General features: G+C 43.7%; 5 protein-coding genes, 1 long non-coding RNA gene and 1 pseudogene across 9 annotated transcripts; 4 read left to right on the forward strand and 3 right to left on the reverse strand.

Moving 5' to 3' along the window:
- Nucleotides 1-3,362: 3,362 nt before the first annotated feature.
- On the reverse strand, nucleotides 3,363-25,931 carry ATPSCKMT (ATP synthase c subunit lysine N-methyltransferase). The gene is made up of 5 exons (XM_045565976.1): nucleotides 25,897-25,931; nucleotides 17,779-18,068; nucleotides 14,185-14,322; nucleotides 13,099-13,149; nucleotides 3,363-6,319 (listed from the first exon to the last, which is right to left on the reverse strand). The coding sequence occupies exons 1-5, from the start codon at nucleotides 25,910-25,912 to the stop codon at nucleotides 6,149-6,151; spliced, it is 666 nt and encodes a 221-aa protein (XP_045421932.1). The 5' UTR covers nucleotides 25,913-25,931; the 3' UTR covers nucleotides 3,363-6,148.
- Nucleotides 25,932-26,185: 254 nt separating this feature from the next.
- On the forward strand, nucleotides 26,186-39,123 carry CCT5 (chaperonin containing TCP1 subunit 5). The gene is made up of 11 exons (XM_045565977.1): nucleotides 26,186-26,480; nucleotides 29,822-29,882; nucleotides 30,348-30,512; nucleotides 31,670-31,868; nucleotides 33,034-33,226; nucleotides 33,309-33,458; nucleotides 35,383-35,502; nucleotides 36,183-36,368; nucleotides 36,856-36,993; nucleotides 37,488-37,668; nucleotides 38,762-39,123. The coding sequence occupies exons 1-11, from the start codon at nucleotides 26,241-26,243 to the stop codon at nucleotides 38,887-38,889; spliced, it is 1,761 nt and encodes a 586-aa protein (XP_045421933.1). The 5' UTR covers nucleotides 26,186-26,240; the 3' UTR covers nucleotides 38,890-39,123.
- A 6,905-nt stretch (nucleotides 39,124-46,028) lies between these two features.
- CMBL (carboxymethylenebutenolidase homolog) lies at nucleotides 46,029-64,272 on the reverse strand. 3 transcript variants are annotated; one of them, XM_045565979.1, is made up of 6 exons: nucleotides 64,166-64,272; nucleotides 55,467-55,700; nucleotides 53,341-53,448; nucleotides 49,571-49,713; nucleotides 47,386-47,477; nucleotides 46,029-46,420 (listed from the first exon to the last, which is right to left on the reverse strand). In XM_045565979.1, exons 2-6 carry the CDS (start codon nucleotides 55,679-55,681, stop codon nucleotides 46,241-46,243), a joined length of 738 nt encoding a protein of 245 aa, XP_045421935.1. In that variant the 5' UTR covers nucleotides 55,682-55,700; nucleotides 64,166-64,272; the 3' UTR covers nucleotides 46,029-46,240. The 3 variants fall into 3 exon arrangements, with proteins under 3 accessions (XP_045421935.1, XP_045421936.1, XP_045421934.1); XM_045565980.1 differs by lacking the exon at nucleotides 64,166-64,272 and adding an exon at nucleotides 64,047-64,118; XM_045565978.1 differs by lacking the exon at nucleotides 64,166-64,272 and adding an exon at nucleotides 57,601-57,740.
- A 250-nt stretch (nucleotides 64,273-64,522) lies between these two features.
- Nucleotides 64,523-95,537, reverse strand: LOC123648381. 2 transcript variants are annotated; one of them, XR_006738597.1, is made up of 4 exons: nucleotides 94,330-95,537; nucleotides 92,250-92,353; nucleotides 89,301-89,472; nucleotides 64,523-64,551 (listed from the first exon to the last, which is right to left on the reverse strand). It is a non-coding gene; the product is annotated as an uncharacterized LOC123648381 (long non-coding RNA). The 2 variants fall into 2 exon arrangements; XR_006738596.1 differs by lacking the exon at nucleotides 64,523-64,551 and adding an exon at nucleotides 66,649-66,962.
- Nucleotides 95,538-95,591: 54 nt separating this feature from the next.
- On the forward strand, nucleotides 95,592-170,898 carry MARCHF6 (membrane associated ring-CH-type finger 6). The gene is made up of 26 exons (XM_045566320.1): nucleotides 95,592-95,903; nucleotides 111,818-111,914; nucleotides 112,823-112,896; nucleotides 115,343-115,486; nucleotides 120,500-120,572; nucleotides 123,202-123,370; nucleotides 124,893-125,082; nucleotides 126,888-126,949; nucleotides 127,543-127,575; nucleotides 130,139-130,190; nucleotides 133,720-133,778; nucleotides 135,056-135,136; nucleotides 135,374-135,442; nucleotides 135,523-135,597; nucleotides 136,501-136,635; nucleotides 139,729-139,848; nucleotides 140,619-140,719; nucleotides 144,061-144,198; nucleotides 145,583-145,787; nucleotides 147,962-148,031; nucleotides 151,013-151,194; nucleotides 153,274-153,408; nucleotides 158,197-158,286; nucleotides 161,314-161,446; nucleotides 164,172-164,307; nucleotides 167,173-170,898. Exons 1-26 carry the CDS (start codon nucleotides 95,885-95,887, stop codon nucleotides 167,261-167,263), a joined length of 2,733 nt encoding a protein of 910 aa, XP_045422276.1. The 5' UTR covers nucleotides 95,592-95,884; the 3' UTR covers nucleotides 167,264-170,898.
- On the forward strand, nucleotides 136,642-138,900 carry LOC123648485 (annotated as a pseudogene).
- A 7,957-nt stretch (nucleotides 170,899-178,855) lies between the features above and the next one.
- On the forward strand, nucleotides 178,856-196,434 carry ROPN1L (rhophilin associated tail protein 1 like). Its single transcript, XM_045566036.1, has 6 exons — nucleotides 178,856-178,959; nucleotides 179,076-179,249; nucleotides 183,183-183,306; nucleotides 184,600-184,761; nucleotides 193,675-193,850; nucleotides 196,257-196,434. Exons 2-6 carry the CDS (start codon nucleotides 179,119-179,121, stop codon nucleotides 196,318-196,320), a joined length of 657 nt encoding a protein of 218 aa, XP_045421992.1. The 5' UTR covers nucleotides 178,856-178,959; nucleotides 179,076-179,118; the 3' UTR covers nucleotides 196,321-196,434.
- The last annotated feature ends 65,242 nt before the right edge of the window (nucleotides 196,435-261,676 follow it).

Raw genomic sequence — 261,676 nt, forward strand, 5'->3', positions numbered from 1 at the left:
ATAAGTAAAGTCTTCTGTTTGAGCACAGCAACTTTATTGTGTTATTTAGGTGCAGATACCCTTGCATTCACATAAATATACGTTTTTCCATTTAAATATATGGCATGCACTATCTTTGGGGACAATAAGTTCCTTGTGTTTAATACCTGCTGTGACAAGTGGTATTCCATTCATCGTAAAATTACCTATTTCATAAATGGAGTTCTTCAAGGAACATGATGTAACCTAATCAGATAAGGAGACAGGCTGGGGCGCTCAAGGGTTCGGCGACAGCTCTGCTAGCTCTGCTCCTGCTGGACTCAGGTGCCAGGGCCCTGGGCGGGCTCACCCCTCAGGACAGTGGGCTCCCCGAGCTCAGAGCGGAGCCCGTTACCCTCTTGTCTCTCTCATGGCCGTCGCAGTTCCTCTGGCCTCAACCTCGTGACCTTAACTTCTACTTCTGTGTCCCCAATTCTCCACGTGTACTCTGAGTAGCTCCTCTCATCTCTTTCTGCCAGTCACCTCACTGGCCAGCCTGCTTTTGGCTCAGAGCCCAACCCTGGTCCCATCAGCTGGGCAAGCATTGCGGTGGGGGGACTTTTGGTCCTCATAAGGACTAGGTCACGGGGGGGGGGGGGGCGGGGGGGGCCACGAGGGCGCAGCATCACCTCAAAGAGGATGAGGCACCACCACCAGCGACATATTCCTACCAGGGGCTTCAAGAACAGCCCCCTGGTTCAAATCCGTGCTGGGTAAGCACAACTGTCAGCACCAGCCAAACCCTCTGGGATTTTACAGACGCCGACGTCCTCCTCCGAGCATTCACACCTCACAGCTGGAGTTCTGACACAGCTTATCTTCATTCCTCACCTTCTCCAATATTTTGACTATGTTGTTTTGCAAAACCAGAGGGAAAAACTGCCATAGCCTCCTGTTTGGGGGGATGAGAGTTGTGTGAAACACCTTTACTGCCAACGGCTGTCTCAACGCTTCACAGACCCACGGAAAGGATTCAGGCTAAGACTGGGAAACTCATCATGGTGTTGGGTCATCTTAGGACTCCCTGCCTGCTCGCGGCTGGTCCCTTCTACAACACTCCCACCCAGTGGCCGTCCAGGCCCTGATCTGGCATCTTCTGGGTAAAGAACTCTGCCCAAAGGCAACGCATTCTAACTTTAAATGACTTTATTAAGACTGTGCTTCACACTGAACTTAAACTTCATGTTCCTTTTGCATCCACAAAATGACCTTAGTTTGCTCCCCAAAGCCAATCGGAACAGGCCTAATTGCAAGGAAGCAACTGAGCACAACAGAGTGCTGGTGCTCCCTCGACAGGCAAGTGGGCAAGTGAACTCCCCTCAGAATAAAATTTTTTAAAAAAACTTAAGATAGGAGCACCTCCCTGAGGATGAGAAGGGTGTACAGGACACGAAACCCTGGACACAGAGTAATGTCCATTCCCGTCCTTTCTTCTTCTGCATGCAAATCCCGCAAATATTTGAAAATACCTGTTGTGCTGCCTCTAAACCCAGAGTAAACATTCCCAACCCCCTTGGTTGTGCTCTTAGGATACACTTTCAAGGCACTTTCTTCCCATCTAGAATTCACTTCCGTTTATCAATGTGGCTTCCTCTAGTCCTTTTTCTATTTCTAGTTTTTTTTTTATCGTCCATTCAAAATCACTGTTTGGGGACAGACCGTGCCAAAGGCACCGTCCATGTGAGCCAGGAAGGGGAGGTGCCGAGGAGACCCCTCCCAGGGAGAACCCCCCCATAGAAGGACGGTGCCCACTGCACCCCAACGGCCATGCAGAGGGAGCCCAGCAAACTTCTGGAGCCTGTTCAGCCAACCAGCCCCGACAATCACACTAGGGGGTGGCTGGCCCCCCTTCGCAGCTGGCCCACCAGAGCATCCTCTGGGAGCATGGCTGCCTCCACGCCTGTCCTCATGAGGGCTAAGGAGACGCTGGCTGGAGCCGGCAGACTAGGCGGTGCTGGGGCTCTGGGCTAAGGGTGGCTCTGCACAGCTACCAGCTCCTATGCTTGGCAACCAGCCCTGCCTGCCAAGAAGGCATCTGAGGGTGTTTTCTTCCCTTGGCTTCCCTAGTTCCTTTCTAATCCTGAGAACTAGTCTCTTTCCCTATAAAACTCCCTGTGGTGTAGGGATACGGCTGAGGCTATGCTGTGACGCGCCCTTGCGCATGTCCCCAAGAGCACAATGCCCCCTAGGGTGACTCGGGTCCCTCAGGGGCCATTTAATCCCCTGGGAAGGCCAGCCCAACTTCTCAGCCCTCGAGTCCCCCAAACACTACTCCTGGCAGCTACTCTGTGAGTAGGGCTCTCTGCCTGGGAACTCTCCACCCCTTACACGCTCCAGATGCACCTTCCAGCCTTGCTAGAAAGTGCCTCCGCCTCTAGTCCTTGCCAGAAGGGACAGTGGCCCCATGGTGCCTGCCACTCCACACTGTGGCCAAACAACACAACACCCATGTAAAAGCAGCTTAAAACAAATGGGTTTATCACTTCACTTCATAAAACGTCAAGAAGTAGGAGGCTCGCGGTTGGTTCAGCAGCTCAGCAGCATCCCCAGGACCTGGGTCATTCCATCTGTGTGCTCTGCCAGCCTCAGCATCTTGGCTTCCATCTTCATTTTTCCCCTCGTGGTCACAGAGTGGCTGCTAAGCTCCGGGCATTACCGCCTAACATTGCATGTCCAAAGACAGGAAGGATACTCACTCCTCACGTAGCTCCTTCTATTGGCAACAAAAACCTTTCCCAAAGCTCCCAGCAGACATGTCCTCAAATCTCATTGGCAGGAACAGGGTCACATGTCCACCAACCACCCTGGCACCCACAGCAAAGGGGAATGGAACCAGACAATTGGCAGGGCCCCTGTGATGAACACACTGATCCCGACACCTGAAAAACTAGGGGATCTGTTAGCAAGACAGAGCAGAGAATGGCTCCGGGGTAGGAGGCAAGCAGTGTCTGCACACTTCCTTCCTGGCCCACTGGTGCCCCTGCTCCAGGACAGGCTCTGCACACCTCCTTCCCGACCTGCTAGCTTCTCTGCTTTGGGACAAGAAGCCCGGGTCAGAGGCCGGCAGGCTTTGCTGCCCTGCCCAGCTGGGTGAGGAATGCTCCACTGTGGCCCAGACGACTTCAGGTGTCTCAATAAAGGCTGGTCACACTATGGCACACGGGGCCACAAAGGCGACCAGACACACCACACAACCAGTGGGTATACTTCTTGTGTGTCTGTTTGCTGAAACTTAAGTAGACTCCTGTAGTTGGCTCTGCAATGACAAAGAGGTCTTTCTTGGAATGTGCTCACCCAGGGATAAGCTCAGAAATATGTATAATAGCACATGCTTAGAAGACTGCTGGACTTTAGAGCATTTATTTCTTCATCGTCAGGGCTTCCACACCTTTGGCCATCAGGGAAAGTACTTTGGCAGAGGGATGGCACCCAGCTGCAGGGCTTAAATGTCAAGAATTGTGCATTTCTTCTCTTCTGTGTGGCTATCGCTTGTCATAGTGTACACTGTTTCCCAGCCATGGCCTCTGGAAGAGTCTCTTCTGAAATCTTTTAAACTTGGTTTCACGTACACTTGCTGGAGCTAAGTATTTGCGGGAGTGTGAACACCAGAAGCAACTGAGGGTCTGACAGGGCCACCTGGGCAAGATGGGGTTGTGTTCCTGGGACCCTGCGTTTGGAAGAAGCATTCAGAGGCAGCTTGCTCAAGCCACTGGCCTGACTGTTGATAGAAACCCCCATTTCTACTCACCCCGGGTCCTGTTAGGCTGTATCACTCTAAGCTATCTTTCTATAGTTCTTTTTAATTTTAAATTTTATTAAGTTAGCACTGGCCCCTGATTTCAATCTGCACAGACATTTATAAATCTTCTGTTTGACAGCTAACAATAATAGCTCTCATTCCCAGACTTGTGTCACGTGCAAATTTGATCAATGTCCTTAACCTAATAACTGATAAAAATTCACATGAGCCAGAGAGGCCACAATAACTTCTATAGGAAAATCCTTAATGTACAGTTTAATTAACAAGCCACAATTTTAAAAAGCAATTAAAGATCTTGCAGATTCAATGAATCACAACACTTCTATGAAACGGTCCACCTTACTCTGAGGTTGCAGGACCAAGCATCACTGAATTCTTGAGAAACTAAAGGAGATACTCCAAAAATGGTAAGTTACTAATAACTCTGCACATAGCTTGATGCCTCTACAAATCCACCAGGAACACATCTAGAAAGTTGCTGAATCCCTCCAAAGTTCCACAAAACCCTCCCCTACCACCACTTCTGCATGGCAAGCACCTCCCTCAGGTCGCTCACCAAGTGTGCCCAGACAGGTCACAGGCAGAACTGGCTACAGTGGAAGGTGACAGTGAGAAGCACACACCAAGAACTGCCCTCCCACCAAAACTACACACCACGGGAGAGAACTCGTGCTTCATAAGGAGATCAGGGGCTGGTGGGACAGAAACATGGCAGCCACCAAAGCCTACAGATGTCTGCAACATCCCACTCCTGCTCCCAAACACACACAGCTGCCCTCTGTGCCATCACGCTGTCCATTTCTCTCAGAGAACGTCACACACACTAAGACTGGCTGACTTGTTTGTCTCCCTCTTCCAGAATATGAGTTCCAGGAGGCCAGGGGCCTTGCAAGTCTGTGCACCGTGGAATCACACAGCAGATACTCAAGACATGTTTGCTGAATGAATGAATGAACATGTCCCCAGATGTTCTCATTTAAATGAAAATTATCAAATTGATTGTATTTTTATAAGTTTAAAGATGTGACCACCTTACTTTATTAACTCCCCATTGAGAGAGTTGGGTATTGAGGTTACAGGTGTGTGACTGGGAGTTCCATTTCTCTCCGTGATAAGCAGGGATTATTCAAGCCGCCATTCAATATTCTTTTTTCAGATCTATGAAACATGTCTTCTCACATTCAAAGGCTTTTCTTCATTTGTTGTTTATTTAAATCAGTCCAGTCTCTTCTCATAAACGAGAAATATTAAATAAATGGCTGCTCTCATAAAAATAGTGACTAGCAGAAATAATCTGCAACTTCCATGAATAATCTCTTCCTTAGTGCCTGAGATAACAAGTACCATTTGCAGACCAAAGACCACGTGCCATGGGTTTAACAACCTGGTCTCCAGTCCCCTGCTCAGTTATCACTACCACAACAGCAGGGGTACTCAGGAGGCCCAGGCTCACAGACGGTAAGTCACAGGTCCACGGCTTCCTGCTGATGACAAACAGGGACTGGAACCCAGGTGAGCCTACGCCAAAGCTCACGATCACTTATTTTGCTATTAATCATTACCAACTCCTCCACTATTATGTATCGTCTCTGAATATCATATTTCATTAAATCTAAGATGCCATCAATTGTAGTTGATACACACCTACATGATGTACAACACTGCCAATTAAAGCTATCGAACACCTTCCACTGGAAGATACGTCACAATTTCAGAAAATGTTAAAATGTATATACATGTATACACACACATTTACACACATGTATACACATGTATATACATACATCTTAGATTCAATAAAATACAGTAATCTAGCCTTGGAACAAATTATTCCTAACAGATGTTATAAAATATAAATGCCTCTCTGAATCCTTCAAAAAATTAATTTTGCCATGAAGTACAAAAAAGAAAGAGAGAAAACTTACATATGAATAAAGCTATAGGAAACGGCAAGCATTTGTTAATATGAATACATTACTCTCTTTAAAAATCACTCCTCCTCATCTGTGGCATTAAACCATACTGTTTATAATGTGAAGAGCTATAGACATCTTTCCTATCCATGAACGTGACCATCATGCCTTCATATTTTCATGCAACCAAATGCATGAAAAGGCAGTGAGCATGATTTTTGGAATAAACCATTAAAAGTGAATTTTAAATCTATCTGTTTTTCTTAACTTGTTTGTTTTCTCCTAAAGTTAAGGGAAGTAACAGTAATTTCTCATTCTATACCAAAGAAAAATATGCTCTGTTGCTAGAGACACAGCTGCTGTGAGTCTCCACAAAACCAAAGAAGATCCCAGTGTTTCAGAAAAGCACCCCTGGTAAAGTTTACATTTGAATGACCAACTGGAAGTGTGTTGATGTTCAGGGCCTCTTTGCACCTCCTCTAAAAGTCCTCGCATCATATGCCCACACAGTGTCTATTCCCTCCCCAGTGACGTGGTCTGGCGTCCAGTGCGGGAAAGGGAACCGGCAAGCAATGACTCGCGCATCATTCTCAAGTTCAAGTTCAAGTTTCTTCTGCAACTGCAGCATCTGCGGGGAATAACAGCCATTATTTCAGTGAGCAGTGATTCAAAGGAAATGATTCTAAAAAGTCCTTCTGTGCTTAAGAGTCCCTGAAAATATCAGCATAAAAATTACTACTTGTTAAAAAGATCACTTCGGGGCACAAATACATTATCAAACAAGCCATTCAAATGCAGAAGACACATTAACCACAGTGATAAGAACATCTTCCAGTATCAATTATCAAATGTGCCATTTTTAGCAGATGTGCATCATAGATTTTCAGTTTTCTGACTAAAATCATGATGTGGCAGTCATTAAAATAAGAAACAGCTTTAAATTATTTACCTACTGAAACATTTCAATATACCCAGTCTCATATATTTCAGACATATTTTTCCACATCTTTCACATCCCTGAAATCAGATACATCATACAATTGACATTGTCTTAGAATTATAATTGGCAATATTTTTTTCTTTCTTAATGGCAATGGTGAATCTTAAAATCAACATCATCTAGAGTCAATGAAATATGGTATTATTAGGCCACGAAAAAATATACACATTCTATCAACTTGAAATACAATGAAATATTTCATAATTTTTTAAAAAATGTATCCATAATGTACTGATAATGAACCTGTTTTTATTTTTGTAGAGATGGGGGTCTCGCTATACTGCCCAGGCTGGTCTTGAACTCCTGGCCTCAAGCAATCCTCCTGCCTTGGCCACCCAAAGTGCTGGGATTACAGATGTGAGCCACCATGCCCAGCCCCTGATAATGAATTTCTTGATAGTCAACCTAATTTATATCACTTCTGTATTAATATCATTTTATTAGCAATCTACCAATAAAGAGTTTTTATTGTTTGCTAAAAGTATTGACATTTTAATTACATCAACAAATTAATACCTGCTTAAAAATTTATCTGCAGGTCCTAAAATTATTTACCACCTTCACATCCTAAAAATATTTTTTTCCACTTTCTTCTTTTAACTTGTTATTTTGAGGTAATTTCAAACTTACAGAAAAGTTACAAGAATAGAACAATGAACCCCTGTATGCCTACACAGGGTTTACCAATTTTTGTCATTTTGTCACATTTGCTCGCTTCCTTTCTCTAGGAACATTTTTTCTGATCCATTTGAGGAGAGGTTGCACACAATATGCTCCTTCACCTCTTAATACTTCAGTGTGTTTTTTCTAAGAAAAAAAAACACTCTTTAACATGATCCCAGCACATATATCATATTCAGAAAATGTAACATTGTATTCCAATAATAAAACTCTAACTTTGTCATTGTCCCAATAATGTCCTGTATCACATTTTCCCAGTGCAGGATCCAGTCCAGGATCACTTTTACATTTAGCTGTAACATCTCTTTGTTCTCCTTTGATCCAGAACAGTTCCTCAATCTGCCTTTGTCTTTTGTGACAATAACACTCTTCGGTATCGGACCAAGTGGCCCTCAGCTTGGCTGCTCTGACGTTCTTTCTCACTGGTTCAGCGTGTGTCTTTGGCAACAGCCCGTCTGCAAGGCTGTGAATTTACCAGGCTCCACAGAGGCCCAGGAGGTCCTTTTGCTTTTGATGGTGACATTGACTACTCAGCAAAGGTGGAATCTGGTAGCTCCACAGTGTAGTTACTAGTTCTCCTTTTATAATCAGTAGTCTGGTAGCCCTTGTTGATGATTCTGGCCACAGTCAATTTTTCCTATAATGGTTGCCAAGTGGCAATTTGCTAATCCTGTCATTTCTTCTGGATGTAAGGTTGGCATTCCACCGTAAGGACAAGCTTTCCCTTCTCTCTCCCTCTCTCCCTCTATCTACCTACCTATCACTAAGTATGAACACGTAGATTCTTATTTCATTCAATGGTTTATAATCTATTACTGTTGTCATCTATTCTAATGCTCAAATTGTCCTAATTTGGCCACCAGAAGCCTCTTGCAGCTGGCTTTTCTGTCCTTTAGACACACTCCCATCAAACATTTGAGCACTTCCTTACATTCTGGCGGCACAAAACGTTCCAGGCTTTTGTATCTTCCCTTCCCCAGCCCTGGATCAGCCATTTTTCAAAGATTCCGGGTTCTGCTTACTGAGAAATGATATTTAGAAACCAATATCTAAGCAAAAACTACTCCCTTTAAAAGTAACCAATTAAAGCAAGATGAACAAATCAATAGTGCTTCTGTGAAGGTTTTCTTCCTGACCTCTATCTTATAAAAGTGCTTAGAAAAACTCAACACGACCTGTGGCTAGAGTGAGCCAAAATTCTAATTCTTCATTAGAATCAATACCAAGATAACAAAGATAAATTTCATTAAGGATGGAAGATTTCTATTCTTTTAACAGCCAGTAAAAGATTTAAAAAAAACAAAAGTTTTGTTCCTTGAGGGAAAAATTAAATAAGCAAAGAAAGAGACAATATGCATTTTCCAAAATATCAGAGATTTCTTATGGTAATTTTGTTCATAAAAAGGATAATTGTAAACTTATTCATATCACTATTACTCTTTTCTCTTTTACAGTTTCTTTTATTTCCAAATGATTGTCATATGCTAAGTCAAGATAAACCTAGAAATGAAAGGAGCTATTTCAATCATAAGAAATTAACTGACTAAATTACACATAAATATGCAACAAATCTGGTCCTTGATATCACACACAAAGAGAAGCAGTGATATGTCCTGTCTGTCTAATGGAATTCAAAATTATTCGTACAATTATAGGCTTAAAAGTAACACGAACTCACCATATTCTAATTATATCTTCAAAACTTTAAATGTAAGTAGAAACCAGCTCAAAGGTGGAGGAGGACTCAGCTGTGCCCGCAGCAGCCCCACCCCACAAGACCCCCCTGAACACTTGCTTCACTTGGCTATCTGGGTGACTCACCCCCAGCACTCCCCCCTCCCAGGCTCCTCTCTGTGTCCTTCCTGGTTGCCCCTCATTTCCCAGATCCCAAATGTCAGAGTCCAGGGCCCAGGCCTTGGACGGCTCCAACCCTGTGCTCCCCATAGGGGATTATAGCCACCTGTGGGCAGATGCCTAACAAACCCACATCTCCAGTCACCCCCTTCTCCTCCCAACCCCCAGACTCCTCCTTTGCCATGATCACCGCTTGACATGTCCATGCACACCCAAAGCCCCCGTGCCCACGCTGAACTTCCCCACCGGGCTCTGCCTGCACCCTTCCCAGCGCAGTTCACAGCAATGCCAAACTTCAGGAGCTTGGGCCAAACACCCTGAGGTCTCCCATGATCCCTCTTTGTCTCTGTTCCCCACGCTGGATCTGCCCATGGATCCTGTTCATTCTGTCTCCACAATGCATCCAGAATTTGACCTTTCTCACCAGCCACTGCATAGCCGGGACACCTGCAAGAGCTCACAGCCCGTCTCCCAGCTTCGGCCCACGTTTGCCTTCAGTCTAGTCTTCACGAGGCAGCCTGTGCTCCTTCTCAACCCCAGCGGGTCCCCGCAGTCCTCTCTGCTCACCCCAGGCTCCCGCCCATCCAAGGGCCAGCGTCCTTCCCGCCCCAGCCCTATATCTCCTCTGACCTCCCCTCACTCACACCACACCCCTGCCTGCTGCTCTCATCCCAGCAAGCACACCTTCCCTCGCCCCCAAACATCACCTGTGCAGGGATACTGTCCCTAACCTGTCACTCCCTTGCTTCCGTTGCTCCATAGCCCCTCCCCTCTGTTGGACACTATATTGTCTACAGGTGTCTCATGTAACATCTGCTCTCCCCACCAGCATGTGAGCACCTCCGGGGACGGGGGAAATAATCTGTTTTATTCACTAAAGTATTCCAAGTGCTTAGAGCAGGGCCTGGCCATAGTGACCAGGCTTAATGAATGAAGGAAGGAAGGAAGGATAAATGATTCGGTCATGAATCATTTTTCTTTATCAGACCGTAAGGATGATATTTTCATTCTTCAATTAGTAACAGAATTCGAAAGTAAAATTAGTCATTCTTTGAAGTTATGAAAGTTAATAGCCTTCTCACACATGGGCACAAAGAGATGTAAGAGTCACAGGAAATCAAGAAGTGGGGAGGGGTAAAAATCCAGCCGTCAGGTACAATGAACACTACGCGGGCAGTGGGCACACAAAAAGCCCCGACTTAAGCATCATACAAGGTATCCATGTAACAAAAACATTTGTACCCCTGTAATACTTTGAAATTATTAAAAAAAAGTTAATAGCCTTTTAGGAAAAGTGTAAGTAATGGGTAAGTTTGTACCACACGCATTCATTCAACAACCGTTTACTGGGTGGTCACTCTGTGCCAGTGTCACCCTGCTGGAGGTCTTGCAGAGAAGAAGACAGGCCTGGTCCCCAACCTTGCGCTTACCATGCAGTGTGCGTGGCCACCAGACAAGAAATGTACAGAAGCTTATCTAAGGAAGGGCAAAGTGTGCTACAGGAGTGAAAAATAGGGGACAGTGGCGCTTGCCCCCTTGGGCCATCAAGGACAGCTCTGCGGAGGAAAAGACTGCTGAGGTCAGGAGGTGTCCACTCACTAGGCCCAGAGTGGGAGGACCAAAGTCAGGGGGCAGGACACGGCCCCAGGCTCTGGGAAGAGAAGCCCAGCAAATTCCAGGGGCTGAGAGGACAGAGGGCTGGCACAGAGAGCTGGGAGGTGTGGCCCAGGTGAGGCTGGAGGTGAGTGGGGACCACTCCACGCCAGCCTCGAGGCCACACTGAGGGATTGGGCCTTATCCTTTTAAGTGGCAACAAGTCATATAAGGGTAAACAAGGACACAATTGATCTGTCCTACATTTTGAAAAGATGCTCTTGGTGTATAAGCTGGTGTTAAATGTGGATCTTTACAATCCCAGTGCTGGATTTGCCAGATCCAAATGGGATTCTTCAACCTTTTACATTAGATGTGTGCTTGTGTTGAACTGCTAGGACACCGCTGATTTTGAGCTGCAACTGCACAGAGCTATTAGGGATAATCTGTCTGGTATTAGAAGCAGGGGTGAGGATTTACAACCCCAGGGACTGCTACCTCTAAACTCCTCCAGCGTTCCTCCTGGCTCTCTAAGTATCTACCTGTGCAGCAGCTGCCACGGGAAACGTTTCATGGCACGCTAGCTTTGTCGAGCCACCTAGCCACGAATGGCATAGTCATTGGTACAGCACCCTCTCCCTCTCCCTCACTGCCTCCACTTAGGCAAAGCTTGATGAGGTTGAAAGTGGGGGCCCTCCACACATGAAATTCAGCCTCCCAGACCATCTGGCCCTCTGCACCCCTGATCGATCCGCCAGTGTGGAAAACTGCAAGCTGGCTGAATCTCCGTAACACCGGGAATGTGGAAGCTTCGTGCACTTCAGCTGCTCCCCTTCTTCCTTGGGAATGGTGATATGCTACCAGTCCCTTACTGAAGATTTCTCTGTGTACTGAAGAATGGGCAATAATTGCAAAAGCATTCATCAAAATAATAAGACTCTATTTCCCCCGAGCGAATAGCTCCAAAAACTGACTCTGCTTCAAATGTGACAAGAAGCAGCAGGACTCCACGTCGTGTGGCGATGACGACTACCAAAGGCCACTGCTGCCCCCTGCTGGGACCAGGCAGCCATGGTCTCATGATCCACGGCTCACTTCCTCATCCTGCCTCTCCAGACAGCATGGAATTCCCAGTAAACACTAACTTCCTAATTTTATAAAGTATGGATTCAAATTAAAGTTACGTGTCTCTAAAAAGCTAACTTCCATTTTAGGAGGAAAGCTCAAACATCATAATAAGTAGTAAATTACCACCAAAATTCCACATCAATTCTGTGATCCCAAGTGGGTTTTTCTTTGATGACCAAGGGCTGTGCCCTTCTACCTCACCTCACTTCTCCAACAAAAGTGTAGACACCCGAGTGTGGTTTTAATTTTAGGTCTAATGAGAATTACAAACACATAGAATACTGTTACTTTCAAGAATATTTAACAGCAGTGTTTCTAAATTGTCTTTAAAAGTTAAAGAATATGACATTACACTGAAGGCTTTAACAGTTTCTCAAGCATTGAAACATCTTATATAAAAATTAAGGTATAAATAAGAAAACAAAAAAGTAAACTTGCTTTCTTTAAATTAAAAACTGTATCAGTTATAAAGTGGCATTTCAGCCAACATCCAATTCTGCCAAGATTATTATGGTTACAATTATAGACTCTGAAAAGTGAAAAGGGATCTCTTTCCATGGTCTGTAAACCAGTAATTACAGTAAAGCGTCCCACCATGACCATCTTTCCACAGGCTAAAGAGGACTATTTTCAGCACAATGCTGGGGTATTTTCAACTTTGAAAGTACGTAATCAAAGTTCAGTACTCTGTTCCTTGGAAAATCAGTAAACTGAGGTAAATTGAAACTCATCAATGCTCATTCACCCTGAAAATTATCTTCCTGCAAGATTGGAGGAAGGATCGATTCCAAGGGAACATCCCATTAACCTTCCCAAGCGATTTCAGCTGGAGGCGAGTGAGCGGCCCTAAAACTGCAAACTGCATTCGACACTGGGACCTCATAAAGCAGCTTCCAAACTGGAATTTTTAAGGCTTAGGTAGATCATTGGGAATTTTATCTGAAGCCAAAGTTTAAAAACATGGCTGAATCTTTTATGATTAAACTTTTAAGGCTCTGCAATATTTTATTGAACCAATGAACTAAAACCTGGTGCTCCCTAAAATCTCTGGGAGGCCATCGCTTTGCACACGGGTAAGGGGTGAACGTTGGAGCTGGAAAGGTTTTGATGCCACCTGACCCCAAACAGAGAACAGGAAAGTGCGTACTCACCATCTGGGGCACACCAAAAATAACGACGTTCGAGTACTGCGAAAAAGTAACCTAAATGAGATGAGGAGACAATCGGTAGATTAATCATAAAAAGCCATACATGAAACTTAACTTGTTTCATAGAAATGTCAGCCATTTTCCAGTTTGCCAATTGGTGGGTTTGGCAAAGCCAAGTGTCAGAAAGGCCAGTGATGCCTCGGTGACCAACTGGGGCTCGAGCCGGCAGCACCCGGCCCACGAGTTCCCACTCCGCTCCACTCTATACCAAACCAGCTTCACACGAACTCAGGGGACTTCGGAGCCAGCTGTTTTCTTATGTTGAACCATCCTTAAAATTCTAGTCCCCTCCTCTTCTCTAAAATACTGTGTAAGAACGCAATAAAATGGGCTTTAGTTGAAAAACTGGGGGAAAAGTGCTTCGCCAGTCAAAATTCTTATTGCCCAATAAAAGTCTTATTTACTCTATAGAGAGCATTTATGTATATATGGTATGAAAAACAATGCAAGCAAAACGCAAATGAATTTTTAAGCAACTGATGACAACATTACAATGGAAAATTCTTATTTAAGAAAAAGCATTTTATGGGTCATTCCTAAAGCAAAATTACAGGGCATTTTTTAGAGTACAAATAACTTTGGAAGTATCTCGTGCTTTATGAGGACAAGAAATAGCACAACATGAATGGTGGATTCTTTTCTCTATCACCCACCTCTGTGTCTCTAAATACACAAACACCCACACACACAGAAACATAGAAATGTCTAATGTCTATCAAGAATAATTTATAAGATTTCCAAACGAGATGGAAAATCTCATTATTTTGTAATAAAGAGAAATGAGTACACTTTAATACAGGAAATAAAGTCTCAGAATCCACATGATCTATAATATAGAAAACCTTAAGCTTCTAAAGTAGTCTATCTGTAAAATCTATCCATTTAAAATGTGTACACGTTTCATTATGCCAAAATATTCACTTGAATTTTAATTATTTTTCAATACATTTTTCAGTTTTCAGTCATACTAATTATGAACAATAACATTTTTCACTGGATTTCTCTAACACCATTCTTTGCTCTACGTACCTTCCACAAATCCGAAATATAAAACTTGGCAGAGCCATGCACACCTTCTCGCCAAGCACGGTATCTGGAGTACCAAACTAGCCATGGATTTAATTCATAACCAACAGCTGTGAATCCTTCCTTTGCAGCTGCTATTACCTACGGGGAGAGGCCAGGATTTATTCAAAATAAGAAAAAAATCAACTTACATGGTCAAATGATATGAATACTTCCTATTAATAGTTTATAATCCTAAAACATGCAATCAAAAAGTACCTCCTTGGAAGTTGACAACGACCAATTGGGAGCAATCACTGAAGCTGATCCTCTTACAACTACATAAGAAGTTGCTGAAGAACTCAACACTGATCATTCTACAGTTGTTTGGCATTTGAAGCAAATTGGAAAGGTGAAAAAGCTCGATAAGTGGGTGCCTCATGAGCTGACCAAAAATCAATTTACATAGAAAAAACTCTTCTTGATATGGCCTACGCAAAGAATTTATGACTAAGACACCAAAAGCAAATACAGCAACAACAAGAATAAATAAATGGGACTTAATTAAATTAAAAAGCCTCTGCACAGCAAAGGAAATAATCAACAGAATAAATAATCTAAAAAATGGGAGAAAATATTTGCAAACTATGCATCTGATAAAGGGCTAATATTCAGAATCTACAAAGAACTCAAACAAATTTGGCAAGAAAAAAAATCCCATTAAAAAGTGGGCAAAAGACATGAATAGAAGTTTTTCAAAAGAAGATAGACAAATGGCCAAAAAAACATGAAAAAATCCTCAACATCACTAGTTATCAGGAAAATGCAAATTAAAACCACAATGAGATACCCTTACTCCTGTCAGAATGGTCATTATTAAAAAGTCAAAAAACTATACATGCTGGTGTGGACAGAGAGAAAGGAATGCTTACACACTGTTCGTGGGACTGAAAATTAGTACAACCTCTATGGAAAACAGTACGGAAATTCCTCAAAGAAACAAATGTGGATGTACCATTCGACCCAGTAATCCCACCACTGGGTATCTACCCAAAGGAAAAGAAGTCATTTTATCAAAAGATACTTACACTTGAATGTTTATGACAGCACAATTCACAATTACAAAGATATGGAACCAACCTAAGTGCACATCAACTCATGAGTAGAGTAAGAAGATGTGGTATATGTATACCATGAGTACTACTTAGCCATAAAAGGGAATGAAATAATGTCTTTGCAGCAACTCGGATGGAACTGGAGACCATTATCCTAAGCGAAGTATCTGAGCAATGGAAAAACAAATACCACATGTACTGTCGAGTGACTGGGAGATACACAATGGGCCTACATAGGCACAAAGAGATGGTAAGGTCATTGGAAATCAAAAAGGAAGGAGAGTGGGAGGGGGTGAAGGTAAAAACTTACCTATCAGGTACAATGAGAGGTGATGGGCACACTAAAAGCTCTGACTTAAGTGTTATACGAGTAGACATGTAACAGAAACATTTGTTGATATTTTGAAATAAGAAAAAAAAATTTTTTTTAATGTATCTCTAAAGTTACCTAGCTTTGTGGATAAGGTAATGGCCAAGCCATTTAAACTCAGTTTTCTTGTTTTTTGTTAAAGATTTCACCCTGAGTATCACAAAGATTTCACCCTAAGTATCAGAATAGATGTTTAGGTTTGCTTTTGACAACTCCATAGTTAATTCTGGATTAGGCAACCCTGGGTGGGTCTAACAAAAAATTGCTAAAAATCTGCTGCATCTCTCACTCCGTGGGCTAGCACAGCAGCAGGTGAAATGAATATGCCTAGAAGAATGGTTTTGTGGACAACTATATACAATAAAATATATGCAATAAAAGTAATCTGTCAATGAAAATCTGCAATTATTTACATATTTCCTTAATGTTTCAACAGTCAAAACTGAAAACAGGCAAAAATAAAATAGAATGCATCAGAATAAAGTTAACTGTGGAATCCCACCAGCCTCCATACGGTGGGAGGGATGGTGGGGCTGTCCCAGGGTCTCTCTAGCAGTCTCTCTTGCCCCCTTCTTCAAAGGAGCATCCCTTGACAGAGCTGTCCCACCTAAGGTAATCTCTCAAGTTACTAGAGTACCTCAAGGAAACCATTCTCATGGAAACCACAGAGATACCATTAAAATATGTAAAGTATCAAATGTGGATTTTAAAATTTCCTCCTTATTAACACATACGTCTTCCAATTTCCTAAAATCAAACAGTAGTGGTTGCCAGAGGCAGGGGGGGTGGAGGGGAATGGGAGGTCTTGTTTAACGGGTACAGAGCTTCAGTTTTGCTGGGTGAGAAGAGCTGTGGAGATGAGGTGGTGATGGTGGCACAACGTGAACGCACTCAGTGCCATTGCACTGCACGCCTAAAAGTGGTTAAGATGGTAAACATCATGGTATGAGTATTTTAACACAATTTTTAAAGCAAAAAAAAAAGTTTAAATAAAAAAATCTGATTTACTTTTTAATCTCTTCCTGCTCATTCCAGTTCAGAATCACAAAATCACAGGCTGTGTGTGGGAAGGGGCTGGTGGAAGGTGCTGAGGCCCCGCTGGTCTCCACACTAAACGCTTCCAAAACACCAGCCTTTCCTACCACTGTGCTCACTTTTCAGCTCATTGTCAGGGTGAGGCTAAGAATGGCGCCACCCTGCCCTCGGAGGAACGTGCTCTGAGACACCCACTCGCCAGTCAGTGGCCTTGTGTCTTTATTTATAGGTTCCCGGTTGGGGTCAAAGGGAGATGAAGTAGCTGAAAGTCTGCTCTTCAGCTTAGTGGGGGTTACTCACTGGCTCTTCCTTATTTCAACTCTGTATTACCCCACAGGAATTATTACTTATACACTTACAGACAAATGTAGACACAAACATCTATGATGCAAAAACATAAAATAGTGAAACTCCATTATTTAACATGCTTTTTCTCATTATGCTACCTCTGTCAGCACAAGTATTTTAACAGACAATTTGTTTTTAAGTTTTTTGTTATTATTAATATTTTTTTTTTTAAAGGCAGGGTCTCCCTCTGTCACCTAGGCTAGAGTGCAGTGGTGTGATCATAGTTCAATACAACCTCAAATTCCTGGGCTCAAGTGATCCTCCTGCCTCAGCCTCCCAAATACCTAGGACTAAAGGCACACGCCACAGGCCTGGCCAAATTTTATTTTTTGTAGAGGCAGGGTCTTGCTGTGTGGCCCAGGCTGATCTCAAACTCCTAGCCTCAAGCAATACTCCCACCTCACCCTCCCAAAGTGCTGGGATTACAGGTGTGAGCCATCACACCCAGCCAGGTACTAATATTATTCCCTTCCTGCCAAAGAGACAATTTGATAATTACTAAGTAATGGTTCTTTTTTATCAGGCATGTCTACAAGGTACTTTCTCCTTAAAAAAAAAAATTAAATTTAAGAAAAATGAATTGCAACACATACCTACAGCTTAATCATTTATCCAAAGAAACACAAAATGAAATGACCACTTTTTCAAACTGTCAGATTTAGCAAAGCTTTGCATACTCCGTAAGAAATATAAAGCAGAAATTTTTAACAATGCTGGCTCCAAACCTTAAAATGTTTTAGCAAAACTCACAATACGTCCATCGCCGCTGCCAATGTCTACCAGGGATCCTCTTCTACATCGCAACATCTTCACGACATTCTCAATCTGCTTTGTAGTTGCAGGTACAAAAGGCAAACAAACTTTTCGGAGGGCTGGTGTTACAAACGGCGTAGCTACTGCATACACAGCCACCAGAGTCCCACCAACAATCCCAGTAACTAAGAATCCCCAGTTGCTTTTCTTCAAACTGTTGGCTTCAAAACCTGTGGGTAAAACATGCCTTGGCTGACTTTCCTCTGTAAGCATTTCTAGGGGTGAACCTAGAGTGAGAACAAGCAGAAGATACAGAGGTAGCACCAAATCTGAAATCCAAGATAGTATTTTTTTTTCTATAATTCTTATAGACAAATAAAATCATGCTTTTTAAAGAGAGACAATTTAGCTGAATATACTCTAAATGACAAGTATCAGATCCCATGATGAGTTCTAAATTCCATTAACAAAATTACAGTGTCTTGGGGAAAATTATTCCATACTATTAGAACACTGAAATCTTTTCTTTCCAACATACTGATTTTGTGTCTAGGAGTCATCCTTAGAAAACAATGCTTTCAAACTTATCTGGTAATGTAGTAATTCAATATCCATTAGTACAGGTTTAAACCATGAACTCCTCATTTTTATGTTCTGAACAAAGCCTCACAAACAAATAAGCATAAAAATATGTAATTATTTCCCTATTTCAAATAGGATAAAAGGATTCCACATCAAAATTGGTCTGGCATCTGTAATCCCATTGCACAAGTACAATTTTAAAGTAATAGAGGCAATGAAAATCAGGTTTTGCCAAACATCTTAAACAAGTGTGATAATAAAGAGATTTTTAAAGCAGATCTAAAAAAAAACAAAAAATAATCGTTTCAATATTATCAGTAGTACAGAATAAAGTGAAGAGACTCCAATCACTGATTACAGAGAAATGAATGGTACCTTAAATATCTTCCTCTTGAGCTTTATTCTTTAAAACATTTTTGAGTTTCTGAAATTGATTTGAAATTGATTTTGCAATTGATTAACAAGCACACAACAGAAGGTAAGAGCAGGATCCCTCCAGAGCTGGGACAGATTAGGATCCCAGCTCTGCCACTTTAACTGTGTGACCCAGAATCCCTCCTCCTTGCTCACCCTCGGTTTCCTCATCTATAAAGTGGGGCTCACGGGGCTGTTGTGAAGCTGAAACGAGGGATGCAGGTAAAGCACATAGCACAGGGTGGCACAGAGTTAAAGTTTTCCTGTAACTGCTGTACACAATTTCCACAAACTTAGTGGCTTAAAACAAAACATCTATTATCATAGGGTTCTAGAGGTCAGTCTGGAATGGGCTGGAGGGCTGCGGTCCTTCTGGAAGCTAGAGGGCAGGATTGGTGTCCCTGTCTCTTCCAGCTTCCTTGGTTCTTGACCACACATCTCCCAACCTCTGCTCTGGCAGGACATTGCCTCACCTCACACTCCTGCCTCCTTCTTTCTTTACAGGGACCCTCATGATGACATTGGGCCCACCTAGATAATCCAAAATAATCCCCCATCTCAAGACCCTTAACCACATCTGCACTGGTTACAGGGATCCGAGTGTGGACATCTTCGAGAGGGGCCATTGTTCTGCCTGCCACCCCCGTGAACACCAGAGGCTGGCACACAGCGGTGGGTCACACCCCAGGGCAGCTGGCCAGCCACCAGCATGCTCCTCTCAGCATGGCTTTGTTCTTGATTCCCGAGGCCCCTTTAAATGCATTTTAAAACTGGTTTCACAGTGGAAAACCAACTCGAGGGGAAAAAGTCTGCTACCGGTGCTAGCGATAAAGGTAAAATAAAATTAGAAAGGTGATAGTATTTGATGGAAACCAAAAGCCTTAAATAATTTCAGTTATAATTTTGGCACTGTACAGACGAACTTATCTTGGACATATTGCAGGTTCAGCTCCAGACCACTGCAATAAAGTGAATATCACAATAAAGCAAGTCAAAGACATTTTTTGGTTTCCCAGTGCATATAAACATTGTGTTGACACTATACTTTGGTCTATTAAGTATGCAATAGCATTGCCTATAAAGCAATGTATATGCCTAAATTTAAAAATACCTTATTGCTAAAAAGTGCTAACAATCGTATGAGCCTTCAGTGAGTCCTAATCTTTTCACGGTTGCAGGGTCTTGCCTCAATGCTGATGGCTGCAGGACAATCAGGGTGGTGGCTACTGAAGGTTGGGATGACTGTGGCAATTTCTTAAAATAAGACGATGAAGTTTTCTGCATCGATTGACTCTTCTTTTCATGAAAGATTTCTCTGTAGTATGCAGTCCTGCTTCACAGCATTTTACCCACAGTAGAACTTCTTTCAAAACTGGAATCGATCCTCTCCACCCCTGTCATTGCTTCATCAACTAAGTTCATGTAATAGTCCAAATCTTTTGTTGTCATTCCGACAATGTTCACAGCATCTTCACCGGGAATAGATCTCAAGAAACCACTTTATTTGCTCATCCACAAGAAGCAACTCCTCACCCACTCAAGTTTTATCATGAGATTGTAGCATTTCAGTCACATCTTCAGTTGCCACTTCTAATTCTCTTGCTATTTCCACCATATCCGCAGTGACTTCCTCTGAAGTCTTAAGTCCCTCAAAGCCATCCATCAACTTCTTCCAAACTCCTCTTAATGTTGATATTTTGACCTCCGCCCACGAATCACAAGTGTTCTTAATGGCATCTAGAATAGTGAATCCTTTCCAGAAGGTTTTCAATTTACTTTGCCCAGATCCATCAGAGGAATCACTATCTATGGCAGCTATAGCCTTATGAAATGTATGTCTTAAAGAATAAGATTTGAAAGTTGAAATCACTCCTTTGTCATAGGCTGCAGAGTGAATGTTATGTTAGCAGTCATGAAAATAGCAATGATCTCCTTGTACATCTATCAGAGCTCTTGGGTGACTATGTGCATTACCTCTGAGCAGCAATATTTTGAAAGAAATCTTTTTTTCTGAGTAGTAGGTCCCAACAGTGGGCTTAAACTATTCAGTAAACCATGCTATAAACAGATGTGCTCTCATCCAGGCTTTGTTGTCCCATTTATAGAGGACAGGCAGAGTAGATTCAGCATAATTCTTAAGGGCCCAAGGATTTTCAGGATGGTAAGTGAGCATTACCTTCAACTTAAAGACATCAGCTGCATCAGTCCCTAACAACAAACTAAGAAGCCAGACATTGACTTCTCCTCTCTAGCTATCAAAGTCCTAAACGGCATCTTCTTCCAATAGAAGGCCATTTCATCTACACTGAAGATCTGCTGTTTAGTATAGCCACCTTCATCAATGATCTTAGCTGGATCTTCTGGATGACTTGCTGCAGCTTCTCCATCAGCACTTGCACTTCACCTTGCATTTTTAAGTTAGAGAGATGGCATCTTTCTTTCCTTAAACCTCATGAACCAACCTCTGCTAGCTTCCAACTTTCCTTCTGCAGCTTCTTCACTTCTCTCAGACTACATAGAATTGAATGAAGAGTGTTAGGGCATCACTCTGGATTAGGCTTTGGCTTAACGGCATGTTGTGAGGGGTCTGATATTATATCCAGACCACTAAAACTTTCTCCACAGGCTGTTTTGCTTTCTTATCATTCACATGTTCACTGGAGTAGCACTTTTAATTTCCTTCAAGAACTTTTCTTATGCATTCACACCTTGGCTAACTGGTGTAAGCTTTCAGCCTATCTCAGCTTTTGACATGCCTTCCTCACAAAGCTTAATCATTTCCAGCTTTTTTTTTTTTTTTTTTTGAGACAGAGTCTCACTTTCTTGCCCGGGCTAGAGTGAGTGCCGTGGCATCAGCCTAGCTCACAGCAACCTCAGACTCCTGGGCTTAAGCGATCCTACTGCCTCAGCCTCCCGAGTAGCTGGGACTACAGGCATGAGCCACCATGCCCGGCTAATTTTTTTTTTTTTTGTATATATATTTTTAGTTGGCCAGATAATTTCTTTCTATTTTTAGTAGAGACGGGGTCTCACTCTTGCTCAGGCTGGTCTCGAACTCCTGACCTCGAGCGATCCACCCGCCTCGGCCTCCCAGAGCTAGGATTACAGGCGTGAGCCACCGCGCCCGGCCTTTTCCAGCTTTTGATTTAAAGTGAGAGGTGTGTGATTCTTTCACTTGAACACTTCAAGGCCCCTGTAGGGTTATTAATTGGCCTAGTTTCAGTATTGTTGTGTCTCAGGGAATAGGGAGGCCCAAGGAGAGGGAGAGGAAGAGGGGAAGAACTGTTCAGGCGAGCAGTCCGAACACATGCAAAGTTTGTCAAGTTCATCACCCAAATGGGCACGGTTTGTGGTGCCCCAAAACAATGCCAATAGTAACATCAAAGATCATTTAATCACCATAACAGATATAATAATAATGAAAAAGTTTAAGATATTGCAAGAATTACCAAAATGTCACACAGAGACACAAAGTGAGCACACGCTGTTGGAAAAATGATGCTGACAGAAAACGCACTATCTGTGAAGTGCAATAAAACAAGGTACGCCTGTATATGCAATAGTAGCAGGCTGGCATCTGTTTATTTAAGAAAAGTCAAGGCACATTTGTCATGTCTTACATGAAATTATCCTGTGGGCATTCCAATTGTACAGCACAGTGTTTAAGAGGATTTGAGTCACACAGTTCTGCAGTCTCAGAACTTAACCAGTTGTTTAAAATGAAGTAAGTTGCTATTAAGGCATGGTTTTCTCACCAGTAAGATTTAGAAATAATTATGGTGGTTTTTTTTTTTTTTTTTTTACCACAACGCAAAACTTTTAAAAAAAAATGTAGCAATAATACTATCCTCATAGGGTTATTAGAACAGTTAAATAACATGTAAACTTATCTATGCAAGTTCACAGAAAAAAATAAAGCATACAAAGCACTTAGCACAGACCTAAGAGACTAAGTTATAACTGTTCATTGCTATCATTATTCTCAATACCATCATTCTAGGGGAAGGGCTCAATTTTTTTTTTTTTTTTTTTTTTGAGACAGAGTCTCACTTTGTTGCCCGGGCTAGAGTGAGTGCCGTGGCATCAGCCTAGCTCACAGCAACCTCAAACTCCTGGGCTTAAGCGATCCTACTGCCTCAGCCTCCCGAGTAGCTGGGACTACAGGCATGAGCCACCATGCCCGGCTAATTTTTTTGTATATATATTTTTAGTTGGCCAGATAATTTCTTTCTATTTTTAGTAGAGACGGGGTCTCACTCTTGCTCAGGCTGGTCTCGAACTCCTGACCTCGAGCGATCCACCCGCCTCGGCCTCCCAGAGCTAGGATTACAGGCGTGAGCCACCGCGCCCGGCCCGAAAGGGCTCAATTTTTAACAGCTCTACAGAGATATAATTCATATGCACATAAATTGCCCATTTGACATGTACAATTCAATGGGTTTTGTTATGTTCACAGATTCCCCTCAAGAGGAAAACCCTTATCCTTCAGCTATCATCCCCCCAGCCACCCTCCATCCCTCAACCACTAATCTACTTTTTGTCTCTACAGAGCCTCCTCTTCTGGACTTACAGCAGTGAAATCATATACTACGCGGTATTCTGTGACTGACTTCATTCACTTAGCACAGTGTCTTTAAGATTCATCCATGCTGTACCTAGTATCAGTACTTTAATCCTTTTCGTGGCTGAATAATATTTCATTGCATGGATGTACCACATTTTGTTACCCATTTGTTCCCTGGGTTTATTAAATAAACATGAGTCAGATGATCCAAATTCTATTTCACCAGTGTAGACATGTACCCTTCAATTCGACCCCCAAGCCTGTGTGGTGGGGTCCAGCTGAGGCAGACACAGGTCAGGTTGTGAGAAACTCTATAACATGAACAAAACCCTGTGGGAATAAGGGGGAGGTTGAGGGATGATTGATCCCAATGATGGGACTGATAAGGTACTGGCAGAGAGTCAGAATTTGATTTGGGGTCAAAAGAAGCAATCCTTGGAATGGAAGCATGGAAGGTGGGGAAAGCCTTTTTTGAGTGAGGAGTAAGAAAGAAACAGAAAGGCAGGTCTCAGAATACCAGGCTCAGTGTGCATTTTATTCTACATGTACTGCAATATTTGTATTTTTAAGGAAGCAACACCAGCAGCGTTCTGTCTCACTTTTATGCCTGCAAGTCTTTCAACTTCACAAATATTTGTATTGGGAAAACAAGATCCATGCCCATTGCCTGAGCTTTGGAAGAAGTTTATTATGCAAATCCAATATATGACTACATTGTTAGCTCTGCCCCCCAAGAAAGTATCCATTTTTATCAGTGAAAAACAGTCCCTGAACATTCAAAACTAAAATCAAGACTATTTCTACCAAACTTTGTAATGGAACATGTTTAGAGTCATTAGACTATTTATTACAAATGCATGGCAAGAGATTTCTGTCAGGTGTGCTCTTTGGGACAACCAGCTGTTCTACTAAATAAGAGCTTCCTTCGGTGGCCACTGGCCATTTTCATTGAGCACTTAGTAGTCCACCCGTAAAAGTAAAGGACAGGGTGTGGTCAACTTCTATTCTGTCTCCAGATTGTACCTGGTTATTAACTTCTAATAATGGGTTAAAAACCTCAACAATTTTCAGTGATATATTTGGATCAGCTGGAGCTAGAGACAGTGCCTAAGATGTACAAAAAAGTACACAGGTTTCTTATCCAAGTTCAAGCCAAAGAACAAAGGTCAGGATGAATAATCCTCTGGAATTGTGACCAGCCACGTGTTTAGAGTGGGATTTATATCTAAATGTCACAATATTTAAAAGCTGTTCATTATACACTTGCATATGCATACTAGTTTAATAATTGCAACATATATGTTATATCCCTTAACATATATTCTTTTGTCCCGTAAGAAGCCTTTCTTGTGCTAGTCTAATGTCATTTGTGTCCTTTTGATATATATTTACTATTGATATTAGGAAAAATACCCCCCATCCCAGAGCTTTGACAAGAAATAAACTACACAGAGAATGCCACTGGACATCTTCTATTTTTCACAATTTAATGAGCCAAATGGATTGCAGAATTCATTATCTTGAACAAGGAAACAATCAGCAAAGCTTAAGTGAAATGAGATCTTATTCTAAAACTTTCTATGTCCCTGGAGTCCCTCGAAGCCTAGAGAGTAAGTGGGCCAAACATTAGGAGAGGTTACTTGATCACCAACCATCAAATGACAAAGTCAGTTTTTGACTCTGAAGTGGGGGTTAAATGCTATAACGCATGCATGCATTTCAACATTTATTTAGTACCTAATAAAGGCTGGGAATAACACAACTGGGTAAGTCCCTGTTCTATGGCAGAAGCGGTGAAGGGAGTCTAGAAATCCACAACTAACACTAAGCCTATAAAATATTAATTTGTGATCTCTGAAGAAAGAACAGCATAAAGAATTAGAAGACAGGATATTCTCTAGTTATAGTTGCCAAGAAAGAGCTTTCTGAGGCAGCAAAACAGAAAGAGTGGGGCTCACAGCACTAAGCTGTGCAACTTCATCTCTTACTAACTCTCGTAACTCTTGTACAACCATGGGCAACTTACTGGATCATTTGAGCAAAATGTGGATTTATTTAACAAACTCTTAAACACAGCTTGCTAAGGGCCAGGCACTGTTCTCCCTGAATCCTCATGACACCGCTGTAAGGCAGATAGTACCGTTACTACAAACATTTTTGCAGACAAGGAAACACCAAGGTACAAAGACACCTAGTAAAAGTAGCAGAACTGCGATTCCAACCAAGCAGCGTGACCCCAGTATCCTTATCCCTTAAGACCGCGCTAAAGACTGAGTCCTTTGCCCGAAAGCGCTCAGAACAGCGCCCGGCAGCCGGCAAACGCGTCCGGAGTCCGCGAGCCGATGAAGCGGCACCGCAGGGCGGAGGCAGCGGCGGCCCGGCCACTCCGCACCCACCGCCAGGCCGCGAGCCCGAGGGGCCGCCAGCCGGGGCTCCCCCTCGCGCCCGCACCCGACACGGGCTCCCCAGTGGCGACCTCGGCTCGCCGCGAGCCCCACGTCACGCCCACGGCCTTCCCCAGGCCCGAAACAGCCCGCCATGCCGCCCGGCCTCACCTTCTACTCCCTCCATCGCGAGATTTCCAGCTTTTTTTTTTTTTTTTTTTTTTTAAAACTCCCTCCCCGCCCCTCTTTAAAGGAAGTGGATTCTACCATCTTCTCGGAGCCGGGGGTGGGACGAAGGGAGAAAATAAGTGAATGAGTTCCTCGTTAGGACCCGCTATTCAGAAACCCTCAATTGTAAAGTTTTAAGAAATGACTAAACTCAATCTGCTCTTGACTTGTGTGTTCTAAAATTTCTCGTCATTGTTTTCAAACTCCTCCCCCAGCTTCTTGAATGGTAGAAGTTTCCAAAGGCCGCTGATTCCAGAAGGTACTGTCTGGCGTGAAATTAGTCTCAGATGAAACATAGGTCGCGCGTCGCGTGTACTGCGCATGCGCGAGATGTTGACCCCTCCCACGAGAGGAAGGTGAGTCCTCGGTTCCGGAGTGGTCTCCGCCGGTTGCGGGGAAGTAACTCCTGCTGCTGCTGCGCGATGGCGTCCGTGGGGACTCTGGCCTTCGATGAATATGGGCGCCCTTTCCTCATCATCAAGGATCAGGACCGCAAGTCTCGTCTTATGGGACTTGAAGCCCTCAAGGTAACGGGACCGAGACACACTCGCGGTGGGATGAGGAAAAGCGGCGGAGTCAGTGACTCTGCGCCTGCGCGAGCTCCGCAGCAATTCTGCCATGTGCTCCCGGGAAAGGTGGAGAATCTCCTCCTCCGAGGGAGCCCCTCTGGTCCCCCGTCGCGCACCCGGCTCCTTGAGCTCGGGAGAGGCTGGCGTGCAGGCCTTTGTCCGAACGCGGGGTCGGGTGGGCCGCAGGCGCCGTTCGGAGTTGGGTGGGGCAGCCTCGGGTCGGCCCGCCCGGCGGTTCCAGCCCGGCAGTCGCACCGTAGCCTGGCGGGTTTTCACCCGAAGGTACAGGGGAGGTGCTCGGGGCCACCTGCGGGGTTAACTTCTTGACTCTCAGTGGGTGTACGCGCAACAGCCTTTTCATTTTCTTTATCACTCGTAAAGGTTGGTCATTTGCAAAAGCATTTCATTTTTGAGTGGCTGTCCCTGGATGCGGTGTTGTAAGAATGAACACATACCCTTAAAGAAGGAAAAAACAGTCGTCGGAGTGGGAAATGGACGCACATAGCCGCAATACTAGGCGGTGTATGGTCAGAATAACCAGTTACAGAAAGGGATGCTACTAAAAGGGAAGGGCGTCCCGCGCACATTTGCTAGAGGATGGCATTTGATCAGGTTGGGGTGAGAGTTTGAATGAGGGAGAGGAAGCAGTGAGGGTAAATACTTGGGCAGGAAACGCCGGGCACGTTGTAGCGTGGAAGAGCGATCCGGTATTAACGAAGCACCGTATGCTTGAAGTGAGACTACTCCCCCTAGGTGGGAGCTCTTGAGTGCCACGCCTGGGAATCAAGACGTTATGTCGTGGCGAGGGGAGCCATTAAGAGAGTTTGGCGCGGAATTTTAAGTAGAGCTACACCCTAGGAGGCCCCGTTTGAGGTGGACTAAGGGGAATAAGGAAAACCGAAGGGGTCAGAGAAACCAGTGCAGGGGTCGGGTAAGAACGGAAGGGGTGTTGACAGGAAATGCAGAGGAAGGGACGCTTTGAGCGGGCCTGTAGGGTTTGTTTTAAAGTGAATCCATAGAGTTTGCATGTATAGACATGCCACCAGATCTGAGGTAACCCTGTTCACTTAGTGTTTTGGGGTCTTACTTATACAAACTTAGAAATAATACAGTTCTTTCACAGACTTCCTTAGGACAAGTTGTAACTTGTGTACAACCTCTGAACCCCGTTTCCCAGTGGAAGTGATAGACCCCTGTCAAGTTGGGGATTGGCAGGTACTAAATGGAGGAACTTAGGAGTGGCCACACAGTGCTTAATCTATGGTGGGTACTCAGTATTTGTTTCCTTTGTAGGAAAAAAGGTTCAAGCTACTTGTATCGCATACTCAACTCTAATTTTCACTTCATGGGGCTTGCAGGGAAGGTAACATCCAGTACACACACCAAATACAACAATGTAATTAAAGCTGCAGATTATTTTGCATCAGCCATTTTCTTCTGCCTATTGCCTGTAACCCTCACTCTTGAGATAGGTATTATTTTACAGAATTGGACACTTGGGCCCAGAGCATTTGAGAAATTGCCTGAGGTCACACAGTTGCTAAAGAGCAGGGTGAGGATTCAAGCCCGCCTCTGTCTGAGTCTAAGCCAATGCTCTATAGCAACATTCTCAGCCTTGGCACTACTGACATTTGGGGCCAGATCATTGTGGGGACCTGTCCTGTTTAGGATGTTTAGCGGCATCCTTGGCCTCTACCCACTACATGCCAGTAGCACCACTCTTCTCAGTTGTGGCAACCAAGTATGTCACCAGACATTGTCAGGTGTCTCCTGGGGAACAAAATTGTCCCAGTTAAGAACCACTTTCCTATGATTATTATCTTTTAAAAATTGCGTTATACAGGCCGAGCAAGGTGGCTCACGCCTATAATCCTTGCACTTTGGGAGGTCAAGACAGGAAGATCACTTGAGGCCAGGAGTTCGAGACCAGCCTTGGCTACATAGTGAGACCCTGTCTCTACAAACAGGTTTTTGTTTTTTTTTTTTTTTTAATGCCGGCAGCACTTGGCTTAGGAGGGAGTTGTATTCTAAAAGTATTTAACCCAAAACTAAACAGGCTTAAGTTCACAGGCTAGCCAACAAAATTCTGTTTAGTCCATAATATAACTGAACCATGGTGCCTTGATGTTTAGACTTTTCTGTCTGGAGATATGTAGAACCGGAAGGAGAAGGAAGAAAGCTTTCTTCCACTTTCCTGAGCAGCATTGCAAATTATATTTTGGCATCTCTCCTATTTGCCAGACTTGCTACCTCCTTTCCTTTCTGCTGCTAGTAGCTAGATGTGGTAGGAAAAAATACCAGGTAACTTATTCATTCTAATATCTCTGATAGCTACTTATCTTCCTTTAGGGGCCAGTTGCTCAGTTTGATCTGTAGATACAATTATTGGGGTTTCAGGTGAGCAGAGGAAGCTTTTTAGGGCAAGAGAACAAACAGGTTAAAACAGAGCAGTCCACCTGGTTATGTGCTTGCACAGAATCACTACTACTAAATTCTTAGCTACTTTTCAGAACTTTCCTCCTTTCAAAAATGATCTTTTGTAAAAACTTTTGACAGGCAAGGGTGATTCTTCCGTGTATGGCAAGAGTATATTTCTGCACCGTAGTGTGACAGTTGAACGTCTTATGTGTTTACTGTGGGACCTTTCACATGATGTTAATACGGTCCCCATATCTGTGGAAGCAGAGCCCGCAGGTATAGAGGGCTGAATGCAAGAGACTTGAGCATCTGCAGATTTTGGTAACCTCAGGGGTTCCTGGAACCAATTGCCCATGGATACCCAGGGAGAACTATTGCAAAGTGGTTTTGCAAGGCCTGTCAGGTCAAAGTCAGACTGTCCATGTTTTCAGCTGTGAAATGGACTGGTAAAAGAACCTGCCTCATTGACGTGTTGACGGCTAAATGAGATAACACAAATCATTTGGTTCTGTTTCTTTCATATAAGAATGGCCTGTTAAAGCTAGTAGCTGTAAATGTTGTCATACTGGTGGGAAGGGAGTGGAGGGGATGGGTAAATTCAAACCTAATGGGTGCAGTGCGCGCTGTCTGGGGGATTGGCATGCTTTTAGCTTCAACTCTAGCAATGCAAAGGCAATTTATGTGACCAAAGCATTTGTACCCCCATAATATTCTGAAATTTAAAAAAAAATTTATCAGACTTAGATTATACTTGTCTATTGCCTCGTAAATGTAGAAGTTTCTAGAGAATAGAAACTAAGTCATAAGTGAATTTTCGTAATCATTATATACTATCGAAATTGTATGTATAACTGAATATTTGCTTTTTCTGTTTCATTTAGTCTCATATAATGGCAGCAAAGGCTGTAGCAAATACAATGAGAACATCCCTTGGACCAAATGGTAAGAGTCCAACATTCTGTATTTTTTTAACAAGTTTTAAAACATAAAATAGTCAGTATAACCTCTCTGTAGGAAGGTAGAGAATGGTAGGGGCTGCATCCTAATACCCTAACACACGAAGAATTTTTTGGTAGTTTTCAAACTTGTTAAACATGGTTATAATCATAATAATGTGTATAATTTTAGATCAGACCTTTTTGTCCACATAACATCATTTCATTAGCATTTTTCAAATCATAGCTATCATCTTTTGAGTGATGCTTCATAAATTTCTTTCTGCCATTTATATTAGCCAATTTAAAAATGTCTTCATGCAGACATCCTTTTCTGTGTTGAATTATTTATTTATAATTAATTGCATAGATTTAAGTACTAGGTGAAAAGATCTAACCTTTTTTATAGTTCTTAGTATTGGTTGCCAATTTTTGTTGCTCAAAAGCTTTCTGAACTCTGTTGTCTTTTTAGGACTTGATAAGATGATGGTGGACAAGGATGGTGATGTGACTGTAACTAACGATGGTGCCACCATTTTAAGCATGATGGATGTCGATCATCAGATTGCCAAGCTGATGGTTGAACTGTCCAAATCACAGGATGATGAAATTGGAGATGGAACCACAGGAGTGGTTGGTAAGAAAAGGCAAAATATCCTGTCTCATTTAAGAAGTGTTATTTAAAATCACAGGGCTAACATGCCTGCAAGAATGTTGACTCTGGGTCAGCATGAAAAGCAGAACAAATCAGAGTTGAAGAACATGCTACAAGACAGGTGGCCCAGACTTTTCAAAACTGACAGTGTCATAAAAGAACAGAAAAGGTACTGGGGATAATTAGGCAATGAGAAGTGACAACTAGCAGTAATGTGTAATAATTACTTGTATGCTGGCTTGGTTTTGTGTGGTTTTTAAACTATAAAGGATGTTTGGGACAAGTGGAAGGATTTGATTATGTATTACATAATGGTATTGTATCAACGTTGAGTTTCCTGAGTATGATAATGGCATTGCAGATATGGGAGAGAATGCCCTTGTTCTCAGCCATATGCTATATGTAGATATTTGAGAGTGACAGGTTATGATTTCTACAAATCTCAAATAGTTGAACAGAGGAGTGTGCATGTGTAGAGAAAGCATGGCAAAATGTTGATAAGTAAACTGGTGTTCATTTTACTATTGTACTTTTTTCCTGAAGGTTTGAAATGTTTAAGATTAAAAGGTGGCGAAGACTGGAGAGATAAAAAAAAAAAATCCTTAGGGTTACCTTCTCTGCATATGAATTTCAATTCTTTTATTCAACAAATATTTTTTGGATACTGTTGTGTACCAAGCACTGTTCTTGGTGTGCTTGGAGAGCCACAGATTTAAAACAAAACTCATCTTTGTGGTGATAAAATGGGGGGAAGGGAAGATGGGTGAGGGTACATAATAAAACAGATTTTGAAATGATCTTTATCACGAAGATGAATTTCACTCAGTAGAAGTCCCTGGACCAGGAAAACAATCGTTTTTTTTCCACTTACAAAAATGTTTTTTTACATATATTTTTAGCTACATTCTTCACATCACTGAGGGTTGAATGTTCATCTATAAAGGGAGATCTGTTAGACCTCTGCTAAAATGAAAACAAGAGGCTCCATCTTAAAAATAGATGGCCTCCATTTCTAAGATTACTTCTAGCTTAATTCTGGAGCCTTCTTATTTCCAGAGTAGCATCTAATTTGTATTGATTATACTGAAAGTAAAGTTTTGACATTTTCCTAAACTGATTCTCTGCTGGCTTGTTTGCAGTCCTGGCTGGTGCCTTGTTAGAAGAAGCCGAGCAGTTGCTAGACCGAGGCATTCACCCAATCAGAATAGCCGACGGCTATGAGCAGGCTGCCCGCATTGCTATTGAGCACCTGGACAAGATCAGCGATAGTGTCCTGGTTGACATAAAGGACACTGAACCCCTGATTCAGACTGCAAAAACCACGCTGGGCTCCAAAGTGTACGTTTTGGTAGAAGTTGCAATTAAGTGTTTGTAGATGAGACACAGTTTGTTTGCCTATTCCTAAAGGCAACACAGTGACCACTGCTGGTTTCACACTGATCTGATGAGTTTCTGTTATTTGGGTTTTGCTTTGTTTTTAATGTAGACACACGCATCTTATGTTTTAGTTTGGAGCTGAATTTACAAGTTCAGGTATTGAATGCCCTTGACAATATTTGTAAGATATATAATTATATTAATTTAGCAGGATCAGCTGGGTTAAAAATCAACTAGAGACTGAGCATGGTAGCTCACACCTATAATCCTAGCACTCTGGGAAGCCTGAGGCGGGTGGATTGTTCAACGTCAGGAGTTCGAGACCAGCCTGAGCAAGAGCGAGACCCCGTCTCTACTAAAAATAGAAAGAAATTACCTGGCCAACTAAAATATATATAGAAAAAATTAGCCGGACATGGTGACGCATGCCTGTAGTCCCAGCTACTCGGGAGGCTGAGGCAGTAGGATCGCTTAACCCCGGGAGTTTGAGGTTGCTGTGAGCTAGGCTGATGCCACGGCACTCGCTCTAGCCTGGGCAACAAAGCGAGACTCTGTCTCAAAAAAAATAAATAAATACATAAATTTATTGAGAAGTCTGTTCAAATGTTTCAAAGCTTCCCCAGAAAGTAACATCCCGCATCTGTAACAGATGTTGGGGTGCAAATTCTTGCAAAGGTAGCATGCCCTGTCCAGTCCTTTCACTTCCCATTAAATGCTGGACTCATTAAGATAAAGTCTACTTTTCCTGGGTGATTATCTCTCTCATTTTATTCTGAACTTGTAAAATAGTAATAGTATTCTTAAAAAGTAATGCAAGCTTAAAAAAAAATCTTCGTTCTTGCTATACTGCAGTGTTTGTTAATATCCATTCATGATGGAAGAAAATAGTAAATTTCAGTTAGCGTTCGTGAAAATAAAGATACAATTTTTCCCTATCTAGGTTTATGATCTTCTTTAGGGTCCATTGTTCTCAGGTTAAGGATCCCTGCTCTAAACTATTGAAAGATGGTGATGGCATTTCTTTCTAAAAGACTCTGAACATTTTATAATACATCTCACGTGATCTGCTTTGGTTGCAGTAATTGTGAAATGAATGTGAAAATTTGTTTTGGGGTGTTTTCACCAGGGTCAACAGCTGTCACCGACAAATGGCCGAGATTGCTGTGAATGCTGTCCTCACTGTAGCGGACATGAAGCGGAGAGATGTAGACTTTGAGCTCATCAAAGTAGAAGGCAAAGTGGGCGGAAGGCTGGAGGACACGAAACTTATTAAGGGTGTGATTGTGGATAAGGATTTCAGTCACCCACAGATGCCAAAAGTAAGCTCTTGCCTTTCACAGCTTCACACTGTTTTTTATCTCTCAGTTCCACCAATTAAAATGTCTTTGTTTTTCCACATAGAAAGTGGAAGATGCTAAGATTGCAATTCTCACGTGTCCGTTTGAACCACCTAAACCAAAAACGAAGCATAAGCTGGATGTGACCTCTGTAGAAGATTATAAAGCCCTTCAGAAATATGAAAAGGAGAAGTTTGAAGAGATGATTCAACAAGTAGGTCTTACCATAGCCCTTAGTGAAATTTAAATTTCTGCAGCATGCAGTTATTTAGGTGTAGGTAATAAATATGTGTGACTATATTATAATCTTGATACTTTATGTGGCTACACATAACGCATTAGCAGTATAGTCCTTTAGTTTTAAATTATAAAAGGAATAAACATACACAGAAAAAAATCAAATGGCACAAAAATGATCTCTGAATATAACTTTTAGACAAAAGAGTTATTCAGTAACTGGAATTACTCACAGCAATCCCAGTTCTTCACTCAAATAAGTCAAGAGTATGATCCTATAAATACCTTAATATAAGTGTGCGTGCTCTCTGATGTAGCAATTCCTCTTTTGGGACCCTGTCCTTGGAAGTTTAAAGCGCCAGTACTCAAGCTTCCGTAAACATGGATATTGCTTAGAGCATTATTTATTTTAGCAGACAAACTAGAAGCTATTTTAATGTCTGGTCTGTTCTTAGGAAAGTCATTGAATTGATTTCTTCATGAGACATACCTTTATGCCTACCACATACCAGGTCCTAGCTGTACAGCAGTGAACAAAGCCAAACTTTTGCCCTTGTGGCACAGAATAAGGGAGAGGTGGGCAAGGCTCTGTCATGGACACTGGTCAGAGAAGGCCTCTGTACAGAAGAGAGCTGTGTTGAGTGAGAGGGCAGCATCTCTGGGTGAGGAGCATTCCAGGCTGAGGAGAGATGGGGTAGCCCCTGAGGCAGGAACATGGTTGGTTTATGCAAGAAGCAGCCAGCCTGAGGGGTTGGGGTGTGCTGGCAGGAGTTTGTAAATAGAAGCTCTTGTCCGGGATGTTGGCCCAGCATCATGGGCATGCTGGCTGAGGTGCACTAGAGAAAAAAATGTAAACTGAGAGCCACGAGTGTTGGATGGGTCACGTTTGGTCATGTGCCGGTTGCCAAGAATGAAACAGGAATAGTGATGGGACTAGGTGCTGAAATTTTAAAGAATGGGAGCAAGGGACCGAGAAAGGAACATTGTGGGCGACTGTGAGGAGCAGGAAGGACCCTTCTCTTGTGAGCACGAGAGAGGAAGAATAGCCACCATTTGAGGAGAAATGCGTGGGCAGGTTGGTTGTCGGGACAGCCAGAATTTGTTCACAGTAAGAATGTGATGGAAACATTGCATGAAGAGTCTGCTGTTAGTGGACTGCTCCAGAGGGTCAGGGGAGGAAGGGAGTACGGCCAAGTAGTGGTGCATGATCTGGGAGGCCTGGCTGGAGACAGGAAAACAGGAGTTGGGGGTGTGATGCAGCCGTCCCAGGTGGTTCATTGCGGGGGAGGGGAGCAGTGATCAGCTCTGATCACTACCTTCTGATTGGGAAATGTGAGCCATTTATTTGCAAGTGGGAATGGGGGGGTGCTTCTTACTAGAAGCAAGATTGCCTCTGTGGGCCCCTATAGAGTGTGTCTGTTGATCCACTGAGGATTGTCCACTCAAGTGAGACAAGCAAGTTGCAGAGAAATGTGTCATAATACTCTGTTTTTGTTTAAAACACACAGATGAAACCACGTCATCAGTATTTGTGACAGGGCAGAGCTTTTAGCCTTTTCATCGTGCTGGGGTGGGGAGAAGAGGGTATTAGCTTTGTTGACACATCCATTTGTTTTGCTTCACTGTATGTAAGAGCAGGATTCGGCGTCAATTACTGGTTGTGGTTTTTAGAATATAGTTTAAGAAGTGAGTTGATCCCCATTGATGGATGTTTCGTTATTTAGAATTTGGAACTGACGGAAAAGTAGGCAGTTGAATTTTTCCTTCCCTTTTTTGTGCTTTTTTGATTTCAGTGTACCCACCTTACGCACCCAACTGTGCATCTCCCCTTTTTTCAAATGTTATCACAAAGAGTAAATACCTACTTTGTATTAACATGATTGTGGCATTTCTTTTCCCAGATCAAAGAAACTGGTGCTAACCTAGCAATTTGTCAGTGGGGCTTTGATGATGAGGCGAATCATTTACTTCTTCAGAATAACTTGCCTGCAGTTCGTTGGGTAGGAGGACCTGAAATCGAGGTAGGAAGCTCCGTGTGAAGAGACTTTTCTGGATGTAGGGGTTGAGCTTACAGTGCATGTAAGGGGTGCTTTGATAGCACTTGCCTTAAATAACCATGTTCCCAGGCTCCATTAGATTAGAGGAGGATGAGCTGGGAAAGAAGAAAGCGCTGGAATCTGTTTTTTATTATTATTATTTGAATAACAGTACCATGTATTTCTAGTGTTTCCTGGCATTTTGAAATGCTTTCCATATGTCATGGCTCTTGCCCTGCCCTGTTACTGACTTTCTGAGGCAGGAAGACCTGGTCTCATTCCCTCCTGTGTGAGCCAGATACTAACAGTGGTCCCAGGTGTACACTGTCTCATTGGTCCTCACTGCAGCCCAGGATGGGGAATGTGCACGCCAGGTTCCCAGAGAGAGGGGGGGCTGTACAGAGGGGAGACAAGGTCGTGAGATTACAGGATGGGTGCAAGGTGGTAGAGCCAGGCAGCCCAAAGCCAGACCAAGGTGCCTCGCTCTTCAGAACCTTGTTTTTTAACAAGGCTATTTGGGTTGAACTGGAAAAGTTTGGCCAGAGGGGACAGCAATTCTAGTGAACAGGGTAGTCCTAGATCAAATTGAGCTCGTGTGGTCCAATTTTGAAAGTTAACTGTTCACCAATACTGTCTTTGTCCTTCCCCCTTAATACCCCAATTAGCTGATTGCCATCGCGACAGGAGGGCGGATTGTGCCCCGATTCTCAGAGCTCACAGCTGAGAAGCTGGGCTTTGCCGGCCTTGTAAAGGAAATCTCATTTGGGACAACTAAAGACAAAATGCTGGTCATCGAGCAGTGTAAGAACTCCAGAGCTGTAACCATTTTCATTAGAGGAGGAAATAAGATGGTGAGAATTTAGTCATTGGTCTTACATTTTTTCTGATTTGGTACATAGTGTGGCATCAAAGAAACAATGTGTTATGGTATAAGTTACGATCACTGAACAACATTTTTAATTGTCATTTTCACGAGGCACATTTCTGCTATCCGTTAGGCAGAAACAGGGAGCCCAGATAAATAACCATTGACAGTCTCTCTGTTGAGAATGAATTTTTAGCACATCGTGAATAAATGCAAATCATTGTGGGGGTTTTGTGAGTGTTTTACTCCTTTGCTTGATCATGTGTCCTAGAATGAGTCATGGTGGCTGCCTCTGTTGAGTTTTGTTAACTACATTGTAGGGAGGAAAGGTGTTTAAAGAGGTAAATCATCTGATGATGAAGACTAAATGTATGGCACAGCCTCTCCACTTGTTTTTAAAGAGTTGCCAGGTATTTGGCTCTAAAGTGAATAGATCTTGGTCACGTTAATTTAGGCAAAACTGTTTTCCCTAGATCATTGAGGAAGCAAAACGGTCCCTTCATGATGCTCTGTGTGTCATCCGGAACCTCATCCGTGATAATCGTGTGGTGTATGGAGGAGGGGCTGCTGAAATATCTTGTGCTCTGGCGGTTAGCCGAGAGGCAGATAAGGTAAACACGTGCAAAGATGAGTAAAGGACGGGGACGGCTCTGGTGTGTGGAGGGGATGTGAGGCTGCGCAACAGCAGGGACGGGGGTGCTGGCCTCACAGTGAACAAAGCATTGTGAGCTGAGGGTACATCCTTTTATTCAAATTCAGTTTACCATAAACTAGCATTCCTCAGCTGTTCTCAGCTAGTCCATCCTTGAACTAATAGTAAATCTCTAGTCTTTTAATACTATCTGAAATTCAAATTAATTTTATAACTTAAAAATAAAGCAGGGAGGGCTACTTTGTTGTGAGACATTTCTCACACGTCTACCCTCTATGTCCTTATCCTGTAGTAACATTTTCATGTTCTGATAGATTAAAAATAATCAAGACAGCTTATTTAAAACTCTTTATGCGTTAGCTTTTCAAAGTATGGAATGGAGTCATGTTTCCAAGTTGCTACTGGAGGTTTTGTTCTGCCAAGTGCATTTACCACACCCCTGTGCCCTTCCAGTGCCCAACCTTGGAGCAGTACGCCATGAGGGCATTTGCCGACGCACTGGAGGTCATCCCCATGGCCCTTTCTGAAAACAGTGGCATGAACCCTATCCAGACTATGACCGAAGTTCGAGCGAGACAAGTGAAAGAGATGAACCCTGCTCTTGGAATTGACTGTTTGCACAAGGGTACAAATGGTGAGGAGCTGTCATGATCTTTGTGTGGGGCTATGTTTTGTGTTTAAATTGAATAATTATGTATTACTATATAGTATATACTATGAAACTATCTTTTCTTAAATACACTTTACATATGCAAGTCCTGAATTTTAGAATGTTTGATTTGATTACCTTAGGAGTTGGTTAGATAGCTAGTCCTGGCAACACAAAATTCATTTTAATTATAGTAAACTACAATAAGGTATTATTAACCAAAGATGGCTTTTTTTTTTTTTTAACCTTAATAAATCCTTCATTGGAACCAAAGATGTCTCAAGTTTTAATCTCTGGTTTTAGAAAATAATTCCCATTTTTTGTGCAAGTGTCAAAGTGGACAATATCATATAAAACAGCTCTGAAATGGACTTTTAGTTTACAGCTTACTATGTGGTTATATCCTGCAGATTGTGGAGTATTTTATAAATGATATACTGTAACTTCTATAGCCCCTTCTGTAGTTCAGCTGCTGAAAAGGTAGGATAGCTTTAGCTCATTGAAACAGTGGACCCAGGGATTTCTGCACTAATTGAACCATGTCTGGAGTTCTGTAATCAGTCCACAGAATCTGATGGCTTGTTTTTACTTAAGAAAGATACAGGTATATTCTGCTTTTCATACTCATATCCCAAGGTTTTAATAAAAGCAACTCTTTGTCAGACAGATACGTAATGTTTTTAATTTGAATGCCTGGTTGTGCTAAAATTTAGCATTTTCTAGGTCTGTCTTGGAAATATTTTACATTTCAAGTACAGATTTTACTTATTTCAGATTTACTAAGTTAGGGTGTGGATACTTTGTGGGAAGGGATGTCATGAAAAAGTTTCACCTTTCAGCCTCCCCGTCCCCCCAACAGCCTCTGTTAACTGGGTTCAAATTTCAGAATGTCGTTAGAAGTAATGAAATTATGTTCATCTGGAAACGAAATATAACTGAGATTAGTGTCCTCCTGCTTGGTCTCCAACAGTTTGTATTTCTTAAGTTTTACTGTGATTCCATAAAGCAGGACATCAGAACTAGTTATTGATATTAAATATGCTCTTTTAGGATAATTGATTTTTTTTGTATTTTACAGATATGAAGCAACAACATGTAATAGAAACCTTGATTGGCAAAAAGCAACAGATATCTCTTGCAACACAAATGGTTAGGATGATTTTGAAGATTGATGACATTCGTAAGCCTGGAGAATCCGAAGAATAAAGAGAAAATTCAGAATAACATGTAGTAAGATCCACTACTGCGATTAAATAAATGAGTGTCTCGTGATGCATCTACAGTGATTTATTACTACATCCTTTTTCAGACGCTGTAGATGTTATAATAGAAGCAGCTGTTTGGTAACCATAGTTTCACTTGTTCAAAGCCGTGTAAATGTGGGGGTACTATCTCACATGCTTTTGTATTCATTATATTAAAGGAATCTCTTTAAACAACCTTCATCATCTTTTCAAGTTTCAGAAACATTTATTGTAATGTTAAATGCTGCCTTAACTGAAAGTGTTTGAGTAGATCTTTTTCAAAATAAGCTGTAGGAATTATTAACAGCTTAAACATTAAGGTGTTTTAAGTGCTATTGCTAGGCTACTCCAGCATAACCTATGATGTCGTAGTACTAGTGAGACTGGTGTTGAGAGTTTAGTCTTGGCATAGTCCCCATTTCTTTACTCTGGTCCTCCCCCCCAAAACATAAGTCACCTTGTGTGCAGAACCAAGCAGCACTGCAGCAGCCTTTCAACCAGACTCTTAGCTTGAGGGGTCCATGGTTATATCAGAAGAGCCACTAAACTAAACCAAGCCTCCCCACTTCCAAAAATGGACCTCACAGACAGTCCTGGTGTTTTCTGTGGTTGTGAGAAACTGGTCAATGAATGGGAGAACTTAAGAGATGTTTCACAAACTTTTGATTTTAATTCATTAAAATACTTATTCCTGATAATGAGTTACCTTTTTTTAATCTTCAAGTTCCAAATCACTCAAGTTTTATATCACTTGTGGCTCCATCTCCTTCCCCGTGTGTAGCAAAAGCAGCTTAAGGCACTTGTCCCCAAAGCTAGATTCTAAGACCGAACATTGTACTGTTGGTTCCAATTCCTACACTAGCTGGATTTGTTTGAGGTTTGTTAAATGTCCTGTCTTTAATTCACGTCATCCCTGGTATTTGTGATGGATTGGTTGCAGGACCTCCCACAGATGCCAGAAACACCAGTGTTGAGTGTGTATAATCTATGCACATCCTCCTGTATACTTTAAGTCATCTCTAGGTTACTTAGAATATCTAATACATTGTAAGTGCTGTGTAAATAGTTGTCATACTAATATTGTTTAGGGAATAATGACAAGGGTAAAAGCCTACATGGTCAGTACAGACACAATTTTTCTTTCCCAAATACCTTGAGTCCGAGGGTGGTTGGTTGTACAGATATGGAGGGCCGACTGCACAAGCTAATGCAGAAGTGCTGGTGCCTCTGGAAGGGCTGAGAGGCTAGTGTGTGCTACGTGTTACTGAGTTTCTTGAATCCTTTCTCAATTGGTGGAGCAGCACCACTAAAGGGCTGCAGGTTTGGGATCAGGGAAGGTGGGGTGTGGTAGTAATTGAACAATAAATCAATAATTGGTCAGCATGGAGAAGTGCTTCTCCAGCCTAGGTGCTGCTTGCAGGCAGCCTTGAGGATGGGGGTCACCTAATGCACCAGAAAAACAGACCAAAAACGGCTTCTGCATGTTGAAATTTGAAAAAGTTGGGAGAACACCACAAGCCACAATGGTAGTAATGACACAAACGCTCCTATCAGTTCTCAATGTTTTAGAGACGTTAAAACTGATTTTCAAAGCGTGCTCCACAGATTCTCTGGGGTCCTGAACCTTTGCAAGGGGCGAATGAGGTCAAAAGTATTTTCCTAAACTAAAAGGTTATCCGCCTTTTTTACTGTGTTGACATTTGCATTGATGCTGCAAAAAATGGCCAGTAAAACTGCGTCTTAGCACGAGTCAGAGAAGTGGCACCAAATACTAGTAGTCATTCTCTGCCATTACGTTAAAAAAGAAAAAATTCATTTTCACCTACAGGTGCCTTTAGTGAGGTAATGCATGTAGGTAAGTGTAGCAAGCACGATCTCCAGCTGCACGAGCTGGACTAGCCCTGCGTCATGGAGCCCCATTTTACATTAAAGACTGGTTAACTGGTTACTCGGATGTGTGACAAGATAGGGCATTTTCACAAAAAGGAATAAAATGAGCTTGTCACTTTCAATGAAACAACTGACAGTATTCTATTTTTGTCAATGTAGTTTTAGTATTTAAGCTAAAATTAGAATTTTTGAACACTGGTATCCACCATCATGAGCTCAACATCGTCTCAAGATTTTCGATGAGATAGGTGGTGAATTAAAGGATCAATTTTTGACGTTGCACAAAATGTGTCAACATTTGGAAGGTCTCCATAAACCAGTATTTTCAAAATGTCAATGTAGGATGTTACAATATCATGCATAAGTACAAGATCTTTTCAAAGTGCAAGATGGACCGATGTAACAGAGTAAAGTTTACTCAAACTACCCCTTGAGTTTTGGTGAAATATTGAAGATGAATATCCATTTTTATGAAAGGCAATTGCAGTACATTTCCCTTTTCCAGCCACGTGCATCTGTGTGTGGCCAGATTTTCTTCATATTCTTCTAAAACACCACATTGTAACAAATTAAATACAGAAGCAGCTATGAAAATCTAAAAATCTTCTGTTAAATCACACATTAAGGAGATTTGTAATGTCATTCTCATGCTTTTTTGTTTTGGAAAACACATTTTCCATAAAAATGTTAACAGTGCATTCATTATTATGTGTAAGTAAATGATTTTTAAATTTCTTAGTTTTAATTTCTAATAAATGTTAATGAATATAACCCACATGAACAAAAGCTCCTGAGGCTCCTCAATAGTTTTTACGATTATAAAGAAATTCTGAAACCAGAACATTTGAACTCTGTATTAACACATCAACCACTGTATTTATTAATAATATATTTAATCCTCATAATAATCCTAGATGTCAAATCCAAGGGACACTGCATAATTTGAATGTACCATTCACTTCTTGAAATAAACTTCTTAACATTATGTAGTAAATATTTTCAATACAGGCAGCTGAAAATCTGCACTTAGCAAAATGTCTTTTTAGTTTCCTTTTGTTTTTGAGACAGGATCTTGCTCTGTTACCCAGGCTAGCGTGCAGTGGCGTCGTCATAGCTCACAGCAGCCTCAAGCTCCTGGGCTCAAGCAATCCTCCTGCCTCGGCCTCCCACAGGCCCACGCCACCACGCCTGCCTAATTTTTCTATTTTTTGTACAGATGGGGTGTCGCTCTCGCCCAGGCTGGTCTTGAACTCCTGACCTCAAGCAATCCTCCCACCTTGGCCTCCCAAAGTGCCGGGATTATAGGCGTGAGCAACCACGCCCTGCCCTGCCAAGATGTCTTATTCATCAGATGATCTTGACTCCTACCTCAGAGATGCCTGAAGCAGCAGTGTGATCTTCCCACTTCCACGCTCCCACTCACAGACTTGTCAGCTCATCCGTGCTTAGGACCTGTGGTAGGCAGAATCCTAAAGCTGTCCCCGCAAAAGTCTAGACACTGAAGGGACTTTGCAGATGTCATCAAGGGTACCAATCAGCTGGCAAAATAGGGCGGTTATCCAGGTGGGCCAGTGTAGTCACAGAAAGAGGTGAGAGGGCTTCCGCCGAAGAGGACTCGAGCGAGGGCAGCCGGAGAAAGATCCTACACCCCACTGCCGGCTCTAATATTAACAACCCGGGCTCCACACGCGGGGGCCAAGGAGAGGCTCCGGGACCTAAGGCTGCCGCTAGCTCACCGCCAGAGAGGAAACAGGAGCCTGGGCACTACAAATGCAAGAAACTGAATTCTGCCAAAGACTCAAATGCTCTTGAAAGTGGCTTTTTCCCAGAGCCTCCCCGTAGCAGCCCAGCCGGCCCACCCTGGATCTTGGTCTCGCGAGACCCAGAGAGGGGCAGAGCGACCAGCCGAGCCAACCTGGCGTCCAGTCTGCAGAACTGTGAGATGATAAATCTGTGTGGTTTAAGTTTCCGAGTTTGTGAAAATTTGTCACAGTAGCAGTTGGAAACTCTTACACTTGTATTTGCCGGGGGATACAGTGTCGGGAGGATCCTCCTCCTGACCAAGACAATGTCTCCCCAAAGTCCCTTAGATCCAACTTCCTCATTTGTGCATCTGAGACAGGCTTCAGTGCTCCTCTTCCTGGGCTCATAGTAAGATTGCACTTTCCGGGTTCCTTGTGGTTGGGTGGGAGGGCCCTGTGACTTGTGTGGGGTCTCAGAAAGCGGTACCCCAAAATGAAGACCTCAGAAGCAGCTCGCTCCGCCCTTCTGCCCTCCTGTCTCTGCCCCTCATTCTCCCCCAAGGCTACCCATGGAAACTAGAATCCTGCTTCTCCAAGGCAGCTCAGAGAACCCCTTTTCCCCAAAGCCAGCCATAAAAGCTAAAAATATTACTTTAGCTTTCCCCCCTCCTTTCTGTGTAAAAACTACCCATAAAGAAATTATCTGACCTACCTTACTTGATTACAGAGAGGGCCCTGCCCACACCCAGAAGGAAAGATGCTGCACAGAGAGGCCGAGAAGAATCTGGACAGGCCTGGCTGGTCCCCCGCTCAGTCTGTTAGTGTTAGATCAGACCCGTTTTGTCCAGTCCTATTTCTACATGGCTGTCCATACCTCACTGAACCTAAGCACAAAAATGGACAATTCCCCCGGTATGTGTGGGTCTTCATTCTGAAGGCTCCTGTGTCACTGTGAGTAAATAAATATGTATGCCTTTTCCCCTACTAATCTGCCTCGTGTCAGTGATGTTCAGAGGGCGATGGGGAATTTGCCCCTCGTCCCTGCACTAGCCGGGCCAGTGAGCTGTGAGAAGCGTCCCTTCCGGTGGGGCCCTGCCTTGGCCGGTAAACGCTCTGACCTGCAAGGGGCTACGGAAGGACACACACCTGGTCTAGGCTTGAGGCATGTGCCAAGTAAAGAAAGCCTCTGGGCTGTACTGAGAAAGACCAACCGCAGGGCAGTCACAGGGGACGAACGGGATCAAAGGACAGGCGACAGGATGAGAATCTCGACTAGGTGTAGACTGGCACGGGTGGCCAGTGGCTTCTGGGAGCTTGCGATGTGGTCGGTGCTCCTGGAGAGCTCCAGTCCTAATTTAATTTTAATTCATTTAAATTTAAAAATAAAGCAGTGTAACATAATTTTCCTACAAAACCAGCAAGAAAAATGTGATGAAAACTGGCACACGTAGAGCTGCTCTACAGCATGTGCCGGACCCTGGACTGCGATGCTGTCAGCACGGAGCTGCCTCCAGCCAGTGGAGGTAAACTGTAAAGGAAATGACTTTGGGTACTAAACCCAATTACTGGAAAACTTTTAATATGTTTGGAACAATATGGGTATGTGAGTCTACTTTTTTTCAACTATAAATTTTATAACATCTAAAGAAAAATCAAGTACTTCTGATGAAAATTTAGCATCTGGGCCAGGAATGTGGCTCAAATCTGTAATCCTAGCAGTCCAGTCTGGGAGGATCGCTTGAGCCCAGGAGTTTGAGACCAGCCTGAGCAAGAGGAGACCCCATCTCTACTAAAAACAGAAAAATTAGCCGGGCATGGTGGCACATGCTTATAGTCCCAGCTACTGGGGAGGCTGAGGCAGGAGGACTTTGAGGTTGCAGCAAGCTAGGCTGATGCCACTGCACTCTAGCCTGGGCAACAGAGTGAGACTCTGTCTCAAAAAATAAAAAAAATTTAGCATCTGAATTGAGATGTGCTGGAGCATAAAACTAAAAACACATACACACCAGATTTCAAAGACATAGGACAAAAAAGAATGCAAAATATCTCGCTCATAATTTGTTCTATTGCTTACATTCTGAAATAGCATTTGTGATAAACTGGGCTAAATAAAGTATGTTATTATCAGAATCAGGGCTTAGTTACCCTCGACTCAGTTTCCATTTCTCTGCCTCTTCCCAGTTCTCAAGGTGGTCAGTCCAGACATCTGCTCATACACGGCCTCCTGGTGACCACCTCTCCCACCTCCCCGTGGGACAGCCAGAGACAACCTCGCTGACCCCCACACCCCGCACAGAATGCTGATATTTGCCACAGTGACCCCTCAGTCACAGCGTGACCCCACGGCGCTGGTGCCTGCTTGCTCTGAGCCCACCAACTAGGAACTCCCCGCGGGAAACCTGCTTGCCCTGGACCCCAGTCAAGTGTTCCACCCACAGGTCTCTCTCTCTCCTGCTCCCCACCGGCGGGCTGAGCGCTTGCGTCCCAAATGGCTCCCCGTTTCCCGCTGCCCTGCGAGCTGTGCCACCCTCTTCTCTCCGGACCTGTAACAAACCGCCTCTGGCTTTTCCTGTGTTTACTGAGTTCCCTCCTCCGTGTCACACGGGACCAGCACACCCAAACCTAACTGTGCCCCGGTCAGGGCGCTCCCAGAGCTACCTTGGTGGGAACAAACAGGCCAGCGAGAGCCACAAGGGTTCCGGCAGGGTGAACGAGCTTCTCATGAGAGGACACCTGGTCACAGCTGGACACAGTTATGAGGCCATCGCCAGGACGAAGCAGTAGCCTGTGAAAGGCACACTGTCCACATCCACGACCAACCAGCCTGGAGCCCGGTCAGGCAGGGCTGGGGTTTACGGCCACTCCTCGCAGAGACCTCAGGACCAAATTAGAAAAATAAATACGTCAAGTCACTTACCCAAAGTCACACACACGCACCTAGCAGGTGCAGGCCCAGAGGTGCTGACTGACTGCGCCCTGCACCACCCCCTGCTGAACACGTCAGGGACTTCTGATGCAGCCCTAGTCCCTGAGGCCCGAAAACGCCAGTGTTCGGGAAACCCTGCCCAGGGGACAACAGCGGATGTTCACTCTAACCCATTGTTTTCTATTATCTTAAAAAAAGAAAAAAAAGAGCTACAGACTCAAAAATTCAAAATATTAGGTTATTAGCTTGATATAATTAGGTCAATGGATCCCTAGTTTAATCTCAGTACTTCTCATATTGCAATATATAAATGTCACAAATGCAGCTCTCTTCAGACAGAGACAAATGTCTAGTTAAGTTGAGCAGTTAGTAAACTTCAATTTATAGCTTGTGTGCTTCACGGCTTTGCAGCATTTTAAAGGATGTGTTCAATTAAAGACCAGAAAGGCCACACTTGAGCTGTCAGCTGGTCCTTGAATAGCCCTAGATTTTTATTAATAATTAGGGTGTTACTCTTTCATTCAAATTCTCCAACTACAGACCTCATTTTTAAATTTTTATTTGAGGTACATGTTAAAAATTCAACTATTTCATACATTGACATTTCCTACTGAATTTGTGATTCAGATGAAATAATGAATTTCAGGATTTCTACATTTATTTTATATAAAGTGAAAATTAAATCAAATGATCTAAGTATTTCAAGGCAGGTTTTTGGATGAAGGCTATTTTAGGAAAGTTTGCACTTGTTACTACTAAATGTACTTGCTCAGCCACTCGAGTAAATTCCTTCTCGCCTCGTCAATGTAGGGCTTGTCTGCAGGTGAACAGTCTTCTCTCTTCCGATGCACGAAGCCATGAGTTTGCCCAGAAAATGTTTTAATTTGATATGCAACTTTGCAGTGTTCCTTCAACTTCTGGGTCAGCAAAGAGACCTGGTATGCAAATGATTTCATGAGGACATAAGATTTCAACCCTTTAGTAATATTTTCCATTTTCCAAATCTTCAGTGAGTGTTGAGAACAGAGATTGAACATCAACACCTTAAATCAGAAACAAGTTCCATGGCTACATTGAATTCTTTCCTTCTAATTTTGTAACTAACACAGTTCTTACCTCTGGCAAAGGAGAGATTTCAGAACAATATAAAAATGAGACAACAGCAATTATTTGAAATCATTTGTATGAATCTATTAGTTACTAATAACAGTAATTTCTAAATGGCCACTTTTGAACCACATTTTTCTTCTGCTTTTTCCTAATCAATTTACTGGTTTAACAAATCCATGTCTTTAAGGTCACAGACCTTATGACAACTTTCACATTGTTGGGGGCGGGGGGGGGGGGGGGGGGAGGGGACGGAACTGTTTCTACTCCAGGTAACCAGGCCACACCAAAACACTTCCTTCAGATGTGACACTAAATAATTGTGTTTTTGGGGGGGGGGTCACAATTCCACCCTAAGTGGAATTATATAAGTGAAATTTAATAAAACACATCTTTACTTATTTTTTTTTAAGTCTTGCTCTGTCGCCCAGGCTGGAATGCAATGGTATCATCATAGCTCGCTGCAGCCTCTTACTCCTGGGTTCAAGTGATCCTCCTATCTCAGCCTCCCAAGAAGCTCCCACGCAGCCAATTTTTTCTTATTTTTTATAGAGATGGGGTCTCACTATGTGGCCCAGGCTGGTCTTGAACTCCTGGCCTCAAGTGATCCTCCTGCCTTGGCCTCCCAAAGTGCTGGAGGCCTGAGCTTCCCCTCTGCTCAGCCAAAACCCATCATTAAAATGTTAATGATGGAAAACAAATGGCAACTTTAGGACTTCCTCCCCTACCCCACTTCCCCTGAAATGTCAAATCGTGCTATTAAATACATAAATGAGAAAAAATGCCAACTTACTTGCTCAAGTGGAATCACAACATCATTTTCAGCAAAAATGAACAGTGTGGGGTTCTTTAAACTGTAAATGTCTTCAGAATCCTTGACGATGCCTGAGAATTGAGTACAGGGGCATGAGAGTATGATTTCCACGCTCCCACCTCGGCAAGCTATGTGCATATGGTCTCATTTATCCCAGTAAAATATGCGTTTTGGGGGCTTCCTTTTCTTTTCTAGCAATTCCACAGACGTGGCCTGACCTTATTAGTCAGATTCTCCTACTGTCTACCTTATTCCGTAGGTATCGGGCCATTAAATAATGGAATTAGACCTTGTAGGCTTTGTAGTGTGTACCTGTCAAATTGTCGTTCTAGAAGTTTCTCACATCTACACTAGCCCCATAGGTTCTGGCTTAAGTGCACTGAGTGGTTTCATTTGTAAGAGCAGCAGTCATTTGAACAAGTATTTATGCTCAGACAAGACCACAGGTGTGAAAGTGTGAAACCGCCTGGTCCTAGCAGGTCATTCTATAAAAATCAGTTTTCATCCTTCATCTCAGAATTTGAGATTAATTCTGAAATTAAAAGCATGCTCTGCCGGACCCAGATTGTCTGAAAACAACCTGTGGGTGTGCCCACTTCTATGGGAAAATAAGTAGAAGTTTTGCAGTAAGTTATATTTTAAGATAAGACCAGGTAGAAAAAAAATAACATTATGTTTTTCCACTTCCTGCCGGCAGCACAGAAAAATTAAGTACCAGAAAGAGCCTTCTCTCACCTGTAACTCCTCTTTAGGAGGGAGAGCACCACAGAAAAGATGGCCACGTCCCCTACCCCCTCAGGCAAAGGCACATCATGTGGCTGGACCTCCGGTTTGATGTCCCCTGGGTCCGAGTCCTGCCATGCGCGGCGGTTCGCGTACTGCACGACAACGGCCAGGAGGTGGCGCCAGTGAGGCGTCCATGCCTGCGCCCCTTCTGCCTATTCGCACAAAGGCACTGACTGTTCGGCTCAAACAGCCGGGCCCATTGTTCCCCAGGCAACGGGGCACTTACTGCACTTATTAACATGTTCTTTTCATGTTCAGCATTTAGGGTCTGAATGCTTCTATATCATAACTGGGCACTTACTGAGTTTACGTTCTTTTGTGTAAATCAACATTTAAAGGGTTTTTTAAAAATGCTAAAAGTAGATGAAAATACCCCAGTGAGGAGCCGTTAGGCCAAATAAAAATCATTACGATATACTACAGACGGTCCCCGACTTCCGATGGTTTGACTTACAATTTTTTGACTTTATGATGGTGCAAAAGCAACATGCATTCAGTAGAAACCGTATTTCAAGTACCCATACAACCATTCTGTTTTTCACTTTCAGCACAGTATTCAATAAATTACCTAAGATTTTCAACACTTCATTATAAAATAGGTTTTGTGTTAGATGGTTTCGCCCAACTGTAGGCTGATGTCAGTGTTCTGAGCACGTCTAGGTAGGCTGCACTAAACTATGATGTTCGGTCGGCTAGGCGTATTTGATGCATTTTCAACTTACAGTGGGTTTACTGGGACACAATCCCATCATAAGTCAAGGAGCATCCGTATTATAAAAGGTGGCCAAATTTCCTTGTGTGTCTTTTTTGTTTTTTACATTGTTTTGGTCTGAATGCTTCTGTATCATAAACTTAGTATGTGATTTCTATATACAGATATAACGTTCTTATTTCATTTCTGATAGCTTTGGTTTGCTTTGGCTACAATGTGTAAGTTGCTATTTACATTTTAAAGTGGGTTTTCCTTTTCTTTTTGTCTTTAGTGTGTGCATGTGTGTTTGTGTACAGGTAAGAGCAATTCGTATCTCAGAAAAATATTTTCACAGATGTTGCTCAAAAAACTATCATGTGATATTAATCATCATCACAGAAAATGTTATCTCCTTCATCCTAGGTGAAGAAATGGAGAGCTCAGGTTAGGTGACTTTCCCAAAGTCACACTGTTGGGACCCAGGCCTCCTCCCTCCCCGTGACATCCTCTGGTTAACTACACTGCAAATTTCCACCTCTATTTTCAGATTCTTAAATCCAATCTTCCAAAGATGGGCCATGTCTGCACTATCAGGCTTTGTGTGGCACTGGGTCAAAGAAGCTTGTGGTTACTATCACTCAACCATTCCTCCTTTTCATTGTGTAAAAATGCACAAGGCAGATATACCGTAGACGGAGACCCCTGCCCTGAACTCCGGGTATTTCATCATCAAGTGGTGGACGGCAATTCCACCCCAGCAGAATCCCACGACGCCAATTTTCTGGGCATGACACTCTTGTTTCAGGTACCTCAAGACAGCATCGACCTCTCTAGAACAGAAAGAAAAGGCATTCAAGAATCAAGGGTTATTTTGTGAACCCCTCAAAGGGCTGTGCTGATAACAGGGCTGTATCAGCAACTGTTATTTGAAGTTGTCAAAGGTTCTTATTTTCAGAGCTCCACCCTCACTATCTCCTGCCCAAGCATGCATCATCCCAGCCAAACCCAGCCCTCCTCCAACTGCCGAACAGCTGCAGGCACGTGGTGCTCTTTCCAAAACACAGATCTGACCAGCTCTCTTCAGGACAAAAGCCAAAGTCCACCGCATGGCTCATAAGACTTCAGTCCAAGATCTGGTCCCTGCCACATGCCCTAGACGCCTCTCTCCCCTCAGGCAGGCACGAGCCATACTATGGGCAGTACCCCAAATACTCTCTGCCCGCACACATTCATTCTCTCCCTGAAACTCCCAACACTGCATTGCTCGCCTCCTCCTGCCTCAAAGAGCGAAGCAAAATTTGGAAAGCCACCAGGACTATTTAAGCCACGACAGCACCAAGCAGCAAGAACAGTAGCCCTCTGGCAAATGGGTCGCCTGCAAACTGATTGCTTGGAACTCAGAACACATTTTCAACTAGAAAGAGTGTACCAAAGTGGAGGTAGGGTGCAAGGCCAGCCCAGAAAGTTCTATTTAATCTGGTAGGGAAGAAATGCTGTACATTTGCAATTAAAAAATGTAAGTACAATGCAATTCTATAAGCACCTACTTTTTCTTTAATCATAACATATATTTGAACACATTTAAACATATGTGTCATACCACTCTGTATGCAAGTGGTTATTTTCACAATGTTCTCTTGCAGTATTTAAGTAATCCCACAAAATAAAGTGTAGCAAGTAATAGTTTTTTGTCCTTTTTGGTTTCAGATTTTTTCTTGAATGCTTTGATCTTAGGAATAACTGCCTTAATTGGAAAGGACAAGAAGGAAGAAGGCACTTCTGTAAAAATTTTTTTAACTGACTCAAGTGAACTGTGTTGCTTTGTTGCTCCCAGTCTGTTCCCTGCTTTTCTGGGAACACCAGGATTCAGCTTCAGAGGAACAATCTCTCCCCATGCTCAGGCCACATACTTAGGTGGCTCTGCCCTCAGTTCCAGGAGTAAAGTACATGGCTCAGGCCTGGACAATCAAAGCTTAGCAATCTCCTGTACACAATGATTAGTTCAAGGATGGACTTTTGACCCAATCATAAACAAGGGGACAAAATGAGATTGCTGAGTTGCTGGGAGAGAGACCAACAGAAGGCTGGAGCTGCTGTAGCCATTTTGTCACCCAGAGGCAAGAGCTGCCTGAGAATGGAATTGTCATACAGGAAATGGAGCTGAGAGATGCTGGGAGGACGACTCCTGGGGATACCTTTTAAGCTACGGACCAAACCCTGCTTGAAGCCGAAAACTACCTCTTTTCAGTTCTATAAACCAATACAAATCCCTTGACCCCTTAAGTAGTAAACATTCAAGATGGGTTTTCTATCCTTGCAAAGAGAAGATGCCTGACTGGATATGATACCAGGACTTGTGTCTACTTTCAAAGTTACTGTTTCCACTTTATGCCTCCCTTTAATTTAAGAAGTGTGGCTTCCCTTTCCCCTGTGGAAGAGGCTCATGGGTGCTCTAACGCCTGCCTGCACCAGTCACAAATGCAAGGCAGCCCCACATGTCATTTTCTTGGAAAACAGCAAAATATCCTAACCATTCTCCCTGCTCCCCATGCCACCCCCACCGGCAAAGCTGAATTTTGTATTCTTAGTGCCACAGTCTTTCTGGTCCTCTTGTGCTTCCTCTTCTAATGTACTCTTAACGTTTTGCTTTGGTTTTCCTGGGATGGCAGGTTGGGCCCCTGGGAAGCCAGCTTGGATTTGGACAACAGCATGCAGGAGGCTTACTGAGGGTGCTCCTGTGTTCCACCCTGGGGGAGAGGTAAGGGAGGGCACAGGCCTGGCAGAGACGTGGGGCTGTGCTGTGCTGGGGGAGCTGGCATGGCCCTTGAGGTCCCCTCATTTAGGGGTGAGGGAGCTGGGCCTGCACACCCCTACAGTGCCCATTCACTGGGGCAGACTTAGACAAGGTGGCCGAGATCCTGAAGAGCTGGAGGCTTTCTGCAGGCAGCTCTCCCAGCAGGAGAAACAGGTCCTTCCTGCCCGAACACAGATCGGGGGGGCCCTCGCAGCCCCACCACGTTTGGTCTCATCTGCTCTAGGATCCCGGCTTCACCAGGTGGAGTCGACGCTACAGCACCTAGCCCGGGTCTGCTACTTGCAGGACCCTGAGGTTACTGCTTTCTAATAGTCACAGTCCCGGTACTCAGCCAGGCTGGAAGCTCCAAGGGCAGGCTGCAGCATCTCCCCACGGTCCGACAAGACCCCACAGAGACCCTAGGGAGACCCAGGCCTGTGCAGGCCCCTGGCTTGAGCCACAAAGCACTGCGATTCTGCATCAGCCCCTAGAAAGGGGGCGGCCAAGACAGGGGAGACTCTGCCCCCCGTGAGTGGGGAGGCAAGGAGGAGCTGAGGACACCGGAGGCCCCTGCAGAGCTGACACGGGCTGTGGGCAGAGGGCTGGAGGCCAGCAGCCCCAGAGTCAGCTCCGGAGAGCTGGGAAGTTCAGGACACTCTGGTGGTAGAAGAAGGGGCAGAGGGCTCCAGGGACCGAGTGGCCACAGGTGGGTGGCCACATTATTAGCAGTCACCCTGGCCTGGGCTTGGGGGCAGCTCATCAAACAGAAGGCTGATGGTGATCAATCTTGGGGCTCACATGTTCGGTGGGTGGAGAGTCAGGTGATGGAGAGGAGAGGACTCGGGGAGAAATGGCCACTTGAGTCAGCGGCTAGTGTTGGGGGAACCCTTCTCCCCCTGGGCTCAGGCTTTCTTGTGCTGGAGGAGCTTGTCCTTAGAGAACATTCCTGGCCTCTTTCTCCCTCTGTCTTTAGACCTCCAGACAGAAGGAAGGAGAGCTGACTGGCTGACAGCTCTGGTCCTTCTAGACTGGACAGAGCAAACGCAGGCAAAGGCTGCAGCCTGGGGGTTCCTCCCCGTCTTCCTATTACCCCCTGGACCCACCAAGAGCAATCCTGGTCAGTGGGTCTGCTCTGAAGACCCAAAGTCCCCCTCAGGGGGATGGACTGGGATCGGATCTAGGCTGGGCGTGGGGGGGGTGGGCCTTTGGGTCTCAGATCTAAAACCATGGTTTCCCACCAGCTCAGCAGTACTGAGGCTGGCATTGGATCTAGCTGCTTTTCTCTGCCCTTCTCAACTGGTTCTGCAGCCAGGAGTGGGGGAAAGAGCTGCTGGTCCTGTGGACCCAAAGTCCCTCAGTCGGGGTAATCAGTCCGGCCCATGACCTCCACGAGGTTCCCCTGCACACCAGTGGCCCCAAGAGTGTCTCAGAGAGGGACACAGGTGAGCTTGCTGGGGCAGCAGGAGTGCTTGTTGGCTCCCCATCTTCAGCTCAGAACTGTGCTACATGAGAACATTTTTCCTTTACGTTCAGGAAGGACTCTCGGCTGCAGCCATGCGATGTCCTATCTGGAGGTGTGGATGGGGGTGTCTGAGCGGCGAAGCCAACCCAGCTCTCTCTGGGCCACACCACACACACACAGCCATGTCCGCTGATAACTTACTTATCGATCTTCTGGGCATTCTTCGTTTTTAACCACTCGGAAAAGTTGGACCGGTCAGCAGAGGGGTCCCACGGCTCCTCCCCTACAAAGAAGTCTGGAACGATGGTTCTATAAAATATTGACATTAATCAATCTTAGTTTCAGAACTGCTTGGACTTGTTTATTTGCTTACATTTATTGAGAAACTTGCTGAGTTAGTGAATCTAGCTCAAAGGAAAAGCAGTGGGTGCACAGGCCAACTTTGATTGCAGCAAAGAGGCCACCTGGCACCAGGCCACTGTGGATGTCACAACCGCAGTGCATGGCCTCTGGCGGGGCTCATAACCCAGCCTGGGAAACAGCCAGGCTGTCGGCGGGACACATTCCCACTGGATAATGCTGGCACAAGCCGAGGGGGCACCTGGGCACGTGGGCTGGGGCGGGTGGCTGCAAAACCGCCTGCTGCCCTGAAGGAGCTGCCCCACTCGGCCGGCCTTGGAGCTCCCTGGCCTTTCACACGAGCCCCAGGCTGAAGGACACACCTGGTGAGCGTGTCCAGTCACTATGACCAAGCAATTTTCACCAGCATCCACCCAAGATGCCAGCAGGACACAACTTCCCGTCCAAAGGGTATGGTCTAAAGCAGGTTCTAAAAGAGGCTGCAGAGAGAACACAAGCCTTGCCCGAGTCCATGTCGTTGTCCCTCACAAGTCAACCCAGGGGGACGGAGCCAACATCACCCCGGCCAGAGGCCTGTTTCCTAAAATAAAGAGTTGCCGCCTGGCTGGAGGAACACACCTCCTCCCGCAGGGGTACACAGAACACTGACACTAGCTCAGAAACTCCAAGTTTGAGGCTCAGTACCACTCTACACTGCGTGTGACCTTAACAAGTCATTTAACCACTTTATCCTCGTGTCCTTGATCTGACAAATAGCACCCTGCGCCCCCCAACCTCAGGGGACGATCCTGCCGGCAGAGCCAGCTGTGTAAGTGTGAAAGTGCTTTGTAAGTCACAGGTGTCTACTCCACTGTTACGCTGTGACTGCAGCTAAAGAACCCACCATAAAACATCAGAAACCAAAATCCCATCAACCTGCTGCTTGTGCCTGGGTGATCTGGGCAGTTGAGAACCTGTCTTTATGGTTTCCCGCTGTGCAAAAGGGGCGCAGCAGCGCCTCCTCCCTCAGGGAAGGGGTAAGGGCAGCCCCTGAGCACAGGGCCTGGCTGAGCCAGAAGGCAGTCGGGGTGGGCTGTGTCCTAATTACGGGGCTTGCCCCTGGGAGGCTCGGCCGCCTCATCCTCAAGAGGGAACCCGGGACGTGAAAAAGGGAAATGGCAAGTGAGATGTTTTCACTCAGCACGGTCTGCATCAGGCTGCGGTGGGTGTGAATTCTCCAAACCAGTTTCTCTTCCTAGAAAAACAAGGTAGGTGCACCCTCAGGTTGCCATCTTCTCTTTTTGAGAGAACAACGGAAATTGGGGTAGTGCACGGGCTCCAGCCTGCAGGGTTTACCCTCTCTGAGGCTGGGGAGGAAGGAGTGGTTCCTGCTCTCCTCTGGGCTTTCCTGAAGCCTTTGCCAGCACCAGCAAATGACAAGCAAACAGGTGGCAGCCCTCACCAACGGTGGCCATGGCCACCTGGATGGACAAGAAGTAAACTCTGGGAGACAAGCAAGGTCTCACTGTATGATTTCCGGACCCCTGTCTAATTCAGACCGGGCTGTGGGGGGACATGTTTGGACCAGGAAGAGCCGGGGACGCCCTGCCGTCCATGTAGCCCTGTGAAATCGGACACGAGGCTGAGATGCTTCAGGGGCCAAGTAACGGGCCCGCTGCAGAGCTGGCAAGGTCTGCCACAGTGTCAGTGCCAGCGCCTGGCCAGGGCCACACACAGGGAGAGAACTACCAGTGTCCAACAAGCCTACAGGGCCAGCCACTCCCAGGAGCACACAAAGCCCAGGGACTGGGTTAGGAGCAGTTGGCTTCCGCCAAGTGGGTGCTTAATTTCATACATTTCCCGTTTACCTTCACCATAGTGAGATAAGGAAGTAGATGATGTAAATTAGAATACTGTATAGTCAGGGAACAAAATAAACCACAGAAATTTACATGAATGTAAACAAAGGAACAGATTTGTATACGTACATGTATCCATTTCCTGCGATCATGTCAGCCATATACCTGGTATTGGGCAACTGCCAGCCGAATATATCCTGAATGACAATCACAGCTTTTCCTGCAGCAACAGGCGACTTGGTGACATAAGCCTTGATGTGCTCGACTTGAACTTCACACCCCATCCCTCCATATTCTAGTCTATGGCCGATGTCGCACGGACAGGGGTAAGCTTCGTTAGCCATTGGAGATGTTTAAGTCAGGCTATGAAGAGAGAAACATGCATTACATTCTGAATGGTAAAAATCTAAAGACTTTAAATAGTAAGTAAACTAAAATCAAGATTACAGAAAAAACTGTAGCACTGTCGGAGGCCGAGACAGGAAGATCACTTGAGGCCAGGAGTTTGAGACCAGCCTGGGCAACACAGTGAGACCCCATCTCCACAAAAAAATAGCCATGGTGATACATGCCTGTAGTCTCAGCTACTTGGGAAGCTGGGGTGGGAGGACTGCTTAAGCCCAGGAGTTCAATGCTGCAGTGAGCTATGAATGCACCACTGCACTCTAGCCTGGGCAACAGAGCAAGATTATGTCTCTACCAAAAAAAAATTACAGAAAAAAATTAATTTTAACTGTATCTATGATATTTATTATGTAAGCAATCAAAGGTAACTTTTGGTTCTGGCAATACCACAGATTAAGGCTGGAAACACTATAAATGACAGATTGAATGAAACCAACAAAGAAAAATAAAAACGGAGGAGCTCATAGGAAAAAGGGGACTCCCCAGGAGCCGGGATTGCAGAGGAAACGGAAAGCCAGAGAGAGGAAGACACAGGAGATGCCGGAGGCATCGGATGAAGTTGGGAGACAGGGCTGGACTCAGGAACACCCCTTAACAACCGAGTGCTTAGGATTTTGTATCCAATGAGGCCCTGGGACCACATGAGATGGGAATTTGTAACTGAGACCCACCCTGCAATGTTGAGCCCTCAAAGGTTCACGTCTGGGGGAAGGGGAAGCCAAAATAAAACAAGAAAAGCTCTATCGACCAGGATTAGGAATACAGCAAAGCTCATCTCATTCTAAATTCCGAGTGGAAGGGAAAAAAGAAACCAATCCCCAACCCTACACAATCCTTGGCTGAGAAGTCAATATAGCTGACCCTCGGTCAGCAAAGCCCTGGAACACCTGGCAGAGGCAAATGCAGATCCACTTTATAGCAAGACTTCCGCAGTGCAGGCCAAAAATTACTACCCCATCAAGAAGGAGCTCACTATAAAAAACTACACACAAGGAAGTGATTCAGGCCGGGCACAGTGGCTCATGCCTATAACCCTAACACTCCGGGAGGCCAAGGTGGGTGGATTGTTTGAGCTCAGGAGTTCAAGACCAGCCTGCGCAAGAGCAAGACCCCATCTCTACTAAAAATAGAAAGAAATTATATGGACAACTAAAAATACACATAGAAAAAATTAGCCGGCCATGGTGGTGCACGCCTGTAGTCCCAGCTACTCGGGAGGCTGAGGCAGGAGGATCGCTTGAGCCAGGAGTTTGAGGTTGCTGTGAGCTAGGCTGAAGCCATGGCACTCTAGCCCGGGCAACAGTGTTGAGTTGTCTGTCTCAACAACAACAACAAAAAAAGGAAGTGATTCAAATAAACAGGAATCAGCAGATACAACCACCAGAGGAAATTTATGAAGAGAATGGGGTTTGAAATGAGAGGAGACATAAAAAGCTTGATGAGTCAAAATAGAAAGCAGGAAAGAAAAAGAAAACTAAAAAAACCTGTTAACTACAAGGCATGAAATAATGTGGCTGAAATAAATTTATTTATTTATTTATTAGTATTTCTTTTAAGTCTACTCAAGTGCAGTCGTTAGGGAAAAAAGAGTTGAACAAGGAGGACTTCAATCTGTAACTGACTGTGATCAGTTGAAATAACCTTCGTACCAGCTTAAGTTTAAATAAATGTAAACAGATTAAATTCACTAGTTGAGACAGATTCTCAAATTAGATTTTTAAAAAATTAAGCTTCCATCAGAAAGGCGGAACAGGAACACTGAACTCAACGACACAGGTAGATTAGAGAACCGTTCAGGCTGCTGTAATGAAATAGCATAAACTGGGTAGCCCATAAACAACAGAAATGTATTTCTCACGGTTCTAGAGGCTGGAAAATCCAAATTCAAGGCACTGGTGATTCAGGATCGGGGGCCCCACTTTCTGGTTCTTGGATGGCACCTTCTCCCTGGATCCTCACAGGACAGAAGGGACCTGCCAGCTCTCTGGAGTCCCTTTCATAAGGGCACTATTTCCAAACACAAGGACTCTGCCCTCAGGACCTAATCACCTTCCAAAGGTCCTATTTCCTAATGCCATCACCCTGAGGGTTAGGATTTCAACATACGAATTCTGGGGAGACACAAACATTCAGACCATAGCAAATCCTACAAAGAGACAATGATGAGATGAAAATAAACAATAGAGAAAATCCAAAAAGATTAACATCTGATCCCTTGGAGAGTCTCCAGCAAAACTAACCAAATAAAAATGAAAGAATGCTAAACACACGCAACAACAAAACAATATCTGGATTGAAAAGGGGACATAATTAAAGATTTTCTCTTTAAAAACTGTAGAAATTAGTTCAAACAACTTTATGCTTATAAATTTGAAGACCCAACAAAACTGACAACTTGGTGGAACAGAAAAGAGAGGGTATGTTTTCCAATTATGTTATGTGCCTAAATTTAAAAACCAATGTAAAAGAAAAAAAGGTGGTGAGATGACTCTAGGTTAAAAGAAACTAAAGAGAAATAAACCCAACTGCATCATGTGAACCCTAACTAGATCCTAGTTCAAAATCAGGAACAGCCATAGGAGACATTTGAGAGACCGCTGAGGGATGAAACATGAATGAAAGCTGACACTGTGCATTATTAATAATTTTATAAGGTACGATAATAGTGGTTACGTGGGAGAACGTTCCTAATTTTATTATAGAAGATGTGTGCTCAAGTGCTGGGGGATGACGTGTCATAACATCTGTGATCTACCCCCAAATGTTTCATAAAATACATATACACACAACACACACATATTAATAGATACATAAAGCAATATGGCAAATAGCCAACAATTATTGACTCCAGATGATCAGCATATAAGTGTTTGCTACACTATTCTTTCCATTTCTCCATATTTGAAAATTTTTCGTGGTAGAAAGTTGGGGTGGGGAGACCTGACCAGAAATATTCACTAATCAGAGAAAAAAAAATCAGGAGTAAATGTCAACTTGAAGCAAATAAAATCTGGCTATGTCATGGATACAAAAACTAAACAAGGACAAGATGAGAATGAAAAACTGAATGATTTCCTTACTTATAAATTTAGATACAAAAATCATAAGTGAAATATTAGCACACTAAATCTACAATATATTTTTAAATGTATATATCATGACCATATCAGGAATGCCAGGATGGTCTGCCATTAGACATTCTATGATGTAATCCATGATATTGACAAATTAAAGAAGTGAATCCATGTCATCATCACAATAGATACAGAAAAAAGCATTTTGATAAAATTCAACAGCTATTATGGGTTGAAAGTGACAATGATGCAACACAGCTGCCCAGGTGAGAAAACAAACCATGGTGGATCCCACTGAACCACACGCAAGTGAGCACATCAGACCGTTAGAAATCTAAGCTGGAAAAGCAAAACTAAGCTGTTAGAGGAAAATATGGGAGAACATGTTTTTTCCTGTACTTTGGAATAAGGCAGAATTTCTTAAATTAGACCCAAAAAGCATACACCATAAAGAAAAGGATTAACAAATCCCATTTCATTGTAACCAATTATAAAAACAAAAAAAGCAAGACAACTGCAGCAAATTGAATACTGAGTGGATATTTTTGATGATATTGAGAATTGTTAATTTTGGCAGGGGAAGATAATGGCATTGCAGTTGCTTTTTTTTAAACAGTCCTTGTCTTTTTATAGATTCATCACGATGTATGCACAGATGAAATGATCAGAGGTCTGGGATTCACTGCAGAATAGCCCAGTGTGGGATAGGGATGGAGATGTCCATGTGGTCACAGCACAGGAGTAAGTTCAGGAGCATCCTTTGCACTCATCTCTCTACTTGTGTTTATGCTTGGTATTTGCCACAACAGAAGGCTTTCAAAATTTCATTAATAAGATAACTAAAATAGTAAGATTAATAAGATAATAATTAAGATTAATAATAAAGTAGAAGGCTTCACAAATTGAGAAAACAAGCTAGACTAGGAGAAGATATTATTTTAGAAACAGAGGACTTAATATCTAGATAAAATATATGAAGAATTCTTTTAAATCACCAAGGAAAAGACAATGAAATAGGAAAAAGCTCCAAAGATATGAATGAGCAATTTAAAAAAGAGTACACTGAATGGCCCATAAACATATGAAAAGATATGCAACCTCACTGTATTTAAAGAAATTATACTAACAACAACAATGAAATACCATTCTACATCTTGCAGATCGGCAAAAAGTTTGTTAATACCCAGATGGGGTGCACTGGTAGGGAAATGAGAGAGTGTAAATTGACACAAACCCTGGAAAGCAGACTGGCAAGGTCTGGAAAATGGGAAGACACTCTGCAACCCAGAAATCTCACCACTAGATGTTTCTCTAGAGAAATTTGCACACACACACGCAGGCACACGCCATGAACATGGAATGATGTTCTTGGTATTACTAATGTGACAGCAACAATTGGAAGCAATCTAGTTGACCACTAACAAGAGAATGGAATAAACTGTGATTTATTCATTGCTGTGGGTTGAACTGGGTTCCCGAAAAGACTTGTTCAAGTAGATATCCCCGTCTCTGTGAACGTGACCTTGATAGGAAGTAAGGTCCTTGCGGATGTAATGAAGTTAGGATGATGTCATGCTGGATTAGGGTGGGCCTTAAATGCAATGACTGGTATCCTTGTAAGGAGATAATTTGGACACAAGGACAGACACACAGAAGATGAGGCCATGTGCAGAGGGAGGGAGAGACTGGAGTGATGCTTCTACAAGCCGGGGAGTGCCGAGGATTGCTAGGGCCACCAGAAGCCGGAAGAGGCAAGGAAGGATTCTCTGCAGCTTTCAGAAAGAGCAAGGCCCTGCTGACTCTTTGATTTTGGACTCCTGGCCTCCAGAACTATGAGACAATTCTATTGTTTCAAGCCACCCAGTTGGTGGCAATTTGTGACAGCAGCTGTAGGACACGGATCCATGCATCAAAAGAATATTACATGGCAGTTCAATGAACAAACTGAATCTATATTTATCAACATGATAAAGCTCAAAAACATAATGCTATGTAAAAAGACAACTGCTATTTTGATGCTAAATAAGTAACAACTAAAAATAATATATATTTTAATAATAAATACACTGTAGTCAAAGTATCATGTACGAGAATGAAACACATCACCATTAGGACAGCAGTTACTGGAAGGGAGATGGGGAGGGATGGAGAATTGCTGGCTTTAATTGTATTTGTTACAATTTTATTTCCTTAAAAAGTTTTGATCTGAAGTACATGGGACAAAATGGTATTTATCTTTTAAATCTGAGCGATGGGAAAATAGCTGGCTGTTACATTATTTCCCGCACTTCACTGAATATTCTTAGTGTTTCATAATTAGAAATCAAGTAATTTGATTTTAAGGAGAAAGGGATTAACAACTAGTTCTCCAATCAAGGACAAAAGACACTAGTTTTCTTGGTTTTGCTTTCATAAGCTACATTATAGAACTGTTATTTGTCACAGACAATAATTCAGCATTAATCGCAGTAAATGGTGTGCCCTGTAGCACTGTTTGTTGAGAACCAATTCCTTGGACCGATTTCTTACCTGGGCTGTCATATGAGGACCCAGGGACAACAGAAAAGCCTGGCCATTCCAAGGCATCCTCCAGTCTGAATTTTTTTTACTTTATCTTCACTTGATATCCACTTTCCAGAAGGAATGTTTACAGTCAGCAGAGCAGCTCCTCTGGACTGATCTCAAAGGGTTATTCTCCAGTGGGAGAGGCCTGGGTGTGGCGGCCGCACCCGGGTTCCAAGATCACGTGGGCAGGGCAGGCAGGTTGCTACCCTTGACCCTCAATTGCCTGTACTGTAAGCACATTCTCCATATATACCTTCTAGGATTTTTGCTTTTTTCTCCCCAAAATAACACATTTATTAAAAGATAATTTTCAGAAGAAAGTAAAACCATGACTCTTAAACAAATATAAAAACAAACACATGTTAAGGATTTTATTTTACTCCGATGATGGAAGCGAGGCAGATGTTCTCACTGGCTTGAAGGAGAAGTCAGAAAAGCACAAATTTACATGCTGTGAAGAAATGCTGAGATGAATTGCAAATGGAGACAAAACATTCTTTCCACAGTAGGGGAAGCAGTTGATTAATTCTCTAGAGAGAAAAGACAGAATTTACAGATATCAGATCTATCATTTACCCATGACTTACAAAGACTTGCAAAATGGCTCAAATACAACAAACAGGGCCAGAATCAGTCCAGAGGGTGTGCTACAGACACCGATCTTTTCCACTGAAGCACAAAACCTCTCCTACACGGGAGGGATCCTTCACTGTGAGGAAGAAGGCTTCAGCTTCCTCCTGCATGGGGCAGGACTGTGTGTCTGGCATACATGGTGGGGTCCTCATGACATGTGTGTCAAAAAAGGCTTTTCTTGCCAGTGCAGTAGCTTACTCCTGAAATCTCAGTACTTTGGGAGGCCAAGGTGAAAGGATGGCTTGAGGCCAGTTTGAGACCAGCCTGGGCAACATAGCAAGACCCTGTCTCTACAAAAAAATTTAAAAACTAGCTGGGCACAGTGGCATGCACCTGTGTCCCAGCTGCTCGGAAGGCTGAGGCAGGAGGATTCCATAAGCCTAGGAGTTGGAGGTTGCAGTGAGCTATGCTCCTGCCATTACGCTCTAGCCCAGGCGACCTTGTCTCCAAAAAAGAGATCAGGTCTGTGGTTTCCACTGGTGAAGCCTCTGGAAGTCAGGGTGCTCTTCGTGGCTCCAGCAATAGCCAACACATGCCTCTGCAGAGGACACCCTGGTGGCCATATTTGACAATGCCCACACTAGCTAGCAAAACAAATACACAATTCCCTCATAAAAATTCATGCAAGGTAGTGCCTATGTGTCACCACCAGGCCCTCTCCAGCCCTGCCTCCCATAGGACAGTCCCTCTGCAAAATTACAAGTCACAACCTGTGGGGATCACTGTTAAGCATGTGCTCTGCAAATTCCAAGCGTGTGCCCCTCTCCCAGGCACACCTTCCTGAGGCATTCCTTTACTGCGTACAAATGTGCACATCTTGACTTCTTTTTTGAACCAGCTATAACATCTGTCTCTCTCTTTAATAAATAAAATCTTTACCATGTGTTCATTTTTATATCTGTATGAAAGTCATGATTATTCCTTTTGCTGAAAATTATCTTTTAACAGTGTCATCGAACAACATTCCCTTTTTCCCACTGGAAGTCAGAAATGGATGGTAAAGGATGGTGCAAATGTGGTTTTCCTGCTTTCATACCCCAAGGATTTAAGTAACTCAGAAGTCAGACTTCCCAACACAACAGTTCTCCAACAGAAACAAAGAAAACAGATCTTGGTGAGCAGAAAAGACTGCTGCAGATGCGACTGTAGCAAGCAAAGAAGTCAAGGAATAAATTGCCATAAGCTTTAAAAAGTTAGAAATAGAAATCAAGTGTACGAACCAGAGGCTCAGGGTTAAAGGCATCACTCCATGACAGCATGGGGGGTGGTGTCTAACGGGGAAGGGCTGGAGTTTTTATTCCTTTCCTGGTTAAACACTGTAGGAACCTGCATGACAGCTGATTTTCAAACTTGGAGTAGGAAAGACAGGGCCAATATTCATCCTCAGATGATTCTACGCAGGTCAACTCCTCCAAATATTTATTCTTCAGCAGTCAAGCTTGTATTTTCCACAGAGTATACAGTTGAGATAGCATGAATTAGGAAGCTACCTATGATGAGCACACGCTGGCCTCCTTGCACTCACCCCAGGCCTGGCCAGGCTTCCCCAGATACCAGCAGCGCTCATTTCTGAACACCTTATTTTAAATGGGCTTTGAAAACAACAGGTGGCATCTTCCATCAGCAAGTGGACATAAATCTCAGGCCCAGTGTTGGCCGGGCCTGCCACCCGCATTGCTGTGGTGTGTAAACAGTACAGTCCTTCTTGGCAACACCCACCCAGCATGTAGGTCCGAAGTCCAGCTCTTGGACCCAGCCCCTCCCCTGTTTATAGCCACCCTAAGGAACTGCTGCCAAACGTGCATACCAATTTCCGTGCAAATGTGCTCAGTTTTTTCATTGTTTTATATTAGTTAAAGACTATCCCATCAGAATGTCTAACTGCAGGAGAATAGTTACAAACATTATTTAGCGGCCTGGAGGAAAGGCTCCCTACACTGTGTTGAGAGGCAAAAAAGAATGCAGGTCTGTATGGCGCGGGATTGCAGCTGTTTTTAAAATGTACACGGCTAATCACCTACAGGAATATTACCTCGGTGCAAGGAGCGGCGTCTTGCACGCGTGCGATCGTGGGGGCTGCTCTTCCGCAAGAACAAGGTATTACTTCCACGAAGGTCAGCTTTTGGAAACAGACTTTGGGGAGTTACTTACCTGTGCACGCGGCGAATCCCTCCTCTGCCACAGGCCGGGGCGCTGGCTCGCCGGGGCCGCGCACGCACCTTGTCCCGCGGCCGCAGAACCGCCCGGAGCGCGCGGGGCGGGCGGGGAGCGGGAGGGCGGCGCCTCCCGCGGACGGGAAGTGGACGCGGGGACCGAGGGCGCCGGGATCCTGGCGGGGCCGGCGGCTCGAGCCCGGAAAGCTGGAGCCCGGAGGGAGGCGTGGGGAGGAGAGGGCTGCGGGGCGTTGGGGAAGGGGAGGCCGAGGGGGGAGGGGGGAGGGGGGAGGGAGGGGGATGGGGGAGGGGGAGGCAGTCAGGAGGCCCAAGAGCCTGCAGGGAGAGGGAGGTAAGCGAGGCGCAGGGGGAGTATCTGGAGGCCTGGGGAAGGAAGACAGCCAGCCTGTGACGTTTATACTCCTGTCTGGTTCCTGAGACCTGTAACTCCTCTGTTGTAAATCAAAATTAATCTACTTTCAAAAAGAAATTCTTACACGTGTGAAAGAAAAATATTCAGGACCCTCTAAATTTATCATGCCAAGGAAGTTAAGCCCTGGAGACTGGAGTCACGTAGCATGTTTGCAGTTCTGTTTCTTATTAACAGATTATAGATTAGCTCTCTTCCTTGGCGTTCTGTAAGTGACTGGGAGACACCAGTGACCAGATTGTCCCCTCCTGCGATCACTGATCTTTGTTGTGAATTGACTCCTGTATTGTCCTGTACCTAACTCAGACCCGCTGGCACCCAAGACTGATGACTGTTACATCTTCAGTGTAAAATGTTACATATACCTCTCTTGAAAGAAAAAGAAGGAAAAAGACCACCTCAACTAATCAGATCATTGTAGCTATGGATCAAGCCTTACCTACATAGAAGGATGTTGAAATTCTGTTAAGCCTCCCTACACTTTGTCTACGTACACGATCCCAAACTTCTGCCCTTTGGAATACTGACTTCCATTCTTTGGAATCTATGCTTCCCAGGAGGCTTATACTCAAACTTTGGGCTTGAATAAACTCCCTTTAAACTAGATTCTGACTTTTGATTATTTTAGGTTGACATACATTTCATACATGCCCCACTCCCCCGTATTTTGGTCATCTGACCAAGGTTATGATAACAACTTCAATTGGCTGCAGAAGCACATCCCTCATAAGGGACCCAAAGTGGAAATACACAAGAAAAGGGAATTCTAGGAAATACAGCTCAGCCTAGCCAAGTGGGCACATTACCAAGCCATCACACCATGGTAGACTCACTTCTTGTCCTTCCCACTGCAAAGATGTTGTGGACTGAATGTTGGTACCCCCCCAAAATTTATAAATTGAAATCCTAACCCCCAATGTGATGGTATTAGGAGGTGGGACCGTTGGGACCCAGGTGCTTGGGTCATGAAGGTGGAGGTCATGGATGGGATTAGTGCCCTTGTAGGAAGAGATATGTTGCTTCCTCATCTGTAAACCAGGAAGGGGGACACTCACCAAGAACCCAATCCTCCTGGCACCCTGATCTCAGACTCCCAGCCTCTAGAACTATAAGAAATAAATGTTTATTGTTTAAGTCACTTGGTCTATGGTGTTTTTGTCATAGCAGCCGAAACTGAGCAAGACAGTATCATCCTGCTAGAGATATACTAATTTTCTTTTTTTTTTTTTTTTTTTTTTTTTTTTTTTGAGACAGAGTCTCACTCTGTTGCCCGGGCTAGAGTGAGTGCCGTGGCATCAGCCTGGCTCACAGCAACCTCAGACTCCTGGGCTTAAGCGATCCTACTGCCTCAGCCTCCCGAGTAGCTGGGACTACAGGCATGAGCCACCATGCCCGGCTAATTTTTTGTATATATATTTTTAGTTGGCCAGATAATTTCTTTCTATCTTTAGTAGAGACGGGGTCTCACTCTTGCTCAGGCTGGCCTCGAACTCCTGACCTTGAGCAATCCACCCGCCTCGGCCTCCCAGAGCTAGGATTACAGGCGTGAGCCACCGCGCCCGGCCTATATACTAATTTTCTTTCAAACAGGACCTGTCACATCACAGTCTGAAACATCTACAGTTGACTATTTTACTGGCTTGGGATTGCTCCAAAATAATGGGTGTTTTGCTAGCATCTGAATAATTAAAGGAAGTCACCAAAGTGTTATTACCCAGAAGAAATTGAAGACCTGCCCTAAACAAAAATTCTTGTTTCCATCCTAAAAGGCACAAACTGCTTGCAACACTCAAAATGGCAGCTTTTCAGCTTCACCAATTTTAGCTCCAAACTCCACTGGAAAATTCATCACACAAGTAAATATTTAACCTAGGCTCTTTAAAAAAGTTAAAGTTTCATTCTTATAGAAACTCTCAGCAGAAGTGAGCATTAAGATTTCATGGAGTTCCCTATAAATTAAAGACCTATGACTCAGCAGTCGCTGCTGGCTACCCCTCCAAAGTTGTTTTTATTTCTCATTATGAAATAAGGATCTAAATTCCAAGAACAGAATGAGTCCAAGCTGAATTAACAAACGGGGCAAGGGCAAAGGTAAACAAAACTGCTGACTCTGCTCAAACTCCCATGATGAACACTGACTTTGAAGCCAAGGTCAGAAAAAGTACTCTGTGGAACTGCACCTCATGAAACTTGGAACAAAATCAGAAAAAGTGCTCGTATGTTTCAGGACATCTCAAAATAATACCTGAGAGAGAACATATTCCACTTCATCTGTTACCGTTTATGGGCCGGTGCTGCTGACTCAGCCTGACCCGTGGTGCAGCTGCAGGGAAAGCGAGGAATCTCCAGCATGGGGCAGGCGTTGCTGGCAAAGACAGGTCAGAGGAGAGAAGAAAGTGGGCTGATTTCTAGAAGGTTCTTGAGCCAGTAGGCCATCTTGTCACCCCAGATAGTAAGCCTAAATTTGCTTTTTTTTTTAAACTTTGTATTATGAAATTTAACAATATATAGACTAATAAAAAGAATACAATAAACTCCCCTATAACCCAGATCTAGATATAATTGTTAATATTTTGCTATACATGCTCCATCAATTTTTTTTGCAAAGTATGGAAATTACAGACAACATGACATTTCACCCCTAAATAATTTTGTGGTACTCAGCCTCCAAGATGACTCATAATGTTTCCTGCCTCTGGGAATTCATACTCCTATGTCGTCTCCCACAGTGTGCCACAGTGGGTCTGTAGGACCATCAGAATACAGAATAGTGATGGTACATCTCTTCCAACATTAGGTTATAAAAGACACCATGACGTGTGTCTCTCTCTCTCTCTCTCTCTCTCTCTGTGTGTGTGTGTGTGTGTGTGTGTGTGTGTGTGTGTGTGTGTGTGTGACTGGTTTCTCAGATCACATGCAGTGGGGGAAGTCAGCTGCCACATCTTGACTAGCCCCATGGAGAGGCCTGTGTAGCAAGGATCATGTGCCTGGGCCATCCTGGACACAAACCCTCTAGCCCCTGTCAAGTGTCATATGCCTGCAACCCAGCCAGCATGTTGATGGTAACCTCCTGAGAGACCCTGAGCCAGACCCACCCAGCTAGGGCACCTCCAGATTCCCGACTCTCATGAACTATGCATTGTTTTAAGCCACTAAGATCTGGGCTAAATTGTTACACAGCAATTGATAGTTCATACAGATGTTGATACCTGGAAGTGGGGTGCAGCTGTGACAAAAACTTCACGTGTGAGAGTGGTTTTGGAACTGGGCTGTGGGCTTTGTCCAGAGTGTTAGTGAAAGCCTTCAATTATCTGAAGAAGCTGTTAATAAAAGACTCAAGTCTTTAAAGCTTGTAGGTGAATGCTTACAGTCAGGTAGATGCTATCAGAAACTGGGAGCAGGGGATCTTTATACAGTGGCACTGCTGTTGCCTGTAATTACGTGCACAGAAGCCATGAACTAGGTGGTCTAGTCAAAGAGATTTTGAATCAGAATATTGACAGTGCTGCCTAGTTGCTTCTAGTAAGATGCTAGAGGACAGAGATCAATGAAAAGAAAGAGCTTTAAACAAAAATGAACTGGGACTGGATGATTTTGAAAATGTCCTGCCTTCCCAGGTGGCCAATTATGCCACAATTAAGAAATGGTGGTGGGGCGTGGTAGCAACCTTTATTCCTAGCTACTTGAGAGGGAGGGGAGCTGAGCTGGGAGGATCACTTGAGCCCAGGAGTTTGAGGTTTCAGTGAGCTATGATCGGGCCACTGCACTGCAGCCTGGGCAATAGAGTGAGACCGTGCATCTATAGAAAAAGAAAGGAAGGAAGAGAGGGAGGAAGGGAGGGAGGAAGAGAGAGAGAGAGAGAAAGGAAAAGAAAGAAAGAGAGAGAGAAAAAGAGAGAAAGAAAGAAAGGGAGAAAAGGAAGGAACAAAGGAAGGAAGGAAGGAAGGAAGGAAGGAAAGAAAGGGAAAGAAATGGTTTCCAAGAAAAGATCAAATCCAGGGTCCTGCCAGAATAGTTGTGGTCCAGAGATGAATCCTGGGGTATTACTGTAAAATCATCTTAAGATTTCAGAGAGATGTGAGGTGGCACCTCAGAGTACTGTTCAGTCAGACAGAGGCCCTGTATATAGATTAAAGGTGTGCCTCACAGACGCTCTCAATCAAAGGTTAGTGCAGACAGGAAGCTTACAGGCACTGTCCCTCAGCCGTCTGCAGAAGCTAAAAGTAGGGAAGGCCTCATCTCAAAGAGATTTGTGGATATTGCATTTGTCTAATGAAGTAGGCTCCAATAAAACTCACAGAAAATCCATAAAGTTTTTAAGATAATTATTTATACGGTAACATCACCAGCTTGGACTGAAAGGGACAGAGACAGTATAACACAAAAAGCAAATGTTAGACCCTCAAAACTCTACTGGCAGGACACAGGCTGAGGATATTGTAGAGCTGCAAACACGTGATACCTTTCCCCCCTCCCTTGTGGAACAGGAGTGTCTAGAGTGGTTATTCCGTGTCTGTTCAGTGGGGGAGGGTGCGGCAGGGGTGCACAGAACTGTGCTGGAGGCTGCGTTTACAGAAATATAGTCACACCTGGACCTGATTTAGATTATGACACCGGACGGTGAACAGATGCTATACTAGGATGAGACACTGGGGACTTTGGAAGGCGTTGACTATATTTAGCATGTGGGAAGGAATTTTGGGGGCCAGAAGGTGGGCTGTGGTCGTCTGGTAGTTGGCCCAGGTTGATTGCCGGGTAGTCACACCCTTGAGTTTTGTCCCCACCCCTCCCACCCCCAAGCCTCTTGGCACCACAGTTGGTCTGTGAGACCAACAGCATGTGGCAGCAATAACTGTGCTATGGTTTGAATGTTTGTCCCCTCCAAAACTCATGTTGAAATTTAATGCCCAACGTGGTGGTACCAAGAGTGGGACCTTTAAGAGGTGATTGGATCTTGAGAGTTCTGCCCTCATGGGTGGACGGATCCATTCACGGATTGCTGGACTACTGGATTAATGGGTTTTCATGGGAGGAGAACTAGTGGCTACATAGGAAGAGGAAGAGAGACCTGAGCTAGCATGCTCAGCCACCTCACCATGTGATGTCTGTCCTCTGCCACCTCCGGACTTGGTGAAGAGTCCTCATCAGATGGGGCCCATCCTCCTTGGACTTCTCAGCCTCCATAACTGTATGAAATAAATTCTTTTTCTTTGTAAATTACCCAGTTTCAGCTATTCTGTTATTATATAAGCAACAGAAAAGGAACTAAGACACAACAGTATGCCATGTCCGGCATTAACTTATTTTTGTAAGTGTGGCTTTCATCTTCGCATCTTTCTCTCCCTCTCTCACTCTCTCTGTCAGATCACTTCCTCTGGGAGAAGCCAGCAGCCCTGTGAAGAGGCCACGTGGTAAAGAACCAAGGCTTCTTTCCAACAGCCCCATGGCTGGGCCATCTTGGACATAGATCCTCTAGCCCCGGTGAAGTTTCAGATGACTGCAGCTCTGGCTAGCATCTTGTTGGTAACTTCCCAAGAAACCCTGAGCCAGATCCACCTGGTTAAGCCAATCCCAGATTTCTGACCCCCAGAAACTATATGAAATACTAAATGATCCTGTTTCAAGTCACTAAGCATAGTGACCGTGTGTTTCTGATGCTTTGACAGCTGGGGCCTTGCTGACTCTGGAGAGTGTGCCTCTGCCAGGGGTGGCCAGTTTGTACTAAAGATAGTGCAGGCCTTTCACATGCAAACCAGCCAATCCAGAGTCAAGCCCCAACCACCTCCTTTGTGCCACCTCTCACATTCTGGGCCGCTGTCCACCTGCACTCTCACCCCAGCGCCAGGTGCCAGACAACTACAGACAGCCCTCCAGCCCCAGAGCACACTGAAATGATTCAAACTAGCCAATCCTCAGCCTGCTTACCCTGCCTCACCTGTTCCTTCCCCTGGAAACCACAAAAAGGCTCTTGCCCACTTCCACCGCCCCCCACCCCTGGTGCATCCTCGAGAAGCCACTTGTGGTGTGGTGTGCCCCTTCTCCTTGGGATCTGTGAGTGTTAACAAACTACCTTTTCAATGGCAGTCACCTCCTGATCTGTTGGCCTTCCCATATCTAAATATAATAAAGCCGACATTTAAAACACTATGATTTGCGGGTAATTTGTTATACACTAAACTAATACACTTAAACATACACACGACTCTTTCATCATACCAAATGTCATCATCACTCCTAACAAAGTTAGCAATTATTCCTTAATATCATGGAATACCTAGGTCATCATATAAATGTCCTCCATGTCCCTAACAATGAACAATGTCTTCCCCATTGCTTTGCTGGAAAACAGGATCTAAATAAGGTCTAGATCTTGCATTTGATGTTATATACTTCAAGTCTCTTTTCAAAGTAGAATTTCAAAAAGGCAAAACATGAGTATCCTACAAAGTAAGTAGGTATCAAATATTTCATTACCTCATTAATGAGCAACACGATGGTTAAGCTGGTTAAAAGAAACTTTGAGAGACTGAGTACATATACGCACTAGAAAATTGCTGTTAAATTTTAAAAATCTGTGTAACAATCTCTAAGGCAATAAACTGTATGTAACCTGAAATCACGGCCATCGCTCTCTACCAGGCAAAATTCATACCCATTGCTGTCAGATAAGAATGGTTTGCACCACTCTCAGTTTTGGCCATCTGCCCTCAAAAATTTGTAAAATATCAAAATTCATCTTAAGTAGTTTGAAATTAAGTTGTATACTGTGGTAATGTTGGACAGTGCCCCAGCATGATATCAAAAGATTAGGACATCAAGTCATCCCTTCTCTATTTCCAAGTCTTTTTAAAATTCTTCCTTAACACTAAAAAATCTAAAACATTAAAAAACTCTAAAGTAGTCTCCCCGCTGCGTTGTTATGTTATAGAATGTCCCACATTCTGGGTTTATCTGCTTGCTTACCCCAATGGACTTCAATTAAATGGGATTTTTAAATCAATATCTAGTTGCTAAAAATAATATATGTCATTAAATGGATGAAATATTTTGTGTAAGATTTATCAATCATTATCAAATGTTGATGTTAATTTATTCATTTTAATCATTTGCCTCAAATTATAATACTTAAGATTCCCTTTGAGTTCTGAAATTAGGGGACAGGAGGTTGGTTTTGAAGGAGTAATCCTGAGTCTTTACCAGACTGTGACTCTCAAACACAACTCTCCCTCCTTTTCTTCCCAGAGTCCTCAGGTGTCAGACAGACAGGCTTTGTGGAGGTTTTCTTTTAAATGCTGGCCTGAGGGTCAGACAGGACTTTCCTTCCCCACCTTCAAACTTCACTCCTCCTCCTCAGAATTTTACTAAAGATTCTGGAGCTCTGCTCTTTGTAAAATACATTGACTTTTCTCCTTGACATTCATTTCTCTCTCTCTCTCTCTTTTTTTTTTTTCCTTTTTTTGAGACAGGGTCTCAATCTGTTGCCTAGGCTAGAATGCAATGGTGTCATCATAGCTCACTGTAGCCTCAAACTTCTGAGCTCAAGCGATCCTCCTGCCCCAGCCTGCAGGGTAGCTGGGACTACAGGCATGCACCACCAGGCCCACCTAATATTTTGTTTTTCTTTCTTTCTTTCTCTTTCTCTCTCTCTTTTTTTTTTTTTTTTTTTGTGGAGATTGGGTCTCACTATGTTGCTCAGGCTGGTCTCAACTCCTGGCCTCAAGCCAGCCTCCTGCCTCGGCCTCCCAAAGTGCTAGGATTACAGGTGTGAGCCACCTTGCCCAGCGACATTCATTTCTGATTTGTTCTGCTCCTCCTTAAATGTCTTCAATGTCTTCAAGGTGGCTTCTTTGCCTGGTTTAGCAGAGGGAGCCCCACAGGTAGTGCGGGGTATTTCTTCTTGTGTCTCCTTCAGGAAGAGAGTTTCTTGAAGCTAATGTGGCTTGACCCACTTGTCAGAAATATTAGATAAAAGAAGAGCATTAACTTAAAAGAAGAAGTTCTCACTCTCTTTATGGGCTAACCAAAAATAACAACCTAATTCCTTGGCCTTGAATTTGAGAACTGCACCCCAAATTTGACCCCAAAATATCCTAATATATTTATCTACTTCTATTTTTAAAATTTTGAAAGTATGAAAAAGTCAAAAATTAGTACAGTGACTGTGTACTCTCCCCTAGACTTTAGAAGTATTTGTATTTTGCTTCATTTGCTTTATCTCTCTTTTTTCTGACCTGTTTGAAAATAAGTTCCAGACATCCTGACATTGTACTCTTCCTCTGCCTCCTCTGAGAATAAAACCTTCTTCAACATCACCACAAGGCCACTGTCACACCTATAAAAATTATCAATAATTCTCTAATGTCATCTAATATATATTTCATATTCAGATTTCCCCAATCATCCCCAAAATGACTTTTATGGCTTTTTTTATAAAATCCAGGATCCAAACAGGATTCACACATTGCTTTTTTTTTTTTTATCTCTGTAGTCTTTTTTAACCTAAAATAACACCAGTGGTGATTTTAAATATGTCCACAAATGCTGTGATTGTCCCCCATTTAAAAGATGGAACTTCCCCTTGAGTGTGGTCTGTACTTAGTGTCTCTCTTCTAATAAGTAGAACGTGGCAAAAGTGAAAGCTTGTGCCTTCTGTGACTAGACCCTAAAAAGCATGTGGCTTTCTCCTTGCTTTCTCTTGGGCCACCTTCATATTGTTTATTGTTATTTTTAAGTTGTGGAGTAATTTGTTATTCAGCAATATATAACTGATACAGTGTCTATTTAACTTATTCCTCTACGGTATTTTCTGTGAACTATTAATAGAAGTTAAGTTTAGAGGCTTGATGAATTTCAGGTTAAACATTTTTGTGCAGTTTTTATAGGCTGAAGAACACCATGTCATAGTATGTGATAGGAGGCACATAATGTTAGATGTTCTACTATGAGTGGTGTTAAATTTGATCACTTGGTTCCATTACTGAAAGTCTGATACAACATGATAGAGTAGAGGATTGTTCAAAAACCCTCTCCCGCTCACCTGATTCCCATAAGAGGAGTACTTTTCCCACTCCACTGACACTGGGCTCAGCCACGTGACTGACTTGCTTTGGCCAACAGGATGTCAGTGCACGTGATGCAGGTAGAGGCTTAAAGCACTCAGTGTTTGGGCCTGCCTTCATTCGCTTCTGCAATGACCACAGAAGAGCTTCTCCCTGACCGCTGCCCTCCCCAAACCTACGCCCAGCCAGATACCTTCATCCCCTGAAGCAGGACCGTCCCACCAAGGCCAGTCTAGATCAGCTGGCCTGTAGATCCGTGATATTAAATAATTGTTGATTTCCAGCAATTCATTTTGGGTTTTTTTTTTTGGGGGGGGAGGGGGCACTAGCTAACTGATACACAACACAGGCAAACAGACCACTGCTTCCTTTTCTAAATTGTAAAAGGGGGTAGAAATTGTGTCTACTGCGTACAGGCTGTTTTGAAAATTAAATGACATGATTAACAGAATAAATTATATGTAAAGTGCTTAGAACAATGCCTGGTACTGGGCAAACATTCAATAAATAAATAAATAACTGGCATTATTATCATGTTTGTGAACTTAGTATTCCTACATGGTCTCATTAAATTGCAAGCTCGTTGTGCAAAGAGCTCAGTCTTGCTGAGTTGTCTACAAGGGCAGGATTTGACATTCTCTGCAGCAAGGTAGCTGAGTTCAAAGAAATGGATGCTAGACCCCATGCTTGTTTACACAGCAGCCTTGGTGGGCTAACTAGAACGATAGTCCCCTTATTCATCAATTCATTTCACTCTGTACACAACAAGATGACAAAGGGCAGCAATGTGGAGGGAGATCTTATCTCTGCTCTAAATGACAGCTTTCTGAAAATTTGATGGGCAGTGTGATGGGTAATTTTATGCATCGACTTGTCTAGGCTATGGTGCCCGGTAGTTTGGTCAAACACTAGCTGAGATGTTGCTGTGAAGATATTTTGCAGATATGATCACAATTTAAATCAGGTGATTTTAAATAAAGGAGATTACCCTTGGTAATGTAGATGGGCCTCATCTAATCAGTTGAAGGCCTTAAGAGCAAACCTGAGGTTCCCTAGAGAATTAAGGAATTCTGCCTTAAAACTATAACATGGAAATCCTGCCTCAGTTTTCAGTCTGCCAGCCTGCCCTACAGAGGTTGGCCTTGCCAGGTTCCACAATTGCATGAGCCAGTTCCTTAAAATAAATCTCTATATGTCTGTCTGTATTAGTCTGCTAGGGCTGCCATAACAAAGTACCACTACTGTGGTGGCTTAAACAACAGAAATTTATTTTCTCACAGTTCTGGAGGCAAGAAGTCCAAGGTCAGGGTGCTGGCAAGGTTGGTATCTGCTGAGGCCTCTCTCCCTAGCTTTTAGCTAGCTGCCTTCTTGCTGTGTCCATCTATGGCCTTTCTTCTGTGCACCCACAGAGAGAGAGAGATCTCTAGAGCCTCCTCCTCTCATAAGGACAGCAGTCCTACGGGATTAGGGCCCCATCCCTCCAACCTCATTTAACATTCATTACCTCCCGAAGGGCTCTGTCTCCAAATACAGTAGCATTGGGGGTTAGGGCTTCAACATATGAATTTTGGGGTGGACACAATTCAGTGCAGAACTATCTGTCTGTCAATCTATTAATATCTATCTATCCCATTTTTCCATTTTTCTGGAAAGCCTCTCAGTGATACAGACAGAATGGAATTTGAAACTTCAACATACACAGTCATTCAGCTGACCCCAATGCTGAGCTTTACAGTCTATCACTAACCTATAGATTGCTTACTGCAATTGGTCACACCACGATTCTATTATTTTTCAATTTTTTTCTTTTCTTTTCTCTCTTTCTTTCTTTCTTTCTTTTTTTTTTTTTGAGACAGAATCTCACTCTGTTTGCCCAGACTAGAGTGCTGTGGCATCAGCCTAGCTCATAGCAACCTCAAACTCCTGGGCTCAAGTGATCCTCCTGCCACAACCTCCCGAGTACCTGGGACTACAGGCATGCGCCACCACATCCGGCTAATTTTTTCTATTTTTAGTTGTCTGGCTAATTTCTTTCTATTTTTAGTAGAGATGGGGGTCTCACTCTTGCTGAGGCTACACTCAAACTCCAGATCTCAAGCAATCCTACCGCCTGGGCCTCCCAGAGTGCTAGGATTACAGGCCTGAGCCACCATTTCCAGCCAAGATTTTTTAAAATAAAAGTGACAATGCAAAGGAAATGCATATTCAACACCTCCCCCAAAACTGCTAGAGTAAACCCTTGAAAAAAAAGCTAAGTATCATAAACTATGGTTTAATATTGTTGTTGACAAAGTAGCTTTGAAATAAACAGCATTACAGTTTTATGAATTAAAATAAAGAGATGTTTATAGCAGCTCTGTTCATAATCTGTCTAACCTGGAAGCAAGGCAAGTGTCTCAGTGAGTGAAGGGATAAACAAACTATGGTATGTCCATGTAATGGAATACGACTCAGATGCAAAAAGGAACAAATTATTCAACATCCTAACACATGAATGAAAGAAGTCAGTCTCAGAAGGTTACCTCCTACCTGATCCCATTTGTATGGCACTCTGAAAGGTAAAGCTGTAGGAAGGGGAACAGACCTGAGGGTTTTAAGTCCGGGGGGCCGGGGAAGGGCTTCATAACAAAGGGGCACACGAGGGAGTTTTCTGGGGGGATGGAATTGTTCTGTGTCCTGATTGTGGTGGTGGATACACGTCTATACATATGTTAAAACTTACAGAACTGCACACCAAAATCAAAAGTCAATCTTATAGTATGTAAATTAAAATAATGTGAAATATATTATAAAGAGACAAATATCATAAGGTATAGACAGTAATTCCTTGACTCACTTTTTTTCTCTAGGTTAATTTGCTGCCCCAAATTCTGGCAAACAGAGGAATAAATTCTGTCACCAAATTCTTTAATTTCAAGAGAAATCCATGAAAGGAGTATTGTCCAATCATGTGGTTTCTTTTCCACTAAAACAGCGAGGAAGTTCTTCCTGAAATCTTCACTTGGACAGATAAGTTTTAATTTAAATTTTTGCAAGAAAGTTCACGATGTCAGAGTGAGACCACAAAGGATAGGGAAACCATATCCTTTTGGAAACAGCAAACGTTTGCTAGCACAGAGAGAACTGCAATGAACAAAGTGTCCCCATCAAAAGAGACCAAAAGGGGAGAGCACAGTTTTGCTAATGCAAAAGGCAGGGAAGCACAAAAGAGGCCAGATTGAAACTCCTCCGAGTTGGAAGCAAGCAAAGCACTGGTGAGGGCAGAATGAGAAGCAGTGGCCAAAACCCTTTTCAATCTCTTTCCCTTTCCTCCCTGACGAGCTTTTAGTCTCAATGGTAAAACTTCTCACGTGTTTGAAGTGGGTGAACATTATTAGATTTTGGCATTCAAATCTAAATTCATAGGCTACCCTGAAAAACTTTGCTTTCTTATTTCAAAGGTGAAGAGTCTACCCTATCACTCTGGAAAGTTGGGAAATGTCCCATCTCTTTTAAGAGAGGAGGTCTATTTTTATAGAAAAAGGACTCCATTCATCACTGTTTAGGATGCTATTTGTATTTTTTCTTTTCTTACCTATTTGCTGCAGAACAAACATCCCTAAAACTTAGTGGCTTAAAACGACAATGTATTGTTTCTCATGGTTCTGCTGGTTTCTCCTGGGCTCACTGAGGCTGGAGGGTCTAGCTGGCCCCGTGCACATGTCTGGGGCCTTGGTATGGCTGTCAGGGAGCTTCTCTCACCAGGTGTACCCTAGGTGTTCTGAGAGATTGAAAATGGAATTTACAATTCTTCTTTAGATCTGTTTCCAGAGGTTATACAACAGCACTTCTGCTGCATTTTATGGGTTAAAGCAAGTCATGAGACCAGCCCAGAGTCAAGGGGTAGAAAAATAGGTCCCACCTCTTCATTTAGGGAGAAGCAGCAAAGTCACACTGCAAAGGAGTGAGGACACAGGGACACTATCCATTGGGGGCCATGACTGTAGCAATCTAACACATATTGTTAATGATGTTTAAAGGGGACATAAACATTGATTAAATTAGCTCTTGGCTCTGAACTTGTAAACTGGATGAAATTAGGCCAAAGATATATTTTGGGTTAGAAGCTCACATTCAGGCCAGTTTTAATATAGTTAATTCTTATTTTAAAACTATCAGAAATCACTTATAGATGAGTAAGAGAAATCTGACCCACTGGTTTTAAAGGAGGATTTTAACCATCAACTAAGAAAAATAACACAGAATCCATTTAGCTATTTTAAAATGCATTACTATTCTCTACCTGTAGGTCAACTCTCTTTGGTTTCCTGATGTCTAAACATTTCACAACATTGTAAGATTATGAAAGCATCCAACTCCCAAGAGGATATGGGCAAATTTGAACATAAATGTGAACTAGGGCTAGAGCATGGTTAGGTTTCTGGGGCAGAAGACACAGAGAAAGACCAGGATAATCTTCGCATACGCAACTGAGGCTTGGCCCCCTGTCACCACAGGTTGCCAAACCTGTCATACTCTGGCAATAAGGAGCAATGCTTGGATGGGGAGCAGTGTCACACTGACATCTGACCAGTTCTGCAGACTTGGCGAATTCCAAGAAATCCTTAGTGAGGAAGTGCCATGCAGAAATATCAAGGTCAGGAGACTGTCGACACACCTGCCCCAATTATTCATCCTTGCCAAATTCTACATGCTCTTTCCCACTTCAGATTCTTTTTACTAGCCTTTCTCCCTGACCATGAACTTGATATCTAGGGACACGTAGGTGAGTAATGAAGCTTAGGGGCATAAGCAGGGGATTGAGTTCAGCATCCTGAGAATACTCCCTGACTTGCCACTCTTCAGCTCCAGACCAGATTTTTTTCAGCCTCTGTCCATCCTTCAGGAATGTTTTCCCTCGGACCCCTTCAGTCAGGGCCCCTTTCTGTACACCCCAGCCTGTGCTTGAGCTCAGGGCCTTGATGCAGGAGAAGGCATGATGCCCCCCTGGGAATGGGTCCTTCAGGAACTCCGGGGCTGCTAGAGAGCTCTGGGTACTTCCAGAGGAAGAGGGAAATAGGGAGAGGAAACCTAAAAACAGAGAAATGAGGAAAGGAGAAAGAAAAAGGACAGCTTCCGGAGACAAAGGTTTCCTTTTCCACGCTTCTGCTAACACTGAGGTGGGCTTTAAATTGCCATTGAGAGGAGTCCGGAGAGGTTTGCAAATGTGTTGCTAGGGGTGTGTGTGCCACAGAAAACACCCTCCTGGGCAGCTGCTACAGGATGGGTGCCCCTGTCAGGACAGAGAGCAAAGGCTTTGTCCCAAAGCAAAAGAACTTGCAAGCCTCTCAACAAGTTCTGAGTTTTCTTCTGGACCTAACTTCTTGGAACTCAATTGGGTGAAACAATCATGCTGCTGAAGGATTTAGGGGCTGTATATGCCCTGGGCGCTGTAAATATCAAAGACAATGCTATTTTTTCTCCCTGGAAAAAAACAACTGAAACCTTTATGAATCAGCGTGGCTCTCCCTGCTCCCTCACTACCTCCACCTTCTATGTAGCCCTGTGGACATTCTGATCTGTGTCCTCCCTCTTTCTCACCCTCCCTCCCAGGCCTGCTCCTAGCTCTTCCTGGTCTGTCTGTCCCCATGGCAGCCTTCCCCCAGACCCATCTTCAGTCCTCCTTCCCTCTCCACCTCCAAAGCCATGGCTCCAGAACATGAGCGGACCATCCTGCCCAACCTCAAGTCCTCAAATGGCACCCACGGCCCATAGGTTCAAATTCAAACTCCCTAGCATGGTGTTGAAGTTGTGCCTTGGTTTACCCTCCCAGGCTTTTCTCCTCTGACTTCCCTCCTCCTTCTCTAACCACTGCCAAATATATCAAGCACTCCCACATGGCTGGGCTTTAACCCAAGCTGTTCTCTCCTCCCAGAAGGCTCTTATCCAACTTGCTGCCAAAACACAAAGTCTCCTGGAGGTGGACACAAATATTATTTCAGCTGTAAAGCTCCTCTCCAGGGCCTCCCCAGAGCCCCCAGACCAACCAGCCTCTGCTGGATGTTCCTGTGGGTTTCTGCACTCTCTGTGTTAAGACATCTGTAATGGGTTAGAGCTGGGAGTTGGAATGTCTGCCTCCCCACTGAGAGGAGGAGGTTCTCAGTGGACAGAGCTCTCCCTGAGCTCTCTCTTGTTCGTTTCAATATAGTGAGCAGGTCTCTGTATAGAGGATTCTCTGTAAACACCTGAGAGCTCATTTATCTAGTGCCATTGCAGATCTATGCAATTGCTTTTTGAACTGGCCCCACCTCCCTCTTCCCAAAATATATAAAATTGGATCTTTGACAGTTCCTCAAAATATTAGACTTAGAGCTACCATACATGGCCCAGTATCACTCGGAGGTATGTAGCCAAAAGTACTGAAAACATATGTCCACACAAAAATCTATATACAAATGCTCATAGCAGCATTATTCATAACAGCCTAAAAGTAGAAGCAATCCAATTGTCCATCAACTGATGAAGGGATAAATAAAATGTGGTATGTCCACACAATGGAATATTATTTGGCAATAAAAAGAAATGAAGTACTGATTCATGCTACAACACGGTTGGAAGTTGAAAGCAGTGAGCTAAGTGAAAGGTACCAGTTACAAAAAATCACATATCATATAATTTCATTTATATGAAATGTCCAGAAACAGTCAAATTTATAGAGAAAGAAAACAGATTAGTGGTTGCAGGGGCTGGGGAACAGAGGAGGATTGAGGAGTGACTGTTAATGGGTACGGCTTTCTTTTTACAGAGAGAAAAAGGTTCTGAACTGGATTGTGGTCATGGTGGCAAAACCGTGTGACTATACTAAATCACTGAGTCAACCTTCAGATGAATGGTATGGCATGTGAGCTATATATAACCAGGCCTTTGAGGCTGTGGGACAGTTCTCAGCCTTAGGGAGTTGTATATCATTTTTGTTCTAAGCACAAGAAAAGCGCCTTGAAACAGCTCCTGGGAGTCCCCCCTGGGGGTCCTCCGGGCAGAAGCTGGGAAGGCTGAGCGGCTGGGGGTCCTGCACCCTTTGCAGCCCCGCAGGGGCTGCAGTCCTAGAAAAGGCTGACATTCCCAAGTTCTTGGCGCCAGGGCACTCAACTGCCCTGGGGGACCCTGAAACCAATCGTCCGGACCCCAAGCCGGGCCAGGGTTTTCCGGAGGGCACGGATGGCGGCCCTACCCGCTTGGCCGTCTGCACCGGCATCTGGATTTTGCCCCTCAGAGGTGGCTGTTGACCTCTGGCTGGGGTGGGGGAGAAGAAGCGATGGTACAGGCGCCTCCCGGGGACAAGAGGGGCTGCGTCCTGGGTGGGCGCTATGCTCCCCAAGGGCTACCAGAGATAGGGGGTGGGGAGAGCTGGGAGGGAAACAGGGTGCAGAAATTTGGGGCACCGAGTCAGCGGAAAGTATCCCGACTGCCCCAGACTGAGATTGGCTCAGAATGAAAGTGACAGCAGGGGGGAGGGTTGGAAGGTTCGGGAAATAACAATGTTTGTACTAGGGAGGAAAGGAAACAGGAGTGTCAGCAGCAGGGGTTCGGGAACGCGGGAGAGCTGGAAGAAGGCGAGGTGGCACGCCGGGAGCGCGGGCCCAGACGGGCGGTGGCCGCGGCGTGGACAGCGGTTCACAGGACGCGCGGAGATGGGGGCCACCGCACCGCGTGCTCGCAATTCATCTACTCGAATGGAAACCGCGTCCCAAGCTCCCCGCCGTGTCCTGGTTTTTCTTCTAAAATGCACGCCAGCTGGAGGACTCGCAGAGCCAGGGAGAGGAGCACGCCGCACCGGGGAGCCTCGCCTCGGGGCTGGCTTGGCTTCCAGCCGCTGGGCTGCTCGGGAGCTGGTGGACGCCAGCAAGGGTGTGCCCTCGTCCTGGGCCGTCTTTCTTACGACTCTTGTTTTGTTTGTTTTGTTTTTGTATTCCCCAAATAATTTGTTATTTATTTAAAAATACATAAACTACATAGCGATAGGCAGAATGATGGTCCTCCAAAGATGTCCACTTTTTAATTTCCAGATTCTGCAAATATGTTACCAAAAAAAATGTGGACGTTGCAGATAGGATTAAGGATTTTTAGATTGGGGATGACCGTAGATTGCCTGAGTGGAACAATGTGCAGGAATCACAGAGCAGGCGGGAGGGGGGCAACGGGGAGACAGAGGAGGTCGCAGCGACGTGTTAGCTTTGCGGGTGGAGGAAGGGGAGCCAGTCAGGGAGTGCGGGCAGCTTCCAGGGGGCAGAGAGGGCAAGGAGACAGATCCTCCCGCGAGCCCTGTAAACACCTTGGTCTTAGCCCAGTGAAGCCCATTTCAGCCCCGTGAAGCCCATTTCAGACTTCTGACTTCCAGAACTGTAGGAGAATAATTTGTGTTGTTTTTAGACACTAAATCTGTGGTAATTTATAGCAGCAATAGGAAACAAATAGATAAACACGTGTCTTAAAAAATAAAGAAAATAAATCACTTGTAAAACAGCTCCCAGAATGAACTCATGGTTTTTAATACATATAATTTAGCAGTTTGATTAGCAGAACTGACGTGTGACGCATTCGTAAAGGGCAAAATGCTACATAGCTAAGGCTGGTGTGTTCCTACAGAGATACCCCAGTGATCCCACTGGCTAAGGTGGCCTCAAAGCTCAGCTGGGTTTCCAAATACCATTGTCGGCCGAAAGGAATCAGGGCTCTGTGGAGACACAGCAAATTCCAAGGTTAATGTAGGAAAGGAACACAATGAGCCCAGAACATATGATTCTGGCAGACAGTGAGGAAGTGCTCAAGGAGTGATAGGAACTTGTCAAAAGGACAAAAGAAAGGAAGCGTAAAGGGGCTCTCTCATTGGCCAAATCTGGGATCATCTGAGTAACAATAATGATAGTATTGAATTATAACCCTTCTTACTTTATTATAATCAGTCTAAAGTGAGACTCGAGGAGTACACACTGATACAATTATAGAAATGAAAAAATAAATAAATGGGGAGAAGGGAAAGCTCTTCCTTATGGTAAAATAACATCTAAAAAATGTAGAAGCAATACCGGGGTGAGAAAATACCAGTGGAATTCGTATAGTAATAATTGTGTCGGGGAGAATAGTCAACAAATGCTAAATGGTGAAGAAGGTTTGAGAAACAGGATTTGTATAGGGTCTCAAACTATCTCCCAACAGGGGGATACTTAACTAAGTAGGAAGGAGAAAATAGTAACTTTATAGTGGAGAAACCTGACAAACCTTAACCAAGCAAGCCAAGTCAACATCACCAGTAACTAGACAAATAGACATGTGCCTCCAGTATGCTACACCAGAAGGGCACAATAGTCCTGTCTGTGCTGCTCTTGCCAAAAGGCACAACCTGAATTCAATTGTGGGGAAATATCAAACAAATCAAATTGACGGATGTCTTACAAAATAATTGGCCTATACCCTACAGAAATGTCAGTGTCATGAACGACAAAGAAAGGCTAAGGACCTGATCCTTATTAAAGGAGACTAAAGAGGCTTGACAACCAAATGCAGTATGAATTCTGGATAGTGGACCTCAGAAAAATGGGGTTTTTCTTTCATTATCAAGTATATTAGTCATACTATGACATAGATGAACCTTGAGGACATTATGCAAAGTGAAATGATCTAGTCACAAAAGGACAAATATTGTGTGATTTCATTTATATGAGGTATCAAGAATAGTCAAATTCACAGAGACAAAGTAGAATGGTGGTTACTGGAAGCTGGGAGGAGGGGAAATGGGAAATTAGTGTTTGATGTGTCCAGAGTTTCAGTTTGGGATGACAAGGAAGTGCTAGAGATGGACAGTTCTGATGGTTGCAGAGCACTGTGAATGTAATTAATGGCATAAATTGTGCATTTAATAATTGTTAAAATGGTACATCTTATGTTACATTTTACTACAATAAAAATATTTTTTAAAACATTACAACTTTCAAATACATCAACATTAATAGATGACAAAAGTTGTTTAAGGTTTGTAGATTATATAATAATGGTGTGTCAAAGTTAATTTCCTCATTTTGGTAAATGTACTGTGGTTATGTAAGAAAATGTTTGTGTGTGTATATGTGTGTGTTTAAGAAACATACATTGAAGTATTTAAGGGTAACAAGCTATCATGTCTACAATCTATTCCTAAATGGTTTAGAAAAATTAATACATACAAGTTATATATGTATGGATAGAGGTAAAGAGTGATGAAGAAGCAAATGTGGCAAAATATTAACATTTGGGGAATGTGTGTGAAATGTTCATGGAAATTTTTATAATACTATTGTTGTGACATTACTATAAGCCTAAAATTATTTCAAAATAAACAGTTTAAAAAATATGAAGAGGGTCAACTAACTGAAATGGGACACTCTCTGGAAGAAATATAGGTCTCATGCCTTAGGGTCAAGATGCAGTGAGCTGTCCTGGCAGCCAGGCCTCTGGGATGTCCTAAGGCAGAAGGGATAGGAACAAGGGATGCAGGGTTCCCAGCCTCACTGGTGGACCAAAAAGAGGTTGGGAGCTGTTAGAAAGGAATGTAGAGATGGGCCAGATCCTAGGACACAAGGTCAGCTTGAGTTTGCATCCATCCAAGGAGTTCCAATGGGAAAGGTGAGGCAGAGAAGCCAGGAGGCTGATGAAGGTCTGTTCTGGAGCTGGGGGCATTGGAATGGTGCTCAAAAGCACCCCCTTCTCCCCCTACCACACACACAACATAGGAGAATCTCACCGACTTAGTGATGAGCAAAGTAAATTATGTCCACACTATATGTGTCTATTCATGTAAAGCTCAAACACAGGCAGAACAAATGAATGGTGACAAAAGTCGTACCCATGTCCATGGGGAGTGGGAACTTGGTGGGCTTCTCTATCTTAATCTGGGTGTTGTTTTCAATTTATTAAAATGCGCACTTACATTTTGTGCACTTTTCCCTGTATGTGTTAATCCTCCATTTAAAAAGGTTTACCCCCACCCCCACCTTGGCATACAGCACTGAGATTGCATCCATCAATAGAGATTTGATGCACCTTATTTGTTATTTTGTTGCTAAGCAACACAGTCTAAGCTGCACAACCAAGTGACGCCAACCATTAGCAGCGGACGTGAGGGATGTGCTAAATCAAGGACCCAAGAGTGATGGCTCGTGTACAACTCCCACTCCCAGCTCCCCTTTTGCTCTCAGAGGTGGGGTATGGGGGGTGGGGGGCCTCGGGCAACACAGAACAAGCAGAAGGCCTGGCCCCTCCTGCCGTGGGTGCCAGCTGCTGTGAGCCACTCGCCCCGCCTGCCTGCCTAGTGCATCCATTGCCATGGCAACCACTTCCCCAGTACTGGGGCTAAAATGAGGCTCTGTGGGTGTCTTGGCAGTGATTGGAGGTCTCCCCTGCTGTGGAATGGAGTGGCCTGATGAGGAGAATGATGAGTCACTGCAGGAAAAGGCTGATGCTTGCGGGACAGGTACAGATCCGAGGCTGGTGGACAGGTCTCAGAGTGCGGTGAAGGTTGTCTAAAGGCAGGGGCATCAACAGAAAGACGTAAGGACTAGTAAAAGCTAAAACCAAGTGGGAATAAAGACCACCCAGATGAGAACAAACAAAGGCTATTCAGAGCTTGCTGTGCAAAAGGAGTTGGCCACCCGCCCCTTGTGTTTGGCACAGACTCAAAGGCAGGCAGAGGAGCTGGGAAAGCTTCATAGTGGAAAAATGAAAGGTTCCTGGTGTGCCCTCATTGGAAACAGTTGGTCTGGGGACACTGCAAGTGGCTAACTAGAAGCAGGGTAGCCCATGTGACTGGGGGCCTATTTGGCTTTCTCTGGCTAGTCCTAACTTGGAAGCAGCAGCAAAGTAGCTAGGAAGCTGGTAGTTATTAAGTACTGGCCACTTTGGGCAGATTGCTGCAGAGGTTGTGGTTTGGCTTCCTGGACTGGTTGTAGCAGAGTGTGGGTCCGAGTTCTATTGTTGTATATGGTCTAGCTGTTGTCTGTTTGTATATTCACTCTCTTAGTGAATACTCAGAAGTTGGACTGGTCAAGAAAGAGGTCTCTACAATTTTATTAATCAGGAAGTGGGGCACTCTGCTGTATAAGGACACAGTTTTGAGGGCTACCCCAGGAGGAGTGGGACATGGAGCTTCTGAATAACTGGTTAAAATTTAAATGAAAAATCCTGTTATGATCACAGTCAATCTCTGTTGGTGCAAGTGTGAACTAAAGTGTCAGAAGCCTGGACTTAAGGTGGGGCGAAGAGTGGCAAGTAGGTTGAGGGACCAGGGGTAGAAACTCAGCACCGTGGGCACCAGGGGAGCAGACATTTGCCCTCCCCAGGGAAGGGAAGGACGGGCCAGTGGGGAGACTGGCCGCTCCCCCTAGAACTGTGTTTGAGTGAGAGAGGAGCAGTTCTCCAGAAGAAAGGTGGATATTATCATCAGTAGAAGTGACAGGGAGGACTTCACAGACAAAAATAACATGCATGCGTATTCCTACATAGTTCTTTTTTTTCAGACAAGGTCTCACTCTATTGCCTCAGTGGAGTGCAGTGACATCATCATAATTCACTGCAGCCTCAAACTCCTGGGCTCAATGATCCTCCTGCCTCAGCCTCCCAAGTAGCTGGAGCTAAAGGCATGCCCCACCACGCCCAGCAAATTTTTTAAATTTTTTGTGGAGATGGGGTCTCACTATGTTGCTCAGGCTGGTCTTAAACTCCTGGCCTCTCCTGGCCTCAAGTGATCAGCCTCAGCCTCCCAAAGTGCTGAGAATACAGGCTTAAGCCACTATGCCCAGCCTCATATGTAATTCTTAATGCAGCTATAACTTATCTTGAGGACAGGGATCAGGTCTTAGACCTGCCTAACTTGCTTATTTGGGGGCCTAACATAACATATGACACAGAATAAGCACTCAAAAGGTGTTTGATAATCATTGTCTGCCATAACAGAATATTGTAGACTGGGTGGCCTAAACCTCATAGGGACACTAATCCCATCATGGGGACCCCACTCTCATGAAGTCATCTAAATACAATTGCCTCCCAAAGGCCCCATCTACAAATGCCACCATATTAGGGAGTAGGATTTTAACATGTGAATTTTGGGGGAAGGAGAACACATTCAGTCCATAGCAATAATACAGACATGCAAGAAGATAGCAAGAGAAATTCAACTTCAGAGCTCAATGATTTCCACAAACAAAGGAGATATGCCAGGTAATCCTTTGTACTCCGGATGTCTAAGATAAAAACTTTCAGGAAGAGTTTCACTTTGGAGCAAATATACAATTTCAGGTTAGAGGCTAAAATAGCAGATGAAAATGTATAGTCTCTCCTCAGTCTCCATGGGGGATTGGTTTTAGCACCTCAAAAATAGCAAAATCCATGGATGCTCAAGTCCCTTATATTAAATGGTGTACTATTTACATATAACCTGTGCACATCCTTTCATATACTTTAAATCATCTCTAGATTACTTAGAACACCTAATACAATGTGAATGCTATGTAAATAGTCATTATACTGTATTATTTGGGGAATAATGACAAGAAAAAAGTCTATGCATGTTTAGTACAGACACAACCATCCTTTCTCTTTTAATATTTTTAATCTGTGGTTGGTTAAATCCATGGATGCGGAACCCACGAATACAGAGGGCTGACTGTATATATAAAGAGATTCATCAGTTAGAAAGGTATACTCATCTGTGGCCTAGGAAGCTGATCCTAAGAACTGTCGTAGCCTTGTGTGGCGCAGGAGATTGAAACCCTAGGCTCAGCTACAGCCGTTGGAGTGACCAAGTCAACACCAAAGTCTATCGGTGATGAATAAAGCATCTGCAAGCAGGAATATTTTCTAACCTGCTGTATTTGTTTCCTGTGGCTGCTGTAACAAATTACTGCAAACTGTGAAGCTTAAAACAACAGAAGTTTGTTCTCTCACAGTTCTGGAGTTGAGAAGTCTGAAAACAAGGTGTTGGCAGGGCCACGTTTCCTTCAGAGGCTCTGAGGACGATCCATTCCTTGGCTCTCTCAGCTTTTGGCAGTGCTGGCATTCCTTGGCCTCTGGCTGCATCGCTCCAATCTCTGCTCTGTCCTCCCACTGCCTTGTCCTCCTCTGTGTGTCTCAAATCTCCCTCTGCCTCATTCTTAGAAGGACACTTGTCATTTCCTTTATGATCCACCTGGATAACCCAGATAATCTCCTCATCTCAAGATCATTAATTTAATTACACCTTCAAAGAACTTTTTCCAAATAAGGTAATATTCACAGATTGTGGGGGATTAGAAGATGGATATATCTTTTTTGGGGGGGGCACCATTTAGCCCATTACACCTACCTCCCAAGGCAACAACATTGAGCCAGTTTCAGTTTACTCCCGAAAATGCATGTTGACTGTCACAGAGCTCCCACGATGTCCTGGAGCTAAGCCCATGGACTCACATGAGGCAGCCCAGCATCCACCCTCAGAGGTGGGATTTATCACCACCCTGAGGTGATCTGACTTAGCCTGGGAAACATAGCGTAGCTTCAGGTGATTCCTGGGTTAAAGGAACCTCTCAATGTGGACGTGGTCAAGCTGTAGATAAAATGATTATATCTCCCCAAATTCATATGTTAAATGCCTACCCCCTCCAAGGTATTAGGAGGTAAGACCTTTGGGAGGTGAATAGGTCATTAGGGTAGAGTGGGATTAGTGGCCTTATAAAAGAAGCCTGAGGGAGACCCCTCACCCTTCCTGCCATGTGAGGTTATCGTGACAAGCCACCATCTATGAACCAGGAAGAAGGCCCTCACCAGACAATGAATATGCTGGCACCTTGAGTTTGAACTTCCTGGCCTCCAGAACTTTAAGAAATACATTTCTGTTGTTTATAAGTAACCCAATTTATTGTATTTTGTTATAGCAGCCAGAACAGACTAAGACAGTTCATTTTGATGCCTTTCTACTCTCAGGGGTGGATCTCCTCACTCATTTATCCCTGGGGTCTGTGGAGCTTGCTCGGTTCAGCATTTCGCAGAGTGCCTGCTAGGACACTCCGGCTATGTGAGAGGACCTCCTAGGAAAGGTTCCCTGGTCAAGGACATGTGGACCACACTGGTGACCATATTTCCCTCTCGAAGGTCCTCAACACATTTTAATAGGTTAAACTCACCCAGAAACCCTATAGTAAAGAAGTCCAGTATTTCCCAACTTGCCTACAACCCTTTATAGCTAGTAAAACACACTCTGCTTAGGAAGGGAAATCTATTGAAAAGGACATGTATGGGCATGTGTTTGCTGTGTGCTTCCTCTAGGTTGGCAGAACTGGAGAATGTCAGATTGTGCCTGATCTCTGGCCCTATTTGCAATTCCAGGGCTGGTGCCAACTGCTGGCTCTAATAGGCCCTGTCCCTGCTAGGCACCTGCTAACGTGCTGACGTTTGCTTCCTCCCAGGATTCAATCATGCTTGTGCAGGATTTATTGATCTTGCTTGACACTGCGACAGACAGCACAGAACCCTCAGCTGCGTGGAGCCCCCTGCAGCCCTCCCCACACCCTGTCCTCTCACAGTAGTCGGGGAACCTGCCTTGCTTGTGGGTGAGCTTTTGTGTGCACAGGCACTAAATAAAGCTGCATCTCCTTTACCTGGCTTTGTTGAGCAGTGAAGTAAAAAGCATGGCAGCTGGATCTGAATTTATGTGTGGCTCAAAGAAGAGGTTCCAGGCTTCTCTTTTCCCCTCTTTAGTCTTTTCGAAGGAACTTCAAGGTCCAGTATGTCACATGGACAGACACTCAGGGTGCTATCATTCAGGAAGACCTGTAGGAGTCAACCATACTTAGTCTTCTTTATTTTTACAAGAATGAGGAGATTGAAAAAAACAGAAAATTAGATTTTATCTCACTGGAAAAATTATGGGAGAATTTTGTGGTAAATCTCAGGAGGTTCTGTAAAATAAGTGTATCTTTATGAATATCAACAAGAATGTTCTTAATGATAACATGCAATTTCAAATTTAAGAATAATTTTAAAATTTTGCTGTTCCACTTAATGAAAAAGATATGAGTGAAAGAATATGAGGACTGTGCCTTCAATGTATTACTCCATAGATTATTTGATAAATGGTGAGACTTGATGGTCATTACCTTAACCAAATGATTAAACTCAGAATGCTAATTGTGGTAAAACCTGACTTTCTGGCCTCCTGATGTACTCTAATGTGAAAAACACATCATCATCTATCAGATATTTTTGGTAAAACATGCTTAAGTTGAATCAAATCAAGCCTCTAGGCCTAACTTCTAGTTTACAGGAAATACAGGGACTAAAGGAACAAGTTAAACGACACCAAAAGGAATCAATCAGACAAATTTAGAATGAGGGACAATTCCATAAAACAACTGCATGGTCTTCCAAAAGGCACTGCCATCAGAAAATGAAAGGCATAGGGAGCACTCTAGACTAAGGGGACCATGAGGTCAAACCAGTGGCAATGCATAAAACTAGATCAGACCCTTGTTAAACAAACAAACAAACAAATTATAAAGGACATTCTTGGGACAATTAGAGAAACTTTAGATTCTATATATTATTATGGAATGGTGATGGTTTTATTTCCAAATGATACAGAAAATAAATAAAAGTATAGTTAAAATAAATATGGCTAAATATTAACAATTGTTGAATCTAGGTTGAGGGCATAGGTATTCATTGCATTATTCCTTTAACTTTTCAAAATGCTTATAACAAAAGTTTGGAGAAAAAAAGAACTATGTTCTTGAAGTCCTTCATCTCAGCAACATCTTGGGTTAAATTATAAGTAATTTTTATGTGAATATTGTATCTGAATATGTCAAGAATAAGAAACACATGGTACTCTATTTTGATTATTTGATTTGACTCAATGTATATCATTGTTGAGCATAGCTACATGAAGTACTGAAATTAAATTCATTACAACTAAGAAATCCAGATATTAAAGTATAGGCACCTTAACCTTAATGTATGGTTGTTACTGGATTAATTTTTCAGCCATCATATGAATTTGTTTCTTCCTAAGAAAGGCATTCATATACATGTTGTTATTTCAGGACCATAAAGTATCACCGGAAAATCATGCATTATTCATCTAGCCAATATTTACTGACATCCCACTTCAAGTTAAGTCCTGTTTTGGCCTTGGTAAAACATCAGTAAATGAAATGAGGCCTCCAACACTGAGGAGCCACAGGCCACAGATTCTCACATGCTTAAGGACAGGTGTGCACTCATCAATGGAGAAGTGCAGAGTTCTCCAAAGATTTCGCTTGTGTGCACCCTAAAATGTCATGCACACCCTCATTTGTTGACAAATAAAATTTTTCACTTTATGTTTAAATGGTGGTAAAAGATGTAATTCCAGTATAAAAATTAATATTTTAAAATAGTTTCATCATTGTTTTAAAAAAAGTTATAGTAAGTACAGTAATCTATTTGGTAACTTCTGTACTTGAGGTTTTTGGATGGTTTCTGCTATCTGTTGTCTGTTAGTTCTTGCTCATGGTGTCTAGTGCTACATATATGTGCATGCACATACACATATATATTAAAAAAAAAAACCATATGGTTATTAAGTATGAAATGTCCGATTTCCTTAAGTACTAAGTTTGACAGTTGATATCTCTGACATTTCACTTTGACACTTCTTGTTTTATGTTTAGTGGGAAGATACATCCTCAGTCTTTCAAATGCACATTTTGGCTTGTGATTATCTTTTAAATTTTTTTGTAGAGCAATTTTTGTGAAATCATGGATAAGTCAAAAATTCGTGTTATTTTCGAATATGAGTTCTGTTGTGGAACCAATGCAGCGCAGACAGCTCAATTTATCAATGAAGTGTTTGGGAAGGATGTGGCTAATGCACAGTATGTTGATGGTTTGAGAAGTTCTGTTCTGGTGATTTTAATCTTGAAAATGAGTGACGTGGGCAACCTGGGATCAAGGTGGATAATGATGGGCTGAATCTGTAGCAGGCGCGAATCCTACTCAACCAATGGGTGAATTAGCAGCAAGGTTTGACATTACTATTCCAACAATATTGGACCATTTGAAATAACTTGGCAAAGTAAAGAAGCTGGATAGATGGGCTCCTCATGAATTAAATAAGCATCAGCAGAGAAACTGTCTGGAAGCTTGCCTTTCTTTGCTGTCACAACATAAAGGTGAACCATTTCTACACTGTATTGTTACATGTGATGAAAAATGGATTCTTTTTGACAACCACAAGCATTCAGCACAATGGTTGGATAAAGATGAAGTGCTGAAACACCATCCAAAACCGAACATTCATCAAAAAAACCTAATGGTGTCTGTTTGGATGTGTGTCCGTGTGTGTGTGTGTGTGTGTGTGTGTGTGTATAAAATACAGACATGCACACACATCCATATACAACTATTTCTATAGCTGTCTGTTTACATTTTTAAACGTGAACTCATAATGATATCTACATTTCCAATCCAATACCTAAAGGTTCTTTCTAGATTTCCCCCTTTCCATGTTTGCATTTTCTTCAGCAATGAGAAATATGGTCATCAATATTCTCAATATATTTACTTACTTGCTCAATGTAATCAATTGTCCAACCATACCAGTCTTCTCTCTGCCACCTGCACACCCCTCCTTTCAGCCCCCATGTTTTTGCCTCATCACTGTTGGGTCTCACTGTAGGAAGGTAAGAGAAACAAAAAAGAAAGACGGAAAGGAAGGGAAGATGGGAAGGGAAGAGAAAATAGAAACAGAAGGGACAATGGGAAGAGTTTAATATGAAGATAATGCCATGAATTGCCTTCAGTTATCTGTTCGTGTCAATAATGTTAAGCTTATGGTAAAGTACTTTACCTAATTGCCATATCTGTTTCTTCAGCAGCAATTCTATGCAATTCTTGTAAAGTCATGGGTTTCAATGTAAACTCTTGCTCCAAGTAAAAATGTTGAGTTTTATGGCAGTGTTAGGCAGCTAGGTGGTATGGCAAACTAGTAAGGTTTATAATTTGGAGTCAGACAGACCTGTGCCTAATTCTGCTTCCTCTTCTGCTATGTGTATGGCTGACGGCTAATTACTTATCGGCTGTGTGTCTGACTGCTGAACTGTAAAATATGTATAATCTTTACTTCACAGGATTGCTATTGATACTCATTGGACATATAAGGGAGTTTGGTTATTATTATTAGTTTGTTATTATTATACTTAGTGCTCAAAAAATTACAGTGTCCTCCTACATTTCTCCTCTTATTCATTTTATTGCTCTATGGAAACCCAGCATTACTATAGTAGCCTCACAGTACAGTAAACACATACACACACACAAACAAATGAGGCAGGAATCATGTGTATACTGTGCCTTGAATAAACTGTATTTTTTGATTGGAATAACATTTTTTTCAGATGAAAATTCTATGCCAATTCTAACATTGGTTTTCTTGGATAAAAGTGTGGCAAATGAAACTATTTCCATATAACATTAGTGTCCTCATTTGAAAACAATGAGACTTCTAATTCTATGGAACTGTATTTGGTCCTCCCTCTTCTTGTGGGAAATGTTCTTTCCCCACTTCAACAAGGTAGTGTCCACTGTTCTCATCCAGCAGCGCCCACGTTCTTACATGAACATATTACAAGAACAGTTACAAGAACATGATAATTTCCATGTTCTTACAGATCCTGGATCTTCATCACCATCATTTGGTTCAGGGATGGGCAACCAGCTGGACCAATTAACTCTCCTTTCCTGGGAATTTTTAACTTGGGACCAGAGATCATCATCCTTAGCCTTTTCTCACAGTTAGGCTGAAGATGTGACACTGAGAGCTATTGGTGGCCTGTTTCCAGCCACGTGGAGGAAGTTGGTCCAACAGCATGAAGCCAATGTGCAGAGAGAAGCAGAGCTGAGGCATGGGTAGAGAGAAGGACTCAGGTCCTAGCAGTTCCTGAGACCCAGCAGACCCCTTCCCTTCTTGCAATATGTTCATATCAACAGTACATGTCTCCTGTTAGCCTAGCAGTTTAGCTGAGTTCCTGTCAATGGCAACCAAGAGGTCTGACTTACATATTCAAAGAGCTGTTGTGAGGACCAGTGCCTGACACATAATAGGGAATCAACAAATGTTGGTTTATCACTTTTATATTCAACACCCAAAATCTGAATGAAAAAAGGCTGGGGCAACTCCAGAAGAGTATTACCACATAGAAGGGAGAATTGGTTAAAAGGTTAACTTTCCTTTGAGCATCACAAGGGAAGACAACTAAAGACAAAAGGAGGGAGCCCTGCTCAGTGAGGTGGTTCATGCCAGTAATCCCAGCACATTGGGAGGCAGAGGCAAGAGGATCACTTGAGGCCAGGAGTTTGCGACCAGCCTGGGCAACACAGTGAGACACCATCTCTACCAAAAATATAAAAGTTAGCCAGGTGTGGTGGTGCACTCTGGAGTCCCAGCTACTCAGGAGGCTGAGGCAGGAGGAACCACCAGGAGTTTGAGGTTGCAGTGAGTTATGACACCACTGCATTCCAGCCTGGGCAACAGAGTGACACCCTGCCTCAAAAAGGAAGGAAAAAAAAAAAAGGAGAGAGCCACCCCCACTACTCGCACACACATTCCTCTAATCTTAACGTGACCCTGCTGCCAGGAGGTTCACATACCTGCTCTTAAGTACTTCCAGTCCTTCCTGCAGCAAATCTCAGTCTTTCAGAATCCTTCTGAATGGTCCTGACCTGTGCCACTAGTCTCAGCCTGACTGAGAAGCGCTCGGTAACAGGACTTACAGAGTGTGAGCTCTTGTTGGGCTTGAGCCGGAGAGGTGCGGGGTTGGCAAAGAGCTGCCCTCAAATTTAGTTTCTTGGGAGGTAATACAAACATATTTAAGGAATGGCTGTCTGTTCAAGGGCAGACCTTGAAATGAGTAGGTCTCCATTATTGTGCAAAGGCTATTCTCTGTCTGAAGGATTCCATTTCCTTATTTTTACTGCAAGCCTTATTCTGATGAGGCTTGGGGGAAGGGTCTTTCCAATTCCTCCACTTAGACTGGAGAGGTTGCTACTAGCATTCTTACATCTATCTTTGCTAAATCATCTGCGTATCGTTCAAAGATTTTTTTGAGGTTGCAAAGACTTTTTTCCTAATCAGACAATACTAATGTGATGGCCCTTTTAATATGTATTCTCTAAATATTAGTATCTCTTCATTCAGGGAAAAAGCCAAAGATTACAGGGAGGAAGGATGGCGTAATGACGGCAGAACTCAGCCTTTCATCATTCTTCCATGGGCATTTGAGTTCTGCCCAAGCAAGCGTCCCTGACTCAGTGCGCAAAGCCCTGCCCGGCATCTGCACCAATTTCCCTTAGAGACAGATTATGTTTCCACCTTCAGGTAGTCCTTCCAACCAAATGCAGAAGTATTCCTGGGAGGAATTTTGGTAAAGTCAGTGTTTTGTCTTTTTCGTTTCACTTATCTTTTAGTACTTCTTCAAAACGTGCAGAACCATCCTGGTGCTGAACAAAAGTGCTTAACCCCGGGCTCACTCTGGACATGAGGCAGCAGAATCTCGGGGCGGGGGCGGGGGGCTCAAGCTTGCATTTTTACAAGAGCCTCCAGTCACTGCTAAGTACCCCAAGGATGGGGGGGCCTTTGCCTCGCTCGTGGCCTGGGCCGCCGCCAGGCTGCGGCCTCTGCACCGGGCGCGCGCCCATGTTCTCTTCCCGCAGCTCTGCGCCTTCTTTCTCCCTCCAGATGCTGCCATCAAAGCTCGGCTACTGCTTAGGCTTCAGCCCCGTTCTCCCGCGCAGCCTTCGCGCCTCGCCCTACGTGGCCCTTCACACGCCGGCTAGCGCCCCTCCCGGGCCAGTCCTCCCTGCCCCCGCCGCCGAACGAGGGTGCGCGCCACCGGAAGTGACGCCACCTGTCGTTGGAGCGCTCCCGCCCCTTCCGCCTCGGCGCCCCGCCCAGGCCTCGCCCCTCCGCGCTCCCTGCCCGTCCCCCTCCGCTATCGCTCGCTTTCTGTCAGCCTGTCTCCCTCTCCCTCTCCCCTTCTCTCCTTTCTCACGCTTCCTCTCTCGCACCTGAGCACACGCACCTGCCCGGGCCCGGCTCCCTCTCCCTTCTTCCCTCCTCCCCCTCCCTTGTCCCCGCCCGGCCGGAAGGCTCGGGCCCCGGCCGCGGGAGCCTCGTGGCTGCGTCACCGCCGCCCCCCCAGACAAGATGGACACCGCCGAGGAAGGTAAGTCGGCTGCGCGGCGGCGCCCGCGCCCTCGCACTGGCGCCCGGGTTCGGGCCCCGAGCCGCGCGGGTGGGCGGCGCTCGAGGCGAGCTGGGGGGATCGCGGCGGGGCGGGAGGCCAGGCCGTTTGCCCGCGTGCTGGTGCGAGGGGCGGCTGAGCCCCTCGGCGCGGCGCAGAAGGTGACCCCCCGCGCGTCCCCGCCGTTTCCCGCCCGCGTCGGCAAGGGGGGCGGGGACCCCGCCCCGGCCGCGCCGCTGCCCGGAACCGGGTGGCTTCCCCCGCCGCCGCCGTCGCGCCTTTCCCCGCAGGAGGGGCCGCTGTCGTTGCTGCTTGAAGTACGGGGGCGTTTTCCACACCCTTCCCCCACTCGATTTTGCCTTTCTTTATGTCCTTTTGCCCATTGCTATGCAGGCCCTAGCCCCTCGCCACAAAACTTCTTTGTTGACTTTGAAACTTCGCGAAAAATACCCCGACAGGTGACGGCCCACTGAAGTGAACTGACCCCTATTTAAAAACCTTGCCCTCTGCTTGCCTACCCCTAAAGAATTTGTTTACTAAACGGGGAAGAGGAAGGCCTAAAGACATTAATCGGAGGAGGGAGGCTCTTTTGTTTTGATGGGGTTTATTTTGTTTTTCATTCTTTACGCCCATAAGCCGGGTTTTGTTTGTTTTCCGAGTGCGTGTGTTTTGGATATGGTTATTTGGAACAAATTGATCCTTCTGAATACACAGGATATAAACAGCCAAAAAAAAGTACACTTTATGAGTATTGAAGTGCATTCCCCCCCATGAAGGTAGTAGGTTATTTTTAAGCAGTTTGTTTTTAGAGTCTAAAATAATTAGTGAATTTATAGAGGAAATTACTAAATTATTCTGCTTGATGTTCTGGTTATCAGTGCAAATGCTTTTATACTTTAGGTATATTTATGTGGGGATAAGTGTCTTTCAACCTTATGGATTACGTTTTTGGCGATTTTAAATGAAAATATCGAATACTGTCGTGTAGTGCAATAATGAGTGATAAAAAGTTTAGTATTATCTGTGTAATGAGTTGATAAAACTGGAATTATTTTTTAAAGAACTCTTTCTTTAATAAAAAATCTTAACTATAGTGACATGTGGCACTTGACAGTTTACAAAAGCATAGTCATGTACATTCCTGTTTGATCTTCATAACAGCCCTGTGGATTAGATAGGTATTATCTTTCATAGGTGTGGAAATTTAGGTTTAGTTATTTTTATTTATTTATTTACTTTTGAGACAAGTTCTCGCTCTGTCGCCCTGGCTACAGTGCAGTGTCGTCATAATAGCGCACTGCAACCTCAAACTCCTGGGCTCAAGCAATCCTCCTGCCTCAGCCTCCCAAGTAGCTGGGATTACAGGTGTGTGTCACCAAGTCCAGCTAATTTTTCTGTTTTTTTTTGAGAGATGGGGTCTCGCTCTTGCTCAGGCTGGTTTTGAACTCCTGGCCTCAAGCAGTCGTCTGGCCTCAGACTCCCAAAGTGCTGGGATGATAGATGTGAACCCTCCTCCCCCAGCCCTTAGTTAATAGCTTGTCCAAGGTTCACACAGGTAGTAGGAGACAGATTTAAACCTAAGTATTCTGACTGCGCATAGTCTCTCTTTTATTATATCACACTTGAGTTTATTAGATACACTGGGTGAAGCTAATTGTCACTGGAAACTCTTTTGGAAAAACTAGTAAAGTGAAACTGCTGAAGGTTAGGAATTACATTCTTTTTGACAGGTGGTCCTTGTAAATTTCCACCTACATAGGATTTAAATTTTAATGAGTATATCTAGTACGGCATGTATTTGTATATTTATCACTTGATATGTACTGGCATATTACTTAAAATTCCCATTCTTTTAGCCAGGGCACCTTAGTACTTGCATATGTTTATGGAACCACAACCGTCATTGGTAATTCAGGAATTGCAGAATCTCAGCATGTATACGGGACTGTGGAAGGAATATTTTCAGTGTACTTTCGGTGCTTAAATATATTTTTTCCGTTGTAAATTTATAATCAGGATAAGATATAAATGATATTTATTTATTGACTTGAACATTGTTCCCTATTAAAATAATATATACTGAGGACTCATGTGTACTTCACTAAACACTTTATATACATCCCGTTTAATTTTCTCAATATTTTTAGCTAGGTAATTATCCCCATTTTACAGATGTGGAAACTGAAGGTTAGTGTGATTAAGTAACTTGTCCAAGGTCACACAGGTGGCAAATGGCAGAGGCAAGGTTTAAACTTATGTTTGTCAGACTCTATACTTACATTAGGTGGTTTTAAGTATATACCAAGCGTCCAATGTTGAAATAATTTATTTTTGTCATTCCTCATAGAATGAATCATTTATATTACTTAACAGAAACTTTGTTTTGCATTTGTTTTATGAAACTGTCATGAAATGAAAGTGAATTTTGCAAAATTCCAATTTGGAAGACTTCTGAAATTTTCAGAATTTAAATTTAACTTGAAATAACACTTGAAGGAAAAGGGAGGGTAACAGAAGATTAAAAATGCTAAAGTGAAGATGTCAAAAAGCTTGTAAACAACTGTTCTATTGATTAAATCAGTTATAGATTATTTTGTAAATTTAAAAAATGCAATTTAAGTTTTTATCAGAGTACAAAAAACAATTTTTTGTGGAAGATCTGGAAAATATGTCTGAACACAAAGAAAATTAAATTTTAAAAAATCTTTTTATCACCCACTGTTGAAAATACTGATAACATTGTGGTTTACCTTTCTGTTTTTTAGAAAAAATATTTTAATATTCTGAGCAAAGAGATTGTTACTAAAATACAGACCATGCAAATAGAATGTAACTCTTCCCTCCTTTTAAAAAATAACATGTTGCTTTCATCTAGTGATACCGTATATAATGGTCAGAATGTTTTATATTTGTAGGAAACAATACTGAATTCTGTGATTTTTTTTTTCCCTTTCATAAGAAATGTTTGCTAGATTTTACAGATCTCTGAAGAGTTTAGTGTGTTAAATTGTATTTTTGTAAAATCAATAGGTTTATAATCCATTCTCATAATGCAAGGGATGGGTAAACTCTTCTTACTGTTTTTATGTAATTTGTATGAGTGCAGGTGTGTTATGTAAACTGCTGTCATCAAATCTTTAAACTTCAGAGCAGGAGGAGACCTTAGATGTGCAGCCTCCCCATTTTTATGGACTAGTATTCTGATCCTGTAAAGCACTGAGATTTCTCAGTTTGAGAAAAAATCTGTCATTTGCTCAAGGATAAACATGTTTTTAAAGGAAAAGCACTGCAATATTGGAATAGGCATTACAAACAAGTATTGATGTGTGAAACTCTCATGTTATTGGCTGGGCGTGGTGGCGCACACCTGTAATCCTAGCACTCTGGGAGGCCGAGGTGGGAGGATCGCTCGAGCTCAGGAGTTCGAGACTACCCTTAGCAAGAGCAAGACCCCATCTCTATTAAAAAAATAGAAAGAAATTATCTGGAAAGCTAAATATATATATTTTTTTATATAATTTAGAAATATATATATTTTTATATAATTTTAAAAAATTAGCCATGCATGGTGGCACATGCCTGTAGTCCCAGCTACTCAGGAGGCTAAGGCAGAAGGATTGCTTAAGCCCAGGAGTTTGAGCTTGCTGTGAGCTAGGCTGACGCCATGCACTCTAGCCCGGGCAACAGAGCTAGACTCTGTCTCAAAAAAAAAAAAAAAAAAGATATTACTAAACATTTTGCCATAGTAGAATGCTCACATTTAAGCTCAATCATATATAAATATATAAAGCTGATTTTTTTTTCACTTTGGTAAATTACCATTTACATTAGCAAACATAATGCAAAATCTTACCAGTAATTTTTTTATGGGATACCAAGGCAATTGTTATGCTTTAGGGAACATATTCATTTGAAAGGTATGAAGCTGAAGTGTATTGCAGTTGATCATGTTCTAAATCCACTATGGGAAAAACTTGAGGGAACTTAATTTTGGAAGAAGTGAGTTAAAAGGATGAGAAGTTGGCAGCATCAACATCTAGTTATCCTCTTTCTAGAACTATATGGTCTTTCATCTCTGTTTCTATATATATCTGCTTCATTCTTCTTACCACAGATAAATGTTCTTTGCTTTGGCATGCTTGTGACCAAGGAAATGTGCATTTATTTTACAAATGTTTATTGAGCACGTATTAAGAGCCAGGCACTATTTTATGTAATTAGGCTAGGCAGGGAACAAAATAAAGTCCCTTCTTTCATAGAGCTTATGTTCTAATTGTTAGCTTGATAGGGAAGGAAGAGAAAACAAAAAAAAATGTAATAAATTATATGGCATAACTAGATGTTTATAAATGCTGTAGAGAACAGTAAATTGGGAGGGAATAAGAAGTGCCAGGACATGAGGGCAAGGCTTGCAGTTTTAAATATAGCAGTGAAAGTAAAGTGCTGAGGAGCAAAGGAGGAGGAGGAGTTAGCCATGCAAATGCTCAGTGGGCAGAGCATTCTAGGCAGAGGGAATATAGCCTATGTGAAGTTTCTGAGATAGGAGCGTACCTAGAGTATTCAAGATATAACCGGGAGAGCAGCGTAGCTGCAGTGGGTAAATGAGTTGGGGGAAGAGTAAGTATAATATGAGGTCACAGATATCATGGGGCCAGTGGGGCATGAGCATTTAGGACTTTCATTGACTTTTACTTTATTGAGATAGGGAGCTATGGGAGGGTTTTGAGCAGAGGTGAGACATAAATTGTCTCTTCACTCTTTACTGAATATACTGTTGGCCCTCTGTCTCGGTGGGTTCTGTGTCCTTGGATTCATCCAACCTTGGATTGAAAATACTCAGGGAAGAAAAAAAAGAATGGTTGTGTCTATATTGAACATGTATAGACTTTTCTCATCATTCTGTAAACAATATAGTATAACAATTATTTACATAGCATTTACATTGTATTAAGTATTATAAGTAGTCTAGTTATGCTTCAAAGTATAATTGACCCTTGAGCAACATGGATTTGAACTGCGTAGGTCCAATTATGCATGGATTTTTTTTCAATATGTGCATTGGAAAATTTTTTGGAGATTTGCAATTTGAAAAAACTTGTAGGTGACCCCTGCCTAGAACTATAAAAAAAAAGTTAAGAAAAAGGTATGCCATGGATGCATAACATTAATGTAGATGCTAGTTTATTTTGTCATTTGCTACCATAATATATACAAAACTATCCTAAAAAGTTAAAATTTATTAAAACTCACAGACACAGAGACCATACATGACACCGAACATAAAGATGCAGTGTTAAATTTTAACTGTATAACAATTAACTGTAATGTGTACTGTACTACTGTAATAATTTTGTAGCCACGTCCTGTTGCTATTGTGGTGAGCTAAAGTGTTTTGAGTGTCCCCTTAAAATATGTTGTGGTACTAATCATCTCTATGTGAGCAGTTCATCTCACCAGTAAATTATGTATTGCAGTAAAAGGTGATCTCTTGGGGTTCTTGTGTATTTTTCATCATGTTTAGTGCAATACCATAAACCTTGAATAACAACATGGGACCCATATGAAGTGCCCCTAGTGATGCTGGAAGTGCTCCCAAGAAACAGAAAAGTCATGACATTACAAGAAAAAGTTGAATTACTTGATATGTGTCATAGATTGAGGTTTGCAGCTTTGGTTGCCCACCATTTCAGACAGTTCATCTTTTAAACAGACATAAACTTATGGTATCAATAAACACAGTACAGTACTGATTTTCTTAATAACATTTTCTTTAGCTTTATTGTAAGAACACAGTATATAGTACATATGACACACAAAATGTGTGTCAATTGACTGTTTTTGTTATTGGTAGGGTCAATATTAGGCTATTAGTATAATAGTTTTGGGGAGTCCAAAGTTATATGTGAATTTTCAATTGTGTGAAGGGTTGGTGTCCCTAAACCTCGAGTTGTTCAAGGGTCACCTGTATACAGGAGGATGTGCATAGGTTATATGCAAATACTGTGTCATTTTATATAAGAGACTTAAGCAAGTGTAGATTTTGGTATCTGCAGGGGTCCTGAAATCAGATACTAAGGGATGACTCTTCTTGCCTGATTGACCCTTAAACCTAAATTTCTGGGAGCTAATCTAATTGGCTCATCTTGAGTCAAGTGCCTGCCCTTGAACAGGTAGCTGGATAGTGGTGGAAAAAGGTAGTGTAAGAAAAAACTCACGAGTGGCTGTGTCTATTCTTGAGCTGGGCAAACATTCCAAAAGATACCTGCTACATTGTTGAACTAGAATACTTAGGTTGAAATGCTGTAAATGATTAATGCTGGGCTATCCTCTTCCAGATACCTACTTCCTATTTCTTCCAGACCAGAAGTATTTTAGTGGGTTTTACTTCTCTCCTGTAAGGACACAAATATCACTATTTTTAGTGTAATACAGGCAGAATGGAAAGAGTTCTTAAAAAGGGAACAGGAAGTAAGACCCCAAGGAAAGCTGCTTAATTGAGACTATATTTTAGAATGCTATTGCAGGAGGGTAGGTAAGATATTATAGGAGTTTAAATTAAGGCAGTGGGAATGGAAAGAATGGGAAAGAAGAAACAGACCAAGGTATGAGGAAAATTAATAGACCATAGTAATTGATGAGGTGATTAAGAGAGGAAGGGTTAAAAGTGATTGATTTTTAAAGAGCTTTTCATCAGCCAGGAATGGGAAGAGATAAGTCCAGTTTTAGATGTTGTTGTAGTTTGCAAGGGCTACCATAACAAAAAGTATCACAGGCTGAGTGCTTAAACAACAGAAATTCATTTTCTTGCAGTTCTGGAGGCTAGAAGTCTGAGACCAAGGTGTTGACAGGGTTGGTTTCTTCTGAGGCCTCTCTCCTTGGCATTGTATGTGGTTGTCTTCTCCGTGTGTCTTCACGTGGTCTCTCTGTGTCTATGTCCTAATCATTATCTTCTTTTAAGGACATCAGTCATATTGAAGTAGGGCCTGCTCTCAGGACCCCACTTTAATTTAATCACCTCTTTAAGGACCCTCTCTACGAATATATTCTGAGGTACTGGAGGTTAGAGCTTCAACATATGAATTTTGGGGTAAGTGGGGGACACACAATTCAACCCATAATAGAAACAGTGAGTTCTTGAAGGCTTGGAAGACACTGAAGCATTCCCTGTACACTTATTCTTATAACTTAACTTCATTTTATTAATAATATCCTTTTTATTTTTTTGTCTTTTTTCTTCCCTACTCCCACCTTATGGTGTATTCCTTAAAGATGGAATCAGGTTAATAAAATAGAATTTACACACAGTAGAATTTACCTTTCTTAGCATGCCATTCTAACACTTTGAGGTAGAAGGTTTGGAGAGTCCGTGGCATTTTTGCTTTCTTCTCGATTTACCAAACATTGAATATGTACCTACCATGTACCTAGGACCTATGCCAACAATGTTTCTTGTATAAATTTCATTTCCCTATTAAGACATTGCAAAGTGCCTAGAGACACTTCTATTGAACGGAACAGTCTCAAGACCATTGATATACAGAGCAATGGTTCTCAGTTTGGTCTCAGAGCCCTTTTACACTCTTAAAATTGAGGACCTTAAGGATTTTTGTTTACAAATATAACTTTATGATAAATAAGTATATTTCTCAAGACAAAAATCTGTAGTGAGAAGAGTAGCATTGTTTTAAATTTTTGCATCTCTCTCTTATGTCTAGATTATAAGAAGACAGTTGGATTCTCATCTCTGCCTTTGCAATTACTCTGTTACCATATGTTTTGGTTAAGGTACATGAAAATTTGGCTTCACACAGATATATGATTTGAAAGATGAGTCTTATTTTCAGATAATTTTGTATGTTCTTCTTTGATATTATGCCAAAACTTAACAAGTGGTAGGTTCTTAATCAATGTTGTATGTGAAAACATGTCAATTAACTTTTAAAAATTAAATCAACTGTTTAAATACATTGGTTTGATAGTATGAGATAAGAGAGTTCAGAAATAGACCCACACATATGTGGACAGTTGGTTTTTGACAAAAGTGCAAAAGCAATTCCATGGAGAAAATGCAGTTTTTCAATAAATGATGTTAAAATAATTGAATATACATAGGCAAAAAAAAATGAACTTTGAGCTATAACCTGTGCTATGTACTAAAAACAACTCAAAGAGATGTTAGCTCTAACTGAAAAACCTAAAACTATGAATCTTCTGGAAGAAAATATAGGAGAAATTCTTTGTGATCTTGGCTTAAGCAAAGATTTCTTTCGTATGGCACCAAAAGCACTATATGTACAGGAAGAAGTTGATAAATTGGATGACATCAAGATGATGAACTTCTTTTAAAATTTGAAAGACACAGTTAAGAGAATGAAAACAGACCACAGAAAATTTTTGTAAAAACATTTCTAGTAAAGGACTTAGAGTACATAGAAAACTCCCAAAACTTAATAAGAAAGCAAATAACCCAGTTTAAAAAATGACCCAAAGATTTGGTTAGACACTTAACCAAAGAATATATGCACATGGCTATTAAGCACATGAAAAGATACTGAGCATCATTAATCATTAGGTAAATGCAAGTCAAAATCATAATGAGATGCCACCTCACACCCACTGGAATGCCTATAATGACAAGGGACAGATAATAAGTGTTGGTTAGTATTGTGGAGAAATTGGAAACTTCAATTGTTGCTGATTGGGAATGTAAAATGGTACGACTGATTTTGGTAGCTAAAAATTAAATTGAGTAACCATATGACCCAGCATTTCCATCTCTAGTTATATACTCAAGAGAATTCAAAATACATGCATTCACACCAAAAACTGTATGTGAGTGTTCATAGCAGCATTATTCATACTGGCCAAACAGTAGAAACAACCCAATGTCTATCAACTGATGAATGGATAAATGTGGTCTATCCATAAAATGGAATATTATTCAACAATACAAAGGAATGAAGTACTGATACATGTTACATATTGGATGAACCTCATAAACATTAGGATAAGTGAAAGAAGCCAGTCATGAAAGATCACATTTTTTTTAATATGGTCCAATTTGTATGAAATGTCCAGAATAGGCAAATCTATAGAGGGAGAAAGTAGACTAGTGGTTGCCTGGGGCTGAGGAGAGCAGATGGAATGAAGAGTGAATGCCAGTAGTTACGAGATTTCTTTTTGGGATGATGGTGTTCTCAAAGTAGATTATGGTGATGGTTGTGCAACTCTGTAAATACACTCAAAACCATTGACTTGTACACTTAAGTTGGCGAACTTTATGATATACAAATTATGTCTGCATAAAGCTTTAAAAGTTAAAACTACAATGAGATATCACTACATACTTATTGAAGTAGCTAAAACAATAATATAAAAACTGACTATACCAAGTATTGGTGAGGATGTGGAGCAACTGGAATTTTCATATACTGCTGGTGGAATGCAAAGTGGTATAGCACTTTTTTGCAGGAGCAAGAAACAACCCTCCAGGGTGCAGGTGAGCCAAGGTTGATGGGTGGGCATGCAGAGGAAGTTGGGATATCATTGTGTATACCTGTGCAAAGCCTGGAGTGTGCCGGGTCCTCATCGGTAGGGCTGTGGGAAGAAGGAAGGTGGTCATTAAAACAAACCTACTGACTGCAGGAGTAAGAATGCCCCCTTCCTCTTGCCTCTAGGATGTCCCTCCAGCTCCCTCTACTGACAAAGTTTAAGTGCCAAAAAAAAAAAATGGAGCTGAGAGGAGACACATTGATAACTGGCTCACTTTTGCTGAAACTATTTGAATTGTTGCCTATGCTGCTGAAGCTGGAAGTTGCCCACTGCTGCTGGCAGAATCACCACCATGATGGTAGTTCTGTAACTGCTGCAGGAGTCCCCAGTACCTACAGTTAGCTGCCACGGCTGGTTTTTAGAGCCAGAAGTAGAAAATGGTTTTGCCCTTTCCTCTCCTTCTGATCTCACAGAAGTGCTTTTCATTGACAGAATCTAACTCAGCAAGGAGGCCAGAAAATGCAGTGTTCAGGCTTCCAGGACCAGCAGTACAGGTGAACTGTTAATTTAGTAATGATAGTAACCTGGAGAGATAAGAATATAAATACAGTCATATAGCATGTAGCCTTTGAGTCTGGCTTCTTTTAACTTATTATAACGAGTTTGAGATTTATCCATATTATTGCATGTATTAGTAGTTAATTTCTTTTTATTGCTTAGTATTCTGTTGTAGGGATGTACCATAGTTTGTCTGTCTGTACCCAGTTGTGGAATTCTTTCATTGGTTGTTTTCAGTTTTGGGGCATTATGAATGAAACCATTATACATATTCACACAGGTTTTTGTGTGATTGTAAGTTTTAATTTTACTGGGTTGAATACCTATGAGTAGGATTGCTGGGTTGTATGGTAAAAGTACTTTTTTTTCCTTTTTGCCATTTTCATAGGTGTGTAGTGGTATCTTACTATGATTTTTTTAAAAAAGTTATTGTGGTAAAGTGTACATAACAAAATTTGCTATTTTAGCTATTTTTAATTATGTAACTTAGCATTAAGTACACATTGTTGTACATTCATCACCATTTTATTGTGATTTTAATTTGCATTTCCTGAATGACTGCAACATTTGTTTTATTTGTATTCTTTGGTGGAGTATGTGTTCAGATCTTTTCCCTTTTTTTTTTTTTTTTTTTTGTTTGTTTAACATTGTTAAGACCCAAATTAGTAAGCTGGACAAGGAACTTGAACAGATAAAGAAATAGAACTTGGTAAAATGTGTAGAAATATTCAGCTTGGGTAGTCATAAAACTACTTTTTAATTAACTGCCATACTACTTAGTTCTTTTTTATCCTTTATAGTTCATTAATATAATGTGTTTTACTAGAGGGAGCATTCTACTGTACAAGTGGGAGAATACAATAAAGTTGGAGGAACAAATAGTAAAGGTAACTAGAATATTGGCATTATTAAAAAATAAAACATCAATATAACTTGATCATATGATGAAGGTAGTTGGGGAGGAAGTATGATAAGGTCAAATGGAGTACTGTTTTACAACTGGGAGTTAAGTTTTTAGTCCACATCTCCTCACTTGCTTGATAATTTACCTGAGTCTCAGTAACTGCAATGGAATCAGGTTTTGGATGTGACAATTCAGTAATATCTCAGATCGCTCACATACTGTTTTCTATTGAGTTCTATGTTGCCTTGGATGTGTTACCTTACCCTACCCCTTTCAACCCCCGTTTCCCAAACTATGAGTATTAGGATCAATGAAATAATGCATTCAGAGTGCTTAAAACTGTCTAAAGATACTAGGCACTAAATAAAGGGTAGTTTTTACTGTCAATCAAAATTTTTGTGTTTTTTTTGATACTGTTTGAGGGAATGTCTGTAGTCTTTTTAAATGCCTTCATTAAAAGTCCTAAGTACATTATACCAAATAGGAATTAAAAGACATGAAAGATCAAATGCTAGTTAATTAAGATTAATTTTGAGACTAAGAAAACATCAATTTGGATTTATTTTGAGGAGCTAGGACAAAATTAATTTTCCTTTACTTTATCTTCCTTTTTCTCCTAAGACCCAATGGTGGGGGGGCAGACACTACAATAACTTAAAGATTTTTATTCTTTTATCACGTCTATGTAAGGTTGTTAATGAAAATAATGCTTTATTAAATAAATGATCATTTTAATAGTTTATAAAACATATTTTGACTTAAAAGCCTATAGCAATAGAGAATGCATATTAACCCATTTATTAGAATTATTTGTATTTCATTATACAGTTGGCTAAATGTGAAAATAGATAAAAAGGAAGATTTTTAAGAGTTATTAATTACTGCTTGGGAATAGTGGTATGTTAGAATTGCCTTTAGGATGTTTTTTCCCACTAGAGACATGGTCTGCCATTGTTTTCATAGAATCAAGACTATTTAAAGTAACAAATGGATTAATGCACTTGTTCTTCTTCTTGAAGAACTCCTTGAAGAACAATTTTGGAAATATTTATTTATTTCACTTAAAAATGTTAACACACTCATTGTGTGTTATTATAAACACTATTTTTTTCATGAAAATAACTATATTCCAAACCCCCAAATTTGGTGAGAAAAGTGGATATATTTTATATTTGCAAATCTTTTTAATGTTTGGTTTAATGGGAAGCAGTTGGATTTTTTTCCATCTGTGCCTGCATTCATTCTTTTGTCTCATATAATCTCCAGAGAACACCACTGTAAAGTGGCAAGACAATGAGAGTAAAAAAGAAAATCTTAATGTTACTATGAAAATGGTTTTGAACTTACAATCTCTGAGTGAGCAACTCTGAACCCCAGGGATCCCAGTTCTCTACTCTAGGCCAAGAAGAGCCCCAGGGCTTGATTTTAGAGTTGTGTTTGCTTAGTATTGTGTTTGTTGGTTTTGTCATTCAGAAGGGTGGAGATCTTCTGAAAAATCAGTGTCCAGGTTAATGCATGTGTGTCTCCATCTCTAAGTGGAGAGATCTGGTATCTCTGCCTCCATATCCCCTCTCCCCGAGTTCTGTCACTTGCCTGCTGGCCAACTCCTTGGATCCTTGGAGTGAGTGAGCATTGCCTCTTATGGGAGAGTGCTCCCTGGAGTTTGCTGCTGCTTTTGCTCTCGTCTGCAGCTTTCTCAGGCCACACGGCGCTTGGTCTCCTGGGGGGCATACGTGGGGGAGGTCTGCATCGTGGTGTAAGCCCACCAAACTACCAGCCAGCTATATCCACATGGATATCGCTCCTCCTATTGTCCTTGCATCTCACAGGCAGCGGTGTGCCAGTAAGGGCTATTCTTGCCCTACCTCAGTCCATATTCAGTGGCCAACCAGTCACCTTGTTCCTGGAGGGCGATGTGGCAACTCTCGTTCATGTGAGTGTGGCTATGTGCCTGCTGTCCCCATCTGCATGGTGTCCCTTTGCCAGGCTGTAGCTGCTATGTTCTACTTCCTATTTCTGCAGTGGAGGGCAGGCTGGGGAGATTGGACCCTGTGTCTGCCCGTCTGCACTCATACCCATCCTGCCTGGTAGACCGCATAGTAGTACTTGTTGTCTCAAAAGTTAATCCACGGGCATCTAAGTACTCTACAGTGATGTTGTGAATGGCTTTGGATGTGCATTAAGCTACCTGGGTAACTGGTGACTCTAGAGCTAATACGTGCCCACAGCGGCCAGTGGTCTTGGTGATTCTAGGTAACCTAGAGCAATTGCACGGCCCTATGGCACTTTTAGATGGCAGTTGCAGTGCCTACCTTGGTGACCACGGTGACTGGGAATCCAGGTGTTGAGGAATCTCGGTTCCGTTCAGTTCTGCAGAGAGATCCTTATGGAGTAATACCCCATCCAAGGAAGGCAGCAGGTGTGCAAATTACCCACTGCGAAACTGAAACCGGGAGGGCAATGATGATAAAAAAACAGAACTCTTTTAAGGCCTTGTAATTGGAATGAGTGTACTTTAAATCCTTTTAAGGAAGATGTATTTCAGGGCAAGTCTGGTGTTGGCAGCCATGATGATCCCAGTTTCAATGCCGTGTATTGAATTTGGTGCAAATATTAATAAAATGTTTGTACTTGGATCTTAGGCTCTACTCAAGGTCCACCCTGAGGAAGTTTCCACTCCTTGCCTCTGGGCACCTTATGAGCTTTTAGCTGTTTCTCTGGGGTGGAAGCACACCCTGGGAGAAAATTACAATGTTCATTGTGCTGGCTACCTGGATACCGCTGGTTGGAATCATGGAACGGGAGGTTGGTTCTATTTTGTTTATGTGGGAACTTTGAGGAGGCTGATTAAGCAGGACAATAGGGGTGTCAATATTGTGTAGCTAGAGGTCAAATCTTGGGCCAGCTTAAGACAGACCAGAGTGAAAGCTTTTGCCAAGGATGTTTTCATTAATTAAAGATGAAGGTGAAAGTGGGAGGTTTAAAGAGGTGAAGGTCCTGTGTAATTCTGACCGTAAACGGTGATGATGCTGATCCACTGGCAGATTCTGGGAAACTAAAGTCCTTTGGATGGTGGTAGGGGAAGATCTGGTTCCAAAGCTGAAATTGAAAGGCACCTGCAGTGGAATCTGCGCTTCATTTGACTCAATATGGGCTACCTCCCCTGGCTCCATTGTGGACAGGATTGATTGATCATTGATCGTTCTTCCATGGGTGGGGGTGCTATTTGACTTTTCTATGTTGATGGAGAGATTTGCCTAGTTAATTGATAACCAGGGAGACTACCATGCTAACCAGTCCAGTAGGCGTCACTGAGTGCTTGGTATCCTTTAGTTTAGACAAGTGGCATTGAGCCACCAGAGATTGAGCAGCCAGCCAGTTAGGCAGTCAGATCCCTTGATTCCATTAGTGATGGGGGTCAGGATTGCAGTTATTTCCCATTAATGAGGAATTCCCTGTAAGAGAGCAGGTCAAAAGCCTGCATTAAGTCCCTGTCCCTTGTGCACACTGCCCATTTCCCCCACCCCCCTTGGCCACTTGGGATTGGCAATTGACCCTAATGAGTAGCAGAGAAGACCACCTAAATAAAAGTTGCAAGAAGCTTTAAGGAGCCAGGGAGTGAGAGTGCAAAGGGTCAGTTGCCAGTGTGAAGCATCATTAGGGGTTCCTTGGGATCCTCTGTGGTGCTGCATCACAGGCCACTGCGGGCCACTCCAGGCAGGAAGGCAGATGTGGCCCTAGCACTGCTTGGTGCTGGCCGCGAGGGACAGGCTGCAATCCTCTGGCGGCGAACCCTTCAGCCCTTCTGCTTAACGCAGCCTCTGGCTCACCTCTCTGTGGTCTGGCGCCTTCGTGGCTTTTGGGTGTCCTCTCTTTCCGAATTCTGAGCGCGAGTGAGTGCGTGCGCACACGTATGCGCATGCGCACAGCTCTGGCTTTCTAGCTCTAGCTCTTTCGTGGGGACGTGATGCGAAAGGACTGTTTATTGTGCCTGTCTGCTACCGTTACAACGTTAACTTCTCTAACGTGTTTTTGTGGGGTTTAAACTATTAGGACTTTTAACTGTTAACCTGTTAGGGCTGGAGTTTAAAACTGTTGGGACACTGGCGGGGCGTGGTGGCTTGCGCCTGTAATCCCAGCGCTCTGGGACGCCGAGGCAGGAGGATTGCTTGAACCTGGAGTTTGGTGCTGCGGAGTGCTGTGATAGGGCCCGCCGCGCGCCGCCTGGGCGACTGAGTGGGACCTGTACTAAAACACACACAGGCACGCACACGATGGTGACCTGGTTTTGCATATTTCTGTGTTAAGTATTTGTTAGTTATAGGAGAGTGCAGTTTTAAATAAAACCAACTCTTACTGGTATTTTCAACTAGGATTTATTTACAGAGCTCTCGTTCAAAGGAACGACTTATGTTTTGATACATTATTTAGGATTTTATTTATTTATTTTATATTTTATTTTTTTTAAAGACAGGATCTCACTCTGTAGCCCAGGCTAGAGTACACTGCTGTCATCATAGCTCACTGCAACCTCAAACTCCTGAGCTCAGGAGATCCTCCTGCCTCATGTTCCCAAGTAGCTGGGACTACAAGTGCATGCTACCACGCTGGGCTAATTTTTAAAAAAATAGAGACGGGGATCTCCTTAATTTGTTCAGGCTGATCTTGAACTCTTGGCCTCGAGCGATCCTCCTGCCTCGCCTCCCAAAGTGCTAGAGGTTATAGACTTGAGCCACCGTGTGTGGTCTATTTAAGAAAGTTTTTAGTTTCGGATAATGTATTTGAATATCATCTTAATCACAATTTTCAGTTTTCTGAGCTATTGATTAATGTTTTGCCAAGTGATAGATTCTTGCTTTACATGCAATATTTTAGTTTTTGGTTGTCTGTTGTCATAAAAGTTATAACCAAGGGAAATTCAATTTTTATTTTTCATTAACAGACATATGTAGAGTGTGTCGATCGGAAGGAACACCTGAGAAACCTCTTTATCATCCTTGTGTATGTACTGGCAGTATTAAGTTTATACATCAAGAATGGTAAGTCATACTTGTATTTTTTAAATTATTATGAATACATAATAGTTGTGTATCTTTAGGGTACATGTGATGTTTTGATACAGGCATACAACATGAAGTCATACTTTTAGAAAATTGTTTTAAGTCTGAGCTTCAGTTTTGTCAGTAAGAGGGATCATTTCAATGAATTTTATCTATAATTAGTTATTTTTAAAACTTTTATTGTAAAAATCCAGACATTTGGAAAATAATTTTTCCATAATTCTTAATACCATGCCTATTACTTTGATACACTGTCTTCCAGGTGCATGTGAATACCCTTTTGTTTATTTCTGCCGTGGAGAGCTTATTTTGTCCATTGGAAGTGTTATGGTTTTCTAGTTTTTCTTGGCATAATTATGGCTTACGTTTATGAAGTGCTTTGTGCCAAGAACTTTTCTCACTGCTTTACACATCTTAACTCATTTAATCCTTACAAGAAAACTATGAAGTGGAATATTATTATGCAGATGAGGAAACTGAAGCATAGAAACGTTAAATAACTTGTCCTAGGCCACACAGCTAATGGCCACACAGTTAATGGCAGAACCAGGATTCAGACCTAGCTATCAGGCATCATTATTATCAGACCAGTATTGGAACTGATGTTAATGCTTGGAAATTCTTTCATATTCATTTAGCTTTGAGGAGATTACAATTTAGATTAATTGAACCTTTTTAATAGTAGGAGTACATATTGTTTTTATCTTTAGCTGTTGTAGTTCTGTACTTAGAAATCAGTTATAAAAAGTTAGGAATATTCTAAATTTGAAATTGCAAAAGCTCTGTGATACGTAAAGTTCTAATAAAAGCAGAACATTAGTTTTCAATGAAACCTTAATATTTCTTTGTTGTTAACACTATACTTATCAATGTATTTGTAATTACAGCTTAGTTCAGTGGCTGAAACACAGTCGAAAAGAATACTGTGAATTATGCAAGCACAGATTTGCTTTCACACCAAGTAAGTTCTTTAGAAGTTTTCACTGCGTTTTCTTGGTTATTACTGTCAGCATTAAGGTGTTTAAGCAGTTTTAAAGCCCCTATTTTTAACTTGTCTTCAATAGTAATAGGAAGTATTGCTCTTCTGTTTAGGAAAATATTTTTAAAACTGCATACCATTTTTTAACACACACATACACGTGTGTGTCTGAGATTTAATTTGTAGGATGTTTCTGTTTTTACTTTTAATTGCAGACAAGTTCAAACATATGCAAAGGTATAATGGGTCCACATGTATCCATCACTTAATTTCAACTCAGGGCCTGTCTTATTTTACCTATGCTCTCATTCTCCAACTCTCCATCCTTTTTACTATAGAACAGTCCCATCATTTATAATTTATTTGTACATATTTCATTATGTATCTCTAAAAAGCAAGGATTCTCTTTTAAAAACATAAATATAGTACCATTATTCACCTAGAAAAATGAAGAGTGATGTTGTGATTTCATCAAATATCCAATAATATTCAAATTTGGACTATCTTTTGAGTTAGAATTGTATAGGTTAGAATAATAATAATAAAGATAAAGTTTTGGCCGGGCGCAGTGGCTCACGCCTGTAATCCTAGCCCTCTGGGAGGCCGTGACAGGTGGATCGCTCGAGGTCGAGGTCGGGAGTTCGAGACCACCTGAGCGAGACCCTGTCTCTACTAAAAATAGAAATAAATTATCTGGACAACTAAAAATATATATATAGAAAAAATTAGCCGGGCATGGTGGCGCATGCCTGTAGTCCCAGCTACTTGGGAGGCTGAGGCAAGTAGGATCACTTCAGCCCAGGAGTTTGAGGTTGCTGTGAGCTAGGCTGACGCCACGGCACTCACTCTAGCCCGGGCAACAAAGCGAGACTCTGTCTTAAAAAAAAAAAAAAAAAGATAAAGTTTTAAGTATTTTTTTTCCATGAGACTATTAAGCCCAATATTTCTTAAGCTTCTAGTAAATATTTTGCAGGTCTTGAAAATTTTAATTAAAATTCCCGTGCTTATTGATTAATATTCAGTATCATTCATCTTAAATAGAGGACTATATTGGTAAATTTTTAAAAATTTGAAGCATAATTTTTCTTCTGGGATCTCATTACATTGCCTTCCTCCCACAAAGGTTTTTTTGTATTTTAGTTCTTTTTTAAAAGCACCTTGAGCTGCTCAGTGTAAATGCTGTAAATGAGTGTTAGTTTCACTTTGTTTTTATTTGATGAATATAAATGATTAAAGTTATTACATTTTCACTTTTGGAGCATTCATCACCATCAAAAAATGTTAATTCTGTTGTTCTGTGGTCTTTAATTTCTGTAGCACAGAAAAGCTCTACAGCTGGTTAAGACTAAGGCTAAATAGTTTGAATGTCTTCATGAAGTGCAGTTGATAGAAAATACTCATGTGGGCTTTTACTTTGAGGCCAATAAGAACTTGTTTTGTATATTTTAGTTTTCATTTGACATGTGTTTCCTTCATCTTTCTCAAAAACTCTTTATTACTGGTTTAATGACTTGCTCTCATATACTTAATATCCTTTGAAGTCAGTGATCTGTGGGTGGGTTGTAAAAGTTGCCATTTGTTAATTGTTTATTGTTTATAGGTGTGAACAGTTTATGATAGTGTTCTTGCAAATTTTAGATCATTTTAGATCATAGTTTTAAAACCTTATATATCATAATTCCTTGTTTAGGCTTCACTGGAGAAAGAGTTGTTCTTCCTATATGTCCTTTCTGAGTTACTTATGGTGGAGCTTTTTAATAAGCATTAGTTTTTACTGGAACCATCTTAGAAGGGAATCTTTCTAAAATTTGGTAGAACCTTTCTTTTTCTGAGTGTGTTGAACCAACCACATTTTGCAGAGCAGTGGGAAGATCTGAATTAATCATTTGAAATTTTAAATATTATACTAAAATTTGGAAGGTGGCTGACAAATGTCATTGGGTTGTTTGCTCCCACGTGAAATGGCTCTGCTGCAGATTATTTGTGCTGTTTGAGTGCTGTGTCTAATGCTTATATTTGGGGGGAGTTCTTTTTTGATGACATGCCATCTGCTCCATCTTTTGCTCCTGTTTGCTTTATCTGATCTTTTATAATAAATTTGAGAAACCAGATAATTATACTGTTTGAATGCTAAAATATGTGTAAATGAATGTGGTATGAAGTTCGTGGCTGAGTGAAGGATGTGAAATAATCTTTTTTCCTGCTCAGAGTCCTTTTTTGGGATTAATTGTCACATTTCACATTTGATTTGCCTCATAAATGATTTCTTGGGTAAATGTAATATTGTACTACTTGATTCATTGTTTTTATAGGAAAAAAATTAAGCATAATTCAAATATTAAAAGTTTAATTCATGCCTATTTTATATTTAGGAGTTAAGCTATTTTTAAATCTTCATGAAATTATATGTACTTTTTTCCTCTTATAGTATATTCTCCAGATATGCCTTCACGGCTTCCAATTCAAGACATATTTGCTGGACTGGTTACAAGTATTGGTACTGCAATAAGATATTGGTTTCATTATACACTTGTGGCCTTCGCATGGTTGGGAGTTGTTCCTCTTACAGCATGTAAGTATTCATGCTTCTGGTTGTAGTTAAACATTGTGTAACTATTTAATATTATAAAGTAATATTGCATCATATTATTGTTTGAATGATGTTTATTTTATATTGTAATATCATAGATTAGGAAAACCTCATTTAGAAAACATTTGTCTGAACCAAGAATGAGTTTTTTAATAGGTCAGTTTTTTTAATGAATATGGGAAAGGAAAACAGTGTAACAGAGGCTAATAATGAAAGTTCATGAAAGAATTAAAAAAGCAAAATCAAATCATAATTAGAAGAAACTCAGATTTTATTCTTTCAAGTATACTAGAGCTTTCAAAGACTGTTTAAGATATGGATCCTTTTGGGATTCCTCCTCCCTCCTTTAACACTCACATATCTAATGGTCCTGAATAATTGGAAGGCTCATCTTTCAGATACAGGAGGCTCTCTGGGAGATTGGTATACTAACCAACCCTCTTAGGTGATCCCTTTTGGGTTCTTTGTTCTTAAAGACAAGGAGAGAAGCAGATAGTATATGAATGGCAGAGTATGTAGATATGATTCCTCAGAGTTAAACAAGATTTTTGAATTAGTATAATTAATATCCTCATGTCTCCTTAAAATAAGATAAAATAAGCTTGATCACCTGTGGAAATGAGAATCTTGGGAGATACACCAAATAGCAGAATATAGGTACTATTGAAGAGTGAATTAGTGAGCTAGGAGGTTAAGCCAAGGAGTTCTAGCATGTAACTCAGAGGGACAAGTCATTGCACATATGAGAAAAAAATATTGTGAGATGGAGGCTAGGTCCAGTTGTTTCAGTCTGTCTAATAAGTAGTTCCACAAGGTAAAAGAGAAAATGGAAATGAGGAAATGATTGACCTCTTTTAGATTGAAAGAGAAAGCTGACTGTGATAAAGGAAAAAGAATCATGAACTAGACACATTGTCAAGTTTTCCTGATCTGGGTAGAATGGTGATGGTTATAGAGGTATAGAGATGGTATGCTTCGAGATTATCCTTCAAAGTAAAGAAAATCAGACTGGCATCAGACTTAAAATTAGCAACATTGAATGCTAGAAGACAGTGGAAATTTGACGTGGTTTTGAGCCTAAAATTCTCTTCCTGCAAATTCTTCTCAGATGGAAGAACAATATGTAGATGGTTCAATAGCTGTAAGGGGTTGGAAAGTTTACCACCTTAAACTTCTTATGAAAAAGTTGTTTGAGAATATACTTCACTAAATGAGCAAGGAATCAGAGAGAGAAAGATATGAGAATCAAAGATAAGAAACAAGTGCTTCTTTTTTTTTTTAAGGCAGAGTTTTACCCTGTTGCCCTGGCTAGAGTGCAGTGGTGTTATCCTAACTCACTGCAACCTCAATCTCCTGGGCTCAAGTGATCCTCCTGCCTCAGCCTCCTGAGTAACTGGGACTATAGGCATGCACCACCACGCCTGGCTAAGTTTTCTATTTTTTGTAGAGATGGGGGTTTCACTCTTGCATAGGCTGGTCTAGAACTCCTGACCTCAAGCAATCTGCCCACCTTTGCCTCCCAGAGTGCCAGGATTACAGGCATGAGCCACTGCAACAGTCAACAAATGCTTTTGTAGCTAAGTCTCAGTTATTGTTAATTCTATAGTAATTAGTAGTTCTTAATAGCCTGGAACTAAAATTCCACATGATCTTAAAATGGGAGAAATTATGAGGGAAGGATAGAAATGAAAGCTTTTTGTTTGTCTTATTTGTGGGGAGATTATAAGTTCTAGATATAGACAGAAAAATAGAGAGTAGCTATGCATTAAAAATGTAGGGGTAGCCAGAGTTGAGAACTAGACCCACACCTGCATTGTTACCCGATTAACAACAAAGGTGCCACCACAGTTCAGTGGGGGAAAGATGGTCTTTTCAGTAAATGGTATAGCATCAACTGAATGGCCATATGGAAAAAAATGAACAATCATTACTTCAACCTGACACAAAAATTAATTTGAAACGAATTAAAAGCCTGAATGCAAAAGTTAAAACAAAAAGAAACTTCTAAAAACAAATATAGGAGGATAATATAAGAAAATATTGATGAATTGGATTTAATTAAAATTAAGAACTTCTGTTCATCCTCAGACACTTTTAAGAATGACAGGCAACCCACAGAGTGAGAGAAGATAATTTGCAATACACAGATCCAACAAAGGACTTGTATCTAGAGTATATAAATCAGTGAGAAAAAAGCAAGACAACCCAATAGGAAAGTGGGCAAAAGATCTGAACAGGTGTTTCTGGAAAGAAGATACCTAAATATAGTAGGCCCTCCCATATCTAGAGGTTATGCAGTGCTGACTGCAGAACTCGAGCACCCATAGATTTTGGTATCTGAGAGTGATTCTGCAACCAATTCCCTGCAGATACCAAGGGATGACTATAGCCAATAAACACGTGAAAAAACGCTCAGCATTATTACTCATCAGGGAAATGCACAAGAAAAATGGTTAAAATTAAAAAGACAGTGCCAAATGTTGCTTAGGATGTAGAGTATCTGGAACATGCATACATTGAGGGAGGGTACTGTGTATGTTATGATCACTTTGGAAAACTAGCGGTATCTACTAATGCTAAATACTACAAATAGCTTATGATCTAGCACTTTCATTCCTGGGAATTTAGCTTACAGGAATGAGGGCTTTCTGTCTACTAAAGGACATGCTTAAAAGAATGATCACAATAGCTTTAGTAGTTAAAAAGGAGAACCAGTCAAATGTCTCTTAATGGTAGAATGGATACATTGTGGTTTATTCATACAGTGGAATACTACATAGCAGTGAAAAAAAGAGCTGACTCTTGTGACATGGAGTAACATGGATAAATTTTGCTTCTTTGAGAAAAAGAAGCCAGACGCAAAAGAGTATGGATTGTATGATTGCACATATGTGAAATTTAAAAACAGGTCAAATGCTTTTATAATGGTAGAGATCAGAATAGTGATTACTTTTTGCAGAGGCTATTGACTGGGAAGGGGCTCGAGGGGAAGCATTGAACATCTTCATCTGGGTGGTAGTTACCTGGACATAAACATAAGAAGAATTTACCCAGCTGTACACTTAAGATTTATATAAAATGCACCTCAATAAAAATGTAACAAAACTTGGCTGGGCACAGTGGCTCATGCCTGTAATCTCAGAACTTTTGGGGGCTGAGGCAAGAGAATCACCTGAGGCCAAAAGTTTGAGACCAGCCTGGGCAACATAGAGACCCCATTTCTACAAAAAATAAGAAAAATTAGCCGGTCATAGTGGTGTGTGTCTGTAGTTCCAGCTACTCAACATGCACTTGGGAGACTGAGTGGGAAGATGACTTGAGCCTTGGAGTTTGGAGCTGCACTGAGCTATGATCATGCCACTGCACTACAGCCTGGACAACACAGTGAGATCCTATCTCTTTAAAAAAAAAATGTAACAAAACTTAAGGGTAACTGTTAGAAGAATAGAAATAAGATGATCAGTTTTCATCCTAGGGAGTGGGAGAAAGAAACAGCAAATAAAATTTGGAAAGTTCAACCAAAGGCAGGAAAGAAAGGAAGGAAAGGCAGAGGGCTGGGAGAAAAAGAATAAAAGATGAAAGTAAATACATCTGTAATTATAAGGGTTTAGATTTCTCTACTACAAGTTAGAGCCTCACAGTTTGTGTACACATAAAACTGTTCAACTAAAAGAGATAAATACAGAGCAGCACAAGTTAATCCTAAATAGATAGAAAAATAATTTTGTTAGCAAATGCCAACAAAAAGCAGAAACAATAGTCAAAATGGAAAGCATTATATAGGACAAAGTGTTATATTTCATATTAATAAAAGTCATAGTTCACTGACAAAACAAAATTAAAGAATGTTTATACATCAGAAAACAGAGCTTTCAACTATATGTAAAGCATTCACAGTCATAGTGGAAGACTAACATGCCTCTGTGAAATCAGGAGATCAAATAGTCAAAAATAAATAAGGACTTAGAGAATTTAAGTAACACAATTAGCTTGATTTCTGTTCCAATTTGTTTATATATAATATATATGCACACAAACATAGTTTAAATTACATCACACAACACATATTCTGTAACTTTTATGTTTAACTTAGCAGTGTACCTTGGCTGCCTTTCTATGTAATTGCATGTTCTGCCACCTTATTATTTTAATGGATGCAAAGCACTCTATGATAAGGAGGCCTAATGTTTATGAACCTATTTACCTATCTACAGACATTTGGTTTGTTGTCAGTTTTACTTTGTTACATGCATTCTTTGAGTATTTTATACACATAAGTAGTAATTTCTATTACAGAAAATCTTTTTCTACCTTTCTGTTTTTTACCACGTGTAGAGACAGGGGTCTCACTATTTTGCCCAGGCTGGTCTCATACTCCTAGCTTCAACGATCTTCCTGCCTTCGTCTTCCAAAGTGCTGGGATTACAGGCATGAGGCAGCACTCCTGACCTACCTTTTCATTTTGACTTGGCTTTTGAAAATAGCCATTGAAGTCACTGAAAATTTCTAATACAAGGCTTCAGGGAATGCTTAAACTAATACACAACTACTGGTTTGAAAGGAAATCTCTGCTTTTTACTCTTGTGCCCCATTTTAAAATCTGTGGCCTGTTACCTCAGTCCGTCTAGAATTCTGCCTTTCTAACTAAAAACCATTCTGCCTTTTCTGACTAAGAGGATAAGGGGGTGGCAGTGCATTCACCCATACTTCATCTTTTTCCTCAGTGGCCAGAATTTAGGGATAAGATATTCTAAGAATTTAGAATAAGATATTCTGATTCGAGGATATGAATCTATGCTTTTTAAAAATTGATTGTCAGGTAGCCATTGGTGGCATTGTAGCACATACTATCCTAAAAAAAAGATGTCTGCCTCCAGAGCTGAAACTGTGTTTCCACAAGCAGAGTTAATGAATTCTGGACTTCTAAATTAAAAAAAAAATTCTCCATATTATAATTTTGGAGATTTTTACTTTAGATTTTCTGTTTTTCAATAGGCCGCATCTACAAGTGCTTGTTTACTGGCTCCGTGAGCTCACTACTGACACTGCCGCTAGACATGCTGTCCACGTGAGTATTGAACCTGTGTGACAGTGAAGATTGCACAAAGTAGATAATGCTTGGTTTTTTTCTTCATATTTTTGTTATAATTCAAAAAATTTTTTTCTATTCTAAGGATAATAATTTATGTCTGTTATCCTATTTATAGCTATAGTAGAAGTAACTGATAAATGTAAGTGACATTTCTTTTACAATGTACCTGTTTTGAAGGATGGTTTTGTAATGGTGGGATGACATGTTAAATGGGCTACTGTGCAACTTGAGACATATACTACTGTATTGTGTTCATATGTTGAGAGTTCATTTAAATGTATTTTTAACACATACAGTTGAACTGAAATTTATTTTGTAAATGTTTCTCGTGGCTATTAGAATATAGCTGTTAAAAGCTTGCTTACTGTAGTTGTTTTACTATATCTTAATTTAATATTATGTCATGTGGCTTGCCTTTTCTCTCTGACCTGATTGGTTTGTGGGCCACCTGAATTGCCTTCATTAAGACTATTTATTGACACCAGAGAAACACGGGAGGCCCAGTGGGAATAGTGAAAAGAGATTGTACACATGGCTTGGTTTTGTAATCAATGCTGCCTTTTACAATTCTAAAAATTGAGTCAGTTTTTCTGAAAGCAGTTATAACTCAACTACTTTTTTTCTGAATAATGTTTTATATTTGCTATAGAATACTTTTTTGGGGGGTAATTTTACTTTAAGTTTCCTTAATGTCTTAGCAGTTGCTAAGTTCTATAGCTTAGTAATTGGGATCATATCTAGGTATACCATATCAATTATCTATGGGTGTAAAACAGAATGTCCCAAAACTTAGTGGCGTAAAACAACATTTAATTTGCTTTTAATTCTGGGGGTCAGAAATTTTGGCTGGGCTTAGCCGAGCCGTTCATCTGTTAGGTTTGCGTAGGACACTAAGATGTTTTACTGGAACTTAATGGTCTAAGATGGTTTTAGCTGAGGTGTCCGGTTTCTCCTCCACATGGCCTGTCATCTTTCAGAAGACTACTGAGGGCTTCTTTACTTGGTGCCGTCAGGGCAGCATTCCAAAAGGGCAAGAGTGGAAGCTTGAATGTTCTCTTTTGGGCTCTGGAGCTTGGGCAACATCACCTCCAGTCTAGACAGTTAACAAAACCTGATAAGACTGAAGGTTTGGGGAAAAGAACTCTAGAGTTTGTCTTCAAAAAAAAAGAAGAAGAAGAAGAAGATAGAGTCTTGGTCTGTTGCGCCAGGTAGAATGCAGTGGCATCATTATAGCTCACTGCAACCTCCAACTCCTGGGCTCAAGTGATCCTCCTGCCTCAGCCTCCTGAGTAGCTGAGACTACAGGCATGCGCCACGATGCCCAGCTAATTTCTCTATTTTTCAGTGGAGACGGGGTCTCGCTCTTGGCTGAGGCTGGTCTCAAACTCCTGAGCTCAAGCAACCATCCTGCTTCAGCCTCCCAAAGTGTTAGGATTACAGGCATGAGCCACCGTGCCAGGCTGAGTTTGTCATCATTTAAAATCTGCAATGAGCAGTTATTCTTATTGCTGATGGCAAGGAAGGAGTAGAGAGGGGAATTTTAGTCTCAGCTCATCAAAATGTAATGGTCTGGAGGGTTCCTTAGTAAGGGGGTACTTAGAATTCCCCTTTTGATTTAGGATATATTTCATACAATAATATCTTCTTACAGGCCATACCAGTTTGCAGTTTGGAGCTACTAGGCTGAGATCTACCAAATTAACCCTTCCTCAGGTTTTTCATGGAAGAAGAAAGTCATTCCATTAAAATAATGGATTTTCTAAAGGCTACCAAGATAACTGAGTTATCCTTGAATTATTCTGAAATCATAGACATGGACTAGGGAAGGATAAGCCTCTTTAGAAAGGAAAAGGACTAGGGGGTCTTCACTATTATAACATTCCATGTATTTTCTTGTGTGATTACTAAAGGAACTATACCTGGCCTCTGTGGATTTGTTGAGAAACTAATATATTTTTGGCATATTTGCAGTTAGCATCAAAATTTGATTTGTTTTGTAAGTGAAAAATTTCTGTGAAATGTATTATAAACTTCCTTGTCTTAGACATGGCACACTGAGTATCTCTCAGCCTTCATTTCTTTGTGTTGTCATTAGGACCATCTGGAGGAGCTTCTCTGCTTTTCTGATTTGATGATTATGTTAATTTGTGTGGGCTCAGGTATCAGCTAAGCAAGTTTTTAAACTTGTCTGCAAAATAAGGATAAAGAAATTTTTAGTAAGGTCTGGACAGAGTTGTTTACCTTTAGTAAATTACATAAACTTATTGCTTTTCCTTTGTCAAGCATTTGGCTGCTTTTGTCTTTTTTTTTGCTAGCTCATTTCTCTATGTTAATAGGTTTGATGTTGTTTTATGCCCAGTATAATATAAACATGTACATAATACAAATGCATAAATTCATATATTGGTGAGCTTGTAAGATAGAATTTTGCCATCATTATAGATAATTCTTTTGGAGAAACTGAGTTTTACCCCCAAAATTATGATTTACCTTACCGAGGTTGTTTTTTCCTGAGGTTTTAATGTGAAAGGAAATGTTCTTACCTTTGATTTCCTAATTTTAAGTGTTCTTTGGAATAATTATATGTATTTTTTTTTTTAAATAGGGAAAATTTGTTGGCGGATTGTTTGCAGGGTTGTTTCGTGGTGACATGCACACTGTGTGCATTCATCAGCCTGGTGTGGTTGCGAGAGCAGATAGTCCATGGGGGAGCACCAATTTGGTTGGAGCATGCTGCTCCACCCTTCAATGCTGCTGGTCACCACCAAAATGAGGTAATTCATCACCTTCACAATTGATTTTACTTGGGTAGTACATGAAAATTATTGTTTCCCTCTAAGATTCAAACCTTTGATTCCTATGTCCTCTTAAATATTCTTTTGCTATTACAAAGTAGAACAGTGGAAAGGTTTGGGTGAATATTAACAGAGATGTAAAAAATCAAAAGAATGCTATTGTGAATTTGTGTCTTAATTTTTTAGCTAGATTGGGAGCCGTATTAGGGCATATGCTAAAATGCTCTTTCATTCTCTTTGCCTGGGTTAACTGCTTAACTGGGGCCTGGAAGTTAAGATATGAAATTCCTGGATATGTTTCTGATATGCTGTATAAACTATTAAGGAGGCTACCCCACCTCTTTGTTTATCAGTTTCTTCATATGTAAAATGCCTTGCCTTTCTTGCCAAGTAGGAGCATTACCAAAAGTAGAAACATTGGAGCTCTGTTGATAACAATCTTGTGCAGTTTTATTTTTTCTTTATGAGTGATGACATGCTTAGATGCAGGGGCAGTGTAAGCAAGGGCATCTAAGATGCAAGAGGTATTAAGAAGAGGAGGGTATGATAAGTAATTTTTAGTATCGTACTGAGAAATTATGGGGCTGAAATTGTCACAGATTAGCTACTTGTATATGAAAACAGTTTATACTTTATAAAATTTTATTATGAAAAAATGGCCTATAAAATAGTTAAAATGATTAACAACTTAATTTTTCTTTTTAGGACCTTCTGCTTTTGTCAGTGTGTAGATGAATTTAAGCAAATTTTGCCATTTCTTTTTCTCTGCAGAGTGCAGCTTCTTTGAAAAGCATACGTAGACCATGGACTATAAAAATTGACATTGTTTTTATCTAGTATTAATGCTTTTATCATTGTACCTCATATTCTGAAGCATTTAATGCAGCTCTTCTCCTCATTAACTCCATTGGGAATCAAGTGTTTTAACTTAGCTATTAACAATTAACTACAACTGTGTCTTTGCATTTGGTAGGTAGCAGAACTTAGGAAGAGCCAGAGGAGGATGCATTTGGCAACTGATCAAGTCCATATGCACAGTCTTATCTACTGAGCAGAAATTAAAAAGTTCCTCAAGTGTTTAGCTGATGCAGAGAATTAAGTTATAATTATGTATGTATATAAATTTAAAAAGAATATATATTTTTATCCCCGAGGCAGTCAATAAGGATAAGAAATATCTTGTAAAAAAGGATTACAGAATGATGTATTCAAGATAGCCAGATTTCTAATTTTCACCTTCTATAGTGTTTTGTGAAATGTTAATCACTAAATTATACTGAATATTCACTGTGAAGTGAGTTTATGCTCTTATATACTATGTTGATCAGAAATCAGATACATTTAGAAGAGATGTCTTTGAAAGGTATGTGTATATGGTTTTTAAAAAATTTTTAGTGGGATTCTTGTTTGCTAGGTTTTTTTTTTAGCAGGGAGAATGCGACTTTGAAATAGGATAAAACAGACAAGTTACCTAAATTTCTGGGCTCTTCTGTCATTTTAGGCTCCAGCAGGAGGAAATGGTGCAGAAAATGTTGCTGCCGATCAGCCTGCTAACCCACCAGCTGAGAATGCAGTGGTAGGGGAAAACCCCGATGCGCAGGATGATCAGGCAGAAGAGGAGGAGGAGGACAATGAGGAGGAAGATGATGCTGGCGTGGAAGATGCCGCAGACGCTAATAACGGGGCCCAGGGTATGGCTGCTTGTGTGTCCTAACTCTTTCTTTAGGACTATGACTCTGTTCTCGACTTGCGTTGGCGAAAAAGATTGGAGTTCTCAAATTTTAATGTTTTGAAGTTCTATTTCTAACCTCTTTTTACTTTATTTTGGCAAACTGGCATTTATGGATATACATATGCATAAATACGTTTTTTTCCATAAAGCAGGATACATTTTGTGTTTTAAAACCCTCCTTTACATGGGACATTTTTAATAGGATGGATAGGAAGAAAATTTTTTTTCATGTTGGAAATAGAACCTACCTTTTTTAAAAAAGGAATTTGGTACATATTTGTCTTACTCGTTTGCTTCTCTCATTCCATTTCCATTAAGTTGCTACAACTTTTAAAATAAAAAATTCTTAAAGTATGCACAGCAGACCAGGAACACCTAAAGAAACCAATTTCTCATTTTCTAGCAGTGTAAACTCCAGAATGTAAAATAAGAGTCAAGACTGATCTGCCAGTCGCCTGTTAGTCACTTACTGTCTCTCATTATTTCTTCCCACCACAGAGTTTTTGTTTCAAGCACTGCACTGTTTCTGGGTCCACTTGAGATGGCTGATACTTGAGTATCTTCTTATGCTAGGCACACTGCTATACACTGGGCATATATTACATAGTTGTGAACAAAACACCAGGTCCCTGCATTCAAGGAGTTTCTGGTCTAGTGAAGAAATAGGAAATACATAATTGTGATAAGTGTTGTGCAGGTTGCTTTGAAGATGGGGAGAGGCCTGTTTTATATAAGATTTCCCCAGGTAGTACAGAGTAAGTGATATTTGAGCTGAGACCTGAAGGATGAGAAGTGACTTGTGTAGTGAGAGTAAGTGACCTTTGCAGGGAGAGGTCAGAGGCTCCGAGAGTGTAGCCTGCTGCTACCCTAGTGCTTGCTGTTATTTCTCTCTCTTGATCTAATGCAGCAATTCCTAACAGGTCTTCCTCCTGTTCTTGCCCAGCATAGTATTTGTTACTGTCTGGTCTCTATTTTATTTATTTGTTTGTTTGTTTGAGAAAGGGTCTTGCTCTGTCACCCAGGCTGGAGTGCAGTGGCACAATCATAGCTTACTGCAGCCTTAAATTCTTGGGCTCAGGTGATCTTCCTGCTTTGGCCTCCCGAGTAGCTAGGGCTATAAGTGTGTGCCACCATGCCCAGCTAATTTTTTTAATTTTATTTTTTGTAGAGAGAGGTCTTGCTTTGTTCCCCAGGCTGGTCTTGAACTGCTGGCCTCAAGTGATCCTGCTGCCTCTGCCTCCCAAAGTGTTGGAATTACAGGCATGAGCCACAGCGCCCAGTCCCTATTCTTTTGCCTTTAAATCTTTCAGTGGTTTTTCCATTATACTGAAGAATAAAATAAGAGCCAAACTCCACATTCCTCTTGTATGATCTGATCCCTTTCTGCCTTTCCTTAATTGTCATTCAGAAAGTTCTACTCCGCTGGCTTGCTTACTTTTCTTAAATCTGCCAGATTCATTCCTAACTCAGAACTACTGAATTCCTCTCTTTCATATAACCCTGTTTTATTTCCTTTTTAGTACTTATCTCCATCTAGGATCATCTTATTCTATATTTAGGTGATCTAGGATCATCTATATTTATTTATATGTATGTTATGTAGTCTTATTCATTGTTTAACAAGTAAATACTCAGTATGGAAAAATTTTAAATGTGGTTTAGCTTCTCAACAACAGCTTACTAAGTACTAAGTTAAAAGAGTGTATTTTATTATTTTTAGTTCAAGTACCATCAGTAATCTTTAAACTGCAATTATATTTCCAGATGACATGAACTGGAATGCTTTAGAATGGGACCGAGCTGCAGAAGAGCTTACATGGGAAAGAGTAAGTAAAACATTTTTCTATCAGGCATCCTGGTGTTTTAATCCTAAAATGTATTTTAAAGTTGGGCATATTTAGATGTATGAACTAAATTTGTAGTTACATTTGATGAAAACAGTTATCAGAATTTTAATTTCTCGAGAAAATGAAGTGATATGCTGTTTGTGGTGAAAATTTTATGACACTGATGGCTGTTTTTTTATCTTCTGGCCTTTTGATATGAACCTTACTCCATTTAAGGAATGTTTCACCTGAAATTGTGGACTTCTGAATAATGAAGGAACAATTTAAATTTAAGTAGTATTTTCATGCTTCAGTTGACAAAATAATACAGTTCTGTCATGAAATCTTGACTGCCTCTATATCTTATACAAGAATTAAACCCAAGATGGAATTTCTTTAGACTGTATAATCATGACTTAGAATAAAAGGAGACAAAATATTCTCATAAACAGTAAATTTTTTACTCTGAAAATGATAGGTAGTATTGGAAAGTAGTGGGTGAAGACTGTTTAAAGATGTTGAAAGGAAAATTAGAATAGAAAATCCTGTTGCATCCTGGATTAATGCACATTATTATTACTTGTTTATTTTAGATGCTAGGACTTGATGGATCACTGGTTTTTCTGGTAAGTAAAACTAATTCTTTTTAATAACAGAATTGTGGGTTAGTTATTTATCTTAGTAACTTAGTAACTTCAGATTTACAGCATGTGCTGTGTTTTTATACTAAAGGTCAAAATGCCCATTGGCTTTTGATTACTTCATATGTTGAAGAAAGTATATTTTGTTTATTGAAAATATTGGAAAACCATAAAGGAAATACTATTTTGAATTATCATAAAATATTTGATTTTTAGAAAAGAAAATGAAATCCAAAGTTAATGGTAGTTAAAAAGAACTTGCGTCTTTTAAAATTCCATCTTGCAGTGTTTAATGCCTGTACCAGGGAAAGCAAAGCAGTTTTGCATATTTTCACAGTGATAGCCCCAGGCTGATCTTAGGCTTCTGCTGTTCACACAGCACCACTCATCTCTACCTAGGCACTCTGCCTTATTAGTAAAGATTACAACTCTAAAGTGAGGAGCAGTTCTTTAAAGGAGAAACGATGTTTTTAGGTCCTGTACTATAAAATCATGTGCCATTTGGGAATTTTAAATAGGTGAGGGTATCAAGTTGACTTTGGCTACAGGTAGCAGAACCTCTGCTGATTGAAACAATAACATAACAGTAAGTCCCAAGGAAGAATGGGTTCAAGGAGTGCTTCATCCAAAGGCCCAACAATGTCGTCAAAGACCCAAATAATTTCTGTCTCCTTTGCGTAGTCAGTGTTGACCTTTTCCTCAGCTGGCTCTAGATGGGAGCTAGAAGAGGGTGTTGAAGTTAGCAGTGTGTAGATTTTAAGAAACATAGCTGGTGTAATTCCACCATTTAGTGGAAATATATTAATGAGCTTTTAAGTTTGATCACAGTCAGTGAAGAAAGGCATTTTTGTCCCTTCATCGAGTCCTCATGAAAGAATGACAGAGGTTATTGAGGCAGTGGTGTAGACTCAAACCAATTTGAATTGTTGGAAAAACCGTTTGCAGGAAGACTTCATTACTTCAGTGAAAGATATTTAATGTGTATTTCGTGCCAGCTATTGTGATAGTTACTGGGAGATTCAGTAATGAATGAAATAGGGTCCCTATTCTCAAAGATACTTTATATAAGAGTTTAGTAGAGGCCAGATGCAGTGGCTCATGCCTGTAATCCTAGCACTCTGGGAGGCCAAGGCGGGTGGATTGCTCAAGGTCAGGAGTTCGAGACCAGCCTGAGCAAGAGCGAGACCCTGTCTCTACTAAAAAAAAAAAAAAAAAAAAACAAAGAAATTATCTGGCCTACTAAAATATATATGTAGAAAAAAATTAGCCGGGCATGGTGGCGCATGTCTGTAGTCCCAGCTACTTGGGAGGCTGAGGCAGAAGGATTGCTTAAGCCCAGGAGTTTGAGGTTGCTGTGAGGTAGGCTGAGGCCACAGCACTCACTCTAGCCCGGGTAACAGAGCGAGACTCTGTCTCAAAAAAGAAAAAAAGAGTTTAGTAGAGATAAATGAACATGTAAACAAGGAACTTTAGAGGTAAGTGTTAGAGATTTGATGACCAAAAGTATATATAGGACATAAGAAGGGCATAGAAGAAGGCTTGGTCAGGTCTTTCTTAGCAGAGGGTGGGAGTATTTCAGCAGGAAATTTTTAGAGAAGATAACTTAGAGGTAGAGGCATAAAAGATGTTGGGGATAGGGAGAGTTTTTGGAGCCCTGAAGGCAGAGAAGCAGAAAAAATTGAGCCAGTAGGGTGAGTGGGACTGTGGCAGTCATTTCTTTTAGACAAACTAGTCACCCTTCTTGCCAATTCGATTTGTGTAAGATAAGGGGACCTGACCAGAGAAATCCTTCTAAAAAGATCCTCGGAAGGATCATTTAACTTGATGGTTGGGGAAGGTGGCAGGTCCAGATGAGTGGGCTTGAAAAGTCTGCTGAGTGTCACCATGGCGCATGGCTCAAGTGTCTCTGACATGGCTAGAGGAATAGATGGATAGCCGTTATCTTCAAGGTGACTATAGAACTGTGGGAGTGGATAAGATGGCCAGGTGCGACAGGAACAAAGAAAGCCAGGGCACCATTGGGAGAGGAGGGACTAGAGGAGATCAAGCTAGAGTTTTCCAAAGGGGAGGCAGCCAAGCAGTAGTGACCGTGCAGAAGTCATGAAAGCAGAATGGATATTGAAAGACAAGCACAGTGTAGTCTCTATTTAGTATGTTGTTTATAATTAATGTGGCTTTCAATTTTTTCCATCTGGAATTTTTCAGTATCATGTGATTTTAATGAAATCTGGTAGTCATTTATGAAAATCTATGTAGTTTGTGGTAGATTATGAATTTCTAAAAAGGAAATGCTTATAAATTTATTTGATTGTTTTTTCCTACATGTAATTTTATGAACTTTGAGTTTTAGTAGGCTTAGTTTTATGAGCTATCTAATGAAAAATGAAAGTTGCATATAAATTCTGGATTGACATCTCAAAATTGTAGAGAGAAAATTTCAGTCTTAGCTCTTTTCAGTATTTAGCTATGGCTAAATAAGTGAGGTAGTTCAATTAAACATTTGTCAAATATTAATTGAATATGCTTTATTAATGCTTTTTTCCTTTAGGAGCATGTCTTCTGGGTGGTGTCTTTAAATACACTGTTCATTCTTATTTTTGGTAAGTTGTGTTTGTGCCTTTATTTTTTATAGTATTATGGTTGAAGTTTTCTAGGAGCCTTGTTACAGGTTTTTTTGTTTTGTTTTAGTATAGGAGTATTAAGGAATATATGAAAATAGTTGTTGGTAGGAATCCTATATAGGAAGACCCCAGACATACAGATAATCTCCTGAACAACCCTGACTGCAATTACTTACCTGTTTCTGCTTCTTTTGGGCATTTCCATCTCTTTTTGTAAAATGTGGTTTTAGACTAACTTGAGAATATACAGTATCCCACCTCCACAATTAATTTTGTGCTGATTATCTGTGTGCTCTTCCCTATGGTAGATCTTGTTTTCTGTGGTCAAATTCCTGACCGTGACCTTCCAGAGACCCTGGCTTGTGACCAGAGATGGATGTAGGCTTGTATGGAGATAGTAAATCTTCCCCAAGTGTGAACTCCCCTTAGAACCAGATTCCAGCACATGCAAAATTACTTCCAAACACTTTTCCAAGTGCAGCTCTGAGAATTCTCTGACATTACTCCATAGTCCCTCCCACTGGAAGTAATTAGGGAATGGAAGGCATGGTTTGTGGAGACGGGTTGACAGAGGTTTTTGTGCTATAGGGTAAAGATAAGGGAAACTAATGAAGTAAACCAAGGCCTTAGAATTCCATTCCTGCCTTTCTCAGGGGAGAGGAGGTGGAGTCTAACAGAATAGGGTTATTGTTAGGTGTGCTATGTTTTGTGTCTCAGAGACCTCAGGCAACATATAACATATCTCTGTATAGAGGTGATCTTTGAGAAATTCCTTCTTTAGTGCCTGTGAGTTACACTCAGCTCTGCTGAAGAGAAGGGGTAAAGATTTCTCAAGGCTTCTTCCACCAAACTCCAAGTTATTTGCTCTCTGTTAGGACTACAGAAAGTAGTTGTCCTTAACAGGGAACCATATGGTCAGATAGGCTTGGGATATTTGGATTGAGGATGAGACAAAAAAAGTGATTTCTGTATATTATCTATAAAAGAACAAAAGAAATTTACACGAAACACAAGAAAATTACATGTATCTTGTTGCAACAGAATATTTTGAAAAACTTACATTGATTCTTAATTTTTAGTAGATACTTAGGATGTTGCAGATTTAATAGAAAGCTCATTCTTTGTTTCCCTTTGCATGTGGGAGTGTCTATATTATTCTGCATTTATTTTTCATTATGTAAAGTAATTCATATGGAGACTGTGAAACTATTTTTATCTTGACCAAGTTTTTTTTGAGAGAAAAAATTATCTATAGAATTTACTCTTGCAGAAAAGCTTAATGCTAAATTAATCTTTGGAGAAACAGGTTACCTTTAAATCATGAATTATACAAATAACTTTCATTTATAGAAACCAAATCTTATCTAAGTAAATTTATTTCTAATCCAACCTCCTAGGCTTGTACTATGAAAAAAACTTTATCTTAATTAATTTATGCACATTATATAGTTAGGATCTTTTGAAATGAAACAAGTTCTCTTCCTTTAGGAATATACTTTTTCTTTTAGTCATTGGGATTAAGCACACTCATGTCTCTTTTGTGCATGCATTGCTCTACTGGTAGTTTGTTACAGCATTTTTTGGCTCTTTTGGTCATGTACTTTGCAGAAATGTAGCCTTACAAAGCTCCAGTCTCCCAGTAGAAGGGAATGATCCTGAGAAACTGATCTTAATTTCAGGATGCCTTTCTAGTAGTTGCTGTGTAATGTGATGGAAATTAATTGTTGCAACTGGTGTTTAAGGATAATAATTACATTTGTAAATAGAGTTAAAACTTGAAAATTTTGCCCTCTCCCAGGGGCCTAAGTTGAGTCATCCTCAGAAGGGGGTATGAGAACAAAATAGGCAAAATTCTACATGAAGTATTTTCTTACCCCTTTAAATTTCTTGTTCTTTATGATACACATAATGTTAGTTAGTAAAAGAATATATGTATATGGTTTATGAATAAATTTAAATATTTTGAGAATACATGTTCAAAAAAATTTCTACCTGTGGAGTAGTCAGAAAAGTTTAGAGGCCATATCCATAATAGGTTCACTCTAACTTTTGTCTTAATGATGGAGTTACCCCTTTCCCTACCTAATAATCTATGCGATTTAATAATTTCTGCCATAAAGAAAAGATAATTAAATTGTATTACTAAGAATAAAGTAAAATTTGGCCAGAAAAATTTGAGCAAAAGAGACTACAAAAATTCTTACTATGCAAATTTGAAAGATATTTTCTTAATTATAATATCATTATTGTACCTTATAAAATTATCAGAATTTCTTTAATATTTCCTAATAATCCATCATATTTAAAATTCCTAGGCTGCCCTCTTAGATGCCATTTTGCATATGAATCGTTTGATTGAATATCCAGAAAAGGTCCACATATTACTTTTAGTTGTTAATCTTAAGTTTTTTTTAAATCTAGAATACTCTTTTCTTTTCCCCCAACCCCCACCCTGTATTGCCATCGATTGTTGTCAAGATGAGATTAACTGTTCTTGATAGTGTGTCATGTTCTACATCTGTCCGACTGCTTTTTTGAACGTCCTCTGCTTTCATCCTTTGTCTCCCGTGTTTCCTGTAAACTGGAAGTCCGATCTAAGGGCCTGATTACATTCAGCTTCAATGTTTGGGACAGATTCTTCACTGGTCACTTTGCCTCTTGATACGACATACGAGGAGGTATATGATGTTGGATTATCCAGTTTTATCAGTGGATTCAGTTGATAAACTGAGCCTCTATCATAGATTTCATTTTTCACTTTACCATCAGAAAGTAATCTAGGGGGCTATGATATTTTTAGTGCTGTGGAAATACACAGTGTCCCATCAACCTTCCATCCAGTGATTTTATTAGCCCTTGATGATCCTTGCCTGAATCATTTATTTTATTAGGTATGGCAAAATGATAATTTTTAAATTGTCTTTTTTACAGTTATTAGCTGGCTTTTCTGTAAAGAGGAAGAAGAAATGCTTATCAGCTAGGACTATTCAGTTAACCTGAACTTGTTTGCCCAGGTGACACAGGACAGATGCTTAATTTTTTCCTTTTAATTATCAGTTTTCAGTGTAAGGAGTTGGTGCATTAACTTCTTCCATTGATATGCTACTTTGAAAACATGAAAGTGTTTTCTGTGATGTTTTTTTCTTTTTGTAGTTATTATTGTAGGCTTTCCCTTCTTTGAGCATTTTAAGCTAATGGGTTTGTATGTGTTCAGTGTTTTTCCATTGGTTTTGATCATTATTATTTTTGATGCTCATATCATCGTCTCTTTGGCCTGTGACACTCTCTTCACAATGGTTTCTGTGTCCGTTTGACATGGTCCTATTAGACCTTGATAACTTTGCTGTTCTCTGGTTATAGAGAATGCCCCAGGTGGCATATTTTTGGCCCAGTTTTGGAGTCTTACCATTTCTCCCAGAATTCCTGGTTCCTTTTAGCAGGGGATTGTACTAGGAGAGTTCATTGTATTGATATTGAAGTTTTCATTGAGTTTTTTCCCCCCTTTTAGCATTTTGCCCATACCACATTGGTCATTTCTCCCTTGTTGGTTTGGGATTTGAAGAACACGTGAGTATAATACTTTTACAAACTTAATTTTGTTAATTACCCCCAAATTTGATATTTGCTGAGTAAGTAATAATGTTGTAAAGAGTTACTTCATTTCTCAGTCTGCCTTATTCAAAGGAATAGCTAGCCAACACTGTCATCTCATTCTTTTAAAAATAACAATGGCTCAAAAGATAGTGGTCATGGTGCTGGCTAATGAAGATGTGATCTGAAATCCCATGATGCACTGTCTGCACTTTCTGTTAGGTGGGCCCAAGGCCTACTGCAGGAAAGGTTCCCAAAGGCTGATTTTCCACCTGCTGCTCTATGAACTTGTGCGTCCCCTTCTCTCTCCTTCCCCAGGTGTCCCATAGTAAATTTAGAAAAGTAACAATTTAACAATCAATTTTTAAAAAAGGAATAGACTATCTTGGAATGATGAGCTGTAGTGTTTTCTAAATAATTTGCTTGTAATTATTTGCAGGTAATTCCTGTTATGTTTTGACATTTTATGGTTGTTTTCCAGAGGTAGATAAATTTTTAGATGGATGACTGCTTCTCTCTTGGAGCCCTGAAAGGATTTAGTCTTTTAAGGAAGAGCTGGCTAAGTGGGATCTTCTGTTCACTTTGTGTATAGGAGTCCTGAGAGATCACATTCTGAAATGTTCTGATATTTAATACGTTTCTCTGATTCTCAATAGTTGAAGGCAAGAACTTGAAAGGTTCAGATAAATGTTTTGATAAATTTTGACTTTCCAAACTAATTGCCTCTTGTTTTCTGAAACTCAGTAACCAAATAATGCAGATGGGCAGTATTTGTTACTATCCACACTCTTACAGTCTGTAAGTTGAGAAGGGAACAGATTGGAGAGCAAGGGAAACTTAAATAGTTAAAATTCTACTGTTAGGAAAGGAGGTGGCTAGGATGTTACCCAGCAGGTGGGCGACTTGAGCATATGCAGCCGCTCTAGCAAATCTGCTTTAGAGTGAGACTGGAGGGCAGGCCATTGTATTGCAGTCTTCTTATTTTTGTAAAATTTAATTCACTTTACTGCTCTTTTCTCTTTTCTGTGGAAAATGTTATTTTTAAATTTTTCATTTTTTAGTAATATATAGCAGCCAATGGGAGAGTCTGGTTTTCAGAGAAGTCATCCAGAGGGGATTTTACAGTTATTTTCTAGTTATAAATTGTCTAGATAGTTCACTTTTAGTTATTTGGATTGTTTAATACATTGGGAAAACTGGGATGTAGGCCATGTGGTAAAATTAAATTTTATTTTATTTTTTCTTATTTACAGGTCCAAGCATCTCATTTTGAAGGCCTAATCACAACCATAGTTGGGTATATACTTTTAGCAATAACACTGATAATTTGTCATGTATCCTTTAATGAACCAACTTGAGTATTCAGTAATATACATACTGAAGATTTGTTCTCATTAATGGCGAAACTTTTCTCTCTCCTTGTCATCTTAGTAAAAGTTGTAGGTATTTGTAGTCAGAGTGAGTGTGGACAAAATGTCAAGTAAAGTGTTCTGTCTGTCAAAAAATATTAAGTAGTTACCTGTTTAATTGTACCTTTAAATGATCAGTTTTTCCTTGACTAGATGCTGTAGGGTTTGGCAACTCTTGTTAAATTTCATAGGTCTCGTCGCTTACTGGGAGTCTGCTATATTGTTGTTAAGGTAATTCCTGTTACAAGTTAAAACTGGAGATGATTTCTGCTACATTTGAATTATATTGATAACCTTTATTTTCACTTAAGGTTTCTTTGTTAGTGGTGGTAGAAATTGGAGTATTCCCTCTCATTTGTGGCTGGTGGCTGGATATCTGTTCCCTGGTAAGTTGAGTTTTCATTATCATACAATCTCATAATTTCAAAGCTTCACAAGAAGTTTTTAGGTTGAATTCCTTTTAAAGGAAAGTAAATATTTGATAATTTGCATATTGTTTCTGAAAATGTATCACTGTAAGAATCTTAATGTTGTTAATTTTTTCTTGAATGCCTGATTTTTTTGAGGCTTTGTGCAAATTTTTGACATTAGGATATTTTGACCAGAAATTTTCTAATATCCAGTGGAGAACTTCATTACTCATTTTGTTCTAAATTTTACGATAATGCCAAGACATTTTATGTGTACACACACACACACACACACACACACACACATACACACGCACGCGCGCGCGCACACACAGGCACACACATATAAGGAATAATTTGATAATGAGACTATCTTTGAAATAATAAATTCAGTCGTAACAATTTGTTTTAAGAAAGATGCTCAGCCTCGATTATAATCTTTAATGGCTATTAGTGATAATGAGTTTTGATTTTTCAAAAATATTTTATATGTAGAAAAGCTGCCTTTGGTTCTGAGATAGCATTTACCCCCATACCCTAATAGTAAAACTCTTTAAGAGTGCAGACCTGTAACCAAGAACAGAAGTTCTTACATTAATAAAAAATGGTTCTTTCACAGAATTAGTGTTAGTAAAGCTCTTATTCACCAATTGGTTTATGATTTATATTTGAAAATTTAAAAATGTTACATGCCTCTTTGAAGTAGTATCCAATATTTTATATAGTCCTGTGACATCATGAAATGGCATTAAGAGAACTGCAGTCCTAGAATATCATACCTTACGTGCAAGTAATTTATTTTTTTCCTAGAAGATGGAAATGTTAATTTGGCAAATGTAGGTGGTACAGATCTCTCTTACCTGTTCTCTTTTGGCTTAGGAAATGTTTGATGCTACTCTGAAAGATCGAGAACTGAGCTTTCAGTCGGCTCCAGGTACTACCATGTTTCTGCATTGGCTAGTGGGAATGGTGTATGTCTTCTACTTTGCTTCCTTCATCCTGTTACTGAGAGAGGTAAGCATACCCTACAGCTACTTGACAACTGAATTCCAGAGGGAACTGAGGGAAATGCTAATATTGTACATTTATGAAAAGGACTTTTGCTTTCACTATCAGTCATGCCTCAGTATGATGATTTCCTAAACCATATTCTCTACTGTTTTATTTTAAGAGGGAATAACTGGTAGGGGACTTTGGTTTGATTGCTTTAAACTGTTTTCAGTTGTTTTTCTCAAAAATTAACAAGTTTTAATATTTCTATCTGTAATCAGTTATGAGTTTGAAAGATGATTAAACTGAGGGAAAAAATTAAATAAGAGCACTTGTTTTACCTGGTGTCTATTATAGCCATCCTCTAATACAAACTCTTGAAATTTTGTGAGATGTGAGCCTATCTCAGACTTTATTCAAGGAAATGTAATGTTGGAAATATCCAAAGGATATGGTTTTGCAGGATTGAACACGTAAAATGGTTTTGAAGCAGGTACCTTAAGTGTAGAATTATAGTGAGGATCTTTTATGATTCCAGATCACTTGCCAGATGGGTGCCTTTACTACTCCTGTTTTTGGAATCGGGTTCTGATTTTAAAATGGTGAAAGCAGATTAGTATTTGATTAGTATACGTCTTAGCTCAGTCACTCCCTAAGTATTACTGAATGCTCACTATGTGCCAGACACTATGCTGTATATTTGGTGGTAGTGGTGAGAAGCAAAGACATGGTTCCTGTTCTCAGTTTTATAGCCTGGGAGTGAATACAGCCGTTAAACAAATCAGCTTACCGCACTGGGACTGATGATGGAGATACGCAGGGCAGGGAGGAGCAGGCTGACAGTTTCATCTGGAACGGAACACAGAAGCACAAAGGCAGAATGCCATTCAGTGTCCTTTGCTCTTTGAAAGATTTGAGGAGGAGGAGAGGGATGGTCAGGGGCCAGAGCATTCTCCTGAATCATACAGTGTAAGTGAGTAAATTCTGTTTGCGGATAAAGCTTGGTTACAGAGTGGAGAGAGTGAGGAGGCTGCGTCTGGCTCCCGTTCTCACAGATACTGTAGTACATTGAGCTCTGTAGAGACAGCACTGGGACAAGTGAGAGCCCGACGGGCACTGGGTGACTCCGTGCCTCTCTGAGAAATAACTAAACATGGGCAAAGGAGATCAAAATGTCATCATATGCATTCTTTGTGCAAACTTGTCGGAAGGAGCACAAGAAGCAGCACCCAGATGCTTTGGTCAACTTCTCAGAGTTTTTTGAGAAGGGCTTAGAGAGGTGGAAGACCATGCCTGCTAAAGAGAAAGGAAAGTTTGAAGATATGGCAAAGGCAGACAAGGCCCGTTGTGAAAGAGAAATGAAAACCTGTATCCCTCCTAAAGGGGAAACAAAAAAGTTCAAGGATCATAAAGCACCCAAGAGGCGTCCTGTAGCCTTTTTCTTGTTCTGTTCTGAGTGATATGGAGAACATCCTAAAATCAGAGAACATCCCAGCCCATCCATTGGTGATGTTGCAAAGAAACTGGGAGAGGTGGAATAATACTGCTGCAGATGACAAGCAGCCTTATGAAAAGAAGCCTGCAGGGCTGAAGGAAAAATATGAAAAGGATATGGCTGCATACTGAGCTAAAGGAAAGCCTGATGCAGCAAAAAAGGGAGTTGGCAAGGCTGAAAAAAGCAAGAAAAAGAAGGAAGAGGAGGAAGATGAAGAGGGAGGAGGAAGATGAAGAGGGAGGAGGAAGATGAAGATGAAGAAGATGAAGATGATGATGAATAAGTTGGTTCTAGCAGTTTTTTTTTCTTGTCTAAAGCATTTAACTTCCCCTGTACACAAAACTCCTTTTAAAGAAAAAAAATTGAAATGTAAGTCTGTGTAAGATTTGTTTGTAAACTGTACAGTGTTTTTTTTTTTGTATAGTTAACACACTACTGAATGTGTCTTTAAAATTGAAATATAAGTCTGTGTAAGATTTGTTTGTAAACTGTACAGTGTTTTTTTTGTTTGTTTGTTTAGTTAACACACTACTGAATGTGTCTTTAGCTAGCCCTGTCCTGGTGGTATTTTCAGTAGCCACTAACCTTGCCTGGTACAGTATGGGGGTTGTAAATTGGCATGGAAATTTAAAGCAGGTTCTTTTTGGTGCACAATAAAAATCAGTTATATATGGGGATGGTAGTTTTTTCATCTTCAGTTGTCTCTGATGCAGCTTATGTGAAATAACTGTTCTGTTAACTGAATACCATCTGTAATTGCAAAAAAAATGTTGCAGCTGTTTTGTTGACATTCTGAATGCTTCTAAGTAAATACAATTTTTTTATTAAAAAAAATAAAGCTTACGTTCTTTCTTTGAAACAAATGATTGAGACTAAAGCTAGTAATGTGTTTTTAGAAGTTGTAATTATATGTGAACTTGAAATTACATTGTTTAATGATAAATGTTTTATAATGAATTTTTCATTCTATCAATGTGGTTTTTTGTTAATACAGAATCCTGGTATTTGGGAGTTAAAACCTTGGAGATTATATATTGTAACCCTCTCATTTGAAAGATAGAGAAATCTTTGGGAAGATTAGATGCTTTGCTGAGACTAATTCAATGAGTTTGGACCACACAGGATTAGTATCCAGACTCCACCATTACTCCATCACCTACAGCCTCTTGGATGATGATCTTCATTCAGAGGGGGAAACATAGATAGTTTTCTTAAATTCATAAAAACACCTCTGGGAAGTGTAAGACTGAAGTCAGATCTTCAATTAAGGACGTTTATACATTGCAGCATAATCTTTTCACCAGATGATAAACATAGTAACAGTTGTATTTATTTAGTTTTTCATCTCAGAGATCTAGATTTATTGACAAATTGGACTCAATGAATGTTTTTTCCAGTGAATGATTAAAAGCATCAAAGCGTTCAGTGAATGGTCACAAGACATCAAACATAGGGTAGTTTCATACAAATTAAGGTTTAGGAACTTCTTTTCTCAGGAAAACCATATGAATTTTAGATGGTCAGAATAATTTTAGGTACTTATTTTTCTGTTAATGTTTTAGCCCATATACAGAACCTGGAGACATTTTTGAATATTTATAGTATTTAAAATATATTTGCAGGTACTTCGACCTGGTGTCTTATGGTTTCTGAGGAATTTGAATGATCCAGATTTTAATCCAGTTCAGGAAATGATCCACTTGCCCATTTATAGGCATCTCCGAAGATTTATTTTGTCAGTGGTAAGCAGATCCTTTCATTGTTTTTTGAGTAAAGTGTGTTACCCTTTAGTTTTGTTTCATCAGGAAGGCTGCTAGAGTATATTGAATTACTTACACTTATCTAAGCCTGTGGAACTCAGTTTTCAAGTAGCTATTTTATTGGTAACTTTGTTAAAATAAATAAGTGATGGTTAATAAAGATGCCTTCTAGTTCTCTAGTAGTATAATTGATTGCCAAATTATGGTCCTCTAAATTACATTTAATTTGCATTTAACCAATGGAGTCTTATTGCTGCCTTCTAAATTAAATTCTTAACAGAAGCATCCCAAAGTTTCTTCCCCACCTGGGAGAAGAAATTACCTAGTTAAAATCTAAGTTTTTCTAAAATAAAATTTTAAGAGCAAATTATGCCCTTTGGAAACTTGATAGCGCCATTAACATGGGTCATGTCTTAGATAGTTATAGGTGATTCATTAAGTTGCAGGTATTTTTGCTCCTTCATTGTAAGTTTTTATCTCCCTCCTTACATACCATGTAGTGATTATCCTTTGTCGCTCCTGTTTTAGCCTTTGTGTCCTAGATGGCAGATCTTTACATTGAGAGGAGCAGCCATCTCAGAAATCCATTTTTATACAAAGTGACCCAAGAATAGTGTGTAGAGTGGAACACCTGGGCTCTGGGTGGATACAGGCCTGGGCTGCATATTGGCTGAGTGTGTTTAGATGTCCACCTGTCTTGCATGGGAGTGATTGACTCTTACAGTGGTGTCACGCACTGTTTCTTACTGCAGATTGTCTTTGGCTCCATTGTCCTCCTGATGCTTTGGCTTCCTATACGTATAATTAAAAGTCTGCTGCCTCATTTTCTTCCATACAATGTCATGCTCTACAGGTAAGTTTTAAAAACCCAGAATAGCTTTACTAATTTATTCTGTTAGGGATTTAATATTCAGATTACATTAAACATTTGAAACATTCATTTCTTATGGGTATTATTGGAAATATCTGGCAGTTAAATTTTGCCATATTGTAGACCATATAAACATTAGTTTAGTAGTTACATTTTCCAATGGAAGACATTTATTTTTCTGCAAATATAATATGCATTTGTTGAGCATTGAAATGTTTTGCCATACCTAATGTGAGTGTATTAGTAACATCATCTTTATTTTGAAAAACACATTATGAGGAATGAAGCCAAAGTTACACGTTTAATTATGAATTTAAAACAGGATGCAAGGCTTGTAGATGGAAAATTTTTTTGCTTTAAAAACTTAAGTCACCAAAAAAACCTAACCTCTACCACTCATCCTGTATTCCCTTTCTTAGGGATTTGCATTATTCCCAGTCATTATTGCAATTGCAGGCAAATTGGATTTCTTTTTCAAATTTACTTGGTCTTTAAGTCTTGTCAATTCTGATTCCTTAAAATCTCTTATTAATCCAACTTTTTATTTGCCACTTACCTTAGTTTAGGCCTTCCTCTTGCTCTCTGCTTATAATCCCTCAATATCTCTGCCTCTAGATTTTCTGAAAATTTGTTTTACCCCTTGGTTTAAAAGTTGTTAGCAGTTCCTCCATAATCTACATAACAATATCCAGGTCATTTAAAATGACATACAGGATTGGCACAGTCTTACTTTGCCTTTCCAACATCTTGTCCCAGCATTGTCTGACTTGAATTCTTCTCTCCAGCCGTGCTGTAGTGCCTGTAGTGCCGTAGTGCCTGTAGTGCCGTTGAGTCTCCCCAGAATCGTCTCAGCTGTTCTTTGTCTTTCCCTGTTTACAGTGGCCTCCTCCATATTTGACTGGGAAGCTTTTGATATTCTTTCCCAAAATTCAGATTAAGATTTTATTTTCCCTAACTAGAGTAAATCATCATTCCATCCTTTAGAATTGTCTCCATTTTTGTAATATTTACCTCTTTTTATAGCACCTGTTACATTATTTTATAAATATTTGTTTTATCAAACATGGCAGAAATCATATCTCTTTTGGATCCTCATCCTTTGCACAGGAATAGGATTGTTCAAAAACAAAAGATATAATTATTGTTGCACACAAAGTAAATTTGTATTTCATTAAATTAGAATTGGCCAGTAGATATATGCTGATTCCTTAAAGTGGTGGAAAAGATGCTAGTAAATAATTTAAGGCCAGGCGAGGTGGCTCACGCCTGTAATCCTAGCGCTCTGGGAGGCCGAGGTGGGTGAATCGTTTGAGCTCAGGAGTTCAAGACCAGCCTGAGCAAGAGCGAGACCCCGTCTCTACTAAAAATAGAAAGAAATTATATGGGCAACTAAAAATATATATAGAAAAAATTAGCCGGGCATGGTGGTACACGCCTGTAATCCCAGCTACTCGGGAGGCTGAGGCAAGAGGATTGCTTGAGCCCAGGAGTTTGAGGTTGCTGTGAGCTAGGCTGATGCCACGACACTCTAGCCTGGGCAACAGAGTAAGACTCTGTCTCAAATAATAATAATAATATTAATAATAATTTAAAATGTAGCATCAACTTACAGCTCTTTAAATTGTTACTCTTTTGTAATAAAACTTTATTTTTCTACACTTAGGATTTTTGTAGATTTGGAGGATGGTTTTCTAAATTTGACCTTTAGAGCATATGTAATATGTATTTGGGTACAATCATAATGAGAACCCAGCATACACAGGTCTAGCTTAGTATGTTGTTGAGAAAAATCAATTATGGTAGTCATTTACACCTAGAGGTTTAGCAAAGTTTGTGTGCTATATATTAGTTTATTCTTCTACTCAAGAACATTGAGAGCCCATTATATGCCAGGTATTTTTCTGTGCACTGGGGACATAACAGTAAACAAAACAGAATGAAGAAAAAGTCTCTGCTCTGGTGGATCTAACATTTTAGTAGGGGAGATAGACATTAAAATAGGTAAAATATATAATATGTCAAATGCTCATGAGAGCTATGGGGAAAAAAATAAAGTAGAGAAAGGAGATAAAGAGAGTGGTCAGGATGGGGTTGCAATTTAGGAAGAGTGACTGGTAAAGACCTGAGAGGGTGACCGTTGAGGAAAGCCTTGAAAGTGGTGATGAGGGGTGAGCCATGTGGATCCTGTTGCAGAAGGCAGGTGCAGCAGCACCCAGATCTGTTTGAGGAGCAGCAGAGAGGCCAGTTTGGCTGCAGTAGAAGGGGGAAGGAAAAGTTGTTGATCCTGAAGGCATAGAGGTCATGGAAAGCCTCTTAGCCTAATAGGCTGTTGTAAGCCTTTTGGCTTTTACTTAGCTGAGTTGGGGAGCTCTTAGGAAAGCTTTGAGCAAAGGAGTGATCTAACTTAGGTTTGAAGAGGATCATTCTGGCTGCTATGCTGAGAAGAAACTGGGTCGGAGTCACCAGGTCAGGAAATGCAGTGATCCATTGGCCAGCTAGGAGGACGATGCAGTGATCCTGGTGAGAGGTGAGGGTGGCCAGTGGAGGCTGTAGAAATGGTTAGGGTTTAGAATATTGTTAAGATACAGTTAAAAGAATTCTGTAGCTGTTTGGATGTGAGGTATAAAGAAAGGAGTCAGGGATCAAAGTTTCTGTCTTGAGCACTTGAAAGAGTGGAGTTGCCATTTACGGAGTTGGGGATGATTGTGGGAGGAGCAGGATTAAAAGGGAAGATTGGGAATTTAATATTGAGCATGGTCAATTTAAGATGTCTAGGACATGTGGATGTGAAATGTTGATTTGGTACTTTGAATACACAAGTTAGGAGTTAGGGAGGATGCCTGAGTAGGAGATAGAAATGTATAGAAATGTGATATTAAAAGTCACGTGAGGGTCACATTCACCCAGAGAGTGAGTGTAGATGAGAGAAGAGAAGACAGTGCCTGGGGCCCTTCGGTATACCCAGGTTGGGGGGCAAAGGAAATAATGAGTCTTGGAAGCTCTTCAGGGAGAAATTGTTTTGAAGAGGAAGGAGTGACCAGTTGTGTAACATGCTACTAATATAGCAGATGAGGTGAAAATCAAGACCTGACTGTCAATTTAACAAAATGAAGGTCATTGGTGACACTTACCAGAAACAATTTTGGTGGAGTTTGTGAGGAAATCCTCACTGAGTCCTAGAGAGCATGGGAGGAGCAGTAATAAGGGCAGTGAGTTTATTCGGTTCTTTAAGGAGTTTTGTTGTAATCTATTAAATATTTAATATAGTTTTAATGGAAAATAGAACTGACATTATAAATCTTTGCTTTTTGTAATTGTCTTAGTGATGCCCCAGTGAGCGAACTGTCCCTCGAGCTTCTTCTGCTTCAGGTTGTCTTGCCAGCATTGCTTGAGCAGGGACACACGAGGCAGTGGCTGAAGGGGCTGGTGCGAGCGTGGACTGTGACCGCTGGGTACTTACTGTGAGTATGGGCATGCCTGTCATTTGTGTCCATTGACTAACCTTTCTAGAAAAAAATATGTCCTGGCCAGGCGCGGCGGCTCACGCCTGTAATCCTAGCACTCTGGGAGGCCGAGGTGGGCGGATCGCTCGAGGTCAGGAGTTCGAGACCAGCCTGAGCAAGAGCGAGACCCTGTCTCTACTAAAAATAGAAAGAAATTATCTGGCCAACTAAAAGTATATATAGAAAAAATTAGCCGGGCATGGTGGCGCGTGCCTGTAGTCCCAGCTACTTGGGAGGCTATGAGGCAGAAGGATTGCTTAAGCCCAGGAGTTTGAGGTTGCTGTGAGCTAGGCTGACACCACGGCACTCACTCTAGCCCAGGCAACAGAGCGAGACTCTGTCTCAAAAAAAAAAAAAAAGTATGTCCCATGCCCATTCAAGAGAAATTAGTTTTAATAAGAGACAATATCTGCAGGTGTGTATAATACTTATTTCTGAAATTAAAAAAAATTTTCGTATTCATCCTTTTATAGAGAATGTATGCATGTTTTTGCCCTTTTATAAGTTTGTTGCTGGTCCAGTTTTTTTCATATTATGTGTAACACAGTTAGTAAAAATATTTTAATGCAGCAAAAGGAAACCCAACTTACTTTATTTAGAACTCAGAACCTGGTAAATAAATGAGTTCTTCTCAGATTTGGTTTCTCAATCATTTAGTCAACATGTTGTAGTTTTTTTTTAAGCTTTATATACATATTTAAAAGTTGAATATTTGGAATTAAAAAGGTTTTCAGAAAACATTTGGCATCCTGTAGCTATCTTAACATGAAATACAGGTTTGGTTATGTTTGGTTGTACATCTGTCGTTCTCTAACTGCTCAGTCCCCCAATCTCATTTTTGCCTTAACTGATGTATAGCTTGAAGGTTTTAGTTGAGCTATATGTCACAATAGACATAGTAGTCATCTGTACAGAAGAAAAGAAGTTTGGGTTTTTTTCCACCCTTAATATCCTTACAATCTGGTGCACTATAAGTATGTACTTACATCTTGTACTTCTAACTACTTACAGGTACACTTGTAACTATTTTGTGCATTGTATGTATTTTTTTCAGTTACTGATTTCTTCTCACATACTGGCTGAAGAAAACATAAAGTAGATTGAATTTGTGGGGTATTCTGTAAGTTCCTTAACATTAAATTTAGAGGAGTTTAGGTAAACCAGGCACCAACATTTAGACCACTTGGTAATAATACTGTGTACGGATTCTACATGTATGTTTTCTACCTTTGTAGAAAATATTAAGAAAATAAGTCTCATGTCTGCTGTTTTGTTTGCTTATTTTTTTGCTGTTTTATTCTGACCGGAAGTGAAATGTTTCACTTACGTAATTTTTGCACAGGGATCTTCATTCCTATTTATTGGGAGATCAGGAAGAAAATGAGAATAGTGCAAATCAACAAGTCAACAATAACCAGCATGCTCGAAATAACAACGCTATTCCTGTGGTGGGGGAAGGCCTGCACGCAGCTCACCAAGCCATACTCCAGCAGGGGGGGCCTGTTGGCTTTCAGCCTTATCGCCGGCCTTTAAATTTTCCGCTCAGGGTAGGTACTATAAAGACTCAATCAGAAATAGAGTCGTTTTCAAATTTCTATTGAGGATTGGTACTGTTAGTGTGGTACCACGCAGTCCTCTGTGTAGGTATGCCTTACACATTCCTGACAAGAACCCATGTTTTATTACCTTCATTATGTAACATAATATATATAAATGACCAGGTAAGTTTATCAAATTTTAGAAATGGGTCATAGAGTTGGGATTCCATGGGCTCTTGCTCTCTGTTTAAGAGGAAAAAAGACCCTAAAATAAATAAACTAACATTATTTATATTATTTCAGTTATGTGTCAGGAACCATAGGAATGGGTATTTCGATATTTTTCTTCCACTTACTCTCCACTAAAATACTGCAAAGTATGGGTGGTAATTTCGTGTTTATAGCTGATGAAACTGAAAGCCAGGTTGATTAAGAAAGCGCCTATTCCATGGTCTTTAAACTAGTAAATGATTAGTCTGTGATTCAAAATTTTGTCAGAAATGTAAGCTGATGGCTACTATATGATTACAATGAAGTCATCATTCATTTATATTCAGTCTGATATATTTTAAATGCCCTCTAATAATGATATGGGCTTGTGAATCAGATCATTTTGAAATTTGGGCAGGTTATTTAACATCTCAGCTTCAGTTTCTTTTTTGGTAAAAATAGTTATCATAATACCTTTGTGTATTATTTGTGGATCAAATGGGTTTAATCATTCAGTCATGCAGCAATATTTTTGGTGCCTGTGAGGGTATAGAGAGCATATGAACAGTCTTTGCCCTGGAAGAGCTTGTCTACTTAAAAGATGAGAAAACAAACTGTGGCAGATTTGGGTTCTCATGGTGGGTATTTACGAAGGGTGCTGTGACTGCCTCAATCAGGGGCCACAGAATCTTAGTGTGGGCCCAAAGGAGTCTCTATGGAGGAGGTTGTACCTGAACTGTTTTAGAAGTTGAGAGGCCAGTCAGAGAAAACAAAAAAAAAGGAAAGCGGGAAGGGCATTCCAGGCATATGTCAGGACACGGGGACATTAGACATGGTAGGCTTGGAACTACAGATAATCAAATATATTTATATGTGCTAGGGAGAAGGGGAGGGGTGAGAGGAGCAGTGGGAGATGAGGCTTTTGGCTGGGCAGGAACCAGACAGACAGTGGAGAGTCTTGAACATCTCTGCACTAGTCAGCATTCGCTGAATTGTTCTTCTGCTTCTTTGTCCCCTTGAGGGACAAATCTCTGTTCCTGATGCAGAGGCTTATGCTGGAGGACTTTGCTGCATAACCCTGAGGGAAAACAGCAAGGTCATTTTTTCCCTTATCTCTTAATCTTGAAAGCAGACCTCATAGTCAGTTCCCTTTTTCTTTTTCCCTGGTCTTTACTGAGCCCTCTGAGCAAAAGGTATTTTCTGGCCAGACCACAGACAGAATCAGTAAGGGTTTCCTTAGGCAGTTAAAGCTGACTAAGTCTATTGAGTTTTGTCGTCTCTCCTTCTCAGGCTTCCCACCAGAGCTCTGTGCCGTGATCTTGTGGAGATGTATCTAGATAACAGGTAGAAGGCAAGCTATAGGTGCTGCCTTCCTCCCCAGGGAAATTGTTTCCCTCCTCTCTGTGTGGTGTCTTTTTATCTGTACTTCTCAATACAGGAGCACTAGCTTATGTGGCTATTTACATTTCAATTTAATTAAAATTAAATAAAATTAAAAATTCCATTACTCATTCTCACTGACCACATGTCAAATGCTCAGTAGCCACACGGAGCTAGTGGCTACTGTATTGGACAGTGTGGATCTAGACATTTCTGTCATCACAGGACATTCTAATTGGATAACACTATTTGATTAAAAGGTGAATATTTTTAATTTGTAATGTTTTGTTTTAATTAATAATAAGGGAATATTTAAGCTGAATATGTTTTATTTTAATGCTCTCTGATTAAAAACATTTGTTACTTGTGGATGTATCTGATTATGTGAGAACGGACATTTATTTTCCTTTTGGTCTAAATTATAGGTAACTTTACCAAAAATAAAAATTTCCTTTTTATGTGAAATCAAAGAAAGCCTGGAAATAAAAATACAGACAATTTATTTTTGATGGGAGAATTGTGTTTTGGAGGTTTATCATAAAATATATTGAGCATATGTGAACCATTCATGTATTGTTTGTTTTGCCTTGCAGATATTTCTGTTGATTGTCTTCATGTGTATAACATTACTGATTGCCAGCCTCATCTGCCTTACTTTACCAGGTATGAGCTTGTCCTAGCTTTCAGCTGATAGCATCTTTAAGATTCTTTTTTTTTAAAGTTACATCTTGCTGAGATGTGATTTTTTTTTTCATCAGATATAAACTTGAAATAGTTTTCCTCTCATGTTTAATTGAATATGGGATATTGACCAATTTAGGACTCTTCATCTTACTGGATTAATTTATATTGGAGCACAGGAGGACAAAGTCAAGATATAATTTATGATTTGATTTTGGAAAATGTACTTACAGTCATTCATTTTTCATGGATATTGTCTTATTACAATACTCATTTTCAAAAAATCATCTGTATGATTTAAGTCATTTCTTCAAGCGAGTCTTTTGATGTTAATTATGTTTGTTCTCACTATGTAATTATCTTTCCAATCCATTGCATATTGTTGCTAGAGAACATTATGAAGCCAGACTGTTTCCCTTTATTGTTTGGTATTCACAAATACTAATCTTCCATGGCATTGAGTTTCTACTGAAGTATGGCAACTTCAACTAAATGTTTCTTCATCTAACAAGTAAGATGCTGTGGATGAATATAGTTGTATATAGTAGCTTGTCATCTTCTCCAGAGGGCAGGGATAAATGGGGGTAGAGTCCAAAGCCAGTGACAAAGTGGCAAAACCAGCTTGTTTCTCCCCTGCCTTGCCTTTATTGTTGATGTCCAGCTTGAAAATTCTAGATGATATTAATATGTGTCAATCATTTATAAGTCAAATTTTTATTGAGGGCTAAAGCTGGGAAAGAGCAACTAGAAAAATTAATTTCAATTGTTATTTCTAAAAAAGAGAGAACATTTTCTAACTTGTAGGAATTGTGGTTTTACCTTAAACTGGTAAAAATAAGGATTATTTTTTTCCTGCATAATGATTTTTGACCTTTAGAACTTTGCTCTTAAGTTAACTACTGTTTAAATCACAGTTGTTAAAATGACAGTCTGATTAACCATTTTAATGCAATACAGTAAACATTGCTGAGAACACTTAGTTTTTGAACTTAGGATAGTTTTATAGTTGTGGTTTTTATGTTCGATTTTCATGTTTTATCAGAAATATTTAACAAAACAAAAAACTTAGTGTTTTTCTGTTTGTTTTTTTAAGAGACAGAGTCTGTCTTTGTCACCCAGGCTGGAGTACAGTGGTGCAGTCATAGCTCACTGCAGCCTCAGGTGCATCCTCCCAACTCAGCCTTCCAAGTCGCTAGAACTACTGGTGCGTGTCACCGTGCCCAGATAATTTTTTATTTTTTATTTTTGTAGGGGGAGGGTTTCATTATGTTGCCCACGCTGGTCTTGAATTCCTGGGCTCAAACAATCCTCCTGCCTAGGCCTCTCAAAGTGCTGGGATGACAAGTGTGAGTTGCCACGCCTGCCTAGGAAACATAGTTTGAGTGCTTGAATGTGGCAAAAGAGTAATTTAGTTCCACTAAACATTGTTAAATAAATATTTTCCTTGATCCAGTTCTACCATCTAGTGGAAAGAATGCAGTTATTTTTAATTATAGGATGTTGAGACTTATACTATACATTTGGGGTCATGAGGATGCTATTTCTTCCCCATAGGGTACTCTCTGGAACTACAGTTTAACTGATGTTGAGTTACTACGAACTAAAAACTAACCCTGTCTTCTGAAAAACACTTTTTTGACTAGAAGTAGGTCAAGTGTGGAATAGAAAGTGTCCATTAAATTTAAAACAAATGAGAAATCCCCCAAACCAAAAAACATAAACCCTAGAGTAGAAATATGTTTAGAACACTAGACATTTCTACAGAAGTTTAAGTTCTGATTTTGATATCTTCAAGGATGCACATGTTTATTTCATGTAATATATTTATGTATTTGTCTTTTTTTTAAAAGAGTTATTTTTACACCCAAGCTATTTTGTGATTCTGCAGGAAGTCCGTGGTTATCAGCATATGCCTTGTAAGACTTGACTGTTGAGCTGCTTTAGTTTGATTTGGAAGTAGTATAGTTTAGTGGTCAAGAGCATGAGCTTTGTCAGGTAGACATGCATTCAAACTCAACTCCACCTGGTATGACTTTGATTGGGCAGAGTTCTTTTGCTGACCCTTAATTCATAATCTTTTAAAATGGAGGTCATATCTATGTTGAAGAGGCAGGGTTGTTGGAAGGATAAATGAGATAACATGTAAAAATGATCAATATAGCCACTAGTTCTTTTTAGGTGTTCAAAAATAACACTATATTAAGAAGGCAGTTCATAGGGGGAAAATGCACTAGAAAATTGGGTCTTGCTGTTCTTTCTAGCCTTACTGAGAAGTAATCATGTAAAGAATGTTACTAAATTATATAAATGATCTTTCTTGCTGGAGAGATTATTGTAAGTACACTGTAGAATTTATTTCTAACAACTTTTTTTGTGAGGCATTGCCTTAGCTCTCAAATCAATTTATTACATTCCAGTATATTTATATGGTCTCAATTTTTGTCTAAGAAAATTATTATGGCATTCTTTGATGATTGTGCTTTAAAACATTATTGTACCCCACTCCTTCAGTTTTCTGTCTTGCCGAATGAGCCAGGTGGAAGAAAATTACTCTACATTATTTGTAATGTTCACAGCACAGCACAAATACTAGAAAAGAAATTCTCCCCTTTTGTCCTCTTATGTGCATAATGAATTCATTTGGTGATGAAAACAACGAAAACAAAAACGTCCTCAAAAGTTTTTTCAGATGGAAAGAACAAGTAATTGGCAAGGTAAATCAGAGTGCATATCCCAGGAGAGTTCATCCCCATTCATTGACTGCTGTGTTTTCGTTGTGTCTTAATCAAATAATTGTGCACTATTTAGGGTCTGTGGTTTTTGTCTTTTGTATTTGATGAAGACATTAATATATAAAAATGTGTTATCTTTCTCCTAATGTGAAAATACTAATAGAAGAGTATCAAGATCACCATTCTCTTTACCTAGCCACATGTCTCATTTATCAGCCTTTCTATTTTCAGTATTTGCTGGCCGTTGGTTAATGTCATTTTGGACGGGGACTGCCAAAATCCATGAGCTCTACACAGCTGCTTGTGGTCTCTATGTTTGTTGGCTGTCCATAAGAGCCGTGACAGTGCTGGTGGCATGGATGCCCCAGGGACGCAGAGTGATCTTCCAGAAAGTTAAAGAGTGGTCCCTCATGGTAGGTTTCTGTAATAAAAGATGTAACTTATCTGTTAGGAGTAGTGAATATTTTTCCAGTCATTTTTGAAAATCTTTTTTATTCACTTGTATCTGTTTCCTCATTTTGTTGATAGTATCAAGAGAGGTTTTTTTGTTTGTTTTGTTTTAAGGAATATTCCTTTAAGAGATAGTAGCTTTCTGGTTTATTCTGAGATCCACAATCCTACATTCAGATGTATTTGAGAGTTGAAAAACATGCTGCTAAGTGATCCAGTAAGGCCCTTGAATAAGTAAGTAATTAAAAATTAGAAAAACTTATTTTTGGAGATCGATTGCATTTTTAAGGAGTGAGCTGTTCTGTAGAATTTAAGATCAAATTTGTTTAAGTAGAATTTTCCTTCATAGATATTTTTTCTAAAATTTGATTTTTTTGATCTATTTGAATATGTAAAATCTTGACTTCAGGATGTCCAGTCAGTGTTTTTGGGATAATATTATAAATGGGATTTCTTTATAGTCTTGCTAATTCAAGAATGTTTTGACTAATATGAAAGTGTAATAAGTAATGGAAGTTACTTCTCTCAATAAAGAACTTGGCTACCACAAATGTAGGATTAAAAAAACCCCCCACTAAGATGATTATCCAAGTGTGGTGATTTATATATGTATAAATGTTGTCTACGACTGGTAAATATGTTTAGGCCACTGTATATGCCTTTTCATTTGTGTGATTAACTCTAGTTTTGTATCTGAATTTATATTTTGATTTCACTAGAAGTTTAATATCCATTTATCTGTCAGTGTTGAAGAAAAACCTAAAATCTATTTTTATAGTCAGAGATTATATATTATGAGTGGAAGGGTTTAATTGCTATTTAATCCATAAGATAATGAAACACTTAACTATATTTAAAATATGGAAACCAGCTAATGCAGGTTTTCATTTCATATTTTTTGATATCATCACAAATTGTTGTGCAAGTAAGCAAGTACTGTGTCTTCTATACACACCATATTTAGTCTCTTGTTGAAACAGGTGTACTCACTAAAGCTACCTGAAGAAAAAGAGAGGTCTTCAGAATCCAAGGCCACTTTAAAGACTGATTTCTTTGTCAGGATTTTGTAATTACTCTTTGGTATTATTTCTTTTTCTCTTTGTGTCAGCTTTATTCTCATTTTGCCATTTAGTCCAAATTCTAGAGCTATAATTTCTAATACTCTAGCCATGTGGCTAAATGGCTACCATATTGGACAAATGGATATAGGGCATTTTTATCATCATAGTAAGTTCTGTTGGATCACCCTGTTCTAGAGGGAGGCCAGTTTGATCAGCTTTATTAACTAATTAGAATTGTGCACAGCCCTTCTCCTATACCAATCCATCTCATGGATCACAGATCAGCCTATGAAGTAGGCCACTGTTGGATCAGGGACCTTGGCCAATCAGTGGCTTTTCTTGGACAAACAAAAGCCTAGTCCTGAGAATGAGATTGTGAGAAAAACAGCATGGCCACCTAGTTAATATATATAGTAAAATGAATTTTCTGTAATTTTCCCTTTTGTACTAGCAGTACATAGTAATGTCAGGGTTTTATTAATGTATGAACCCTTACGGTTACATATTCAAGAAATCTTATTTAAACATATAACATAAAGTGTGAGTTGTCTAAGGTAATGTAGTTGGCCCTCCATATCCACGGGTCAAAAATTCAGGGGGGAAAAAAACAATAAAAAATAACAATATAGGCATAAAAAACGAAACCAAACCAATACAGTGTAGCAACTATTTGCCTAGCATTTACATTGTATTAGGTATTATAAGTAATCTATAGATTTAAAGTATACAGGAGGATGTGTGTAGGTTATATGCAAACACTACACCATTTTGTATAAGAGACTTGGGCACTTGCAGATTTTGGTATCCATGGGGGTCCTAGAACCTAGTCCCCTGCAGATACCAAGGGCTGACTGTATAGTATAAGTGGTTCTGTTAAGCATCAAGTCAGAGAAGAAAAATAAACCTCACAATGGAATAAAGAACTTTGGCTTAAAGTCAGAAAGATTCTCTTTAATGACATGGTCCCTTGTTTCCTAATAGATAATGAAGACTTTGATAGTTGCAGTGCTGCTGGCTGGAGTAGTTCCTCTCCTCCTGGGGCTCCTGTTTGAGCTGGTTATTGTTGCTCCCCTGAGGGTTCCCTTGGACCAGACACCTCTTTTTTATCCATGGCAGGTAAATACATGTCTTTTCTCATGATATTTCATTAAGGATTTGGGATCAGAAAATAATCCTTACTTATTTTAAGTGATTTTAAGCCATTGGTTTAGAAAAACTCCTTAATTTTTTTTTCCTATTCTAGGGACCCTTGTAAAATGGTTTAATGCCCTTTAATCTGTTCCTTCCAACATATGCTCCTTTTAACTCTTTTAAAAGAGCTTACTTTACAGGTTAAAATATCACCGCCTATCATTTAGGCTTCTCTAATGTTTAAAGATACATACTAATATGTGTTGATTTTTTTTTTTTTTTTTTTTTTTTTTTTTTACCTTTGAGGTAGAGTGAAGTATCTTTCTCCTTTTTTTTTGACTTTAAGACTCTAATGCTTTTAAATAATTACAGCATGTTTTCCCACAAAGTCACAGCTCATTAGAAAGCATCCTGGGGAGACCCATGAAGGTCACAGCAAAGGTCTTAAAACTCACGGAAAAAGAAATTTAACTTTTCTACTGTATTTGTAACCTGAGGTTTTTAACATTATAGAATTAAGATCTTGAGTTTTTAGTAAATATTGGGAAGACAGAGCTAGGCATTGACTTTAGTCATTCAGAGGCTTTTTTGCTTTGTTTTTGATCTCTTCTTAGTATATTACAATAGATTTTTCTGAAAATGAAAATTTTTAGGGCCATATTTCTCTTCTTCTACTTTCCAGATAGAGAACCTCCACGGGCTTAATGTACATGAAAACATTTAGTTAAGTGCTTTAATATGTCCCCAAACCCTGTATTGTGTAACCCTGGTGAAAATGAACTTCCTAAGGAGCTTACATTCTGGTGGGAAAGCCGCAGGTACACAGGTGGTCTGTGGTGTGATTAGGGGAAGCACAGAGCTGTGGCATCCTGTAGGACAGGTATTTCCTCTAGCTTTGGGAGTTCAGGTATGGTTTTCTGTAGAAGATAATATCTAAGCCAACCTAACCAGTATAGAGTAGTGAGTAAGAAAGGAAGAAGTATTATATATTCTAAGAAGGAGACAAAAGGCAGACCTGGAAGTGAGATAGAGTGTGCATATGGGGAACTGCCTCTTTTCTAGTCTGGCTCATAGACTAGAATTGATGAGAGAAATGAGTAACAAAGGGAAGTACAGAACTGACTTACCAATTTATGATTTTTCACCTTTATGGTGGTGTGCAAGTGATATGTATTCAGTAGAAACTATACTTTTGAGTACACAACCATTCTGTTTTTCACTTTCAGTATAGTATTTGTGTTAGAAGATTTTGCCCAACTGTAGGCTAATAACACGTTTAAGGTAGGCTAGGCTAAGTTGTGATGTTCAGCAGGTTAGGTGTATTAAATGCGTTTTTGACTTAACAGTATTTTCAACTTATGATGAGTTTATTAGGGTGTAACCCAATCATCAGTGAAGGAGCACCTGTAATTAAGCATATGATATATCTTTCAGAAGAGCTGTTTTGCAGGATAGTCAAATAGCATTAGTAATTGAAGGAGAGATTTTTTTTTTAACAGAATAATGCTAGCTAATAAAAGTAGAGAGGTAAACAGTTAGAAAATTACTATTTTGCAGTATCTAACAAAATAATTGAATGCAGCAAGGATTGTCAGTGGATGTTGGATCAATCAGGTGAAAGGATGGGTCTTCAGTTACTATTGCTTTATAACAAGTTATCCCACAATTTAGTGGCTTTGACAACCATTTTAATTTTGCCCCCAGAGTCTGTGGATCAGAAATTAAGACAGGCATATTGGTTTGTCTCTGCTCCATGGTATCTGGGGCCATGGCTGGGAGTGATTTGACAGCCATGGCAGAAATTGTTTGGAGATACCATCATTCATGATATGAGGGTTGATACTGATGGTTGGTTGGTACCCATCTGGGGCTATCAACTAAAGCTCCTAGATGTGCCTGGGCTTCTTCACAGCTTGGTAGCTTCAAAGTATAGCTTCTTATATTGCAGTTCAGGGAATGAGTGTTCCCATAAACAAGGTAGAAGCTGCATTATCTTTTATGACCTTGTGTCAGAAGTCTTATAGCAGCCAGACACTGTGGCTTACGACGGTAATCCCAGCTACTTGAGAGGCTGAGGTGGGAGGGTCACTTGAGCCTAGGAGTTTGACGCGTCAGTGAGCTGTGATAGTGCCACTGTGCTCCAGCCTGAAGGACGGAGTGAGACTTCTATCTCTTAAGAAAAAAGTACAGCATCACTTTTTACTACATTTTACTGGGTACAGGCAAGTCACAAAGGTTGGCCTAGATTCAAGGGAGGGGATGTAGACCCTGTACTACTTGATGGGAGAAGAATTTGTGGGTATGTTTTGGTATCATCACAGTGTCAAAGTGATTATTTGCATGGTGGCAAAGTGTTACCTTACAGATTACTTGATAGTCTCAGAGGGAAAACTTTACAGTGGAGGAGTTAGGCAGACAATACCCTAACTCAGTCAGCAGTCACATGCCGGAAAGGAAAGTAGACATGTTTCTGAGTGGGGAAAAAACAGAAGTTGTAGACACATATGTGCAGCATGGTGTCCTTAATGTTCTGCATCAACCCCCAAGTTTTTGAAAGAAGAGCAGCTTGCCTTTTCTCCATTCCTGACTCTAAGCTACATTTTTTTTCCTGTGGCAAGCAGCTGCAGATCTATGGGAGACTGGGCTCTGGAATTCTAGCAGAGGAACTAGTGTGGTGCATCCTGTCCTATGGGAAAGAACTGCAAAGCAGTGGGTCACTGGAGAGTTTGAATTCTAGTGATCTGTGAAGCTTCTTGGGTGAACATTAACCTCACTTGAGTGCTTTCAGGACTCCCGTAAGGCCAAGAGAAAGCGGAATTTTGGTGAGTTGAATCTTCCTTGCCTGTAAGCCTGGAAGGATGTAGGAAAAGCAGAGAGGCTTTCTCCATGTTCCTCAGTAGGAGACTGTTGGCTTGCTATCTCAAAGGTCTGAAAGGGGTAAAAGATCCTTCTGAAGCCGTTTATGATATCTCAGGCAGACCTGAGTCTCCTTGGGGCTGCAGAGGAAAGTAAGTGCTTCATATAAGGAGGGTTCAGCAGCCACAAAAAGCTCAGGCAAAGCAGTCAGAATACATGCCAGTGACAGAGCTGCTGTGGAGCTGTAGCTTCCGGAGAGGAGAATGAACACACTACTGGGCACACACACACAAGCAGCGGCACTAAAACAGAACATAATTGCTGTGGAGCCTGTATAGGATGGATTTCAAGCAAATTCAGTAGACGAATAAAGATGTGGACAGTCACCACTGGGCTTGGGTTGGAGGCCTTGGAAGATCAATGCAAAGCACAGAGCATAACTGAAATGATAACTGAAGGGAAGACAAACACTTCAGAGGATATATCCAGGAGACTTAACATACCCATAATGGGGTTTCCAGAGGCGAAAATGTGAGGCATCGGGGAAACAAAAATAGAAAAATTTAACTGAATTGAAGGATGATCTGATTCTGTAGATTGAAAGGGCTCATTGGATTTTATGAGATTGAGATTGATGAGATGAGATTGAAGAGAAAAACATATATTTGGGTATATTTTCATAAAATTTTTGAATCTTAAGGATGAAGAGAAATCTTACAAACTTCAAACAAAAAATCATATTGCCGTTGGACTTTTTTTCTGTAGCACTAAAAGCCATAATATAAAAGAATTTATAGACAACTGAGATAAAAGGGAGAAAAACCAAGTGTCCTATACCCAGACAAAATAGCATTCAGCTGTTCACCTGTTGGGATGATGATTGATATTTGAGGGTATTCGAGAATTCAGTGTGTATCAACCTCTCACCCCATTTGAAGAAGATACATAGAGGACTAATCAATCAAACTAGTACAGAGAACATTGGCCTCAAGATGGTAGACAATGAAGAGAATAAACAAAATGAGCAAAATCCATATAAAAATAATACTACATATTTTCTAAGGGACATACATGTATAGATGCAAATGCATGGGGAAGAAATGTGGATAGTATGTACCAGATGCTAGAGTGGTTATTGCTGGGAGGGATCAGGGTATTATTTGAGGTAGTGGTCAGCCTTCTCTGAAGTTTTCTTCATTTTATGTCAGAATTGATCTAAATGTTACATGTGCTATATTTTTTTTAATACTTGTATTTTTTTTTAAAGATAAAAAAGAGTAGGCTATTAAGGATTTTGTGCGCCATGGACTTTAGGGTTGTTAAGCAGTGAAGTCTATTTCTGTGATCTGATTTGCATTTTTAGAGGTTCTGTGGTAGGGAGTAACGATCACTCTGGCTACCCTGCAGGGTTGGGGGGGGGGAGCAGGCTGGAGACAGGTGTACCATTAGGGGCCTAATAACAGTTCAGCAGGAGAACTGTAAGTGCTCCAAGCTGGAAGTTATCTGTGAGCCTTTGGAATGGTTTCTTAAGCCAAACTTAGCTCCACAGTCTTAACTTTGTCATAAGTCAGCTCAGTTAAAACCGGCAAAACAGCCTAAGGATGGTTTGAAGAAATAAAATAATGGCATTTATTTTGTTTATCGAGATCTCCATTAATGTCTAGGCTAATCATCTTGGGAAAATAGTACAGATTTCCAAAAGATACAAGAATGATTTTTAATGGAAACATTGAACATGAACTGTTGGCAAAAATGTTACCTGAATTTTGCAATATATATTAATCTTCTGTAAAATTGTTACCAATCCTACAGAACTTCTGATTCGAAGTGAAATAATGTAAGAAAATTATACAGCCTCTTTGCTGGGTTTATTGTTAAAAACAACAGAAATGTGTTAAATGGTTTTTATTACCCTAGGACTGGGCACTTGGAGTCTTGCATGCCAAAATCATTGCAGCTATAACGTTGATGGGTCCTCAGTGGTGGTTGAAAACTGTAATTGAACAGGTAAGCAAAGCAAAATCAATTTTCAGAGAAAGACAGTCGAGCATTGGTTGTGATTATGTTTGGCTGATGGAACGCTTATTTTTCATTTTGTAACTTTTCCGAGTTTTCTATGTTTTCTTTAATGAACATGTGTATATATATATTCTTTTTAAAGAGAAAGCAGTTTTACCACTGTAGGGGAGGAAAAATAGAATTTTCCTCAACCCTCATGAGTTTTCAGTTGAATTGGATGCCTGTATAAAAGACAGATAACCAAGAGAAAAACAGAAGTTGATTAAAGTATATATTTCCTATCTACATAGGAGATACCCAGAGAATGAGTAATTCTCAAAGGGGTAGCTTTGAATTCCAGCTAAAATCTTCAACAAAGAATAGTAAATTTTGGGGAAAGTGACAAGACAAAGGAAAAGTACTTGGAGTCTCTAGGGGTGACACATTGAGGGAAGGCAAATAACTGGCAGATCTAAAGGCTAGGTTAGTAAAGCTTGTTCCTGTAGATTCCTCTGGTGCCATCTCCAGGCTCCTCAGGGTCTTAAGCTGTCATCAGGTTGACCTTGGTCCTTCCTGGTGGAGCGGGGGAGGGTGGTAGGTTACCTTTTATCTTTGAATTTATGGCCTGCTTTTAGGCACATGGAGGGCAGAAAGCTTTCCTCCATCTGTTATTTCTCAGTTGCCATCAGCTCAAAACGATCCTTAATGCCAAAGAGACATATTTTGAGATGGCATATTCTGATCTCCCATTACTACTGAGAAAAGAAAAGAACTTTTGTCTGAGGATTGCAAGTTTTTTTAATTACCAGGACCAGAGAGACATTAAAGTGAGACCACAATCATGTTGTAATCTCCCCTCCCCCCTTTGAGCTATGTATTCATCTCTTAAAACTGCTTGTTATTGTCACAAGTAGCTATAAAATTAATAATGCTGCATTGGCCACCATAACCCATACCCTGTAGCTTAACAATGTATAGCCAATCACTAATCAATGTTATTTCTCTAAACCAGTGAGAGTTCCTGACAAACAACTTTGTATCAGCCCTCCCTGTACCCCCAATGGCTCCCTTTTTTGACTTTAAAAATCCACTTGTAACTGCTGCCAATGGAGGTGTGTATTCAAGGCAACTTGAATCTATGCTCCCCGGTTGCAGTCCTCAATCTTGGCCCAGATAAACTCTGTATTTATATTAATTTTGCCTTAGCTTCTTTGTTTTAGGTTGACACTACCATAAATTTTCATCAGCCACTCTTAAGTCATCCCTTATTTGAAGATTAGCCAGTAGCTTAAAGTAGCTAGAACCTTGTCCATAGTAGAGGCAAAATGATCATATGTGCTTTTTTTCAGGACAGGAGTTCTGTTGAAACTTGGTATTAATGTTTCTAAGCCTATAATAGATTAGGAGGAAAAGGGTTACTGCTTGAGGGAATAAATAAAAGGCAAGGAGAAAAATGGATTAATAAAGCAGAACTGTTTAGGAATATTCTAGCTACAAAGCACCTAAGGCTATGATCATATTATGGAACTATCAGATAATTTCGTTGCTGTGGTGATAACCTTGAAAAAGGTAGATTGTGCATTTGTATTCTGATAATAAGACTAAAAGTATAGTAATTCATTTTAGGAAAATTTCTATCCAAAATAGCCAATGTAACAGATTTTGGTACTTATGTCTTTAAGCTTTAGTTATCTAGAAAATGTACTTGTGGACAGCCCTCTTATCCCTAGGTCAATGCCAGATAAATAAGGTGGTACAGTTCTGCAACAGTAAAGGCACACTTCCTTTGATATATGGGCAGTAAAGGTGGTAGTTCTCAGCCTGCACACAAGAAAGTGCCTGTACCTCAAGATTTTGATTCTTAGGAGTGGGGTGGGGGAAGCTGGGGAATTGCTGTGTGTTTGCATTTATCTCTAAAGTGTGGGCTAATTCTGAAGTCCACTGGGAGTGTGATCACACTGCGGGCCAGTCTAGTCTAGAGTCTCCAGGTGAAACTCTGGCCTTGCAAAGGTGTGTGGAGATAAGGGTTTATTTATAGCTGGGGTCTGTGAAATATTACTGGTCTTTGTAACATTTTGTTCTCTAATGCATTATTTTCTCATACATGTGCGTTCCTGTGCAGGCGGGTCTGTGTTTGTGTATTTAAATTTTAAGGAAAATGGTTTAGATTGGTTGAGAAACACTGGGATGCCTTGCTTCCTTAATTAAAAGGCATTTGGGTTAACTAGGTATCTTTGGGAATGGAAGCATGCCTTTGGAGGATTAAGCCTGTTTGTCCTTCAAATCCTGACATGTTGAGATTGAGTTACTCTGCATCCAGTAACTGGGCTAAGAGGGGAAGAAAACAAGAACAGCATTCTTCTGTCTTATCCCTCTCTGCACTCCATCCATATTTCCTGTTCCTGTTTTCCCACTTCTGTCCAGTCTTTCCTCTGCAGTACTATTTAGTAGAACTTTCTGGATAAGATGATGAAAAATTCTAGAAATCCTTGGATTTTTATTTTTGTATTCACTACAGAATTTTTTCATACTAAGTTTTTGTACATAAAATACCTTTGGTTTGTTAAAATTTGATTTATACAAGCTTTTCAGAAACATGTTTTCTGTTTATGATGTTTTCTGGTCGCATTCAGATGAAATGAATGCAATCTTAATAACACAAGTCATTCTTACATAAGATATTTGAAATTAGCTCAAGTTATGTGGTCTTCAACTAATACTATTGACTGTCATCTGGTGTATACAATATACCAGATGCAAGGATAGTATAAGTTATGATTCCAGATTAGTGTCTTGTTTTATCACTTAGAGTTAACTACAAAGTGTTAGTGGGTAAATATACTTCTTTAGAAACTTATGAGTACTGTGCTTATGTTTGTGTCCCAGAATTTGCCTTGACTTTGGAAAAAATAACTAGTTAATTTGAATCTTTTTGGGTTGGTCGATTTAGTTCATTAATTAATAGAGATTGCACTATTAATCTAGAAGAATTTGTCTTGCATCTTTGTTCTAATTGTTTGTTTTTCAATGTTTCAGGTTTATGCAAATGGCATCCGGAACATTGACCTTCATTATATCATTCGTAAACTGGCAGCTCCAGTGATCTCTGTGCTCTTGCTTTCTCTGTGTGTACCTTATGTCATAGCTTCTGGCATTGTTCCTTTGCTAGGTGAGTAATGCTGGTGTGGAGCCTTGAAAGAACACTTTTATAAATACTGGGACATTCTTGTTGCTTCCAGTAACAAAGGCCATCTGACTCCAGATGCTTTATTTGTAAATATAAAATCTAGCTAAAACAATGACTTCAAAACACTACTTTAGATTTGACTATGGGTAAGATTAGAAGGATCATCAAATTCTTTGGTACATGTGTTTTCTCTAGACAGGTGATAAAGTATTGAAATTTATATGCACTACAAAACAGGATCAGATTTCCTTCAAGTTACCGTCTTCTGACTAGAAGTGCTGTGATCATATACTTATAAAATTAAGTAAAAGTATTGTTATATCTAATTTTTTAAAAATATTCTTTAGCATAAAAGGAAAACCAAAGAGGAGATAATGTATGCCATGTCAGTAACTTGAAAGACATTATCTTTTTAATTGTGTACTGAAGAATCCTCACAAGACCTTAAACTCAGCATATTTTCAAAAGTATAAGCACAGTTTTCCCCTCTAAAGTTTTTTTTTCTCCTGAATTCCCTTAGTGACTAGTGTTATCCAACAAATTGCTTAAGTCAGAAACCTTGAAGGCTATCTGTGTTGCCTTAGGCTCTCTTTTCTCCATAGCCCAGTGGTCTCCAAGCCCGGTTGATCCTGACCTCAGGCTCTGAGGTCTCTCTTCTCTGGTGCCTTTTCTCCTGACGTTTGTTGTGGTGTTGACTCTCAGCTTAACTTCAGTAGCCTCCTATCTAGTTTCCTGGCTTCGAACCTGCTAATAATAATTCATTCTCCACACTGTGGCCACAATGACCTTTCAAAAGAATGACTCTCCCTGTACCTCTCTGAACTTTTTTCTGTTGGTTCCTCTGTGGCTTTTAATACAATCCAACTCCTTGGCATATTTTACAAGAAAATATTTTACATTTTCTTGCTTTGAACTGTACTCCAGTTTGGCCGCATTCCATGTTATGTACTCTAAGTTTCCATTACAGAACCATGGAATGGCCTCCTCTCAAACACACCATAGCCTCATCTCCCTACTCCTTTCTCTACACCTTCATTTGTCTTATCCTTTTGCCAAAAATTCTTTTTTACCTAACCATGAGAAAGGGGCTTAAAAACACAACCAAACTTTCTATTGAAGTGTAATATTCATATAAGTGTGTAGTAGAATGTTCCTAGCCCCTTAGAAGTCCTCTTTGTGAGTGGCCTTCTTTATCCTTCAGGGTAACCATTGGCTTGACTTCTAACAATGTCATTGGTCTCAGTGAATAAAGATACTAGCCAGAAAGCAAATGAAGCACAGATTTGACAGAGGAAGGCCAAGTGGTGTGTCCATTAGTCTGCAGGATGGCATGGGACACAGGGAACAGTTAAGCTGAGGAGCCACAAGCAAACTGCATTGTTTTTTAGTTCCTTCTGAGTAGAAACTTAAAGGCTTTTATTTGGTTTTAGTGGTGACTACGCCAAGTATCATGCGTACCGTATTAAAGTATACACGCAGAAATATATTTGAAGGCTGAGCAAGAGTGAGGCACTCCCTTTCCCCCCAAAACAAAAAAATTAGCTGGGTGAAGTGGTACATGCCTATAGTCCCAGCCACTCAGGAGGCTGAGGTAGGAGCATCACTTGAGCCCAGGAGTTGGAGGTTGCAGTGAGCTGTGATGATGCCACTGCACTCTAGCCAAGGCAACAAAGCAAGACCCTATCTCAAAAAAAAAAAAAAAAAGAAGAAGAAGAAGAAAAAGGAAATATATTTCAAAGCCTGTTGCTTAGTTGAAGAACACGTCATTAAAATTAATCATTCATTTAGACTCTTTAGAATGATATCTTTTACTGTTTTAGCTATAGTAGGAATGACCTATTTTCTTTTTATGTTCTGCCCATTAATAGTATATAAACTTAAGAATTACTATTTGAATTTCTAAACCAAAATCTTTTCATATTTGCATTATTAAAAATTTCATTGTGAGCTCTGTTGGGAAGCCCTTGGAAAGGAAAAAGAGTAGTTAATGAAAGTTTTTAGCACTTTGCTTTACGTTGTTTAAATGCTTTACATAATTCTTATATTTTATTCTTAAAATAGCTCTTGAATATGTTTTATCAACTCCATTTTAGATATTAGGAAACTGAGGTTCATAGAGACCAAAAATCTTGCCCAGAATCTAGCTTTTCAAAGATTAAGAGCAAAATTCAGACTCCAATCTCAATTCCAGAGCTCATGCTCTTTCTGCTATAGCACACTGTTACAATTTTTTTATTTCCTTGGAAATATTTCCTCTGATTTTAAATACTTCCTCCTCCTCCCCTCCCCCAGTGAAGGAAAAGTTAAAACTCATGAATTAAATGTAGAATAAAAAATATTGGAGTGTTCTAAAAGTTTGAGGAACATATTTTTCATTATATAAGCACAGTTTCTGTTTGTGTTTCTAAATGGTAAAACAGTTGAAATGTATAAATGACACCACTGCTTGTGGAGCATTAGAATCCAGACTGAGCTGGGAAGGACCTTTGTAGTCATCTAATCCAGCCCCCATTTTACAGAGGAGAAAAGTAGGTGTCAGAAAGGGCTCATGACCCACACAGATTGTAGAAAATCAGTAAGACCTGGGGCTTAGAAAGCTTATCTTGAAAGCGTGCTCTACTGTACCCCAGGCCATTCTTCCTAGGGAAAGGACATACTTCATTGTCACTGTTACTCCACTTAAAGTTTTCGTTTTTTGGTTTTACAGGTGTTACTGCGGAAATGCAAAACTTAGTCCATCGGCGGATTTATCCATTTTTACTGATGGTCGTGATATTGATGGGAATCTTGTCCTTCCAGGTCCGCCAGTTTAAGCGCCTTTATGAACATATTAAAAATGACAAGTAAGTCAAGAGTTCCATTCTTCTAGCCACTCTTGTGTTGTCGTTTCTTAATTTTGGGGTCTAACGTGATACATCATGGGAGGGAAAGTGCTCTGATTCTCCCTGACAGATTCGGCATAAGATGTGAAGGAGAGTAGAATCAAGGACTCAGTTGGCCGGAGCAATGAGGAATATGGAGTTGTCATTTATGGAGCTGGAAAAGACTGGGAGAAACTAGTTTGGGGAGGAAGATGCCCATTCCAAATAGTTTTTCAGTCTGTTTTCAAAATTTTTTGTTTGATGATATATTAAACAGTTTTAGGTAAAAATAAGTCTACATTAGAAACTGGCAGTGTCTGCAAAAGCCCCTCTACTAACCATGGACCACCAGCTTACTCTGACCATTCCACACAGAGATTCTAAAGTTACTGCAAAAGTGTCTTGGGGCTCTCTGTTTTGAGGAAACCACTGAAAACTCAGTCACTGATCTCAGTGAGAGATTGTGTCCAGCCAAAGAAAACACCTTCCTAGGATAACATTTGACCTTCCATGTCCTAATGGAAGGCCTAATCCTCTGCTTTGATGTGTCTAGCAGAGAGAGTGAGTTTATAGCTAGCTATCCCAGTTTACAGCTGCTGCCTGTGTGGCATCATTAACACTGTTACTTGTGCGTGCCCCACTTTGTACAACAGATTATTACATGGTCACTTTATTTACCTGAGGGCTCTAAGAGTATCTTTAAGAATGAAATTCAAAGTGTGAAAAGCTTCTCCAAAGCATTTACTAACAATAATATATACAGGTACAGTTGGGCAGTCAGAATACAAAGGGAAGAAGGGGAAGGGGTATCTTCAGTGATGAGAGTCAGTTTTTATCACTTAACTTGTTTTGGCAGAAGAGTAAGTACTGCAGACAGAATGACAAACAAGACATGCCCTCGGGAGCTTTCTGTCTGCTTCCTTCTTCAGGATTGACACCTGCCTTTCTTCACGCCCACACACCCAGTCCATTCCCATCTGCCTCTTAGCATTTGTCATTCTCTATTTTCTGCTTTTCACTGCAGCCCATTGTACTCTCTTCTCTTTCTTTGTTTATGCTTTCATGCAGAAAACTATTGAACTATAGATTCTAGGGAAGGCATATCTTGTCTCCTGTTGCACATATACTAGCACAGTGTTTGATCTGTAGGTGGTGGAGAGAGAGAGAGAGAGAGAGAGAGAGGAGAGAGAGAGATGGATGGGGGAGAGGGTTGGGAGGGGGCTTGGAGTGTGAGAACGTGGAAGGGTGAGAGGGAGTTGGGTTCAGAGCCTGTTTTGTCTGCCACTGAGTTTGTTTTTGGATTTGGGCAAATTAATTAACATCACTTTTCTCTGTGCTTTTTGTTCACTTGCTTTCTCATTGCCACAGTGCTGACCACATTCTTGGCACATTGATATTTTAGTGATAACTTTGTGTCAGGTAGTGCTTTGTGTATTTTGTTAGAGATTGCTCAGTTGTCATTGTTTAAAACATTTATAAAATCCTTACAGTTAAAAAAAACACTGGTTGGGGAACAGTACAGTAAGGAATTGTTAACTTTTAGAAAAGAATTGTTAAGACAAAAGAAAAGAGATTAAACAGTGAAATATGGGTAAAGAGGCAATAGGATTAGTGCACTTTTTACAAAGTGACTATATTGAGCTATTGGACATAAACTGCCACAATATATCCTTAGGCTTGTGTGCCTTGATAGAAGCGTGATAGGTGAAAGTCAGAGTGGAGAGAGTCATGGTGAAAAGTAAGAGTTACCACACTGAGCCCTTTGTCAACAGGGCTCCATGTGCTCTCTCTGCCTTACAACGATCATGTAACACTGTTGGTATTGTTTCACTGTTGAGTAAACCGAGGTCCCTCACTCCCTCCACTTGCCATGCAGGCTTCACTCTCCCTCAGTCTGATCAGATGTGCCAGCTGTTACTGGGCACTCTCCTTGATGTGTACTGCTGCCTCCAAATGGGTGCCCAGCCCCCTGTAGCTCGTTGCCATCCAGCGTTATCACCCTCTGTCCTCCGGGGGTCGGCCTCCAGGCCATCTGCTCACACTGAGCAAGGCAGATCCTCAGTGAGCCCTCTCCTTTGCAGCTCCTGCCTTCCCCTATGATGGGAATGTCCTCCCCTGTCCTGGTAGATGTCCTCTCCTTGTGGAGGATCTCTAGCCTTGTCACTCCAGCCACAGTAACTTCTACCTTGTTCCTACAGCCCCACACCCTTTGCCATCACCTTCTGTCTTTGATCACATACAGAAGTTAGGAACATTCATTGTTCTGCTTTTGGACATAGCCCCCTACTTCCTGTGGCCAACTGCCGCACCATCTCCCCTTTTATCGCACTGAAATCTGTCTATTGATTTCTCCTTTTTTTTTTTTTTAAGAACTAGAGCTTTTCGGGTCCTACTTTCATCCCTACCCAGCTTTTTGGTTGATTATGTTTTTAGTCCATCTCCTCAGATCTGTTCACTAAGCTGTTTTATAAAACCTGAACCTTAACAGGTAAAAAGCTACTGCATAAGTTTACTGTACGCTCCCCACCAACTTCCTGAGTTTCTAAGTTCATGAGAACCCCTAACCCATCAACTGAAGCATGTGCTTCATTGCACAGCGTTGGAAGCCTTCTAGCCTTTGCTGCGCTCGTCTTTCCACAGACCCACACCCAGCTAGGAAGTGCCTGCCTCTGTGCCTTTTGCAGGTGTTCATTTTAGACTCCCCTTCGACCTGCCTAACCATTGGGGATTTTAAGTAGGCGTAGGTGATCTGATTTGCATTAAAAAATATATATCACTGTTTTTAGAAAGAATATTTTACTGTGTAATACCATACAATAGAATAACCACTCCATTTTTACAACCTAGATACCTTGTGGGCCAACGCCTCGTGAACTATGAACGGAAATCTGGCAAACAAGGCACGTCACCACCACCTCCACAGTCGTCCCAAGAATAAAGTGGTTATCTCAACTCCTTGACCTTCCCCTTGCCTTTACGTGTCCTTTTTTGTGGACTTGTCTCTTTGGAGATTTTCCCAGTGATCTCTCAGCGTTTTTAAGTTAAATGTATTTGACTTGTGTTCTTGGCATTAAGAGAGCGGCGGTGTGAGGCTCTGCTGCTCTTCTTGCCTCTTCTGACATCACTGCTGTCTGAGATCTGTATATGTGTAAATAGAAGTTCCTTGATGCCCTAAAATCTGGATTAAACAGAATGTGCATTGTACATCTTTAAACAAAATGTATATTAATTTATTAAATCTAGTTGTCACTTTATTTTGGACCTGCTGTGATCTCGACAGGAAATATGCCACAGAGCAGTAGTGCACAGGCAAGACTTTGCAGTGATGTCTTGTGGAGTGCAGTTCACAATGTTCGCGCAGTTCTCACTAAGGAAACTATACACTCTTTCTTGGCTATTCAGACCTTACCAAGAACATAAAAGGAAACAAGTAGAAATCAGCAGTGGAGTGTCTGTGGTAAGAAAACATGAACTTTGTGCTTCACTGTCAGTTGTTTTTGGAAGTTATTTTGTATAACACCAAAGCTGTTGTACATTTTCTACTGCCTGGTTTTTTTCATGTGTCTGTGTTTGTAATATTGTATAGTATCTTGTGCTAGGTGAGGAAATTATTTTTAATTTTGATAATTTAATATTCTTAGCAGTCATTGGGAGTTGGGTTCCTGTGCTTGTTAGGGGCATGTCTATACTTAGAAAAAAATGAAAAAGTCCAAATGAAGATTTTCATTGGTCTCCCCACCTCCCACCCCCCAACACAGCTATCTCTTTCTTTTTGGTAGCAGTGGCCAAAAGTCATGCAAGATTACAAATCTTTCAGAATAACATCACCAACCATACTACATCTTACCAGACTTAGGACATTTTGTGAGATGCTTGTGAAGTGTAGATGTGGTTGTGGTTTTATTTTGACAGCATTAGAGAAGACTGGCTAGAACATCTAGTCTTGCTAGCTAGTGCATCACTGGGTGAGCATCAGGGAGTACATTTCTCCTACTTTTTCACCAGTAAATCCCAAAGTTCCCAAAGCTTTTTGTTTACAGGATAAAACTACAAATAAAACAAACTCGATTTTATTTGTCCAGAAGGAAGCTGGCTGAGCTAGCCTTTTAACATAGGAATGTATTTCATTGGAAACGTGCTGTAAAATCTCAGAGAACTGAACGCTTACAAACTTGGTTTTCCCTTATAACCAAAGCTTCAAGTTAGAAGTTTAGAGAAGTAGAATGGTTGGGCACATGATCCCAGTATTTAATGGTAATGGTATATGGTAAGGGTAGTGTTTGTTTTTGAATGATAATTCAGAAGTTCTCATAGAAAGTGTACAATATAGGTCTTTAGAAACTATAAAAGAATTTTCACATAGTATTAAAATCCATAGACTAAAATCTGAGGATTTTTAACATATGAAAGTTGGCCAAACGTAAGCTACCAAAATCAAGAGCAACATGTTCTGGTAGTTTTATATGTCAACATTTTTTCCCTAAGTACCAAACAATTACTTTAAAATATATTTTAGAAAACATCAGTATCAAAAAAAATGCTTGACATAGGATTCAGTGTTACACTATTTGGCACTTTGTAGTAGCCCTTTCTCCTGTATTTGAAGTAAGGTCTTTGCTAGCCCTACCTCTACTCAGAAATTTAGTCCTACTGTAAAAAATTAGGAGCATTTTAAAATGTAATGCCATCTGTCATGGTCTGTATCTATATACATTATTCTCTTTAGAAGGAAAAATATTGAATTGAACATAATATTTGTATTAATTTAGGTTTCTTTTAATTTTTCAAAGAATTTGTAGATCTTGATAAAAAGTCATTGGAACACATCTGTTTTAACAGAAAGGGATCTAGGCAGATACTACAAAAGGTTAAAAACTCTTAATCTTACAGAATTTTATGAATCTTATCAGATGTTTTGTAAAAAAAAAAAAACCAATATGAATGGCCAAAAAATTGCCCTCCATTTCACTGGCAGATAATTTATATTGTCTTAAGAATTCTCCCCTAGTTTTTCAGTTGAACTTTGTCCTATCATTTTCAATAAGATAAATACTTTCATAAGGAAAGCATTTTCTGGCATATTTGTTTGGGTAGCATCCAGGTTTTATTACTAACCGATAGTCTTTTAAATATTTACAACCTGTAGTTCAGAAAGTGCTAGTATTGCTGCCCTTCTTCACAAAGACTTAAAAAAAAAATCATAGTGTAGTTTTGCTTCATTTAACATTTGGGTAAAACAATCTTCAAGGAAGTTTATTAGGAAAGAAGACCTTTTGCTTTGTTTTTATTGTTTATAAATTGAAGACAAATCACCATTTGGGGTTAGTTTTATGTGACCAGTTATCAAATGGTCATAGTATGAAATGTGCAGTTGTTCATTATTAGCAAATTATGTTTGATTTTTAAACTATTAAGTGTAATAGTTGAGATGAAAACTGAAGAAAAATGCCAATGTGAAGTTTGTGTGTAGGTAGCCTTAAAAAAGCTCCACATTTTTAGGTGATTTTTTTTCCTGTTAGTTCTCTGGAGAAACGATGGAGATGGGACATCTCAATTCCAGATGTAAACTAAAAGTAATTTTTATTTCAGCGTTTAATATAACTGTTATTACTGTGGATTCTTGTGTTTTTTCTTTCCCTTATTCAAGTAATAGAGAACAATTTTCCCTCAAATTATTTGATCCCAGATGTGTCATTTCTGTATTGGCAAAATGCTATTAAAGTGTAATTCTTGGATTTAGATTGAATTGATGATGACTTTTTAAAACAAAAAAGAAACACTGGACATTGTAGATGTTGCAGTACAGTGTAGATTGTACTGTGTTTGCACACATGCGTGCATGCGTGCACTTGTGCACACACACAGAATGTGGTGCCATTATAAGAACACTGGCACTTTTTAAAACTTTGCAAGTTAGTTACTTATTTTCATTTTTAGGATTGAATAAGCTCTCTACTTAACTGTGAAAAGTTTTTTACATTGTAAAATTAAAAGGTTATGTTTAAAATACTCCTTTAGAATGTTAATTATTCAGTCATCAAGAAAAAACAAAACTAAAATGTCTTACTACTAAAGTATTATTAAAAGCCTCATTTGTGGAGATTCTCTAACTTCCTTGGTTTAGCTGTCTGTTTATCTATTTAATTTGCCACCTCAATCAGATGTTTTCTTTTTGGTGTATTACTGCCCTGTCATTTTTTTAAATAGCCATCATGAGTAAGGGCTTCTTTCAAATAATCCCTAATAATATCTTTGGCGTTAATATAACATAAAGATAAGACAGTGTATATGTTTTCATTCCTGTCTATTTTGTATGAGTGCCTCATTTTGTAGTCATGAAAGTTAACATAGTACCTTAAATGAAAATGTAATGACTAAGGCCTAGGAATAAGTGTTGTAGAAGCTAAATAGAACATTTAGTTATTTGGGATGTCAGTTTTCTATTAAACAAACCCCTTAGATACCTAGACTGATTTTATGTGTATATATTCTAAAGTGCTCCCTTTTTTATGTGGTTGTTTGTTGCCTTCTAACTTGAGAGAACAAAATTGAATAAAGTGAATGTTAGTTGTAGCCTAGTTTTTTTGGTTTGTTTGTTTTTGCTTTGTTGCAAGATCACTTTACAGAAATGTACATTATTAGTCGGCATAGGTAGATAATCCAGATAGTTTTAATAAAATAATTAGATAAGAAAAATAGTTAACTCAAGTTAAATGTGATTGTGACCCCTCTCCTTTAAGTTTGAAAGTATAGTTGCAGAGGACACACCCCTCCTCCCTGTCTCCCCAACTTGAATTGTGTACCGTCTTCACTGGGAAGAGCAAAGCCCCTCATCTTATGCCACGGGCAAGATACTGCCCACTTCTCTGCCTCCACTACAAGATCAGAAAGTCATAGCTTCACTAGGGTTGTCTCTTCTACTTTTAGATGGACACTTTGATAGAGTAAAACTGATGAAATCCATTTTACATAGTTGACTATATGTCCCAGAGGAAAAGGAATGAACTGCATGTTTTTTTTCCCTTCTGAGTACCCTGAGTAAAGAGATCCTTTTGCTTCAGAGACTGTTTCTAAATTTTCTTTCTTTCTAGGTTCAGAATTTTTTCTATGATTTTTTTTCTTGCAGTCAAGTGCATTTCTATTTATTTTAAATGCAGGGGTGGTGGGGGAAATGCTGTTTGAACCATAGACACCTTTAATGTTTGAAGATGAAATTTTTCAGCAAAGAAAATTGCATAAAGTTTAGAAAATGGCCATTAACTTCTCTCTTCTACCCCGTACTTTGCAGCCACTCTTGTTGCAAACATAATAGTGATAAGGAGAACCGATGTATCAAGGGGCTGATACATCCTCCCTAATTATTATTATTATTATTTTGGTGTCTGTTTTGTTTCTGGCACTGTACTTAGTATTATAGTTGAATGAGGTATGATGTCTGCCTTCGAGGGACTCAATTAGTTGAAAAGAACAGAAACATGAGCAAAGATTCTATGATAGAGGTAGGAGTAAAATGCCATGGGGAATACAGAGAATGGATTCACCTGGGAGAGCCTGTAATGACCTAGCTACTTCTCTCCCCCCCCACCCCTCTCCCGGGTCTCAATCTGTCGCCCAGGCTAGAGAGCAGTGGTGTCATCCCTAGTAGCTGGGATTACCAGCACACCTGGCTAAGATGGGGTCTTGCTGTTGCTCATGCTGATCTTGAACTCCTGGCCTCCCAAAGTGTTAGGATTACAGGCATGAGCCACAGTACCTGACCTACGTCTTAGTTACTGTTTTGTATATGTAGGCACCCCGCCCCCATCCCTCTTTCAGCCTTCTGCAGTCTAGTTCCACTCAGAACCATACTTCCCTAAAACCATCCATATGTAAACGCTAGGTAGAGATCTCTTTCTGCATAATTTTCCATAGTTTAATCATCTTTTTGAAATTTCTTCGTTTATGTATGTAACAATGCGCGAGTTTTTCTGCTGCTCCATGTTTATTCAGTAGTACCTTTTTAGGATATACCAAAAGAGGAGAAACTTCATGCCCAGAAATCCCATTCATTCACTGATTTGTTCTTTGCTGATGGGATCAGTCCATTCTACTGGCTGTCCGTTGGTCTGATGGAGCAGAATAGGGAGTCCAGAAATAGACCCACCCATATGTGGGTAGCTGGTTTTTGACAAAGGTGCAAAAAAGCCTTGAAAAAATCGTTCTGAAGTAATTGGACATAAGATGCAAAATTAAAAACAAATTGATCCATATCTTACCACATGCAAAAGTTAAACTCAAAATGGGTTATAGTCCTAAATGTAAAACCCAAAACTGTATAACTTGTAGAAGAAAACAAAGGAAAACACATTCAGCCTTGGGGTTAAGCAAAGATTTCTTAGATACAACAAAAGTACAGTTCATGGAGGAAAATACAGCTAAATTTTACTTCATCAAAATTGAAAATTTCTTGAAAGATACCATTAAGAGAACAGATAAACCATATAGTGGCAGAAAAATTTGCAAAACATTTCTGATAAATTATGTGCATCTAGAATATATAAAGAAGTCTCAAAACTGAATAAACTCATTTGCCCATTTAAAAAGTGGCCAAAATATTTAAACAGACACCTCACAAAAAGGATATACAGATGACAGATAAGCCCATGAGATGTTCAACATAATTCGTCACAAGGAAAATGCAAATTAAAACCACAATGAGATACCACCATTAGAATGTCTAAAATTGAAAATACTCATGATGCCATGTGTTGGTGAGGATGTGGAGAAACTGAAACTCTCATACCCTGCTGGAGGGAACGTAAAATCATACAACTACTTTGGAAAATAGTTTGGCAATTTCATGTGTACATAATACTTCTAGTTATTTATTAAGAGAAAAGAAAGCTTATGTCCATATGAAGACTTGTACCTAAATGGTCACAGCAGCTTTATTTTGTAATAGCCTAAAGCTGGAAGTAATCTATATGCCCATCAACAGGTGAATGAATTATCCATATAATGGGATAGTGCTCAGCAATAGAAAGAAATTAACTGTTGATACAACATAGACACATCTGAAAGTAATAAGGCTGTGCTGTATGATTTCACCTATATGAACTTCTAGAAAATGCAAAGTAATCTACAGAAATCCATAGAAAGATCACTGGGGGGATGAGGTTTGGAGGAGAGGGACTTGGAGGGATTTCTAAGGGGCACAAAGGAATGTGGGGGATGGATGTGTTCACTATCTTGATGTGGTTCTGGTTTGACATGTAGGCATAGGTCAAAACAGCAAATTGTACACTTTAAATTTGTATGATTTATATTAATTCTGCTTCAATTTTAGAAAGTACTACTCTGTTCATACATGTTCTTGTAAGAGACTACCTTACACCTTCTCTTTCCTCAAAGTGCCACCTCCTCCTTCCTGGATTTTGACTGATGACTTTTATTCTTATTTCACTAAAAAGATAGCAGCAATGTCAAAAGATCACATCATGACACCTACCTACCCTCTGACGTGCACCTGTGCCAATGTGCTGGCCAATTAGCCGAGCTCCCATCTAAAGCCATGTTTGTGGTACCATGCCACGGAGCTGTGCGTGCTATGCACGTCCCCTCCAGGCATGCCTGCCCTTAATGCAGACTGCAGTGCAAGAGGGTCCCCGGAGCCGTGTGTGACTCGAGTGGGGGGCCCTGCCCACCCTCCATTGGTTTAGTACATCATGTGGCTCAAGCCTGCCCACGTGCACTGCTTTGCATTTCTTCCTTTCTGCATCACAGACGTTTCTTTTTGTTGGGTCATTCCCATCATCATTCACACATTGCTATGATTTCTTTCACTAAAAAAGTGTTAACCCCACTTTCTCCTCCAAGTGCTATGTTTTGCTTTCCTTTTCAGCAAATACCTTCAGAGTTATCCATATCCACTGTTTCAATTTTTCCTCTCCCATTCTCTTCTGTTTCAATTAGGTATTCACTCCCACTACAGGTTGAATATCCCCTTACCCGAAATGCTTGGGATCAGAAGTATTTTGGATTTCAGATTTTTTTTGGATTTTAGGATATTTGCATTTTACTTTCTGGTTGAGCATCTCAAACCCGAAATGTTCCAACGAGCATTTCCTAAAGTTTCAGATTTGGGGGCATTTTGATTTTTGATTTTTAGATTTGGGATGTTCAACCTGTATTTCACTGGAATTGCTCTTGTAAAGATCACCAGTGACCAACTCTAAATTTTGTGGTTAATTTTCAGGTCTCATCTTCCCAGTCTCATCCGATACAGTTGATTGCTCTCTCCAGTGAAACCATTTCCCTTGGCTGCCAGAACATTGCACTCTCCTAATTTTCTTCCCCCGGGTCTGGACTCTCCTTTCTATCCTTCGCTGGCCCAGTCTTGTCTTCCACCTGTTACAAGGCCTCAGGGCTTGGTCAGGGGTCTCTGTTCTACCTACACCTGTTGACTTGGTTTCCTCACTCAGTCTCACAACTTTAAAGATCATCTGTATGCGAATCACTCCCAAATGTGTATATATATATTCCATCTTCCTTCCCTCAACTCCAGGCACACATTTGCAACCACCTATGTGGACATTCTCTAGATATCCCAAACTTAGGTTCAGACAAAACTGATTCCTTTACCCCAAGTCTGTCATTTTTTCAAACTTCCCCATCCCAATTGCTACGCAATTGGATGGATTAAAGTTGCTAAGTTAAAAATGTTAGAAACACCATTGACACGTCTTTTTTTTTTTACAACATATCCAATCTGACAGCAGATCTTTTATCTTCAAAAGGAATCCAGAGTTTGGCTACTTTGGGCCACATCCACTGCTGCCATCCTGGCACACAGTACCATTACCTATATTCTCCTGCATTGCTGCTGTTGGTCCTGAGCTTGCTGCCTCTGCCCTTGCTCTCTCCTTTTTTCCATTCATTTTCAACACTGAATTCAGAGTGTTCCTGTTGAGCTCTAAATGTCAGATCATATCAGTCCTCTACTCCAGACTCTCCAGTGGATCACCATCATACTCAGAGTCCACAATGGCCTTCAATGCCAGGTAAGACATGTGGCACCCTTTTCTTCCCTACTCTGACCCCGTCACCTTTGTGTTCACTCTGCTCCAGGCATCCTCCCTGCTTCCAGAACAGGTCAGGCCTCAGGGCATTTGCACGTAATGTTTACTGTGCCCAGTTGTTCTTTCTTCAGGTGCCCCTCAACCTCCTTTCTTGGCTGACATGTCATTCTCAATGAGGCTTATATAAAATTGCAGTTGCTGGGACATTACTGTCTTGTCTCCCTGTTGTATTTTTCTCTTTTGCACTTTTTAACATAATATATAGTTTACCTTTCTCATTTATATTTGCATGTTTTTCCCACTTGAATGTAAGCTCCAGAGGTCTCAGGTTTTTAAAAAAAAAAAACTGAATTGCTATTGTATTCCCAGAACAGTCCCTGCCAAATATTTGGTACTCAGCAAGTATTGCTGAGTAAGTAAATAAATGATGAATTCAGAATCAAAATAATGTATATATGGCTAAAGTAAAACCTGAAAGCCCTGTCCCATTCACCAGAGGCAACTGCTGTTAATATTAGGTTATTAAGTATGAAATGTCTGATTTTGTTAAATACTAAGTTAGACAGTTGATCTCTCTGACATTTCACTTTGACAGTTCTTGTTTTATTTTTGTTGTGAAGGTATATCCTCATTCTTTCAAACAAATGGTTTGGCTTGTGATTATCTTTCAAAATTTTTTTAGAGCAATTTTTATGAAAACATGGATAAGTCAAAAATTCATGTTATTTTTTAATATGAGTTCTGTTGTGGAACCAATACAGTGCAGACAAGCTCAAAATACAGGTGTTTGGGAAGGATGTGTCTAATGCACAGTACATCCATGGTTTGAGAAGTTCCGTTCTGGTGATTTTAATCTTTAAAATAATCCACGTGGGTGACCTGAGATCAAGGTGGATAATGATGACCTGAAAGCTATTAGTGGAAGCGAATCCATCTTAACCTGTGTGCGAATTAGCAGCAAGGTTTGATGTTACTATTCCAACAATACTGGACCATTTGAAACAAATTGGCAAGGACAAGAAGCTGGACAGATGGGCACCACATGGATTAAACGAGCGTCAGAAGAGAAACCTCTCAAGGCTTGCCTTTCTTTGCTGTTACAACATAAAGGCAAACCATTTCTACTGTTGTTACGTGTGATGAAAAATGGATTCTTTTTAACAATTGCAAGCGTTCGGCACAATGGTTGGATAAAGATGAAGTGCCAAAATATAGTCCAAAACTGAATATTCATCAAAAAAAGCTGATGGTGTCTTTTTGGTGGTCCAGCAGTGATATTATATACGCTACAGCTTCATGAAACCTGGTCAATGGATTACAGTGGATGTCTCCTGCAACCAATTAGACAAAATGATGAGGATGCTTATGATTAAGCAGCCGAGATTGGTCAACAGAGACAGGCCAATCCTCTTACAAGACAATGCTCGACCACATGTTCCACAAACAACGCTGCTCAAACTACAGAGCCTTGCACCACCTGACTACCCCCACATCGCCACTCGTTCTCCAGGTGTCTTTGCTGCTGGCATAAACAAGCTACCATTAAGATGGCAAAACTGTGTGTTGATAGTACTGTGTCAATAGTTTAGGTGCATACTGTGATTAATTGTACTGCTTCTTTGAGATATAATAAACTAAACTTTTGGTTGAAAATCGGACATTTCATATTTAACAACCTAATAGTTACGTGTATGCTTCCAGGCAGTGATATGCATAAACATATACATTCATAGAATTGTTTATCACAGTAAAAGTATCATACTACACAGATTGTCCCACAATGTGCTTTTGTTCACTTTGTATTCTGGGACATCTTTTCATATTAGTACTGTGACCCAGCAAAAGGCTCTTGCGGCCTGATGCTTTAGAAGCCCATACAGCGGCACTGGGTTTTTGAGAAAAGAGAAGCTTTATTCCAAGTCAACCAACATGGAGGCAGGAGTCCAGCTGAAATCCGCCTCCCTGTGCTGGCTTTAAGGCAGCACTTTTACTAGAAAAGGTTTTGGGGTGGCTGGAAGGTCCTCGGGCATGCACAGTTATCTGTCCATGAAGGCTCATGGGTTGCATGTGCACACTGAAGAGAGTTAGTGTGAATCATGGGGTGGAAATTCAAGCTATGACATCAGCAAAGCAGCAGGCTGTTTTTGCCTCAGACTCCAGTTGGCCATGTTGATTCCAACTGATCTCAACCAGCTTTGTTATATTACAAGTTGGAGGGAGTTTTTTTGTTTTGGGGTTTTTGTTTGTTTTTTCTTATCTGCTATCCTGTAAGCTCAAGAATTTCTGGTAGTCATTGGTTTCTTTAACTCTTTGGATCACAGTTTCAATACATAAGTAGCTACCTAATTTTTACAATTCTAGCTGTATTATATTCCATTGTGTGGACATGCCACGATTTAAGTTTTCCAAAAGACAACTACGTAACCTGTTTAATTACATGCTATAGTAAACATTTTTGTCCGTATTACCTTTTATAATATTTCTGTAGGATAAATTCCTAGACGTGATATTGCTAATTGAAAATTTTTATATGGTGCCAAATTGTCCCAAAATGTACTAGTTAACGCTCCCAGCAACAGTGTATGAGATTCCTTCTTTTCATACCGTCATCAATTTTAAAGTGACTATTTCCAGTTGTTGCCAGTGCTGTCAACTGGAAGTGTGTGGGTGTGTGGCCCTAGAGGAAAAGATCGAAATCGGGCAACCTCCCCGGTGCCCCTGACCGAGAGCTTGTCACCGGCTCGCTGTGGTTCTCATCTCCCGGTCTGGGGGCGAACAGGTGGGTCTCCGGCCGGGATGCCCCCTAAGCCGGGGCGCACACTGCGTGCTGCCCTGGTCAGCAGCCACCAGAATGGAAGTTTCCCGTACCCTTCGACTCAAAACTGTTTTATCAGAAAATGGTTTATTTCCTCCTGGACCCAGTCAGATTGGCTCCACCACCCTATCTTAGGAAAACATGTTAAACAGAATGTTTTAGCCGGAAACTGGCCATCGTTTAAGTGGCTTTTGAACTGGGTCTGGAGAACCGAGGTTCGCTAACGGGCGATTTGGGCAATGGGGGCGGCGCGTGCGAAGGCGCGAGGCGGGAGTCGCTCGGCCACGGGCGCCCGGCCCGGCGGTCCGGGGAGGCCGGCGCCCCTCGGGCTCGCGCTGCCCTCCCGCCAGCCCCGAGACCCCCACGGCTCTTCCCAAGAGGACCCGAGTCACCTCGTTTCTAGGCCCCACGCAGCCAGAGAGAGGGCCAGACTGGGTCCTCTGAGAATTCGCCGCTCACGCTGGGCTTTGGGAAATCGACCAAAACGCCGTTTGCCGCGTGAAACGAGCATCTCGCGCGGGCCACACCCTCCCGCTAGCGGCCCAAGCGCGCCGGAGCCCGACTGCGCAGGCGCGTCTTCTCCCGGCCCCCGCCCGGCTCGGGGCGCGTGCGCGTACGCGGGGCCAGGGGCGGGGTCTAGCGTCCCGGTTGCCTGGATACCGAGACGCACCGCTAGCGGCGGCTGGCGCTCGTGACCTAGCGGGTGCGGCGTGTCGCTGGAGGAGCGGTTGGCCCTCATTGTGCAAGGCGGTCGAGGAGCGGGTAAGAGCCTGCGCTGGCCGCTGGGGCCCCCCGCGAAGTCGGCCCCATCCCCGGGGTGGGCGAGCGGCTCTGGGCGGTGGCGCCCCGAGCTGACCGGTCGCCCCTGCTCCCCGCAGCACACCTGATTCTCGCCAGCGTGGTCCTGGTCTGCGGAGAGCGATGCCGCTTCCCGACACCATGTTCTGCGCTCAGCAGATCCACATTCCCCCGGAGCTGCCGGACATCCTGAAGCAGTTCACCAAGGCGGCCATCCGCACCCAGCCCGCCGACGTGCTGCAGTGGTCCGCAGGGTAAGCGCCCCTCGCGGCGCGGCCACCCGCTCCCGCCGGGCGTGCCCGCGAATCCTCCCCAGCGAGGGTCCGGCGCCACGCGGCATCCTTACAGCACCAGGCAAAGCTTCCCCTTAGCACTGCGACATCTGTACCTGAGTGTCCATCTAGGAAGTGACCATGGGGCCGGAAACTTGCAAAATGCTCACTTATCTACAAAGTAGTGGCAGCTCAGTTGTCGAAGAGCAGTATATATGATAATAGACCAAACAAAGCAATTGCCTTGGGCAAAATGTTTCTGCATTATGTTTCTAAAAATCACACTATTACAGTCACTTTATCTGTGAAATAAGATTTTTACAGAGAGGAATCTTTTAGCTATGTTTCTGGTCCGGAGAGAATCCTCCCAGAGTTACACAAATTTATTAGAACCGGACAACCAAAATTATACTGAGGTCATCATCCCAAGACTGGTAAGGATAAACAAACTCTGCCCAGCAGAGTTTACAGCGAATGAACCTTCCCACTTTGTTGCCACATTCTAACCCTTGCCAGGAACAGACGTTCATAATCTTAAAGTTACAAGTCAACAGACCTTAGAATCAGTAAAATAAATCCTTTTGATGTTACAGGAGAGTTCTTTGCCCCTTATCACTAAACAGACATAGAACAAAAGCTCACTTTTATGATGACAAGAGTCAGTACAGGTGTAAATTTAATCTAAATATTTTAGTCACCAACATGTCATACCTTGCTGACTTTCTCTAAGCTGTATAGTCAAGATGAGTTAGTTTCCTTTGGTTGCTGTAACAAATTACCACCAGAGTTGAGGTTTAAAACAACAGACATATATTCTTACAGTTTGGAGGCCGGAAGTCCACAGTGAGTTTCACTAGGCTACAATCAAGGTGTTGGCGGGCTTTGCTCTTTCAGGTGGTTCTAGGGAGAATCCAGTCCATATCCTTGCTTTCTCCAAGTTCTAGAGCTGCATTCCTGTACTCCTTGGCAACAGCCCCTTCCTGCATTTTCAAAGCCAGCATCTTCAAATATCCATCCCTCTGCCTCCCTCTTCTTAGGACACTTGTGATTACATTTAGGAGCCATCCAGATAATCCAGGACAATTTTCCCATCTAAGATCCTTAATCAGTCTGCCAAGTCCCTGTTACCACGTAAAGTAACATAAACAGGTTCCAGGGATTAGGACCTGGATGTCTTTGGTGCTGTTATTTAACCTACCAACAGAGCTACTGGTCAGTCCAGTGCTTGCCTTCTGAGAAACACTTTTGTCAATTGCTTCTGAAAGATTCTGTCAAGGTTCTTGCTGAAAAAAAAAAAAAAAGAAAAGGAATTATGGCCTCCAGTTTTAACTTATTCAAGCCTAAGTAAAAGATAGGATTTATAAGAGTTTATTTGCACTCTACAAAAAAATTCCAAGATTTGGCAGTTTTTTTCTTGGAACATTATATTTGGTAATACTTTAGACACAGTTATTTTAAGTTTCACTTTAGAAGGCTTAACCAAGAACTTTCTGAATGCTCCATTCTGCTAATTTCTCTCAAGAACAATTTTTGAGTTTAGGAGAAAACACAGGGATTATTTATTAGGCAACGTGTATGTAATGGGCTCAAATGTGTCCCAGGTCCCACAGAACTTAATCTTTAAGAGAGAGATGTTCATAAATAACTTGAGTTAAGGGGGAACTTGGTCAATGGATAAATGAAAGGTCATGAAAGTTGAGCAGAGGGCGACTTGGTCTTTGAAAGATTTCAAAGTGGGGCCAGGTAAGGTGGTGGGTATTCCAGGCAGAGGAAGCAACATAGGAAGGAGGGGGTGGGAACAGGAGGAAAAAAATACAACTAAAAACAAAACAGAAACCAGGATGCATATGAAAATAACTCTTCTATAGAATACTCAAATAGGCATTCCTGTTTTCTCGGGTTAGGGTTCTTTTCAAATGAGGTTTTCAGCTGGCCGAATATCAAAGATGAGCCAGTCTTTCTCCCAAGCCTGTCCACTCCCACTGTGATGAAACAGTAGGCTGGACCTTATTATGTCACCGTGCAGTTGTGCATCACACAGGGCAATGGACACAAGGACTGGTCAAGTAATAAAGGCTGCTTTGGCGCACATGTGCCTAAGGGAACTGGCAGACAGTAACATGAGTCGGTCTGTCCTCTGCAGCAGACTTTCTTAGCTCAGCACTACCAACAATCGGAGCTGGGGGGCGGAGGGAAGGGGCTCCTGGCCTGCACCCACTAGATGCCAGTAGTACCACTCACCCTCTGTTGTGACAGCAAAAAGTCTCCAGAAATTACCAAATGTGGGTGGGATGGGGTGTGTGAAATTACCTCTTGTTGAGAACGCTTGCTCCAGAGGCCATTGCTAGCTTGGTGACTCCGTTGATCAGTTATGAGGAATAACTTCCATGAACTAGGTGAAACCCTCCATTAGGAGCAATGTGGCAAAACTAAGCAGCCATCCCTCACCCCAGCCGTTTGGGTCTTCAGGTCCACATTGGTCTAACTCACTGCTGCCTTTGTTTTGGCTTTTCCTCACATCATTAACAAAACTACAAGATGTAGCTGCAGTTGTCTTACATGCATGAAAACAAAAATTTTAGTGGTGAAAAAAGAGGGGTCGCCGGGCGCGGTGGCTCACGCCTGTAATCCTAGCTCTGGGAGGCCGAGGCGGGTGGATTGCTCAAGGTCAGGAGTTCGAGACCAGCCTGAGCAAGAGTGAGACCCCGTCTCTACTAAAGATAGAAAGAAATTATCTGGCCAACTAAAAAATATATATACAAAAAAATTAGCCGGGCATGGTGGCTCATGCCTGTAGTCCCAGCTACTCGGGAGGCTGAGGCAGTAGGATCGCTTAAGCCCAGGAGTCTGAGGTTGCTGTGAGCCAGGCTGATGCCACGGCACTCACTCTAGCCCGGGCAACAGAGCGACACTCTGTCTCAAAAAAAAAAAAAAAAAAAGAAAAAAAAGAAAAAAGAGGGGACAAGATATGAAATTTCTTTTAGTCCAGCAAATATCCATTTATCCATATTTATCTGTTACATAGTAGTTAGACTATTTCTAATTACTCATGCCTTTTTATTACCTGGGGCCCTGGTGGAGGATTTATTTTCCTGTTCATTTTCCTGGATGTGCCATCTCTTTTTGTTGTGTTAAAGTTGTTAGAGCAGGAGATGATGTGGCTTCAGCATTGGCCACCTCTGGCAGATGCAACGAGGGGAGTGAGTTTTGCAGAAGGACCTGCCTGGCCCGTTCCCTCTTGACTCAGTGTGCCAAACTGTTTCCGTGATCCCTCCCATCCCCAACATGTGCAGCAGTATCGGTGCCCCAGAAAAGAACACTTAAGGGGGAAAATAGTAGGCAGGAAGGTGGGAGAGAAGCCAGCACCTGACATTCCCAGTGTAGAAATAGATGACCTGTGTGTTCTTGGGCTGCCTCAGAGCTGGGTATGCGGACATGCTTAAAGTTAAACACCTCAAAGAGCAGCAAGACCAGGAAAAGGGAAGAACAAGCCCAAGCTGTCCAGAGTAGAATGACTATACCATGACCTTGCACTTAGGTCACTCCAGAGCCTGGGATCTCCCACCCGCTGATATTGCAGAAGCACTTACAGCATTTGCTTGATAAGAATAGCACGTGTTCAGTCAGCGTGAGTGCCAGCCACTGTGCCAGCCCTTTCTCACTCCGTGCTCCCGGGACCCCTAAGCCGGGGACCCTCATCCCCACTTTCCAGATGTATAAACTGAGGCATGCAGAGAAGGTTAAGTCAGAGAACTAAGTGGAGGAACCAGGATGTAAGCTGGAGCTGTTGGACTTTAGGGCTCTTATTCCTAATCACCATTGTTTTCCCGGGTTGTATGAGAAACTGCCTTGCATAAGGTGCTTTTGCACCTTAAGGTGTATTGATGAGGCTTCACAGATGTGTGTTATTATTAGATATTTTACAGCTTTGTCGAGAGGAGATCCGCTTCCCATAAAGGACAGAATCGAAATGCCTGTGGCAACCCAGAAAACAGACACAGGCCTGACTCCAGGACTCCTGAAAGTTTTGCACAAGCAGGTATGAGAGGGTCCATATCACCAGTCAGCTGGCGTTTCTTCCCTGTTTCCTGCACCTTTCATAGCCTGATGGCACAGGAGGGCCCACCGGTAAATACACAACAGAACCTCCCATAAGCCCTGCTTTCCCTGCCAAGGAGCTTCAGGGTTTTTTCAGTTAAGGAATATGTTATATTCAGTGGGCTTTCTCTAGTTTAAACAACCCAAAATAGTCATGAGTAGATTTTAGAAAAGTGAAATATAGTTTCTTTTAAATACAAAATTAAGATGATACTAGATTCTGCTGGACAAAAAATACAAAATTCCAGAATTAACGTGTTACAAGTCCCTTTTTGCAATACACATTTATAAAAGTTGTGCGTGTGTTAAGGTAATAATCTGCCTTCTTCATGTGAAAGTTGCCCTTTTGCACCCCACAGTGGGCAGTGGCATCTGGTTTCCAGTTCTCCTGAGAGCCTGGGCTGGTAGGCAACTCCCTTCCTGCCTTGCCCCAACCATTCCTTCTCCCTGCGCACCATCTTGTTTCTAGAGGAATGAGTTAATAGAAAGTGTAGTACGGAGCAAGGTTGAGCATTCCCAGTGTTGGGTCCCATTGCTAAAAATGATGCCAATGGCATAGCCTTGATTTTGAAAGTCATTTGTCCCCATTGGACATCTGTGCTTCTATGCAGGATACATTGAGTTCTGAAGACAGGGCTTTTCCATGGCTCTCTACCTTAATAACCGTGGAATGGTGAGGCTTGGGAACAGCCACGCTGCAACTGCTCAGAGCTTTTTCACCCAAGATGCTACTAGCAGATCACTGAAGTTATCAATTTTCATAGGTTCTTTAAAATAGTAGAAGGAATACATTTATTTTCAGTTTTAAGATTTCTCCTTTTTAACTGTTAACATGTTTAAAAATCCCTGGATTTTTAAAGGTTTTTATTTTATTTATTGAAGTTTGTTGTTTATTGTGAAGTATTTCAGATGGACAGCAGAGAATCTATACCCAATGTCTGTATGCTCATTTTATTGGGTCATAACATTATGCCACATTCATTCCATTGTCCTTTTTTCTTTTAAGAAATAAAATATTGCTGATACGTAGTTAGCCACTACCTTCCCTGCCTTGTGTGCCCCTCCCCTCCTCGCCCTCCCCAGGGCTGACACAATTCACTGTCCTGAATTTAGAGTTCATCTTTCCCCTGCACAGGGCAGGTTACTTGACATATGTTTAAGTATTCGCAAGCATTATATTGTTTCGCAGGTTTTTAAAACTCACATGAACTGTGTCATACTGTTTTCTAAACAGTGCAGCCACAAGCACTATGTGGAATTGGCAGATCTTGAGAAGAAGTGGAAAAATTTGTGCCTGCCAGTAGAAAAATTAAGAGCTCTCTTAGAGCTGGATCATTGCCAAAAGCAAATCGAGTGGATAAAATTCTTAGCGCTTGGATGTAGCATGCTTGGTGGGGTATGTATCTATAAATAGCATATTAGTAATTCTGTGTAATCAGAGGCCTCGCTTAAAAATAACTTAGGTTTCAGTAACTAAAAGAAACACTTTCATTACTTTAGTAACTTTGTCTTAGAAAAGCAGCTGTTTTTCCCCCCACAGGTCTATTATATTTTCAGGCATATATTTATTTTAATTTACAGAAATTAAATACTTATGAATACCTCAATTTAAAAGATGTTAACAGTAGATGTAAGATATGGATACTATTAAATCGTATTTAGGTTTTAGAAGAGAATGCAATCAATGACTTTTTAAAACTATGCATCATTTTGTAAACCAATAATACTTGTCTTCCTCTTCTATGGAAAGAGGCATAAAGTTATTTTCTACTTTAGTTAAAATCTATTATTAATAACTCATCCATACAATGAGGTTTTGCTGTTGTTAAAGTGTAACCCAAATGACTTAGGAATAAGACATGGATGACGCTCCAATATGCGAAGTGACAGTCGGTGAACCTAGGAGGTCAGGGTGCAGTAGGGCAAGGTTAGGGTGGGAATGATGTTGGCAGAACTTCCTTTGGAAGTCTAGACTCTCTCTTTTCAGCTGAAGTGTTTGAGTTGTGCTGTGAGACATGGTGGTGAGGAAAGGAACAATGGCCACATCAAGCTTATGAAGAAAGGGGGTTGAGAAGGAGAACTGGCTCCCTCGCTGTGTAGGCGAACAGTTTTATCTCCCGCTCCCTTCAGTCTGGGGCCCCACAGTACGTCACTGAATAATTCATAATCCTTGCCTCCTGCATGGCGCGCACTCATCTGTGAGTCCTTGCATATGCCTCTTCAGTTCAATTTTAATTTTTAAAAATTACTTGATGTGGTAAACATCCGTGAACCTACCCAACGGGGTCACTAACACAGACAGTATCTCCCAGCTACCTGTGTTCTCTTCTCCCGTCCTGTTGCCCTGCCTGCCGGCCTGAAGCTCCTGCTTCCCGTTCCCGTGCCTTGTACAGAAATCCTTCTGGATGCACCAAGAAATACATTATTGAATTTGAGTTGGTTTTGATGTGATGAAAAGATAATTATGTTGTTAGTAATCTTTTGGAACCTCTTCCTTTCTGAATTGTGTTGCTGCGTTTGTTCATCTGTATCGGTACAGACTGCTGTGGTTCGTTCGTTTCCTCTGCTGTGTGGTGTCCACCGTGTGAACACGGCGGAGCTTGCTTGTTCTCTTGGTGGCCCTGGCGAGAAGTCTGTAACCTCAGTGAAGTCAGGGGGCAGGCTGGGGCTGCATAATGAGCAACAGTTCTGTTGTGTAACTGCCCCGAGGCAATGTAGGTGTTTGTGTCAGCTCTGGACTCATTGCGCCAAGGCCTGGACACTGGCAGACCAGGTTCCCTCCAGCAGCAAAGACAGGCTCAGATAACACCAAGGGAGTGTCTCAGGGGGGTATTACTGGGAAGAACCGAGACAAAATACATTTAATTGTTGGGGACACTTTTATGTCACTTTGCTCATCTGGAACTCTGTGAAATCAAGATTTTACTGATAACAATTAGTATCTCATATTTGAATTAATGTTTATGGTTTCTGCCTCTAACCTTAGAAGTGAAATTTTGATTTTTAACAATGACAACAAAGAGTAGAATAATTCATGTTTTGGGGTCCATCTTTGTAATTTCCACCTCCCTAATCATGAAAATTAAATACTAGATTTAAAACAAAACTGCATCTACTTTGGAAAATCCCGTCTCTTGTCCATGTACACAGGATGACACTAGATGGAGACATTTTGTTAAGGATGGAGCTTTGCCTTATAGACTGAATACTGGGGAGCAGACGTCACAAATAATGTGCAGTCTTTTGTTTTCTTCTTATCATATGTTACTTTGATATAGTAAGGAATAAATGTACATCACGAAACATACTTGTGGGTCACTGTGGATTCCTGCCTGTCTCCTAACTGAAGCCACCATTGGCAGTAGGGCTCGCTGTTTGCCCTTGACTCCTTCCTTAGGTGCCTGTGGCCCCTTCTTGGTTGTGGAAAAGCCACGGCTACCTCTGCTCTGGTCCAGCATGGCTCTCGCCTCAGGGGTCAGGTTCAAGTGTGAAAGCTGATCCTCTCCTGCCCCAGAGGAATGTGAGGTTGCCTGGGGTTTATGTTTACTGCGAGAAGCGCCTGCTCTGCCCTGGCCCCCACAGCCCCACAGCGAGCTGGGCATGTGTGGGCCGTGGGGACGGGAGGCACCCAGCCAGCCAGGCTCGGTGTGGAGGTGGTGTTGCTGACGGCATGTTGGCCTTGGGCAGCTTGGAGGTGCACCAAGAACACGAAGCTACGAATTCAAGGAGGTGTTTCTTCGTGTAGTTTGGCATCATAGCATTTATTTTTATGCTTCTCAAAAATAGCTACAAAGAGGAGGAAATGAAGACGTGAAGTGAGATGATGAGAAGTAATTCGTAATGGGCTACTGCCTACTTAAGTTGTTTTCACACAGGATACTGTAAAATTGGCATCTAGTTGCTGCCTGCATGAACACAATAGATATTATCCCTGCTTCCTACATCCATGGCATTTGCATGGCTTGTGGCAGATACATACTCTGTGCTTTCAAATTTCTCTTAGAAATCACTCGAGTCAAATCAGTCGAGTTTAAGATCTCTAAAAAGACTGGAAACCTCTGCTTAAATTTCTGAGTCATATGTATCATTCAGAATTCCTTCATTCCACAAATGTTTACCAAGTACTACTTTGAGCTAGGCCCTGTTGTAAGTGCTGAAGGTTCCGGCGTGAACAACATAGGCAAATATCCCCGGACTCTTGGAGCGGATGTTCTGTGATAGCCTTGAAGCCCTGAACACTGCTGTAGTTACCACCAAAAGCTACCAGTTTGGAGGAAGGGGTGTTGTGAGCAGCCCTGGCAGGTGAATGTGGGTGTCAGATGATTCCTGTTCTCCTTCCCAACGTCTTGGTGTGCTGGCCTGGTGAAATGACCACATTTATATGTTGGGACTTTTATCTGTATATTTCTGCCTTGCCATTAATGGTCCTAAGCATTAAAGCTGTGGACCAAAATGTCTCGTTTTGTTTTTTAAGCAGGGAGATCTTTTTTTTTGAACATAAAATCATGAACTGAGTGTCTCATCCCCACACGCCCTGGCAGGGGCAAGCCATAAATGATAAAAAACACACAGTGAAACAGGTAACAATGACTTCAGTCAGACTTTTAAATGCATTAGGACTTTGTTAATCACAGGAGCATCTCTCTCTGTTTACAGCTACAAATATGCACGTGTATGGTGTGGTTTTCCATGTGAACCTAGTGCTGATAGTGGGCATGATTTCTGGAGTTCTTACCGTGTGCCGAGTGTGCAGGCCCTTTGTGTGTAGTCTCTCTCTTCCTCCCAGTGAGCCTCTGAAGAAGGTTCTGTTTGCTGAATTGTAGGCTGGCGTGGATGGCAGAGGTAGGCCAAGTAAGCCACAGCAGGTGACTTGGAAGTAGGAGATAGAGGGACCTCCTCCTGGTGTCTCTGTAGCCTCAGGAGTGTGTGGCCCACAGGTTAGGACCACCTTAGAGTTCACGCCTGCAATTTCCTGTCTAAGAATAACAACTCCCAAGGATTTGCATTAGTATCATTTTGCATCCTGAAATGATTCAAACCCTAAAAAGCATTCATCATCAGCCTCTAACAGCTCTCACTTCGGAGTTCTTAGAACATTACCCCTTACAGCTGTGCCACAGCAGTTGGAGCTGGTGACTTTGACCCATTGCTGTACGCTGTTGTCCCAGTATGACAGCCACCTGTCCCAGTAACTGCGGCTGCATCCTGGCTTACTCCCTACCACTTTCCTTTCTGGTTTCCCCAACTAGCGTTCAAAAGCCCATTCGGAGATGTGCAAGAAAGACCACCCGAGTTCCTTTTATCCCCTGTAGCCAGTGAAAAGATACAGCTACCCATCATGAGTGTGAGCCTCGGGCCACAAGCACAGTTAGTCAACTGTCCCCTGAGGAGGAAGGAGCCGCTCCTGGGCTCTCCCCAGTTCCCCCATTGCTTACGTCTCTCCCTGTGTAGGAAGGGGGGGCAGTGAGCTCCCACCAGCCTCACCGCCCTCCCCCTGGAGAGTGTCAGGAATCAGCTGCTGCTGGCCATTGTGGGCCCTGCTCCCGGCCCGCACAGCGGCATGGGCAGCATCCGTCTTGACAGGTTGAATTCCCTCTGGGACCATAACCCAGTCACCTGGCTGGAGGCTCCTTCTAATTTGGGACCTCCCACCCTCACTGGCCACAAGCCCTAGAACTGTGTTTTAAATTAGAAAACGGATGAGGATAATAAAATAAGATGAAAGGCTCCTAGGCTTTTAAAAATGCCACATTGGGTCAGTGCCACTGCTTCACTGTGAGGCCCGTGTCCACCCTCAGTGCAGGCAGGCCACGCCTCAGGGAGCCGGACTTCCTTTGTTTGATTCTGTGTAAAGTGGTTCAAGATATTGTTCACATTTTTCGTTCTCATGTTTGCTAAAAGGCACCCTAGGGGAGGTGTGAGTGACTCTGTTCTCCAGAGGCTTTGAGTGTCATTATAAGAGCAGATATAATTCTGAAACGGTGAAAAATCCCACAGAATTGGCACACTGAAAATGCTCAGGAAAGAGTAAGGTTTTCACACATCTCCATTTTAATTTCAGATTATGGGTCAGGTGTAAATACTGGGTTAAAAACAAAGTGTATCTTGCCCGTCGCCTCTGCCTGGCACGTTTTCTGTATGCAGGATAAATTTGCACCGGGCAGGAGGTTAGCAAGGGGCACCACCTGCCACGCAGAGGGCCCTTTGGCTGCCGGGCAAGTCAGCGTGCCACGTACAGCCCTTGGGGATTGCGAAATGTGTTTATAAGAAACATAACTCTCAGCACAGGATCAAGCAAGTTGCCTTATGAATCCTTGTGGATATAAAAATTGCTGCAGATCTTATTGTCAGAAACGTTGACATCAGTAGTGCCATCACGCCTTTGCAGAGGCAGTGATGCTAGAATGTTTTGATGTATTTTTCCTTAAATACCTCTTCCTCCGAAGCCTTTGAACAGCATGGTACGCAGATCTCATCTGCCTGCTCGACCCGCGCCAACTGCTTCTTCCCGGTTCCTCCGCGATTCCGCACGTGGCTCTGACTTGCTTCCATTCGTGTCGGATATAAAAGTAAATTCTAACACAACAACATGTCTTTGAAAGTTCCAGGCAAGGAACATGGATTGCAGAGTACACTTTACTTTTAGCAAATCCTCTCTCGAGGGCAGCCTGAAAGGAGTGCCTTGCGCCGTCGTCCTTGGAGAGCCGTCTGCTGCTCCGCAGAACGAGCACAGTCCGTTTGTCTAATTAGAGCGCCACTTGGCCTCTCGGAGGCAGACTCACATCAGAACCGTGCCATCCGCCCTCAGCCGTGCGTTGCGGCCAGGGCCACCAGGACTGGCTCACGTGGGAAGTGGGATTCCAGAGTCAAAATGGGAGGAAACACCATGTCAGGCCCGCTGGACAGATGCCGAGTCCCAGCCGACGGCGATGGGGAGATGAGTTGTGTTCAGGCCTTCACCTCCTCCAGCCGAATGTCTGGACCCCGGAGCGGGGCGGCGTCTCTGCCCTGTGTCTCGCTCCCCCAGCCAGCCTGGGGGCTGCTCAAGGCAGCGGAATGCGGTGGCTGCCAGAAGGAGCTCAGAGGCACGCTGGCTGCGTTCCAGTCCTGGCCGGGTGACCTTAGGCCATCCCTGAGTCTGTTAGGGCCCCGCAGTCCTCTTGTGCGAGCCGAGGCTAAGCACAGTGCTCACCTCACTGGGAGGAGCAGGTGAGGCCACACCAGGCCGTGCCTGGGCCACGGCTAGTGCTCCGTCTGTGCTGGCGGGTGGCCCTGTTCCGAGCGCATGCCACTCTGGGTGAGAACTGCACCTCAGTCCTGCAGCCCAGGGCAGGCTCAGAGCCTTTGCACGTCCCCGACCGAGGACGTTGGGTTTTCTTTCCCAGCACAGTCCCTGTTCCATCCAACAGCCCTGGTGTGACTTTCCCCGGCACTCCTCCTACGTCTGCAGCTTTCCTGCGGGGACGGTGCTCCGCCTCATCCACTGTTCTTCCTGCTAGTTCCTCCTCCTGTGGGCAGCGTCCCTGGAGGGCTCCGCCTGGCCTGGGAGGCCTGGGCAGACGGTGGCTCCGCGTGGCTGCACTGTGTCTCCTTACAGGAGCAGTCTGGTGAATGTTTCAGGCCTGCTCTCTGGGGGGAAAAGCCCTCATCCGTAGTGTTTGCCAATTAATGTGGTGTAAATACTCCCACCACAGCTGATTTCAGGCTACATTGTGAAGCCATCCAGCTCCCAGAATTCCTGGAAGTTTGCCAGTTGGCTCCAGCACACCACTGCTGCGCGGAAATCTAGCACCAAGCACCTGTCCTCGTGTTCTTGGCCTTTCTGGTCGTTTGACACAGGTGACTGTTCTCTCCACCTTGAAAGGCTTTTCTTCACTCGCTGTCGACACCCCTGCCTGCTGTTCCTTCCCTCCCTGGCCACCCTTCCCTCCCGTGCTGGCCCCGCTCTCCCCATGCTCTGTCCCCACCACTAGGCGCTCTCCCTGGGCTCGTCACTGTAAACACCATCTCGCCTGTGGGCTGATGCTCCCAACCTGGCGTTGCCAGCCCGAGCCTCTTGCCCGGGCTCAGGCCTGGCTGTCCACCTCAGTCACCCTTCCACGTGGGGCCTGACGGACATGTCCCCCGAAACCGCCCTGACTGAGCTCCTTGTCTTCCACCTGGAACTTGCCGCTCTGTCTCCCTCGGCCCAGTTAGCAGCAAATCCCCCCTTCCAGCTGTTCAGGCCCCAGGCTGTGGAGCACTTTCACTGTCGTGGCTCCCACCCACACATCCAGACATCGCTGAGTCCTAACTCACCTTCAAGACAGGCCCGGAGTCCGGCCCCTCTCAGCCCTCCGGCTGCTGCCACCTGGGCTCTGGCTGGATTATTCCAGTAGCCTCCTCCCTGGGATGCTCCTCCACACTGGGGCCTCCTCTTCCCACGTGAGCCAGGGGCCTCCCTAGGACCTCTGTAGCATTTCTTCTTGGTGTAAAACCCTTCAACACCCTCCCATAGGACACAGGAAAGCCCAAGTCCTCCCTCGGCCCGTAAGGGCCCCCACGACCTGGCCCCCCACCCTGCTGCCCTCCTCTCCTACATTTCTGCCCCTCCCCGACCTGCGCTGGCTATGCAGAGCTCCCGGCTGTTTCTGGAACACACAGCGGCACACCCGGCACCCTCCCAGCACCCCACATGCTGGCTCCTTCCCTCTGAGTCTTTGCATGAATGCTGCCTGCTCAGTTAGACTTTCCGTGACCACCTGATAGAAAATGTCACCCTCCACCCAGCACTTCCTACCCTGCTGCTCCAGGTACGCCCTCTTCTGGAGCATTCCAGAATCCAGGTGTTGCTTGGCTCTCCCGACTAGACTGTGACCCCATGAGAGCAGGCATGAGTGTCTGTTAGCTGCTACGGCCCTGTCCGTGGCATCTGGTGAGGATGGGGGAATTGAGGAGTAAGTGTCGTCCTGTGTGGGGGGCGGTGAGGGGTGTTACAGCTGAGCAACCACCTGTGAGTTCACCTTCCTTCATCAGTAACAGCACGACAGCCCAGGCAGGTGCGAGAGAGTCACTCTGGCGAGGACGGGCTCCAGAGCAAGGACTCGGGTGGGGATTGGGACGTAGGTCCCTTGGGCCACTTGTGGGATTAGAACTCTGTCTTCCAGCGCGCCCCGCCAGGGCGTTAAAGGCTGCAGGTGTGGTGTCCTGGTGTGGAAGGAGAAAAGGAGACCTGGGCTATGTGTTCTGTTTTTTAAAAGATAGTAATCTGTGGTTACAGGGTTTTACCCGCCCCTTTTAAAATAAAACGCTCCTCTTTTCACCAAGGATTAATTGAGCGAGTTGGAGGTGAGAGGCGTGGGCAGGCGCCAGGCAGTCGGCGGTGCCCAGGCCCAGGCGGCTCCCGTGCTCGGGAGCTTCTGGTCTCATGAGGAGAACCTTGGCTGTAGCTGCCCCGCTCAGAGCGTGAAGGGGAGGGCAGGGGGCCCTGGAGGATTGTGCCCTGGAGGATTGTGCCCTGGAGGATTGTGCCTTGGTGGGAGGGCTGCCCCAGGATGGGCTGACGGTGGAGGGTGGGGCTGCGGCCCGGCTGGGAGGAAGCAGGCAGCGGGAAAGAGCGAGAGGGAGCTGCCCCATCCATAGAGGAGAAAGGCCTGGTGCCATCCTGGGACCGAGGCAAGGCCCGACAGCCCTCCGCTGCCTGCTCGGGCAGGGGCCTCCCGTAGGCACGCGGGCTGCCCCTCCAGTCCCGGCCCCACAGGCAGCACCCCTGGGTGGTAGCAGAGTTTGTGCAGTCCCTGGGCATGACCTTGGGTGTGTGTCTCTGGGCCTGATGGGGGCCACATGGGTCTGCATTGGCTTAGGAAGTTCGTCTTTAAAGACAGTGATGCTTCCTCTTGTCCGTAGCAGTCATTCTCATTTTAATATAAAATGAAATCTGTGAATTAAATTTTTTTTCTGGCCGGTGACATCCTGTTCAAACCTTCCCTTTTTATTTTTTATTAAGGGCAATCATACATTCACCTAGTGTTTTTTTTTTTTTTTTTTTTAAGAGACAGTGTCTTGCTCTGAAGTGCAGTGGTGTCATCACAGCTCACTGCAGCCTCCAACTCCTGGGCTCAAGCGATCCTCCTGCCTCGGCCTCTCAAAGTGCTGGGACTACAGGCATGAGCCACCACGCCTGGCCTCACCTACTTCTTAATTTAGATGGAGAACTTTTGGAGAATTTCTGTAAAATATGCCTGGGTGTTTATTCTGCTGGTGTCTGCTTTAAATTTGAGTGACTCCAAGAGTAACTCTTTTTTCCCCACCTGGCTTGTGGCGCTTGCAGTCGCTGAACACCGCCATGAAGCACCTGTGCGAGATCCTCACCACTGATCCAGAGGGCGGAGCTGCTCGAATCCCGTTTGAGACTTTTTCCTATGTCTACCGCTACTTGGCTGGCCTAGACCTAGACGTCACTGCTGTGGAGACAGAATACTATCTTGCCACTTTAAAGGACAATGTGTAAGTGTTCCACTCTGGGGTTCAGGTGTGTTGACTGTGGGAGAATTTCCTTCCTCTCACTTTTCCCTCATAGGGAGAAACTCAAAACAGGTTTTCCTCTGCTCTCACCCCACAACAGCAATCAACACAAAAGACTTCTGTGACCAAATGTGGGTTTTTTTTCCCCCACCAACAAGCAAGCAATGACTTCTGCAGCAGACACAAGCTGGGTGTCCTTTAATTCAATTCCAACACTATCCACCTGGAGATGGCATCACATCCCACAGGGGGAGGTCAGTCCCCAAGACTAGACCCCCCTTTCCGATGCCACTCGCGAGGCCCAGGTTGTTTCACCTGTGCTTCTGACTAGGATTCGGGGTTCCCACGACCCCCTCTTTGGGTTTGATTCGTTTGCTGAAGTGGCTCACAGAACTCAGGGAAACATGCTCATCAGTGTATCACAAAGGATATTTTAAGGGATACAAACAAACAGCTGGATAGATGAAGAGACACTTAGGGTAAGGTCTGGAAGGGTCCTGAGCACATGGAGTTGGGGGCCCTCCCTGCACCTGGACGAGTTCTCGTCCACCATCCTGTGGGCCCCCACGTGTTCAGCTGTCCAGAAGCCCTCCACACCCTGTCCTCTTGGGCCTTTTATAGAGGCTTCATTAGAAAGACATGATTGATTAAATCATCGGCCACTGGGGATCAACTTAACCTTCAGCCCCTCTCCCGTCCCTGGAGGTTGGGCTGGGCTGGAAGTCCCAACCCTCTAATCCTGCCTTGGTCTTTCTGGGGACCGGCCCCATCCTGAAGCTACATAGGGGCTGCAGCCACCAGTCAACTCATTGGCACACAGAATAGATCATTTTGGAAACCCTAGGGATCTTAGGAGTCACATGCCAGGAAACAAGTGGGATCAAAGACGAAATATATATTTCACAATATCACGTCTCTTCTGAGATAAATTTGTTCCAATGAATCCTGCCTTTGCGGGGAGGTGAGGAGGCAGGAAAGGGCCTGGCGCCTCCTGGCTCCAGCCCCAAGAGAGCAAGGCCCTGACTGGGCGCTGAGGTCTTCACGGTACCCCTTCCCCCCCACCCCCCGGGCCACCACCCCCGAGTGCAGGTGGGTGTTGGTCTCTGGGCCCCACACCTTTCATCTTGAATTGTTCGCCCACAGTACAGTCTATTGGCACCTTCTCTGTGCCGGGCACTGGTCCAGGTGCCCAGGATGTAGTCAGGGAGACAGGCCATGGCCCTGACCCGGGGAGTTTCACCCTGTGGCACGGACAGACACCAGACACAGATTCCGAGACAGCAGGTTGTGTTGAGTGCTGTGAGGACAGTAGAGCCAGGGTCGGGGACAGATGGTGATGGGGGCTGTTTCCCTCAATCCTCCTTCCCCTGTGATGCGCTGGCTGTGGGCTGTGCCTCTGGACTCCATCGTCCCTGCCTTCTTGCCTGGTTCTGTTGTCCACCCATGCCCTGACCCTCCCCTCCCCATCGCAGGTGTCTCCCAAGCCGCCCCCTTTTCTCCGTGTCACTCCTGATGTCGTCGTCCTGGCTGATGTCAGCAGTTGTGAGGGTGGTCCAGCTCTCACCTGCCTCCCGCAGCCTCTTCCTCTCCCCCACACTTCTGTGTCCCGACCCTCACCTCCTGGCCCTCTCCTGCCCTGCCCTCCCTGGGGAGCGGCCCGTCCCGGGCCCTTTTCTCTCCCCTTTATTTATTTTGAGACAGAGTCTCGCTTTGTTGCCTGGGCTTAGAGTGAGTGCCGTGGCGTCAGCCTAGCTCACAGCAACCTCAAACTCCTGGGCTTAAGCGATCCTCCTGCCTCAGCCTCCTGAGTAGCTGGGACTACAGGCATGCGCCACCATGCCCGGCTAATTTTTATTTTCTATATATATTTTTAGTTGTCCAGCTAATTTCTTTCTATTTTTAGTAAAGACGGGGTCTCGCTCTTGCTCAGGCTGGTCTCGAACTCCTGACCTCGAGCGATCCACCCACCTCGGCCTCCCAGAGTACTAGGATTACAGGCATGAGCCACCGCGCCCGGCCTTTCTCTCCCATTTATTCACGGCCCTGGTTAATGCACCTGACCCAGCCACCCTGGGACAGCAGCTCCAATGCACTTGTACCCTGCTGGGCTGTTGTCACTTCCCTCCACTTTCCTGAGACCACAAGTTATTAAGAAAGAAAAATTATGAGGATAATACTGATATTTTTGCCTAAAATAAATGTACAATTATTGTACATTTTGTACAAAAAAATAGAATGCTTTACTTTTGGAGGTAAGAATTACTGATGAAAAACCATAAATAACATTTTTTAAAGGCAGATCTTTTAAATTATATTGCATTTTATAAAAACTTTACTAATGTGCTGTGAGAAATTACTAATAAGTGTCTTTGTCTGTTTCCACTTCAGAGAATCTAGAAAAAATGGCATGATAGGACTTTCAGATTTCTTCTTTCCAAAGCGGACAATTTAGAAAACCTCGAAGACTCTGAAGACATAGGGCATTAATACAGAGAAGAACACATTTTAATGTCAAAGTAGTGCTTTTTAAAACCTTGGCACCAAATACAGCTTGTTATTAACCACATGCATCTGTAGTGTGAGTTTTTCTCTTCATGGAAATTGAGTATGACAGATGCTTCGTGGGGCCTGTTTAATTATTGCTCTTCACTCTGTCTTGCAGGGATGTTAAGTGTAAGAAATTCGTAGCAGTAAAATAAAATAATCTCTCTTAGTAAAGGAATCTGTTTGGAGACCACAGAGTAGAAGGGAGGATGGGCAGTTAGAAAAGTGGCTTTTCTTTTTCCTGGTTTGAAGCTGGTGACTGGCAGGAATGCAGATGGCCTCACTCTGTGCTCTCTGCTGACCACCCTGGAAGACGTGGTCAGCTGAGGCCTGATGTACTCTGTGGAGGGTGGGCCCCGGGGGCTGCTGCTGTCTGGCAGAGCCTGCAGGGCTGGGGAGCTACTGGACTGCATTGTGGCCCGGCACGTGGTCCATTTGAATGGAAATAAGCCTCCAAGATCCTGTTTTTGTTTTCCTTTCATAAAGTCTTCAAAATGACAGTGCCAATGAATACATTTCAGATTATTTTCCTGAGAACCTGGAAATGGTTTGGCTAACTGGTTCTCTGCAGATTGGCCACCATGCTAATAAACGTTACCAGTGTCCAAAGAATTGTGAAAACCCAAAGTTCTGAGAAATATTTTGCTGTTATTTAAAAGAGTGTTCAGCTTTTTGCACAGAGGTGTGTAAAGTATATTTTTCATCCAAACACTAAAGTATCTTATTTGATCATTTGCCTGGACTTTTGGTCACCTTCCCGGAGAATGGGCAATATATCTAGGTTATTCATAAAATTACAAGTAACTTTTTAGAGTTAGAATTTTTAAAAACTTATAATTTTTAAGTTGCTTTAAACCTCTCAAGACTTTAACTTCCCTGCAAAACTTAAATATTTTCCCTTTAATTCTAATGCCTCAATGTATGGGGATGAGAAGAAAAGAAACGTTAGATTTTGCGTAAGTGCAAAATTCTTAGTCATGTAGAGTGAATAAATGTGCCCACGGGAACCTGCCGCAGCAAAAAGGCATGTAGAAAAGAACACGAAACACAAGCCGTGTGGGAAAGTGCTGTCCATCTGCCGGAGATCTGGCCAGAAAGTCCGCTGCCTCAGTAGAGCACACATCCGTTCGGGGATACAGGGAGGTCTGCATGTTCGGAAGAAGTAGTCAGGGTTTCTGTAGGAGGTAGAAGCAGGAACATTTAATATAATAGATTAACTAGTAAAAGGTGCTTAACTACTGAAAGAGATAGAGGAGGTACAAGGTGACAGCTGCTACCTCAGGGAGCAGGAAGGAACTTCGGAGAGTCCCCCTCTCCTCAAGGTCAAGATTCCAACCTCTTCAAAGAGTCCCAACCACGGGACCAACGGCTGGCAGGGGGGCAATAGCCTCAGTGTGGCCCGGGCTGCTCTGTGAAAGGGACCTGTTGTTGCTGGAGGGTGTATAGAGGCTGGAACTGTCCCCGAATGTCCCTGGTTGCAGAGTGTGTCTCACTATCACTTAAACTCCTAGGCTCAAGTGATCCTCCTGCCTCAGCCTCTCGAGTAGCTGTGACCACAGGTGTGAGCCACCAGGACCTGCCCTAGTTTCTTCTTCCTAACAGGACACCAGTCATATTGAATCAGGGCCCACCCTAACGACCCCATTTCTACTTAATTACCTTTTAAGATCCTGTCTCTAAATACAGCCACATTCTCAGTAACTGGGGGTTAAGACTTCAACAGGTGAATTTTCAAGGGGAGGGGTCGCAATTAGGCTCATACCACAGTCCTTTTTTCCAGCCCCCAGAGTTGTTTGGCTTGACTTGGCAAGTGAGGGCCCTGAAGTTCAAACAAAAAGAACTTGGTACAGAAACGTGAACCGGCCTTTGCCTAGTTGACACCATCTGTGCACGTGTGTCATCTCAGAGTGGTGACAGAGATGCACGTCCTGTTTCTGAGGGTGAGCGCTCGGCTGAACAGCCAGACCCAGGGTTAGAGGGGACTCTGGGTCTGAATCAGAGGTGGGGGTGGATGTCCACCCCAGTCCTGCCCCTTAACGCTGGTCCACTGGCCGCCCAGCCGAGGACACAGAGGCACACCCCCAACCCGACCACCGTAGGGTTGTCCTGCTCAGTGCTCTGTCCCCGCCCCTCCCCCAATACAGGGTGGGGGCTTCCTCTGGCTCCCGGTCACTCTCAGCTCAGTTGCAGTCCCCAGGGACTGACCCCTAGCCCGGGTTGACTATCACTAGTGGGGTCCCAAGTGCTCAGAGGCTGAGCTCCATCAGGGTGGACGATGAACCAATGTAATTAACAAAACCCAGAGGGGGCACTTTTCTGTCCCATGTAGGGACAGCTGTCTTGTTCAGGCACCTGATTAAGGCTTCTGTGAGCCAAAACTGGGTTGTTTGTTCTTCACAAACCGGATTTCTGATCCCAGAATACTCTACCCAGCCAGACGGCTTCATCTCATTAAGGGGAACACTTTTCCTATCCTCATGCTGATTTCCACGCTTCCTGTTACAAGGTTGAATCATCTATTTTCTCCTTCATACCCTGCAGTTATTTCTTGTTAAAATAGCCATGGGAAGTTGGGCTTTTAATCAGACTGTTACTCGCCTTCAGAGGGTAACTCAAATGGGTTAATTAAGAACTACCAGCTTTGTTGCAAATATCATGGACTGATCAGAATGTTGGATAAAATAAACTGTTCAAGGGACCATCGTGTCTGAACAAAGTAGCTCTAGAGGGAGACAGCTGGGAGGGGGTCCGTGGGACCCTGATGGTAGGGGCTGCCACAAGGAGCCAGGATTTGTGGGCACTTGCAAAGGAGACCCCACTTGAATTTAGCGCTTCAAGAGACAAAGACGATTTTTCCAATTAAAGTCACTTTTAAAAATAGACTCTGACAATGATGGAGGCTGTGCAGGTAAAGGAAGCTGAATGGGTGTGTACGTGTTAATGTGCACTCCTTCCTGCACCAGTGGACGGCCGGTGTGTAGACCCCACGAGGGTGGGCAGGGGTCCTATACTGTCCCGTGCTGAGTTGGAGCCAGTTGACCTGGGGTCAAGCATGGCTCTCTTGGCCGGGTGCAGTGGCTCACGCCTGTAATCCTAGCACTCTGGGAGGCTGAGGCGGGTGGATAGCTCGAGGTCAGGAGTTCAAGACCAGCCTGAGCAAGAGCGAGACCCCGCCTCTACTAAAAATAGAAAGAAATTATCTGGCCAACTAAAAATCTATGTGGAAAAAATTAGCCGGGCATAGTGGCGCATGCCTGTAGTCCCAGCTACTCGGAAGGCTGAGGCAGGAGGATCGCTTAAGCCGAGGAGTCTGAGGTTGCTGTGAGCTAGGCTGATGCCACGGCACTCACTTTAGCCTAGGCAACAAAGCGAGACTCTGTCTCAAAAAAAAAAAAAGAATGGCTCTCTTCTGGGCACATGTCCCAAAGCCCCAACCCCATGCTTGAATCTCACATAAAATTGAGTTAATAGGGACATGACCAGGGTGGCCAGACAGAGGCCATGACATGCCCTGGCAAACGCCTTCCTATGGAGCCTGAGGGGCTGGCAGAAGCAAGGAAGGATTCTCCCCTAGAAGCTTCAGAATCTGCTGTGGACCCCAGTGTGGAGCTGTCTGCACTAGGAAGGATGACGTGGAGAGGACAGGCAGAGTGACCGGGTCCGCAGGGGCTGGAGTCCCGGTTATGCTCCTCTCTAGGGCAGCACCACCTCTGCTCACCTCTCAGTTTAGTGATACTCACCAGGCGAGGCCCCTGCTGTGCTTAAGCAAGATCAAGGTGAATATCTGGCTTTTGCAGTTGATTCAGCCTGAGTTCTTAATCAATAGTTTCCCCAAGCAGTGGGCTGAACACTGGGTTGAACAGTGGCTCCCAGAAAGACATGTCCAAGTCTTAACTCTGGAACCTATGAATGTGTCTTTGTTTGGAAAAGGGTCTTTGCATCCCAGAGTGGTAGGAACAGGGGAAAAAAGGAGAAAAAAAAGGGGGGGTCTTTGTAGACATTATTAATTTAAGAATCTAGAGATAAGAACATCCTGGATTTAGGGTAGACCCCAAATCCAATGGCTGGTGTCCTTGCAGGAGACAGACAGGGGGATTGGAGGCAAAGGCACAGGGGAGAAGCCGCGTGCAGACAGAGGCAGAGATTGAGTGGTGCCGGGAGCCGCCAGGAACCGGCAGAAGCAAGGAAAGGATTCTCCCCTGGAAGCTTCAGAGGGAGCGCGGTCCTGCCAACACCTTGATTTTGGATCTCTGGTCTTCAGAACTGAGAGAGAATAAATTGTTGTTTTCAGCCCCTGAGTTTGTGGCAATTTGTTATCTAGCAGTGCTAGGACACGAACACACCCTCTTTTCTCGCAGACGGTGTACAAAGCGGCCGTCAGAAGTGGGGCAGAGCTCTGAGTTAATGTGAAGCGAGATCTGGATTAGGTTTTCTTTCCATCCCAAAGAAGAAAGCCCTTTATGGATTCCAGACGTGGGAAGAGGTTGAAGGTGAAGGAAACTAAAGAACAGTGAAGGAATCTTGGTTCATTTAGAAGATCAGAGAAACTTCTAGAATGGGGAGAAGATAGACCTGCTCTAGATAAATTTTCTCATTTTCGCAGACTTTCTATGAGTTTCTGTGGCAGGCAGAATTCGAAGATGGCTTCCAAGAGTCTGCCCCCCTGGGGCACTGCCCCATATAATCTCCTGTTCTTGAGTATGGGTAGATCTGTGTATATAATGGGACAGTCACTGCCTTTTAATTTTCTTTTTTTTGTAGAGACAGTGTCTCACTATATTGCCCAGGCTGGTCTTGAACTCCTGGCCTCAAGCAATCCTCCCACCTCGGCCTCCCAAAGGTGTGGGATTACAGGCGTGAGCCACCACACCCAGACATTACTCCCTTGATTGTGCTCCATATTATTAATGTAAGACTCGGTGGTAGCAGACTAGAGAGGGTTCCCCAACGGGCTCAGAAGAAGTGAGCTGTTGCCGTGAAGGCCAGGTGGTGAGGACCTGGGGTGGCCTCTGGGAGCTGAGAGTGACCTCCAGCTGACCACCAGCAAAGAACGGTGACTTCGGCTGTACGCTGTCAGGAACTGAATTCTGCCAACAGCCAGGACGAGTTGGGAGCGGACCCTGGGCCTCCGAGAAGATCACAGCCTCGGCCCCACCTTGCTGCGGGGTCTCTGCCGTGTGAGCAGAAGACTCGGCTGACCTGCACCCGGACCCGCTGCCCGGGGGAAACGGGAGATAATAAGCATGGATTAAGCTGCTGAGTTTGTGATACTCTGTTGTAACGATGGAAAATAAACGCAGTTTCTGACCAAAGTTGTAACTGAACAGGAGCGGCCAAGCTTGAGCCTTGATTCTGTGCTTTCTAACTTGTGTTTTGTTATGTCCCAATATTAAAAAATGAATATATATATTTAAACTTGTAGATTGAGATGAATTACACAGTTAAAAAAGTTTGAAAGTCTCTAAAAAAGTAGAGAAAGGATAAGCAAAAGTTGATCATCAGCCTGTATGTGTTCTAGATGTCCATGGAAGTCACGTGGTTGTTACTCTTGGCGAGGCCAGCAGCTTTCTGCATGAGCCCCTTGCACGGTTCTGTGGCAGAGACCTCCAGCCGCAGAGCCAGGCCAGGAACCCCGTCCCTACCTGTGCCCTGTGCTCTGTCCTCTTCACACAGGCTTTGTGTTCACTCTTGGAGATAGGCCAGGTCACTTCAGCTCTCTGCTGTCATCCACTTGGCACTGGCACATGGTGCCCACTTGCTGGTGGGGACCAGTACAGCAGTCTGGGTCCAATCAGCAGAGAGAAACCACACAGTGATTTGAACAGGGAAAGTTTTATATAAACAATCATCATAACAGGATTGGGGTACGAGGAATTGGCTGGTAAGAAGGAAAGAGAACACTAAAGTACATGTGAATAGCAGACATAAGGAGCAGCCAGTGCCCCGGGACTGGGTGGTGCACCCAAAGAGGCCCTCCAGGGTGGGAGCCGGGTCTTGGTGGAGGGCGTGTGGCTGTGGCTACTGGAATGGCAGAGGAGGCCATGGGGCCATGCTAGTGGGACTTGCCAGAAATCTCCCTTCCGAGCTGCCAGGGAAAGCTGCCTCACTAGAGGCAAGTATGGGATTTGGGGGGATTGCCCCGTTTCTTCACCTGTGAACTGCAGAAGGTAACAGACTACATGGCCTTTGTATTGGTTAGAGTAAAGGCTTAGCTGCTGTGACAAAGTGACTGATCACGTGGGCAGCTTAAAGCACATAGAAGTTTATTTTATCTCTAATGAGATCCCAGATGAGGGGTCCTTGGTGATGGAGCAGCTCTGCTCCACGTGGTCATTCAGGGACCCAGGCTCTGTCCATCATTATGCTTTGCCTTCACAGACTGTCACCCTCATCCTCGTGGTTGCAGTTCATGGGAAGGTGCAGAGCTAGGATGAGCATAGTGTCTTAAGGCCCAGGGACAGCAGGTCGGGAAGTGGAGTCTCTGGCTGAGAGGCTGAGTGCCCAGCCAGCTCAATCACACGGAAGCAGTGAGCGGACGTTGGGGGGAAACTGTCCCCCACCCCTGTTCCAGCCTGCCTGACTCCTCTGCACGACACGGAGTGCGATTCCATGTAAACTCCAGACACCAGTTAGATAAAGTAGGAAAACATCTTTGGCAAGGTGGGAAATACATGCCTCATCATTCTGTGTTTGCATTTTGGAATCAAGATCCATAGAGCTTGCAGAAAAAGTTCTTTTAATGCTGAGAAGTAAGAAGGTGGCAGATGTGACTAACAAGGCAGTCCTTGTGCATCTGCTAGGGAATACAGATTTTCTTCCTCCAACATAACAAATTAGAACCCATCTGGGATTTGAGAAGTCTGAGCTAAGGTTTCCTGGATCTGTTTGCATATGGAACAATGATGGAAAGTGAAGAAAATGACAAGTCAGTTTTAAAGAACTCTCATGTGTTAAGTGGAAAGAAGGCTTGAGAATTTTTAAATATTTCACTCTGGTACAGAATGATGGTGGGATTTAAGGATTTAAGGATTTAAGGAGACTGAGGATTACAGTAAAGATCTGAAAATCATTGAACCCATCTATTGTGCTTCTGTGTGCTAGACACTAAGACCTTAAAAACGATAATTCATTCAATCCTACAAAAATATTTTAAAGTAAGCACTATTGCACTCATTTTAGAGATGTGGAAATGGAGGCAGAGAGAGAGAGGGGAGATAATTTGTCTAAAGTCAAACTAGGAAGCATTGGCTCTAGGATTTGGAGTTAGATAATTTGGCCCCAGAGTCCATGCCAGAGACCGGCAGCCTTTTTCCATAAAGCATCAGGTAGCAAATAGTTTATGCTTTGCCAGACCGTGGTCTGTTCTGCAACCGTTCAACTCTGCTCTTTGTAGCACGAGAGCAGACATCGACGACCGTAAACAGATGAGTTCGTAGAATTTCATGTCACAAAACATTCGTCTTCTTTTGCTTTTTTCAACTATTTAAAAATGTGAAAACCATTCTCACCTCTTGAGCCATCGTTCTCAGACCCCTGGTCATTGCGGTTAATCTGCACACCCTTCAAGGTGTTGAAGATGTTAACTGACATTTACGTGTCTCGGGCTGTCCCCAGCGCTGTGCTGGGGGCTCTCCAGGCCCTTGTCCACAGACTTGCTGCCGTCATTTAGGAGCTCGGTCCTGTTACCACCATTCGAACTTTGTAGATGCAGACAGCAAAGCATTCCTACCGTAAGATGGGACAAGGTCGTGCAGCTGGCCGGGAACGGCGCTGAGACCTACCGATGGACGGGAAGGATTTGGGCCACCAGTCTGGACACTCACAGGACCCAGGAAAGTGGTGGGAAATTCACTTGGTCAGTGTTCTAGAAACAAGGGAGGGAGGACATGTGCTACATGAGGAAGAGGACATTTATGCCTAATAGTCTCAGAAATTTTCCGGGGATAAAACCCACTGTTGAAGGGAGCTTTGGTCAAGAACATCCATCGCTGTGCTTCCTGGTTCAGGCCCTCCCCCGGCTTGGCAGATGCCGCCCTCCTTCCATGGACGTAGCCAGACACGTCCAGGGTGCCTTGGGCAGGACAGGCGCAGACAGAGAGACCGGGAGCTCTCCCGGCCTCATGACTGCACGCTACGGGGCCCTGTAGTGCGTTTCCTGGGAAGGATCGGGTGGAACCACGGGGACCTGAGCCTTCTCCAGATGCCTGAGTTGTGCCCCCAAGGTCACACGGTCTCCGTGAGCCCCCTTCTGAGTCTCTGGCTCCTGTTCCCAGTTTCCTTCTGTGTTAGCCTCCTGGACCTGCCATGACAAAGGCACACACTGAGGGGCTTAAGCAACAGACCTGTATTCTCCCATAGTTGTGGAGGCCGGAAGTCCAGTCGAGGTGCCGGGCATGTCCCATCCCCAGGCTCTAGGGAGGGGCTGTCCTGGCCTCTTGCAGTTTCTCGTGGTTGCTGCGACCCTTGGCGTTTCCTGTGTGGTTGCATCACTCTCGTCTCTGCCTCCCTTCGCGTTGTCTCCTCTCTGTGTGTGACTGTGTCCTCTTCTTATAAGGACACCAGGCACTGGGTGTAGGGCTCATTCTACTCCAGCATGACCTCATCTGAATTACACCTGCAACAGGCCTATGTCCAAGTAGGGTCATAGTCTCAGGTTCTGGCTAGACAGGAATTTTGGGGTGGGGGGGACACCTCTCTACCCAGATCTTGCTAGTTCTCTCCTGCCTAAAAGTGGTATTAACTGGGGAGAGTAAGAATAGTTTTTCTACTTATCTCATGAGAGAGGAAGGATGGAAAAATGACATTGTCAACGTTGGAAAGAATACATGGCGCATCGCAAAGCCGCACGATGGGGAGGATGTTTCCACCAATGTCAGTGGCCTCCTGTCCTCACAGAGGCATTAGGAAGATTAATGCCTTAGAAATCATCTATATTTTAGTACTCTCTTATTATTGTTTAGAATTACCCTGGTGTTCCTGTTTTTGAGGTGCTGCTATAATTATGGTAACTCGTATGGGTATACTGGAAGATTTTATGAATGCGTAAGCTACACATCAGTCACTGTGGAGTGTGTCATCGCTTTTTTGGGTTCCAGACGTGTAAGTGAGGGTGGCAGTGGGCTGCAATTATGCTTCCCATGTGTCCATGGAGAAACAGAGACTGGAGCATTCAAGACTCGCCCAAGCTCTCTGAGTCAGTGCTAGAAAAATCTTGAGCCCAGCACACACATGCAATGACGATCCTCTTTCAAATATTTTTACAGGATTCGAATGGGGGTTCATACTTGGCTCAGACACCCCACATTTTTAGGTGACTGGCTTATAGACTGCCATTTGGTCAAGTTCGCCTGGCAGAGCTGTAAACGCAACGAGGAGACTCCAGAGTTAGCACCCACAGCCTTCTCTGGAAGGGGAACGAGCACAGGGTGGGCGGAGGTGGGGCCTCCACACCTGCTTCCCCGGGAACCCGATGGAGAGCAGGAAGGTGCCAGCGAAGGCTGGGAGCTGGGACTCTTGCTGGCAGGCAGCTTCAGGGACAGCTGCCGACTCCTCAGGGCCTTCCCTGCCTTGTGACTATTTCCTGGGGCCTGTGGAAGGGGAGGCCTCTTCCCTGAGTGCCCACCCCACCATCTCCTCTTGTTGAACGCGTGACATGACTTTGCGGTCAGAGGCTGGGAACTATCAACTCCTTAGGGGAGCTTGAAGGGAAAAAATAATCCATGTCTGAGCATGGGAGGTGCTAAAAATAGGAGCGTCTTAGCTTCCAGAAGAGCAGATAAATGAATAAATAGGACATAAACAAATGTAGTTATTTCTGCCGTGAGTTTTCTTTTCTTTTGATTGCCCCCTGGGACTGCAAAATACACAAATATGGATTTATAGATAGATTTTTTTCATTAATTCAAAAAACGTGTATTGGATCCCACCTATGTGCAAGGCGGCTAGCGCAGCAGCCAGATTCCCGGGGGACTGGAGTGAGCTTCAGGTAGGTTCTCCTAGCATTGTCAGCAGGAGAATGGAGACCAAGGCCATCCTGACAGCCCCGTCTTCTGTTCCAGAAAATTCCTGGGATCCCCTGGGAGGTGTAGACTCTAGTGTCCTATTGTGCTTGCTGAGTTGATGCACACATTGCCTTTTGGTACAGTTTGAAAATGATGCTTTCCCTTCTCTTTAATAAGCTATTCATAAAAAGTTCTAGAAGTCCCTGTCCTGGGAGGTGAGCCTGGTGTTGCAGCCAAGAGCACCAGTTTTAGAGAGTCAGAGAGCTGGCGGTGAATGCGAGCTCGGGCACTGATGACAGCTTTACTCTCGGAATGCTGGCTCCTCCATGGACAAAGTGGAGGAGCGAGAATACCCACACACAGCCTGCTGCGAGGACCCACAAGAGGACATGGGGGTGGCACAGCCACTGCCGGTTACACCACCCCCAGCATCACATCCTCCTCCCTGGGCACTGGACTCCTGGCTCCATGTCAGTTCTGTTTCTGGGCTTATCTGGGCAGCCTGACCTTCCTCGAGGTTGCCTGGAAAGAATGTTCTCTCCCATTTCGCCACGCACACAGGGTCTGTTCTCTGCAGGTTCTGCTGAAATGCCGGGTCCGCCATCAAGCTTTGCCCGGGTGCCCAGTCAGAGGTCACTGCAGACTCCTGGCAGCCCCACGAGGCCGGGGTTGCTGTTGGTGCAGGCTGCCCACGCCCACAGGCCCGGGGCGAGGGACCTCACTGCACTGGCATCCAGGAGCTGGAGGAGGCAAGAGGGACTGTACTGTGGCCCTGCTGGCACCTTGACTGGATTCTGGCCTCCAGACTATGAGAGAAGAGATTCCTGTCGTTTTAAGCCACTGAGTTCGTGGAGATTTGTTGTGGCAGCCGCAGAGACTGCTGCAGGCGTGAAGGCAAAAGTGCAATCCTGGGGGGATGGGAAAGAGCCACCAAGGGGTGGAAACCCGTAAGGTTGTCATTGCAGGGTCAGAAATCCCATCTTACTCACTGAGCAAAAAAGAGAATGCATTGATTCCCGCGCGTGAAATGGCCAGGGGTGTCTGCTTCAGACACAGGGGGCCGGTTGTTCAGAAACAGTTGCCTGAACCTACCTTTTGCTCAGCTGGGCGGGAGGCTGGGGCTTCCTTCCTAAGCAGGCTCCACACGTAGCAGAGCCTAGGCCTGGCCTGCGTGTGGGGACCTGTCCATCCGGGGCCATCGCCACCTGGCAGGGAGGTGGGGCCTTCTCAGTGGCCAGGCCTGGGTCCCGCTCACACCCTTGCGCTGCGAGGGCAGGGGCCTCCTCAAGGAAAACAAGGGTGCTGTTACTGAGAGCAGCAGACAGGGAAAGGGGAGGTGAGAACAGCAGACGCATGGACCAGGGGGGCTCTATGGCTCTGCTGCCGGGTCTCTGTTGGTGACACGCTGAGTGGCAGTCTGAATGCTCAGCGTGGTGGGATCAGCAGAGCCATCCAGCTGTGAAGAAGCAACTTCCAGATGTGCCATCTGCTGCTGGGGGGGGGTCCACCAAGAAGGCCCCTCCCAGCACAGTGCCCTGACTTGGGGGTCCAGGGCAGCTCCCTTGGGTGACAACAACAGAAGGACACGCTCAAACCCACCTGGCCTCTCAGAGAGAAACTCCCAACACTCAGCACTGACTACTCACGTGCTGAGCTTTATGAAGTGACTCTCACAGGTGGGAACACAGTCGTCAGAGCCCAGGATGATTGTGCAGAAGAAACTGTGTGTTTCCACCTTTCAGGGGAAGATGGTGCTCGGGGCCAAGAGCGTGCTGGAGCCCGTGCTAAGGTCCTTGGGCAAAGCAGCTGGCGGTTGTCCCCTGGGCAGTCTCCGGCCTCCTGTTCCCAGCGAGACAAACCAAGGATTACGTCTGGAGGGTCAGAGCATTGGCACCTGGCCAGACACAGGCTCTGCGCTGGGGCTGTGAGTGGGCTTGGCCTGAGCAAATGGAATGGGCAGATGGAGTTGGAGGGATCATTTTTACTGTTTAGGGGGCACCTCAGTGGATCTCCTCAGCTGCCAAGTAGCCAGCCCCAAGCATTCCCCGTGGCCGGAGCGGGTGCGTGTGGCTGAGAGATGGGACTGCAGGGCAGCAATGCAGGAGGAGATGAGAAGGCGAGGGGGAGAGGAGCTGGGGGAGGAAGGGAAATGTCAACAGCACGTGTTGATGCTCTGAGATGCTCACTGAATGCCAGACATTGTCCCAAATGTCTCCTGGGCATCACGAGTCCTCCTGACAAGCCCATGAGGAAGAGCTTCCATTTCCTCCATTTTCCAGAGGTGGAGACTGAGGCACAAAGGTGGGTCACGGCCTTTCTGGCTGGATTCACAGAATTTCACTGAAACACAGTATGTTCACGGACTGGAGTTCAAAAGCCACACTAGGAGTCTGGGTGTTTTGTCAATATGTATTAGGCATGTTCTATGATTCCAAAACACTGGGCCCCAGGACTGCCAGGCCACTGTCCCTCTGGAATCCCACAGCCTAGCGAGGGGAAACGCAGATGCAAAGTATTACAACGAGATGGACAGAGCTGTTGTCCAGGTACAGGCCCTGAAGTATCGGGAGGAAACAAAGGGCCTGGAAGGGCCTAGCAGGTACATGGAAAAGCCCACCAGCCACCTGAAAGAGCCCAGAAGGCACATGGAAGAGCCCAGCAGGGCCATGAAAGGGCCAGCAGGCACCTTGAACTGCCCAGTGAGTGCACGAGAGAGCCCAGCAGGTGTCTGGAAGAGCACACCAGGTACCCAGAATTGCCCTGCAAGTGTCCATACCATTGAAGAGTCAAATGCAGGAGTTAAATTTCCATGGGAAGAAGTGAGGGACATGGAGTTAGACTGTGAAGGTTTCTGAATGCCACCGAGAAGGGGTGTGATCCTGCCCCCAACAGGGCAGCTATTCAAAGATTTCCAAGATAGGAATGTGTTATCAGAACTTTTTCAGTTGCAAAATATCGGGGGTTCACGATGTCCCCGTACAGATAGGGTCCCCGGGCAGAATGTGTTGCAAGAGATGAAACAAGCACAGACACAGACACAGAAATAGTATTTAAAAGAGCAGGGAAATCAGGGACCACCAGCACTCTGGTGCCAAGGTGGCAGCGACTGAAACCCAGCACTTGGTTTTTATTCTCTTTGCCATGCTGCAAAATACAATGATCTCATGTGAAAAAGTCATGGAATACAATGATCAAAGGTCTCGGGGCTCCCCCCCAAATCACAAGGTGTCCTAGCTAATTTCCTTCTCCTTTCTAGAAGTGAAAAACACATAATTCTTCAGTAGGTACAACCTGTCCCAAGGTAAACTAACTAATTTTATCCCAAGCTCAAGCTACATAAATGAGTATCAATCTTTAACTTCAGTAGCTGTGACCCATTTGATCAAGGAACAAAGGAACTACATGCTTTCCACTGGGAGACTGGTTTTACATTAACTGAGGCATTGTGGAGAGAAAGGGAGAGAAGGAACTTGGCCCAGTGTCCTAACAATGGAAGCCTGAAGACCCTTCTCCCAGGCTGACATATTGCAATCTACCTCTACAGCCATGAGGAGTTTTCATGTCAGGCCGTTCCGTGGCTTTTCCTGCCTGAGACCCCTCAGGCTCTGAGGTGGGATCATGCTGTGCTGTCCTCCCAGATCGCTGATATATGTCCCCCAACTAGGCAGTGATCATCTGCCCTTATTTCAGGCTTCTGCTCAGGCAATTCCTTCACCTCCTTTCCTCGCACAGCCTCAGACACGGCATCCCTAAGTCCCAGTGGTCTTAATCCCATCATCAAAAGACAGAAACCAAATTCAAATTATAATGTGTTAGGACTCCAGGGACCTCAGGAAGTGGAACAGGCCTTTGGGAGGGAGCAGGGACCCCTCTGGCCCTGACTTTGATCCAGGCTTCTCTGAGCCCGGCCGAGTCCCACCTGCAGATGGGCCTTCTCCACGCGGCAGGGAACCTGTGGGGGGGGAGAGCTCTGCAGGGCAGGGTGGCCGGAGGCAGGTACCCCCAGGTGGCTGGGCGCCACCTGCAAGCACCTCCATGTAGCAGAACTTCTGTGACGTCATTGCTGTTTAGCCATCCTGAACGGAAAGTATGTCCCGGTTTCCGTTTGAAAAGCCCCAGGGAAAGACTCTGATTGGTCAAGTTTCAGTCACATGTCAACAGTGGACCAATCACCATGGCCACCATGGCCAAGGAAAGGGCATGCTGTGACTGGAGGCCTCCCCCATGGGAGGAGACCTTTCCTAATGGAAAGGGAAGAGGGGCTGGTGGACAAACAGCAGATGGTCACCAGAGGGGGCCCGGATGAGACGGGCTTTGGGGATTACTGGACGGGCAGCCAGGGGAGGGCTGGGTCTGATGCTCCGGGATCAGCTGCATAAACGTTTCTCAACTTTGTTAAGCACAAGTGTGCTCTCCCCACCCCCACCCTGCATAAGAATAACAACCCAAGCCTTTTTAGAATGTTATCTGAAATTCAAAATAGATTAAGTCTTGGGAAGATAAATAAACCAAATGAGCACCGCTTGGCTTCCAAACCACACGCCCATCCCTAGGGAGGCAGGAAGCCCACAGTTTTCTGCACGGAGAGCAGGTGGGCTGCTGGGGAGGGAGCACATCCCAGACTCGTCTGTCTACCGGGGCTTCTCTCACTGCGGGGCCCCGGGGCTCCCCTGGGGGTCTTGCGAAAATGCAGATTCTGATTCAAGGGGTCTCCCAGGTGAGGGTGCTGCTGCTGGCCTCCCACTTTGAGCATGGGGATTTAGGGTCCAGAAGCATTGGCTGGAGAGGGGCTGGGTAAGAGCTGTGAGCTGTGCTCCCGCCGCCTGGACGGCTAGCGGGGCTTCTGTCCCAGGGCGGAGAAGGGATGCGCCTGGGTCTGAGCTGCTCACACCCGCCCCGCCTCACAGAGAGCTGTGTCAGAGCCAGAGGGCGAGGGAGGGGCTCTGCTCTCACCTGGTACTTGGACTGCAGCCCGAGGACCTCATCGGGGTCCACCCTGCAGTACCTGTGCGGATGAGAGGGGCTCCCTGTGAGCTTTGCCTGGTGTGGGCTGAATAATGGCCCTGAAGACACCAGGCTTTAATCCTTGGAACCTGCAATTGTGACCTTAGGTGGCAGACTTTGCAGGTGTGATTAAGTTAAGGTTCTTGGAGATTATCCCAGTGGAGAGGGAAGCGGAAGAGGAGAAGGCAGAGGAGAAGGCGCTGTGACCATGAGGCAGACAGAGACTAGGGTGACGCTGTCCCTGGTGGGTGAGGACTGTAGGCGGCCACCTGAGGCGGGAGGAGGGGGCAGCTGCTGAAGGGAGTGTGGCTGTCAACACCATCATCATTTCTGGCCTCCAGAACTGGGACGGAATGTATTTCGGTTGTTTTCAGCCACCCAGTTTGTAGTGTAATAGTTTGTCCTGGCAGCCCCAAGAAACAAATCCACACCCCGGGTGCTGGTGGAGCCCTCCCCTCCCCTCTGCCGCGTCTCTTCAGAGCCAAGGCTCCCTTCGTGCCGTTGGGAAGGGGCTTTTGGGAGTCTGACCTGTGAAATGGGGGTCCACATGGGGCAGCAAAGCCTCAAGGCTCAGGGCTGAGTGGCAGGCGGCCGGGCAGCTGAAGATGATGATGCAGGAAGCTGAGGGTGGCCCCAGGGAGCAACCAGTCTGTGTCCAGGGGCTTGACTTCCCCTGGCTCCCCCAGCCCCGGGCCGGGTCACACGGGCTGTCCACACTCACTCCTCTCTCTCTCTAACCACCCCCGTGCCCTGGTCTAGGCACAACGACAGAGCTTGGAGTGAAGCAGCTGCAAGCCAAGGAGTGCCAAAGATTGCCAAAGATTGCCAGCCACCACCAGATGCCGGGATGGGGCAAGGAAGGCTTCAGCCCTACAGGTTTCGGGGGCGGAGGGCACAGCCCTGCTGACACCTCGATCTTGGCCGTCCAGCATCCAGAACTGAGAGACGAGGACTTTCTACTGTTTAAGCTGCCCAGTTTGTGGGACGTTGCTATGGCAGCCCCAGGAAACTGGTGCAGGTGGTGTCTGTCACCTGCTGTGGCCTGCCCCTGTGGCCCCTTCTCAGGGGGTGACTCTCTTCTCCTTGGTGGCACCCACAATAACCCTGTGCCCTGTGTCTGAGAAGGAGTGGCCACCACTAGAGAAATGAAGCCGGAGTGGGAGTTAGAGAGGGGACGTGACAGCCTGTCAGAACAACTTGTCCCCTTCAGGGAGGAAACCCCGAGGAGCCCCAAGCTTTCCCCGGTGCAGCTACCCTTGCTCAAACCACAGCTGGGACTTTTGTACAGAGCTGCTTTTAGAATCGGGTGACAACCCACATGAAGAAACCAGGCATCTCATGTATTGTCACATGGATTTGTTCCCTAACATGGAACTGACTTTTATCACCCACCTCAATCACCTGACGTGATTCCGAATAGCTTTTGGCCATCTCCAAAAATCAGCTCCAGACTGGGAAGGTGAAGGGCTGCCTTTGAAGGGGACATTTAAAAAGCCATCACCTTCCTTTGGCGGCTCCCTCCAGGCCACTGGCTTCTGACTCATCAGCGTCGTCCCTGCTCTTTGTGGCTCAGAAATAGAAGAAACAGCATTTCCTTTTGGTTAATGCCTTTGCCTTATTTTATTTTTTCATATCGATGCAGAAACTAGCCCATCCTGAGAAAGTCAAAGGAAGCTCATATTTTTTTTCCCCTGCGTTAGACTAAATTTCTGATTCTTCTTTCTAAGAGGAATGATCCAAAACTTCCCACGGAGCTACCCTCTCCTGTACCTCTTGAGTCACCGTACCTGTGGGCTTCATGCTAACAGGTCTTTTTTAATCAGAAAGAAGATGAAAAAGGCACCTAGCTTCTGTCCTATTTTTATATCTTCCTCAGCCCTATTTCTGCTCTTTCCTTCCTAAATTTTTGGGTTCTGTTTGGTTTCATGCTGGAATTAAATTTAACAGGAGGGGAAGTTTTATGCATTGTCTGAAATCATCATTGTCAGAGAAACAAATGCTCTTTATCGAGATCAGCAAACGGCAGAAAGAAGACATTTGGATGGCAGGCAAACAGGGCTTCTGGAACTTTCTACTTTTCCTAGAGCTGTGGGGTTCTGGCCTGTCCTCTCCTCTCTGGACCTCACTCCTCACCGGCAAGTAAAGGCTCTGGGTTGTAGCAGGGCATCTCAGACTTGGACATGCATTCAACTCACCTGTGCCTTGTTCAAATGCAGATTCTGTTCTGTAGGTTCTGGGCGGGGCCTGAGAGCCTAACAAGTTCCCAGGTGACAACCATCCGAGAAGCACAGAGATGTGTTGAATCTCAGGCCCACTCCAGCCTCCTGAACTAGAACCCTCATGTTCACAAGATCCCTGAGTCCTCGGATGCACGTTAGAGTGGGGGAAGCCTGTGCCGGGTTACCGAGGGAGGATCCAGCCACACCTTGGTATCACCTGGGGAGCTGGAAACCACCAATGCGTGGCCCCACGCCGGGAGACCCTGACTTAATTGTTGGGGAGCAGCGTGGACATTAGGAAGTGTCACAGCTCCTCAGGTGATTTTAATAGGCAGCAAGATTGAGAACCGCTGGACTGGGGGGTCCTTAATTTCTAATCAATGACGCCATCAATTTACCAGGCTGATTCTGCCTGCTAGAGGTGGCCGGCAGAGGTACCTGGGCAGTGCGGAAATGTCTATGGGATGCTGCTTCTGAGCTGTCCTAGCGCCCTCAAAACTGGACCTGGTTTATAGCAAATAAAGGGCCAACCTTGGCAACATCATGAAACACACACGCACTGTCCCCTGTGTCCTCTACCTGTGTTCCCTTCAACCCTCAGGGGCTCAACGGCCCCTGCCCTGTGCTCTCGTCTGACATCAAGCAAGGAGAGGGTCTTGTGCCCACCGTTTATAAGATAGTGAACATTTACGCCAAGGGGTTGCCCTCCTCTGGAGCGCCCACCTCTTGTTGCCTCTATTGTAGAAGAGTTACGTGGCCCCGAGCCCCTCTCGTCAAGCCCCCAAGGGCCTCAGCGTCGTGAGTGACGCCAACCTCCTGGCTTTGGGGAGGACCGTGCGCGTGAGTCCCTGATGGAGGAGCCCCCTCCGGGAAGGGAAGGGGTCTGCTTCCCTTCACTTCCCGGCACTGCTCTAGACACTCTGGAAAGACCCGTTCTGGCCTCAGAGCACCTGAGGCAGGTGTCCTGCCGTGGAGACAAGAATTGCTTAAACGGTTTTTCTGTGAGGGCAACGGGGTTTGACGGATTCCCAGCAGCAAACACAGTCACTGGGGGACACCCAGGCAGGTGGGAGCCTCGGGGTGGGGAGACCGTTTCCGCTGACAGGACACTCTTTCTTTTCTCTTTGAAGAGTTTTCTTTCTGGTGTTATAACAACTGTTTCCAATGAAACCTTCACTGGTCAAAAGCGAATCATTTGCTTAACTGTGTATAGACCTATGGGATGAGATGGATTTGGAAGCTTTGAGAACAGCGGTTCCCAACCTGGGTGATTTGAGTAATGTCTGAAGACATTTTTGGTTGTCACAGCTGGGCCGGGGAGCTGTTGGCATCTCGTGGGTAGAGTCCAGGGATGCTGCCAAACGTCCTGGAATGCACAGGACAGCAACAGAGAATGCCCCTGTGCAGGAGGTCAGCAGTGCTGAGAACCCCGCCTCGGGCCCAGGGCAGGAGCAGGGAGATTTGTTTGTACGTACCTGCTCTTATAGCCATTCAGGCAAGAAATCGGCACCTTGAATGGCTATCAAATCAGGACAGATCGCTGAGACTCCACAGGCCAGTGGAAGATGAACAGGGGGCACTGAGGCTGCCACTGCCCACGTGGGAGGCACCAGCAACAGCCCACTTAGCCAACGGCTCCTGCTCTGAGGCAGGGGTCTGCAGGGTGGGCCGTGCAGATTAGAGCTTCCCCTAATCAGGGATCAAACAAGCTGCAGCCTCTCCTATTGGCCCTGCCCAGCACTCACCCACTCCAGCCTTCAAGAAAAGGAGGCCGCTACACGGGGACGGCTCGGTGGACTCCAAGGGCTGTCGCTGATGGAGAAGCAAAGTGCAGAACGGTGTGCGTGGGGTGCAGGTCAGTAAGACGCAGGGTGAGGTGTAGCAGACTGTGTCTATGCGAGGACGCCCTGAAACCCAGGGCGGCATTGATTCCACAGGTGGGGGAGGCGCTTGGAAATGGTCTGCATTCAGAGTGTGTGTCACAGAGGGCTGCGGGAGGAAGCCACCTCCAGTGCTGAGGGCCCTGCTTCCCGGTCGCTCCCGCATCCTTTCCACCCGGCTTTCTCCCGTCTCTGTCTAAGCAGGCTGGCGCGTGCATTGGTTTCCCAGGGCTGCCGTAACGGAGCGCCACAGGCTGAGTGCTTAAACAACAGAAGTGTATTCCTCACGGTTCTGTAGGCTGGAAGTTTGAGAAGCCCAGGATGTGGGCAGGTTTGGTTTCTCCTGAGGCCTCGCTCCTGGGCTTGTGGACGGCTGCCTCCTTGCTGTGTCCCCACGTCACCTTCCCTTTCTCTTCCTCTTCTTATTAAGGCACCAGTCATACTGCATTAGGGCCCACCCTAAATACCTCATTTGAACTAAATTACCTCTTTAAAGACCTTATCTCCAAATACAGTTATTATCTGAGGTTCTCAGGGTTAGAGCTTCAGCACTCGAATTTTGGGGGGACACACATCGTCCTCTAACAGTGTGGGTTGCTATTCTGCAGTGACCCTGCAACTTGGAGACACGTCCTCTGGAGGGCTGCCAGGTAAAGTGCAGGATGGCTAGTTAAATCTGGATTCCAGCAAACAATGAATAACTTGTTAGTATATTTCAAGTATTGCATGGGATATGCTTACACTAAGAATTATTTGTTTTTGGTCTGAATTTGCATTTAACCAGGCATCCTCCACCCACTGGGTATCCTGTACCCATGAGAGCCCCTCACCTGGGCTGCCAGGCCCAGCGCGGGCGCAGATGGGAAGAGGCTGGAATTGCTGGTGTTTGGGAAACTCTCGAGGGCCCTGGCGTCGGGCTGTGTCAGGCCAACCCGTAGAAGCCGCTGAGATGCCAGGGTGGCCTGTGGTTTGGTGGAAACCACAGCATCTGTTTAGGTGAACCCTGGAGGTACTTCCTGCTTCCCTTTCAGTTTTCAAGTCTCTGCAGAATAGGCAGCATCACCTGACGCTGAAAAGGATGCACCAGAGCACACACAGCACAAACAAATGATCCAGTTTCCAGTTGTAGAAAAACGCATTACATCATCCACAGCATGGCGGCGAAAACAGAAGTACCCAACCCCTTCTCCATGATTCTGTAACCCAAAACACTCTGGAAAATTGTGGAGGGTAATTTGGAGACAAAACCTGTTGGGGCAAAACTGATCTGAACTGACTTGGGCTATTGACAGACTTTATCCCCTGGTGAGAATAGCAGTGCTGTGTTTTCTGCTAGGGATGGCCAGTGATGTTCAGGATATGACCCGTGTCATCCACCTGAGACCCCCCTAAACTTGAATGCCGAGAACCCAGAGTTTTTGGACAAGGGATTGTGCAGCTACAATAGCAGATAGCAACTGAGGTCTTAAATCGTGGGAGGCACTGTACTAAATGACTTACATAGCGTATCTCCTTTATCCCCACAATCTATGAAATGGATACTGTTATTTGATTTTTGGTAAACTTTTTTTCTATTGAAGTATGACATGCCCACAGCAAAGCACAGGCATGAAGTGCCTGGCTGGAAGAATGAATTGTGACCAGGTGAGCCACGGCTGTGACCACCACTGAGCTCCATCCACCAGCTGCACCCCAGAAGCCCCCTCATGTCCCACCTGTCATTACCCCCTAATTTCTCACTTTCACCACCAAAGATTCATTTCGCCCAGTAAAAAAAGAAATGCTGTCATTTATTGAGCAGTTACTCTGTGCCAGAAACTTACATTCTTTCTCACATTGACTCTCTCAGGTGGGTACTCTCATCATTTTGCAAGAGAAAAGAAACCGGGGCTGAGAGATGTTATGTAACTGGCCCTAAATCATTGCACTAGCAATTAATAGAGACAGGGGACATTTTTCTTAATTAAACTTTTCATGGACCATAATTTATATACAAAAAAATGCATATCGTAACTTCAGCTTAATGAATTTCCACAAACCAAACACACCGTTGCAACCAACACCCAGACTGAGAAATAGCATGGTCAGCAACAGAGAAACGGCTCCTCCATCCATACACCCCGCCCCCTGCGTCACTGCCCACACCCAAAGGTCACCGCTATTTTCATTCCTGAAACCTTCTGCCTGTCTCTGAACTGCGTGTAAATGAAATGAAACAGTCTATTCTCTTCGGTGCCTGATTTTCTGGTATTGTACTCGTTGGATCCCTCTGTGTTGCTGCGTGAGGCTGGTGTTTGCTCCTTATTGTTGCTGAGTAGAATTCCGCTGCTTGAACCCGTCACAGTGTAGTCACCTGTCCTCCTGTTGGGACAGGGTATTAGGAAAGTTTTCAGTTTCTAGCAACTACCAGGAGTGCTGCTCCCTGTGGTGAACGCATGCACACATTTCCGTTCAGTACGTCCGGGAGTAGGTTTGGGGCACTGAGAGTCAGCTTTTCAAGAAAGAACTTCCAAAAAGTTTTCCAAAGTGGGTGTCCCAAGGGGATACTTTATTACCCCCATTTTATTGTTATGCATATTAAACCCACTTAAGGCAAACTGAATACATTAAGGTGTATGCTTTTAACAAAAATAATTTATGTGGAGTTTATAGGTGAAATTGTGCCACCCCAAATCCATATGTTAAGTCCTAAACCCCAGTACCTCAGAACGTGACCTTATTTAGAAATAGGGACATTGCGGATTTAGTAATGAGCTAATTTGGGATGAGGTCATACTGGAGTGGAACAGGCCCCTAATCCGCTACAACTGGTGTCCTCATAAAAGGGGAAATTTGGGGACAGCCGTGCACCGGGGAGAATGCCCTGTGAAGATGAAGGCAGAGGTCATGGTGATGCCTTTACAGGCCACGGAGCGCCAGAGACTGGCCACGAGCCACAGGGATCTGGAGGGGAGGCCTGGGAGAGGTTCGTCCTCACAGCCTCGGAAGAAACCAGCACGCTGACACCTTGATTTTGGACTTCCAGCCTCCAGAACTGTGGCGGATACATTTGCGTTGTTTAAACCACCCCCTTTGTGGTGCTCTGGTATTGCGGCCCAGCAACCGAAACCCGGAGTGATGATTCACGTCTGTTCTGCAAAGCACGTGCACCCGCGTTCCTGGAGGTAGTCTGATTAGCTATTGTGCTTACAATAGGTTTTGCCTTTTAAAATTTGATTCCGGAAGCCATCTACCGCGTAATTTGTTATATTTCTGAATGCTTGAAGTGAGGTTGATGAAAAGCTCTCTGATTCTGGTCTCCATGTGTGGCCCGGGCTGACAAACAGACATCCAGCCCCGGGTCGGGTTCCAGGAGCAGCCTCGTGAGGAACCAAAGACCCTGCATCTGGCCTTTCAGGGTCTGCACCTTCTGTGTCCCCTCACCCGCGGTGCAGCCCACTGCAGAGCGTCGGCCAAGCCACCCTTCAAGGGCAATTGGGCCCTGGCTGGGGGCTGAAGAACCCGTGTTTTTCCTGAGCAGAAAGCTCGTCTGTTCTGCGGGTCTCCCAGCAAGCTGGCCCCGGGGGGTTTCTCTGCATGGGTGAGCAGAGGAGGGGTCCATCCTCAGGATGGTCATTTTCTAAGAGCACATGGCCTGGCCCAGAACTGGGCTAAAAACAATGCAATTTCTTAAAATTACACAAAGCTTTGGTTACAAAGTACATTTCCTGGGGCTGGCGTAACACAGTGTCACAACTGGGTGGCTTAAAACACCAGAAATTTACTCTGTCACAGTTCTGGAGGCCAGAAATCCCCAGCCAAGGTGTCGGCAGGGCCACCCTCTCCCCGAAGGCTGTGGGAAGGACTCCTCCCTGTCTTCCTCGTGCTCTGTTCGCAGCGGTCCCTGGTGTTCCCCGATCTGCGGCTGCATCGCTCCGGTCTCTGCCCGTCTTCACGCGGCCTTCGCCCTGCGTGTCTGTGTCCGCGTCCGCATTTCTCTCTTGTAAGGACACCTGTCACTGGTCAATGGTCCACCCTACTCCATATGCCCTCACCTTAACTTGGTCACATTCACAAAGACGCAATTTCCAAAGAAGGTCTCATTCTGAGCCCCTGGGTGGTCGTAAACTTTGGAGAGACACTATTCAACCCAGTATACAGGGTATTTCCTGTTTCAAAGTAATTTGGGGGTAAATTCAATTTGCTACGTTGGAGACCGTCTTCCTCCACTTCCTTGCACTTGAATAGTTTAGAAATTTGGAGAACATTTGCGTATCAGCTTGGGTAATCCCTGTATCCTAGTGGGTTAACATAAGTACGTTTATTTCTCCATCATGGGAGGTTCAGAATGAGTGACCCTGGTGAACAGATGGCATCTGTCTGAGCAGAGATTTGGGGACCCTTCTGTATTTGTCCCCTCCATCTTCCACGTGGGGCTTCTATGGTCCCTGCGCTCCCTGCATCAGGCTGAAGAGGAGGGAAGAGTGTGGAGGGCCAGGCGCGGGTGGCTGCAAGGGGCCAGGCCTGGAGCTGCTGCCCGTCATGGCCACGCACCGTCCATGGGCCAGAATTCGGTCACAGGCCACACTCGGTGGCGAAGGAAGCTGGGAAGTGCAGGCTGGTCATGCAGCCGGGGGAAGAGGAGGGGCTGGGCAGAGCCTGGCGGTTCAGGATGGCACCTGGGGATGGGCCTCCTGGAGCAAGTGTCCCTTTAGCTTCCTCTTCTTTTCCTTCTCCCCACCCTGCTCAGCCCTGGCTGGTCTCCAGGAGGAGGTTCGAGTCTCCCAAACTTGCAGTGCTAGTCCCTTCCACACCAAGATGCACGCAGCGAAGGAGCACCTCCCCTTTAAATGGGGGCTCTGAGTGGACAAAACCTTGAAAGAACATGTCTTCGGGGGTGCTGTGAATGGCCTAAACAAATCTGGGAGCTCCCCGAATCTCGGACCTAGGGGACGTGGCCGTTCCCCTGAGGTGGGGGACAGCAGGTGCTGAGGATGCTGGGCCCAGGTAACCCAGAGGGAGCCCTTGGGTCTCACCTGGACAGGGCGGCTCCCGCTGTGCCACACAGCCCTGGGAACAGTTTAAACTGCCTCCCTCCCTCACTGGCCACTCTGCCCTACCAGTGATTTTCAAACTGCCAGGCAAGGCCGGTTGAAATTAGCACTTAAAAAATAAAATAAAATAAAATAAACTAGAACCTACTAAAAAAATAGCAGGGTGCATAGAACACAGTGAGAAAAGTATTGTTTCATGAAACTTTGATGTCACTTTACATTGATGTAAAACATTTCACACCAAGCGTTGCCATCAAAAGCACTGGAAGCCCCTTGTCTGTGTGGAGGAATTTGAAAGTAAATGATGACAACCCATGGGGAGGCGATAACTCTTTTCTAGGTGTCAGAAATGCTTGGTGTGTCCTGAAGGGAGAGATGGTGTGACATTGAGATGCGGGCCACTGCCCCCCAGGAGTACTTGTGAGGGTCCCTTCATTGCCCGGAGCCTCTGCTGTCTTATCTGCAAAATGGGCTGAATAACTACCCAAGGAGGAAGAAGAGGAGGAAATAGCTACTCACATGTATCCAGTGCTCCCCATCCCGGGGTTTGTTCCGAGGCTGTTATGCGTGTTAACGTCAGTTTTTCTTCACAGTGTCCCGCTGAGCACTAGTGCCACTAGATTTATCTGTACTGATGGGGAAACTGAGGCAGAGAGCAGTGAAGGAACTTTGCCCGAGTGAATTGATGGAAAGGAAATGCCAGCTACAGAGCTTGGCACAGAGAAAGAACTGAATGAATTTTAATTTTCTTACCCCTAATTTTGTTTCAAAGGCTTTACATATAGGCAGATGGACAAGCTGGTGGAGGATGTGTGAGAAGCAGCTTCAACGTGGCCTAGCTATGAAATTGGACCTTCCTGGGAGGGCTGTTGGCAGAGTCCCTGTCACCCGCTGGGGGCACCTTACTCTTCAGGGAGGAGGAGAACTGGGAGCAAGGGACCCTCCCCTTGGGACCTAAGGGGAAGACTCAGCAATGGCCACGGAAAGAAAGACTGAGCGACCAGCTCTCAGTAAACTGGCTCATTATGAGTTTTTAGAGATTAGGGGGCCAGGAACCCCCAGCCCTACCCTGCACTCCGGGCCCCCCCAAAGCAGTCTGCTTGTAGTACAAACACAGCTTCAGAGGGTCCCCGCCTCCCCTGCCCACAATGGCCACCCCCAGCCCTCCAGGGGAGGCTGCAGCCCGCTGTCTGGAGGCCAGGGGACAGAGATGAATCTCCCTGGGGCAGGGGGAGGAAAAGACGAGTAATTAGATCAAGTTGCAAGAAGCAATTATGTCTTTGCTTCTCAGGAATTATAAACAGTGCAAAAAGGATTGCATCACTCGTCCCACGGCACCAGGACGTTTGCTCTGGAAGCACACGCTGGGGCGGGTTTAGATCAGAGCCGGGCTGTGTGGACTGGTTCCCTGCTGAGTGCGGAAATGTTTCATCAACAACTAATGAAAGCGTTCAGAAAGGAAGCTAAATGTTCTCCTTGCCTTGTTCGACATTTGCTTGTTCCAAGTAGTATTTTTAGAGCATCTTAACTATATAATGTAATTTATGCCATATTTCAATATAGTTTTCTCTTTATAGAACCCAGGACTTGCTTTGGCTTCATTAACAAAACTTGGTAATTTACCCCGCACAGTGCCTGGCCCATACTGGGCATGAGATGAACGTTTGCAGAATAAAAACATGTGGATGACAATAATAATAAACATAATTATATAATAATAATGAAATAAAAGCTAACTTGTCGGGGCCCTCTCTTCTGCCTCCTGTCTGGTCCATGGGAGCATCGCGGTGGGGGGCCCACGTCCTCCCCAGTTAGCCTGGAAACGGGATCACTCCAACCTCGTGCTCCGTGGAAGTCGGGGCTGGAGGTGGAGGATTAAGAGAGAGCACTTAACTCTTCCAGCAGTGACGTGTAACAACGCGCCTGAGACGTTGCCAGACAGGGAAGCTCACCTGTGCTTGGGGTTCAGGTTTTTACTGGAGTCAGTCCCTTAGACATGTGGTGCCAGCAGGAGGGCACGCCACCTCCAGCCCACCAGAGGTCAAGTTGACACAGCGTGGCCCAGAGCCTTGGACATGCAGAAGTCGGCCTTCGTCATAATCACGTTGTTGGTGGGAACTGTGGGCGTAGCCCGAGGCCTCACACACACAAGGGCCCCGCTATCGGGAAGGATATTCCAGGGGCTCGGAGCCAGTCAAGGGCCTCACGCGGGGTTTGGTCAACCCAGAGCTGCACAACTGGCATTCCCACATCCCTCTGGTGGGGGCCGGGCACCATCACTGTCAGGGCTGATGTTGTCAGTCCCACTCATCTTTGCCAGTACAGTTTGGGAGAAATTGTATATTTTTATCCTAATTTTCATTTATGTGATTATCAGTGAAGCAGAACAACTCTTCACGTTTCATTGCTATTTGAATTTCCTCTATGCTTTTTCCAGCCATTTGTTTATATATATGGTGGGTTATTTATAAGTTATAGGAGCCCTTATGAATCGTGCATATAAGCTCTTTGTCACATGTTGCAAATGCATCTCTAATATTTCTTTTAATTTTATACTTTTTTTGTGGGCTATATAGGAATATATACATATATACATATAAATATTTTTTTTGAGACAAGGTCTTGCTCTGTTGTCCAGGCTAGAGAGCAGTAGTGCCATCATAGCTCACAGCAACCTCAAACTCCTGGGCTCAAGCAATCCTCCAGCCTCAGCCTCCTGAGTAGCTAGGACTACAGACATGTGCCACCATGCCCAGCTAATTTTTTCTATTTTTTATAGAGATGGGTCTTGCTGGTTGCCTAGAATGGTCTTGAACTCCTGGCCTCAAGTGATCCTCCTGCCTCAGCCTCCTAAAGTGGCAGGATTACAGGCATGAGCCACTATGCTCAGTCAGAAATATGTTTTTTATGTAGTCGGTTGGTTAACCTTCTCTTTCATAATTTCAGACCTTAGTGGTAGGATAAGAAAGGCTTTTCTCTCCCCAAACTATACATTCTTCATTATTTCTTCTCATGCTTTAAACATTGAAATATGTGACCTTTGGGGATATTTTACTGTATATTATATTAATTTCCTGAGGCTCTTATAAAAAATTACCACAAACTGAGTGGCTTAAAACAACAGAAATTTATTCTTTCACAATTCTGGTTGCAAGAAATCCAAAATCAAGGTGTTGGCAGGGCTGTGCTGTGCCTCTCTCTGAGATTCTGGTGTTGCCAGCACGCTTTGGCACGCCTTGGCTTGTAGATGTGTCACTTCAGTCTCTGTCTTTGTCCTCACATGGCATTCTCCCTGTGCATCTCCGCCTGTGTCTCATCTCCTCTTCGTCTAAGGACATCAGTCATACTGGACGAGGGCCATCCTAATGATCTCATCTTCACTTGATGACATTTGCAAAGACCCTATTTCCAAATAAGGTCACATCCACAGATGCCAGGAGTTAGAACTTCAACACATCTTTTGGAGGACACGATTCAATCCACAATATATATGGCATGATATAACTGCATTTCTTTCTCCCAACGCTTATCTGATTGTCCCATGCCATTTCCTGAACAACCTACCCTTTATTCGTGGGTCTCTTTCCACAGTCTTTATTCTGCTCCAGTAATGTGTTGGTCAGTTTCTGCTGACAAGGCGTTGGTGTATAACCACTTTTATATAATCACTTTATAAGTGATTATAAAAGGAAATTGACAAAAACCACAAACCCCAACAAACCAAAACGCACAATAATCAGCTAGTCCCCACTGTTAGTATTACCAGTCTATCCTAGTCATTCAATCTATAATGGGAGATCTGTCTAAAAATACTTCTGCTTCTAATTTTCATGCCATTGTTTGGGCTTGGGCTGCTCCTGCTATCGCTGCTTATGTCTGATCAAAAAAAGGACACCTTTTTTTTCTTTCATGGCCACTACACTAACATAGAATTCAAGCATACAAAATATGTTAATTTCTAAAATCCCCAGAGAGCATCCCTCCAATTCCTGAACAACCCAGGAGTGTATAAAGCTGGACATGACACTCCAGAGCTATGAGACGCTGTACCAATACAAGGGTTTAATGGCCGAGAGAAACTCAGTCGTAATTTCAACACACATTTATTGAGTGCCGGACGCTGTTCTCTGCACAGGGGCTACGGCACAAGTAAGAGAGACGGCTCTCCGTTTCCATTAAGCTTCCATTTCCGTGGGGTAGGACAGCAACTAGACAAACCTAAACAGGTACACAATGCCGCCGCCAAGAACAAAGGAAAGGTACCCCAACTCGAATTCCTGGGCAGAATCCAACCCTCTGCAAGGCTGTATCCTTCTTGTTGAAATATAGATTACTGGTGACATCTCCATAAAGAGAGTCACAGAAGTGAAACAACCGGCAGAATGACACAGCCAGGTCATAGCACAGAAGACACTCGAGTCTATAGACATTCTTACAGCAACGTCCCATGGGTCGCACACTGTATCAGTGCATAAAATATTTTCATTCCGATTTGCGAAAGGGGAAACTGAGGCTTCAAAGATTCCCTGATTATGTGATTGTCTGCAAGAACGATGCATGTGCAGCTATTCCTCAAGGAAGCCATGAGGGTGCTCAACATGCAGCAGATACACAATAAATGCTGAATGACACTGTAAACACTTGGGCTGGAGTCAGCCAGTGACTGGGCTCCAGTACAAGAGAAAATGAGGTGCAGGGGCCAGATGAACACAGATAATATATTTTCTTATTTCTTTCATTGCTTGGCTGTGGAGTTCCACGGATATTGTTAACATTTTATTTTGAATTAATTTTAGACTTAGAGAAAGTTGCAAAAATAGTATAAACCATTCGTGCATAATGCATCTATTACCTAGCTTTCTGAAATGTTATGGATTTATATGACCAATGTTGAGGCTCAGAAAACGACACCTCAAAATGAAGACCTCAGAAGCAGCCTCAGAAGCAAACGTTTTTCTCTGACCTTCTCCTGCCCGCCTACCTCTCAGTCCCACTCTCCCCTGAGACCCTCTCTCCCCCACAGAAACCATAATCCCTCTTCCCCAAGGCGAGTCATAGAAACCAGGATTCCTTTTCTTGGAAGCCAGCCATAAAACCTAAAAACATTCTGTGTAAAAACTGGTCATAAAGCAATGACCTGACCTACCTTGTTTGACACCCGTCATAAGATCCCCAATTTCAGAAAGGGCCCTGCCCCACACCCTGTGCTCAGAGAGGCCAGGAAGACTGCAGATAGACAGGCCTGGCCGGGTTCCCTCAGTCTGTTGGCACCATATCAGCCCCTTTTTGTCCAATCTCATTTCTACACAGCTGTCCATACCTTGTTGAACCTAAGCATAGAAATGGACAATTTCCCCTGTATCTCTGAGTCTTCACTCTGAAGACTCCCATGTATACATGGTAAATAAATGTGTATGCCTTTCCTCCAATTAATCTGCCTTTTGTGAGTTGATTTTTCAGCAAACTTTCAGAGAGCCAAGGGTCCCCGTGGCTCTGATGCTGTGGTACAATGCTCAAACCTAGGGGAAAAAACTTTGGTTCCAGACTATTAACTAAGTTACAGACTTACTTGAATTTCACTAGTTTTCTCTCTGTGCAGTAAAGGGTTAATTTTGGGCTGTTCAAACTCTGCATCTTCCAGAGAAAGGACTGGCTCCTGGCCAGCTCTGGGGAGAAAAACTCTAACCCCTTAGAACACCCTGCCCGATTAGAGTGTCATTATTTACCTGGGCCCTTAGGCTGTGTCAGATGGTCTATACTGCCAGTGTGATTTTCGGTAGGGCCTTGGGTCTCGCTGTATTCGTTTGCCCTCTGGAGGGGCGGGACACTGAGTAACCGAGGTCGGCCCTGTTGGTGCTCTGCCCCTGTGTGACCGACTCCCAGTAAACACCCTGGGCACCAAGGCTGGGGTGAGCTTCCCGGGTTGGCAGCGTTTCGTGTGTATAGACACACGTCACCCCTGGGAGAAGTAAGTGCTGTCTGTGCGACTCCTCTGGGAGGGGACGACTGGCAACTGGTGTCGGTCTCTCCTGGACTCTGCCCCGTGTGCCCTTTCCCTAACTTTAACCTGTGCTCTTTCCCTGTAAACACCCATAGCCACGCGCATGGCAGCGTCTCTAGGTTCCGTGTGCTCTTCTGATTCCCTGAGCCCAAGGGGCTTTGAGACCCTTGGCGCACCAGCCAGTGTCCTTTTTCTGTTCCAGAACACAGTCCAGGATCCTATATTGCTGGTCTCCTTAGTCTTCTCCAGTCGGTGCCGGCTCCTCTGTTTCTTGGCCTTTCTGATCGCCACTGGTCATTTCCTAGACTGTCTCTCAATTTGGGGTTGTCTGTTTGCTCATGATTCTATTGAGTTAATATAATTTAGGCACAAAAAACTATTCTATCAGGGCACCATGGACTTGTAAGGAGAAAAGCGTCTTTAATACGCCCCCCAAACACACACAGACACACCCCCTGTCTCCCCGTCACCTAGAAGTCTCCACACCCTCGGCCTCTCTTCTAACACCAGCCCCTCACCTCTGCCTTCCGCCTTCACTCCCTTCACTACTCAGTTTGACTCGAATCCTGGGCCAAAGCTTCCTGACAGCCGGGCGGTGGAGAGAAGCGCTCACACTTTCCCCTGTTAACCGAGGCCCTGGTGCACACGTCCCCGCACTCCTCGCGTGGCTGAGCCCCAAGCCCAGGTAGGCTGGGCGAGGGCTGCAGCAGGGCTGTGGTGGACATTGACTCTTTTGTCTACTGAGGGTACTATTCAACCCTCTCCTAGGAAATGCTCCTTCGTCCCACCATAACTTCATGGTGCCAATGGGAGCTGTCATGATCTAGCAGACTCCACCCACATGGCCACCACTGATTGGTCGGAGTTGGACATTTGACCCCAGCTGGGCCAATCAGAGCCCTTCCCTGGGATTTCTGGGCTTGAGGGGGAGCAGCAGGTTGCAGTTGTGCTCTGGAGGTAGGTGTAGGGTTCCTGCTTATAGAAGAGCCCGCCTGGGGCAGGAGAGGGTGAATTCAGACAGAAGCTGAGATAAGCACTGGAGAGAGGGTACCTTTGTCCCAGATACCTTAGAGGCCCAGCTACATCCTACACCTTTCCTGGGTGATATGAGTCTTCTCTCAGGTTTCTTTTACTTTCAGCCAAAAGCCGTCACTGATATAAAAGACCAATTTCATCTTTTCTGCATCCCTGACAGGCGGCAAAAGACTGGGCACCCACTACCTCTCACAGATTATCCAGCGAAGGAAATGAAAAAGTGCGAAGTGATGCTTCATCACCATTGCAGTATGCCCAGGGCCGTCCCTGCCTGGATATTTCCATATATGGGACTTGGCAAATCTGAACCAAATTGCAATTTCTTCCTGGTCATTTCGAATATGTTGAATGACGTTCATTTTAACCAGCATCTTTAAGAGACTGCCTACATGATTAGCAAAAACCATCTGCCAGCCTAATGAAATCAGAACAGCCAGTGTTTTCCATCCTAAACTTGGGGATTAGAGAGGAAAAGCCGGTGTAAGCAGGGCACCAGGTTAGCACAGCTGTGGAGATGCGGCAACAGATTGCTCCGCTCAGCACAGCCCGAGGCAGGAGGAGTCAGCTAGGACACAGCCCCAGAGGCCAAGGGAAGAGGGAGGGAGGGAGGGAGGAAGGGAGGAAGGAAGGAAGGAAGGGCTAGATTTTATTTCCCAAACAGCTCATCTTATAAGAGATCACTAATTCAAGACAGAGGGAATAAGGTTATATCTACTCTATGGCTCAGGCTATAGTAGGGGCAGAAATAGGAAACTGGTATATATTTTGCCAAAAGAGAATCTGTTTGCTCATTTCAACTTTTTCTTTCTGATCATAAAGCATACAAATTCTTTTGCGGGGAAATTTAAAAATAAGAAAAAATATGAAGTGTGTGGGGCAGGAGGCCTGGCAGGGGGGTGAGGACAGCAAGCAGGGCAGTGGTCAGGCAGGCTCTGCTCGTGCCCACCCCAGGGACAGCTGTGTTGGGAGAATGGCAGGTTGGTGGGGGCTTCTGGAGCCCACTGAGGGGCTCTTGGGAAGGGGGTGCACCTGGAGAAGACAGCTTGGTCCTCAACAGGCTGTCAGCCCTGGAGCAGCAATGTTGTTAATTTCCCAGTGCTACTTTAGTGTCCTAAAGCTGCGTAACACAGTTCCACAAACTGCGTGGCTTAAAATGGCAGAAATGTATTTTCCCACAGTTCTGGAGACCAGAAGTCCAACCTCAAGATACTTGCAGTGCCACACTCTCTGAAGGCTTCAGAAAAGAGTCCCCCTTGTTTCTTCATACTTCTGGTGGTCACCAGCAACCCTTAGCATCCCTTGGCTTGCAGCTGTGGAACTTGAATCTCTGCTTCTGTCTTCATACGGTGTTCTCTGCGTGACGTCTCTGGGTGTCTTCTCTTCTTATGGGAACACCAGTCATGGCGTCCATCCTATCCCAGTATGACCTTAACCTAACTAAACTAATTGTATCTGCCACAACCCTACTTCCAAATAAGTTCCCATTCAGAGGTTCAGAGAAAGACATGAATTCTCGGGACGCTATTTCACCCCAGTGCAGGCTCTGTTAACCACCGAACCCTGCCCGGGATTAAGGGGCAGAGGGTGGCACAACACTCATCGTGGGAGGAGGGCTCCACTTCTGGGTGGTGGGGAGTGGTCTGGTGGGACCCTCCCAGGCTCTGGTGAGAGGCAGGCAGATCCACAGTGGCAGTGGCCTCTGCGGGTAGGTTTGGAGCATTGCTGGTGTAGATCACTGCCCAGTTCCGGCATGTGAAAGCTCTGGCATTGGCTTCAGAAACAGTAGGCCTCAGGGGCCCAGGCCTTGGCCCTGGAAGCCAGTGTGGGTCCCAGGGGGTGGTTCTACTGGGCCACAAGAGGCAGTGACTTCGGTGGGGCTGTGTTCTTGACCTTTTAGAAGCCCTCATAGCACCCTGTACATCCCCTTCACAGCACTGGTAACAATTCCAATGAAGAGGCAACTGTGAAGTTGGTTGTTTAGTATCTGTTACAGCAATAGGGTGACCAGTTATCTGCTAAGCAGGGCCACCAACTTGTCTAGTTTGTGTTAGTCCAGGATTAGTCTTATTACTGATGAGGAACCCCCTCAGTCCCAAGCAAACCAGGACACTTGGTCACCCTCTGTGGCAGACAGATGGGAATGTCCTTGGGCAGAGCCACAGCATCCGTCTAACCCACTCTCCCTCTTGTACCCCTGCTCCTCCAAGCCACCTTGCACAGAGAATGCAACCCATAACTACTTGTTGGGCAATAATAATTATTATTGGCAATGCTCAGTAAATATTTGCTGACCGAATGGTCCCTGCCTGTAAACAAATGTTTTCAATATTTTAATCTGTCCGTGTGCTTTCATGGCACTATTCTCCCATTTCGCTTTACACGGCCACAGTGACGAAGCCCAAAGGCCAGCAGTTTCCTGAGACTGCCCAAGCTCCACGCCAACTAGACGCATCTGTAACCAAGCTGGTGACCACTTGCACAATCTGAGATGTGAGCAAGGAGCCAGCACAGCAGGCTGGTTGCTCGCTCCTTGCACATCTCCAAGGAAACCTGGAACAATGGCTGACCCTTGGCCAACCCTTAGGAATGGGGCTTTCAGAAGGTTTTTGTGCCGGTGATGAATGATTTTGTTGTGTGCACCTGGAGCAACAGGCTATGCTCTCCCAGCTTGTCAGGATGGTTTGCACAAACATCAAGATTGATGGTGTGAGTGGGCTTTCATTGCTGGGGTCCTGGGTTTCAGTTGGCACAGCTGATTGCTAAGCAGGATGTCTATGTGACTAACCCCTCATAAGAATCTTGGACCTTGGCCTGGTGGCACAGTGGCTGGAGCCTGTAATTCTAGCACTTTGGCAGGCCGAGGCGGGCGGATTGCTTGAGGCCAGGAGTTCGAGGCCAGCCTGAGCAAGAGTGAGACCCCGTCTCTACAAAAAATAGAAAAATTAGCCAGGTGTGGTGGTGTGTGCCTGTAGTCCTAGTTACTTGGGAGGCCGAGCCAGGAGGATCGCTTGAACCCAGGAGTTCAAGGCTGCAGTGAGCTATGATCACACCACTGCACTCTACCCATGGTGTCTCAAAGGACAAACAAACAAACAAAAACCCTTGACCTTGAGCCTTGCATGAGGTCCCCTGGGTCTTCCACACGCATCCCTGTGGTTCTCTGCCAGAGAAGATGCACATTCTGAGTGGTCTCAGCTGAGGAGGCATCAAGGAGCCTGGGCTGGACTTCTCTGGGCTCTGCTGATACCTATCTTTCCTGTGATGTTTTCTCTGTGTCCTTTGCTATAATAAACCTTAGCCGTTAGTGTAACTCTATGGAGTCTTGTCAGTCCTTGCAGCAAGCCCTACACCTAGGACCTCCGTCACCTACAAGGATACAGGGAAGCCCTGTCTGCTTTGTCCTGCTCATCCGCACTCCCCCCGAGCCTGACCCGTCTGGGTTTGCATGAGGGCTGCGAGAAACAGGGCTCAGGATAGTGACAGGCAAGCCAGGAGTGCAAGTTGAAGACCCCTTGGAGGTGGGTTTCCTCCAGCTCACGGCCCCAGGCTCCACCTACCTGGAAAACATGGCAGGGAAGTATGAAGCCTGGGACAGAAGTGGGGAGGGAGGGTGACAATCTCTGGGGTGCAAATTTCAGGGTTGATTGCCTTTTGGAATCTCTGGGATTTGTAGACTCAGGTTAATTTATATAACTGGAGTCAAAGCTACAGGACTTCCCTGGGTCTCTGTTACTTATTACTGGCTCAGCCAAGCAAGCACTTGGGGTCAAAGTGTCCTCCAGCCCTGCAAATCCCTCCCTCCACACGTGTGCATATTTCTGCATAGTCCAGGGGCACATTGCAAATCATTCTCTTTCTAACTTCCTACGTTTCTGTAATATTTTAGGAATGTGAACTGATGAACACAATCATGGGTAGAAATGTCAATAAAGTGATTAAAAAGTAAGACAACTAAACAAATAATACCAATAAAACAATTTAAAAAGTAAGCTAGCTGAACAATTACACATACATTTGCTATTCAGAGAAAGCACCAGCATTTATTTTGCATAGAACATGAATAACTTATCCAGAATAGCCAAAACAATCTTAAAAAAGAACAACGTAGTGAGAGGATTCACAGTTCCTGATTTCAAAACATACTACAAAGCAATGGGTGGTCAAGGCAGTGTGCTACCGGCCTAGGATAGACATACACCAGTGCAACAGAACTGAGAGTCCAGAGATAAACTCACGTGTCTGTCTATGGTCAATGCAACTTCAACAAGAGTGCCAAGACCATTCGATTGGGAAAGAATATTTTTTCAACAAATGATGTTGGGACAACTGGATAGCCACATGCGAAAGAATGAATTTTGACCCTTACCTCATACCTAAACAAAAATTAAGCTAAAATAGATCAAAGATCTAAGAGTAAGAGCTAAAGCTATAAAATGCTCAAAAGAAAACATAGGAGAAAATCTTTGTGACATTGGATTTGGCAACGGCTTCTTAGATAAGGCACCAAAAGCACAAGCAACAACAACAAAAATAGGGAAACTGGACTTTATCACAATTAAAGACTTTTTTCTATCAGAGGACACCATCAAAAAAGTGAACAAGGCTGGGCACGGTGGCTCATGCCTGTAATCCTAGCACTCTGGGAGGCCAAGGTGGGAGGATTGTTTGAGGCCAGGGGTTTGAGGTTGCAGTGAGCTATGATGACAGCCACTGTGCTCCAGCCTGGGTGACAGAGCCAGACCCTGTCACTAAAAATAAAGAAAGAAACAAAAGTTAAAAATGAAAATAAGTAAAAAAATCTTACAATAAAAGTAAAATATGTATAATAAAAAGTTAAAAAAAAGGATCCATGTTATAAAAATTTTAGGGGCAAAATCAGCACCTTTAGGGACAGTGTAGCCCCCAGAAACCACCACCTCGGCCAGGTGGTCTGTGATGGAGAAAAAGCCCCCTAACACCAACACCCTCGGAGAGTCTCTGAGGCCTGGGGCCTGCCCTGGAGAAAAGAGCATAATTTCCTGGCACAAGATGAGGAGAAAATCACTTCTGGGATGAAGTGAACTTCTAGAAGAATCTAAGAGCCTAGGCTCCACGTGTGTCTGCAGTGTTAGAGCCTAGCTATGACCCTCCAGTCTGCAGGCAGCTAAGCACTGGGCCAACTGCATTGATTGACACCTCTTGAGTGTAGGAGCCTGTGGGGTAGGAGGGGGCATCTTGTGTGTGTTTTCCTGTTTGTGCGACCCTCCCTTCCCCGAGGCCCCAAAGGAATGACAGTGACCATGTCAAAATGCCCGTGCTGGCTACCACAGGTGAATATGGGTGGTACGACAGGTGCAATGATAGGCAAGCCTTCATGTGCCCTTCTGTGCCAGGAACATTCGCAATATTTCACTCACATCAAGCCATTTAACCCCCTAGCAACTCCAATGGGTAAGTATCACTCTTGTCTCCTATTGCATGGATGAGGGGTGAAGTAACTTGCCCAAAGGCACCCCGCCAGGGACAGCTGCCACCAAGATCTAAGGCTCCAGGTCAAAACTGGGGTAGTGGGCCCAGCACCCAACACACAGCTCACCTTCTTGATCCTGTCCTCTTGGAACGCCATAAGTCACGTCACCTACAGGACGCAGGCTCCAAGGAAACATGACCACAGCCACGTTTGTGCACAGAAGTTACGACCTGCCCCCAACTAGGGCAGTGGGCATCTCCTGCCGTGGCTTCATTGCGCAGTTATGGATAAGTTGCTTCAACTTGGTATCTGTGAGTTTCACACCACATCGGGGAAAAAAGATTGGTTCAGCCAGCTGGCATCTCAGGAGTATCTAAAATATTTAAATGTATTTAATACTTCAATGTTTCAAACTTTTGTGCATTCCCGCAAAAAAAATCTGCTGTGGAACATATTTTGAGTATCATTTGTGAGGACATATTGCCCTTTTCACGCTGTCCAAGGGCCAAGGAAAGGAAAGCTGGAGGCAGGAACCTCCTCCGTCTGCCTCTGGGGGTCACCTACAGGCAAGCAGACCTTGGGGAGAATGCTTTTGACTCTTGACACCTCTGCTTGAGTCGCCATGTACAATTGCAGCCACACAACCCACCTGCATCTTGATTCTTCATCTGCTGCCCCCACAGGGAGCAAATCGAATCTGCACCATTTTTTTTTCCCCCAGCACAAATAGCTGCTTGTCCTCCACCAATGGGGGCAACCTTGATGCTCAAATTCTTTAAAAAGAGTATGTCGTGTCTAGGAGCCGGAGAAAGCCCCACACACCTAGTCGGCTTGTGAAGATGGAAGGTGGTTTAGATGGGTGGTCACGGGGGTCCGCATCTAAAGCAGATGTTCTCAGGCTCGGTTCATGACAGCACGACCTGGCGACCCTGTAAAAGTTGCCGGTGCTGCCCCACCCCTGAGTAGTTCAGCCCGACTCCGTAGGGGGCCTGCAAGCCCCCCAGCAATTGGAAGTTGAGAAGAGCTTTGGGTGGAAACGCAACGTTGCTGTCTCCTGATCACCCAGCTGCCAGGAGACTCCACGACAACATGGAAAAGAAGCCACTCTCAGGAGCAGTTGGGCCTTCCTGTTTAAGTGCCAACTTTGTCCCCACTGTCAACGTTCATGTTAGCTCTCAGCAGTGGTTTTCCACTCACGGGGACACTAAGACCACCATACTGAGCAGTCAATACCTGTAGGGCCTCAAGGTGAACTACTGGGACAGGGAAGTTTCTGGAGGAGGTGGGTTGGGCCAGGCAGGTGGGTGGCAGGTTTTGTTTTCCAGAAGTGGCCATGACGTTGCCTCCTGCCCTCACACCCTTCTGCACTGCGACCGTGCTGCTCCCTGTCCAGAAGTGGAGTCTCCTTCCCCATCCCCAGGAGCCTGGGCTGGCCTGTGGCTCACTTGTAACTGATAGGCTGTGGCAGGAGTGACGTCGATGACTTCCCAGGCTAGGTCAGAACAGGTCTGAGCTTCCGCTGGCTTCCCTCGGGATGCTCCCCCAGGACGCCGCCGCTGTGCTGCGAGAAGCTCAAGTCACATGGAGAAGCCACGCACAAGGGCTACGTCCGTGCACAGGCTCAGCCAAACCTGGCTCTCCTGGCCACGGCATGCACGCCTCCCTGGTTCCCCCATCTGATTCCTGACTCACAGAATCCCTGCACATGATGAAATGGTTCTTGTCTTATGCCGTTAAATCTGGGACAGTTGTTACGCAGCACAGATCACTGTGGCATATCCAGTATTTCCGGCATTGTTGGGTGACGGGGGTCTGGGAATGGGGGCCGTTGCTGAGCCCTTCAGATTGCAGGGAAGAGAGCAAGTGCTAAGGCTGCCTGGGTTCAAGCACAGTCTCTGCCTCTTACCAGCTCTGTGACGTCAGGAAACTTTCTTACCCTCTCTGTGCCTTGCCCGTGGAGATAGAACCCCAGGCCCCCGGGCAGGCTGTATGAGGACCGAGTGTGTTAATGCAGCGCTCAGCCATGTCTGCAGCCACTTCCGATTGGCACAGGCCCAGGCCTAGATGTGATCTCTGGAGGATGTAATACCGGTCTAGGGGGAGCTTGGACTTGGAAAGCAAGACATGTCTGTCCGTGTATCGTTGTCTGTGCATTGGGAATGTGGGCATAAAGAAAAATGTCCTATTCAGATGGAAGGGGCCAGAAGGTTCCTGGAAAAACGCTGGTGGGGCTGAGGATGACGTCAGACTGGGGAGAACCAAGGGAGGGAGTCAGAGAGAGGGGGGTCGGTGTCGTTTAGTGGGGTGCGTGTGCATGTGCATGTGTGTGCATGCATGTGTGCACGTGTGTAAGGGTACACTCGTGTGCAATTGTACAGAGAGCTGTGGCCCCAGGAAAAGGTGAGAGATGCCTCTGGGGTGGGGACAGACTGAGACAAGGAAGGGTCCACTAGGCTCAGTGAGATGTGGGGTTTACCCTGAAGTTTGTGGGTGCAGAGGTTTCAAGCCAGGCTGTAGCAGGATCACAATTAAAGCCCATCTCAGACGGGGCCTCGGCAGCAGGGCGGGGAGTCGTGGACACACTGGAGCAGGAGGCACAGTCGGGACAACCCAAAGGATTCCCAGGGCCTCGGAACCTTCTGGGCTTTCTGCCGGGGCCAGGAGGACCCACTAGCATCCCTCCCGCTCGCCTGCAGGGCTGGGGCTGCTACCTGAGGAGGGAGACAGACTCTGAGTCCCCTACGTGAGTCCACGTGGACGTGAGACTTCGGTTCCAGGTTTAATTTTTCCCTTGGCCTCTCTCTTCCTGGGTGAGCGAGTGCCCTCGGGCCCTCAGCTCCACTCCTCCTGGTGACCAATAACAATTCTCCCACAGCCTTTATATTTGCTAGGTGACACCAAGCAAGCGTCATCTAGATGCATGAGGCTTCATGCTCAGAATTCCCCCCCCCCCGGGGGGGGCTGTGTAATAGTTTTAAAGACCTTGAAAATGCTTTGACGAAACACTCTGTAGGATAAACTCCTATTGTGCTGCAAGTCTGTGCGCCATCTGCCTTTACTAAACACCACAATTTGATGGTTTTCCCATAAAGGATCCGAGCTGCCCCCGCTCTTGGGCTTGGCCAGGAAAGAGATTTATATTCATATTATCATCATGTTTGGTTCCCAAATGGTTAAGCATCGTTGTGCCCTTCGCTGGCGCGTAGTGGGTGCTTAATAAATGTTCGTGGGATGAGAGTGAATGAATAACGGGACAAAGGGCACCAGCAGTTGCGAGGAGCCAGTTAAACTCTTTCTCATTCGGGTCTCCCAGGCCGAGCAGCTGTGATGCCCGCGCCATCCTTGCAAGGCGCTCGCTCTCTCAGTCCCCCGATCTTGCAAACTCGGGGCGTGGGGGGCAGGGCGAGGCCTGGAGTGAGGGGCTGCCCTCGGCGGCTCCACCTGTGCACTCTGGCCCCATCTGCCCCCCCAGGCCTCCTCATTAGCGGTGCCCATTGGCTATGTGTGGCCAGTCCTCCCCATGTGGCCTTTCCAGGGGACAGCACCATCACTGATGTTACTGTCATTGCTCTCGTTTGCTGTGGACACCACAGGGGCCGTGGGGCCCAGCCCAGTTGCTGGTACAGGTAAGCAGTTGAGCTCGTTCTCCTCCCTCGGCGTCTCGGAGGACCAGCCCTACCCAGATCGTCGGCTTCTTTCTGTTTTCACGTGGGAATTCTGAGCCTGAAGGTGCCAAGTCGTCCTCTAAGTGCTTCTCCTGCGGCAGGTGGGCCCTGAGCGAGACGCCTCGTGCAGACGGCCGGAGCCATGCGGGAGGCACCTGACCCTCCTCGCCCTCCAGAGTGCACAGGGCCCGGAGAGGGTCACCTTGAGAACTGGGAGGCAAGTTTCAGTCCCTAACACTCGAGCTGCTTTCACACCTTGTGAGGAATTGCTTTGAATGTGTTCTCACTTTAAAAAACAAAAAAACCCCTTCGTTCTCTGAGGATTGATTTGAATTCTAGAAACATGTGGGGAGCCAGGCGGGTGAGCCAATTTGATAAGGCATTTTTAGGTGAGAAATGAAGAATGGATTTAAAGCAATCTAACTGATTTTCACGTGACTCTTGGCCTGAATTTTGTAAGCATCACACAGATATCTTGGGCAAAGGTAGCCGTGTTGTTTAGAAGTTTTATTTCCCAAGACAGCCGGTGATGACATTCATTTACATGGGAACATCTAGGCACTTTCATTTTTTTAAAAAGCCAGTTGTGTTCCTTTATTGGCACAAGTACTGTTTACAAAACAAATATGAATATACAGCATGATCCAGGTAATGTCCCCAGAAGACATCACACCATTCTGTAAAGGTGTCCTTGCCTTAGAGAGGAACTGATTTTTTGGTTTGTGCTGACCGTTTCCCACTTTCTTTTCTTTCTGTCTTCATGGAAGCAATAGAGGCCCTGGGTGAGGGAGCTCCGGGTACAGCACTGGCCCTAGTTCCTCCATCTGACAAAGGCACCGACTTAGAATTTATTTATCAGCCTCTCTCCCGAGCAACCACATTCATGCCATTCCGAGTGTCTGTGGCAGACCCGTTAGCAGCTCACCCAACATCCCCTTCTCCCTGCTGCCTTGCTAAGAGCCTTCATTCGACCCAGCAAAATTCACCCTCCTTGCAGCCAGGGGCTCACTGAATGAAAGCAGAAGCCAACTGGCTTCTGCAAAATCTTTGGCTTTCCTGATAAAAGACACAGACCACAGACACGGCCACAGCCTCCTCTTTTCCCACTTCTTGCTGTCTTGGAGATAGAGGTGATGTCTGGATCTACAGCAGCACTTTTCAAACCAGGAGGAAGCAAGTCTGGGGCTAAAGAGCCAACCTGACAAAGATGAGGAAAAGCCCAAGTCCCTGATGGCCAGCAGCCCCCGACTTCTGCTTCTCAGCATGTGGGAAACGCGAGCCCCTCCGCAGAGGTGGTCAGGCCTCTGCTCCTGGCAGCAGACACAGCCTCACCTAACACACAGCCTGTTCCTTTACTCAACAAACACGTGGCAAGTGCTGTATGACAGGCACCCATGGGTTCCAAAAGCACTTCCAAACCTCAGCCGAGTCTATTCAGGTAGAGAAAGAGTAGGGAGAACTGCAGAATTTCCTGGCTAATTCTTGTCTTAAGAGAATTCTGGAATCCGTAGTTGTAACATAATTTTTAGTTTTTGATTTAAAATGCACTAAAACAACTGTATGTTAATATTTTGAATTGACAAATGACTTGTGCCAGAGACACTATAACCTTCCTGGGGACAGCAGGATAAGGGACCAGATGCTTGTTAAGATCCCTGCTCCGGGAAGAGGTGAAAGGAACCTGGTGTTTGGTGTGTGCCTGCTAGTACAGGAGATGCCACCTGCGTCACCTCATTTAATTCCTTCGCTCACTTGAACAAGGAGGTTTTACTCGTCTCCTTTATACGTTTTTGAACTCAAGTCTCAGAGAGGTTGAGTACTTTGCCCAAAGCCACACAGCTGCTTGGGCAGATCTGACTCCCTAGCGTTTAACCCTCCCAGAGCCCCAGCCCCGGCCTCATGCATGTGACTTGAGTCACAATTTCCTGATGGAAATCTATCAGCAAAGAACCCACATTGCCTAATGTTCTACCCACTCAGTCACAACCTTAGAAGCATATGTTTCCTTTTTCTTTTTTTTTTTTGGTGGAGGTAGGACTTGAGGGGAAGCCAAAATTTATAACTTTAGAGGCTCCTGGATTTTTCCTTTGATGTATTAACATAAGGAAATGGCTATGTTGCTCTCTGAACTATTTAGAGAGAATGTGAGTTTAGGAACTGTTGGAAGAGACATTAATAGACGTGAAATTTGTATCATGATCAAACTAATGCTGTGTTAATAAGAAACAGATGAAGCGTCCATCTGTTTAATTCTCTTTTCTTCGTAAGAGGATATAGCAGAATTATGATTAAGTAACCCAGAGGACAGTTGCATGATAGCCTTTGTCATGTCAAATGTGTGGGGAGATAGTTCAAGGTCGAAGTTGCAGGTATTGTATATATACAAAAATCCTGTGACCCGAAAGACTTTTTAATTAGCTTCATTTCTACCAAAAAAACAAAAAATCCAGAATGCTGTACTGCGGCCAAGTGAATGAATTTCGGGTGTTTGTGGGAAGGCTGGAGAACAGATTCGCACTGAGCACGTCCAAACCTGCGTCTTCTTATGTCAGTATCTCACACTGCGTCCCCCAACCCTGTCCCTCACCCCAGGAAGCCACGGGAGAGAGAGGACATACATGCATACGTGTCCATGTATTTACTTGTGCATGTGAGCGCGTGTGGCTGTGTAGGTGTGCGGGCGTGAGTGTGAGGGCGCTCTCTCAGTGAATCTGCCAGAAGTTCTGCCCCCTAGTCACTCTGCAAGTAGAGGCTGAATTCACCACTGGGGAGAGAGAAACCCGCTGCAGGTCTCTCGGCTACACACGGACGAGCGGTGTCCTGCTGTGCTGGGTCTACCCGCCCTTGGGAGAGCCCTCCGCAGCCTGGTCCTCGGGGCCCTGCGTGGGGCCCTGCCCACCAGGGAGGGCCTTGGGACCGATCCACAGGACAAGCACCAATGAGGAGAAAGGTAGATCAAAGCATTTTTATAAGAAGGAAACACTGGCCACACTATTGTCCCACAATGGGGGATAATTCAATAAGTCACCGTGTGCCCATATACTGGGAAAGTATGCAGCCATTGAGAGTGAAATTTTGAGGAATGTTTAATGACTGGGGAAGCTGCTTGTGATGGGTGTAAAATATCAAAGTTCAAAACAGTGGGGACAGGCCGGGCACGGTGGCTCACGCCTGTGATCCCGGCACTCTGGGAGGCCGAGGTAGAGGACTGCTTGAGGCCAGGATTTCAAGACTCTGTCTCTGCAAAATATAGAAAAATTAGCTGGACATAGTGGCGTGTGCTGGTAGTGCCAGCTACTTGGGAGGCTGAGGCAGAAGAATCGCTTGAGCCCAGGAGTTGGAGTTTGCAGTGAGCAGTGATGAGTCCATTACACTCCAGCTGAGGCAACAGAGCGAGACTCTGTCTCAAAAAAAAAAACAACCCACAAACCAAAACAAAACACAGTGGGGCAGTGTCATTAGACACAGGAGCCCTACAGGCTCCCTGGGCTCAAACGTGGGTGGGCCATTTGGTGGGTGTGTGTCCTTGGGCGTTACCTACTCTCCCTACCTTGTTTTGTTCATCTGTAAAATGGGAATGACGAGAGTACCAACCCCACAGGGGCAGTAGGGTGATACTAAAGGGGCTCTCAATAAAAAAAGCCCTGGTTTGCTGCATTTGCTGATTTCCACTGGGGCAAATACTCCCATAATGGCTGATATCAAGCTACCATGGTTTAACCACCTTGTTACAAAATTCCTGAGACTTAACAGTTCCCCTCACAAGCCAGTCAGGGCTGGCTCCAGCACACCAGGGCCAGGGTTATTTTGGGGATTAAACAAATGTGCGCTTTGAGCAAGGCCCAGCACAGAAACTAATAGGAGCGAACAATCATTGCTACTGTATTCTATTTGGACATACATTACTGGATAAATACGTAAAATAAAACGAGCAATTCATGTGCAAATGATGATGTGCATTGGACTGAGGGTGGCAGTTACAATTCTGTACATCTGAGTCCAAAGAATAATTTTAAATACGTATATGGCTGCAAAGAAGCTCACTAAAATGCCGAGAGTGGCAGGATTGTGGGCCATCTATATAAGCTGGAGAAGTCTTCCAAGTTTTGCACAATGAGTGGATGTAATGACACAATCATTCAGTTTCATGTAAAGGAGGGAGGAGCTCTGAAGGTGGGACCCTGTCTCTGGGGGAGGGGACAGAGGGAGTGAAGCCTCCAGCACATGGGGAGGGCCTGGCCCCAGGAGAGAGCCCAGGGTGGGCTGCAGGCTGCAGATGGGCCTGCCCTGTCTCACTGCCACACGTGGTTTGATTTTCGTGGCACCCTCACTCCTTTCCATCTGACAGGGTGGGGTTCTCTGGGCACAACCTGCCTCTGGGACACAGTGACAGGGAACCCGCCAGGCTTGCTTTCTGGGCCTGCAGATGTTTCTGCTACCGAGGGTACGGGGTTGAATAGTGTGACCCCCAAAATTCATGTCCACTCGTAACTGAGAAAGTGACCATTTTGCAGATGGAGTTAGTTCAAACGTGGTCCTACTGGAGCAGGGCGGCCCCTCATCGGATGTGACGGGCGTCCTGGCGAGAAGCCCGCCCTGAAAGCCGCAGGTGACGGGAGACGGCCCTGCCACAGGGAGACAGGACGATGCGTCTACAGGCTGAGGCGCACCAGGATTGTGACAGCCACAGCAGTGACGAGATGGCTGAAACAGATCCTCCCTCGGGGCCTCTGGAAGGAACCAGCGTTGCCCACACCTAGATTTTTGATTTCTGGCCTCCAGAACTGTGAGAAAATGAATTTCTGTTGTTTTAAGCCATGCAGTTTGTGACGCTTTGCTATGGTGGCCCCAGGATACGAATACCCTGGGCCAAGCCAGGAAAGCCCACAGCTGGTGCCCGTCCTCGACCCACCCCAAGGGGGCAAGCAGTGCCAGGTGCGCTTGTAGCCATAGCACAGGGACACAGCCCCAGCTTTCGGGGACAGTTTGTTTCTTACCAATCCTCCCGATTTGCATGGAAAATGCATCCTTCCTGACCAAGGAGGCAGGACGCATGAACCCAGGAGCGTGACCCACCCGGCCAGTGGCATGAGAGGGAAAGAAAGGACACTGGGCTGCAGAAGTGATGCTGCGGAGCAATGTGGGGGCAGTTTGCTGTGGTGCCCATGGCCCTGCGGTGCCCGGCCCTGCTGCAGTCGGTCCCCTCGGTCCCCTCTGCCCCTCCCTGCCGGCAGGAATGGTCCCGGCTGACGCCAGGGCACGGTGCGCACCCAGCAGCTTAGCGGGCACCTCAGAACTAGACCGGCAGCAGATTAAGGGTTGCTAATTTAGAACCAGGGACTGATGTTCTATAAAAAGCGGGGATGCTTTGGAATCTGTTTAGTTTTTTAAAGTAAGCCATTTTAGAAACTCGTCCTACACACAAAAATGATGCAGGCAGTCGGATTTGTCTCTTTCCTCTGGAACAAAAGGGGCCGGCACCGTGAAGACTGTGTCTTGTGCTCCTAGGAGTCACCCACCGTCCAGGCTGGGAGCACCCGAGGGGCTCCCACAGTGTCGGGCAGAAGGCAGGGAGGGCACCTAGAGGCGGGTGACCAGCCCAGGGCCCACGTGACCCACAGCGTACCTGCCAGGAGTGTCTGCATTTCGGAAAAGCATGGGGGGAGAAGAACCATAGGGAATGAGTCACTCCTGTTGGGATCAGTGAGCCCTGGGGGGTAAACTTTTGAGTCAGGGAAGCTTCCAGCAACCCTGCAGAAATCACCCTAAGTATTAATACTTGCCAGGGACTTACACAGGCCACTGTGCCTGCTGGAAGCCAGGGTTAGCAAGGCCTGGGGGACACCAGTCTTCCCCTACTTAGCATGAGGCTGGAATCCACAGGGGAGGCAGCTCCATGTTGAAAAAAATCAGAATTTGAAGATGGCTAGGAATTCCTCGTCTTTATCCAATGGAGAGCAAGTGAGCAAGTGCAGAGACTTTGAGCAGCTGTGCGAACACACGGCACACACGTACATACATGCACACACGTGTGCATACATGTGCCTTCACGCACACCCCAAGACAGTTTCTGGCGGTCTCACTCCACAGCAAGCGAGTTACCCTGCACCCAGGAGCCCTGAGGGAGCCAATCCCGGCTCCTCTCCGGTGGCAGAAAACATGTGAAAGGGTTTTTGTTTTTTTGAGATTCACCCAAACTGTTTTTTCTGCCCGTCATAAGACAATTGATGCATAAGCCAAACACTCCTCCCTCGAAAGCGCATTCACCGTGAGGCGGCGTCCGAGTTCTCAGGGGTAAATTCCAGGACGTTTGCGTGGGGACATGACATCTGTCGTGTCGCTGTTGAAGGAAATGGTGGACAGCCCCCGGGCAGAAGGAAGCAGACAGAGTGATGGAAGGGGGCAGAGTCACACAGGTCCCTGCTCGTCACTAGTGGCCACCACGACTGGGTGCAGGGACCCCTGGGTGGGGCACCTGGGTGTGGTGGAAGCGGCGGCCTGGGGAGGGGCTGCCCCGGTCTTTGCAGATGTGTGGCTGCCCTGGCCTCTCAGGACTCAGGCCCGGGAGGGTCCCCATCCCAGGGTGGGGGGCAGGGACACCCCAGCCTGGGCAGGGCCCAGGGAGAGGCTTGTGGGGCATTCCTGTCCTCTGATGTCCCTTCTCAGGGGACAAAGGGGTGTCAGGCTGTCCAGAGGCAAATCCCATCCTAACCCAGCCCTTGTGGGTCAGGTGGGAGGGCGGGCGGGGCCGGGGCAAGACGCTTGGCTCTCAGAAAAGGCACCACGGTGACAACCACCCTACTGATGTCCTTTATAAGTCAGTTTATTGAAGTATAATTTACATTTATGCTTTATGTAATATAACGTAATTTGTAATATTATGTAATTCTATAATATGGCATAATAATTATATGGTATAATTTATAGAAATATATGCAGTATCATATATTGTCTAATAATTATATTGTATAATTTATAGAGATATATGCAGTATTATATATGGTATAATAATTATATATAATTTAATTTGTAGTATTATATAATTTACATAGTATATCAGTCTATGATTTTTGACAAATACGTGCAGTCATATAATCAAGCTATAGAACTGATCCATCACTTCCAAAAATCCCTTCCTAACTATGCCCCTTTGGAGGGCCCCTTCCCCCACCAAAGTCTCCTATAGACGTGGATCTGTCCCCTGCCCCACGGCTTAGCCTTGTGGGCCTGGCTCCTGTCGAAGACACCAGGCTGTGGCACTCGGCCCCTGTCGTTGCAGACACCCTGTCCTTGGAGTTCGGGGGTGGGGCTTTCTCAGCAACCCTGCCCTTCTGCAAGTGGGGTTTTTTAAGTTTAAATATATTATTTGCACTCAAACTAGACCTCATTGTGATTTTACTTTCCAGACTTTAACACAAGCAAACTCAGCCAAAACATTTGAAAATATGCTTCTTAGCTTATCTCGTTTTCAACTGGGAGGATTGCCACGTTTGATGATATTTCATAATCTGGTGATGATCTTAAATAATTTTTCATTCATTTCAACTTCCTGAAATGTGTTTCGGAGGACCTTGCTGTGACCGATATTGTTAAAACAAAAACCAAAAAATATCGAGGAAGTCCGTTTCCAAGTTTAGATAAGATGGCACTCAGCCAAATTCACGCATCATCTAATGTCTTTCCATCCTCCAGCTGACACCACGCGGGCTCCCCGGGCTGTGAGGAGGGTCCCCTCAGCCACACGCGTGGTGCCAGCGAGCCCCGAGGGATGCTGGCTCTCAGTGCTGCTCACGGAAGAGTCCACGTGCTCCACCAAACTCACTGGAAAGCGGCGCATCCATCTCGCTGAGCCCTCCTTCCTTTTCTTTTTTAAGCAGACGTTTATATAATCCAGCACCCACTTTAACTCCTGAATCCCCGTTTGAGCCCCCGTGTGCTGGGACAGCTTTGGGAGTGGCAGGAGGGAAACAGTCAGTGGAAGAATGCAAGGACACTAGAATTCATGGTTTCCTGTGGATATTTTTTTTAGAGACCAGGTCTGGCTCTGTCACCCAGGCTGGAACTCAGAGGGGCGATCACCGCCCACTGCAGCCTCCAACTCCGGGTTCAGCCTCCCGAGCAGCTGGGACCACAGGCACAGGCCACCGCACCTCATCCAGCAGAGAAATTCTCCGTTCAGTCTGACGGAGGTCCCTCCACGGCTCTTCTATAACCGGCCCCCATTCCTGCTGCCCTCAAAGGCTCTGGGGGCAGGCGCCAATTGCAGGAGGGGATCCAGGTCCGTCCCTTTAGGGAGGACCCAGCCCAGCTGTCCCAGGAGAGCCAGGGCAGTGCCTGGGGTCCGGAAGCCTGTGGTGGGGAGAGGGCAGGGTGGCCTGGGGCAGGAGTCACTCACTCTCCAGCTCGGTGCCACGCCTCGTGGTGAGGACACCCCCATCCTGGGCACCACGGGTCTCTCCCTCTGCCCACAGCATGTCCGCTCCTCAGTGTCCTGCTGTCATTCACAATAAAACACGTGCAGAGCTGAGCTCAGCCCTCCTGGCCCCCATGCCACTCTGGGGCAAGAGAGCTGGGCTGAGCAGAGGGTGGAATTTTGAGAGGTGAGGCCTGGAATGAGAAAGTTCCAGGTGGAGGGAATGGCAGCCCCACAGGTGGGAGGGAAAAGACAGGATGTGCTGAGGAGCCGGACTCAGGAGGTTTGGCTGGGGTGGGGGTCGAGAGACCTTGAGCCAAGCCACGGGGGCTCCCACAGCTGCCGGAGTGGAGTGTTGACCGTGTCCACCCCTGTCCCTGTCCCTTCCCACTACTCTTCATTGTCTGGGGACCTGAGTTGTGATTTGGGAGGTGGAAGGTTGCAGGGGAAGAGCCCAGACTCTCAAAGTCCAGGGTGGTGGCTGCGAGAATGTACCGGAAAGGGCGGGTTGACCCGACCTGTGATCACTTGCGGTCTTGCATAGGAGACCCCTGGAGGGAGGTTCTCAGGGATCCGCATGGTGCCATGTGTGTGTGTGTGTGTGTGTGTGTGAGAGAGAGAGAGAGAGAGAGACAGGGAGGGAGTGTGTGAGACAATGTGTGAGTGCATGGGTGTGGGTGTGAGCGTGCCTGCCTGTGTGGGCCCGTGAGCACTCAGTGCTCTGGATGGATTGTGAGTGTCCAGGGACCCCTGGGTTCTGGTCAGGGTCAGGAGGTCACTGTCCCCACCTCCACCTGAGAGAACCAGCTTCTCGCTGGTTGCTCCCCTGGGCTCTGAGCCTGGGCTGGGTCCCCGCTGCAGGCAGCCCCAGGGCGAGCCGTGCATGCGGGGATGGGCGGTGGGCGCCCTGACTCCAGGCCTCACCCGCTGTGAAGCGCCAGCTCTGAGACAGGAATAAATTCCTTGCTGGAAGAACATGCTGTGCAAGGTGGAAAAGGAACAAACAGAGCCTCCCCACGCCGCCCACGTGCGCGGGGCTCTGCCAGGGAGAGGGGTGAATGACGGCTGCGCAGCAGCACAGATGTGGGGGCGACCCTGAGCAGTGCCCCACTGCGCCTTGTTCCTTCGGTGCTGTGCCACTCCCAGGGAGTCACTGTAAACACGAGCTGTGGGGTTACTCTGTTTCCCTGCCCCCCAGCAAGATGCACGAACGTGTGAAACTACTTTAAAAATAGACTGATAAAATCTGGTCTGGAGTAGGACAAATCTGACAATTAGCTTAGGCCAGTTTTATAAAAGTGTCTTCTTGTGAAACAGGTTGAACTGTGTTTAACTTTTCCACGGGGAAAATTTAGTGGAGCCGTGACTAGGTAGGAGGAGTTTGCAGGTGAGCCTTTGTCACCGTCCCCTGGGGGGGGCTGGAGGCCACCAGCCCCTCATCCCCAGTGATTCTGAAATCTCCCTGCTGTTTCAGAAGCAAATCAGCCAGGCCTGTTTCCGTGCCTTGGGGTCGCCCTGAGAACCCTGCTGCAGGGAGTGCCCACGGCCCCTCCTCAGGGAGGTTACCCCCTTCCAGGCCCCGCCGGCCCCTTCTTGGCCTCACTTGAGTCGGTTGGGTGTGGTGGGCTCCCGACCTGGCAGAAACCCAGGCGGTGGCCTGACAGACGAGCTGACATGGACGGTCTTGGCCAACGAGGGAGGGACTGGGCCCAGGGGCTTCCTGGTTTTGCAAATTCACCAGGTAGGAGCAAAAATGAAAGCTGAGACATCATTAGCAGGTGGAACAGGGGCCATGAGGGATCTCGGGCTCATCATGGTTCTGTGAGGGGAAGACTGGATGAGAAAGCAGGTTGGGTAGAGGGCAAGGAAGCCTGTAGGGTGGACGACCACAGAGAAACTTGCTGTCTCAGTCAGCGTGGGCTGCTGTAACAAAACATCACAGACTGGGTGGCTTAAACGACGCACATTTATTTCTCACAATTCCAAAGACTGGGAAGTCCGAGATCAAGGTTCTGGCTGATTCCGTTCCTGGTGAGGTCTCTCTTCCTGGCTTGCAGACGGCCGCCTTCTCTCTGTGTCCTCACATGGCTGAGCGAAAGTGAGCTCTGGTGTCTCTTCTTGTATGGGCACTAATAATGTCATGGGGGCCCCACCCTCATGACTTCATCTAAACCTAATGGCCTCCCAAAGGTCCCACCTCCTAATATCATCACACTGGGGGTTAGGGCTTCCGTGTATGGATTTGGGGGCACAAACATTCAGTCCGTAACACCAGCCAGAGGTAGCCGGACCTATGGCAGGTATGTCTTCAAGTCCATTTTCACAATGCTTTGGACCCATGGGACCCCTAGTTCCACAGTTGCCAAGGCCTGGCCCAATCACATGTTGGGGTTTTGGATTCCAGGAGGTTCTGTCACCTTTATTACCCCTGTAACAGCAAACTTCACCCCCTTGAGGGTCCCAGGAGAGTTTCTGCCCCTGGGTGAGTTGGGGTGGAGAGGGGAGAAAACCCCCACTTCACTAAATCAGCCTTCTGCTGAGCAGGTTTTTTAAATGCAGAACGATGAGAGACCCCGGGCCTGGCCACTGCTGTGGTAGGCGTGTTCAGCCGAAGAGTCACTCGCCTACCGGCAGCCTGTGAATGATTCTGATGAGCTGTCAGGTGAAGCCCAATTCTATTCAAAGTCTTTGAACACTTATCCAGGGCCTACTGTGTGCAGGGCACCATGTGGGATCCCTCGGAGGGCACGCGGATGACGGGGGCGAGATGCCAATGTTCTGTCGGGAGGAGCACAGACAGAATTAGCAAAGACGCCGGCAGGGGAGGGAGGCGGCCAGGAGGTCTCGGGGGCCTTGTTAGTGATTGCGGCAAATATCTCTTGCAGTCCTCCGACCTGCGACTCTGGAAATAGACTAAGTAACTGCCCCCCACCCCGCCGTGCACAGTGACTTCCTTCCAAAGAGGGCAGTATGGAAGGGGGTGGATGAAAGAGCAGCATTGCAATGGGAAGACCTGACCACCGTCGACAGTGACAAGTCGTGTCGACAGCGTGTACCCTTGCTATGATGTGGTCGGTGGGGACCTTGCGTCTGTGGCCTTCCTCCCTGAAGCCCACAGCCCACATCTAATCCTGGGCGACTATCAGGCAGATTGTGACAGAGGAGCCTCCTACAGGATCCCCGACCAGCTCTCCCCCAAACTGTCAAAAACATAAGAAATGAGGCAAGTCTGAGAAACTGTCACAGCCAAGAGGCATCTAAGGAGACATGATGACTAGATGCATGTAGAATCCTGAAACAGAAAATGGAAATTAGGTGAAAACTAAGGAAATCTAAATCTGGGCTTTAGTTAATAACAATGTATTAATGTTACTGATTCACTAATCATAACAAAAATGTACTATACTAGTGTAAGATATTAATGGGGAGACAGAGCAGGACGTATAGGAATTCTTTGTGCTGTTTGCTTGATATATCTGTAAATCTAAAACTCGTTTTAAAATGTCCATTACAAAAAAACCAAACCCTGTGGCAACGAGTTTGGATGGCCAGTCTGTGAACCAGACTCTCTGTCTCTCCTGGCAGTTCAGTGAGCTATTTACTATCTTTTTAATAAATACCTTTTTCTGCTTAAACTAACTGCAGTGGGAGTTCTGTTGTCTGCAACCGAAAACCTAGACTAATCCACACACACACCTATTTACATACAGTGTTTAAAAAAAGATAGCTGCAGGAGATTTGGTGTCATTTTCCATCTTGAGCGGCAATCATTTTTAAAAGGCAGGGTAATGTCTGCAAAGTACCTGGGGATAGAGTCAGGACTAATGAGATAATATCTGCAAAATGCTTTGAGCTCCCTGGAGCTGCTGAGAGGCAAGGCACATGCATTATCATCGTTAGAAAAAACATGCTTTGAAAACTTTGGCAGGAAGGTGGATATAAGTGGAAATCAGTTCAATTACTCATGCCTTTCAAAATAGACAAGTTCTATAAAAGTTAAAGATAAAGTGATTTTTTTTTTGTAAATCAAATTCCTCTTTACTTCCTTTGTCAAACATTACTGTTCTATGATCTTTCAATTATTTTTGGTTGGGCTTTCTTTGACAAAGTACCCAAGCAGCTTTAGTTTCTCTGCTTCCAGATTCTCTGGCAGAATACTGTCAAACTTCAAAATCTATCCCCATTTAGAGAAAATATACAAGCTGTATGCTTTCCTTTAACGTTATTTGAAATTTCAAAGAAATAACACTGTGACCAAAAATAAACCAACACAATGGTAATAATAGAAGATAATATTTTTATCTTCAAAAATGTGTTTTTAAAAAATTGCTAGCTTGTGCAAATACTGAGTGAGCTTGGAGTCCTGCATGTGCCCCTCCTAAGGAGGAGGGTGGATGGAGCTCATTATGACCCTTTCAACAATTAGCCTGTTGCACCGTTTTGTTTTCAAAGTCCATAGGAAGGGAAAATCAAATATGTGTGGGTAAAAAATGGAGTAACGATAAGAATGCTTTCTCCCTCGTTTTAAGGAGAGAAATTTTACCTAGCAATTCTCCAAAATGGCTGTATCAGTTAAGACTCTCTATTGTAATTAACAGGGATTAACACAAGAATCACAAGAATTAGCCAACACATTCCAGAACATTTCCAACCAAGTCCCCTGAAACTATCATGGAAGATAAATGGCCCATTTCCTAAGGTACAATTTAAGACAGTTTAACCATTTTTTAAGCATGTAACAAGAACTGCCAGTTTCAAAACTGGACTAGAGGTGTCCTCACCATTCTGAACAGGTTAGTAGGTTAGGGATGATTTGCAACACCCACGTCCTGGCTCCAAATTCAGATTTATCAAAGATTCTTTAAGTGGCAAGTAATTAGAAACTCAACTTAAACTGGCTTAAATGACAAAAGGGATTCGTTGGCTCCCATAACAGAAGTCCAGAGGTGGGCAGATTTCCGGACATGTTAATGCAATGACTCAGAGATGTGATCTAGGAGCTCCATCTGTCTTTCTGAAATTCCTTTTGTAGAGACAGTTTTATCTTGAGACCTGTTTCCCTTTGTGAACTTGCAAAAGTCAAAGCTGGCTGGGTAGGGTGGCTCATGCCTGTAATCCTATTACTTTGGAAGGCCAAGGCAGGAGGATGGCTTGAGCTCTGGAGTTCGAGACCAGCCTGAGCAGCATAGCAAGACCCCAGCTCTACAAAAATTAGCCAGGCATGGTGGCATGCCTGTAATCTTAGTACTTTGGGAGGCTGAAGCAGGAGGATCACTTGAGCCCAGGCATTTGAGTTTGCAGTGAGCTATGATGATTCCACTACACTGTGGCCCAGGTGATAGAGCAAGACACTGTCTCAAAAACAAATAAACAAACAAACAATCAATCAAAGCCATCTGCTTCCTCCTTCACATGTCGCAGGAGACGTAGATTGGGTTTGTCTGCAAATCCAAATAAGTATTCTGAGGGTCACTTGACAATTTCCATCATGTGATCACCCCTGGACCAATGTTGTCACCAGGACTCTGTACAGTGCTGATTGGCCAGAGTCAACTGGTACTAGGCCCTGGAACCGGAGGTGGATCACCTTTCCCCAGAAAACTGGGCTTCCCAGGGCAGAGAGAGTGTGCACAAAGGAAAATCTGTTTACCCTTAGCATGGGGAAAAGGGCCACGGAAGCTCTCAGCAGACCGCCTACAAGGGTGATTTCCCAGGCATTATCTTTGGCAAGAGCCTGAACTTCAAAATTTCTTCTTGGTGCTGTTGTCTGGCTCAGATGGAACATTGGAAGAAAGGGGATTTCTTAACAAGCCTGAAATGGAATTTGTTTCAGCCATGACATCTAGAAGATACTCCCCAAAGTCTACCTATTCATTCACTAGATAAAAGTTTATTTTTCCATGAAATTCTTTTAAGAACATTATCTTTGAAAATTTTAAGTTGGAAAAAAATAAATAAAAAGACAGTTTTAGTAATGATTGCCATGATTTGATTTAGGTTCAAAATGTTATAAAAGGGGACATTTATATTCAAACTTCCAAATATAGTTGTCCAGTAGGGTAAGATTTGCTGAAAGATATCATTGTAAGGAGTTTCACGCTGTATGGCATTTCTCCAGTATTCCTAAAGTAGGACCCGCCTCGTCCAGCAGGTGAAAATGTTAATTTCCCGTTAGAGGCCCAGTGGAGCAGCACTTTCTGATTGGCATTCAAATCTCCATACAGAGCAAAGCGAATCATCTGGGGGCTGATGCGTGGCTTCCTGTAGAATTGATTACCTTAAGATGGAGTTTTCTTATCAATTCCCGGGCAGAGTTTTGAAAGGTACCGCTGACGGAGCATGACACAGCATGCACCAGAAATGAGTGTTTTCCTTTGGTTTTCACTCAGTATCAGCAAAGCCCAGCATGTCTGCAGCCCCACCACGGCAAAACCGCATTAATACTCTTTTCCTATTTGGCCAACTGACACTGAAGAACTTTCACACAGCTTCAAAAACACGATCAGGTTTCGTAATGATCTCCAAGGCCTGAGAAAACCACAATTCTTTTCCAACAGAATCTTGAGCCATTGTGCTTAAAGTGTGCTCAATTTCCTTTACTCGTTTGTTCACCATAAGTCGTAGGGACAGGACGAATGTTAAGTTAATCTTTCGTAAAACTTGAAGTTTCATCTCCTAAGCTAATTCAGCTAATCGTTATTTGATTGAAATATTGGACTGGCTTAAACAATAATCTGAAAAATGTGTTCAGATTCCTCTCCAAAGAAAACTTTGGCAGCTGGAAGAATGCAAATTGTCACATGAGTTTCCCCCACCATGAAAGGTTGGCTTTTGTTGTTGTTGTTTTAATCGTGGTGAAGGAAAAAACTGAATCGTACGAAACCTACAGCACTTGGTAGACTTCTGATATTATGTTCTAGTTCTGTCCAATCTTATGTGCTGCAAAAAATGCTCTTTTGCAGGAAAAACAAATGTATAAACATACAAAAATTCCTCTTAAAATATTTTGACTAAAATATTATTTAAATCAAGAATTTCTGGCATAATTTTACAACATTTTTAGAAATCCAACATACTGAAAAAAATACTCCATCCTTTTGCATGAATCCATATACGACAAAATCAAAAACTGTGATGCCCTCTTCAAACGCTCCATCTCCAAAGTATGTAAAAATAAAAGGTTTTGGCATAAACAATCGGTCCCACATTTGTGGGATGATGAAGGGTGTGGGTGGCTGGTCCAGGCACCCTGTCATATCTGAAACTTGGAATGCTGAGGTTACCTTTAGTTTCCAAGCACTGTGTCCTTGGCCTAACCCCACCACAATTAATGACATTATGGCAAGACATGTCATTTTTTTTTTGACAGTCATTGGATGTCACCCTTATATTAGGTCAAGCACTAATCTTTACAGACAGAAGACGGTCTCCGTGTGTATTTTTATGCTTTATTGCAATATGTAAAATTCAATGTTATTTTTAAAATATATACATATTTATATTTAAACAAAAAGCTCATATACTGGGCAGTAGGAAACAGCAGAACAAATTAGATGTGTATAGGCCAGGTAAACAGAACACATCACATTAACACATGAATTTCCTCTAAAGGTTTTCTTGCTGCATTTTCTGTCTGTCTTCTCCATTCAGCAGACTTAATATTTATTCTCTATAGTTTGTATTATAAAATAAATATGTTTTCAAAATTTTCCAAATATAACATTACATTAGAATTCTTAAGTTCCACCAAATTTTGGATGCCTCCCACCCATATTCTAACATGCCCGCCTCCAAAAAACTACTTCCATAAAAAGGAGTGCTTAAAATGAAATACCTGGTGATGAATCTCAGAGAAGCAAGAGTTATTTTTCTGAATCTCAGCTACACTGCTCTTCTCAAATGGACATAAAACTAAAATATTAAAATACTTCAGGTTATGAACGAAGATGTGTATTAAAATGCTATTTGTTAGTCATTTATTTGGAATATAGAACCATGTCTCCATTAAACAAAATGTTGTAAGTGTTGGCTCATCAACGATTACAGTAATCGCGTGACTTACGGGCTGATGTAGAGAAAAACCTGCCCATCCTCAAGTTTGGAGGCTGGGAGCAGGAAACTTTAATATCACACAGGAAAAGTCTGTGCTTCAGTGGGAAATTATGCATTTTCTAGGTAGCTCACCCTCCAGGTTACCTGATTCTAGCCTTTCATTGTTTTGGAGCCATTTTACAGCTCAGTAAGTTGTAGGTAAATGTGTTAGTTTCCCAGGGCTACCAAACACAGTGCCACAAACCAAGTGGCTTAGGACAGCAGAAAGTGATCGCCTCACAGTTGCAGAGGCTATAAGTCTGAGATCAAAGTGTCAGCAAGGCCATGCTTGCTGCTGAACACAGGTTGGGCTGCTGCCACTCGAGGACAAACACAAAAGGCAAGTGTTGGTGAAGGAAAGGTGGTTTATTCAAGTGCCAGCAGACTATTGTCTCAAAGATCATCTCATCTCCTCTGCTTACTGAGCAATGAAAGGAAGGGGTGAAGAGGGTACTTAGCAGAAGCAAGCTTTGTGCAACTCATCATGATGTGAGCGATGGTTATCAGCAAACAATAGGTCGTCTGGTGGACTTTGCCATCAGCTATCTGCTGTTGGCCTCTTCTGGACTCTTGAGCTGTTTTTCTTCAAGGTCATTTTCTAATCTTGTGTAAGCAAGTAGCGGATTAATTCTAAACTTTTAAGACAGAACAAGCTGAAAGCGTAGTGGAAGCAAAATGGCTCCCTTTACATATCCTGGGGGGACACAGTCTGAATGGCTTTGGGGTGCACTTACACGCTCCTTCTGAAGGTTCTGGGAGAGGGTCCTTTGCCACCTCCTCCCAGCTCCAGGCAGTTGCTGCCAATGGTTGGTGTTTTCTCGCTCGTGGGTTCATCCTTCTAATTTCTGCCTTCATCTCCACATCTCCCCTGTGTCTCTGTGTCTGTGTCCAAATTTTCCTCTTCTTACAAAGATAACAGTCAGATTTAGGGCCCCGTCTTATCCAGTGTGACCTTATCTTAACTCGATTACATTCACAAAGTCCCTACTTCTAAATGAGGTCACAGTCACAGGTTCTGGGTGGACATGAATCTTTGGTGGTTGCTATTCAGCCTCGTGCAATAACTGAGAGCAGTGCAACGTAATTCTTGTTTGCAGACATGCAAATCCTGTCCTGTTCAGAAAAGTTTCAATTGACTTCTTGCCTGGCCACCTTGGAAAACCAGTTTTGCCTTCATTTGCACATTCATTTCAACATTCCTGATCCATAAACACATCTGCTCTGCAGAGTCTCTTTAAACTGGTTGGAACATCTGCCTGGTTCCTCCATTCATTACATAAGACCTTGAACAGGTGTTCATTTTTATATCTGTATGCAACTCATAATTTTCCTTTTTTTTTTTTTGTAATTATCTTTTAATGGCGAAAAGGGGAGGGAAAAGATAGCACAAGGGAGTTCCCTTCCCCTTCCATGGGCCCTGGGCCAGCCCTAAGCAAATTTCTGAGTGGGTCAAGACTGTCTTGAGCAAACTCTGCCTTCCACTGTGTACCTGCTCCAACCTCCTGGCTCACCTTCTCGGGCTCTCTGTCCTGCGCCTCAACTGGCTGGAGCCCTCACCTGGAGCCCGAGCACCTGAGCCAGGGGCTTTCTCCTGAATCAACCTACCTTTCTCCATCTGAACGCCCACTGTCCCCAGTGTCTCCCATGTGTGCTGTAGTTGGGAGATCGCTGACCAGCTTTCCCACCAAACCCCTCACCATCTCCTGTCTTTTAAAGAGACTGAGGTAGGAGGATTGCTTGAGGCCAGGACTTCAAGACCAGCCTGGGCACACAGCGAAACCCTGTCTCTATGAAAAACTAAAAAAAAAAAAAACAAAACACCACTGCTGACCCAATTTGACCACTATTCACTATGATTTCTAGTAACGTAATTGGATTCTGCTCTTACTTTTCCCAGTTGCTTCCTGTTTTGCCTCTGAGCACACATAGTATCTAAACCATCTTTTTGTTTTTTTAACTTCCTTTGGGATAGCAACATATAGATAGCTAGAAAGTCAGCTCTTATAAACGGGGAAAGTTTTCAGATAAAGCATGATTTGTATTTTTAAATTGCTTATTTTTTAGAAATGGGCCATTTACTTGTTAAAAATGTTTAAGTTGGGTGCGGTGGCATGCGCTTGTAGTCCCAGCTTCTCAGGAGGCTGAGGCAGGAGAATCAGGAGGCTGAGGCTGTGCTCTGAGCAACAGCAGGGACACCAATCCCAACACTTATGCAATGCTTATTGTGTGCCAGGTGCTGTTTTAAGCATTTTACATAAATTAGCTTATTTAATCCTCACAAAAAAACTATGAGGAAGGGACTATTCTTATTCCCATCTTTGCAGACAGGAAAGCTGAAGCACAAAGAGGTTAAATAGTAGCTGAAAGACTGTTCCCCTTGTCAAAAGAAGCTCATGCTCTTTCCTGAGCCTGGGGTGCCAGTAATGTCCCCCGGAGAAAGCTGGTGGGAGGAACAGTGCTTGTTTAAGTGGGCTTGCTGTGGATTGGGAGCAATGGCACGTTCGTCAACAATGTCATTCTTGGGTTAAAATGTGCAGCAATAGGTCTGCGGGACACACAGGGTGGGCATTCCCAATTGGTGATCTGGCTTTGGGGAATTTGGGATAAACAATGACATGAATAATAGCAACAAGAAATGCCTAAACCATGAGTAGTACTAGAAACAACCCTGAAACCCAATTGGCCATCCGGAATCTCCTCCCCAGGGGATCTGGAAGAGGGAGGGGGCCTTCCTCCCACCCTGGGCGGGGGAGGGGGGTTCCGGAGGAATTCCATTCTCAGCAGGAGGCGGAGGGGAGGGGCTCCACGCTGGGCGGTTCCTGGATGCCTCTTGCAGGGGAGGAGCCTCCAGCTGCAGGGATTTAAGGAATCTCTGGGGTAGGGAGAGAGCTGGGGCCATGGGTTTAGGTTTCTTTCTGCAAGTGTTCACTGAGTGCTAATTAACAATCATAGCTGATACTGAGTGCTTACCCAATTACAGGTCCGCGTTAAACCTGTTTCATGCATTGTTTTTCCCAGTCTTCTACCACAGCCTTATGAGGCAGATGTTGCTATCCTTAGAAAGGAGTAAATAACTTACCCAAGCTAAAAAGCACTGAAGTTTTTTTTTTTTTTTTAAGTCATATTTATTTATTTTTTAAGAGACAGGGTCTCCTTCTATCACCCAGGCTGGAGTGCAGAGGTGTGGTCATAGCTCACTGCAGTCTTGAACTGCTGGGCTCAAGTGATCCACCTGCCTCAGCCTCCCGAGTAGCTGGGTCTACAGGCATGAGCCATCATGCCTGGTCCTTTATTAAAATTTTTTGTAAAGACGAGATCTCACTGTGTTGACCAGGCTGGTCTCAAACTCCTGGCCTCAAGTGATCCTCCTTCCTCGGTCTCCCAAAGTGCTGGGATTACAGGCGTGAGCCACTGTACCAGGCCTTAAAAAATTTATGGAATGATTGCATACATTCAGAAAAATCGTAAGTCTGTAGATTGATGCATTATTTTAAAGTGGACCTGTCTGTGTAACCATCTCTCAGGATAACAAATAAGTACTGTACATGCCCAGTGTCCCCAAAACTCCCTTGTCCCCTTCCGAGTCACCGTCCCCTCTTCCTCCCCAAAGGTAAGCGCCATCTGGATGTCAACACTAGAGATTAGTTTTGTCTGATTTCTAAACTTTCTACAAACAGAATCATATAGCATGAGCTCTTCTGCATTTGGTTTTGGTCACCCTTATGTTGGTGACATCCATGCACGTTGCGTGGAGCACTACTTTATCCAGTCTGTTTTGGTGAACATTTGTTTTCTCTTTTTTTTTCTTGCCATGGTGAATGAAGCTTCTGTGACTATTCCAGTTCACGTCTTTTCTTGAACATATGTACTGTACACATTTCTGCCGGGCATGTGCCTGGGAGTAGAATTACTAAGTCACGGGGTTGGAGCTAAGTGGGGTTTTGAACCTACATGTGCCCACTCTAAACTCAAGAGCTGTGCCACAGGTCCCCGTGTGCCGTGGCCGTGGCAGAGCGGGGGAGTGGAGTTCTGCAGGAGGGACACATGCTGTGGCACAGGGGGCCGAGAGGGAGAGTTGAGAAACAGGAGCTATGGAGGGAGGTCTGAGGGCCATGCTCTGGCTTGGGGCAGGTGGCGGTGTCATTAAACAAGATAAGGAGGGCTGGAGGAGGAACCAGTTCCCCGGAGGAGAGTGTGAGATCAGTTGGCTCAGAGGAGTCGCCAGGGTGCCTGCGTGACCTCCAGGTGGCACTCTCCAGGGTGTGGGGGAGCCAGAGGTGGAGATGAGATTGCTCCAGGAGGGTGGGCACAGGGAGAGCCTTGTGGCCGGACGTTGCAGGGTGAGGTTGCCTGCTGGACCCAGTGGGGTGGGAGGAGGGGGAGGTGGTGACCGTTTACAAAGCAAGGCGAGGTTGAGGTTCGAGAACTACTGAGAGGCTGGAACCTGCCTGTGTGCAGACCACAGCACATTTTTAGTATCGGTCTTTAACTGGCAGGACTTTTGCTGGGTGGTACTCAAGGTGGGGTGATCCCAGGGCAGGCGAGGAGAGGAGACAGAGTTTGATAAGAGAGGAATGTAGGTCAGACCCCTTAGAATTAACCGAGGTAGGAAAGGGAAAAAGAGCAAGAATAAGGGTGCAGTACTGGGTGATAAAAGAGGTTGAGAGATTGCAGGATTTGGCAAGGTCTAGGGCAAGGGCAAGGGAGATGCCCATCCACGGAGAGTCAGGACTGAGGCCGGGTGGGAGGCACGAGCCCCTGAAGCTCCTGAAATGCCTGTCGCCGGAATTCTACAAAGGCAGTCTTTTCCCAGCTCACTCTGACACGAATGCCGGCTGTGGAGAATTCTACCATCTCAATTTCCAGTGTCTTTTACACCAAAATTTCTACTTTATTTTCAACACCTGCTACTGTTTATTGGCTAACATTTACGGATGACCATAGGGATGAATGAGTGGCAGGTACTGTACATATTACAGAAAGTCCTTACAGAGAGAAATCGCACTTCATTGGCGAGCTTGCATGTGTGCGCGTGTGCACGCATGCCGGGGGGCTGTGATTCTACATCGCACAGATACAGTCAGATTTTCTGCTGGTGAGCGTGATCCGTTCATAGGGTAGGATTAAACGCTTTTCTAACCCTCCCATTGCCTGCATGGATGTCTGGAGTAAATGTGGGAGTGATACATCACTTCTTAATAAGTGCTACTGGGGAAAGTGTTTGTGAGGGACGGGAGGGGAAGAGGTCTGTGCCAACAAAACAGCAATCAGAAGCCAGGTCTCTCCGGGGGCCGGTCCCCGACGCGTCCTTGCACTCTGCGGAGGGGACCTGGAGCCAGCTGCTGACGCAGGGGCGTGGGGCTGAGTCACTGGCAGGGAGGGCTTGCAGAGGAAACCTGTGATCACCCGTGCAGACGGAGAGTTGAGTGCGCATCTGCTGCGCTCAGTAAGCCGGTTGACTGAATAACTCCAGATTAGGAGAGAGAATAGAATTTGGAGATTTTTATCATTATAAACTTGAGATACTTTTGGTTCTAAAAATAAAATACCAAAATGTTCGGGTGAATTGTTTGACAGAATCTATACTCTTACAGCCATGGAACCAGAGGCAGTCGGGTTCAAATGCAAAAAATGTGCCAGTGAAAATTAGAAACCACCGGCGTGACTGCAGTTCCGTGTCTTAGGGGTGTTGATGTAGTTCCCACCCCCTCTGTGCCAGGGTTGGGCTGGGCTTGATTGCGGAGAAGGAGCCTTAGGTTAGGGACATGGGGAAGCTGGGATCGCTCCGCCCTCCCTCCTCCACTTACTCACCAGAAATGCTTCTGAACCCCTTCCACGCTGGGGTGACTATCTAGTGTGGCAGCCAGAGTGAGCCCAGGGTTCTGTCTCTGTGTTTCCTGGAGATAGTCACCGTTCAGACAGAGAACAGGACTTGTGTCAACATCAAGTATGGCTCAGGGCTAGAAATGTCCACTGAATTTCACAGGAGAGACGCCCTCGTGGGACCCTTGGTGAGGCCGTCGGGGAGGTGGGTAGGGCAGCAGCGCTGACAGATTCAAAGAGCCACAGGAGAAAACCAAAGGAAAGACATTCCCTTCTGACTGTATGGGGCACAGTGGCTGGGGTTTTTTCCGAGAAGCATGGGTGACTTTTGTAGTTTTCAAAATATATATATATATATTTTTAAATTTTTTAAAAAACGAGTAAACGAAAGATTAGAAAAAGTGCAGCTTATGAAGATCTGTCTTGCAGAGGTTGGGCTGTGAGGAAAGGTGGGTGGGTGGCAGAGGGTGGAGCGGAGTGGGGTCTGTGTTAAGGTGGGGCTCTGGGTGGGTGGCACGTGCACCAGGCCTGTGCCACACCAGGAAGGGAGGACCCAGCAGGGGTGGGGATGGGGGATCCGGAAGTCCCATGGGAGGAGGGCTCAGGGATTGGCTGCAGGGTAGAGTCCTCCTCTGCGTTACTGGAGACTGGAGTGACAAGGGTCAGGGATGCAGAAGGACAATCCCCTCAACATGCACTGTGTTCAGCCCAGAGTCTCCTTGCCTTTAGCTTTGTCCCCATGGGCACATTTTGACCTGAAACTGACCCAAGAGAGAATAAGCTGAGTGACAAGCGTAAGCCAAACTGCATGATTCACAATGGTAATTTAAACATTCTAATTTAGGCTTAGCTTTGATTGCTGAATTTAGTTAGGGAGCGTGTTGGAGTGGCAGCTTGGAGGCCTTGCAAAAGCACACTGGGTCCCAGCTCCGAGCCTGCACAGTGCCCCCAGCCCTCCTGGTTTACACAGCGGCGCCTCTAGGGGCTCCCGAATCTGCTTGGCCCTCCAGCAGTCTGAGTAGGGCGGTTACACACGACAGGACATTAATCCGGCTTTATAGGAAGCTGCTGACAGTCGGAAGCCAGCACAGCATCTGGGCGTCCCTCAGGGCCCTACGTCTACCTGCCTAAAAAATTCCTGAAGATCCAGAGACGACGTTTAAGTGGCTAAAGAAAGGTCAGGTTTCTGGTGATCAGCTGCTCTGTGTTGATCTTGTGTAAGTTCAGGGGGCCCCGAGGTACTGCAGGGCCTGGTCTGGCAGGCATTGTCTTCCCTTCTGTCTACAGACATTGACCATCAACCAAGATGGTGAGGCAGCCTCTTAGACGCTGGAGATTAAACAGAAATTACCAAGACCTGGTCCTTGCACTTGGTGAACTCTCAGTTTACAAAGGAAGATAGTTTTGCAAAAAGTTATTGGAAAACAGGGCAACAGCGTTATTATAGGGGCACATACAGACAGGGAGAAGAGTTTCGCATGTGCTTGGGGGAGGACGGTTGGGTAGGCCATGGACTCCCTAAACTGGCCTTGAAAATCCAACCACCTTTATTTAGATGAGGACCCGAGGCCTTTTGTCCTTAGAGTGAACGTGGCTTTTCTAGTTATATGCACTATTGCTAATTCCCATGCACAGCAGGGAAAAAGCAGCAGAATTGGCAGTTAAGTGCACACATGCATTTCCTATTAAATATTTAACCACAAAGGGAGGAAACTTCCTTAAAAGAAAGTGAAGTTCTTAAATGGTTACATGAATTCAGATTATAATAGGAGGGATCTAGTTGCTCTCAATTGAATTGAGTGAGGCCCAAATAACAACTAATCTCTTTAACGGGAAGATCCAGAAATACACAGAGGCCTTTCTTTATACTCCTAAGCAGATCAGAAAGGTAATCTGGCCTAGCAATTCTGCAGATTGACTTCAGGACACTCTTAGTTTGCTCCCACTGAGTGCAATCAACTCAGGGACATTTGCAAAAACTCTAAAACAAATCATTTTGGTTTACTGGAACTGTTTTTCAAAAATGAATGGCTAAGAGACGTCCCGTTGCCCGAGGTGGAGGAGCCTGTTGCAGACTCAGAAGGTAATGAGCACCTCCAAGCTCCAACCTTGGAGAAGATGATTTCTGAGAGGAGGGTGAGACTGAGAAAACAGAGCGTCTCAGCCTTCACAAAGAAAAGCCCCAGGGTCACCTCCTCAGCCCGGGGCTGGCCCTCAGTTTCTTCCCTAGCGTCTAACTCCAAGGCCTGGCCCATTTTCATTTCTTCTAACTACAACTACCCTTTAGTCCACTCCCCTAAGAAAGTGGGGTCCGTGCCTCCCTGGCCCGCTTCCCCTCAGCCACCCAAAGCAAGCAAATGAAACTTTTTCATTTTAATGAGCTGTATTTCCACTCACCATAGGACAATAGGGGTTAACAAAATTAATATACATGCTTAGGTTTCTCGATTTGCAAGCAATCTCTATAGTTTGGCTATGAACCATCCACTTGTAACAGCAGCACACTTTTTTTTTTCCCCCTACAATTAATGTTTTTTCTCATTTGGCTTTTTTTCTTACTTTGCTTTTTTGTTTTTTCTTTTAGTTCCTAGTAATGGAAAGCTTTTGTGTTTGTTTGTTTTTTTTTTTTTTTGAGACAGGATCTTGCTGT

This window comes from Lemur catta, chromosome 12 (assembly GCF_020740605.2).
Source record: "Lemur catta isolate mLemCat1 chromosome 12, mLemCat1.pri, whole genome shotgun sequence".
Classification (NCBI taxonomy): Eukaryota; Metazoa; Chordata; class Mammalia; order Primates; family Lemuridae; genus Lemur; species Lemur catta.

Excerpts from the sequence above, each read along its gene's own strand:
- MARCHF6 (XM_045566320.1), top strand. Across the intron at positions 120,573-123,201 it reads CCGCTAGACATGCTGTCCAC|GGAAAATTTGTTGGCGGATT; the intron begins GTGAGTATTGAA and ends TTTTTTAAATAG. Across the intron at positions 130,191-133,719 it reads ACTGTTCATTCTTATTTTTG|CATTTTGCCCATACCACATT; the intron begins GTAAGTTGTGTT and ends CCCCCCTTTTAG.
- ATPSCKMT (XM_045565976.1), bottom strand. Across the intron at positions 14,323-17,778 it reads GCAGCGGCGATGGACGTATT|GTAATAGCAGCTGCAAAGGA; the intron begins GTGAGTTTTGCT and ends CTCTCCCCGTAG. Across the intron at positions 6,320-13,098 it reads TTTTTGGTGTGCCCCAGATG|ATGCTGCAGTTGCAGAAGAA; the intron begins GTGAGTACGCAC and ends TATTCCCCGCAG.
- ROPN1L (XM_045566036.1), top strand. The coding sequence starts at position 179,119 with ATGCCGCTTCCCGACACCATGTTCTGCGCTCAGCAGATCCACATTCCC. Across the intron at positions 179,250-183,182 it reads GTGCTGCAGTGGTCCGCAGG|ATATTTTACAGCTTTGTCGA; the intron begins GTAAGCGCCCCT and ends TGTTATTATTAG. Across the intron at positions 193,851-196,256 it reads GCCACTTTAAAGGACAATGT|AGAATCTAGAAAAAATGGCA; the intron begins GTAAGTGTTCCA and ends TTTCCACTTCAG.
- CMBL (XM_045565979.1), bottom strand. The coding sequence starts at position 55,681 with ATGGCTAACGAAGCTTACCCCTGTCCGTGCGACATCGGCCATAGACTA. Across the intron at positions 53,449-55,466 it reads ATCGCAGGAAATGGATACAT|AACCATCGTTCCAGACTTCT; the intron begins GTACGTATACAA and ends AATATTTTATAG. Across the intron at positions 46,421-47,385 it reads TTGTGATTCCACTTGAGCAA|GTCTCTTTGCTGACCCAGAA; the intron begins GTAAGTTGGCAT and ends TTTGCATACCAG.
- CCT5 (XM_045565977.1), top strand. The coding sequence starts at position 26,241 with ATGAAACATAGGTCGCGCGTCGCGTGTACTGCGCATGCGCGAGATGTT. Across the intron at positions 29,883-30,347 it reads AACATCCCTTGGACCAAATG|GACTTGATAAGATGATGGTG; the intron begins GTAAGAGTCCAA and ends TTGTCTTTTTAG. Across the intron at positions 33,459-35,382 it reads TTGAAGAGATGATTCAACAA|ATCAAAGAAACTGGTGCTAA; the intron begins GTAGGTCTTACC and ends TTCTTTTCCCAG.